Below are 229,514 nucleotides of genomic sequence, written 5' to 3' on the forward strand. Positions count from 1 at the left end.
TTAATATGTCTTTGTCTTTGGTCCTACTGGACAGCAGTGCTCTCTGAAGAGTTTCAGCTAGAGGAAATGTAAGTGGTGAGGATAGAAAGTTTTACTACTAATTACCTTCTTCTGTAGTCTGAAGAGGACCGGAAGAATGTTCTCAGACTCCAGGACCTGGTAGACAAGCTGCAGATGAAGGTGAAATCCTACAAGAGGCAGGCTGAGGAGGCTGTAAGTATTAGTCTGAGCAGTCAGTCTCACTCATGGCAGAACTGGCATTTTGTGTTGGTGTTTTTCTCTGCCTAGCTGTGTTCAAGCCCTTAACATTTATGTCATTTTTTTGTCTGTGCACTACACAATAGCTCAGCGGTTCTGAGTTCTGTTGCATCAGTAGGTGATGTTGAAGTCTAAGGTCAACTCATCTGAGAGCATGTCCTAGCTTCTTTCTTTCACTTTCTTTATCTCACATTTGATAATTTCCTCTTGAAGAAATAGAAATTGCCTTCCAACGACTTCAATACATAGTTTTATAGCAGGAAATAAATGGAAAGTGATTAAATAGATACAAATCTCCCTTGAAGCTCCTTTATGCCCTTGGAATAGTTTTAAGAGGCTCTGGAACAGGTGATCTTCTGTTTGATCCTGTTGGTTAGTGGAATAGGCTTTGAATGGACCAGACAAATCTGGCAGAGAAATGCCTGGTTACAATGGTAGTCTTAAAGAAAAGGATTTGGCTTCTTTTAACATGGGACTCTCTGAGAAAAATGGTGTGATGGGGACTGAGGCGATCCATCTATCAGGAGAGGAGAAGCATCTTTGATTTACAGGCTTGCCAGGCTGATGTAGACAGCTTCAAACTAAAAATGCCAGAGGAGTTGCCTCCATGTACCTGACTTTTAAAGAGGTCAGTAAGGAGTATCCTGGGAATTACGAGCTGTTGTCTGACCTCATTCCCAGGGAAAGTTATGGAGTAGATTACCTTGAGTGCCATCACATGGCTCATACAAGGCAATCAAGTGATCAGAAGTAGCTAGCATGTGTTTATGAAAGATAGGTCCTGCCTAACTAACCTTATCTCCTTTGACAAGATGACCTGCTTTGTAGGAGAAGTCTATGGATATTGTTTATCAGGAAAGCATTATATGCTATTAGATACTGTAAAGCATTTGATAATGTTTCCTGCAGTATTTCCTGGATAAATTGGTTCATGATGTACACGTGTACTTGGTGAAGAACTGGTTGGATGGCCAGGCTCAGAGTCCTAATTAAATATAGTTAGGCAGGAGAGTTGATCTGCTGGAAGGTTCTACAGAGGGATCTGGACAGGTTGGATCAGTAGGTTGAATTGAATCACACTGCATTCAACAAGACTAAATGCCAGATTTTGCAGTTGAGTCATAACAAATCCATGCAGTGACAGAGGCTTGGGGAAGAGTGGCAGAAAGCCGCCCAGCAGGAAAGGACCTGAGGCTGCTGATCTGCCAGCTGAATGTGAGCCAGCAGTATGCAGCTGGCTTACAAGCCAATAGCATCTTGGCTTGTATCAGAAAGAGTGTGGCCAACTGGCCCTAGGGAAGAGATTGTCCCTGGCACTGGTCACTGGACCACAGCTCAAATATTGTGTCACTGTGAGGCTCCTACCGTAAGAAGAATACTGAGTTGCTCATGCTCATGTAGATAGGAGAAATGAAGCTGGTGAAGCAACTAGGAAATAGGACATATGAGGAACAACTAAGGCAATTGGGGTTATTTAGTCTGGAGAAGAGGAAGCTGAGGGGAGAACATTTCACTCCCTATAATTACTTGAAAGGAGGTTGCAGCGAGAAGGGTGTTGGTCTCTTTTCTCAAGTGACAAGTGATAAGATGAAAGGAAACTGCTTCAAGTAGCAGGGAAGGCTTAGATTAGAATTAGAAGGAATTTATTTACAGAGGATGGATCAAGCACTTAAACAGGCTTGGAAATTCAGGGAAATGAGACTTCCCATCCCTGAATGTATTTAGTCAGTATGTGAATATGGCACTAAGGGCTGTGGTTTAATGATGGGGCTCAGGAGGTCAGATTGACAATTGGACTTGATGATCATGAAAGTCTTTTCCAACCTAAATTATTCTATAATTATATGTGTATTATTCGGAAATTTCTAACTCCATTAGGACGTACAGAGAGTCTTATATTTCTGTCATGTATTATTAACCATCTAACCATTTAGCATTTAATAGAGTAACTCTTCCTTTGGATTATCTGTAAAAGCATTGGAGATATTATCCCAGTCTTTGACTCTTTTCTTGTAAAGACAAAACATCACAGAATGTCCACTGTAGTTTTTCAATGTGAAAAAATTACTGTTAAACATTTAAAAACCTATTTTTAATAAGTTTTAGTAATTTTTCTAAAGAAATAATTATGAATTTGATAATGTCATTTTAGAAAATCTCACATCAACACAGTGAAGGAAAAATGGAAATTACATTATTTAAAATTTTCTTATCTGGTTTCCTTTCCCCAGGAGGAGCTGTCCAACGTCAACCTGTCCAAGTTCCGCAAGATCCAGCACGAGCTGGAGGAAGCTGAGGAGCGGGCTGACATTGCAGAGTCACAGGTCAACAAGCTCCGAGCAAAGAGCCGTGAAATAGGCAAGAAGGCAGAAAGTGAAGAGTAGATGCCTCCAGTGGTGCAAAGTGAAAGAGAATTGCACAAAATGTGAAATTCTATCACTTTGATTTGTAATTACTGCTTAGTTCTTTATCAATGTCTAGATAATTAATATTTAGTTAATAAAAACTGTAGAGATTTTCCCATGGAAAATAATTAGATCACTGTTGTATTTTAATCATTATCCTAGATTGTTCTAAGATTTACATTTTCCCTTATCTACATTTTAACGACCACTGTTAAAGCGGTCTGTTCAGCTATCCGGCTTCATTCTCACCATGGAATTTCACATAAGGATTCCTCAAGGGAGAAACCATTATTTCTTTACAACTGAATGTAACTCTTCCTTATACATTTTGCTTTAGGAAGATATTGCATTTTAACTAAAAGGCTTTGTTCAGGGAACAAAACTTAATTGAATCTTCTGGTAATCTAGTCTAATAATTGATTACTGAATAAGCCATATAGCTTAATTGCAAGAAAAGTATTTTTTTCAGGTTCAATCTTTTCGATTCTTCAAGACTTTTTGAGGACATTTCTACCTAAAGTGAAAACTACTTTTAATTTTTGTTCATAAAATTGATACGTAAACATAAATTGCAAGGACAGCAATACAAGCTATCTCATGTAATTGTTCATCCTCTGTTCTCTAAAGCTGGCTATATATTCTAAACTGAGAAGGGAGATACTGTATAAAAGTAAACCACAATTAATCTTTTAAAGCCACTTCTACTTCTATAAATTCCAAGTATATTTCTCTTCAGGACAAAAAAATTCCTGTTTGGCATACTACTATTTTGTCACCTCACTTGTTTGCTTTTACACACTGTTTTTGAGCATGTTGAAAAGTACAGACTGATAACAAATATCTGCAGGATTCTACTACTGAGATACTTTTATTACAAGAGTTTTTACCCATATGAGGATCTTTTCTTTCTCTATAGGTGTTCACAGCAGGATATAGTCCTATCTTCAGGCTAGGCAGGGACAGCCTGGACAGACAGAGATATGAACAAACAGAATCAGTGCAACCAGATAATGCACCCAGGAAGAAAAGATCTATACAGAATTAAGTGACATTATCCATATTACTTAGCAATTGGACCAGGTCCCACCTTCATAGCTATTCTATAGGCCTGTGTGCCTATTCCTCCCACACAGAGCATATGACCACCCTAAAACACCAAGACAGAGTCTATATACTGCATGCAGAGAAACTGTCCCTGAAGTATTCATTCTAATAGCAGACCTTCTACTGCACCTCAGATTGCAGTTCTCACTGATCCAAATGATGCTACTGTTGTATCTATGCCATACTGCTGTGTTTATACCTTCCCTATATTTTATTCAGAGTAGGACTAGGTAAGGTTTCATCAGCAGCATGAATCTGAATGTAGGATAGACCTCCCCCTCAGACTCTGGGATCTCTACCATTTAATTACAGAAACTCAGGCTGATAGGTCAGGTCCATTGTATCAGCCCAACATGGCAACTCATCCAGGAGTGGGACACTCCTCTGGGACAAAACCCACCTCATCACTATGGTGTGGTCCAAGCACTGTGCAGCGCAGTTACAACAAACTTCCTCTGACTCGTCACAGGTCTTATGTACACTTCAGCTGTGCCTGACAGGCTGAATATGAGTAGGCAAATCCTAAGAGAATAGGCTGGGTAACAGGTTTCCCCCTCCTTCCACACCGTGAGAATACCGAAAGCAGTGCTACCAAGGATCACTAAGTCTCTATACCCACATCATCCCAGTTCTGCCTTCTCTGTAACAGAGCTAGTCATAGGGAGATACTGTCTTAATATTACCTGAAGTGATTCCAGTATTGTGCTATGCCCGTTGCAAAGCCATGACATACTGCAACAAAGTATTAAAACACAGTGGCAATAAGGAAATACACCTCTGGTCTGATCAAACATTTCTGGCAACAAACATGGATCAGGTTGGAAGGGATCTCAAAGGTCATCCAGTTCCAATCTCCTGCCATGGGTAGTTGCCACTCATCAGCTTAGGTTGCCCAGGGCCCCATCCAGCCCCATCCAGCCTTGTCCTTGGGCACTTCCAAGGGACACTACAGTACTCTGAGAGGGCTTAGAGGTACAAATGTAATCCTTACTTTTCTTAAAAATATTTTGTGCTTTTTTGCCCTTTCCCTACCTCCTTTATTTCTACACATTCTATTATAGTTCTTTATTTGGCATGAAAATTGTAGCTGTAAGTACTGTAAATGCTGGTATAATATACATGCAAATACTGCCAATAATGTACACAGTATAGCTATGTAATTCCCATACACTGTGAAAGTATGTTTTGTGTGTGTCTGCCTGCTGGGATACATCTGCAGCCTTTTTACTTTTTGTACCAAAGGGTGTGGAGCTCTATCAGCCTTAGCTGTGTTGGGCTACTGGATCCAGCATGTTAGTGGTCTTGCTGAATTGCTGTCAGAAAAGCATGCAGGAGCTCCTTCAAATGAATTCTGCTGAGACTAAGAAAGGAGCTAGAAAAAGCGCAAGATCTTTACTGTAAAAAACATAGGAAAAGGCCAATAGAATAGAGAGCACAGTCCTTTTCAATAAAACAGATTCACAGGGGATGGAAGGGATCTCTGGAGATCATCCTGTCCAGCCCTCTGGCTAAAGATGCTCCCCCTTGTGACCCCAGTCCCACTCCCACCCCAATTCCCATTGCCTCCCAATCCAATTTGCCCCAGCACTGCCCTGTCCCAGACCGGGTGTTCAGGTGCCACCTGGACGCCCTATGCCAGCAGAAGAGCACAGTGCCCTGCTTTGTCTGGCTCTGCATAGAGGTTGTTGAGCAGAGGAGGTAGGAGCTCATGGTGGCCCTGAAGCCCACTCCAGCTATCACAGATCCACTCACCATGATTCACCCACTCATTGTTCCCAGGCATGGAAGATGATGGGATCTATTAAATCAGTGGTTTGTAGATGACCAGGATGAGGGGACAAGGCGACACAAGATGGAGATGTGACATCAGGGCTGTGTTGGAGCACAGGCCCAGGGATGGGAGGAAGGTGGCTGTGATACCTGCTCCATCCCCACACAGCGAGCCACAACCTCAGATGGTTACCACATCTTCCACCAGCAGCTGTGCCAAGGTCATCTGGAACAGTGGAGCAGGCTGGCCCTGTACTGTGATGTACTGACTGAGCCCCTTGTTCACCCCAGACAAGAAGCTCAGCCTGTCAGACCTGAGTGGAGCAACATCCACAGGTTGATCAGTGCCTTCAAGCTCCTCCTCTGGGAAGAGCCCCTCTGATCCCTTCATTGAAGCCATCAGTAAGTACCTCTCTGCAGCACCCCTAGGCTATTGAATCTGTGGTCTGTGTGATCACTGCAGCTTCTCCAGAGCTGCCAGGCTCTCAGGAACAGGTGCAGCAGGTGGCTGAGCTGCTGCAGAGCCTGCCCCTCAATTACAGTCAGCACTAAAGAGATGGGGCTCAGGTTTGCCCTGCAGAGGATCAGGGTATGAGATATCTGAGGGGTTATGTGATATGGATCATTCTTGACAGGGGCTGTCCTACCTGTCCTGGGGGCAGCCCTGAGGAAATGTGCAGCAGTCCTGGTACATGGGGTGGTTGGGGGCATTAGAACACAGCACCCCTTGCCTGACAGGAAGATGGAGCCTTGATACATGATCCCCATAGACAGTGGGGTGGGGAGAGCCTGATGGGTTGTATGAGTAATCATCCATCCCTGTGCATCCCCAAGGTGATGGAGAAGCTGGACATCAATGGTACACAGTATTTCTCAAGCAGAGTATTCTTGAGAAATAACTAATGCCACTGTTTTAAATATCGATCTTCCAAAGCATGGGCAATAATAAGGCAAAAAAGAAAAGCAATCTTGCCTGTGTGGGCTGTCAGAAGGCCACTTCTCCACTACATCATTACTGCTTACTTTGAATAAGAAAGAGCTCAAGTGATACACAGTGTTGATGTCCCAAATGTAGAAGATATTTTATCAAAACTGGTGGAGTTCTTGGCACTATGCAAGATACTTTTGACACTCTGCTGTCATTCCTGACTCACTTGCACATTTACATAGAACACCCTGAGTTGGAAGGGACCTACAAAAACCATTGAGTCCTGGTTCCACACAGTACCACCCAAACCCTACAGCTGAGAGTGGTGCCCCAGCTCTCCCTGAGCTCTAGCATCAGGGCTGTGCCCACTGCCCTGGGCACACTGCTCCATGCCTACCACCCTCTGGGGCAGAACTTTTCCTGACCCCCCCGACCATACCTTGACGCAGCTCCATCTCGTTCCTCAGCTCCTGTCACTGTCACCAGAGAGCAAAGGTCAGCATCTGCTCCTCTACAGTACATTAATATCTTAAAATAATGATTGCTGTTTCATAATCTAGCAGGCTCTAACAGGGAATGATAGCAAGGGTATAAGGGCGTTACTTAGGAATGGTGTGAAGTCAATTACATAGGGAATGTGAGGCCACAAGGCCTGCTGAGATACCTTGGAAGGGCTGTGCTGGGCTCTAATGCAGCCCCATCTGTACAGCCTATAAATAGAGCTGCTGGAGTGATCTTTCCTTCAAGCTGCTCCTGGGATTTACTTCAGATCAAGCCACTTTGGACACTCAGAGATCATGCTCAGGGACGCTCATATTTCTGCAGTGATGGTTATCTGTCTATCCTCTTCCAGATCACTTCTCAGAACTATCATATAACAACACGGACTCACACTTAGCTCTGGTAAGAAAGGTGACGTACATTCTCACATGACCTTTAGATATTCATTAGGAAAGTACCAGCTGTTTCTCTCCAGTCCACATATTTTTAATTCTCCCATATGCTGGTGGGATATGACTCTCATTCGCAACACCTTTTTTCTCAGTATACAGAATTTACCATTACCAGCTCCCATTGTTTTCCCAGTGCAACCACTACATGTACAGGACCACCTTTCCTTGAAACACTTCTTAAAAACTGGCATTCTGCTAGACAACATCCATACCTCCAATAGCACGGTAGTTTTAGTAATAGCTCAAACAGTTCATAGTGAACAGAGGACGGACTCTTTAACAAGGGGTGTTGTGCTAGGACAAGGGGAAATGGTTTCAAACTAAAAGAGGGGAGATTTAGGTTGGATATAAGGAAGAAGTTTTTTGCACTAAGGGTGGTGAGGCACTGGCACACGTTGCCCAGAGAGGTGGGGGTGCCCCATCCCCACAGACACCCAAGGTCAGCCCGTATGGGGCTCTGAGCAGTGATGGAGCTGTGGGTGTCTATTCATTGCAGGGGAGTTGCACTAAATGACATTTAGGGGTCCTTTCCAACTGAAACAATTCTCTGAGTCTCTGAAGTGTTTTCTAATTAGGCTGACTCAGGGAAGGCAGAAGGTGAAATAAGGCATTCAAGGAGAAATAGCCCCACGGTCCACAGGGTAATATTTAATTCCTGTCAGTAACTTACACAGAATATGGATAGCTGCCAACCTCACAACTGTAGAAACAACCTGAAGACATGATCATATCACTGCTTTAGGCTGGAAAAAGAATGATAAATTTAGGATAGAGCTCACCTTTCAGCCCAAGTACACAATGTATATCACTGACCATTTTGCAGTGCTCAGCAGTTAGCTGAAAGACATCTTCAGTGCCCATCCTCCATGAGTACAACAGAAGCTCCTTTCAGCTCCTTGACAGCTGTGAAAAAAGAAGCTAGCAAATATTTTTAAGATAGGAATCTCTCGGTGACTATAATTAATTCTATTGGCCTTGATGCAGTGTCAGACACTTAGTGGCACAGAAAATCTGCGTTTCAGTTTCACACACTTTTGAGAAGTTTACATTACCTTTAGCATTTACCTCTTAGCATAAATGATAATTTTTTAAAAGTGTCATTGAAAGTCAGGCTGATGAAACATACCTTGAGTACATATTTTCAAGGTTCAGCAGATGGGTTTCTCTTAAGTGCAGGAACACTTGATGAGTTCAGAAATGTATCAGATGCACCTTTCCATAAATATACATTTACTCTGCCATCAATGGTCCTTTGAACTGAAAAATAGATGTCCAATATGTAAAAAATCTGTGAAGGGCTATGGAGGAATTTTCACTTATTTGCCCATGGACTGGGGGATTTTTTGCCAAAAAGCTTCAATAAACAGAATGTTATGAAATGAAACTATAGAGTTACCACAGCATTAAGTTACAGTGAGAATCACATGCAAGCTCAGTATCCTGTGGAGGGAAATTGTTTTCCTCCTTTTCTCCAGAACCGGTCCCACTCAACTTCGCAATGTGCTTTACAATGCACAGAACAGGGTTTATTCCATAACCAACACTAATAATGTATATAATAGAGTCTTCTCTGTGGCTTTTAGAGTCTTTCATGAACAATTGCAGATACAATCCAAGTTTACTGAACTTGTTTGGAATTTAAAAATAAGATATTTATGCTGGAGATTAACTACTGTAAAGACCAGGCAACTTTTCATCACTGAAGATGTAGCAGAAGAATGTGAAAGGTAATACAACAGAATATTGTATTTTTGGAAGCTGTATATATAAGGATGGGAGACAACAAGGAGTTAGTTGCCTCTCTTCCCCATTCATTCCTCCAGGTGTAGTGCAATAACATCAATGTGGTGACCTGTTAATATGCAGTGAGAAAAGGACAGGACAGTGGACAGTATGAAGAACAAGTATCTACACGCAGCTCTAGAAAAAGAGATTTTATGAAAGCTTAGAATATCTACCCTAGATAAGACAAAATGTCTATCTAACCCATTGATGCCAGCTGCAGGTATATAAAGCTAATAAGTGTTCTGGGGACTTAGTATGGACAGCACAGGACTGCTTGCTCTAGGAAAAGTATATTTTCATGAGCCCAGTGGAACAGAAACTGTATAACTGCAATATGATCAAATATATTTAGTTCTATGAACAGATGTGTCATGTGTCAACCTGCACTAACTGCAGAAAACAAACGCACATCAAGAAAGAGTAAAACATTTCTAGGATAACAAAATGCACAAATTGTACAGGTTTTGGCTCACATAGCTAACCTGCCAGCAATGATGAGTAGCTTACATTTAAATCTTGCATACTGCTTGACAAAGCAAGAATGAGGAAAACTCATACAGATGCTGCTTGCTTGATGATGACTTGATTGATGAGCCCATGTAAGTAGCAAAATTTACAGAATTCTCAAAATAGTAGAATTTACAGTAACTGATGAATGAGCTGATACAGCACATACTGAAGAACTGTTGCAATAAATGTGTGCCATTTTTCTTGACAATTATATTGCATGAAACACTCCAGCCCTACTTACCCTTTCAGCTTCTCATACAATGGGAAGTAAAGTAGACATTTATACCTCTGAATTATTTAGCTCTTCAGTGCCTTACAGGGGTGTTCCAAAAGGTCAGAATGCTCAAAATGCACACAGATAGCATTTCCATGTCATATATATATTCTCATTCCTTTGACACAATATCCCACAATCACCTGTTTGACAGTTATAAGTGGGGAATGTTCTCCTTTGTGGGTAGCACTGGTGTCGGTGTATAATTAGGAGGTGGGGAGCTCTCTTAAAGGACAATGATGTCTCATAAAACAAAAAGAAGCACCCTTCATGGGGCACACCCCATGCTATTCCTTTGCTGAACCTTGCAGTGCTACTCTCCAACTACTGCAGCCCACAGTGCCTCCAGACTACAGCTTACATTTTGTGGCCATTTTGTACAAATGGATTTGTCTAGCCTCTGCATTCTGGCTTCTTTATTTTTGCAGGATTCTTCTGGTTGACTGATTCTGGTTTCCTCACACAGATTTTCAGAGAAGACAATACCTGAGGCAAAGACAGAAGAGATGCAATGTGCCTTGAAGAGAATACAAACCCTTCCAGCCATTCCAATTTGTTGTTACCAATTCTTTATTTTCAGTGCTCCAGAAGCATAATAAACAGTGTGCAGGGGTACAGAGCTGCTTTTCGTATATTCACCACCTATAGAAAAATTGGAAATTAATGGTTTTTAAACCCAAGAGGCTCTGATTACAAGTTCCTTTTATCTGCTGTCAATAAGCAGATCTGGGATTGTCATCACCCACAAGTCTTGTTTCTTTTGGCTGTGGGAGATAAGCACAGTATGGGAGATGGTTAGGTAGTATTCCTGAAGTTCTTGCACACCTTTGTTTTTCATACATCCAAGTCCTCCTCTAGTAACTGACGAATTCCCAGCTGTGCTAGAGGATGATCCTTATTATTTCTCCTTCATTCTGTAGGTCTGCCTTTGAGATAATCATTGCAATTGGCCCGTGTTGTCAGACAGCCTGCACAGCTGAAACCCATCATGGCCTGTGCCAAAGAATCACACCTTTTCTGTTTTGTACCACCATCCTTTTTTCTTTTGCTATTCTTGCATTAAAGGGACATTGAAGACCTTCCCTCTGTCTCCTCCTCTCTGGGCCGAACAAATAAAGGGATTCCAGCTGCTTCCCATAATTATTCCTTTCTAGATCCTTCACCACCTTTGTTGCCCTCCTTTGGACACTCTCTGATAGTTTTATGTTCTTTTTGTACTGTGGTGACAACAGTACTCAAGGTGAGGCCATAGGAATACAGTGCAGAGAAGGACAATCCCTTTCCTTGACCTGCTAGCAATGCTGTGCTTGATGCACCCCAGGGTTAAAAATGGTTCCATACATGCACAGTCACCAGTAGCTGACTGTGCATTCAGAAAGAATTGGTTCTTAGCCATACAATATTTTAACTAAAACATTACCCAGGAGAAAAGGCAAAATCATTTTCATTGCATAATAAATTGATAAGTAAGATATGAAAGAAAAGATGACGTCAGAGAGATAGTAATTTTTATTCCATTATTTCTATAGTTAAACCAAAGATACACACAATTAAAGTGCAAATGTATGTGCACATAGCAAATCATAAAGAATGTTAGCTGGGAATACAGGTCAGAGAGGATCAAAACCAGACTTCAGACTGCTAAATGCAAAAAGTGTGTGTAATTTTGATGCTTCAAGAAGCACAGCTAATTTGAATCTAGCCCAAATTTGATATATAGCAATCAGTCATAGAAAAACACAGTAGTATTATTTCCACATCAGAGTATTATCACCATCATTTCATGCAGTGTTCATGCTTGTGCTTCAGGACAGATTTTGACAGACTGGAGAGAATTTTCATTATAAAAAAAAAAAATACCAATGTAGTAAAAGTATTTAAAAGAATACTAACAACTCAAGAAATAAGAAAAAAATGTTAAAGAGAATACTTCCCAACTCTGCATGTTGCAATCCCAGACTTGAAGGAATTCTCTGTATTTTTTCTGTAGCAGTATCCAATTGGCCTTTCCTTCCTATTCAGTGACCCTAAATAGTAGGTATCTTGAACATGATCCAAAGCAAACAGCTAATGAGAACAGTGTAAATGCACCGAGGACATTTTCTAGATATTCCCTAGATGAAATGATGGCAGTAATGCATCTGAAAATCCATTTCTTTCTGGATAGAGACATGAGCAACTTCTACAAAGACGTGATAAATGTCATGGTTAAAGTAAAATCCTTCTCTGACAAATGCTTTTTTTCCTTGTTTTTAAATTACAGACAAGATGAGATAATGTTGATAAATCTAGTTTGTCACTTCATCTCCTGTACAAAATAGTCTAATGGTAAGAGCATTTACCCAAGCTATGAGAGACCTGAAGTCAACAAATCAACTCCCACTAACACTTCAAGAACTGAGATCCCCAGCCCTCATGCCCATAGTACATGGCTTTCAGCAAACTCACAGTGTGCACATGCCTATGTGGGAATGGTTATGCATTCTCAACTTTCCTTCTGAAGTTCTGCTGTCTGCCTGTGGGGAAAACGGACTACAAGATCGGTTGGAACACAAGGAGGAAAGAAGGGATTTCTTCCTAACCTAAGAGTTAAGAAATTCACCTGCAGAGGGAAGCTGTATATGCTAATCATTATCCTAGGCCTCTTGGTATGTGCCACCATCTAGAACATCTCCTCACTGCTGATCCTGCAGAACTCTATATCTCTCTTATTTGTTCTAATTCAGAATAATTTGCTCTTTTTTTCTTTGTAAAAGATGAGTTTCAAGGGAAATGCTGGTGAGTTTCATTCTTTAATTTCATCATTTGACTATATTGTAACTTAGTGATTAAGATGCAGATGAAATTAATGTAGATAAATTTTATGCCCCCTAAAACAATGAAACCAGTGTTTACAAACAAAAGACAAATTCTAAGATGACCATCACCACTCAGTAGAGATCACTAAGATACAGTCACTATCTCTCAGAAAACATCTGCTTTAGTGCTTGGAAAGGGGTTGTTTCTTTATTTATGTTTTGTACATGCTATCAGGATAAGAATAGAGCACCAAGAGAAAGTATTACATAACATGATTCCTAGACTAATCTAGGGTAATAAAAACATTAGATTAATTTGGACTGCAGACTGGAAACTACATAATGTTCGGAACATGAGGAACAACCGGGGTGGTATATGGACTTGAATGCTTTGTCTAAAGGATAGGTTAGGGTGAAGTACCAGGGAAAACTAGAGACAGACTTCTACTAGGGAGCATGCAGGGACTAGAGGTGGACAAAGGCAGGGAGGTGAACAAAGAATGAGGCTGGAGATAGGTATGTGCAGCAGAATCCCCACCACGTCAGGGGAAATGTTCATTCACGACTGGAGAAGATAAAAAGCAGAGTGGAGAAGGACTCCATTCTTCCATAATATTCCACCTCTACATCTTTAAATAAATCAGTGTTGTTTTTATGATAAGTACTGCTGTGTGATACTTCTTTGTCTCCCCAGTTCACAGTATGTTATCACTGTCACCATTTCCTTCGTGATATGAGTTGGCTCTGCTGTTGTTACTCTGGTAACCATTTGCTTCAGTCTCATTTGTCTCAGTGACATCCAATGATAGCACAATGGGTGCAAGCTGAAACAGGAGGTTCCACATAAATATGAGAAAAAAACTTGGTGAGGGTGACAGAGCACTGGAACAGGCTGCCCAGAGCACTTGTGGGTTCTCCTTCTCTGGAGACACTCAAAACCAACCTGCACATGTTCCTGTATGACGTAATCTGGGTGTTCCTGCTCCAGAAGGCAGATTGGACTAGATGATCTTTCAAGGTCCCCTCCCGTCCCTGACATTCTTTGACTCTGTGATTCTGTGATTGTTTATTATATGCCTTATTAATCAGAATCATAGAGTCATAGAACTATAGAATGGCTAGGCTTGGAAAGTATCTTAAAGATCCTTCAGTTCCAAGCCCTTGCCTTGGACAGGATTACCACCCCTTAGATCAAGATGACTGTGGCCCCATCCAGCCTGGACTTGAACATCTCCAGAGATGGGGCATCCACAGCTTCTCTAGACAGCCTCTGCCAGAGCCTCACCAACTTCTGAGAAAAAAAATTCCTTCTCATATTTAAGCTAAATCTCCTCTCTTTTAGTTTAAAACCATTCTCCCTTGTCCTCCCACTATCAGACCATGTAAAAAGTCAGTCTCTCTCCAGTTTTTTAAGCTATTTTTTTTTTAAGTTTTACGTACTAGAAGTCCAAAATAAGGCATCCCTGAAGTCTTCTCCAGGCTGAACACACACAGCTCCCTCAACCTTTCTTCATAGTAGAGGTGCTCAAGCCTTCTGTGCATCTTTGCGGCCCTCCTCGGGACCCAATCAACAGCTTCACATATTCCTTGTGCTGCAGGCCCCAAGCCTCAACAGTGCTCCAGATGGGGTGTCACAAGGGCAGAGCAGAGGGGGGAAATCATCTCCCTTCCCCCATCACCCTTCTGTTGATGCAGCCCAGGATACAGCTGGCTTTCTGGGCTGCACTTCTGGCTCATGTCCAGCTTTTCTTCCACTAGAAAACCCAGGTACTTTTGTGGGACTGCCTCAACTCAAGTGCAACACTTTGCACTTGGCCTTGTTGAATCTCATTATGTTCCCGTAGGACCATTTTTCAAGTTTCTCCAGATCTTTCTGGATGACATCCCTTTCTTCTGTTGTATCAACATTCAATTTAGAGTCATCAGCAAAGTTGCTGAGGGTGCACTGAGTTCAACTGTCCAGGTCACTGATATAGTTGTTTAAGAGCACCTGTTCAAAGAAAGACCTCAGGGGAATGCCACTTGTCACTGGCCTTCACCTGCAAAAGCAATCCAGACTGTCCAGGTATCTTTGCAGGGCCTTTCTTCCCACCCCAAGGCATACCAACACTCCCCTCCAACCTGGCATCAACTGCAAACTTAACTGAGGGTGCATTCAAGTCCCAAAGATATTAAACATGGGCCCCAATACCAACCCTTGGGGAATACCACTTCTGACTGACTGCAGCTGGATTTAACTCCATTCACTACTATTCTCTGGGCCCAGTGACCCAGATGGTTTTCTACCCAATGAAGAGTACATCTGTCCCAGCTGTGGGCTGCCAGCTTCTCCAGTAGAATGCTGAGGCACTCAGAATCAAAGGCTTTACTAAAGTCTAGGTAGACTGCATTCACAGTCTTTTCCTCATCAACCAGGGGGTCACTTGGTCGTAGAAGGAGATAAGGTTGGACAACCACAATCTGCCTTTCATGAACAGACCATGGCTTGGTCTGATCCCCCAGTTGTCCCACACATGCCATATGATCACACTCAAGACAATCTACCCAATGACATTCCCTAGTACAGAGGTCAGGCTGACAAGCTTATAGTTTCCTGGATCCTCCTTCTGATTCTTCTTGTAGATGGGTTTTGCATTAGCAAATCTCCAGTTCTCTGGGACCTTCCTGTTTGATCAGAACAGCTGATAAATGGTATGAAGCAGCTTAGGAATCACTTCCACCAGTTCCCTCATACCCTCAAGAGGACCCCATCTGACCCCGTGGATTTGTGGCAGTCCAGATGGAGCAGCAGGTCGCTGTTTCCTCCTAAATTGTGGGAGGTTTATTTCTGTTGCCTATCCCTGTCTTCCAGCTCAGGGAACTGAGTAACCCATGGATAACTGTCCTGATTGTTAAAGACAGAAGTAAAGAAGGCACTTAGAATCTCAGTCTTGTCCTTGGTGATAATGCTCCTCACCACATCCAATAAAGGTGAGAGATTCTCCTTGGCCCTCCTCTTGGTGTTAATACATTTGTAAAAACATTTTAGATGATCTTTAACAATGGTGTCCAAATTAAATTCTTGCTGGGCTTTTGTCTTTCTCATTTCGCCTCTGCATACCCTACTGATATCCTTGCACTTTTCCTGAGTTGCCTGACTCTTCTTCCAAAGACTGTAAACTCTCTTCTTTTTCTGGAGTCTCAGCAAAACCTCCCTGTTTGGCCAGGCCACTCTTCTTCCATGCTGGCTCATCTTATAGCACCAGGGGACAGCCTGTTCCTCTACTTTTAATATTTCCTTCTTGTATCCAATGGAGTTGCAGTAATGCCTTTGATTCCCCACACCTTCTCCCAAAACTACTGGACCTCTGCAATGAAGCAAGTCAAAAATATTCTGTTTCTGTGTTCAGCCTGCTCCATAACATCCTCTACATGGTAAGCCAATAGCACAGAAGCTTTCTTCCTACAGGTTGAGCTCTGAAGCACACCTGCAAGCCTCAGATATTGTAGACCTACAGGTCAGGACTGCAAATCTTTCTTGTAGTTCATAAAATGTCTGTACACTGTCCCAAGTTTACACTGGCCTCAGACTTGCCAGCACTCTACACAATGCTTTAAACAAAAATAATGAGAGAAAAAAGCAATCTTAGCAAATCTTCCCCCTTCTCTACCAGCATGTGCAGATAGATACAGAGGTGGATGGGATGGGATCTATTAAAATTTAATGTTGTTAAGAAATAATTATGCACAGTTAAAAAAGAAGAAAAAGAATTCTTGTTGTTTGTTTAAGTGTTAAAACTCCTGAAGTCAGAAACCAAGGGTTGCCTTATTTGGCATTATTAGTGCTATTTTTGAGTTCCCTAATCCTCCACATTGGCATGGATCAACACGAAAAAAAGAAGGTCAGTGCAGCTGACTCCATACAACCTTCAGTCAATCCTGCCTCTAAGTAATTAGGAGACAGATCACAGCTTCAACACATTTGCAACTAGAGAGTAAATTATAATTGACCAAAAATAGAGCACTCATTTGCTGCGTGGGCAGGAAGTTGCATATAAAGAGCCACAGCTGAAGTTGGCTTTATTCCTTGTTACCTCCACATCTCACGGTAAGTCCCATCTCCTTGCTTCATGCTCTGACCATGACATCTCCACAACTACGGAAAGAACTGGAATATGTAGGTGCATGGTTTTTTTAGTCATCACTTCTACCATTCTCATTCATGTTTTACAAGCAGTGACAAGGTTAAATAATCCAACCCAGTCCAGTGTGGTGGCACAAGGAAGAGCAGAGAGCAGTTGTATGCTATTTCTTGAAGAGCCTTCTATTAACTTCGGTATCTCCAAGCCCTGTGAGAGGCACAAGAAAACCAACAACTCTGAATGCAACTGAAACTGATTGAGATAATATGCAAAAATTGCTTAGTTTTTCCTGGACATGATATATGTTTCCAGCAGATCACAGCAATGTGGAGAGAAACACATCTTTCTCTGGGATTTGGCCCTACTTTAACAATTATAAGACTACACAAGAAATGTGAACATGTTTCATAGAGCATACGCTCTAGGCATATTGACTAAAAGCTAACAAATAACTCTTTTATTTAACTCTCTGTCCTTTCTTTAACCATTCTATACAGATACTGAAAGCAGATTTCCTCCTTGGCTCTCTGAAGGTAAGGGTTTAACAAACAATCTTCATTGATCAGTTGAGTGGAGCTCATCTAAACAATGGCAAAGGATTGTTTTTTAGAACCGTTTTCACTGCAAAAGTTATATTTTGATCATTATGACCATATTCATAAGTCTTAGTAAGAAATACTCCAGTTATGGAGAAAGAAAAGTGACAAATACTAATGCTTAGCCAAGGAGACATGAAAGAAAGAAACAGTAATGTTTTTTTGTGGTATAAATTGGTACTTTGGAATTCATAGATTATCAAAATTCACCCTCTGCAATCTGCCCAGTTGCTGAAATTGAGGATGTGCTCAGAGAGGAGGCTCACAGTACAATTCAAGAATGGTCTAAGTTTGTCCTCCCTCACGTTAATTTCCTTGGGGGTAAGGTCTAGAACATTGCATGCTGACTGTGGCTTACCTACAAGGTCCAGTATCCAGAACAAACTCAGTATGTTCTTCTGTCCTGTCTGATAGGTATGACTGTTTACACAAAAAGAGGAACCTTCACAGAGAACTTTAGTATGAAACATTCCTGTCTAAGTGTTTTAGGGAAAGTTAGTGGTTGAGTGACTGGGAGAAATATTTCTAGTACAAATATTTCTACTAGAATAATCCCTAACATAAAATTATTGTTACAATCAAGTAATCTTTTAATGACTCATAACTGATATCACCCTGCAAAATATGGTCCTTTGAAAATATTTGAAATCTAATACCAAGTACTTATCTAGCTAAATACCATTATGCTTTGAATGATATCCTTTACTACATTATATGCCTTCATTTATTAATTTTGTCACTAAGATGTAAAGATGTTTTATGTTTAGTTGATAAAATAAACGGGTTTGGCTCTAGATGGATGATGACTGCCATTCACAGTTTGTTCCAGTACTTGATACATAAACAAACTAGTTGAACCTTTCCTGCTTAATATTAAAACAGAAAACAGAATGGCACAAAAAACACCTCCACTTTGAAATCAGGTGTGAAAGCAAGCCTTCCTAACTTACAAATCTTGCTTTTGTATACAAGGAACTCTATTGAGATTTGTTCAGTGTTCAGTGTATACTTAAAATTATGGCAGAGGTTAGGCTCCTGAGGTTGATTAGCTCTCCTTTTCCTTTTAGTCACTGAACAAAATTACTTTCTGGATAAGTTTCAATTATTAAATTATATATAATAAGTTATTAAATGTATAATATTAAATATATATATTTAATTATGAAAAACTAAATGCACAGGATATCTAAAATTTTTCTGAATTGCTTCAGAAGAGCTCCAGCCATGTCTTCAGATGCAGAGATGGCAATCTTTGGAGAAGCTGCTCCATATTTAAGGAAGTCTGAGAAAGAACGAATTGAAGCCCAGAATCGCCCATTTGATGCTAAGGCAGCATGTTTTGTAGTGGATCAAAAGCAAATGTACTTGAAAGGTACCATACAAAGTAGAGAAGGTGGTAAAGTCACAGTTAAAACATACGATGATACAGTAAGTGTTGTTAACCATCATATTGTCACTCATCATACGTCACCTCTCCAGTCCAGAAAGTTCCCTAGCCAAAATTTATTCTCCTTTTGTTTCTTTTCATTTTCTACAGACTGTGACAGTAAAGGATGATGAAGTATTTCCAATGAACCCTCCCAAGTACGATAAAATTGAGGACATGGCCATGATGACCCACCTCCACGAACCCGCTGTGCTGTACAACCTCAAAGAGCGTTATGCAGCCTGGATGATCTACGTAAGTACCAGCAGCTCTCTTCCTTGGCTGGTAGCTGGGGAGGACTGCTGTGCCAGGCTGAGTGGAAGCCAACGTGCCGTGTCCCTTCCTCGCAGACCTACTCGGGCCTCTTCTGTGTCACCGTCAACCCCTACAAGTGGCTGCCGGTGTACAACCCGGAGGTGGTGTCTGGCTACAGAGGCAAAAAGCGCCAGGAGGCCCCTCCACACATCTTCTCCATCTCTGACAACGCCTATCAGTTCATGCTGACTGGTGAGTCATTTAACAAGAATGTAGGACTGACTGATTGTTCACAGAACACTTAGCAGTTCAGGCATCTTTTGTGCTCTTCTATTCAGTGCCTGAGGGAAACAACTCCCATAGTCCTGTGGCTGAACTCCATTAAGATGCCATGGGTTGTCCAAACTCAACCATGCCCTGTTAGATAATGAAGAAAAGGCTGTAGCTAGCCATTTGGCCTTGTGCACACTGAATCAGTAAGGAATTTGAAGAAACAAGGTGGAACCGTCACAGAAGATAATCTAATTTCAATTAAACAATACTCAGGACATGCACGTGAAAGGAAATAGTAAGTGGGAAAGCATTATAAGCAACCACTGCTTAATTTTGGACAGCTTCATTTGGCTGTACCTATAAAATTGCACAAGCAGATTAATGCAGAATTTACTGATTACAAAGTGATAAATACAGTTTTGACATTGATAACTTTTGAAGTCAGTTAGCTATTTCTGAGGAATAAAAGTCCTCCACTATTCATTTGAAGAGCTCTTTCTGTGGCTTTGTTTTCAGATCGTGACAATCAGTCTATCCTTATCACGTGAGTATATTTTGATATGCATGACAAAGCCGACCACATAATCATAGAATCACAAAATGGCTTGGATTGGAAGGGAACCTCAAAGACCATCAAGTTCTAACCCTCTGGTCTGGGCTAGCTGTCCCCCTACCAGATCAGGCTACCCAGTGTCCCATCCAAACTGGCCCTGAGCATCTCCAGGGATGGGGCACGCACAGTTCTCTGGGTAGTTTGTGTCAGAGCCTCACCACCCTTTGAGTAAAAAAATTTTCTTCTAATATCTATTCTCATAAAGAAGTAAAAAAAGTTCCTGTTTCCTGTAACAGTTTTTTCATTCCAACAGTGGAGAATCTGGTGCAGGGAAGACTGTGAACACAAAGCGCGTCATCCAGTATTTTGCAACAATTGCAGTTACTGGTGAGAAGAAGAAAGACCAACAGCCTAGTAAAATGCAGGTATGTGATTGGTGCCCTCTTCTAATGTTTGGCTCAGAATGTGCTTGTAGAGCAGAAGCTATCAGTGCAGATTTCTACACTGCCAGACTATCAATATAAAGTGTAGTATGACTGGGCAGGATACGCCGTCCAAGCACATCTATGCTTGGTTACCCCTGCTACCCAGCTTCCATCCCCCTTCATCCAACATGAGTGAAACTCTACCTCAAGAAACAGAATCATAGAGTGGATTGGGTTAGAGGTGACCGTAAAGATCACTTAGTTCCAACCATCCTGTCATGAGCAAGAACACCTTGCACTAGACCCGGGTAGTCAAAGCCCCATCCAATCTGGCCTTGAACACTTCCACAGATGGAACATTCAAATCTTCTCTAGGCAGCCTGTGCCAGTGCCTCACAATTCTCATAATGAGGAATTTTTTCCTATTATCTACCATAAATCTACCCCTTTATTGTTTAAAAACATTATCCCTTCTCCCATCACAACAGTCCCTGATGAAGATTCCCATTCCATTTTTCCTGTACCTCTTCCTTCAATTGCTAGAGGGCCCCTAAAAGTTCTCCCTAGAGCCTTCTCTTCTCCAGGCTAAATAAACCCAACTCTTTCAGACTGACTTTTTAAAAGAGGTGCTCCAGCCTTTCTGATCCTTTACCAGGCCTGCTGTGATATGCCTATATCCTTCTAATGCTTGTGGCCTCAGAAATGAATGTAGTACAGTAGGTGGGGCCTCATGAGAGCAGAGAAGATCAGCTCCCTCAAGCTGCTGGCTACACTTCTTTTGATGCTGCCCAGGATATGGTTGGCTTTCTGAGCTACAAGTGCACATTGCTGATCCATATTCTCTTAAAAAAAAAGAAAAAAAAAAAAAAAGTACTCCTAGGTCATCCTCTGCAGGGTTGTTATCAATGCATTCATCACCCAGCCTGCAGCCGTGTTTGGGATTGTCCCAAGTGGAGGCACACAACTTTGTACTTGGCCTCATTGAACTCTGAGGTTCACACAAGCCCACTTCACAAGATTGCCAAGGTCCTTCTAGTAGCATTCCTTCCCTCCAGCGTCTTGATCACAACATTTAGCTTGGTGTCATCCATAAGCCTGTTGAGGATGTACTCAATCCAATTACTCATGTCACCAAAGATGTCAAATAATTCTGGTCACAATAGCAGCTCCTGAGGAACACTACTTGTTCTTGGTCTCCACCTGGACGTCAAGCCATTGACTGCAACACTTTGAGTGAGACTATATAGCCAATTCCCTGTCCACCAAGTGATCTGTCAAATTCATGTATCTCAAATTTAGAGACAAGGATGTCATGCGGGACAGTGTCAAATGCTTTGCACAAGTCCAGGCATATGACAACAGTTACTCTTCCCTTATCTATCATTGCTGTAACCTCATCATTGTAGGCCAACAAATTTGTCAGGCATGATTTGTTCTTAGTGAGGATGGCTCTCCTCCCCAGTCACCTCTTTGTTTTCATGTGCCTCAGCAGATTACAGGTGGATCTGCTTCCTGATCTTGCCAGGCACAGGGGTGACACTGATTGGCCTGAAGTTCCCCAGAACTCCTTTCTTTTTCTTTTTAAAATGGGGCTTACCCTTTTTCAGTCAGCAGGAACTTCACTGGACTGCCACAACTTCTAACATATGATCGATAGCAGCTTAATGATTTCTTCTGCCAGTTTCCTCCAGACCCTCTACTGCACCTCACCAGGTCTCATGGACTTGTGCACATTTCAGGTTTCTTAAATGGTCTCTCTCTTGATCTTCTCCTACAGTGGGCAGTTCTTCATTCCCTTGTCTCTCCTTTTGGATTTTGTGAGTAGCATGGTGTGGTTAGAGGACTTGCTGGTGAAGACTGAGGCAAAAATGTCACTGAGTACCTCAGCATTTTCCACACAGTCATTCATGCACCCCACCCCTCCGAGTGGGACGTGGGAGAGAATCAAGAAAAAAAAAAAAAAAATTTGAAATCATGGGTTGACATTAAAAAATATTTACTAAGTCAGAAAAGAGAAGAGAAAAAGAGGATAATAGTTACAAACAAAACAATAGTTACATACAAAACAAGTGATGCACAAGCAATTGCTCACCACCCACTGACCAATGCCCAAGATGTCCCCAAGCAGCAGCAGGTTGCCTGACATCATTTTCAAGCTTTTTCTACATGCAGTCATATGGTCTGGGATAGCCCTTTGCCCAGTTTAGCTGAGGTGTCCTGGTTCTGCCCTCTCCTACTTCCTTGTGCTCTGCAGCCACCCACTGGCAAGACAGTGCAAGCAGCTGAGAAACTGAAGTATCTTTGGCTCTGTGCAGCACTGCTCAGCAAAAGCTAAAACATCAGTGTGTTATCAACAATGTTTTTCTGCTAAAGCCAAAGCAGAGCATCTTACCAGACATGATGAAGTTAAAAACGGTTCTATTTCAGCTGAAACCAGGACAACATCCCAAGTAACCAGATCTCCCATTTGCTTGTGGAGAGGGCCCATATTTTCTGTAGTCTTGCTTTTATCACATATATAATTTTAGAAGCCATTCTTGTTGTCCCTGACATCCTTTGCTAGATTCAATTCTATCAGAGCTTTTTAGCTTTACTGACCTGATCCCTGCCTGCTCAGACAACATCTCTGTATTCCTCCTAGGCTACCTGTCCTTGCTTCCATTCACTGGAAGCTTTCTTTCTGTGTCTAACTTTGTCCAGGAACTCCTTGTTCATCCCTACAGGCCTCTCAGCATTTTTTCTGGCTTCCTCTTCTTAGAATGCATCAACTCTTGGGCTTAGTGTAAGTGATTATCGAATATTATCCAGCTTTCCTTGCCTCCTCTTCCCTCCAGAGTTGTATCATACAACCTACCTCACAGATCCCTGAAGAGAACACTTCCATAATGTAGGAAATAACTAAATATAATTTCCTAGCCAATCCTTATTTACACAGGGAAAGCTTCAACCGTAGGCAGGAAGATAATATAAATCTGCACAAGTCTTCTCTGTCATGACAGTCTGCCTGTGTACTGAACCATTAGTATGCTCTGAGGGCTTTCCTGAGGGCTTTCAAGAGCCCTCAAATAAAAGTAGGGTACGTTAGGATTTCTTGCTCAGTGGTTGCTGTCTCCCCTTATGTGATGGAATTAATAGTCAGCTCTACATATAAGGTATCATTCCCATGCACATTTGCTGCATTATCTGCAACAAAATATATTGCATTTGATTTTTCTCATCTACATTAAGTTTAAAACAGATTAATTAATTAAAGTGTCCTCATTTCTTTCCCAACATGTTTACACTGAAATAGTTGGCTCCCACTGGCATGAAACTGTGTTTCATTCCCAACAGGGAAAGTACAGTAACTATGGGCTCCAGAGAGGTCACACTGAAGTTAGAGTAATTTCAGGTGCACCACACAGTAATTTCTTCTGGCTCGTTCTTCTGTCTGTGATCTGTGTAACAGCCCTGAGAGGCAGCATAAGAAAAGGGTCCGATTTGGGACAGCTGGGACCACTTGCCTGACATTAACCCCAGAGAGGAACCTTCCAGGGAAGAAAACACACACCCCGATGCCCCTTTCTGCTGAGCAGCCCAGCTGCTGCAATCTGAGCCCAGCAGTGCACTTACATGGAGCAGGCTTCATTCCCTAGCACACAGCAAGCAACAAACATCCTTGTGGCACAAGTGTTCCCAAAATCTGTGAGGAGTCAAATTCAAAAATTCAAATCAAAGAGGGTGATGCCTGTCAGTGTGCTGTTTGAGTTACCCGAGGGCACAGTGGATCCTAAGGAAATCCCAAGGCTGAATACTTTTTCTTACTGAGGGGCAGGTGTCTGTGATTGATGGGTTGTTATGGCAAAGACAATTTCAGTACAAGCACTCTTTCCATCAGCACCATTTCAGTATCTCTTGGGCTCAGTTTTCACCAGCTGCTCACTATGCTAGGAGCAATCTCAGCAAAACTTGGAGACAGCTGAAAGATGTACTGACTTGATACAAAAAAAAAAAAAAATCACCAGGTTCGCAGATGGACAACAACCTGTTCTGCCCTCTTCTGAGATTTTTCATATTTATTTGATATTCGCAATCTGTATAACAGTAGTATGTTTCTTTTCATAAGGCCACTAAATTAGCAATCTCTTCTTAAGACCACTAAATAAAACACTCAGTTATGGCTCCGTCTAGCCCAGCATCCAGTCTCAGACATAAGTGAAATCAGGTCTCAGGCAACACCATAAGAATAAAGGAAGTGACTTATGATATTTCCCAGGAATGCTTTCTCAGCCTTGAGAAATTTGTAACGCAGCCTGCAGACAGAACTCCAGATTGAACTTGTGTAAAGGATTTCAGATCTTCCATACTGTTCCCATTCACTGTGCTACCTATGCTCCCTGGTTGCAGCTATGCATTAAAATGAAGCTTTTTGGCGGTGGAATCAACTGCAGTGACACACACACACCTCTTAAAATGAGGAAGTTCATTTAGAAAGAGATACGTGAGAAGGCACTACCATAGATATTCGAGATTTCTTATGAGAGACAGAGAGAGGGACACACAGAGAGCGAGCGCTTCGGATACCGCTCAGTTTTGAAGGGCTCTTTACTTCCAAACTAACTTAAATCCTTTGCGCCGCCTGCAGACACTGTTGGGAAAGGCGCTGCCCCCCCGCCGCAAGATGCTGCGGGCTGCTGCACCATACCCGAATGATGTGCAGCACTTTCAGCTCTGCTGATGATCTTTCACCTAGATAAAACTGACGGTTTTTTTTTAATCTCATTCTTTGCTTTGCTTGGAAACCATCCGTGCCAACACTTTCATTTTCTGACTGCTCAGGGATCAACCAGGTCTTTGCTAAGAGCCCTGAGAAAACCTTTCTCTATCATCCCAAAGCAGCACACTGTGACTCTGCCTTGTGTAACCTTCCTGCACCTGTACAGAAGAGACATAATGTCACAGAAAATTCTTTTCTCGCCCATTTTTTTTTTCGTTTAAAAAGAGAGATACAATAGAGTACTGAAATTTTGCATGTTGATCTTTTCTTCTGTGTTCCATCCAGTTTTCATGCAGGAAAAAAAAAAAAAAAAAAAAAAAAGATAAACAAACAAATAAATAAAGAGGAAAGAAAAGATAAGAAAAAGGAAAGAACTCCAACCTCCAAGTGTCACTGCTCCCTTTTTTCATTAGGTTTGGTATTTGAGTCTTAGGCTTCACCCATGTCCTACCCCTCTTATCAAAGTGTGTCTGGAGATACACTGCTGAAAGGCTGCTGCTTGTTTGAACGTAACTGAAAAATTTTATATTCTTCCTTGTTAGGTGGGTCCTACTTAAAGCTTTAAGACTGTACCATTTTCACTGTTTTGTGTTTGAGTAACCTCCAGAAAAAAAGAAAAAAAAGAAAAAAAAAAACAACACATTTTTCATATTTTCTTTATCTGTTAGTGTCCTTTGTGAGCAGTAAATGGAAATGCGGAAATGCCTTTCTCAAGCAAATGCCAACCTCTCTGAGCTCTGCCATAATGATTCTGTATATAACACACAGCATATGGTAGAAAAAGGAAACAAAATACAGATTGATCTTCCCCTGAAACCAATGGCAACATTCTTGAGTGACAGATAATGAGTGTTTAAAAACTCTGTGAATTGGAGGTTAAAGTAATATGTGAGATGTAAAAATGACCAGTTTGTACATATTTGTGAGCAACTAGTAGTGATTACTAAGATTCCCTTTCTCCCTGAACTAGGGAACGCTTGAGGATCAAATCATCAGCGCCAACCCACTGCTGGAGGCCTTTGGCAATGCCAAGACTGTCAGGAATGACAACTCCTCGCGCTTCGTGAGTTCATTTCATTTCTGTTGGAATGCAGACATCTAACGTATGTCTCATCCACTGATCACTCTGGCCAGTAGGTTGATCTCTACAACTTAACAGGGGAAGTTCATCCGGATCCACTTTGGAACAACAGGAAAGCTGGCCTCTGCAGATATTGAAACCTGTGAGTTGGAGCTAGTCAACACACACAGAATTCGTGCATTCCTGGTCTAAGGTGTCCCAGGAGCCTCACAGCATCTCTCTTTTGGTTAGATCTGCTGGAGAAATCCAGAGTGACTTTCCAGCTAGCCAGTGAAAGGAGCTATCATATTTTTTACCAGATCATGTCCAACAAGAAGCCGGAGCTCATTGGTGAGTGCCAGCACAGCTAGGCTCTGCTCAGTGAGCTCCGTTTGCACTCTGACCTGCCCTGTACCACCAACGGCACACTCTACACTTGCAGATCTCCTTCTCATCACGACCAACCCCTATGACTTTGCCTATGTGAGCCAAGGGGAAATCACCGTCGCCAGCATCGATGACAGCGAAGAGCTGCTGGCAACAGACGTGAGTACGGAACCCTGGCCGGGCAGATCCGAGCTGCATGGCCTGGATGGATCCCAGCTTGTGCCACCCCACAGCAGCCGCTTCCGGCGCTCACCTGGCCAAGGTCACGGCTCCATTGCAGCGTGGTGCTGCAGGCCACGCTCCTCTGGCCCTGTCCAACCGGTCTGTTGTGTCCGCAGAATGCTGTGGACATCCTGGGCTTCAGCCCTGACGAGAAGGTGGGGATGTACAAGCTGACGGGAGCCGTCATGCACTATGGGAACATGAAGTTCAAGCAGAAGCAGCGGGAAGAGCAGGCGGAGCCGGACGGCACAGAAGGTGGGGAGGGTTGCTTGTAATTCTGGGACTGCTTTTACCTTTCCAGAAACTAAGCTTTAGCAGGCGGAGCAGGTGACACGAGGTTGCTGGTTCAGTTTATGGACACTGCTGTGCTGACGGGATGCACTCTCCATAGCGTTGAAGGGAGCTCCCATCACACCAGGCACATCTGAGCAGTGCCCAGCTAGGCTGCTTCTAACAAATGCTTCCTAGAGGATCGAGGCATGCTTGCCCACGCTGTACTCCCTTGCTGTATTCTTCCTAGTGGCTGACAAAGCTGCCTACCTGATGGGTCTGAATTCTGCAGAGTTGCTCAAGGCTTTATGCTATCCTAGGGTGAAAGTTGGGAATGAATACGTGACTAAAGGACAAAATGTCCAACAGGTACCTAGAGAGCCGATTGGCTTTTCATTTGGTTGAGTTCTTTCAGTTTCAAAGTTAGCTCAATCTTCCTTACTGCCTTGGCTATGTTTCTCACAGGTATACAATTCAGTGGGAGCGTTGGCTAAATCAGTCTACGAGAAGATGTTCCTATGGATGGTTACTCGAATCAACCAGCAGCTCGATACAAAGCAACCCAGGCAGCATTTCATTGGTGTCCTGGACATCGCTGGCTTTGAGATATTTGATGTGAGTTACAGTAGGTATGTTTGCCCCTTGATAATTTTTCCAAACTAAATGGTATTTTTGTTTGTTTGTTTGTTTTGTTTTTTATTTTGAATTTGCAGTTCAACAGCCTGGAGCAGCTGTGCATCAACTTCACCAATGAGAAACTGCAACAGTTTTTCAACCATCACATGTTCGTCCTGGAACAGGAAGAGTACAAGAAGGAAGGCATTGATTGGGAGTTCATTGACTTTGGGATGGACCTGGCTGCCTGCATTGAGCTCATTGAAAAGGTAGAGGAAGCATTCTTCTTTTTAGGAAAGCACATTTATTTCCTGGTCATTTATCTTAGTGAATTTAATCTTAATAAATTCAAGTATTTATGTTGATTGATTCTCCTATAAAAACAGGCAATTTATAAAATCTAAAAGTGTATCTAAAATCTATTTTAAAATTACAAATTTATACAAAGTTCTGGAGCAGCAAACTGCCTCTGCACAAAGGGTGATTTTCTGATTGGGATGGAAAGCAGGGAGGCACATTAATTTTGCCTTTAGTAGTAGACAGTAAGGTGAAATTTCTAGTTTTGCTTCTTGCAGTAATTGACAGAATTCAGTTCCATGTTCTCTCAACATAATTCTTTCCAAGACCTCTATCAGTGCCCTCTGACACTACAGTGGTAGTGATCTTAATGGGAATTAACTTCCCACTGCAGCAGAGACAGTGATCAGTGGCTGTGCACAGCACTTACATAGTGTCTGCAAATCGATGCACGCACATCCAAACATCTTCCCTTTCTGAAGCACATCAGTACCTATTCCCCGCCCGCTGCCCAGTGACTCCTTCAACCACCCCACAAGGACATTCACCACTTAATACTCATGGATGATGCCTTTGCACATATAAGCCTCACATTTCTTCCTAACCTTCCACTGTTTCCACCACACAGCAGCACCAGCACAACCATTCACAGACGGTGCATATTGCTATACTTATGCTTACTGCTCAGTGACCACAGTTTGTGTCCTGCATCTATGCAGTACAGAATAGTTAAAGCCACAGGAATTACATCACATGCCTTAATATAGTGCTGTAGTCACTTTTGTAATGACAGGGAAGAGGTGGACACATCTAGGATGTAAACCACCGGATAAAATTTCCCATTAGTGATTCTGTGAAATGTCTGTATGCATGCACTGATGCTAGAACAATCAGGACAGCTAACTCAGATCTACATTTTACTTTAGAGACACCTACAGCTAAGTAAGATATGTCCTAACCCCAGAGCTCTCACAGAACAGCCCAAACCTACTGGGCAAAAGGTTCATTCAAAACACGGTGTTCCTGTCCAACACACACTTCCTGGGATAGCTGATGCTCCGGAGCAATACTGATTATAGTTATGGCAGCTGTCTACCTGCTGTCAGCTGTAAGCATCTGATGGAATCTAATTAAATTATATGTTAGAAAAAGGCATATATTATAAAAAGAAGGAACTCCTAATCTCTAGTCCAATGAAATAGAAGTCAAATGAGTATCTCCAGCAAAATTAGAAAAAATATAACTGATCTGCACTATCAGAAGATTCCTAATTTGGCTCAGATGTAAGCTCTGATGTGTCTAAATGTATGCCTGCATTTCTGTATTGAAATATTTCCAATTTTAAATGCATTCTATGATAAATCAGAAGGCTATGCGTATTCTACTGTGCCAGATAGATGCCAATTACATTCCATGTAAGGTGAGAAAAATCTTATCGCTCATGTGCATCCATTATTTATGCACATTTTTGAGGAGCCATGAGACTAAGTTTACATTGGCAGTTGCAACCGGATCACTTGTAACAGACATACACAACAGCATCAGCAGTCCCATGAGCAGGGCACTGAAAGCTGTCTTCTGAATTCCTATTTTTATTTCACTGGTTTACATCCCGAAGAGTTTAGGGAAAAGATTATTGAAGCAATTGAATATAACATGAATTTTACAAGCCTCTCACTCAGAAGATCGCTGAGATGTATCTAAGCAATAACTATATCATGTTTGATTATTACAGTAACTAATGATGTCTTCAGAACCTGTGCCTCACAAATTACAGTCACGGACACAAGCTACAAGTCATATGCAAGATGAAATTTTATTCGCTTTCTTCTCCTCACTGCTTTCTTTCTTCATGTATTCATATTTCTCCCAGCCCATGGGCATCTTTTCCATCCTGGAAGAGGAGTGCATGTTCCCCAAGGCAACTGACACCTCTTTCAAGAACAAGCTCTATGACCAGCATCTGGGCAAGTCCAGCAACTTCCAGAAGCCCAAGCCTGCCAAAGGCAAGGCTGAGGCCCACTTCTCCTTGGTGCACTATGCTGGCACAGTGGACTACAACATCTCTGGCTGGCTTGAGAAAAACAAGGATCCCTTGAATGAAACTGTTGTGGGGCTCTATCAGAAATCATCCCTGAAGCTGCTGTCCTTCCTTTTCTCTAACTATGCTGGGGCAGAAACAAGTAAGTGCTCATCGATGAGGCAGGAAAAAACTAAAGTCTATTTCTGTTTTTCCTCTTTGTGGTATTGTCTAGGTTCTTTATCATCCTTTAACCCAATCCTAATCTTGTGTGCACAACACTAAGATACAAACATATATAACTGCAGAAAGCTCCCTATTCTCCCTGTTCATGGTGCAGAGAAACAACACTCAGCAAGTCCAAAACAAAGTGACAGGAGTTGAATGTTTCCTGACTTACTGAGTTGTGATTCATGTGCATGCTAGCCATTATCTAGATGGGTGTCAAATATATTTGGAAAATGCATGCACTTTATATTCTTTGAAGACTATATTTTGTTTCTTACCTTTGGGCTGCCATAACACAGAACAGATCCCTATTCTTCAACTGAAGCATTAGAATAACATTTTTTTTCTAGAGAAGACTTCACTGCACTCATAAGCAAATGTCCATTGCTGAGCCATTCCTGTGGCCTATCACCAAATTACAAACAAATACAAAAATAAGTTGAGGGTGTATCTTTGAGTCAAAGTAATGTTAAATGGCACAGAATAAAATGTAAAATGTCAGGCCACAGGGTTCCATACCTCCAAAGCTGCATGCATTATGATGTAAACTAAGTCATATATCTGAGACCTAAATATACCACATTGATTAATAACCAGCTACCTATAGTTCACATAAAACTACCATGCAGCAGTGATTTGCTATTTCACTTTAATGTCTCCGTTGACATACTGCTTACTCCAGCCTTTCAGCTCTTATGCACTTCTCCCAAGGTGACAGTGGCAAGAAAGGTGCTAAGAAGAAGGGGGGATCTTTCCAGACAGTATCTGCTGTATTCAGGGTAAGTGAAGTTCTCCTTAAAATTAACCAATAAAAATGCAAAAGCTTTGTAACTCATAGCTCGGTCTTTGTGTTGTTCTGTCTACAGGAAAATCTAAACAAGCTGATGACTAACCTGAGAAGTACCCACCCTCATTTTGTGCGTTGCTTGATTCCAAATGAGACCAAGACACCAGGTAAGTCTGTCATTATACACTGAACTGACTAGAATTGAACTGTTCAGCTTCCACACAAACTTCTTCTGATGCTCAAATGAGCTTTCTAGTCTTGTCTGTAAAATTTTGAGCACTACGTGATCCTTCACACTTAGCTGTCTTTGCTTAACGAGTGTGCAGAGCTGAAGATAATAAAGATGAGATTTATTAGAGTTGATGAATTTTAGAATGAATATCAAATGATGAATATTAGAGTGAATGCTGAGTTGATGAATATTAGCACTGACACTTACAGGTGTCTGTCGAGAGTAACAGCACTACCAAGTTCCTAATAAATGCCTGTTTTTAAGGCAGTGAGTCTTTCAAAACTGCTGGGTTCAGACCAAGGCAATTTAACAACTTCTAAATATTTAGTGTTAGAATCCAATTCTAGCTGGAAGACTGTCAAAGAAATCATGCATCACTTGTAGAACTCATTGTATAAGCTGCTGGGTGCTGCTTGCACCTGGAAAGCATTTTGATGTAAAGTTAGTTTTGTTCCTTTCTTGAATTAAGTATTAAACTCTTGCAAGGAGTTCAGTCTCCAAGAACAGTTCAGTTTGAGGCCATTAAGTACCCTGTGTAAGTCTCAGGAGTATAATCATTACAAAGCCTGATATTGGTGGAATGATAAGGTGTAGTAGATGCAAAAGGAATACAAGGGATAAGAAGTTTATTATATGGAGTTTGCTCTGCTCCAGAATTTCCAAGCATTTCTTACCCTTCTTTTTGTCTCTCTTGGTAACCTTGAAGAACACAAATATGCTATGAGAAACATGCATATGTATGACATTCAGATCTCAGCTATTCATAGAATCATAGAATCATAAAGGTTGGAAAAGACCTCTGAGATCATGCAGTCCAATCATCCTATTCATCTAAACTACTTTTATATTTAATTGAGAGAAGCTGGTATTTTAAGGTATGACTCATCTGGCCCTTTTTAAATGTCTTAGGATGAAATGAATCACACCATAGAAAACTGTTTCTCTCCAATGACTATAAATGAAGCCAGTATGGAAAGTCCACATTCCTGAAGTAATGAGAGAGTACCCTGCTAGGGTCTTGACAGTAGAGTAGGCATAAGGGAATTGAGGAAATCTACTGAAATATACATGAATGAATGACTCTGCCAGATATAGCTATCATTTTAATATTCGGAGGGAGGTGACTCAGAGGAAATATCATACCTGCCTTTTAAGAAAAAGAGTGGTGATGAGTGAACAGAATTAAGAATTGTGAAGGAAGAGAAACTGGACATTTTCTGATTTTTAGCTGTTCTTAGGCTAATTATGCTTAACTTTCCAAACTATGCCTTTGGGTACACATTATTTACAGATTACGATGAAAAGGTAAGGGTGAATGATATGGGCCATTCTGCATTAATTAATCTCTGTAGCAGCTGACAGAAATTTCTTCATCACAAAGTGATTCCAAAAGTATTTTAGTCTACCAATTGTACTTTGTTTGCAATACATGGGAATAAGATTAAGAAATTTAATTGATTATTATATCTGATAGAGATCATTCTTCCAATTTCAGTCATCCACCTTCTACAGGCAGTTAAAATGACTGAGAGCTTTAAGGATCCTTGTTATCCCTTCAATTGCTGGAATCTATCTTTCAAATCTAAGCAAGGTTGAGTGTAGTGAATATTTCCACAGCAGATTCGAGGTAGAATCATCTCTGAAATGAAGAGCTGTGGCACACATTGTGCCACCTCTACCTGCATCCTGTTGCTGTTGCAGATTTTTTCATTCCATCTTCTGGAGTACTTCTCCACCATTTTTGAGAAATGCAGCCCTATGCCTTTTACCACTGGTGATTTATAAGCACTGCCAGTCCTAATATTCTGAGTTGCAAAGCTCAGTTGGTCAAAGCAACTTTCTGCAACTTCTATGAATTGAAGGCATGTTCTGTCTTTATTTCCTTCATCTTTAATCAAGGCTGGTTGAATTTTAGCAAAAATTGAAGTTACTCTGTCATTCTAGTAAATATCGAGATCCTTTGGAAAAAAATTGAGTTATTATATACATGTATTTTTTAAGGTGAAATGGATCATTACTTGGTGATGCATCAGCTGCGATGCAATGGGGTTCTAGAAGGCATCCGAATTTGCAGGAAAGGTTTTCCAAGCAGAATCCTTTATGCAGACTTTAAACAACGGTACGTCTTCAGTTATTACTGTCTGTTAACATAAAAATTTGGTAAACCCACAACTCAGGTGACAAATATGGTAACACCATGGAGAAACACCCTCTGAAACAGACTAGCTTGGTGACATTTGAGGGAACTTTACCATAAATATTATCATTAGTCACTCCAGTCTTTTCCCTCTTTGATCAGACCAGAGGTGTGTTGATTTGTCAGAACCTGCATCATTTCTGAACTGTGGTCACTGCCTATTGCTTCAAAGAGACACAAAATGCTTGTTGGATGAGTTAAGTGGCATTATAGATTACTCTTTATGAGTCTATGGGAGTCTTAGAAAACAATACTAAAATAATACATTGATACAGTCTCCTTAGATTGCATTTACTAAGCATTTAAAACTCCAAGGCTTTGTTGGTGCTTTGTCACTGGCCTGCATCCTGTAACTACCACTGGCCTGTATCCTGTTAAAATGGAGACAATGAAACTGGCTTAAGAGTGCTCAGTTGCTAAATCAGAACTGGGTACTATTGCTATTAAACGTACCAGTAGCATCTTCCATGCTGACTTGGTGTAAAAAGCTCTTTCCCAGAAAAAGACATAGACTGTTTGCTTCTTCCTTCCCTTCCTGGCCTCTTTGGCAAGAAATTGATAATACTCGTTTTGCAGCAAGAATATTAAGACTTTGAAGAAGTGAAGACTGGAATGCAGGACCCCTTTGAATATGCCCTGCAACCTGATGTTTAATTCAGTAAGATATTAGCTGATCTCAATTGTCAAACCATAACTTGACGTGACAGGTAAAGGGGACACTCCAAAATAGCAATGGTCCAGAAACAAAAATTGCTGTACAGTGCAAAGGAGATGTGCTGAGGTTCAGAGGGAACTACAGCAGAAGCCTAAAATACAAAATAAATGGATTGTTCCACTTTCACTATCTTGATTTTATATTTTCTCTTACTTGACTGCTAGAAGTGCCCCAGTGTACAGTCACCCTTCATCATTTCTTAATTGGAGGAAACCCCTTTAGAAGAGCTAGGCAATCCTGTCCACGACATGGCATTACCTTAATCATTAAGCTATCTTGCAACATGCTAAGACTGTTGCTAGCAGTTAAAAAATAATACCATGTCATTTTTAGTCCAAACTGAAGGATTCAGTGGTGGGACTTGTAGAGACAGTGAGTTCTGTATTCCTTTTCAAGGTTTGTATTCCTTTTGGAATACAGTTGATTTTTGTTAGCAGCTTTAATTCATCTTCCCCTTTAATTTAAATAGCCTTATTCTGGTAAATGAAACAAGTTGAGATGACAAAGTTGACATGTTCTCACTGTGTTCTTCATAATTCCTGGACCTACAAATACTGTTAAGTATGCACATTAATTTTGTATGTCACAACATACTATATTGTTACACAGCCAACAGATTCCACTGCAGAGTAATCATATCCCCTTGTCATCATATTCTGTTCAGCCAAGTCTATCTAGGTTTCACATGGTGTACTCAGCTGCTTTCAGACACCTCAGCTTCCAATCACATTATCTTATTATGCACAGTAGCCCCAGTTCTCCTCATGCTGTTTGCAACCAGCGCTTTGCAACCGGTCTTACAGGTACAAGATTCTTAATGCCTCAGCCATTCCAGAAGGCCAGTTCATTGACAGCAAAAAGGCTTCAGAAAAGCTTCTTTCTTCCATCGATGTGGACCACAACCAATACAGATTTGGCCACACCAAGGTAAAGTTCTTGTGGAAGAGTGGGTATATTAATGGCAAAAAATAACACTTCTTTAAAGTATTTCTTGCATATAAAATCAGCCTTCATGGTGATTAGGAAACAACTGTGTACACTATTAAATTAAGTTATCATTATCATCACTATTATATTAAGTTCATCATGTATGGTTCTCAGGCCACCTGAAAGTTACTTAACAGAGCCTTGACCACTGAGATACAAAAGGGTACAGTGAAAAGACAGAATTGAATGGCATGCTAGGTTAACTCTTTGTTTTACTAATTAGGTCTTCCCCAGCTTACTCTGGAGCTAGCCTTGGATGACTTCACAACAGCATGATTAGATCATGCAAAGGGTGATTTGTCACGAAACATAGGAGCAATGCAAATATCTACAGTGACCCAAAATTTCTCTAGCCATTTAACAGTTACTCCATACTTTCTTCCAAATCTGCCTTGCTTACCCTACATCACATGCCAATCATTGGGTCTCTGCCTAATCCTCAAACTGCTTAGCCCTCTCTTATGTTCTAGGTGTTCTTCAAGGCAGGTCTCCTGGGACTCCTAGAAGAAATGAGAGACGAGAAGCTTGCGAGCCTCATCACTCATATGCAAGCTATGTGTAGAGGGTATCTCATGAGAATTGAATTTAAAAAGATGAATGCAAGAAGGTAATAAATGAACACAGCACAAGTCATATTGTGCAACATCCAATTCAGGGACAAACCTGTTCTCGGTGAAGACATTTAGAAAGATTAGGGGAAACAGAAAAAGCAGAAACTAACACTTCCCTTGTTGTAACATTCCAAATTCTGTCAATGGCAGTTTAGTAGCTGGACTGAGCATCTGGACCATGATAGTTAACAGTGAGCCCTTCCTCCAGGAATGTAATAACCTTTAGAATCATTTTCAACCTCTGAAGAACACTGTGATAGAGATAGACAAACCTTAGTACATGTTCATTTGGCTGTTTGGAATATGCTGTCTGACAATTTCATTAAATCACATCAGTTTGTAATGAATGGATTCACATTCTACTCTACTTGTTTTATTTCGTTGCTTCATTTCTGTCTAAGATGAGGAATTCTGACTTGTACAGAAAATATATGTTATGTGGAACAGTCGAGAAAATACCCTTTTCATTTCTGTCCTTTTGAGTGGAACAATTCATGTGAAATTTGGAGTGTAGGGGTGGCAGCACTGCACACACCAAGCAAATAGTGTCAAGTATTTTTGACAAGTGAAAGCTGTTCATGGGGAGCAAAGATAACATAAACCCATAGGACGCTATCTGCCAACTAGTAGCCTTTATCTGTAATACCTTATCATATATGTTTAGCTCAGCAGCTTCCCAAAACAGGGGTAGTTTCTAAGAATTCGATAACCTGTACTGGATTTCTCTGCAATGAACTGTCAAAGCTGCCTTGAACAAAATCCTGTGGCATTCAATAGAAACAATGAGCATCTGGAGTTCTTGTGGGGACCTACAAGAACCACTGAGTCCAACATCTGGCTCCACACTCTGGTCCTCCTGCTGCAACCCTCTCCCAGTGACCTCTGCACCATGGGAGGCACTGCTGGCTCTGCAGGTGGAGCACAGCACGCTGGGCACGCATGGTGGTTCCATGTGCCCTGTCCTTAGGATCATGGTTGGAGAGCCAGAGACAGTGTTGTTGTGCAGATGGGGGCTGGAGCTGCCATACTAAGGTTTCATTGTTGTTTTCATTTTGTGTGTCAGTAATTTCTAATATTATAGTTGTTTTTTTTTCAGACCCAAAAGCATCAAGCTGCCATTTCCACAATTTACAGTAACACCCGTTTATAATCTCAACATGAATGTCAGTTTTCACTCTGGTCTTCACCTGAGCGCTTGTGCTTTGAGATTCAGGAAAGTTTCAGAGGTTATCAGACAGCATAACAGAGAATTCTAGTCCTCCCTCTTATGCCCAGACATAGCTATTGTTCATTTTACAGAGCCAGGTATTCAGCAGTCCGGTGTCCAGAAATGACTTTAATAAGCACAAGCAAAGTGAGATAAAACTTCCCTGAACAAAATGCTGATGCTGTGTTACCAATAAGAGTCTGCTTCTAGCCCAAGTCTCTCCAGTCTCATAACCTGTATTATTTTCATGCATTTTCAGAGAATCCATTTATATAATCCAATACAATGTTAGAGCATTCATGAATGTCAAGCACTGGCCCTGGATGAAGTTGTACTTCAAGATGAAGCCCATGTTGAAGAGTGTAGAATCTGAGAAGGAGATGGCCAACATGAAGGAAGAGTTTGAGAAAACCAAGGAAGAGCTTGCAAAGTCTGAGGCAAAGAGGAAGGAGCTGGAGGAGAAAATGGTGACCCTACTGCAGGAGAAAAACGACTTGCAGCTGCATGTTCAGTCTGTGAGTTACCTCCATTTTCAAATTCACCTCCACTTTCTCTTTTTCTACAGCTATTTCCATTCTCTTTTCCAGTGTCATACATAAACAGACAGGTAACAGGGCCACATTCTCCTCTACCTTTTATCTGGTCTTGTCATCTATGCCTAAGCAAAGTGGGTACAAAGCAGATATATAGTATTACCACTATTATGAAAAAGGGAAATTCTGACAGGGATCAAGTGTAAAGCCACTTTGCCATGGATCTGCAATGTGTCCCTGGCTGCATTCTCAGGATCTGTATGAAATACAGCTTGTTTCCTGAGTTGCTGACCATTCTAATATGGAGCCAGGGATGAGGCTACTTTTCCATCAGAGACACGAGTGATAGCATGGAACAAAGACTGATGTTTTTCAGCTGCAACAATACTAAGCAGAGACTGAATCTGCATAAGACAGGAATACTATCAGCTGTTACAAGGTAGTAAGATACTTTATGGCCAAGGGCTGTCTGGTGCGAGTGGAACTGTCACTTGATTCCATCTGCTCTTGAAGTAGCTGGTCTTTGGACAGTTCTGTATTATTTCAAGCCCTAAGATGGTCATTGTGCATGTCAAAGGATAGATTCCTTCCCTAAATCCTTCTTTAGCACTTCAACTTAACATCATTCAGTTTTCTGAGTTCATTTGCAGCCTTTTTGGTACTTAGTGTCCTGTTCTCCAGTGCCAACCTATTCTATAAATATTTTAGGCTTCACCATAACCCCTTCACATAGAATGTAAGTGAAAAAAAGCAAGAAGCTCAGGTTTAGCTTCCAAGTTATGATTCCATCAATGTACTCCATGGTTTCAGATTTCAGAGCATAAAAAAAGTCGTAAGATATGATTATTTCCCTTAGAGTGTTGTCTGCCTCTTTCCTGACTCAGTTTCTCAGTGTTTCATCACTGGAAGAGCTGTTTGTGTCTGCCTTTTAAGTCCTATTGCTGTGTGAATTTCAATCAACTCTAATTGAAACGATCCTCATAAGCCCTTTTCTCCATGTTTGTCCTCAGAAAACACTCAGTAGCACACACAGTAGCAGTAATTTTGAGTGCCCCATGAGTTTCAGTATGAATTTGAGAGATAACATCCTTTGTTACTGCAGTGATGTCTTTCCTCCATGACTTTTCTGGGAAACAGCATATACCTTTTATGGTATTCTGCCTAGAATACATCACAGTAGCATTAATTTGAGTAACATCTGTCAATCGTGTTGCTCAAAATGTTATAGTAGAAATTGCAGGCTAAACTGTAGCAATGCTTTTTTGCCATAAGCCCAACCCCATTTTGGCTGAAAGAGGTTAAACAATGTGAGAGCCAGGTAATCTCAAGTGAATTATGGGACAGAAGGAGTTAGGGGAGAGACAGTCAGACCTGTGTCATTAGAGCTGGAGGAGCTTATTAAAGATAGAATAATCCAACATTATGAAAGATGACTTTCAAATGCCTTATGTTTTACAAATACTCATGTAGGTTCATGCTTCCATGACATCCAGTTTGCTGATCCAGATTGTTGCAGATCCAGTGTGTATTACTGACATCAAACCACCTGGCCAGCTTAAAGAAAGGGCTCTATTGTGGGATTATGGTTCACTTTCCTAAACCACGACCAAGCAGGGTTATCTCCAAATGACTGGATAATGTGCATTACTTCCTAACTGCATAGGAAATTTTACCATGACTTGTGCAGTTCATTTCCTGGAGGTGGCGCTTGAGCAGCGTGAGTTGCGTTTCATCATGTGCATGGTAAATGTAACACACCTTCAATGTGTTCTGACAGGAGAGTGAAAATCTAGCTGACGCTGAGGAGAGATGTGAAGGTCTCATCAAAAGTAAAATTCAGCTGGAAGCTAGAATTAAAGAACTTAATGAAAGAATGGAGGATGAAGAGGAGATGAATGCTGAATTGACAGCAAAGAAGAGGAAACTTGAGGATGAGTGCTCTGAGCTGAAGAAAGATATTGATGATCTTGAACTGACTCTAGCCAAAGTGGAAAAGGAGAAGCATGCGACAGAGAATAAGGTGATAGACAAATCTGGAAATTATTCTTCCCCAGACAGTTTTCCCAGACAGGTTTCAGTTTTGTGGGATGTTGCAGAGTTTCCTAAGTGCTCTCAATGGAAGTGATACGTGCCCTAGGCACAAAGAGATATTGCCACTTAATTGCCTGTAACAGAAGAAATTTTGCTAAAATTATAACTTCCCGTTAGGAAAAATATTTTTTTCATGGCATTTCAAAAAAAGTTAACAGCTTGTTGAGGTGTTTGTTGGAGAATTTCCATACGCTGCTATTTTCAGGCATAAGGAACCAGTGTCTCTCCTGTGGATGGAGAACTAGTATGCTTGTGGGTGGCTCAATAGAGGATGGCTGTGTAGATCCTTTCTCCTCGATGAATGAGGAGAACTGATCTTCCAAATGCAGAATGTTTTCTTATAATCCTCTTGTGTTGAAGAAGCCCAGATCTCAGCCAGGATGGCTATCCTTTCCTTTCTTGACTTGACTACACGACGAGAATTCCTGAATTCGAAGGATCGGGTTGTCATTAGCTCATTTATCTCCCAGTAAAAGCACTGATCTCTTTATATACGTCTCAACGATTAATGTGACAAATCAGAACTGAAATCTTAGAATTCAAAAGCCCACACCTGTGGTGACAGCATTCAGTCCTGCCATAGAAACAATACTAACAGAGATGTATTTACAGGTTAAGGTTTCCTTTACTGACGACACTGAAAACACTTCTGGATCCTAAGTTTGCAATTTTAGACATGCTGGACATTTCTATGCTAATGTTTAGAGGAAATCTAGATGGTGCTGGGTAGTAAGATAAGGACCACATAGCTAAAGCACCCAGCAGAGTGGACTTTCCTTATGGATACTGTCAGTCTTTCCCATCTGAATGAGACAAGTGGGAAGCAAACATCAGGCAGACACATGCAGAGAGGCTGATATGTTCGAGATAAGGTTGTTGGTAGTACAGTGGTTCATGAAGAGCAGGGAATAATTTTCCAAAATAAAGCCACCAGAGCTGGTATGTCAACAGATGTGTCAAGGGCTCTAGACCTCAATTCATGATAATCTCTTAAAAGGCAGAAGATTCTTTGTGTATTGCTAAGTTACTGTGATTTGCATTTGGTAGTATCTTCTAAACAGCCTCAGTTGCTGAGAAATTACAGCTGTGTGCCTAGCAAATATATCACACGCAGAAAATGCATTTTTTGAACAAGAGCAACTCAGAGGCCTTCAGTAAATCCAAGCAGAGTACAGCTTGCAGGTACAAGTGAATGTCTAGCACATGTTACACTATAAAAACTGGCTGGGAGTCAAGACCAACTAAAGCAAGCATTTTTTACCACTTCAGGACCACAGTGATATGACAGGCACGATACTGGTTACTACTCTCATCATAAAAAATGTAGACCTTCTGTGGAAATCACTTGACTCAGTCCATGCAAGATTTTGCAGAAGTGCTTTCATTGTGTTCTCAATCTGTCTGCTCTTATTACACCCCCTCATAGTATGGATGCTTGATGCCTAATAGGTTAAGAATCTGACTGAAGAGATGGCAGCTCTGGATGAAAATATTTCTAAACTCACCAAAGAGAAAAAGGCCCTCCAGGAGGCACACCAGCAGACACTGGATGACCTACAGGCTGAGGAGGACAAAGTCAGTACACTCACCAAAATCAAGACCAAACTGGAGCAGCAAGTAGATGATGTAAGACAAAAAAAAAAAAATGAAGTTGTACGGGTGGATGCTCTGACAGATCAGGAAAGAAATCTGATGTTGGGAGAGTAAACAACATTTAGAACAGCCAAGCCAGCTCTAACAATTTTACCTAATAACTTACAGGCAGTTGATAGGGTGTTGTGGAATCCAGTATATTTTCCATCTTTTCTTGGCTGTTTAATCTGTGCTCATCACTAGATGTTTCAGCATTGTAGACTTTTGTACTACACATTTTAACCAATTAGCTTTAGCAGCTATCTGAGGCAGTTTGAGGGATTGTTGCAGATCTGTGTACTTTATGGGTCTAATCCAGAAAGCTATGGACTCTGGGAAATTGTCAGTGTTTTGCAGTCTGTAAGGTAGGAACTACAGTCACTGGAAATCTTTAATTTCTTTATTTTTGAATAGCTTGCATTTCATGTGTGCACACCCAAGTTGTGATCAGCTTAACATCAAAAACCAAACCCTGATCATGTAGTAAGAGTGGGAGGAGATGAGAATATGTATAGGATCTGGTTGCTTCCCCTAGTTTTGATTTGCAACTCTATTTAAGATTTTTACATCAAGAATATTTACTATTGAAGTATATTTTATGTGTTTCAAAGTATGTTTTATGTGTTCTAGCTTGAAGGATCTCTGGAACAAGAGAGGAAACAGCGAATGGACCTTGAGAGAGCAAAGAGAAAACTGGATGGGGATCTGAAAATGTCTCAAGATTCCATCATGGATTTGGAAAATGATAAGCAACAGATGGATGAAAGGCTAAAAAAGTATTGCACTGGCTTATTCTCTAAATTTCAAAATTAATATTGTGTCTTAACTATCTTGAATTCACATTCTTGTTCTTTAACAGAAAAGATTTTGAAATTAGCCACCTACAAAGTAAAATTGAGGATGAGCAGGCTCAAAGTTCTCAGCTGCAGAAGAAAATCAAGGAGCTTCAGGTAAAGTCTAAAGATATCTAAAGATAGTTTCAGAAGCTGAGTCCTGGTTTCTTGGGATTATCTGATATTTTCTTAGAATGTCATAGAGAAATATTATTCTGCACATAAAAAAACAATGAACATAGACTCGCAGTGCTGTTCCTGTCTGACAGCACTTTACAGAGGCTCTGATGTATAATCAGAGGTGAGTATGTAAGAATTTCTTAAGCAGAGCTTATGGCAGGCTTCATAAATGGCTAACATATTGAGTTAAAATAGTAGTGAAGCCATGAAGAATTACCTTTGTAAGAAAATTAAAGAAATCAGCACAGAGATCACCATCTCAATGCAGAGCCACGAAAAACAGTTCCTTTCAGTGATATCACCCCATGGTTACTTGTCCCAACCTTCATTACGTTGTGTTCGCTGATGGAGACGACCTACCTTCTGCAAATTCCTAAACAGCTCACATCATTTTACATTTTTTAGAGGCTCATCCATTATGCCTTTAGAAAAGTGCAGTTCTATGCCTGTCATTACATTAAAAAAATCCATTCTGAGCTATAATATTTAGTGAAATTTCAGATTTTCACAGAATCACAGAATCAAACAGATTGGAAGGGACCTCTGCAGATCATCTAGTCCAGCCACCCCTAAAGCAAGTTCCCTACAGCAGGTTGCACAGGAAAGCGTCCAGGCAAGCTTGAATATTTTCAGAGCTAATTCTAGTTTAATAAGCTAATTTTCAGCTTATTCTAGTGCTCTGTAATCTCCACTGCAAAGAAGTTTTTCCTCATGTTCAAATGGAAATTCCTGTTTTCTAGTTTGTACCCACTGCCCTTTATTCTGTCACTGGACACCACTGAAAAGAGCCTGGCACATCTGTTTGGCTCCTGCTCTTTAGATAGTTATAAGCACAGATAAGATCCTCTCCTCTAGGTTGAAGACCCCCAGCCTTTCCTCATAAGGGATATGATCCAGTCCCTGACCATCTTTGTAGATCTCCACTGGACTCTCTCCAGCAGTTCCCTGTCTTGGACTGAGGAACCCAGAACTGGACACAGTACTCCAGATGTGGCCTTACAGGGGCAGAGCAGAGGTGATAACCTCCTTCATGCTGCTGGCCACAGTCTTTGTAATGCACCCCAGGGTCCCATGGGCCTTCTTTGCCACGATGGCCAACCTCTTGTCCACCAGAACACCCAGATCCTTCTTTACAGACCTCCTTTCCAGCAGGCCAGCCCCTGACCTGTACTGATGCATGTGGTTATTCCTCCCCAGGTGCAAGACTCCACACTTGCTCTTGTTGATCAGGTTCCTCTGCACACAAATCTCAGTCTGTCCAGGCCTCGCTGAATGGCACACGGTCTTCTGCTGTGTCAGATCCACCTCCCAGCTTTGTCTCATCACCAAATTTGCTAAGGGTGCACTCCATCCCTTAACCCAGGTCACTGATGGAGATCAACAAGAGCAGATCCAGTACTGACTCTTGGGGAACACTGCTAGTTAAAGACCTCCAATTAGACCATGAGCCACTAATCACAACTCTCTGAGCACTGCAAGTCGGCTGTTTCTCAGTCCAACTCACAGTCCACTCATCTATCCCACAGTTCCTAAGTTTACGTTCACTGTATTGAATGTCCTAGGACACAATTCAGTGAAATTTCTTGCAGTGCTTTACTCTCCTTGTTGATATAACAAAAGTGAGTATTTGTTCTTTATTCCTTAAAGCTTACTTTAGGTCTATTCAGGCATTCTCATTTAAGCAATTAACTTTGCTAGGCTCGTACAGAAGAATTGGAGGAGGAAATTGAGGCTGAACGTGCAATCCGTGCAAAGACTGAAAAGCAGCGAGCTGACCTCTCCAGGGAGCTGGAGGAGATCAGTGAGCGCCTGGAGGAAGCAGGAGGGGCTACGGCAGCTCAGATTGAGATGAACAAGAAGCGTGAGGCAGAATTTCAGAAGATGCGCCGTGACCTGGAAGAGGCCACACTGCAGCACGAAGCCACGGCTGCCGCCCTGCGGAAGAAGCATGCGGACAGCACAGCGGAGCTTGTGGAGCAGATCGACAACCTGCAACGAGTCAAGCAGAAGCTGGAGAAGGAGAAGAGTGAGCTGAAGATGGAGATTGATGACTTGGCCAGCAACATGGAGTCTGTCTCCAAAGCTAAGGTTGGATTAAATATTTCTCGCCACTGCAGTTGTTTTTCTGAACAATTAAATGAGCTGATAGATATGCTCTCTATGTCTTAACAGAGCAATCTGGAAAAGATGTGCAGAGCTTTCGAAGACCAGTACAGTGAAGTCAGAACTAAAGATGAGGAGCATATGCGGCTAATTAATGATATGAACACCCAGAAAACACGTCTACAGACTGAGAATGGTGTGTCCTTAGATTAAATATAATTGTGCACTGCCAAGTATTTAAGTATGCTGCCTATATATTTTCTAACACATTCATTACTGGGTGATCTGAACAAAATTCAGACTGTAGAATTTCTTCCTGTGGGTAGTCAAGAAAACTCTGCCCAAAGGAACAAAGCAAGCCAAAAGAAGTGCTCTCAATCAAAATGAATGTGTGGGCCTGTGGTCAGTTCATTCCATTTCTTTCGATGCTAGCATATGCTATCTCTGACAGCTTTTTCCTATCTGGTGAGAATGAAATTATAGAATCACAGAATCCACAGAGTTGGATGGAACCTTTAAAGGTCATCTAGTCCAACTCCCCGGCAGTGAACAGAGACATCCACAGTTCAATCAGGTTGTTCAGAGCCCGTCCCTGAGTTTTACTTTAAATCTTGTAATCTTTTTGTGTATGGCTAGCCTTTCTCATTTGTATGAATTTTCTATGTCTCATGTTTCTGTCTAAAAAAAACCATTTTCTTGTTAGGTGAACTAACTAGGCAACTGGAGGAGAAGGAGTCCTTGATTTCCCAGCTGACTAGAGGCAAACAGGCTATCACACAGCAGACAGAAGAGCTGAAGAGGCAACTAGAGGAAGAAAATAAGGTGATTTGTTTTAATTTTGGTCCTTAAAATTGTAATCAATGTGAAATTTTATCAATGTGATAAAAGAATAAATGAGAGCTCCTCTGAGAAAAAGACATTAACAGTGAAACTTCAGAACTTTGCCTTGGAGTATAATGCAAGAGACATTAGAAATTAAGTAAGACAATTTAAGCTCTTCTTACCATGCTTTCTGAAGTTCAAATACAGGAGAGAAGTGAATGTCTGTGTACGTGCCTTACTGCTGTGGGAAACCCCTGATTCAAAGAATACAGCTGCAGCCAAAAAAAAAGGAAAAGATCAGGAGTGAACTATCCAGGATTAGAAATGACAACATAGTGTCAAGTCTTCTCCATCTTCAGACAAACACTAAATTCTACCTGAAAGGCTTACAGGGAGACTTTTGGAGAGATTATTCCCACCTTTCCCACTGCAGCATTTACTGTATCTTGTCCTGAAGCACGTGGTGCTGCTGTGTTTGAGAGGCAGCGTCCCAAACAAACTGAACAAAATGGCCTGATCTTGATTAACATTATCAAGTCTGTAACACAGAGTCCCAAATACTGTTGACTTTTCTCCTTCAGCTACCCTAGCAAAATGGTCAGTGAGATGTGAAATTTTTCTCAAAATGCAATAAAAAGGTTCAGTCACAAATTGTCAATTTTTTGTCTGTTTTGACAGTTTGTATAATTCTGATTGTGCAGGCCAAGAACGCCCTGGCCCATGCCTTGCAGTCTGCCCGCCATGACTGTGACTTGCTCCGGGAACAATACGAGGAGGAGCAGGAAGCCAAGGGTGAGCTGCAGCGTGCCCTGTCCAAGGCCAACAGCGAAGTGGCCCAGTGGAGAACCAAATATGAGACGGACGCTATTCAGTGTATGGAGGAGCTGGAGGATGCCAAGTATGTGGAGGAATGGTCTTGAGCAAAAGATAATTATGTAAAAATATGAGAAGGAATTGGAGGACACCAGAATATGCTTATGGTGGCAATATGCACAGCATTGCGCTTTGTAATGTGTTGAGAGTGAAAAGGTGAGGGAGAAAAAAAGAGTTAAAGGAGGAGGAGTAGATGTTTGGAAGAATCTCTGTAGAATGCAGAATTCCAGTGTATTAGTTATGGAGTTTAACATAATTGTTGAAAAATCATATTCTTCACACTGCCAATGCAGAAATTGTTTCTGCTTCCTCCCCATCTTGGTGTAGTTTACCCCTTAGATGCTCTTTTTTTCTGCACTGATTCCATCACACATATCACCTTTCTCCTAGATTTCTGGGGAATCCTCTTCCCATGTTACTTGCGGGTTCATATCTCTTTCTTTGTGTTCTCCCAGCCTATGCACCACTCCAGCATTCTTTGTGATCCGAGGCTCTTACTCAATGCTTTGTCCATAATATCACAGCTTTCTATGCTGGCTCTCTACTGTGCCAAACTCCCTTCCTGTCCATTTCCTCAGAATGACAGAATTTTCCTTTTCTTAGCACTGCTTGTCTCATCCTGCAGAAAGAAGCTTGCTCAGCGCCTGCAGGATTCAGAAGAGCAGACTGAGGCTGTCAATTCAAAGTGTGCTTCCCTGGAGAAGGCAAAGCAGAGGCTGCAGGGAGAAGTGGATGATCTCATGATTGCTGTGGAGAGGTCGAATGCAGCCTGTGCAGCATTTGATAAAAAGCAGAAGAATTTTGACAAGGTTCATTCAGAAAGGCTACTAGATATGAACATCATAAAAATTTGATAGGCCAGACCGAATTCTGAAAGTATGAGAGTTCTGCACTCAACCTAAGATAAATTACATTTTATCTAAAGCAAAACTGTGGTAAGAAGCACGTAACACAACAAATAGTAATGAAAATGTCACAGTGTGAGTAACCCCAGGTAACCACATCAAAAAATAAAATAGCTTCTGATAGTTTTAAAAAGCACAGTTTTCACGAGGGGGATTGGGAAGCTCTGTATCGAGTGGAAGACCAAGCAGAATGAGAAAGTTTTCAAATGCATACCAACAAGCCCTGACTTCCAGAAACTAAAGGGGGCTATAAGAAGGAAGAATATAGACTCTTTAGCAGGGTTTGTTGTGACAGGACAAGGGGAAGTGGTTTCAAACTGAAATGCGGAATTTAGGTTGCTTATAAGAAAAAATATATACAATAAGGGTAGTGAAGCATTAGAACTGATTGCCCAAAGAGATGATGGATGCCCCTCCCTGGAGACATTCAAGATCAGGCTGGACCAGGCTCTCACCACTTGATCAAGCTGTAGATGTCCATGTTTTCTGTCCATTGAACTAAATAACCTTTAGAGATCTCTTCCAAGGCAAATGATTCTGTGATAATAATTTTATGACTTTTAGCTGATGCTTGTCTGTCAGCTTTGAGGGAAATTTAAGTAGTTATCACTGAAACAGCCACAGTACGTGTATCAGTGAATAGACTGCCACAGGCAAAGATTACTGCAAAGCAAAAGATTGCAAGACAAACCATGTCTCTTAGGTTCTTATATTATAAATGTGCAGGGACAGGCGTACTGCAAAATGGACCACTCCTGTGCACTGATAGTTCCTGTCACTCTAGGTCATGGCTGAATGGAAGCAGAAGTACCAGGAGTGTCAAGCTGAGCTGGAAGCTGCCCAGAAGGAGTCTCGCACCCTTAGCACTGAGATCTTCCGTATGAAGAATGCCTATGAAGAAGTGCTTGACCAGGTTGAGACTGTCAGACGGGAGAACAAGAACCTTCAGCGTAAGTTCAGATCTCTGTCAGCTGGGATCCACAATTAAATGTTTCTGTCAGTAAACAGGGGAACCTCAATTTCAGGCTGTTAGGTTGCTGTATTCCTTTGTCCCACCACTGTGATAATGTGGTCAAAAAAGGAAGGATGAGTTGCTGCATTCTCCAGTAACACCACTTTGTGCTGTACCAGACGAGGAAAGACCTTGCTGTAATGCTAAATCAAAACATCCCTTTGAAAAGAGAAGTCAAGAAAGGGAGTGAAGTAAGTATTAGAACCATTAGAGAAATTCATAGATTCAGAAAGCAATAAGGGAGCAAATGCGTTCCCTTGGGAGAAATTTGACATAGTCTTACAAAACACAAAGGAGCAAACTAGGAATTGGGCTTGATGACCCTTATGGGTCCCTTCGGTTGGAAATATCTAAGTAATTTTGTCAGGACGGTATCTCTGATAAAAGCAGATTTTATTTGCAATTGCAATGGCAGGCGTCCTGCAAGCAGAAGCGCCTGTGGACACAACATGACAGCCTTGTTATCTGGTGTCAGTCAGCAGCCATCCTGTTGTTTCCAAGAAGTCTCGGTGCTCTCCTTGCCGTATTGATATGGTGATTTTCTTTAAAGTCATCATCGTTAAACAAAGAGCACTGGGGGATGATGCCAGGCCTTCCAATGTCTCTTCCGGTGCTTCCTCGGGCAGGCTGTGGCTTGTTCTCTGGTTTGCTCTCGTGCAGGATATTCTTGCAGTGTGTATAACAAAATAGACATCTATACACCTATATACAAAGTGTGCGTTCCTGGGAAGGTTCGTCTAGAGGATCAGTGATGTAAACTTTATCAGAGATCTTCCCCAAGTTAAGTAGAAGGACTCCCCAAAAGAACTATGATAGCGGAGACCATGAAATAAAAATAATATTATCCAATTCTAATGCAGAAACAACATTTGATTCCCACACTTCCAACTCAGGATATTATATTATTTTCTGATTCTACGAAAATGAGAACACGTGATGTACATCTCAGGTAGCCCACTCAAATAGTTGAGGGTTCAGCAGCTTGAATGTCTGGAAGTTATGGAGGCTACTGTTCTGGGTTCCTAGTTGCAGGGAATTTCTGCTACTTCTAGCATCCTTGCTCTTTTTCAGATATATCAAAGACAAGGGAATTAGTGTTTTCAGGAACCTGTTCTGTCAGAAAATTCAGTCTGGTTTCAGGGCAAATGCTCTGAAGGCTAGAACATTCCCACTGAATGTCAACAGTAATTTCTGATGAAATTCACTTGGAATTATCTGTTGTTTAGCCATTAGCAAGAGAAACAAAAGAAGGAGCATGTACCTGTGACAATGATTCAGAAAACTATAGTAAAGCATCTTAATTCATTCAGCTTTTAAAAAAATATATATCTTGAGTTCACATTGTACCTTCACAATGTCTAGCCAATTTTGACCTAGTCCAGATCATTAAATTCCTTGCTTTTAAGCCAGTCACTTACTCTAGAGCACTGTATGCAGATTCCTAGAATATCTATTTTCACCAAAGCTGTTTTAATCAATTTATATGCAAACCAGAAACACTGGGTTTCTCATTACAAGTTCATAGAACTGAAACTCTGCTGAGAAGGGCAATGCAATACAGTGGATTCAAATTGGTCTGTCAGACAAGGTGTGGAGCCCTCAGTCCAAAAAAGACAGGGAGCTGTTGGAGAGGGTCCAGAGGAGGGCCACTAGGATGATCAGGGGACTGGAGCATCCCCCCTATAAAGACAGGCTGAGGGAGCTGGGCTTGTTCAGCCTAGAGAAGAGAAGGCTGTGGGATGACCTCATTGCAGCCTTTCAGTACCTAAAGGGAGCCTACAGAGGGGAAGGAAATCAACTCTTTGAAAGGGGAGATAACAGCAGGACAAGGGGAATGGTTTTAAGTTGAGGGAGGGGAGATTGAGGCTGGATGTCAGGGGAAAGTTCTTTACAGAGAGAGTGGTGAGGAGCTGGAACAGCTGCCCAGAGAGGCTGTGGATGCCCCGTCCATCCCTGGAGGTGTTCAAGGCCAGCTTGGATGGGGGGGGCCCTAGGCAGCCTGGTCTGGTATTGAATGTGGAGGTTGGTGGCCCTGCATGTGGCAGGGGGGTTGGAGATACATGATCCTTGAGGTCTCTTGCAACCCTGGCCATTCTGTGATTCTGTGATTAACCCAGAGGTGCTTCTATATTTCTGGTACACTGAAGCTTTGCCTCTTCCCAAGCTTTTATTTCTTATGGTTTTCCCACAAAACTCAGGCTGTGTAACTTTCTTTTCTGTTCAGATGATCACAAGGTCACCTATGAGCACATGCCTACAGCTCATGACAATATTCTACTTCTTGATGGTTTCTAGTGCCATCACTGTACTTCCCCTGCTCCACACCATTATAATCCCATTCGTGGATAGGCACCAAATTAACTGAATCTGCAGAAACAATGATGAAAGCAGATACTCGTTTTTTTCAGACCACTTCAATCACTGCCATTAGAAAAAAACTTGGAGGATTGTTTTCTATTTCCTGATTGGAGCATTGAGCAGCTGTGGCACAACAGATTGGCATTTAATAAGTGAATTAACTGTGCAAAGCAAACGGAATTTAGTTCTTTTATGTGGAGCTGAATGTTCCCTGGGGAGTATTTTAGAATAAAATCAAACTGGACTGTCTCTGGAGACTTAATTTCCGAATCCAGAAGTAACTGATTGCTCTCTGAGCTCTCTCCACTTGGTTCTCCTCATTTTTAAAATTGCACACTGAATTGGAAATAGCAGCTAATCAGAAATAAAGACTGCACATGATACAAGACCTGTTATTTCTTCTCACTGTCACTTCCTAGAATATTATTATCTCTTCCATCAATCCCACTGCCAAAAAGCAATTGCAGGTGCCAATGACAACATTATTTAAGATGAACTCAGTGTGCATTTTCTGTGTTTCAGAGGAAATTTCTGATCTTACTGAACAGCTTGCTGAAACTGGAAAAGCTAATCATGGACTGGAGAAAGCAAAGAAGCAAACTGAGCAAGAAAAATACGACCTTCAAGCAGCGTTAGAAGAAGCGGAGGCAAGTGTCTCAGTAAGAGGGCTTGTTTTCAGAGAGATCATGGATGGAGAAAATATGGAGATTATACACCCCTGTTTATCTTGATAATGCCACGAAGGTGCAGTATGAGATCACAAACAGAACAACTAACAGGGCCCGTCCCTCTCCTGCACCAATGTGGCACAGCTTGTTGTGCTGCCATGAGCAAAAAACTCAGTCTAAAACTGAGCTCATTTTGCACTACTAGTTTGTTCTGCTCTACTGAAAAGCTACAGAAAGGTCGTTTGTGTTTCGAGAATCTGACTATTTTTGTTCCTTAGTCAAATTGCTCTAGGTTATTCAGAGCCTTGTTTAACTGTTCCCTGCAATTTCCAAGGAAGGAGATTTCATAGTAGGACAACCTTTGCCCTTGCTGCGTAGAATCATAAGATCATTAGGGTTGGAGAAGACCTCTAAGATCATGTAGTCCATCTGCTCCCCTACCACCAGCATTGCCCACTTAACCATGCCCCTAGGTACTATACCGACCTTTTCCTAAAACACCTGTAGGGCTGTGACTTAACCACTACCGTAGGTATCCTGTGACAATGCCGGACCACTCTTTCTGACATAAAATTCTTCCTGGTATTTGATGCAAGAGGGCATCAAGCTCCTTTGCGGGTGTGGCGAAAGAGGTGCGGAATCCTTCGCTGGTGAAGAACAAAGGACTTTTATTGTAGGTGCTTAGAGTCCTCAATACCCTCGCAACTCAACAGGGTACATGTAAGGCCTGGGCGCCTCGTGGGTGTTTACGTCCGGCTCAAGTTATTGTTGAGCTTTATCACTCATTAGCAATACAACGGTCATCTTTATCCCACATCTCCTCCTTTTCTGATAATAAAATAAGAAGAAAAAATATCAGAAACAATTCTAGAGTTAGCAAACTCAAATTAACACACTGGACAAACGATGGGCTCTTTAGAATACCAACAGTAGTTCATGTTGACCAATTCCCAATGATTCCAGTCCTTATGATTTCTTGGTGAGACCGCTTGACAAACAAGGTGTGACTTGATGATGAGCGTTCAAACCGCTGCTGGCAGTGCAGTGAGCACGTTACAGCCGGCGCTGAGACGGCTGGCTCACCCTGCATGCAGGCACCCATCTCGGACCTGTTAAGACACAAGCACAGCCTTGGCCCCACGTTATCAACCCCCTGTTCGCTGATTAGAATTCAGACTTTTTTACCATAACCTATGTAAGCTCTTTCCTTGACATGAGTTAAAGCATTTTGACCAAAATGCCTGTAAATTGGGGGGCCCTCAGTTGTCCACCCATTTAGAAAATTAAGAACATAACATGCTTCAGCTATTCTTTCCCAAGGGGTCATAACCACACTCCCCCTTTTTTGTTTATTAGCAAACTATTACCACACTATAAAATAATAGCACCAATTATATTAATAACATAGTCATCATAACTCAATCAAAGCCTCAATTGATTACACACTAAACATAAGAGTTTCATAGAAGGTCACGATTTGTTGAGTCGATATATGCACACTCACTCAGGTGTTTATTTTAGACAATTCCGTAAGTGGGAAATGGAAACTTTCTAAGATAATGTATTGCTACTTATTGACCCCCGCGAGATGGCAAACCACGGAAAGGAGAGGGAAGAAACACTGACAGTGGATGTGATAGGCAGTGCCAGCAGGGTGTCCCCTACTTCAAAGTGTGCTTTTCTCACCCATTGCAGACTCTCTCCTGCTTTTGTTCTTCTCAGGGTCTGCAGGGTTTTTTCCACTTGTGCTCCACATCTGCAGGCCAGTGCATGATATGGAGCCCAGGTGGAACACCTGCTTGCAAAACAGAACAAACCACTAAATTAGATTTCTCTACAAAACAAAATACAGAAAGTTTTTTACAGCTATAATCTTATCCTGGGTCCTTCCAGGTCCTGAATAATTCTTGATGTAGCACAGAGTAAGAGGCACCCTTATCAGAAAACAAAACTCTTTACCCTGCTTCCCCAACTGCTTTCAGTCCAGTGGAAGTGAAACTCCCTGAACCCAGGCTCTCCCTTACCTCAAGTGCAGTGTCCATAAACAGAATTCAGCATGAAGATGCAAGTGAAGGCAAACTTCTACTGAGCATAACGCTTGGCTTTCCTGTCAATTTAGTGTTTTCACATTTTGTTATCTCCGCAGTGTGAACATAACTCTCAGCGTCCAGACTTTGTGGTATTGGAGGCATTTTTCTAAGCTGTCTTGCTACCAAATTACTGATTACTATGCAGATAAGGTATAACTCCTGTATATAAAAAGAGCAGTCTGCTTTTTAAGAGCTAGGCCTTTTCTAAAGTTGTACAATAAGACAAGCACATCTGTGTTACTAACTGTGAAGTGACAAAATTCTGCATGGGCATTTCTCAGCAATGAACATTTCAGAGACAAATAATATTATTTCAACACTACCAGGGCTCTTTAGAACACGAAGAAGGAAAAATCTTGCGTGTTCAGCTGGAGCTGAACCAAGTGAAGTCAGATGTTGACAGAAGGAGTGCAGAGAAAGATGAGGAAATTCAACAGCTGAAGAAGAATCATCAGCGGGTATTAGAGTCTATGCAAACTACGTTGGATGCTGAGATTAGAAGCAGAAATGATGCTTTGAGGCTGAAAAAGAAGATGGAGGGAGATCTGAATGACATGGAGATACAGCTGAGCCGTGCCAACTGTCAAGTAGCAGAGACACAAAAGCATCTCAAAGGCGTGCAAGGGCAACTCAAGGTAGGGACCGCAAGGGCATCTGTTCAACAAGGTCTTTGACACTATTTCTGCTTTCCTCTGAGTCTTATCATGCCTTCAACTTCAAAGGATTCCCAGCTCCATCTAGATGATGCTTTGAGAGAGAATGATGACCTGAAGGAGCAGCTTGCTGTGGTAGAGCGCAGGAATAATCTGATGATGACAGAACTTGAGCAGATGCGAGCTGCCCTCGAGCAGACAGAGCGAGCCCGCAAAGTTTCCGAGCAGGAGCTGACAGATGCCAGTGAGCGAGTGCAGATTCTCCATTCTCAGGTATTTGTTTTATAATATGCATGTTGGACTGCTATGAAATGGGATGGGAACGACCTGTCCTTGGACTGTCCCAACAGAACACAAGCCTCCTAAACACCAAGAAGAAACTAGAAGTGGACATTACTCATCTACAGAATGAAGTTGAAGATAGCATTCAGGAAGCCAGAAATGCAGAGGAAAAGGCAAAGAAAGCAATCACAGATGTAAGTACTTTTGCTTGTCTCACTCTATTTTACACTATTGCAGTGACATTTACACCTTAGAGAGGCAGCAGTGAGGTGAGAGAGAATTGATTCTTCAACTTAGGAACAGAAAATATCAGTGACACACAAGCCCTTCCACCTGCACCTTTTGCACAGCCTCTGCTCTACTGCTTGCTGTGGAAGAACCTTTCAGTCAAGTTAATCTACTCATGTTCTGCAGCAGTCTATACTGAAAAAGCATCCTGTCTCCTCTTTCTGATACTCACATTCACTTTTGCAATGGATGTAATAGACAGCAAAAGCCAGATGGTGGCAAAATTGAAACAGGAAGAGAGTATTTTGGACTAAGTCCTATCTAAATATTGCAGAAAAACAGGATTTGAGACTAAAATCATACATGCTTCTATATGTAAGAAATATTAAAAAAATAAAAAGGCATAATAGAAATGTTTAATTTAAACAAGGAAATTGTTCATGGCATCAAAAGAACCAAGTCTTAGAACTATCTAGAAAAGGTATATGAAAATAAAACAGAAAATGCTTATTCTTTTGCATCACATTGTGGCACACCTGAAGCAATGTGTGTAGCTGTGGTTCCTTCACAGTAAGAGTGCTCTAGGTTCTCCTTTGGCCTCCGTATCCTTTTCATGAAACAGTGGTGACAGCTATCCACCCCATAGTCTGAAAAGCCCAACAGACACAAACTCTTCATTGATGTTCAGGAGAACCTCAGAGTCATTCCACTGGTAAAAGCTGCTTAGGAGTCTGGATGTCAGGCAGACTTAGGTACCAAACAGTGATGTATTCACAGTCAGCAGAGCGCTTGCTGGTGATACTTCAAGATGCCACTAACTTCCACTTTCATTTAAAAACTTTGACTCCTTTGTCATTTGGCTGCCTTATTTTTATTCTTGTTATCAAACCCTGCCCAATTCCCAAGTCAGAGTAGCTTTTGAAATACAGATATCAAGAAATTGTGATTCTTTATATGACATACCCTTAACACAATCATAGGCAGCTGACTGAGAATGTGGAGAGTCATTTGTCACTGTGAGCATTTCTCCCAAAGAAGGCACAGAACCGCCAGTGATATGGAGATGTATTCATAACATAACTCTGCATTACAACCAGGCAGCCATGATGGCAGAAGAGCTGAAGAAGGAGCAGGACACCAGTGCTCACTTGGAGAGAATGAAGAGGAATCTGGAACAAATGGTGAAGGATCTGCAGCACCGTCTGGATGAAGCTGAGCAGCTGGCATTGAAGGGTGGAAAGAAGCAACTCCAGAAACTAGAGGCTAGGGTATGGTGGAGATGGGGGTAGACTAAGGTCAATGTCTTTAGCTGGACCTTGGCTGCTAGAATATCTTGGAAAGGCAGGGATCTCCATCAGATTTGATGAGGGTTACACTTAGTGAAGTGTCGCACTGCAAGTAAGGACCTTGAGAATGACCTCATAAAACCTGAATGAAATGGTAAAAATGGTGGCAGACAAACACCAGTATAGGCATACATCTAGAGAAAAACAATTTAAAACATGTTCATGTGGGGATGAACTTGGAACTGGCACTACAGCTCAGCAAGGAGAGGTCTCAGTACATGATGGGCCTTAGAAACTGTGTTCTCAGTGTACAGAGAAAACAGAATGCTAAATAAAAAAAAAAAAAAAAAAAGAGATGGGCTTTATTAGGAAATGCACTGAGACCACAGGTGGAGAGTATCACTTGCCATTGTGTGTACATTGTGCAGTTCTGGTGTCTGCATCTCAAGAAGGACCTACAGCTTAGAGAAGGACCCATACTTAGAGAAGTATCCAGGGGTGAGAAATTTTGATGAGAAACACACAAGGCTAAGACTCTTCAGTTTGGAGAGGAGATGGCTGAGAAGAACGTGATCAAAGTTTACAGAATCATGAAAACAGTAAAGAAGATGAATTTGGGATGGTTAGGAATCAAAATACAGTCTATGATTAGACAAATATTATAAGTAAGGAAATGTGATGTAGACCATGTGATCCTTACTCAGAAGTCAGTTTAAAACAAATAAAATACTTTACAGACTGGGCAGTGAAATTCTGGAACCTGTTGCCATAGGATGCTGCAGAGGCAGCTGATGGAAGGTTCAAAGAGGAATTAGAAATCAGCAGGTTTATAAACTCAGGGGAACAGGTACAGATGTGCCACCTGAAACCTGTAATCTAATGTCTGGAAGCTGGGCAGGTGTGAGGGGGTAGACAGCAGCCAGTTTTCCCTGCTGTCCCCAAATAGCAGCTACTCTAGACACTCAGAGACAGAGCACTGGGCTAGATAGAACATTTGCCTGACCCACTGAATCAGTCTAAAACTATTTATCTTCCAAAATACAGCACAGCTGATGGGGAGTTGGGTGTTCTTGGTTGTGAAATGAAATACACACAGAAAAGGAAAATAATTGGCATCTAGATTTGACTTACATACACTGCAGAACAGGAATAGAGCTGTGGGAGCCCTCATCAAATGGGTAGTTGCAGGCAATTTACAAGGTAATTTTGAAAATTACAAATGAAACATTTCTATTTCCCTAAACTATGCGAACGAAACCCTCCCTCCCCTGTTTCAGTTTCTTCTTCCCTGACAGATTTAAGCCTAATTTTGGTTAAGGCAGCCCCAGGTATACAAAGCTAAGTTCCCTGTAAAAATAACTGTGTACTCACACACTATATCACTGCTCATGTAGTGTGGTAAGCAGATGTTAGCTAGTCTAAGCCCAGTAAGCAGCTGCAGGAAGCTGCTCTGCACTGCCACTTTCTCTGCAGGCTTTAGTCCACAGAACCCTGGGTCCTGCAGCAAGATCAGCAACCATTCCTGGCAGCTTCCTGTCTTTATTGTGGTATTGTGTTTCAGATTCATGAGTTAGAAAATGAACTTGACATTGAGCAGAAGCGAGGAACAGAGTCACTGAAAGGTGCTCGCAAATATGAACGAAGGCTGAAGGAGCTCACTTACCAGGTATTACAAATCCTCCGTGTTCTTCTTTATCTTTCTTGTATTCTACGTGCATCACCTTGGTATTAATTTTCACTTCCCACAGTCTGAAGAGGATAAGAAAAATATTCTCCGGCTCCAGAGCCTGGTGGACAAGCTGCAGTTAAAAGTGAAAGCATACAAGAAACAGGCTGAGGAAGCTGTGAGTACAGGACTCTTTAAGTCCTTTTGGCCCTGGGTGAAGGTTTCCAAAAAGTCTAGGCTACCACATTTGTTAAAATAATTGAATACTCAGTTTGATAGAGCAGTGGTGGTCATTGCCTTTGAACAGTGCTTATTTTTAAAGAGTTCTGACACACAACAGAGTGGACACAGTTGTAGTTATCCTGGCATTTTCACACTTTTGGAGCCACACCAGGCAGTTTTCCCAGTGCTCAAGTTGTTTGTGCTACTAGATGAAATGTACTGAGTGCTGGTAATGCATGGATGGAGCTGTGAGGTTAATTGCAGTAGGTGCCATTGGAATGGAATGGAATGGGTGCGTAGTGTTAATGGGAACAGGGCAGTGCTAGGTTGTGTGCATGCCACTGATGGAACCGTGACTTCCAGGAGGAACAGGCAAGCACTAATCTCTCCCGATGCCGCAAGACCCAGCACGAGCTGGAAGAGGCTGAAGAACGAGCCGATATGGCTGAATGTCAGGTTAACAAACTGCGAGCCAAGAGTCGTGACATTGGAAGACAGGTGAGTTGGAGTGCTGCAGAGAAGGACCCTTCCTGTGCATCGGGGGCTGCAAAGATCTCTGCTCAAGCACCTGGCAGCCACAGCTGTATTCCAACTCTTGTATTGGAGTGTCATCATGAAGGAAGGCCAGAGTTGGCATTTATTCAGAACCAGTGCTTTTGGAAAATCCTGTTAGTGCCTCACAAGATACATACCAGCTATAATCTACTGTAAGAATCCAGGGCTCTCATCAGAACTGGGAGATAATACTTTTTTGCCAGTAATATGGCATAACATGTGCAACATCCACAGACCTGAAACAATCCCACAAGTAATTCTTTTACACCAGTAACTTGTACATTATCTTCCTTCTTTTTTTTTCACATGTAGAAATCAGAAGAATGAGGTCCCTGAGAAGCACTGCAGCAAGCTCTGTGACACTGTACACTTCTATTCATGTAACAGATATTCATTACTTGCTTCAAATCTCTTGTTGTGCATGTAACTTGGCTCTGATTGCTTCATTCTCAGCCAACCCTAAGTAGAAGCTGTCAGAAATAAAAATAAACCTGCATGATGGTAAGGACTATCACTTTGTAAGGAGGTTGACAGTGTTTGTGAATGGATGGAGTAGACAGGCAACAGTTATGAAGTATGGGTCACATCCCATGCAGGGAAAGGATACCTGAGGTAATGGGACACATCCACTGTTTCAACTTTGATACTTTAAAGAAATTAATAGTTGAACAGGAAAAAAATAAAGCAAAAATCTCTCTGTAAGGTTGTAGCAATGCAACTAGCACTCTCTTGTTTGCCTTAGCAAGTCCCCCAAACAGTCCTGTGGGAAAGCATCTGCTTCATGCAGTGCCTGTACATGGCTATCTGCTGCACATATGTGGAGTACAGACTCCTGTGGGGTACAGGCTTGTGCACTGTGGAAGAGGAAAAGGAGAGTGGCTGCACACAGAATGGGGATGCAGAAGGGTGGAACTGCCATGTGCATGAAGCATGCTCACGGCTGTGAGCAGCCCAGGGCAGAGGCAGGGGCAGGCGGGCATGCAGTAGGACTTTCCTTCTCCTTCCTTTGCAGGACTACTTAGTTGTCACTGCTCCTCCATCCTCATTTCACTCCCAGAGATGATGGGCTGCATCCTTCACATTTTTCTGTATAAAATGCCTCCATGTTCAGTGAGAGCTTTGATTTTGTGGTATTCAGCAGGGTGGTTCATCTGAGTGCCACTCAGTGTCCTTGATCAGTGTTGTCTTTCATTTTTGTTGTCACAAGTGCCACCACCACATCCAACGAGGTTCCTATCTCTCCTCATTTGAATTCAGTAATTACTAGCCTGCAGTTCTCCTTTGTGTTCCTTCCTTCTACGCCATTCCTTTTTCCTTTAGCTAGTTCATCCATGGCAATTGTTCTTGTACCATTGTGTTTAGTTTGGGCCTCTGCCATCCTCCTGTGTTTTGTACCCTGTCATCACTGTTGGCTGTCACCCATCTGCCTCCTGACTACTCATGGGCCCGCTTGCACACTGGCCTGTTGTGCCAGTTTCAGCTCTATGGTGTTTTGTCTCTTAATGCCCCATCAGATGATGATCTGTGATTACTGTCTGTCAAGCTGATCAAAACTATCTCACTGTTCCTCTGCTCCGTGGCTACCTGCAGTCAATGGCTCTGGCTTGGATGTTCTTCAGCACAGTGTTCTCTGTTGTTAGGGATGTATGTGGACAGTCTCATCACAAATACAGCAGTCTATGACTTGAATCATTATCGAGTCCAGCCCCCTCTACAACAGCAGTCCTGCCCATGCTCGCACACGACATGATGCGGTTCCATTGTACAGCTAGATGTGGACATCAGGGCCACATCCACCCCAGCCAACAAATTGCTGTGGCAAGCACAGTGCTGGCAGACAAATCAGAAGATTAGCAGAGTTTGCTCTTTTCTTAAGAACAAACCTGTTCTCATACTCTCATTTGTATATAAAGGAAGAAAAACGCAAAGAGGAGAAATAGCATCTGCACTGGAATTTTGTTCTGCAGAAGTGCTTTTAAATGCTATTTTCTCTTTATCATGATGAGAGCTACAGGCATGTTTGTAAAGCTGAAAATGTCTTTCCAATCCCAGAAGCTTCTAAACGTGCAGTGTTGCCATGAGATCTGTAAAGCCCCCTGTGTTCTTTTCTTGTACCAGTATAGCAGGGAGGGAGAGGTGACAGGATGAGCAGACGTGCATTACCATGAGACAGCACCAGCTTTTTCTTGGTGTGCTGGCCAGCAGTAAGAAGGATCATTTTATGTGACCAGCTGTGTCTCTGTGTGGCTGTACTTCAGTAATCAGCCTCTTTGGCGTTTTGATCATACATTAGCATCAGTAATCAAAGAGTTTCATTCCCTGACTTTCTTTCGTGAGCAAATTTTATTTATTTATTTCAAAGCAAGAAGCCTACTATTATTCTTTGGACAAGAGTAGTGTTGTTTTGCCCTGTGGAGAGGGACTTGGGGGTCTTGATAGATGAAAAACTTAACATGAGCCAGCAGTATGCCCTTGTGGCTTGGAAGGCAAATGGTATCCTGGGCTCCATTTGAAGAGGGGTGGCCAGCAGGGACAGGGAGGTGTTCCCCTCTACTCTGCTCTTGTGAGACTCCATCTGGAATACTGTGTCCGGGTCTGGAGCCCCCAGTCCAAAAAAGACAGGGAGCTGTTGGAGAGGGTCCAGAGGAGAGCCATGAAGATGATCAGGGGACTGGAGCATCCCCCTTATAAAGACAGGCTGAGGGAGCTGGGCTTGTTCAGCCTGGAGGAGAGAAGGCTGTGGGGTGGGCTAACTGCAGCCTTTCAATACCTAAAGGGAGCCTACAGAGGGGAGGGGAATCAACTCTTTGAAACGGTTGATATGTGTAGGACGAGGGGAAATGGTTTTAAGTTGAGGGAGGGGAGATTGAGGCTGGATGTCAGGGGAAAATTCTTTACTGAGAGAGTAGTGAGGTGCTGGAACAGCTGCCCAGAGAGGCTGTGGATGCCCCTGGAGTTGTTCAAGACCAGGTTGGATGGGGCCCTGGGCAGCCTGGTCTGGTATTGAATGTGGAGGTTGGTGGCCCTGCATGTGGCAGGGGGGTTGGAGATTCATGATCCTTGAGGTCCCTTCCAACCTTAGCCATTCTGTGATTCTGTGATTCTTTCAGTTAAACCACAGGTAGTGATGGTTCACAGGTAGTGTGAGACATACTTAGCAAGTAAGGAGAGACTCTTTATTTTAGAATAGTAACAGAAAAATTTAGTAAGGGAGCTGGAGTTTTGTCATATCCCAAGGTATGCTAGACGTAAACTACTACTACTATTACTACTTCGCCTATATGTGAAGTCAGAAGGAGGATTAAAAACATAACGTGAGCACACAAAACTTACTCCTCCTAGGCATGGTGCCTGCTCCTCCACTGAGGTCCTGGGGGAACTGATGGCAGTGGTGTTCATTCCAATGGCCTCCAGGATTCTTTCAAGCCTGCAAGGACTTCTGTGATAAAAAAGAGTAAATTGTGAGAGTTACAGCCTATTTGCTTACATCTGTGACAGACATCAGACCTTATGCAGCTCTAAAAAAAGGGGATTTTCCGGGCGTGAAACAGTACTACCATGTGCCACCATTGCTCCTTACATGTATTATCAGACAAAGCAGAAGGAGGCCTTTTCACCTCATAAGTTTGGTCTAACTGACTTCATATGATTGCTCTAGTTCTATGAAATAATCCTGTTATATATTTTCTACCTGGGATAGAACAGCTCCTGTATCAGTGCAGGCTGACTATTGACTGACTAGAGTGCAGCTCTGCAGAAAAGACTTTGGGATCCTCATGGAAAACCAGCTGGCTATGTGTTAGCAGTGCACTCCTGCAGTGATAAAGCTAACCAGTCACTGGATTGCACTGAAGTAATAAGTACTCAATAAGCATGCAGGTGGCGGAGGGATATGATTATTCCCCCAAACTTGACACTGATGAGGCTGCATCTGCAGCACTGTGTTCAGTTTTGTGTCCTCCCATTATGAGAGATGTCGACATACTGGAAGGAATCCAGCGAAAGCACTCAGTATTATCAGTCAGCTGGAACAGATGCCTCATCAGGAGATGAAAAGGGAATTAAATTTCTTTGGCCTGGACAAGAGGAGGCTTAGAGACTATCTGACTCAAAACTAATAGTGCTGCAAAAGAGAATGCAAATTAGATACATCCAAGCTTTTCCTGCAAATGCACAATGAAAGGCCAAGTGGTAATGGTCTCATGTTGTAAATCAAAGTTGTTTTTTGACAAAAGGAACACATTATTTACCATAAGAGTGATGCTCTCTTGATCTCATGATCAAGAATCTCTGAATCTCTGAGTGATGCTCAGAGATTATGGAATCTCTGTCCCGAGGAATTTCAAGGATTTGCATGGGCAAGGCACTGAGTTTTGAAATTAGCTCTGCTTGGAGAAGGAAACTGGGTTGAAGACCTCCCATATCTCTTCTAAAATATGTTTTTCACTGATTCACTGAACTTGCTAACCCAGCAGTAGCTTTCTGCTGTTTGAAGACTGATCGATTCAGTGAAAAGACAGGGAAATACAGGACAGTCAAAACAATGCAGATAGCAGGAAGGGTCATCATTGAGAAAGAATAGCAGAGATGGGCTCTCAGACACCATCTGAGTGAGCCATGAAATCACCTCCTGCAGCCTGTAAGTGTCCAAGGCGATGACTCTGGGTAAAAGAGTTGCCCTTTTTTCCTTCTGGTATTCTTACAGTATAGATTTGTAACGTCAATCTTTGAAGATATTCCAAAGCCATCTGGACATCATCCTGGACATCTGGTCAAACAGATCTAGGCAGCCCTGCTTTTGGAGTAGATGACCTTCAGAAGTCCCTTCCAGTCTGAACCATTCTGCAATTCAGTGAAGATGATGTTATGTCTTGATTTTAACATCTGGCCAACTCTGGCCACCAAGGTTCACTCACATGCACAGGAGAATTTTTCCTTTTCCATGTTAGCATCTCTGACCCTTACTTATCACCTACAATCTTGAAGAATTTTTAAAATCTAAGATTAAAACTTGTAATTAAAAATATAATCTAACTACACATTTTAATGTTGCATGCAGGTATCCTGGATGTGGTCTATGTATCTAGTTTGACAGTGTGCCACAAAGCAGAAATTTACCCACTAGCCAGAAAAGCTCATTTGATTTTCAGAAACTCTGCTTTCTTCTCTTCCACACACAAGACACTTTCTGAGAAAATTTCCTAGTATTTCTTTCTTTCACCTATTTCCAAAGTCCCCAGACTTGCTAGGTATGGGAAATGAAGGCCACGGTTATTAGAATCATAGAATGTTATGAGTTGGAAGGGATGGTAAAGACCACTTTCCTCTGGATCAGGTTGCCCAAAGCCCCATCTAGCCTGGCCTTGAACATCTGCAGGAATGGGGCATCCACAGAATCTCTGGGCAGTCTGTGCCAGTGCCTCATTACACTCTTGGTGAACTATTTCTTCATTATATGTATTCCATATCTCCCCTCTTTTAGTTTAAGGTTGTTTCTTGTCCTGTCATTATAATCCCTGAGTGCTTTTAGTTTGAAGCCATTTCTCTTCTCCCATCACAATACTCCCTTATATAGAGCCCTTCTCCATCTTTCTTGTAGGCTGCCTTTAAATGCTGGAAGGCCACTATAAGATTTCCCCCAAGCCTTCTCTTCTCCAGGCTGAACAACCCCAGCTCGCTCAGACTATCTCTATAGGAGAGGTGCTCTATCCCTTTGAGCATTCTTGTGGCCTCCACTGGACCCACACCAACAGGTCCCTGTCCTTTCTACACTGAGAAACCCCACAGCTGACAGCATGATTGCAGGTGGGATCTCACAAGAGTGGAGTGGATGAGGAGAATCTCCTCCCTTGACCTGCTGGCCACTCTTCTTTTGATGCTGCACAGGATATGATTGGCTTTCTGGGCTTCAAGCGCACATTGCTGGCTCGTGTTGACTTTTTCATCCACCAATACCACCAAATTCTTCCCTGCAGGGCTGCTTTCTATCTAATTGTTGATGAGTCCTTATCCATGTTTGGGATTACCCTGACTTGGGTGCAAGGCCATGCACTTGGCCTTATTCTTTGATACCAGTATGAATCACTCCTTCAGATAGTCCCAATGGCCATCTTCACAATCTTTTGGGCAGCCCCAGATCTAAGTATAGCTTGTTGATCGCAAAGAACAGTCACCCTAGCTTTTTCCTGCTCACCCACTGCAGTTCGCAGACATGTAGAGTAGTCTGGAAATATAAGAGAAAGGGCTGGAGAGAGCAATGTGTGAGGGTTAAGAAAGATTTGTGAGATGAAAGAGTTGCTAGGTGGATCCGCACTGGAAAACAGAGCAAAGAAAATGTTGGTTACAATAAGCAGTGCAGTACTGGATCTTTGTTAGAAGGTTTATTAAGAAGGGCAAGGAGTGGACTTGCAGTGCTGATGTGCACTGTTTACTGCCAATCTGTTGTTTGTAAATGTGTGTCAGCAACAGCATATTTTAAAGATTAAAGCCGTCAAGGGAAAACTAATGCTGAGTTTTCAGGAGTTTATGGGATTGAATTTTCATGTTCTACTCAGGATGAACAGTTTTTTGCCTAATTCTTAGAGACTTTCCTGTATGAGTCATTGTTCATGAGAGAATAGCAGCTTTATATACAGATGGTTGCAGAACAGAGTCACCATTGAGAGGAAAACTCTAAGACATCTATGTCCTGCACATACAGGCACACATATATTTAGAGATCAACAACTTTATCCACAGAAAGCAGTCAGTCAGTCCTGCTCAGCATGTTCAGGCAAAACCTCTGCTCTTTCAAGACATGGGAAATCCCTGATGGGATTCAAGTCATGAGCAATACATGGTGAAAAGGGAAGTTTAGTGTCAGTGAAATATCAATGTTCAGGCTTGCACATCCAGAAGGATTTGGGCTGGAGGACTGCCTGGCTGGATTGCTCTTTTTAGCTGGCTAGAAGCCTGGCTCTCCATGGGATCAAAAGAAAAGCTCAGATGCTCAGAGACCCACCAGGCTGTTGTAGATTATCTGGCAAGTCCAGATCACATTGCTAAGAATTATACTAAACCAGAGAGAAGGATATTTGATATCTGCTTTCATCAGAGATCTCTTGGGATGTTTTCCTGCTTTTTCCAATGCTCCTTCATGTGATCTTGGAGAGGTTCCTTAAGATGCTTAAAGTAGGTGAATCATGGATGTGCATCTACACATCTCCACATGTGGGTAACTTTCAGTTCAGTGCTTCAGGTTTGGACATCAGTGCAGCTGTACAAGTATGAAGGTCAATGTGGGTGGGTTGTGCCTGTGACAGTGGGCCAATGCTGCTATAAATGAAACAGGCTAGGGACAGGTTCCAAAACTGGAAAACCTGTCTACAGAATCATATGGATACCAAAAGTTCTCATGGTCTCTGACAATTACTACCTAGAATAATGAAAATGAACTATTATAAATAGAAGATACCATTTTTCAACGGGGAAGACATGAACTATAATTTTCAGGAAACTGAGAGGATGTTCAACAGAAATAGCTTTCTGCACGGGTCCCTTTTCCTATTCTGTTATTAGACATTACTAGAAACAGGATAATACATCAGTCAGACCCATGGTCTAACCCATAACTATCTGCCTTATGGTCTTATATAAATGCTATAAACTGACATCCAAATGGCCATAGCTCGACTGTTGTTACTGATCCTTAAATGACATGATTCATAGGTAATGTCTTTCTTCTTTTCAAGGGCTTTTCTCTTTTACATGAAATAGTTAAACTTTCAATGAAGATTTGCTTAAAATTCTGGTTGTGAGTTCATCTGGAAGAAGAGAGGAGAAGGTTATAGTATCTGCTCTAAAGAAAATAAGCGCTCAGCAGTCGTTGAAGTGGTCAACAGTCAGATCCCTGTAAGTGTTCTCACCGCTGTGAAATGCCCTAGCCCTTACCCAAAGCATATGCTTCTTGTCAGACTGGTCGAAGCTCTCTCCTGGAAGTCTAACCAGCTGATGAGAGCACATTTTTGTGACTTAGGTATTCCAGAGCCTGAGTTAGAGAGCAGAATGCTGAACTGCTGGAGAAAAGGTATGGCATCAACATTTCAAGCAAGAGGTTTTGTGACAACAGGGTGTTGTTGACACCTAAGTCGGAGAGTCAGTTGTGAGTCACATTCATATGACCACATATGTCCCTGCCATGTAACAGGGTGGGTCCTGTCCCGCCCCTCCACAGGGAATACGATGACTGTAAGGAAGCTGATCAGAACAGTTTGTTGTTCTCAACTTGTTTTCAAGACAGGAGGTGAATGGAAGCAGTCAGCTCTCCAGGTGAATTATTGTGGCAGGCAAATCCAGTTTAGTCTTAGGTGAATCACCACAAACTTCGTTTGTTGCGTATCACTGTCCCTTTACAGACAGAAGCTGTTTTATGTCTGACTCTAAAATAGTAGGTACAGCTCTGGGCACTGTTAAGACACAGATGACTAAACCTGCCCTGGAACATCACTACGTTCTGCAGCAGCCATGGTAAGGCGATGCTGTGAACTCCAATCCTATTTGTGGAATTAACTATGTACAGGAGGAGTTCCAAGATCAACAAAGCCATCTGAAATAGGGCTAAATGCAGAATCAAAGATAAAGCTGATCTGTATTTTTATTTATTTATTTATTTATTTTAAACTGTGTTCGAAACATGTATTTGGTCATATGAATATGAGTCATGAGTCTGACTCCTGTCCCTGGAATGCTTGAATGCCTGGACAGCCGAGTTTTCAAGTGTGGTGCTACAGAATATCTGGCTTAGGAGGTTCCTACGCTGCAGTTTGGTGGATGATGGGAGAGTTTCCAGGGGAAGCACTGCTGTACATTATACTGCTGTTTCACTCCACCCCATATATTCTCTAAGTTGCTTTCGGAAACATTGCTGGCTAGACTACATTTTGTTCTGAGCGCATGTATCTGTTCTTATGTCTTGGCTGTTCAAAGCACTGAAAATGGTCCTTTCTCATAAAAAGCTATAGCATTTACACATGTTAAGAAATGTATCGTTTCCATACAGGCTCAGAACATTTCCTCTCCAACAACAGAAGTAATTTCTGCTAAATAATTAGGTTACAAAAGTCATTTAAATATCCAGTGCTGTGTGCGGCTTCTTTTTAGACTCTGTGCTGATTCTTGGCCTCAGGAGATCTGTTTCTGCTGAGTCTTGCAAACAGGTAAAGCCAATCAGCTATTCACGTGATCCCCGCCTGTCATGACTGAAAAGCTCTTCCATTACAGCTCTGTTATTTTGAGCTCTGCAGGATCTTTTCAGCAAAGACAGCAGGAGCAATTAAGCTCTTTTCCATAGGCTGGAGAGATTGTCAGATGCTGTTTTAAAGAAACAAAATATTGACCATTTCTACTGCTGTCAGGTGCAAGTATTCTTTCAGTTAGTGCCATGATGTTGTAAGGTCCTTCTTGAGGGAATATGCCTATCTTGTTTTTGTGGCATCATTTTAAGCTCCAGATGCAATCTGCAAAATCAAGCCAAATAGGAATTAATTTATCTCTGGATGACTATAATTGAGGCTTTTTGCAGTATCATATGAAGTTGGCTTTTTTCCCATTCACCAGGAGCATTTCAATTTGATAGAAAGTTAGAAATCTAAACTTGAGATCTTCACACTTCAGCTTTTGGTGGCAGACAGAGAAAAAGGCCCTCTTGAGGATAGATTCATCCTATCCTAATGCAGAATGTGTTCACGTGACACTCATTCTAAAACTGTCTTTTCACCACTAATTGGGAAACTGCCCCAGATCAGATGACAGAGTATAACAGTTGTGATGGCTCAGGAAATAAAATCTGTAGGGATGTCACAGCCAGAAGTATTGATCGCTCCTGCGGAGCACCGGCTGGAGAGCACCTGCATCCTGATAAGGTGCTTTAACAGAGCTGGAACAGATGGTAGAAAACAAGACTGAATCTAAAAGCTGATCACTGCTTTTGCTGCTGCATACCTTTGGAAATGGCTCCTTTATCTTCCATCACTAACTCTGGATCTGATGTGATATATGAAAATACTTTCTACGCCCATAACTTCTTTTCCCTACAAGGATGACAAGAATATCCCCAGTAAAGACAACACACAATGCAAAAGCAAACATCTAAGCCTTCAATAAGAGCTGCTCTCTCTGCAAGAAGTAAAGGCATTCTTCACGTTCAGATGAAGGACCAGACATATCTAAAGAGAAAATAGCTGTGTAATTATCTGCAAGTTGAAATGATTGCTTGTGGAACCTGTTCAGAGAGGTACACTTCCACTGACTGATAGGCATCCTCTGTAGTGAACAGAGCCCTTCTGTTTACAGTGAAGTTGTATTGATAGATTCAGGAAAAAAAAAGTAAGTATGATCTTAATGTTTACATTGGGTCTTGTCTGCTACTACATGTGAAGTCCTGAAAAACCAAACTGTTTCAGGAAATGGACAAACCCAGGACTAAAAACCTACTGAAGCCTTTTCGCTGATAAAGTTTAGTGATGGAACACATGCCCCTAGAAAAAGAGAAAGAAGTACAAGCTGGAAAAGCACAAAAATAGCAGAGGAAAAAGTATCAGAAACTAAGAAAAGAGAAAGAATGGCATTGTTAGAGAATTCTGCTGATAGATGTACATGGATATATGCCATGATACCAAGTCAATTGCTTTTTGCCAGACAAGGCACAGCTGGTGTGCTAAGAACAAATAATGGATCATAGTTCAATCGTTATGAGAGAAAATGCTTTTCAAAGATGATTTTAAGCAATTTACCACAAACTCAGACAATCCAAAATAGAATTGTGGATTGTAGTCCCAAAGTAGCTGAAAGAATAAGAGCTCTGCTCTGATGGCTGCTTATCCCCGCTAATTGAAGGATGCCTCTGTTGAAAGTCACCTTCTGAAATGCTTCCTGATTGCTCACTTCACAGATAAGGTACCACCATTTCTTAAAACTCCAAAGAAAAGAGAGAAGGAAAAATTGTCACATGAATTAAAGCCTGTGTAGCCCCAGACAAGGAGACATGCATGTGATGGTCCGTGATTGGCACAGGAGGCAGTCTGTTCTGAATGTGCTCCTCATTCCTACGCATTGCAAAGCGTGAACCAACTGAAAGAATAAATACAAGGCTACTCCTTGAAAAAGGATGGAAGAGAAAAGAATCTGAATCATAGGAACAGGGAAGACCATACAGGATACAACAGCCAGATAGGATTGATAAAAAGGACAGAGCCCATAGAAAATATGCCATAAATTTTGCACACCCCCAGGTGAAGCACACCTGTGTCCTCTCCACTGGAACAGAACCTGACCCGCAAGCCTGCAGGTGCAGAGCCCCACCAGCACCGGCACCTTGAGCTGCCGGTGGGACACGGCTGTATGGGAATGCAGCACACAGCTGTGTGTGCAGAATGGGCGCTCACAGCCAAAGTCAGACTCACAGTGGTGTCACAGGAGTGTGACACAAGTGAAGGTGTCACACACTGAGGTGTCTCACGTGTGACTCGCACACACTGAGTGCATGAGGAATAAGCGGGGTGCTCACTGAGTGCCACAGACACACACGTGGGATGTGTTACCCACACCTGTGTGTCACTGTTGAAAGATGAACGGGCTTGTGGTTTGTTATATTGATCCCAATCCCTGTGAATTAAGACTCTGAACAGAGTTACGATGTTGACTGAGCAGGGGTGTGCCTGTATTCAAAGATGGGCGAGAGATACCCGTAACGCTGACCTGTGTGACACACACTCGTGTCGCTCACACAGATATGTCGCACTCACCCGTACTTCACGCTGACCCGTACATCACTCACTGCTGTACGCCACGCACACACCTGTACATCACACAGCCTCGGATGCGTCCTGCGGTCGGGCAGAACGCCGTCCCACAGAGACGCACCTCACAAGCGCACGGATGGCGTCACGTGTGTCACACACACCTCCCAGACAAGCGGTGCCTCACGGGCATGTCACGGCTTCTCTCAAAAGCGCGTACTCGGCGTCACCGCGGACACGCGCGCTGCTCCTGACGGCCGCACACCCGCGGTCCTGCGTCCCCTCTCCCCCCCTCTCCGCCGCTGTGGGGCTCCGTGCCCGCCCCGCCCCTTTTCCTCCGCGCTCAGCGTGTGCCGCGCCCCCGCAGCGGGCGGAGCGGGGCGGGGCGGGGCGGGGCGGGCAGGTCCGGCCCTCCCGTAGCCCTCGCTCCGCGGGCGGGCGGCGGCGCCCCGGGCGGGCGCTGAGCGGGGGCAGCGCTGCTGTCGGCAGCATGTCGGGATCGCGCTGCCAGACGCTGTACCCCTTCTCCGGGGAGCGGCACCGCCAAGGGCTCCGCTTCGCCGCGGGGGAGCTGATCACGGTGCTGCAGGTGCCGGACGGCGGCTGGTGGGAAGGGCAGAAGGAGGACGGGCTGCGCGGCTGGTTCCCGGCCAGCTACGTGCAGCTCCTGGAGGTAGGAGCGGGGCCGAGTGGCGGCGGGGCCGCGCGGGTGGCTGCGGCGGCCGGGCCGGGCCGGGGCACGGAGAGCTCCGCAGCATTCCGTCCCGCGGGGCTCCGGAGTCGCTCCCACTCTCACGGGACGCCCCGTGCCCAGAGCGGGCAGCGCCCCGGGGCGATCGGTGCTGCTGAGCTCTGCTTCGGAACGCGGGCTGCTCCGGACGCTTGTTTTTTCGCTGTTGCTCAAAGGCAGCAGTCGGCGGAGGAGGCGATGCAGCTCCTGGCGGCCATGCGTGTCGGCTGGGCGAATGCCTCCGCTCCTCTCCTCCTCCTTTCACTAAGCATCTCCTGGGTTGATGCTCTAGAAGAGGTAACCCAGATATGTCCCTTCTGCTGCAGCAGCTTCCAGCTGGCAGGGCACCCTACCAGCGCATGTGGTCTTGCCCAGAGTACCTTAGGGACCCAAAAGCTGTGACCTCACCGCCAGGATGCCAGGAGGTGCTGTACCTCCAGTTGTCCTCACAGCCCTGCAGCTGCGAGCTCGGGCAGCAGTTCCATTCCTGCAGTACTGCTTGCTCCCCAACTGGCTTGTTACGTTCTTTTCCGTGCAAGGAAGACACCATCCAAGTGTAAAATTCATGTCTGCCTTCGCAGTCTTCGCATTTGTGAAAGTGAAATCTGCAACATCCCTTAGCACTGCCAGAATCTGCCACGAGCCCATCAGCCCTCCTATCATTGTCAGTCAGGCCATGGACATGGTGCTGCAGCAAAGCAGTCAACAGCGCAGTGCTTCTCAGTCACCTCTGCCTGCCAGGTTTCTGCTGGGATGCATTCCCTGCTGGGCTGCATGTGCCCAGGCTTTCCCGTCTGGGACATGGGGAGGGCAGGGTGCACAGCACTGAGCAGAGCCGGACCGCCAGGTGCCTGCAGAGCAGAACAGAGCAGAGCTCTGGCTCATTTGCCTGTAGATCTGCAATCACCCTTCCGTTTTGCCAGTCCAAATGAATAAAAAAATCTGTGATGTTTCCATGGAGTTGCTGTTGCTCATTCTTAGCTGTTGTACAGGAAAGCGGAGGCAGAATTTCCCCACTCAGCATTACAGGAGTGAGGCCGGGGACTTCTCTCTGCCTCTGAAGCACTTGAGAATTTTGTGCTATAGTTTAGGAGTGTGGGAGTCCGTTTGTTTGTCAGGTTTGCCACCTACAAGATCATTGACTGAGATATGTGAATGTTTGTGGTCTCACACATTGCCAAACATTTACACATCTAATCAGGAATTTAGAAATTATTGGAGACAGAGTGGATCATGCAGTGAGACAAACCTTGCTCAGTGGAAAGTCAACACGATGACTTTGTTTTATATCACCTCCCTCTTGGAAACTCCTTCCTTCCTGCAGGGGTCTGAGTGTGTCACACTGTGCTCGGTGTAGCTGACCTGACTGAGGGCACCCCAGCAACCCCATGTCTTCCATTCTTTATTCTGCGCACAGACACTGGGGCTGGTACTAGGGAGGTAAGAACACGTAGAGGATGGGGTCATGAGCACGATCCTCTGATCAGCACTCATGCTGGCTTTGGGTGCCCCATTGCCACAGCTTCTGGTTCAGTACTATGTTGGGAGCAAAATTTACTCTCATGGAGGATACGATCTCCTATGGCTGCCTTAATAAGGGCAGTGCTCATGCCAGCAGGTACTGCGGCCCACAGCTCTTTGCTCTGAAGGACAGCTGGCTACGCGCTCTGCTGCAGCAGGAAGGAGCAGGTCGTGATCCTCATGATTGTATCCTTGCTCACACTGGCTGATAGCACTTGTCTCTTGCAAAGAAAAGTGGGTGTTTGTGCCTTTTGGCTCACTAGGGCTGGTTTGAATGGCAGAGGGAGGTAAGGAGGTTTGGCAACCTCTGGTTCCTGCTCCTTGCTGTGGTTGGTTGAAAGGAAGGATGATGGCTGGGAGGTCCCTGTCATGGCAACGATGTAAGTAGTGAGAGCTGGAGAAGCAGTGTGGTGTCTGGGGAGGAGAGCTTGGAAATAAAGAAGTCTTTGTGAGCTCAGGAGAGGACGCAGGTGTCACAGAGCAAAAGCAAGCACTTGGAAGGCATGTCCTACAAGGAGAGGTTGAGAACACTTGAGTTGTCTGGTTTGGAGGGATGGAGGCTCAGAGGTGACTTCACTGCTCCTGGCAGCTCCCTGAGGAGGAGCAGCAGAGGGAGGTGCTGGTACTTTGCTCCCTGGTCACTGATGACAGGATGTGTGGGAACAGCACAAAGCTGCACCGGGGCAGGGTCAGACTGGACATGAGCAAAAAGCTCACTATGAGGGTGGTCAAAGACTGGAACAGGTTCTGAGTGAGGTGGCTGACTCCCCGTGCCTGTTAGGGTTCTGGGGCATATGGACAATGCCCTCAGTAATATGCTTTAACTTCTGGTACTCCAGAAATGATCAGGCATTCGGATCTGATAATCTTCATAGGTCCAATCTGACTGAACTCAGGAGGTTCTAGCTGTGTGATGGGGTTGCCTGGACCACAGTCAGTCAAGAGAAATTTATACTTAATGTATGTAAGTAACAAAACTTATTTTTTAACTTTTTTTTTTTTTTAATTAAAACATAAAAAAAGAGAGTGAAAAAAACATAAAGCGATGGGAAATTTGAGCTTATTTTCATGAAATGAATGCATCAGTCTGGTTTGATGGAAGTGGCTGCAATTCTCAGTGAGCTCTTGAGATGTTCAGTAAAGATTTTGGATGAAATTTCACAATTCCTATGCTTCATCCTTGAAAACAGCTGTTCACAAAAAGCGATGACATGAAGCAGTTGTGACTGTGAAGTGAGGGATATCCTTCTCTGGTAAGGGAGGGCTTGATCAAATTTTTCTTCAAATTGAACATCTGACTGCAACTCTATACATTCCATTCAAAAATTCGCAGGTAGTGTATTTATTTTCCCTGAAAATAGAATTGCAAATGTACACAAAAAATTGATTTTTTTGGCAATATGAAAGCCTGTTCTCAAATTTCTTTATCAAAATGGAAAACAAGGCTGTGCTTTTTTTGCTGTTCACAGGACTGTGTTTAGCCTATGTATCAAAATGCATGAAAGTTTTTTACAGCAAGGGGGTGAGGCACTGGCACAGGTTGCCCAGAGATGTGGTGGATGCCCAGTCCTTGGAGACATTCAAGGTCAGGCTGGACCAGGCTCTGAGCACCTGATCTAGCTGTAGGTGTCTCTGTTCATTGCAGGAGAGTTGGACAAGATGACACCTAAAGTCCCTTCCAGCTCTAAGGATTCTGTGGTTTTCTACAGTTCTACAGAAGTGATGATATGAATAAGGTGTGATTGTGAAGTAAGAGATATCTTTCTCTGGGAAGACAGATAAAGTCCAATAAGAGTCATGACCAAATCCGATATGAAAGCTAGGCTTCATATTTTTTGCTGTTCATAGGACTGTGGAGTCATTAGCCAATGTATGAAAATGTACGAAATGATTTTTCATAACTTCAGCTTGCCATAATTTTTCATTTTGAACACTGTCATGGTAGCACAGATAAGTTGATTTCCGCCACAAAGACACATGTTTGACTCATTTAAATGAGTAGTCAGATCCACCAGAAAGCTGAACCTGTGAGCTGTTCTTCATCTTCAAGTTCTGGCACAAGTTTTCCTTTGGATTCCATGGATGATTTGGTTTCATTTCACAAATGATAAAATCCTGTTGGCATTTTACCTCTTTCCTTCAGAGAGGAAATGATGATCCCACAATGAACATCCGCACTTCTAAGGAACTCCTGGGATTAGTAATTATTCAGTCCCCTGAACTTCGTGAAATTCACAGCTCTCATGATAATGTAAAGTGTACGACACGTGGGTCTCAGTCACACCATGTTTGTGTGGCAGGCCCCAGAGGTGGGTCAGCCCTGCACCGTGCCCTCACCTGCACAGAGTTCCACTGTCACCTACAGTCTGTGCTTGAGCTACGTGCAACCAACTCATGACAAATATTGCTAAAAATCACACGATAATGATAAAAGTTTATGGCCTTCCAAGGCTGCCAGCTTTACCAGCTGCCCAGAGCTGCATGCAGGCTGCGGTGGCTCATGCTTGGTTTAGGGATGGTCACATACTTCTGGCTTCCTCCTTAACATGCACTTCTTTTTTGGTCTGAGACTTTTTTGGCCACTTGAGCAGAACCAAAGACTCTAATCAGACTGCTGCAGTCTAAGGCTTGTCCTTCCCAGTCTGGTGCAAAGAGGAATCTGTGGGTGATAAGCAATGCTTCGTTACAGTGAACATACATGCAGAGCAGGTGGAATGAGGTGTGTGATACAATGAGTGAGGATTTCTTAACAGCTGTAGGCAACAACTCATTACTTACCCAGAGGCTCTGCATCTCACCTGCAGCAGAGATGCTTGGGATGATAATGTGCACAGACAGGTTTCTGTGCAGCGCCAGACCCAGGAGCATCCCTGGAGAAGTTTTGGGTGTATTCCAGTTTGCCACAACGATACCCATTGCAGAACAGTGGCAAGATGGGGTAGGGGGTGGGTGGGAGGTATGGAACATACTCCAGGACGTGTTTTGCGTGGAGTCCTTTGGGGAGATACTGGCTGCTGCATCTGCCTTTTCTGAGATGTGCCTTGCACAAGGATAGAGAGATGTGTCATTCAGTCACATTTGCAAGTGGTTTGTTTTAAAATCTATTTTGGGTGCTGCTTTTTGTATTTGTGGTTAGCTGGAAATCACTTATATAAGCAGCAGCAGTAGCAACATATGCAAATTTGCTGATAATTGTCAGTAGTTTTTATAGCTGCAGCCATCCCCCAGATGTGATTCTTTGTGTGAAGCACAGTGTGTGCTTCCAGCCTGTCTGGAGGTGGCTGTGGAATCTGGGCAAGCAGGATGGAGTAGAGCTGATCTTATCTGCACAGCATGGCATGCTGGAACCATGAGATGTTCTGGAGGGAAGGAGTCGTGCACTGTCCCGATGCCTGGTGCACGTGCGGGCAGCGTCATGTGTTACTTCCACTGCCATGTAAGATCCAAGGCAGGGGGAGATTCATTTCATGAATCTGTGACACATGGACATGGGAAGTGCCAGAGCCATAGCAAGGAGGTGGGAGCATGCTGGGCTCTGGAGCCGCTTCCTTCTTCATGCCGAGGTAGTGACGGGAACAGGAGTGAAAGAGATTAATGGAAACAGTAATACCTCTGATTTACTTGATAATGGCAGAAGAACTGTAGAGGATTTCTGTACCAAACTGTATCTTGTTGTAAGCTGGTGTGATCTGGGGTGGCACTGTGCTTAAGGAGGAACTGGAATCTGCGAGCTGATTAATAAGGAGTATTCCGCTGCGTGATATAACTCAACTTTCAAAAATTTCTGCAAAACAGAATTTTGCTGAAATCTCCAGCTATACAGAAAAAAAAAAAAAAAAAAAAAAAAAGTTTATTTTTATTTCTGTACCTCCTGCTTGATTTTGGAGTGTGTTTTGATCAAAGACCCCAAAACATTTTGTCAGAAGATGTGCAGTCAGTGCTGCGCGGGTGGCCGTGGGCTGCCAGCTGTGCTGGGCACTACGTGAGGTGCATGGTGCGGTGGGAGATGCTGGCAGCTGTTGGAGTGGGGAGATGATGCTGGCAACCATATACATGAGAGTGAGGTTGCATGTGCAAAGTACCCAGCTGGCTTGAGGTACCTGAGCCCTGTGTTTTTTGTTGTAGAGTCTATACCTCAGTGCACAGCGTCGCTGCTTTGCTTTCTCAGCAGGTCCTTCTTGATCCTGGATGTGGTTACCTGATGCCTTCATTCCTGGATCTCCTCTCAGAAATGAGCTCGATGTCAAAAGCCACAGAGAGCTACAAGGGAGATGTGTGATGGGCTAAGTACCAGCAGAGCTGCTGCTGCTGCTGCTTTCTGAGCTGTCCCTAGTGTGGGGACGTGTGTTGGAGGGAATGTGCTGTAGCTGGAGGCTGCAGTGTGTCGGGGGCAAGGGAAGAGTTTTCAGAACTCAGTGCTCCTAGCTGTTTCGGCTGCTTTACTTGGTGTGGTTTAAGAGCCGACCTTTGTCTGAAAGGGGATCTTAGAGGTATTTGTGAGACAGCAGTGACGATTAAAATGGTCTGATATCACTTCAAAATTTGAGAGGGTGACTGAGACTGCTATGGACAGATGTAGAGCATCCAGCTCCCCCTGAAGGCACTGCAGTTCAGCGGTGTCTTTCTGCATTCAGGATACAAGCAACTGTGGCTTGCACAGGCACTTCAATTTCAAAGGGTTGTTTCTGATGTCTGTGACATCTGTAACGTTTCACATTTGAAACTTCTGGTCATTGGAGCACCTATGTTTCTGAAGAGTGAGAACAGAACTAAGTAACCTATTTTCTCCTGCTAAAAGAGTGGAGAAATGATGTTTTGCTGCAAGAAGGCCACTTTTTGATCAAGATTTTGAGATTTTAAAGCCCTGCGAGAATGTGCAGGCTGCAGTCCCTTGCTTGTAAGAGTGTCAATCATGTGTATGGTGAAAATTATCTTCAACTGTAGAAGTTGTAGGAAGAATTTCAAAACTGAATAATACTGTAACTACCCCAAAATGTGTGTAAAGGGGGTTTCTATTGGCAGATGGGGCATTTTGGTGAGCTCTTTTTCCTTCTGGACAAGGTGAGATGTTGCAGGAGCTGTGCTCACGGATGCTGTGGCTGTGGCACGTGAGAACAATCAGACCTCTTGCCTTGCAGAAATTGCATGAAACAGAATTTTTAAAAATGTTTTTATTTACCTTCTGCAAAAAGATGAAAGTGGGTCATAGGAGACTTATCCTGTAAGAACCTCTTTCTACCCATGGGCTGCAAAGGGAGTCTGAAACCCATCTCACCGCAGGGATTTGTCTTGTAGATATTGAAGATCAAGCAAGTTACTGTTCACCTGCATTGTAGGGAGTGGATATATAGTGAAGATGAAAAATGCAGATCATTTAGAGACTGCTTAGTTCACTGACAAATTCCCTGTTAATTCTGTGCTTTCAATGGGACACACCTCCTGTGGAAAAACTGAGAGTGCTTTCTGTAGAGATGGTCTGTCTCTTTTTCTGGTGTGGATGCAAGATTAATGTTCAGCGTCATGAGTATTGCACTGAAAACCAGATCCCCTGAAATATTACATGGCATATTATACTGAATACTTTTAAAGGAATAGTGGGAAGATGCTGGACACTCAGTATTTTCTAAAACGACCTTTATTTTAATGTCCAAATTGGTAAATACTTGAAAGCAAGACCAGAAGATTCTTGCAGATTTTCTGTACTCATTTCACTTTTACCTGTGTGTTAATAAATGACCAGGTAAAATTAACTGGTCCTTTTAATAACAACATTAAATTCTTGTTTTGTTTTGTATTTTTTTTTAATCTCTGGTTGCTCGTGCTTCATTATTATCATTAAAGCACCTTCATTCTTTAATGTCCAGGTATGTATCCAGAACTTGTTTGGTTCTTTCACTGGCTGCTGATGCTAAGTACAACCTCAAAAATAGGGCATTCTCTCTTTTGGAGAAGTCCCATAATAATGGTAATAAATATATGGTTCTGCAGTATTGAAAGAGAGTGTCCTTCTTTGGAAATATTTGGGACTCTTGCAGTTGTTTTCACAGTGGCCACATTATAACTCAGGCCAGCAAGAGTGGTATTTCTCAAGTTCCTTGTATTAACCCTGTTGGGATGAGGAACCAGCCTGATGGGCCTGGCAAACAAGCAGCTCTACCAACTTGTGTTTTAGAATAACTGAAATAAGGCACTGATATCTCTGTCTTTGGTTTCAGATGCTTCCAGGGAGCGCTTGCTCTATGTGGCTTTGTCATAATCCAGCACTCACAGGATGCGTCTCGCTGTGCATGCAGGCTGATTTGCTGGAAACTTCCCAGCAGCTTTGCTTGTTGCAGTGGCTGCTCCCTACAGTGCACACTTCAGCAACGATGTGAGGCTCTGTGCTGGGCAGAATTTGCAAACAGGTTTGCAGAACTACTGGGGAAACCTGAAACGACCATAATAGGTTTGATGGCCCCCATTGTGTGCTCTGCTGTCAACTGTTACATCAGTTCGAAGTGTCCTTGGCCATATTTAATTACACACTGCACTCCCTTGTATTGGTATGAGCCACTCAGTGCAGAACAGTGTAAAATCAAGGCCAACCATTTCTTCAGCTGGTTTTTCAAGAGCAGGGTGCTTCAGCAAGTGTTTGCATTGAAACGTGGGTATGATATTGCATAGCTGGAATGTTTATGTCATGCCACTGCATAAAACATTACTTGTTAAGTGGACCTCTTGTAAACGACTGGTTTGTGGCAGGAATCAGGCCATCAGCCATGCAGATCTGCACTGTGCAGTGCAGCACAGAAGCCAGGCCTCTGCAGTGGTGAGGCATGGGAGAGCAACAACCAGTAAGAGCCCCTGGCACACCTGCCACCACAGCCACAGTGCACTTCTGGCTGATGATACCGGCTTGGGTTGAGGGGCAGAGCAGGCTGCATGTGGGCTGCAGAGCTGTTGCTGTGTGCTGTTGGCCAGAGGACCTTCTCTGTGCGTGCTGTGGTCACCCTCTGGGGGAGGCACTTCTTGCTTCTGCTACTAACCCAGTTTTCCACATGATGCTGTTAAAATAGCTTTTACATCAGTCTAGTACATTTGTGGTTAGCCTTTTTGCTGGCAACTTCTTAAAGGGGGATGCTATGGATTACTCAGGAACTACCACTCCACACCTTCAGCAGTGACACAGGCCAGCACCTTTTAAAATATGTCTTTTTCATTGCTTGTGAGCAGTCCCTCCAGTTTTCAGCTGCAGGTTATGGGCTGCTTTGGAGTGAATTTAGGCAGGCTGACAGGGGACTTTCGGAGGCTTTTGGTCACTGATTTTTGGGCTCCTACGCAGGCATAGAACCAAACGTCAAAACTACTTCCTTGCGTTGTTAGGGAGTGGTCTGGCACTTTATCCTGTGCATGCAGTTGGTAACAGTAGACTCCATGCAGATTCTTCTTGAGCCACAGAGATCCCCACTGTGATGCTGGCAGCAAAAGCACCATGGTCTTCCAGGTTTGTTTACTGTACGGATTTACTAGGGCTGTCTCAGCTCTATGGCACCTTGAGATAGTCCTCCTCACCTTGCTATTGTGGTCTCCAAGCTGTAGCAGAAAAAAAGTGACTTCAACATTAGCTGTTTTGTCTTGTATCACTGTTTGCACCCATATTGATCAGTTCTGTGTCTGTCATTTCTTTTTCCACAGGGGAAGAGAGAGCTCAATGAAAGGTAACTAAAAGTTTGAGAAGACCTGGGATGGGTCAGGCCAAGATCTGGAAGAAAGATGTGTGAGAGAGCTTTCCATGACTGTCTCATGGAGTGCTCAGAAGCAAGGAAAACACACAACTGATGTGGAAGCTGTAGGGTGGCTTCCTGTCACAGTTGTATTGTCCTTTGCTATTCTAACATCAAATCCAGAGCTGAACAGCATTGCTGACAGCGCTGCCAGAAGATGGGTGATGCTGCAAGGCATGTTACGTAGAAAAAAAAGCAAAAGCTGTCTCTGGGCTGTTTATATAACCTGTAATTGTCAAGTTATCCCATTAGCACTGTGCCTTAGTCTTTGAAGTATCCTTACGCACTCAGCTAGTCCAGGAATGGAGAACAGCTTGAGAGGGCCACAAAAACACTGAGGGCTGGAGCACCTCTCCTGCGAGGACAGGCTGAAGGAGCTGGGCTTGTTCAGCCTGGAAAAGAGAATACTACTGGAAAACCTCATTGTGGCCTCCAGTATTTCAATGGAGTTTGTAAACAGGAGGGAAATCAACTTTTTACTTGGGTAAACAGTGATAGGAGAAGGGGGGATGGTTTTAAACTGAAGATTTTGGTTAGATGTCAGGGGGAAGTTTTTCTCTGAGAGAGTGGTGAGGTGCTGGAACAGGCTGCCCAGAGAGGCTATGGATGCTCCATCCCTGGAGGAGTTAAAGACCATGTTGGATGAGGTTCTGGGCAGCCTGGTCTAGTACCAGATCTGGAGATTGGTGGCCCTGCCTGTGTCAGGGGGTTGGAAGTTGATGATCCTTGGACCCCTTCGACCCAAGCCATTCTATGATTCTGTGAGGATGAGGGGGGAGCAGAGGCACATCACAGTTTAATGAAGAATCCCGAAGTGCTCGTATTATCTTCCCATATCTTATCTGAGACTCTCGTAAATAGTTCTTGCCTCTCAGAGTGATATCTCTTAGCTCAGAGTTAACTCAGGTCTCTAACTGAGCCTGCAGTTTGCTTTCTGGCATTTCAGCATCACTCACTGCCTGTTACCTACTGGAGCTGATAGAGAGAGCTGGTCAAGCAGGACCAAAACTGTTAAGGAAGAAGCAGTAATTGTATGAACAGCAAGAAAGAGGTTAAAATGAGTTTCCACCCTCACCCGAGAGCTCAGTGGGCTGCCAGTGGACCAGCCTTTGTTGTAGAGAAATGGGAGAAGCAAGGATCTTTGAGCTGGTGGACTGTCTGGGACATGGAAAATATGTGTGGGATTACAGTTATTACTCCCATCTTTAATACTTTGCTCTTCTCATTAGTGTAATTTGTATGCTAAAATGTTACATGTTTATTGTGTCTTGTATACGTAAGTGCTTCAGGCTTTTGACTAGACTTGCTTCATCTAACACTTGCAAATATTTTCAACACACCTCTCACTCTATCATTGAATTCCTTGAGAAACTATCTGCATCTCCAGGCCTTTGTGGTTGTATTGCTGGCCTTTTGATTTGATGGAGACTTTCTCTTTTGTTTCTGCTTCTTGATCTCTGACTCATTATTTTTTGACTTTGCACAGAAGTTTTAATGCTCCTTGACTGCTTCTTTTCTTCTTAAAGTCTTCACAGAACAAAAGGGGTTTGTTTTGACAAACCAAATTGTGTTACTTGGTCTGACAGAAGGTACCATCTCTCTGAACTGTACCTAGCACAGATGCTTATGCCATCATGGCTGCTACATTGCTATCCAGTGTTCTTTCATTCTGCTTTTTTCCCCTGATACTCTCAGAAAGTTCCTTTAAATTGGCTGGTTGCATCTGCTTCCTCTTCATGACCCTTTCTAATTCACCTATTTAGCACTCATTCAGGTTTCCAAAATAAAACTGCAGTTGCTGTGTGCCCACATGCTCCTCCTTGAACCACATACCACAAAGCCACAAAGCCAGATCTGCAGTGACAAGCTGCTGCTCAGCAAAACCAGTTGTGAAGTGAGCTTTCTGCAGCTGCTGCAGAGGTGAGGCTGGGCTGTAGAAAGGCAGCATCATGAGCTGGCAAGTTTCTGGGAACAGAAACGGAAATTTGGGGGGACAAAGATTGCAGGGGGTGGCAGAGAATAAAAGATTAAAGAGTGAATTTGATTATTGATATGGCAAAGTGCCATTTTAAAATTGCACAGAAGAGGAATTATACTTCCAAGGGGTGGGCAAATGCTTAATTCAGAAAGCAACAGCCAGAAACTGGATTGATGAATGCAGTGTATTTTGCAGTCCTGGAGAAATCTTTGTACTGTTTGCAGAATTCTGTTTTAAAATCCTGCTGAGGGGTGCATGTGTAGTACATGGCTGAGTAGTTCCAGCACTGCCCTTGTAACAAGCTGCCTTAGCAGCAGATTTGCTTCTCTTGTGTCAGCTGCTGTATAATGGGACTAATTCATTACCCAAGGCCAAGTAATCACTCTCAATAGCAAGATTTAGAGGAGAGCCTATGACTTATATCATTGTGCTACGAACTACTGATTATCACAGTGATAGCTGGCACCAAAGGAAGACTGGAATTGAACCTTGGTGTGTTATGGGATGAAGAATGGAACTTCAGGTATTTCCATGACAAAAGCATGCTTAAATGATCTATGAGTCTGTTTTGGAAAATGGTTTTGATTGCCATCTCAGCTGCATTGCCCCAGGCATTGCTGTAGTTCTTCACTCCTGCACCCTCTACACTTGACCAGTTTGATTTACCAAAGCTGAAAAAAGATGATAGAATTATAAAATTAGGTAGGGTGGAAAAGGCCATTAAGATCACCAAGTCTAACCATCATCCCATCACCACCGCACCCACTAACCTTTGTCACTCACTGTCACATCTGCACGTTTCTTAAGACCTCCAGGGATGGTGACTCCACCACCTCCCTGGGCAGGCTGTGTCAGTATTGGTGAGAGACAAAGCCCTCCCTCAGCGCTCGCCAGAGACATGGTTACAGTACCCTGCTCAGGGAATGGCAAACCCGATTTTTCCTTGGAGGAGGTAGGAGACAACACAGCATCTTCCACCATTTCTCATTTATGACCTCCTGCTCTGGCATCTTGTCAGCTTTGAGGCGGGATCTGCCACGGAATCTCTGCTGGAGCAGAGCAGGAGATCTTCTGATCATGTTGGAGCTTTACAGACACAGAACCGACATCTGAAGACCATCCTCTGGCTGCAGGCAGCCTGTGAAAGGGGAAAGGCCCTGAAGGCTCAGCTGCTACCCTCACTGTGAATCAGGAGCACGTCTGTGGAGTGTGTACTAATTGAAAACTTCAACTCTTGTGGTACTTTGTTTTCTGGTAGGTTGGAGAACTTATCGTGGTGCTCCACTCAGTGATGCCCAGCAGTGTTCTTTGTGTCACAGTCTTACGTGCTTGCTCCCTCCTTCTGGATGTCCAAATGAGTACCACTCCAGTATGATCTGGGAAGCATGGGGACTGCCAGCTCCAGTGTGACCATGACTCAACAGCATAGTGTTCACCACACTTCCTTCTGCAGGCCAAGAGCTGCTCCACACAAATCTTCTGGGCTGAGAGAGTTTGCAGCCATGTGTAGATCATTTTAGATAAGATTATCTCCTCTTGGGAAGGCTGCTTCTGCCTCCTCATTTTCCTTTCTGTCTGCTGACCTCAGTGGACTTTGCATTAGGCTCAGTATCTCAGAAACCAAGGGGTCTCATTCTTTTTGCAGTTAACGATGAAGAGGAGTGTTGGTGCTGCTTTTTGGTGCTTTGGTAGAACTGGAGGTGTTGCTGGTGCTGGCATGCGTGGATGGTCAGGGAGGGCCATCCGAGCGCTGTGTGCTAGGTCTTGTGCAAAATATGGGCTCCTGGGCTTTGCACTTAGAAAGATGGTGATTCCTGGAACACAGAGGATGAAGTTGGCTGCACCAAATGGGGTGGCTTTGTGCTGGATGAGATGTGGATCTCCGGAAATAGCTCTTTTGTGAGTCTAGGATGAGAAATATGAAAGCAGGAATCACTGTGCTCTCTGTTAACACTGATTGATGTTCTGTGAGTGCGTGCGTGAGTGTCCCTGATTTATGCAATGTTGTTAAAGTCACATGCCTGAGCCTCCTCCTCCCTTCCCCCTCATGCTGCCTTTTGCAACATGGCTGCTCCTGAGCTCTGACAGCACCACTGGGTTCAGCAGATGTGCCCTGGCAGCTGGTGAACAGACATTCAGGAGATCCAGTCTGTTTCCAGCTCCACTGTCAGCCTCCGGAGCAAATGAATCTCAACTTTTTTCCCCCAGAACAGAAGTTGATTTGCCTTCTAGTGCTGGAGGATCCAGTGGAGGGGAGAGAGCTTGAAAGGCCCTTTCCCCCTCTCCATGGGAGGGAAGCATGCTGGGGATGTTACTTGGAACTGCTGTGCTCAGGCTCTTCCCTCACTGCTGGAATGGAAGGTTTCCTGCTCACCAATTTTCTGCAATCTTTTGCTGTTTTTTTTTTTTTTTTATTCCCCTTACAGACTTCATGCTTTACCCTCCCTGCATCAGGGGAGAGCTGTTGCACCCTCAGCATTCCCCAGAAGCAGTTATATGCTCAGGGTGCTGGGATGCCAGCTCCTCCAGCTGCTTGCCACTGGGACGTTCTCTTTACGCCTTCTCTAATGCCTAGTTGAACCAGTTAGAGAGCAAGGTCTGGGTGGGAGGTGATACTGCAGACAGTGTTATCTTACAACATCTAGAAGCCGGTGCATTGCAAAGGATTCGTGTCTGATGTCACAGCATCTTGGAAGGGCAGATTTTTGCACAGGGATTTTAATCTGCTGAACCTGCCCCTTCACACACGGAGCTGTGTGCTGTGTCTACTGGTTTGGATGTTTGAGAGTAAACAAATAGCGAGTTCTGTTTGGTACAGCTATCCCCTGGTCCTTTCGGACCTCCGATAATCCAGACTATTGTCTCTCTTGTGTGTTATCTGAATAGGAGAGCGATCACCCTTTGTCTTCAGCAGCCTGTTGACTACGGGGCTGGTCACAACCCATGCCACTCTTTAGAGAGCTACTGGTTGAAAATTTGACTGAGGAGAGATTTTCAGTCCAGTTTCTTCAGTTTCATTGTGTAGAGGCAAATGTATTTTATTTCTGTGATAGGGTGCAATTGTCCTAAATTGTAACATTGTGCCTGAATAGCCTCACCCCCCCCACTCCATGTAACTCTGCATTTAATTCCCACATCAACAGTAGTAAATCACTGTACAAGAGTGGCTGCAGTGGGAAGACTGTCCCTGAAGGATTTCAAGCTGCCATGTGTGCAAGCAGCAGGCACTGCCTGGGTCTTGGCAAAAATTGGTGCAAGGTTTCTCCAAATGCATTTGCCTGGGGCAGTGTATGCACAGGCCTTTCTGCGTCACCCCGCAGGAGCTAGCATCTGTAGTCCATTCTATTCTCTGGATAACTGGAGGAGAGACTTCATGCAGTTACATTTGCCACAGCTGCAAGAAGTGAGGCCAGTAATACAAACTGTAGGGATTGGTGGTAAATCACCAACGCTGCAGCCTTGTAGGTCTGTAAGGGTGCCCTGAACTTACTTATCAATAAAAAAAAAGCCAGTGTGACCTTTATTGATGGATACTCTGTTGAAGTTATCTATTACCCAATCCAAGGTGTTTTTTTTTTAAATGACTGCTATGTGGTGAGGTAATGGCCTGAAGGGGAGGTTCAGGTTGACTGTTAGGAAGCCTTTCCTCTCTGAAAGAGTGGTGAGGTATTGCAGTGGGCTGCCCATGGGTGTGTGGGAGTCCCCCTCCCTGCGGGTGTTCAAGAAACATGCATGTGGCTCTGAGGGATGTGGCTTAGTGGGCATGGAGGGTTGCAGTAGATGATCTTAGAGGTCTTTTCCAACCTCAATGATTCTGCGATGATCTGTTTGTGTTACCTTGCTATCCAGTGCTCATGTAGGGTTCTGTTGTGTTCCAAGCAGCTGCTTTCAGTCACTTGGAGAAGTATGCCAAAATCAGTCTTTAGTCCTTTTTTTAAAAATAAAGGTGATGTGGGCTGAAAGTTTTACCTTGCTCTGTGTGATGGGAGGGCCGCTGGGTGGTTCCATTGCTTATTTAACAGTGTAGCTCCCAGCACCTCTTGGTGTACACCTCTGCTGAGAAATGCAGCATGAGAATTGTTAAGACTGTTCGGCTTCAGTGCAACAGACAGCTGTCATGAGCAGTTCTACCTGCCATGTCAGGTGCCAAGCAAACATGTTTAGGTCGTAATTTGTAATCATTTCTTCTCCTTTGTTCAAATAGTATGCAGCTGGAAGGACAACTTGTTACAGCTTGAAAAGCAGTACATCTAAAATCCTTATAAATGCCCCCTTTTATTTTAACAAACAAGTTTACAGCTAAAACTCTGATAGAGCCTGTACATTCAAGCTGTGTTATTATGCTCTTTTTGTCATGTAAGTTACAACTGCCTGAATCGTCTTATCAGAATATTGCCAAGGAATTGATCATTGCAATACAGGACACAATTTTTTCATTTGTTGTAAGCTTTTTCCTTGACAATTTCTACATACTACTCTCAAAGTGAGACATTTATTTCTAAGTTTGTAAGCCCTCCTTGGTGTTGAATCATTTTTTTTCCTGTCTGCTTGGCATTGACTCCAGCAGTAGGAAGGCAACTTCTTCAGTTGAAGGAGTTAAATATATCACCCCAGAAAAGAGCAAGCCAGATCTGAAAGCTGTTCCTGTGAAACTAAATTTGATCTCGGCCATGCTTCCTGTCTAAAGAATTTCTCTTTTAGAGCAGACCATGCTCAAAGCATCTTGAGAAAAAAGAGAAAAAGCTTTTCAGCTCCAGAGATTCCCTCTTTGAGGAGCACAAGATGAAGGATGAGACCCACAAGTTACAGCAAAGTTATTAATTCTCTGTATTTTTAAACAATATTATGCTGGAGAACAGTAATAGTAACATTAACTGAATATTAATGAGATGACCTCCCATATTTCCCAGATAATTCAGGCTTTGTTTTTCTTCACATAGTGAGGTCCTGCAGCTGTGCAGGATTCACCAGGGGAATGAATACCTTCTGCGATCACACCAACTATTCTCTTAATCTAGGCAATTACAGAAACATGGGATGGACAACAGAAAGCTTCTGTGGTAGGAGCACCTCTGCACCAGAGAAAGTGGGGAGAGATAGAACCTTAGCATGAGGGCTGTGGGAAGGGTCACAGATGTGACACAGATCCTGCTGATCCTCAGTCGTCCATCAGCTCTCACTATTCTGGCTCAGCAACTGGCCCTGTGATACTGAGTCCAATGCGAGGGAAATTGAGGCTCAGAATTTGGTTGTTCCCTTGGTGCCATTGCCTGAGTGGCTTTGGCAGAATGGAAGGTTGGTTTGGTGTGGTTTGGTATGGCCTGCCCTTCGATCCTCTTTTGTTCTTTAATCCTAGCCCTCATTTGGCAGCAGGCCTGTTCAGCCCCTGTAGGCTCCCTCTGTGAATCAAGTGTCTTAGCAGGAGGTGACTGACTGTTTTCCTGGGGTGGCTTTCTGCAGGGTGAGCTTGCAGGATCACCAGAGCCTGTTCAAAGGGAAAGCTGGGAGTGGGGATGCTGCAAGGCAGCTCAGTACCCGCTGGGTCTGCCCCTAAGGCCTCACAGCCTGGACTCAGGGTTGCCCAGCTCCTCCCTTGCCTCTCTACAGCTTCAGGATGAGTCCAGCTGAGCACACAATCTGGAATGAATCGGGTCTAGCCACAACCACGTTCCTCTGAGGAAGAGTTTGGAAAGCAAGGTGTCCATTCTAAACCTTGCTCTGTGTAGGATGCATTTGACAGTTCTTGCTGAGGGAGCCTCATGCCTTATTAAAAGCTGCAGAGGGGGGAGACTGTTAACCACCACCTCTTGCAGCAAGCAAGCAGCTCGAGGGCAAGAAGTTGGTGATATGGCTTCTCTTGTTCTGAGAGGACTCAAACTTAGAGCTCTCAGTTCCTGGGGAGCATGTTCGGTGTCAGGCTGTACACTGAAAATCTTCCTGCTTCCCAGGGAAGGCCGTCTGTGCTGTCAGCAGGCAGGAGCCCAGGGGAAGCAAAAGGAAAGCAAGCAAAGGGAATCCAAGTTGAGTGCAGGTTGCTTATAAGCTTTGAGGGCTGTTTCTGCTGTTACAGTCCAGTGTAGGCAGACAGGCGAGCTCTGGAGGAAAAACTTCTCTGTCTAACATGCAGACAGTGAAATATAATTTCACCTTACTTTACTTTAGAGATACAAATAGATGAGAAGGAGTTACATCTGAGTTGAGCTCTCCCAATGTTTTTTCAGATGTCCTGGCTGGTAGGAGCTGTCTTCCATTTCTCACCAGCAGTTATGGGGCACAGCTGTAGGCACCTGCATTCACTCATGAACTCTGCAGTGCTGTACCCAACTGGAAGCTTTCACCAGCTGAGTGTTGATTTCCCTGCACACAGAACTCAATGACTCTCTTCATGAGAAGGCACACTGAAATGCAGTTTTCATATTTCGCCAAACTGTTCTTCCTATTGCTAACTCAAAGTTCTGGAGCTTGAGAGAGTTGCTATCAATCTGTAGTTTGAATTCAGCATCTGTTCTGCGTTGTCATGCTTCTCTCCTAGGCATGAGGCCAAGGCTGGCATTTGGTGTCCTGAAGGAGGTGGGACCTGCCTGTACATGCAGTGCCTTGGCCTTTCCTCACAGCACATGCCTTCAAGCCCTTCTGCTAGCTTTGTTGCCCTCCTCTGGATGCTCTCAGTGCCCTAATGTCCATTTCATATTATGGAACCCAGAACTTCACAAAATACTTCAGGTGAAGCTGTGAGAGTGGACCTTCATGCAGAGCTACCATAGAGAAGTGGTTCAGAAGGTGAGGTACTCTGAGAAGGGCAAGCTGCTGATAGTGGTGACTGACTTCTCAGGAGCTCTCTTTTTTGTGTATTCCTTGGAGAGCACTTACCTTGCTCCTGGATTAGCTGCATCAAAAGCTGTGCTACAGTGCTCCTCTGCTTGCACAGCACAGCAGCTTGCTGCCAGGAAACTTCTAACCCTCTATTTCAGATTCATTATAGATTCAAAATAGGATACTTTTTACAGAAACACCAGTCCAGGCCTTAAGAATCCCATCTAAAGCAATGAGATGTGATCGCCAAATTCGTTAGAACTTGCTTGTTTTGTATAGTTACAGTTTTTTGCAAACCCCAGCTTCAGACTACCTCAACTGCAAGTAAGGTTGTGGTTCCTGTGCAAGTTGTTCACTTGTTCGTGTGGAATGGGTTTATAGACTAGGAATTATTTCTCTTTACCTCTTCAAGGTAATACTGCCATGTAAGAGCAGAGGTTGGCCTGTGGGTAAAATGCCATTTACTCAGTGTTAGGTGTACTGATGTGCTATATTTCTGCTTGCTGATAGCTTGATGTGTTTGGGTTCCCTCTAAATATATGTCCTTAGTTTTCTGCAGTTAAGATGACCAGTGATTTTGTTACTGTGAAGATGTTCAGTTTTCAATTGGAAACAAGCATTCCCAGTTTCTTTGCACCTGCACATGGGTGTCATTCACCCCATTTATCTTAAAGGATTTAAAAGTTAGAATATATATTTCTGCTAATCACTTCTTTATAATAAAAGGAGAAAAATACCTGGGGCTATTGATGTGAACTGTGTTAGAAATTCCATTTTGGAATGAACTGTATTAGATTTGGATATTAAGTTTTGGATATCTGCTTGAACTTGGATATACAGTTATTAGACTTTTTTTTTTTTTTTTTTTTTTTTTTTTTTTTTAACTTCCTTTTATGTTTGGTTATTCCTTCTAAAGAAACAGCCACTGAGGATGAAATCCATTTTCTTTAGGACAGGATTATCGATCCAGGAAATATTAATAGACATTATTAAAAGACAGAATAATAGACAGAAATATTTGCCTGATTTCTATGGACAAAAATTAATTTGTGAATAACCTTCTTAAAATTTTACTTCTCAAGTTCTGAAATCTGAAGCTAGGATTTACAAGTTTTTAATTTTTTCTTTCTATCATTTCTTATTAGAAAAGAGATAATATTAATTATCTAATAAGCACACCTCATAAGAGGTATTGTATCTCGTTACCTAAAATTACCATGTGTCTTAATGGAAACTTTTATAAATTTCAGCAGTGTAGATTTTATGTCAAACTCCATCTGGGATTGTGGGCTAATCTGATTAAGTAGTATAAATTTACACTCACCATGTAAACAATCCTGTACATACCGACTTATTTAGCCAGTGATTAAAGTTATATATAAAATGCAGTCCGAATATCTGTTATATTACAGAAAAGCATCACGGGATGTATTCCAGTATTCCATATACATGATAACAAACTTGATTCTGGGGTTATTTACAACTGGACTGAACAATTGATTGGAACCAGGGGATGGACGCAGTGATCCTTTTGGGTTTCTTCTAGCTCAGGATATTCCAGATGCATTGTGATTTTGTGATTCTGTGCTGAGAGCTGGGTGAGGTTGTGAGGGAGGATGGCTGTGGGGCGGTGCTGCTGCTTCGGCTCTTTGCTGGAAGCAAGCAGCTCTGTGTTTCAGCCCTGACAGAAACCCTCAGCTACTGCAAGCCTGTGTGTGCTGCGGTGCCCAAAGGCTTCGGCAGGGACCACTCTGCTGCATGGGCTTAGAACAAATCCAAGGTTGCTGATCTGCAGAATCCTTTGAATAATACAGCACAGGCTTGGATCTAGGATCATAGCTACCTAAAGCCAAGCTTCTACTAGGTTTCCTTAAAAAAGAAGACTTTGTATCCCTGTTGTTCAAGTGCCTTCATTTCCATAGGCTTTTCTGAGGCCTTTATTTATGTGGGCTGGGGAAGTTCTACTGGATCACTCCAGAAGCTTGTCTCCTTCAGAGTGGGCTGAAGAGCTCCTCTTGCATTTGGCTTATGAAAGCAAGTGAAACATGACTGATCTCAGAAGTGACTGGAGAGCAAAACTGACCTGAGGCCCTCTGCATTCTTTGAATCTGTTGTGGTTTGTGTCTCTATGGGGAAATATTACTGGTTTGGCTGATGGTAATTCAATGACTTGTATTTTTTCTTAAGTATCAGGATTAATATTCAATATTCAGTATCAGGAGAGGTAAAACCCGTGCCACGGTGATCTCTGGGGCCTTGTTTTCTGTTGCTGTAAATGTAAATGGTTGCTCTCTCAACCGAATCCATTACCCTCCTAATAAATTATCCCCTGTAGGACAGAAATGAGGTACAGTTAAACAGTTTCTCAATAATTGCATAATTTACGCATCACAGGCCTATGGAAGAAAATGGTTTGTGATAATGTTATTAAAAATTGCAGTATGCACGCATTCAATAAGATTACATACCCTCCTCCACTCTGTAACTTTCAGCTCCAAGTGTTGGCCTTTCCTCAGTAGCATTTCCTTACATTAGGTATTGTTTTCTTTTCAATACACGGTCCCCTACTTTACATAATATTTCCATTTGCAATACAAGTGCATACATTCCAAGTCACCTCAGGGAACATCCACATAGTGTGATTTCTGAACACACCTGCACACGGAATGCATATGTATCGTACTATAGTCACAGGCTCTCTCCTTTGCTCCATGCAAGGCTTGATAGCATGTATACGATTTCTGAAAAGCAGTTATCTGGTCTTTTTTAAAGGAAGTTCAAGCTGAATCTTTATGCCTCCAACTGAAATCCATTTTTATCCTACCTGTTATGAGCAGGAAAATAAACCATGCTTTCTCTTTTTTTTTTTTTTCCCAGCAGCTTTATGGTATATCTGAGATACTCCCCTTTTTGCTTGTTTCTCCTCTATATTAAACAGCCTTTCCTCTTTCATTTCAGGTCATTTCTTCCAGCTCTCTGGCTTTTACTCTGTTTTGGATGACCCAGTTTTTCTTATCTTGAAGAATGAAGTTCAGACCTTGTCACATAATCCAGCCTACCAGGTCCATATCCCTCAGGTGGCAGTCTTGTTTTTCATCTTACACTAGCGTTCAGGCAGGTGATCAGACTCATTTAACAGATCTGTCTGTGACAAAGTGGTGTAGGCATTTAATTATATTTTTTTTCTCTTATCAGAGTCCATTAGTAAACAATGTATTCAGCTTTTGTTCTAGAAATGGGAATATAGACTGGCTGCTTCATGACTCCATCTCCTTCTTCTTCCAGTTCTACAAGTGATTGTAGATGTGTGTTTTGCCCTTTTGTGATGTTCCCCATCCTGAGCACAACCTCTGTGCTGCTGTTACCCAGGGCCTCTGGGAAGCACTACTTCCCAGCAAAACTTAATGATTTCATACACACATCACTGACGCACTGGTTGTGCATTAGCATACCCCTGCTTTAAGACCGGTCTTTTTTCCAAGAAGTGCTTCTGTCCCGTGTAAGCCAATTTGGGATGAAGCATCCTCATATACAGTCAACTGGAGGCTTGAAGTCTGGACAAATCCAGTTGGGAATGGTGTGTCAAAAGGGAAATATGGCAGTTTTAAAATGGGGAGTTTATTAATTTCCTATAAATCAGTATTAGTGGGAGAGAGCAGTGACTCGACAAAGTGGTGATCCAGTGATGTGTTCTTCTGAGGTTGTGCTCAGGGTGGGGCACATCTTAAATCATCGACGACTGTTTCCCAGGAATTCCCTCCCACAGGCGGGCTTTTGGGCTTGTTGTACTTACATTTTTCCGAGCTGAATCTTGTTATTTCCTGTCCGTGTTTCTCCCTGCTCCACTTCATTGCATGTGTCTGTCCTGGCTGCAGCCGATCATCTCTGACTGATGGCTCCTGCTGTCCCAGACCTGCTTGGCTGCAGCAGCTGGTGCTTTCTTTCCAGTGCTTTTATCATTGCTGGTGTCCACAGCCCTTCCTGCTGCCTGCAGTGTGCTGGATTCAGTGTTATTCTCTCATATGGACTGTTCTAGGACTAAATGAATTTGTACAGGTGTGGTGACCTGGATACTTTTCTCAGATAGAACTCTTGCACCATGAAGTTTCATTTCAAAGAGATAAGCTGTGTGAATGAGATCTGCACTGCCTTTGGAGCAGTAGCTCTGAGGACAAGAAACTGAGGTTTATCAGACGCTCGAGGTTATGCTGCTGGTTAGGAAGTATATGTGAACAGACCCTTTCATGTCAGTGGAGATATGTCAGAGATAAGAGGCATCCATGTTGTCACATAGTGCCTGGTCTGTTGAAATGTCAGCTCGCTTAGCAGTCCTGTGAATGTGGCATATGGGAAAGACCTGGGCGTCCTCTGTATCAGAAGGGCCAGAAGGAGGAGCAGAGCCCCTGGGCAGGAAAGCCTGAGGGAGGCAGTGGCCACAGAGAGCGCTGTGAGGGTCCTGGTGGGCTGCGGAGGCACGGCCAGGCTTCACCTCATGGCCAGGCCTCACCTCATGGCCAGCCCTCACCTCATGGCCAGCCCTCACCTCATGGCCAGGCCCTGCTGCTCAGCACGCAGAGGGTCGGCTCCAGAAAGCTGATGGTGCTACCTTTCCTGCGCTTCTTTCCACACCTGTATTGGGAAGAAGCTTTTAAGTGAATAATAACATCCTCTCATGCCAGCAGGTGTCTCTGCCCATGCTGGTGTGCCCCAAAGCCTCAGCCCTGCTCTTGCTGCCCACGTCCAGTCCTGCAGGTCCCTCCTGCCAGCCCCACTCTGCCAGTCTGGCAGAGCCATGACTGGGATCTTTCCTCAGGGCAGCCAGTGTCTGTCAGCCTGTCTGGCCACTGGCTGTTCATCTGTCTGGCTGCTGCCCCTTCTGCCTGTGGCCCTTGGTGTGGTGGTGGGGCAGGGTGAGACATAGTCCTGCCTGGAGGCTCCAGTCATGGCAAGTGCTGGGCACTGCCTCCTTGTCTCACCTTTTGTTTGCATATTTATGAAGACTTGTACTGTTTGATAGCAGCAAAAACAACAGCTCAATGCCGAGTGTCTGTCCAAGAATGCTTTACTGCAGAGTTACAGGCAAAAACGGTTACATTCCCCACGCCTGAGAGGGATTATGAGGGAGTGTGCAGGAATGTGCATCTGGCAGCACTTTGTCTCTTGGCCATTTCATTGTTTTCTCTGCATCTGAGGTTCCCGAAGTTTTGGTCGTGGAGGGCCATTTAATCTAGGGAATATCAGGTCAGGGCTGCACAACAGATTTCCTCTGCAAGGAAGCACCACTACAGAAAAGCAAAGGACAATTGAAAATAAAAAGTCCCATCCAGGCTGCATGCAAGAGTAGGTGGGAGCTTTATTTGACAAGGAGAAGCAATTTTCATTTTAAAGCACAGGAAAATGTAGCAGCAGCATGCCAGAGCCTTAGTAGTTCTGCTAAGTCCTGGGGCCAGGAACAGAATCTGAATCAACTATTCCGATTTTAGTTTAATTGCACAGATTTTAAGATAATATTTGTAATAAAAATATCTTTGTAAACATGCAGATCATCAACGTGGGTTTCTCTGGGACTCAGTCTCAATATTCTTCCTAAAAAGAGGATATTTGCAGTCGTTAAATAAGTAATTAAAGAAAAATACCAACCACTGTCCTATACTGTTATCCTTTGGACAATCTCAGAATATCCTTTAACCTCTCTCAAAGGGAGAATACAACTGTGGAAGTCTCAGCACAGACTCTTCCATGTTGCTTTCACTTCTTTTATTAGCCTGTTGTTATTTACGTGCTACAAAATGTTTCTGTAAATATCTCTTGCCATCCAGAGAGACCCAGTGTGCACGCACCTGTATAATTTTAGGGAGAATCCCTTCCTTCCGAAGAGAACAGATACGAGCTGTGGGCTGTGACAGGACTATTTCCTTGTGCCTGGGAAACTGCAGAGCACAGCAGCAGAATTGTGCTTATTAAAAGCATGTAGAGATGTTTGAGGGGTAAAGCACTCAAAGCCCTGACACGACTGTGTGTGAGCAGTGTGTGTCTACCAAGGAGTGCTGTGGATGCACTGTGCCCTTGAGAGTACAAACATCTTGTGAGAAAAAACTACAGTTTTGTCATTATTGTTTTATTTTTACTTTACTAGATCTTTTTGCATCTTGTGCGTTGCTGGACTGGAAGAATGTTCATGCAAACCATGAAAGCAAATGCCTCTACTGCTAGGAGCTGCCGTGGTGGTACCACACTCACGCTGTCCTGCTGCCATCCGGTGCCAAGCAGGAGTGCTCTCATGGTGCTGCCATGGTGGATGCTGGGTTCTGTGGCCTGGCTCTCTGCTTGTGGGTCAGGCGGAGTGCTGCAGCAGGTGCTGGTAGTCCTGGGAGCTGTGGAGCACCCCCCAGGCCCACTAACTGATAGGGGCTCAGCAGTGCGGGGGGCAGGAGCAGCCTTCTTGTCTGGGCCTCAAGTGGGGCTCTGGGATGCAGAGGGGAAGTGTGGAGCAGTGCCATGCAGCAGGTCAGGACCTGAGGCCAGGGATGGAAATGGAAAAGCCATGGAAGTTTCTCTGCCACATCTTCTTGTTTCTGTTTTTGTTCAGCTTTTTCCTATTTAAACAGCTATTAAGCAGGCCTCTGTTTGCAGAACTCATAGAATCGTTTGAGTTGGAAGGAACGCTTAATCATCATTTAGTGCAACTCCCCTGCAGTGAGCAGAGATACCCATAGCTCTGTCGGGTGCTCAGAGCCCCGTCCAGCCTAACCTGCAGTATCTCCAGCAATGGGGCATCCACTCTGGGCAACCCGTGCCAGTGCCTCACCACCATTATTGTAAAACAAATTTTCCAGTCTAAATCTCCCCTCTTTTACTTTGAAACAATTTTCTCTTGCCCTGTCACCACAGGGTCCTGCTAAAGAGTTTGTCCTCTTTCTTATAGCTCCTCTTTAGGTACTGACAGGCCACTCTCAGGTCTCCCCAGACCTTCTCTTCTCCAGCTGAACAGCCCCAGCTCTCTCAGCCTGTCCTGTTCCATCCCTGGGATAATTTCTGTGATGTTCCAACAGCTCTGTGTCTCTCCTGTACTAAGGACTCCCCATCTGGATGCAGTGCTCCAGGTGAAGTCTCACAATGCAGAGTAGAGGGGCAGGATCCCCTCCCTTGCCCTGCTGTCCTGCTTTGGATGCAGCCCAGGATATGGTTGGCTTTCTGGGTGATTGCTGGCTGATGTTCAGCTTGCCATCTACCAGTACCCCCAAGTCCATTTCAGCAGGGCTGCACATAATCCTTTCATCCCCCACCTTGTTCTAGTAGTGGGTATTGCTGCAGTCCAGGTGCAACACATTGCCCTCAGATTTGTTGAACCTCTTGAGGTTCCCCTGGGCCCACTGCTCAGCCTGTCTGGGTCTCTCTGGATGGCATCCCATCCCTTAAGGGTGCTGACTGCACCTCACAGCTTAGTGTCATCAAGTCCTGTGGCACTATGCTAGGGGTGACCGCAGCTAACTGTGAAACTGCATCTGATCCCATGTCATTATGAATTTTGGCCCTGACTGGAAACACCAAGCACATCTCTGTATGAGTCACTTGGGGCTTCGTCCTGGGCTGAGAAGAGTGTGTTCTGTCAGGACATATGGATGAGCAAGCTTAGCCAGGCTGAAGTTTCCCACAACGTAAGGAGTGGAGGTTCTGTATGAGAACATTTGGCATTGTTCCCAGGTGTTTCAGTTCTTTAGAACCAGCTGCACTCCCAGGGCCCCAGCAGCACAGAACTTGCGGTGCTGCCCAGCTCTCTGCCTGCTTTTTGCCTGCTGTTGTTGACTTCTCTGGTGCCCTTTTCCATGCTGTAGCCACAGTGCACTGCAAGGCTGTGAGAGTAATAAGTGCACTGAGTTAAGCAGCAGGGACAGGCTGCAAATTTAGGCAGCCATGGAAGATGTCCTTTTTTTAACTGCTTCCAGTCTCCTTCCCAGTGTAGAGCACTCGGAGCACACAGCATGCCCCAGCTCCGCGGCTGCCTCTTGAGCATCCAGTTGACTTCAGCGTGTGCCATGCTCTGCAGTCCCTCAGAGGTAGGTCTGTCACTTCCAGCTGGAGACAAGCAGTAATGCTGCAGCTGGCCTGGCCTGCCCTTGTGACTCTCCAGGCATATGTGGGATGACTTCTGCAGTACAAGATTTTCCCAACAAAGGCCTGTTGTCCTGATCTGCATAGGACAACAGAGCCCTTCAGAGTGCTTGGCCCTGGTGCTCTGCCTCGTACCAAATGCTGATGTCACAGATGGAGCTGGAATGTCCTCTGGAGCACAGCAAGTGGAGGAGCGTGCCGCAGGCTGTGCTGCAGGCTGGGCTCCTGGGCTGCCCAAATGTTCACGAGGTGCTGGCAATGCCCAGGCTTGTAGCTTCTCCTGCACATTCCCACATTGCTGCAATAACCCCTTCCTGGGGAAGACTTAGGATTCAGGTGAACCAGCTCATGGCAGTCTGTGCAGAGCTCTGGGTTTCAGTTCCTATTGAGAAAATGGGGGTATCATAGTTAGCGCATGTCAAAGTTTGTCAGCTAAGTATACGTAACAGCATGCAGAGCTTGGGCATGGTAACTGTGAGACTGGCCCAACTGGCCACACTCGAAGATTGTGCTATGTTCTTTTGAGACAGCATGGTGGGAAGACATCACAGCTTCACTTCCTAATAACAGAAACTTGGGTGTGCTGCTTGTTGGTGACCCAAGCTGCTTGTGTACAAACAAATAAACTGTTCCCAGATCCCCATAGCCCATATTGGCTTTGCTAACTGGAAAATCAGATGCAAGATATTAATTCTGAACATCAATGGTGAGAAGAAAACAAGAAGAGTGGGAGAGTGTTATCTTTATTATTTCTATTTGAGAAGAAGAAAAATCTACAGGTATTTTGGAGAAATTCTGTGACTGCTATGGGGCAGCAGACTGCTGTGAGAGACTATTCCATATTTGAGGGATGTAGTTTGACACACCTGTGTTTGGGAATGGATGCGAGGTACCCCCTCAGTCCTTCTGGGCATTTTTGTGCTTGCCTCTTAAGTTCTGTGTGGTATGCATATGTGCCAGCTTCTCATGGGTGTCTCCAAAGCTTCACAGAGATGCAGATATCTGCCTGTTTTCATGACCTGGTGCCTTTGAATGGATGTAGAGCTGAGCTTCTGCAAGATGGAATGAATGTGAGGTGGTCTGCTCGATCCCCCATTTTCCAGGGACTGTAGCAGGGCACAGACACGTCTCAGCTTTGTTTTGGACTGGGATTATTCCACCTCACCTAAATGTCCTCCTTGTCAGCAGCTGCAACCCCACCCCTGCAGGCTGGGAAGTGTGTGTGCACTGTGCCTGGAGCTGCTGAGTCTGATAGACCAGCTGAGTTGAGGTTCTGAAAGCTCCATGTCCCCAGGTGCAGGCAGCAGCAAGGCTAGGCGTGTACTTACAGTAGGCATGCGACAGCACTGCACATATACAGTACTTACATGCATACGGCCAGCTGCACAGATTCAGACTGACAGAAACACTCAGCTCTCTCGCAAACAGCACCAATAGTCTCATCCTTTCCCTTTGTAGATACCTGTGTATACTTCTACCTCTCACATAGACACACAAAAAGCAAATGGATCTCAGACAATTCCCGGAACCTACAGCCCCTGCAAGGATCAGGACTGGACCTTTGGACCCTCAAATAGCTTCTGCAGTGTCTGGCCCTCACTCACAGCTGTTCTGATACCTGGGTATCATACCATCTTGATATGCAGCCACAGTGTACACCCGTACTCTCATGGTTTCAGTTGCTGGCAGATGCACAGTGACTGGAGGTCCCCACTCCTAATGCTGGCAGTAATTAACCTTCATATATGCTCACGCATGCTGCATAGAAAGCTTCTTTTCCAGGAACACAGCTAGAAATTGAGTTTTATAAAACGATGACAGGATGGACTGCAGTGATCAGATGCAGGTATTTTTCTGCACTGGATCTGCCACAAACCACCTGAATTCCTCCTTTCACCCATCTTTGTTTTTTCCCCTAAGCATCCCAAGACTTGCTCAGTCCCAAAGTGTGCTTTCCTTTCTTCTCATGAGCCCAAACCCCTAAAGACAGTACCAGTCTGTAAAATGGTCTACGGAGTCTTTCCCTCGACTCGTGTTGATGATTGTCACTCCAGATGATAGAGCTGATTGTTCTGCACGGGGCAGGAGCCAAGCAGAGTGCTCTGTTTCATTTGGTTTTGGGGTTCTACAGTTATCACTGTCCTGCTGTGTTGCTCTTATTGTTCCTCTCTGATCCCTTGCGCATTTGAGCCCTTCATCACAGCTGTGTGCCTAGTAGGCTCCTCTTTGGCCATTCATGCCTTTGGCCTCCCCAGACCATTTCAGAGAGGCTCCCCATAGGAGTGCTAGCTCCTTCTGCCTGCTGGGGCCTCCTGCATCTTCTTTCCCATTCTGTTTCACAATGGCCTGTTACTTTTCATACATAGTTCAGCTGGATGACACTAGCCAGGGGGAGCTGCTCAAAGACAGCAGGGCAGATTTGTCCGGTAACTGGGTTAGCATTAGCACAGAAAGGAAAAGCAACAGGCCATCTATTGTATTAGGGGTATTCCTGAGCTTTCTGTGGGTACATTCATTATAGTATATCCATTACTGGAATACATGAGTGCCTGTAGCTGTGATCATCATGTTCTAGACAGCCTTTCTTAATCAGAGCAGGCTATTCCGAGACTGCAGTGCCTGCTATGAAGGTGGTTGGTATTTTGTTTCCCCTTTCTTGGTTGCTTATTCAGTGCCAGGACTCTACACTCTTGTCACATAGCACTAAATACCATGACAGGGAAGCACTCTGGCTATGAACACACTGGAAAGAAAGCATGGGAATGTGATTAACTTGCTTGGGGGCATGTTGAGAGCTCAGGCAGATCAAGAAACACTAAAGCCAGCTGCCACACTGTTGTTCTGCGCTCATCCTCCCGCCATGCCTGCTGCTCCCCACGTCAGAAGCGCCTTTTTTTGTATTCCATGAATACTGTGCTCCCCAAGACCAGACCCCACTCCTACACTCTTTCCCCACACTGAATCTCTCCCACATCCCATCTTCCTTCTCCTTCCTACTTCTTATATCTACCCAGCTCTGTTCTCCTCATCCAAAAGACCTAAAACCACTGCCAAGAGCCTCCCTGTACTTCTGCTTTGCAGAGAAGTGGACATTGTGTGCAGGAGGACCTGGGCCAGACTTGGTGCCATGTGTCCCATGAGACAGGATCCACTGCCACGCACTGCTGCGACTTTGCCCAGCTTGTCCCCGTACGTGCCTTGGTGCACCAGACCAACAAACAGCTGCTGTACAAAGTTGCAAATGTTATTTAGGAAGAAGTGACATGGAAGAGAGTTTGGGATGGCAGGAAGGAGAGTTATCAAGGCAGGGGATTTTTGGGGCTAGGACAAATGAGAGCTGTCCCATTCAGCTGGCAGTGGGGTGTGTGCTGTGCATTCCTCAGCCTCTGCTCAAGCTGCCGCAGGCAACACTGGGATTCCCAACAGGTGGCATAGGTGAAAGGCGCTTTTCTCACTGAGGAAGTGGGTTGGTGTGCCAGAAGGTTGCCAGGCTGAGATGCAGTGCTCAGAAGAAGCATGCCAACCGCTGGGCTGCGGCAGACAGTAGCCACGTCTGCACTTGCGGCGTCTGCTGAGTTTCTGCTGCAGAAGCGGTGTCTGCAGGGCCACCCATGGAGAGGCGCTTCCTGCAGCACCCCGCGCCATCAGATGCAGCTGAACAGGAGTTGTGTTGGTTGCCGTAACAACTGGGTGAGCTCATATGACCCGTTCCACTTTCTAAATATAAATCTGTTTCACACAGTGTATATGACACCATGGAAACCAAATGTTGAGCAAGAAAGATTGCATAAAAATGAAGAAAACACAAAATGACTCAATGTGCTAGAGAGACTGGGCAGTGCTGGAGGGGCTCCGAGGGGCACTGGCGTTTCCGTTTGCCATGGTGTGAGTTGCAGTGGCTGTGCTCATGCCCAGCCTGCCCATGTGGGGCATTTCTGGGGTGGGAGCTTCATAGTTTCATTCTCAGGGGGGGTGGTGTAGGTCTCAGTGTCTCAGTACAGGCATCGCTACTGCTGAGGGTTTTCATGGACTTCTCTCACTAACAATCCTGTTTGAAGCATCAGCTGTACTCAGATGCAGACTCAAACTCCAGTTCTTCGGCTGCACTGTATTGGTCTTAATTCTGCTTCACGCCATTGGACACATAGCTTTGTCAAGATCAGTGTTTATGGAACTTTTAGCTAGACAGAAACACCAGCTCACTGAGGTCGTTACAGAGCAAGCTTTTCCTCCCAGGACAGGGGCTGTTCTGGTGCAGAGTTGTGGCAGCTTTTCCCTGTTGTGTCCCTGCATTCCCTCTTGCAGGGAGCTTGCTCTGCATTTTGTTAATTGTTCTCTGCTCCAGTGATCCTCTGACACTGGGCAGGACACTGCAAGGACTTTGCAGGCCTTCTCTGTACTATCAGATCTGCAGCAGAAGTGCAGTATGACCCCAAGTAAGTGGCAGTAGCAGGTAGCACTGCATTTAGTTAATAGAAACATAGAGAATGGTTTGAGTTGGAAGAGACCTTTAAGATCACCTAGTTCCAACCCCTGCTACAGGCAGGGATACATCCCACCGGTTCAGGTTGCTCAGATTCTCACAGCTCTGGGGCTGGGTGCTGTGCTTTAATAGGGCCATACAGTCATAGAAGAGCTGAATTTGGAAAGGACTTCTGGTGGACCTTGCTCAGGGTGTTCAGAGGTTGTTTTGCCTTACCTTGGGCTGTGTGTATGGGAGAGCCTCAGGGCTATACTCCTTTGGAGTGCAGTGTGAGGTAACGCATCTCCATGAGGCTTTTGAGCACACAGATGTTTCCTCCTGAGGATCCCTCTATGAAGGGAAAAGGGGATTTCCTGCAGTTTGAAAATGGGAAGTGATTTTGTTCTATTGAGCAAGGCTGGACTCATCTCAGTGGATCAGTCAGCATGGGATGGACTGATGTGTGTAGACCTTTCGTTCTCTGTTCCCTTACTTGGCTGCATAAAATGAAATGCTGTTCAGTGGCCAAGACTGTGGCTCTTGAGTAGGTCATGACACACTGGGGTGGGTGCTCTGCCCCCCCGTTGTTGTCCTCTCCCTAACATCCCCTAGCTGATGCCCAGGAGTCAGAATCTAATGCTGGGGGAATAGGTCACAGGTAGTGGTCAGGTTCACGTGCTCTGCCATAAGAAGCACATATTTCTGTCTCCATTGGAGCTCGGGCCCTGGATTAGGTGGGTGATCCTACAGAACTACTTTCTTAGGTTTGCTTTTGTTATGCTCTCACTGGATACTTTCCATAGAATCACAGAATCATAATAATTAAAATTGGAAAAGACCTCTAGGATCATCAGGTCCACCCTCAATCCATCTCCCACCCAGTCCTATCTTCTCCATTGTGGGGGCAGTCTCCTAGCCCCAACCACAGCCGCCCAAATTCCCCTCCTCTCCCACCCCGCTCCCAGGCTGCGGTGCAGACATGTGCCCAGAGTTCTGCTTTATGGCAACACTCCCCTGAAGACTGTGTTTGCAAGGAATTTGACTTTGGGGGCTGGTATACTTGTCTCTGCCAGCATCCTACACTTGGGAAATGAAAACTGTTTCTGAGACACAGGCTGAGAGATGCATTGTGACTTGGTGGGAGAGACCAGAGCGAGTGCTTTGGTACTGAAGAGCTCCAGTTTTTTGAGATTCATTTGATTTTTGATGCATATTCCCAGTTCCTTTCTGTCCTGCAAGTATCAGAAGACTCCTGTCTCTGTGCTTCTGCAGACAGTGCAGGAAAACCGTTGTTTGTCATGGAGAAGGAGGCATGCTGGGCAGGTGGCTCCTCACTAAGGTGGCTCCTGCTGAATGGGTTTATGATCCTAGTGAATCTCATAGGACAGAAGTGCTTGTGTTCTTGGTTTTGAATGTTTGGAGAGACATATTGGTCCCCTTTCCAGTCAGTAAACACAGATGCAGAAGGATTTTGCTGGGGTCACACATTCACATTGTTCACGTTTCCTGTTTCCTCCATGCTGTACTGCAAACATCCTTTCCAGGTCCAAATCTACCCCCCAGCACCATGTAGAGGCTGGTGACATTCCCGGCAGTGACAGCGAGGGGAGTGGCATTAATTGTTTCTCCCAGCTCAAAGGCGCTGTGGGAGTTGTGAGATTTGAGAGACAGGAAGGCTTGCCAGCCCCAGCTTCTGCATGGCCGTATCGGGGGATTTCAGAGTCCCATCTTTTCCCCTGATTGGAATAGAGCACTTCTTCCAGAAAAGGGAACTTGATCTTGATGGAGGAACTACACGAAGTGAACAGTCCCCTGGTAAGTCATTCTAGTTGATAATTATCCTTGTGACTGACAGATTCTTTTTGATCTGAGCCTATCTAGTCTCAAGTTCCACTCATTGTCTGCTCTCCTGTCTTTGCCTGTTGGTTCATAGTGCACTCTGCTAATAACAAAACCTCCTGTCCATACAGACTGTCCTCTATTGTGATTTACAGTTCTCATAAGCTATCCTTTTTGTTTTTATTCTCCTAAAAATAGTAACAAGAAATCAAAGTGATGGCACAGTCTTGCCGAGCTGTACAAGACAGAGGTGTGCAAGCAGAAGTGCCTCTTCTCCTGGTGATCCAAGCCAGGGGCAGAGGGTGTGCTCTGCTAAGAGCAAAGCTTGGGGAGGAGGGATGGAAGCATGTCTGTGTGTGCAGTGCCAGCTTCAGAGCTGGGCTCTTGAACACCATCTGCTGGTTGCTTCCTGTCCCTGTGTTGCATTCTGGCTTTGCTTTGTCTCCTGCACTGAGTAGGATTGCCTACATTACATGCCAGGTTAGTCTGAACTCCTCTTGTGTGGGTGTGCAAGTATGGTTCAAATGTAACTGTGCTGATGCTGGAAAAAGGGAATGGCTTGGATGGGGCTGTGTCTTCCAGGCAAAATAGAGTCACTCTACTGTGATTCTGATCGCCTGGCCGAGCTGGGACGGTGCGCTGTCCCCATGGCCTCCACAGCCCTCATTTCTCAAAGGATGCACTGCTGAGCCAGGCGAAACTACTGGCTGTGATGCATTTTAGAGCCCAGCCCTAAACCCTGCTGCCCCACACCATACGATGTATCCCAGAGCTTCCTGCTGTCTGTACTTCAATGAATGCAGGGTGCTGAGGAGTAGAGGGTGAAACCAAATTTCATTTCTGCTTTGATTCCTTCCCTGTTCCTTTTTCAGTTCCTTTCTCCCCCTCGGTGGGATGGGAGTGGAGCTGCTATAGGAAGTGCAAGTGTGTGCAGGAGGGGACTCCAGTGGGACCAATTAGAGATTCTAATACAGAGTGGTCCTCACAGCCAGAAGCTTTCTTTTGCAGCCCTGAGGTGGGGTAAAATACTGTACAATAGTGAGCTCCTGTTCAGAATCATGTTCCTCACAAACAAAAGGAAGAGATCCACATATCCATGGTTCGTGTACATCCAAGCAAACCAATGTGCTATTGTTTATTAGAACAGCATTTGGCAGCACTGGGGTTTTTCCCTGTGTTCAGTCATCTCTCCCGTCATTCACATGGACATCTCTACCGTCATTCACTGTTGTGCTCTCAGCACTTCTGCGTTTGCAGAATCAGAAGCAGTGGTAGAAATATCAGGAACTCCAAAATAGAATTATAACTGCAAAACATAATGTTTGCATGCTTTTTTGAAGTGATACATTTTGACAGAGGTTTGAGCTGAAACATTTGCTTAATTTTGTTCTTTATTTTTCCACCCTAGTTTAAATGGTGGTCACAGTGGTGTCCACTCTCTCTTGTCTGCCTCCATCTCTTGGCTTTTATTTAAGAACACATCTGTGGCACCTGACCTCTGCCTTTGTTGCAGCCTGCCAGGGAGACCAGAAGCAACTGAAAAGGTCACTCAGAGGATGTTGGAGTAATAGCAGAGCTTTCATTAAGCAAACCACTGGGTATCTGTCCCTGCAGGGTACTGGTGCTTGTCGATGGTGTGAAGAGAAGTGATATCTGAAGTGTGCCAAACTTTGTCTTGACCTTCTTGCTACATGGATACACTACTGGGCCTCATTAAACAAAAGGAGGAGCAGGGATGGATGTGATTTCATCTCCAGGAGGCAAAGAAGGTGTAAGGACAGAAGTGGGAAGTGTGCAGTAAGTTTATACAATCCTGTAACTTTAATATTCTGGAACAGAACCCAGGAGGGGATTATCCTGAATTCCTCTTCTTGGGGTCATCTTGCACAGTTGAGACAGTCTGTTGTAACTTTGTTATCTTCAAGGCTGAGCAGTGGATCCCAGTCTGCTGCCAAATTCTTCAGGAGCTGGTAGACTCCTGCGCTGTGGAATTTCAATTTTCTTCAGTATGCTTTTTCAAACAATAATGAAGGTCACTAATCCTGTGGTAGAGAGCATTCAGGAGCTCACCCTGGAGTTGTTCCATTACTCTGTGCTGTCCCTTGGAAAATGTTTGGAGAAGGACTGGTTTGTAGTTAAAAAAATAGCCTGGAACTGACTTGCTTTCCGTTCTGATCTGAACTTCCCTGCATGTGTTACTTGACCTCAAGCCTCCGAGCATCCTTCAGTCTTGGCTTTCTTTACAAACCTACCTGTGTTTTGGATAAGGACTGTATGTGGGCAAATGCAAGGAAAGCCCTTCGGGAGGTACTAGCCAGCATTCCTCCATCAGCAGAGTGACTGGGGTAACTGCACCGATGGGGCATACTTGCTGAAGGTTCTTTTTAGTTCCCCATGCTTCATTCCATTAGGTGGGGCTGTAGAAAGGGGGGGGGGGAAGGGGCTTCGGGAGACAGAAATGGAGAAGCTCCTCGGTGTGGCAGGGGAGAGCACACAAATGAGGAGCAGCCAAGGCCAGCTGGCACAAAAACATTTTTTGTCTAAGGTTCTCATGGTTGGTGCTGCAGGTGCTGGTCTGCATCACCTGTGTGAGCCGCGGGTGCTCCCAGTGACATCGCACCTTTGGAAGCCTGCAGGGAACTATTTTCAGTCCTGACTGAGAATAAAATCAAACAGAAGGTGATGGTGGATGCTGTGTTTGTATGGCAGGGGCTGTGCGAGCAGGTCCTTTTTGTGGTGCCAAGGCATGGCTGTAAGGAATTGGAAAGAAGAACATGATTTCTGGAGCTGTGCAGGGAGTGGTATTGCTGAGTGAAACAAGGCACCGCTGTCAGCAACCGTCTGGTGGAGGAGAACTCGGATAACTCAGAGGTGAAGCTGGGATACCTGTTCGTCAGATTCATCAACTTCAGTGTTTTCGTTAGTAGGATTTGGTGCTCTTATGGAGGGCTGTATGAAACATGGAGGTATTTCAGTGGCACGTGGGGAGGGATCCCACAGAAAAGTAGGCATGGTTGTGTTAGTTTGACTAAGATAGGAATTTCATTTTGTACATTTCTAGGCAGAAACAACAGTGTTTCTAGACACAAACAATAATGAGAACGTTTGCCTTGGGGCAGGCTGATGTGTAAGAGAGGGTTCCCTGGTATACTAAGTTGAGATCAGCAAAAAGTAAATATTGAATAGCAACATAAACCGTGAAAGGTTCTGCTTTCTCACATGTACGTGATTTCATTAAGCCTCAGAGACCAGAACAGGGAACAGGAACAGATAACAAAGATCCTACTGATCAGTTGTGTGAAGCACCATGCTAGCCTCAGGCATGCAAAATATTCATTTGAGTCATGCACTCTATAGAGACACAGAATCGGACTCACAGAATAGCTGAGGTTGGAAGATCACTGGGGATCACAAAGGTAACCCCACAGCATCACTCAGGGTCACGCAGAGCAGACTGCCCAGCAGCACTTCCAGGCAGGTCTGAAAATCTGCAGGGGAGATGCACTTCTGGACAGCCTGTGCCAGGGCTCTGCCACCCTCACAATGAAGAATTTGTTTCTCACGTGCAGATGGAGCCTCTCGGGTTCCAGTTTGAGCCTCTTGTCCTGTTGCTGTGCACCACAGAAAACAGCCTAGCTCCATCCTGTTGCTAATTCCGCTGAGATACTTGTGCACATTAATAAGATCCCCTCTCTGTCTTCTCCTGGTCACACTGGGTCGGCTGTGTCCCCCAGGCTCTCTCTCTGCCCAAGAGAGGAGCTAAAATCTGAATCAGCACAAGCACGATCTGTGCTGCAGTGTCAAGATAATACTTATCTCACATTGGTCTTGGGTCCACATGGCTGCCTTGGAGCTGTGATCTGCCTTTATCATATACCTGATGAGACACAAATGCAAGGTCACTCTTAAGTTCAGTGCCTCCAGAGGGCCACTGAATCAGAGTTTTCTCAAACTGAAAAGAAATGCAAAATATACTTTTGGCTCCAAAATCACTAAATGTCCCATTTGTTCTGTGTTGGAACAGAATTGGAACTTCAAGCAGAAATCAGATCTGTAGGAGAAGGGCGCACCACATTGTTTGTTTTTTTTTTTCTTTCTAACAACTCTATTCATTTTGCCAGTGTTTGAATATTATATGCAGCAGATGCTGAAACTCTGCCTTCCCTCAGTGTGGCTGCCTTTGCAGTCATTTCTTACCTCTCCACCATATCAGAAGGCATTTTCTGGATGGATATTTGCTTCTGTTGAATAAATAGTTCAATTTCACATGTTCTTCCTTGTTCTCCTTTTGTTCTAAGGCAAGGCGAGGCAAGCAAACAAAAAACCCTAAAAATTAGTATATTACATGCCTGGTTTGCCTTAGGGAGTGAAAAGAAATACAAGGCGATGTTCTCTGGATGTGAGCCAGCAGGAGGCTGTTGGGCTCACAGCTGCAGCCCTGTGAGTCTGTGACTGGCAGTCTCTGGCCATGCATCCCAGGTGTTGTCATTCAGCATCCCTGCTTGAAGGGACCAGACAGGGATGAAGCCCTCTTTGCTGTTTTCACATTAAGCAGCTACTGTAATTCCCTCGCTATCAAGGAAACACCAGAGCTGCTTGGAAGAGGTGGTATCACCAGGGGTTACAATGTCATGCCCTTCAGCTTCACCTTTTTCTTCCAACCTGAACCCCAGCACACCGATACTTGCAACTGAGATGTGAACTATTGAGGTGGCACTTGAACACTCATAGCAGTTCTGAGCGGCAGCATGGTGCTTTTCCCCTTCTCTTCCTAAAGATGTGGATCTCTCCTAGTGAGCTGGATCCTAACCATCAGAATAATAGCCATATAAAGACATCATCCTGCATCTGCATGATATGGATGCAGATTACATCTGGATCAGTAATTTATGCACTGATAATTACATGCATTATCAGTATTTAATCAGCATACTGATGAGTGTAATTCAGCATGCTGCTCCTTTTAGGCAACAGGGCTCTGCAGAGTTTCTTGACAATGTTTAAAGCTGATGGTACCCCTGTAAATTACATTTGGACAGAACCTTTATGACCAATGCTTTTACTTGCCAGCGCATTCATGTCAGTGTAAATGAGAGTGCCACATGCATATCCTTCTTTCTCAGACAGATGATTGCTTTCTGCTTTGCACTTTATCATTTAACCTTTACTGGACAGGTCCAGTGCTTGTGGAGCATCAAATACAGAGGGGTTCCATTTCTCTCCCAAAGAATATTCTGTATCCCAGTGCTCCAAAGGAAGATTTCTAGGAGATAAATTCTATTCTGGGAATAGGACAGATAAGAAGAGCAATGAATGGAACTCTTTAGGTGTCTTGCAGTCTGGAATGCTAAACCATATGATCCTTTTCCAGGCGTGTGTCTCGTTAGGCTTTACATTATCTAGATATCAAGTTAAAGGATTGTGTTTTTTCTTTCTTTATTTTCTTCTTTTTTTTTTCCTCAGCAGAAGCCCAGAAAGGCAACTCCTCAGCCAGGAGAAGACACCTTGAACGGCCATCTTCCCCCAGGCTGGCAGAGCTATATGTCTCCCCAGGGCCGCAGGTACTATGTGAACACCTTCACGAACGGTAAGTGGAAGCTCCAGTAGATGTGTCACCCCAGTAGCAGACATCTGCTGCAGGGAGTTGTCTCTCAAGTTAGTTTTGATAAGAGCTATGCCCAGAGAGTTATAGAAATGAATGAATGACCTTGCTGCCATGTAAACTACTCTCTAGCCCTCTTTCATCTTAATTCTGACCATTCAAAGATATCTGTAAAGTAGAAAAAGCCCTGCCATGAATGAATTAGAACATAAGACATTGTAATGATGTAATTTCTACTACGTTCTTTTATTTCTTTTTCCTTCAGCTGGAGATATGTGTATCTACATATGTACATACATTTAGAGTTGTTTGATAGAATGTCTGGCACCACTAAAGCATCTTCAGGGGAAAACAGAAATAGTTAATTGGAAAGTTGCTCAACTCAAAGTCAGTTTCCCTGTGGAGTCAGAAGAAGAAAAGTGTGTGTAACGGGATAACAGAGATAGACTTTTCAGTCCATTTTTCTGTCTTTAAACACTGTCTTGCTAATAGAGAAACAGACTTAACTCACATTCTTACCAGCAACTCAAGACCTGTCAAACTCGTACCACTTTGGCTTACACCATCTTACCTGCTTTTCTGGTCATGAGCTTACAACATCATTGCAAAACTTGTGACCTGCAAAACCAGATTTCTGAAATAGAAATAATGACAGGATGATAGGGGAGGACAGCAAGAGTTCACTGTGTTTACTACATAGCCAAACCCATCAGCTTCTTTCTGACTCACTGTAGGGGCAATAAAGAGCCATGGGCTGTCAGTGAGCCTTATGGTCCATTCAGGAACTGATGTGTCTTTGTCCTAGAAGTTTGCCAAGTCCTTATTTACCTTAGCTTTATGCACGGACATCTCACTGGACTTTTTAGAAAGCACACTGCCATTAAACACTTGCCTTCATTATGAAGTACAGTGGGCTCTTGACAACATCCTTCGCAGGTTGGGGAGATCATTAGGAGTTAAGTGCTCTGTCCCCATTTGCAAAGCTCAGGGCTGAGCCAGCTTCGTGATGGACCTTTACTCACATGCATTAGCCTGAGAAAAAAAAAACAGGCACAAGAGGTAGATGCCCCTTTTTTATGTGATAAAGGCAGTTGTCATTGAACCCTATCCCAGAAAAGCAGATGGCTTGGAGTCAGTTTCTTCATAATCTCAAGCAGCTTTTTACAGAAGATACAGCAAGGAACAGTAGCCCGTCCTGCTTCAGAAGACCAGGTCAGAAATGAGGTTCTCACCAGACAGGCAGGGTAGCTCTGGTACAGGCTGCCTGGGGAGGTGGTAAAATCTCCATCCTCGGAGGTTTTCAGGGCCTAACTAACAAATGCCTGTTGTTGGCAGTGATACTGCTTGGTGAGCAGCTGGGATTGAGACTAATCACTTCCAACCTGTCCTCTCACCATTATTTGCAGTCTCACTTGTTGCAATGGGGTTGCTGTAGACCAAGGAATATGGTTTTACAGAGCAGCAGAGAATAGAAGAGTGGATAGAAGAGGGATCTGGTCCTTGCTTTAGGGAGCACTTAAGTTCTGTTCAGATGAGTGGGTAAAACATATAAACGACTTTAGAAAGACCGATCAGAGTCTAAAGCTCCTCACTGGAGTAGTCCTAAACTCAAGTGATATTGAAACAGGGCATGCTTGCTCTTGTTTGTCATACTGCACACAAGATCCATGCATTTCTGAGCCTCCCACACCTTCCATGAAGTCTGTAGCCTTTGTGAGACAATAATATTCTCCTGCAGCATGTACAGACACTGTACAGGGACAACTCCAGCTTACCTGGTGTTCTTGGCTGGCTCAGTTTCTCTCAGTCTGCTCAGGCAGAATATGCTACTGCATGAAAATCTTCTGTGTGGATATTACATTTTCTTAATTTTGATTTTTTTGTTGTTTGTTTTTGTTTTTGCTAAAGTTGGGATATACTGTGGTGTCATGTTAACGCTGCAGATGTCTGCACTTCCTCAAGGTGTGGACAAGGAAGTGTGACACCTGTAGTGTCATTCAGGCCTCAGGCAAAGCAGAAGTTCGATGCAACCTCCAGACTTTTCAGTTGAAGCAGGTGATGAAGCCCCATACAGCCCTGGCAGGACAATGTTTTGATTACATCTGACTGATTGGCTTTGACCTTTGTTCCTGAAACATTGGTAGTTCAGGACGTAGGCAGCTTGTTCAGTCTCATTTTGTATATTTGCTTTTTTTCTTGACTTTAATGCAGGGTTGATGCTGCGCCATACAGTCACCTCAAAGTCACATTTGGCATTTGAGGCCTGCTGTTTAACACTGGGTTAGCACCTTGACACTCAGAGTCTATTCCTTGTGTTGGAAATATCCAAATAATTTTTGTTAGGACGGTATCTCTGATAAAAGCAGAATTTATTCGCGATTGCAATGGCGGCGTCCCGCAAGCAGCAGCGTGCCTATGGACACAACATGACAGCCTTTATACCCTGTTTTCTGCCCCTTGCCTTCCCCCTCCCCTGTTTCCCCAGTGGCTGGGTACTCCAGGCCAATCTTATCAGAAGGTTTACATTTGCTATTTACTTGTTAATTTATTTGTTATCTGGTGCCAGTCAGTAGTCATCCTGTTGTTTCCAAGATGCCTCGGTGCTCTCCTTGTCCTATTGATATGGTGATTTTCTTTAAAGTCATCATCTTTAAACAAAGAGCACTGGGGGATGATGCGAGGCCTTCCAATGTCTCTTCAGGTGCTTCCTCGGGCAGGCCATGGCTTGTTCTCTGGTTTGCTCTCGTGCAGGATATTCTTCCAGTGTGTATGACAAAATATACGTCTATACACCTATATACAGAGTGTGCCTTCCTGGGAAGGTTCGTCTAGAGGATCAGTGATGTAAACTTTATCAGAGATCTTCCCCAAGTTAAGTAGAAGGACTCCCAAAAAGAACTATGATAGCGGAGATCATAAAATAAAAATTATATTATCCAATTCTAATGCAGAAACAACATTTGATTCCCATACTTGGCTTTGAGCCGATGGGTATGTCAAAGGTAATATGCTATAAAACCACTGTCCCTACCTTACCTGTGGCAGTTTCATAGACTGGACATCTCACTGATGGCACCTGCTGGTTTGTCTTAACTGCTTGTTTGTCTTGTCACTGCTTAAGCTACTACTGGCAGTGTTCATTATGGGCACATGATGCCAGCATACATCTCTGTCACAGTGTTTCATATCCCTCCATCCCAATTTGCCACCTTGGCACAATTTTTTTCAGCAGCAGGACCTAGATCTCTTTTCTGTTGAGGTCTTTTCTTTTGTGTGGATGCAGTGTAAAATTAGTCTCTGTTGTAGCCAAATGAGGAATATGTGCTGGAGTACCCGAGGGATATATCTGTTAAGTTGCACAAGCATGGTGATGTGCAGGCTAGTAGCTGTGTTCCTAGAAACTGGCTGTGCTCCTGGTTGGTTTCTAGCTTCTTCCAAAAAGCTAAAGGTATTTTACCTACCATTACCCACCAGTAATAGCTGATGCAAAATTCTTGGCTTTTGAGGTTGTAACCATTTTACGTGCCTCCCAGGAACCAGTTGTCTCCTTATTACAATGAATTATAATAAACTATTTCAAGATCTTGTCAAGTCTTCACGTATTCTTTCAGTTATTTTCTTTGAACCACATGTGCAGCAGCTTCCAGATAGTGACTCACAAAGGGGCTGCCTGACTGCATGTTGACTTACTTACTATGAAACCGCTATAGAAATGACAGCCATTGTTCCCAAGTGAATCTGGACTCAGCTATAAGAGAAGGGACACTGCTAGCCCCATCAGGAAATACTGTAGACCTTGTGCATATGCTTTCCCCTGTGATTCTCCAGCTCAGATGGTCTGAAATGATGCTTTATCTCATCTCCCAGGCATGGAGCAAGAGACTGGGTGGGATCAGGAAATGCTGCTTTGGGTGCTGATGGCAGTAATGTCTCCCACGTAGTGATGAGCATTCTTTCTGCTAGAATGTGCATCTATCAAAAGATGTACATCTTATCAAACAGTACTGGTAATTTCTTCTTGTTGGACAGAGATCCATCGTCAGCAAGAATGATGAAGTGTAAGCTGTTTTTTGATAGATATATCAAGAAAAGCAACAGCCCTGGGATCCATCCATGCAGACTAGCAGAATGTGGTTCTTGACTGTGCCTATGAGAGAAGAATATTAGAGATTACCCACCTAAGTGCCACTGTGTTTGGTCTCAGCCAGATGCCAACCATAGTCAGCCTATGTTAATCTCATCTGGATGGATGCGATGGGGGGTTCTTGTTAATGCACAGATTATTACAGACTGCAAGATTCTGTATTAGGATACATGCCATAGCTAAAGATGCCAGTAAGTCACTAGATGGAATAGCAGAGAACTTTCTGAGGCAACAAAGTGTTAAACAGTTGGTGAAACAGAGTAGTTCCCACCCATCTGAGGAAGGAATATTTGCATGCCCATGGGAGTGAGGAAGTCCTTATTTTAATGAAGACAGATGACCAAACTGTCTCCTGGACGAGGAAGGAGTATTGTGAGATTCAAAGTGAAAGATCAAATCTGTCTGAACCCCTTTAATATAGCCTGAGAAAGAGACTTTTGGAGCCAAAAAGTTTCTCAAAGCGCTCTGATGAGTGTATGTTTAAATGCAGACTTTCTTGTGGAGGGCTCTCCTTACTAGATACAGCAAGGTATAAGCTATGCTTGGAGAAAGAAGCTGTGTACCACCGTGCCAGAAGAGGACAGTGTTTCAGAGCAGTAAGGGAACGAAACAGAACCTTCTAGGCTATTTCTAGTCTGAGCAATTTAATTGTAATTTTCCTTTTTTTTTTTCTTTTCACTTCTGTCTTTTGCAAACATCTGTAACTGATGTTTCATCTGTTGTAACTGTTGATGTTTCAACTGATGTAACTGTTCCATCTTTGCTGAAACAAGATGTTGTGAATAAAGTATTTTAGTAGGATCTCACATTAACACGGCTGCACTGGAAGGTGAGTTTGGGGCAACTGTATAATAGCAAGGCATTGTTCACTGGAAAGTGCAGTAGATGTTTCATCTGGGGGACCTCAACTGGATGCTTTCTGCTTAGTCCTCTCAGGGCCTTCTGCTGCATGGAGTAGGTGGAAAGCTGGCACCGAAGGTGCAGATGCTCTGACATGCAGCAGAATGCTGGGACATCTGTTTGAATGGTAAGGGCTTCTAGGTGCCTTGTTACACTGGTCTGTACTGAAAAATTAGTTTTATGTCTGCTCCATTTCAGTCCTTCTGTCAGAGAGAACTTCAGTTTTCAGTCCCAAAGTGAAGGATCTGACTTTAGTTTATGTGTGTCCTCACAGATGTCTCATGTCTCCTGTTACCAGGCTCCACAGAGCTTCCTGTTCAACAATAAAACACATGGAATTGTCCTGGGAAGGTGTCTGTGATCACCATCTGTGATCGACCAAAGGCAGTTTCACTCCCTAAGTGCTTCTGAAATGCCCTTTGGGGGTTTCCTTCCGTTTTCAAGCGTAGATTCTGGGCCTGGATTGGAACCACCTTTTCAAATCAGTGGTGTCTTCTCCAGGCACTGAGGCACCAAAATTGTCTAGAGATTGGAGTTATGTATTTTTCTCCTTATTTTAAGTAAGTTAGAATATTCTTCCTACCAAAGCATTTCTCTGTTATTTGCTCTGTACCTCCTACCCACTGAGGCTGAGCTAGGCAGCGAAACTGAAACAAAGGGAAGAAGTTATTTAATTCTGCTAATTTATGCAGAAACTTCAGACAGTAAACTAATAATAACTAGAAAAAGCAAACAACTGCCCAGTGGGAGGAGTGGGAGATGCTGGTGTGCTTTCACAGGTAGTGATATGGGGGAAAGTGGCCAGGAAGAAAGTGGAAGGAAGGGTGAACTGTCTCCATGTTAGAGCATCCAGGAGCATACTCAGCTCTCCTTGCGTGGAGCCCTGCTTGCAGTTTGTTTGAGGTCTGCCTTACCATGTTCCATACATGCCCTGGGGAGCCTGTCCAGCTGCTTCCATCCACAAATGCAGCTGCTCAGCCTCTGCCTACAGGATGCTGCTACAGAAGCTGTCTCTAATCCCACCTCTGCCAGAGCCTAGGGTTACCCCAACTTGGCCTGCCACAAGACACCTAAACACTACTGTTAGGAAGTGGTGTTTTTTCTTTTTAACTTCAGTACTGAGGTTAGGAAGTAAATGTAACATTGCATTTTTGGTTGAAAGGTGCTCTACGAGGTCTTCTGTAATCTGAAGCCCACGAAGATCCCGAAGCTTCTGCTTCATTTTTATATGTGTTTATTGCTATTATGCACATGCCCTGTGGTCATCCTCGTATGTCTCTCATGCATGAGGTAGAGGACAGCCACTTAACTCAGCCATATGCTAACCATATGTGGAAGGTCCAGGCATTGGGTTCACTGTCTATTAATTTAACCACTGCATTTGGATATCTCCTGAGTGACAGACATGTCCTTCTCTTGCAGCACTCCAGCTGTCATGTGTGCCCAACCAGTTGCCCTGTCAGATATATCTCAGAATGGCGTAGGCTGGGGCTGTTCACCTAATTCAGAGTTGTGGCTGAGCCCTGGCATGGGTGAGAGCACAACATAGCTTCCACCACACGCTCACCATGGTGTGAAGCTGCAGGGCGAAGCATCACCTCACAGAAAGTGAACACTGGCAGAAGCAGGCTTTCTTGGCAGGGTAACAGAGATTTTAGCACTTCTATCACTAAGAAGTAATGGGATGAGGCAGGCACCCTCTCAAATGGCAGGATTGTGGCTGAACATCTGTGCAGCCTCCAGGCAGGGCAAACACCCCACATGCAGCAGGGCAGCTCTGTTACAGGAAGTCAAGTCTTAAAAACAGCAAAGGCAATTTGAAAGCTGGCTGGTGGAAAAGCAAACTAAATAGAAGAAAGACTCTGTGAAGTTAGTATAAAATGCTGCAGAACTGCTGGGAGAATCATATTCAGAAGAGTGGTTCTCAATGGCCCCTTGTCAAGGGAAGTTACCAATGAAGGAAATCCTCCAGGGACTTCCCTAGGCTTCGTTCTAGTCAGTATTTCCAGTAATGAATGGCATGCTGACATTGAAAGTACTTATTCAAATGTTCACTTTAAATGAAGCTGGGAGAGAACATTGTGTACTGCACAGAACAAGCTCAGAATTCAGAATCATGATGCTGAAAGGATAAAAAACTGCTCAGTAAAGATGTGCTTAAGATGGGAGATTTCATCAGAACTGATTAAGTGACAAAGGCAGGCAATTGAGCAGTTCACAGACAAAGATGTAGAAGCTTCGGAGGATCTGAATCTGAGTGCTGGCTAGCAGGTTTGTGCTGTTACAAAAACAACCAGTGTTTTCCATTGTATAAATAGGAATGTTGTCTGTGAGAGTAATCCTTTAACTTTACATGGAAAGTATGAAGCCTCTGTTGGAATGTTTTATCTTTTTGTTTGGGCTCTACACTCTTAAGAAAAATGTAAGCTGGCTGGATAAAGCCCAGAAGAAAGCAGCAAAGAAGATGAGAAACCGTGGCCTGTGTGTGCATGTTAAGAGGTTAGGGTCTGACTGCCCAGTCAGTCCCTAAGCAGCAGCAGCCCCCCAGCCAACTCAGTTTTATAACTTTTCCGCCCCATGTCAATGTCGTATGTTGCCCAGTTTGGGTCAGTTGTCCTGGTTCTGTTCCCTCCCAGCTCTTTGTGCCCCCCCAACACTTCCCCACTTACAGGACAGTTCAAGAAGCTGAAACATCATTGGCTCTGTGCAGTGCAGCAACAACTAAAACTTCAGAATGTTAGCAACACTGTTTTTCTCCTAAAGCCAAAGCACGGCACAGAAGAAAATCAATTCTGTCTCAGCTGAAACCAGAACATTAGGACAAGGAGCAAAAGCTATACAAGTTTTGGTGCAGTGGACTTCTGGACTGCTCCCTGTGTGAACACTGTCTAGTTCTGCTCCTTCATCCTGAAAAAAGGTGTTGGATGAGTCCAGTCTGACAAATGGCCTTTCCAAACACTCCTGGCACTGCTACACCAACCAGCAGCCACCACTTGTCTCCTTCCCCGCACTAAGCAGAGGGTAGTTTTTTAGATTAACCAGGTTTTATTTCTGTTTATAGCTCAAGCTATTCAGATATGGGAACTCAAGATACACATTCCCATACCTGGGAGGAAATGAGATTTTAGAGGCAAGTAACAAGATTCTTACAAGCCTTCAAAATACAGCAGAAGCTGCCACTATTATTCTCCCACAGCTTCATGACCTTCCACATGGTGCTACATGGTATGGAATGTCCCAGTGCCAGTTCAGGCCACTTGGCCTGGCTCTGCCCATCCCCTGCCCTGTGCCATCATGGCCACAGCTCTTCCCCACTGAGTGGCCTGACCTGCCCTCTCTGGGCTGAAACCAGGACAATATCCACCCCTTTTCCCATATCATTTATGTCATACTCAGGCCCTACCCTTTCCCGTACATCTCCGTTAATTACAGATATGGTCTTTCAGCCATCCCTCTAAATAGTCTGTTGAGTTCATTTAGTTCATGACTTTGGGCTCCATCTGTCATAGCAGTCTTTCAGTGCAGAAGGGATGATGCATGGTGCTGAATTGTTGCGTGCTGAAGCCATTTCTGGTTTGGAGTAAAAGGTCAGAATTCATTAATTTGGATGATTGTTACTGTAATATCGCTGATAATGCAGCAACCATAGCAACCATAGTAGTGATGACTTGCAGTATTATATAATTCAAATTATTGGCTGTTCTCACCCCACATCAGATCCCCTTGAGGTTCACACCAGGTTTCCCTGTTCTTCTGTGTCACTCACCACATGCACCCAGGTCCTTGAGCAAAAGCCCACGGATGGGCTTGCCTTTGCCCGTGGCAGGAATAACCCAGTCAGTCTTTGCCCAGCATGTTTTTTATGTCTACTACAGGGACTTTATCTGCTTATAGAAGTTTGACTGAGCAGGGCCAATTCTACTGGCAGATCCTCAGATGCTGCCTAACTAAATGGCTTTTGCAAAATGTGTGTCCTGGTGTTTGAATGTTGCAGTACCCATCAATCTCAGTTTTTAGTAGTTTTCAGTAGTTTTTAACAGTCCATTGTATTGTTCAGTTTTCCCAGAGGTGAGTGCATGATAGGTGATGAGATGCACCCTCTCAATGCCACGCTCTTAGGCCCAGATATCTATGAGGTTGTTTGGGAAATGAGTTCTACCGTCTCACTCAGTTCTTTCTGGAGTGCCGTGTTACCACAAGACTTGCTTTTCAGTGCTCAGGATAGTGCTTTGGGCAGCATGGGCTATGTTTCCAGCAATCTGGCGGTTGGTTCATTGTTGTAAGCAGATGGTGCTTGCCATAATGGGTTTGTGGGAGTGTAATATAATCCATCTGCCAGGCTTTCTTGTATTTATATTTCTATTGTTCTCCATACCAAAGAGGTTTTATGCACTTGGCATAATTATAGCACATGTATCATGTTCATCCATAACCTGTGCAGTGGTGTCCATGGTCAAGCCCATCCTCAATTCTGAGCCCACCTACATGCTGCATCTCTTCCTTGATGACACTTACATGATGTACCTTTACAACAGTGTTCTCTACCCAACCAGCAGTGTCTTTCCATAGTGCAGCAGCTCAGATGGGTTTGCCTCTTCACTGGCAGTTGTTCTACTTCCCCTTCTGTAACCACTCCCCTAGTGCATTGGTGGCCGTCTGTAAGTCAGTGTAGAGGTAGAACACTGGTCAAATTCTCTCGTTCAGCAATATCTAAAGCCAGCTGGATGACCTTTTGCAAATTGGCTCAATTTACCTTCTCCTTCAACAGTTTCCGCAGCTCATCATGTAAGACTGTTCAGCAGCCTTCCACCTCTGACACTTCCCCATGATGTTACAAGACCCATCAGTGAACAGGGCATATTGCTTTTCATTCTCAGTGCGTGTCACCTCCTCTGGTGATATTCCAAAATCCTTGCCTTCAGGCTAGCCCATAATCACTTCCAAGACTCCTGGGTGTCTGGGGTTTTCCTGTTCAAGCCTGATGTACAGTGCAACCCACTTACTGCACACAGCATCAGTTCAGTGATGGGTGGAGGGGACCCTGCATTTGAACGTCCAGCCCAGCACAGACAGGGTGACAATAGGAGCTCAGGCCCCTTCATATGATGCCAGTATCTCTTTTTCAGTCAGAGTATAGCAGGCCTTGGTTCCTCTGTATCCTCAACTCCAAAACCCTAGGGCTCTACCATGAGTCTCCCCTGAGGATTTCTGCCAGAGGCTCCAGGTGGGGCCATTCTGCCTGGCTGTGGTATAGAGCATATTTTTTACATTTTCTCCTGCCCAGACTGGCTGAAGGTCTACTGCATGAACTATCTCCTGTTTAATTTGTTCAAAAGCTGCTGTTGCTCAGTTAGGGCCCCGTGTGAAATTTTGGAGGGTGACTTGATAGGGAGGATTTACAATCAGATGGTAATCTGGAATGTGCATTCTCCAAAAACCCACAAGACCTAAGAAAGCTTGTGTTTCCTTTTTGCTCGTTGGTGGGAACATAACAGTTATTTTATTGATCACATCCATGGGGATCTTATGACATCCATCTTGCCATTTTATTCTTAAGTACTGGATCTCCTGTGTAGGTCCCTCAGCCTTACTTTGTTTTATGGCAGAATTGGTTTTCAGGATTTGGATTATTTTCTTTCCCTTTTGAAAAACTTCTGCTGCCCTACATGATTATGTTGACAGTGTATTACAACTGTTCATAAGTTATTTAAGTTATATATAACAATATAAGTTGCTCCCCTGTGCCAGGAAAGTCTGTGTCTGGATCAGTCCATGGGAAATAGTTGGGCTGTGCTTCCACCCTGGGACAGTCAATTCCAGCTGTACTGGATGCCCCATCAAGTGAAAGCAAACTGTAGTCTGCACTCTACTGCCAGAGGAACTGATATCACACTGGTGATACCAGTTGTGGCTGCCTTTGACTGTAGTTTGTATTGGAGTTCTAGCATGTTTGGTACAGCAGCACCAAAGTGGTGTGACTTCATTCAGGCCACAGTAGTCTGCAGTCAGCCTCCACTCTCCTGACTTTTTCACTGGCCACATAGGACTAGTGCAGTGAGTCTTACTGATTACTCTTTGGTTTTCCAGTTGACGATTCAGCATATGGATGGGAGTCAGGGAGCCCAATTAGTGCAGTACTGCTGCTGGCACACTGTTGTGGTAGTGATCGGTACCTGTTCCTTCAGTCTTAGCAATCCCACAACAGAAGAGTCCTCTGAGAGACCAGGCAAGATGGACAGTTGCTCAGTGTCCTCCATCTCCAACATAGCTATACCAAAAGCCCACCAGTACCTTTTTAGGTCCTTAAAGTACCCTCTCCTGAGGTAATCTATACCTAGGATGCACAGAGCTTCTGATCCAGCCACAATGGGCTTTTGCTACTTATTTCCAGTCAAGCTCACTTCGGCCTCCAGTATAGTTAGCTGATCCACTTCTCACTTCAGAAATACAGATAGGTTCTGCCCCTTCATTGCTTAGTGGCATTACAGTACACTGGTCACCAGTGTCCACTACAGCCTTATATTCCTGTGGTTATGATGTAGTATGTCATCAAATCCACACGGTTCAATAAACCCACTTGTCCCTTTCCTCCATCTGGCTGGTTATTGTATTCAACACTCACTTCTCATGAAGGCAAACCCAAAGGCTTCTTATCTACTTCAGAAATAGGATCAGACCATCTTCTTTAGCTGGGAGACTGTCTGCTGGAAACTGGAGCAGCCATTATCCTGGAAGAGCCCCCTTTTTTAGTTTTAATCCTTGCAGTTCACATGGCCGTGCCTCTAGGGTTGGTGATTTTCCATCCCACTCCCTCATATCATCTTCATGGTTACCCAGGTAAAACTACAGGATGGCATGTGGTTTGTAACCACTATATTCTCTCTCTCAAGCACAGGAGTGTATACTTCTTAAAGCTGAGATACTGCTCCATACAGGTCAGGAGCAAGGCATGTTGTCTTTGAATTGGTTGATATCTCCAGACAGTTTCTCCACAGCTGAGGCACAAACATGTAGGGAGAAAAAGAGATTTTCTTCATATTGTTGAAGTAGCCTAGGTAGTTCGTCCACCACTGGCTTTTCTTCAACTTCATATGTTGTGGGCACATGATGTCATCTGGAACTTGGGATTAATGATTGTTCAGTATTATACGTCACCTCCAGCACAGCTAATTCCCTTTTTCCACAGTGCTCCACTTGCCTAGGTAACATAGCAGATCTTTATTGAAAGGACATCTTTCCTTCTTGGCTGACAGGAGTCAGCTTCATACGGTACAGGCTTGTGTCCCTTTTCCAACTGCTTTGTCAGTGCCCTGTTCCCTAGAAAGGGATCCGAGCTGCCCAATATGTCCAGACTAAGCCCTGTTATGCCAGCACTAGAGCAGCGAGGTGGCAATGTTCATGCTTGGGTGACAACTGAAGCCTTTTCACATATCTTGCAGCTCACCCATAGTTAGTGGTCAGACAATTATCTCTTCCTTTGTGAGTTCTGACTTCCTCCTCCTGTCCCTGTGGTAAAAAGACAGGAGTATGGAAAACAGTGGCAATCACCCTTGTGCTTAATTCCTAAACTTCTGAGCCAAAGAAGGAATGTTCCCTCCCTCACCTCCCCCACTATCTCTCCAATTAATTTTTTTTTTTTATTTAGAAGAAAACTGGAACACAGGAGCTTTTGTTATTTCTTCCTCATCAAATTTGTGCTGACCTTTGTGTCGGCATCACCTCACCAAAGTGGTGGTTTCCATCTGCACTTCCCCTGGGCTCAGATCCAATGTTGACCTCAACTCAGGTCCCAGCCTGGTGAATACCCCAGTGCTCTATGCAGACTCCTCTGCCTCTGTCTGTGACTCAGGTGAAGAGTTGTGCTGTGTGGTCTTAATGAAGAGAAGCTATTAAGTGTTTAAGTGAATTGCTGCATAGCTGCTGCATACATGATGGGGAAGATAAGTGAAGGGACCAAGAAGCTAAACTTAAACAGTCAGGATGGAAGAACAGAGGTGCTATCTGGTTTCTGATAGGTGTAAGGAACTGTGTACTTCACACAGCCTCTGAAAACTGTCTTCTAAAAACTAATGCATAGACAATATTCATCCATCTTTAAGAAAACTGAAGAGAGAAATCTCCTCTTCTTTGACTTTCAGTTAATCCTCTTTTTGACAGGAAATTGTTGTAAGGCATTGACTGAATTGTGCTGGCATAGCAGAGGAGAATGCACATAATCTGGACTGTAAAGGCATGTGGAAAAATTTCCAGGCTTCATAGGTTGGTGACATTGGTGTGTTTTTTGAGTGGAGAACCCTAGAATTACTTTGCAAAGTTTGAAAGCAGAATGTGTTCAAAGTGCACAACTACTATGTGGTTAAGCATATAGTTGCTCAGTGTCTTTGGGAGTGGTTTACTACTGTGTGTGGGTGGTAGATTCAGCTGGAAAATATTTGATGACGCTGAAGAAATCCTCTGATGTTCTGCAGCTGTAATACCTCTTATATTAGTCAAACAATGCACTCCAGCTACCTTACCCATTACATTGAAGATGACATATACATATGACACAAGTGTTTGGCTTGCTGCCATCTTGCATTCTCAGCTAAGGTCAGCTTTTCATGGTGCATCCTTATTTCCAGGCTTTTATTGTCTGTGGTGTCACATTCCCATTTACTGAACAGCTTTTTGTCTCTTGGAAAGCACAAATTTTACTTTCACATTATCTTCATCATAATTAAGACCCATTTATTCTCATCATCACAAAAACAGTGCTTGAGAGGAATCTTGAGAAGTCCAGGACTTCAGAAGCTCAGGAGAATGTTCTCTATTTGCCTGAAAGAGTACGTATTCCTTAGTATCCTCCTGGTTCTACCAGCCAGCTTTTCTGCTTCTGTTTTACTAGAAACCCATTCCTGCTTATTTTGTTTTGGTGTTAACCTTTATTTCATTGAAGCCCCTAATTCCTGGCTGGTCTCTGATCCAGCTGTGCAACCATTGCAACCTGTAGCCTGCCTACCAACCTTAAGAGGATCAGAAACAGCAAGTTGCACTTTTCCAGACAGTGCTTGAACGCTAGCTGAAAACTCATTGCCATAAAGGTTCCCTTTCAAAAGTAGTATTCGATGACCTTAAGCATCCTACAGCTGGTGAACAGCTAGATTCCCTCCATCAAGGATCCTGTTACCTTTGTCTTGTAAGGAAGTTCCCCAGTGCACCAAACCACTACCTGCTAAAGCATCTCAGTCTGAGTGGTGAAGAACTGACACTTCTAAGCCCCCTTGGAATCCACAGTAGTAAGCTGCAATGCTCTTGGTCCTAGTGCACTTTATCCATAGGCCACTGTCGTGTGAATGGTGCCTAGCACAACATGTACAAATAAGAGATAGTCATAGTGGTTATAGTCATGTTCTATGCAATACCATTGCCATTAGGACTCTTCTTTGGTCAGAGAATACACATGGAAACTCAAAGGGACTTATGCATGTTTTGAGGTTCTCCATCCTAAAATTTATCATTTGCTAAATTTACGTCTCGTAGCTTCTATACCATGCCAGAGCTGAGAGCTCTGTAACCTTAGGATGCCACAAGCTCAACTATTTTTTCCTAAGGTACATAATTTTTAAGTATTGTAAGTGGATAAAAAGGATTAAATTAAGAGGCACCAGGTGTAAAGGAAGCCTCCTTGCTGCACTTTAATAAGCCACAGCTTAATTAGAATATGATAGCAATTTTAATACTGCTGCATTTCACTGGGTAATTGCAAGATGACAGGACACTAAGCAAGAGGATATTGTGACCTGTAATCTCATATTTGCTTTTTCACTGGTGCTGTTGTGAGAAGGGGAAAGAACTTGTTGAATGCAGGGATTGGCCACTGTCTAGAGGAAATGCATACAGAATCCATCTGAAATATTGGTTGCTATGCCTCAAGTAAGAGATGGAAGGAACATAACGATGACCTACTCTTGTACTTGTTCTACCTAATAATTTTCCATCTCTTTGAGGGAGTTTGGAGGGATTCAGTCTGTAGGTTGAGATTTTTCTTTTGTATGTCACCAGCCATAAGGAACACCTGCTCAAACCAGTTAAATTTATGGACTGCGTTCGAGACACTCTGGAAGCAAGTAAGAGATGACAGGCATTGGTTGTTGTGTCTTTTCTATAGTGTGTCTTTTCTCATACTGACAAAACCTACCGGTGACAGTATCCCTCTGATACAGTAACCTGCCCTGGTAAAGTGGCCTAAATCCTAGAAAATCTAAGAAAGACACAGGAAATGCTGGAAACAGCACTGCTGTCACTACCAAGCTTACAATATTGCAGTATCAGGCTTGCTTTTGTGTGTCATGGTCTTTGCAAAAGGAGGGCATGTTACAGGTCCCCGTGCTCATTTTAAGAGATACTTTGAAAGATGAAATAAGGACTTTGTCAGTAGCTTTTCTCATGCAGCTGAGGTAGTAGCAGCATTCCTATCAACACAGAAAATTTCAAGAAATTGTGTTTCCATTGCAATGTTTAAAACCAGAGAATAAAAGCTATATTGCAGCCTCAGTCTCTGCATTGAAATGCCTGTAGCAATTGAGTTGGATTTGAGATCTGATAATGCAGCTCCTGCTGAACTAGTTCATGTACTACATCAAGCTCTACTTTCAGCACTTAAGAGATTGAATCTCATATTTCATGCAGGTGCAGCGAGATTTGCATCTGTCATTCTGAGTTCTTTTCCTGTCCCTTTAAATTAAATATGAAGATGGAAGTGAAGATCAGGGCCTGTTTTGTCTTGGCTTGCAATGGGAACACAGTGTGTAGAGGACAGTGCTGCGGTGCAGGATCTTGTGCACAGGGTGGTAGGTTGTGCCCTTTAAGCTGTTGTTACCACAGCCATGTACTGCAGGCTCAGTGGGTCAAGATGTTAGAGCACAAAGAAGAAACAGCGGCTGTGATGAACTGGGAGATCAGAAAGGGAGAGCCAGAATCCAACTGTGCACTGTCTCTGTGAACTGGTCAGACCTCCTAATTCAAACTAAATGAAATCTCCTTGTGCTACACGTCCCCTATGGAACAGAAGAAAAATATTTTCATTATACTATTATTCACCTATTCCTTCTGCTTCTAAAGTGTTGAATGTTTTACCCTAGTCTTAGGGCATTGCAAATCATTTCCCCTCGTTTCACGCACAAACGTACACGTTTCCTCTGCCTTTCCTTAGGGCTGTTTTCCCCACTCACAATATCAAGGAGTGAAGCATCCTTAAGCCTTTTCTGACTGATCACAAATGAGAGGAATATCTTAGCAAGAAAGGCGAAGATGCAGGAGCACTGACAGCACTGTATCCTTCTGCTTGGTGAGGTGGCCTCCAATCAAAGCCAGGTGAAGCGTGGCAGTGTCAGGCAGCCTGGAGGTTTGGAGTGTCGAATGCGGTGCTGTGCAGTTAAAGGAAACCTGTTTTCAGAGCAGGCGTGTTTACACTCCCTCTGACTCACAGGTCCAACCAAGTTTTGGACTATAAGGAGCCACAAACAGGCAGCAAGCCTTGACAGAAAGGCAACATAGCAGGGCATAAGCAATTCAGGACATTCTTCGAATGCGTTGATGGTAACTTGCTTCTCAAAGAGACAGACAAACCAGCAAGGAGGTGCTCTGCTGGACCTCATTCTCATCAAATGGAGAAGTTGATGCAGAATGTGAAGCTCAAGGCCAGCCTTGGTTGCAGTGATCATGAAACAGTTTAACATCCTTAGGGCAGCAAAGAGAGCACACAGCAAGCTTACTACCCTGGGCTTCAGGAGAGCAGATTTGGTCCAGTTCAGGGATCAGCTGTCCAGTGAAGTTCCCACTGACTAGATAAGAGGAAGCATAACAGCCATTTTTAAAAGGGGAAAAAATAAGAGAGGGTTCTAGGAAGACCTTATGATGGCCTTTCATTACTTAGAATTGGCCTACAAGAAAGCGAGAGAGGGACTCCAGGGAGTGTAGTGATAGGACATGGGGTAATGGCTTTGACCTAGAAGTTAAAGGGGAGATTGAGTTCGATGTGAAGAGGAAATTCCTCACCCAGAAACAGTGAGGCCCTGGCACTGCTGCCCAGAGAAGTGTGAGTATCACATCCCTGGAAGTGTTCAAGGCCAGGCTGAATGGAGCCCTGGGCAGCCTGAGCTAGTGAGTGGCTGCCAGCCCATGGCAGGAGCTGGCACTGGAAGGCCATAAGGTCCCTTCCGACTTCTGTAATTCTCTGATTTCACTTTGAGTAAGTGGCTTTCTACTGCCTTGCTTTTAGTAATTAATTTACAAATATCTCCCATGCCTCCATCTCAGGCCTGTAAGACTTCTTTCTGTTCACAGAACTCCTTCACAGTCCAGAGAGTGACAAAGAAACTAGCAGTTATTTTTTCCACTCTGACTAAACAGAATAATTATCAGGTGACTGATAAAGGAGAATAGAACTTGTCAGTTTTCATCTGCCAGTGCTACATTACAGTCTCATAGAGTAAGAGGTTTTAGCTTGTTGCTGTCATCTTGTTGGAAGTTTGGATGGGATATAAAATACTGACTGATACTGAATATATTCCTAAAAGGAAAGCCCATTGTTTTACCACAGGATCACAGCTAGTCTTCAGATTTTCCAGGATCAAATCTGTATTTCATACTCTGGTTCAAGCAGATGTCTTGGCTGTATTAGACAGGATGTTATCTCTCACCAAGTCTTCTCTTTGTGGTTGTGGAAAAACATCATTTTTCCCTACACATGTTCACTTCTAATAATGACTAAACTGCCAAGAAATTCATAATGTTGCAGTTTCATCTTGGCAAATGTGATAGCTGTGCTTGCAGTAGGTGGCGGCACAGCAATACAGGCCTGGGTTAGGATCATTCTACTTGCTCTTGTGCATCTGCAATATCACTATTAATGTGTGCACAGAAAGGGATTTTCTTTCATCTCAGCATTGAAAACAAGAGAGGTTTAAAACATTCTTCTTGTTCTTTTCATTTCCTGTCCAATAAAACGATTCTATTTTATAGCTTTTTTTTTTTTTCTTTTTCAAGATGCATAGCTCTACAGTCAACTTAAGTTCAGTATTTTGAAAATCGCTGGGTGCTTTGGATCACATTCACAACTATGCTGAGCAATGGGCTTGTATGTACAAAATCTCTGCCTTCAGGTTATATGTCTGGAGTTTTTGTATGGCAGAAGACCAGCTCCACAACAACCAGCAGGCAAATCAGAGAAACAGCTGGGAAATTTTGAACAACTAGTTATGTTTCAAATTTATTTGTTAGGTTTAAGTCCATTTCTCTGTACAGTCTCAAAAATGCTAAAGCTACGCTTGCATAAAATATATATGAAAGTAACTGAAGTAACTTCTTACTGCTAATGTCCAAGTCAGTTATGATAAAAACATATTACCTTCTGGATCGCATGTTGGCATTGAGTGGACATCACAATCCCTCTGTACAGAGTTGCTTCTAAACCTCCAAGAACTTTTCTTCAAGTCAACTCATTTACAATATTCAATAAAGAACTACTTATATTAGAAAAAAATTACTAAAAATGTGAGTAGCATATTCTACTGTTTGCTTTTAGAATACAGTAAACATAAATCAGATTTTACCTATTTAACCACACACAGGCGTGTTTTAAGACAAGCTGACTCAGAAAAGACAACTTATATCACTTGATTTTCCTTCTGTTTAGTTAATACATTCCAATCCTGCCTCATTGGCCAAGAGTGAAATTCATTAATTTGCTACCAAATTCACAAAAATCTAAGCATAATTTAAATTCAGTGATTCATCAAAGCTACAGTCCACCAGGCTTTCCATGTGCAAAAGAAAAAAATAGTCAAAATATTTTGATTTGCAGGCAAAATCAGAAGAGGGGCAAAGCAAGCAGAAGAATGTGTATCTTCAGGGATGTGAGCAGCATAGGTTTGGGAGTGCAGCACCTTCCCTCTTCTGGGGTCTGCAGTTCCTGAAATGAAGAATTTGGGATCCCTTTTTCCGAAATGATGAGCCTAAAGCAACGCTTAAGTAAATGCTTATAGCAAAGGAGTTGGAACTAGATGATCTTAAAGGTCCCTTCCAACCCAAACCATTCTGTGATTCTATGACTGTGTTAAAGGCCTGGCACAAATCCAGCTAGATGACATCAGTTGCCCTTTCTTTGTCCACCAATGCTATTTCTCCATCCCAGTGATGTTTCCTCGTCACAACCTCATATAACTTAGCTTGTGAGACCAAGAGTGGATAGCAGTTCTCTGGCTTTATCATATCATAGAATCATAGAATCACCAAGGTTGGAAAAGACCTAAAAGATCATCCAGTCCAACCGTTCACCTATCACCAATAGCTCCCACTAAACCATGTCCCTCAGCACAACATCCAGCCTTTCCTTGAACACCCCCAGGGTCGGTGACTCCACCACCTCCCTGGGCAGTCCATTCCAGTGCCTGACCACCCTTTCTGAAAAATAATACTTCCTGATGTTCAGCCTGAATCTCCCCTGCCTTAGCTTGAAGCCATTCCCTCTGGTCCTATCACTAATGGCATGAGAGAAGAGGCTGACCCCCAGCTCACTAAAACCTCCCTTCAGGCAGTCATAGAGAGCAGTGAGGTCCCCCCTGAGCCTCCTCTTCTCCAGGCTGAACATTCCCAGCTCCTTCAGCCTCTCCTCATATGGCCTGTGTTCCAGACCCCTCACCAGCTTTGTTGCCCTCCTTTGAACACGTTCCAGGGCCTCAGTATCTTTCTTGCAGTGAGGGGCCCAAAACTGGACACAGTACTCGAATATCTACAGATATCTAGTATCCTCTTCCTGATGTCCCAAATGCAAGCATGTTGTCACTTTTCATTCCCATTTGGAATACTGACAGATGCACGATTACAGACTTCGGTAAGATTAGATTGCTCCTGGATGGGTTTTGTGCATCACAGGTTGAAATGAAGTGGTCGATGCTTTGACTTACTTTCTTAGTTGATGTTGCCTGGCAGCCAACAGTATTTATTTTTGTTTGATACCAACATATTTCTTCTATAGATAGGAATGCTGGCTTGGGCTTTATAGCTACACTTTTAGAGAAGCTGCTGTTGTAATTCCACTATCTGCCATTTGCAACTTTAATGACATTTTGCAGTAAAATCCTCTTTGTTTAGCATGTAGCCAAGGACAATTTTCTGTTGGCTAAGAAAATGAGCAAAATGGCTAACTAGAGGAGAAAAGAGGGAAAAAGCAGCAGCAGTCTTTTGAGTATTAAAAGTGGTGTGACATGCATTTGTTAAGGGATCCAAGTGGAATTTGCTGGGGCAGTAGCCTTTTTTGAGGGGGAAAAAGTGTTGTAGTCTGTGTTCCTATCGCTGAACTGTCATCTTTGAGTCCCAGCTGTGTTCCACATGGAGAGCAGGGACAAAGGCAGTTCCTGTCCCCAGATTGTGCTCTGTCAGACTAGCTGCTGTGCCCACACAGGCCACAGGTAGGGCCCAGTCTGGGCTTGCTGTAATCTACTTAGAAGTGCTGCCTGCATGGGTTGTGGCAGCAGCTCACAGGGAGTGAGCGTCTTCCACGTGCAGCTGTGGCCCTGTTTTCCTCTGAGTGGCCCTGATGTATAGCTGCACTGGAGAAATCAGTGATGCTGTTGCCACTGATCTCAGCTAGCTGCTGAGGAGTAGGGCTGAGAAGGGAAGGCAAAGGCATGAGGGAGGAGATGAGGAGCACCAGGGGACATAGACACCCTCCTCATGGGGTGCAGCCCTGGAGTGGAGAACACTGAGGGTCAGAGCTATTTGTGTGTCACAGACACATGATGCTGTTGGCCTCTGTCACCCTTATGCTGCTGTTTTCCTCCAACAGAGACAACCTGGGAGCGGCCAAGCAGTGTGCCTGGGACCCCGAAGAGCCCTGTGACACAGCAGAGCCCAGCAGGTACTGTGTACTGCCATTCCCGAGCACTGCATTGGATGAATCACCTTCTCTACCAGCCAGCAAAGCAAACAAAAATGCTGTGATAGGTGGGATTTGTATTTCACGTAGATAGCCCTGCAGCAGAACAAGTGTAGTCGGGGGTCTTCATTCCAACCCATACCACCACCCTTTGTTTCCAAATGATGGGTTTCTTGGCCTGCCCCATGTACCTGCTCAGGGCTAAGGTGGTCTTTCCTGGGGCGCAGAGCGAACAGGGGCTGCCAGCTCCGGGAAGCACATCTGCCTCTCCCTCCTGCTTCCTGCAGCTGTGGGAGCAGCAGGTGCAGGGAATGTGGGCTGCCTGTAGCTGCACCCTGCACATCATGTGTGCACGAGGACTCTGTTAACACATGGTAGTTGCAAGGCTGTCCAGTTTGCTGCTGGGGGAATCACATAACAGAATCAGCTAAAAAGCTGCAGGGGCTGCACGAAGAGTAAAACTGCACTAGAATAACTGCACTAGCAGCTGACTGTAAACAATGCAGTCTAGAGAATGTCTTCAGCCAATTTTTGGTCAAACTGATGCAGGTCTTCATTGAGCTGAGTGGGAAGTATGCTTGAATACTGTGTTTTGTTGTGACCAAAGGCTATGTAACATAGCTGCATTTATCCCTAATTTGAGCTCATTATTTTCCAAACATACAGCTGTGTACATAAACCATAAACATCTTACAAGGCATGCTTTCTTGACATCAACAGCCCATCTCCATGAAACCCCTCCTTTTTACATACCCTGCTTCTTCAATCACATCATTTTACCAAACTGCAGGTGCAGGAACTGTGGCATTTTGGAGCCTCTTTTTTTGACTCTTGCAACTCATTCAATCATAACTGCTGATAAAAGCCTGCTGCAGGATGCTGAGGGCAGAATGGCCCCATGGGCTGAGTTTCAGTACAGTATGCACACTGACAATCAATTACATGACTTGTTTTTAAAATGTGTAATTATACATCTGCAACTGCGGCAAGCCTGCTCACTTCTTACGTGTTCTTACAGTGAATGGCTATCACATTTCTGGGACCCCGGTACACCAGCTGGACTCCACTCACATGAATCTCCGAAAAGCCAGTGGGGATCCCCAGGTAAGTTTTGGGGAAAAAAAGTCCATGCAGTGGTATCCAGACACAAGTGTGGATGTCTGCTTAAGCAGACTGGGAGTCTGCTAGAGTTGGATGTCAAGAGGCATTTTCTTTAAGAAACTGTCAAATCAGTCAGATTCATTGCATCTAGAAAAGTCACTCTTTGTATTCTAATGGTAAAACAGTACAAAATACCAAAATACTTTGAATTTTTGTGTCCCATTGCTCCTTTCTGAAAATTCCCTGAGGCCACTTCAGTCACCATTAACAACCCTGCAGAATGTCCTGCCATTTCAGCCTGAACTCCGCTCTTGTCTCCAGCACAGTCCTCTCTAGTCATGAACATCCGTCCATGCCCCTATCTTATTGTATTTTCTTGCAGCCTTCCCTCCCAAAGACATTATTCACAAAGAATTTGAGCGAAGCTATTTTCTGAATTACTTCATCCATGTCAGTGTGTTCTTTCACAGGCCCTCCTCTGTGCCTTTCACAGCCTGTGCCGCACCCATCATCACCTCAGGCTAGCATTCAAGATGCTGACTTGTTGACAGTCTCCCTCATCTGTTTGGCTACATTTTCACTCAGTATTTCTGCACTGCTGATTGCACCACTTCTCATCTCCAGGAGAGTCTTCTCTGCAGATCTGCAAATGCAGTACAGGGCCCTCTTCTAGCTCCTCCTGTGAGATGCTTTGTTCCCTGCCAAAATAGCAACAGCTGAGCAGTGTTGCTGGGTTGCACTCCTGGTGAGTTATGCTTCCCAGACTGCTGGCTGGGAAAAAGGGCACAGGACCTCAGTTTTGTTTCATGTCTTTACTAGCTGCTAGGTTATTCTGCAAAGCAGCTACTAGAACACTCCCTACAAAATGTGTGTTTTGTGTGTAGTTACCATGCTGAACTGCACTGCCTCAGTGTTCCTCTGAAGTCCTATTTCTTGGTCTAAATTTTATGTTGTCTGCCAACTGCCCACTTCGCTTTTACCATCTCTCTTACCCCTTCTAGGCACTGGCCCTCAGTGCTGTGCATTGCACCAGCAGTGCTCTTTCACCTCAGCCTGTATTTCTGGGTCCCTTTCCCCATGGATTCATGGCATTTCCCATGACAGTCTGTCATTTCAGGCTCCATGTCCCTGGTCAATATCTCTCACTTAACTGACCTGCACTGTTTCCTCTCTGAGTACCTTACACAGGCTGGAGGTGGAGCATATGGGCACCAGCAGAAACTCAAAACATTTTAATAACCTCCACAGCCATTGGTGGACACCTCTGTTCACCCACCTGCTGCATTTCCTTCAGAGAACCCAGATCAACCTGCAGGCTCTGACTTCCTTTACAATAAGCAGTTTAAATCCTTGTGCAACATATGCCATTTTCTGAAGGATCTGCTTCCATCTACCAACAAGTCAGAATAACTGACTCCCCCAGAGCTTTAATTCTAATATTCACTGTTTTTATGGTGCTGTGTCTGACTCAGGTAAATCTTTTAGACTCAAGTCACCTATGTACTCAAATTCACTTTACAGATACACAGTTTCCATGCACTTCTCAGCTCTATTGAGCTGACTCAGCCACAGGGCCTACAGGAGTTCATGACTTCCTTCATTCACTTCAATGGCCTCCGTCACACTTTCTTTCCATTACTCTTTAATTACCAGTTTTCCCAAACTCAGGTCTTCATTCATGCCTCAAATCTGTACTGGATCTGCAACAAGGTACTGCTGCCATTATCCCTGAGAGCAGCTTGTGTCCATGCCCACACGGGATACAGCTTTTCCTGGGAGCTGTGCATGCTGTTGCAGAAGTATCCTTAGTGAGGAAAATGTCTGCCATGTGCCGCCGTTGCAGGAAGGGGATTTTTCTACAGCCGTTCTCCGGACCCCAGACTTTGGCTCAGTTGGGCCAACTCCAGTCCTCATTCCTGGGCCATATATGTCAGTGCTGTGACTGTGCAGCTGCTCCCAGCAGCATGGCGTTCTCCCGCGAGAGCCGCTTCCAGGCGTGCTGCAGGACCCGCGCAGCAGCCACCACGCAGGCAAATGCTCGGGAAAGCTCAGCCACAGCTCTCGGAAACAGGTCAAGGGGGAAAGAGCTACAGCCGAGCACAAAGCGGCGCCGTGCCGTGCCGGGCGCGGGGCCAGGCCTTGTTTACCACTTCCTAGACAGCAGCGCTGCGCCGCCCGCTTCGATGAACAGACGCAAACGGAGCGGCAGAACAGCGGCAGGCAGCCTTTGGACACCGCTCTCGGGCTGCAGCTCAGGGGCTGCAACAGAGCCCCGCATGACTCACGAGCGCTCCCTCCACGCCGGCCCGCGTCGCCCCCAGCAGCCGGGCACGGCACGGGGCCGCGATGGCGGTCCTGAAAAGGGGTGGGCGGCTCCGCCCCGCGCACGGCGCTGCGGGTCGCGATCCCGCCTCGGCCCCGCTGGGCGCCGGCCGACCTCGCAGCTCAGAGGAGCGCGGGGTGTAGCCGCGCCGAGGGCCCGGCCCGGGACACGGCGGACAGCCCGGCCCGGCCGGCAGGGGCGAGGGGGCGCGGTCCTGGCCTCCGGCGACGCCGCCTCCCGCTCCGCCCCGCGCCGCTGGGCCATGGGGTCCGCCTAGCCCCGGCACGGCCCGTGCCCGCCATGCTGGGCTCCGAGCGCGCTCTCGATGATGCCATCCGCTTCTCTCCACAGACCCCGGGGTCCCCGGCGGCGCCGCGCAGGCAGAGCAAGGAGAGCAGCCTGACGGTGAGTCCGGCCGTGCGGCGCTCCGGGGCGGCGCGGGGCGGGCTGACCGCCCAGGACGGGGCGCTGCGGGAGCTGCTGCGGCGGGAGTAGTTCTGCTCTGTTTAAACACCGCGTCGGGGGGCGCAGAAAGGCTGCGGGATCTCCGCTGCGAAGGATGGAGCTCCATCCCCGGGACGGGTTCGGTGATCCTGCAGGGGCTCTTCCAGCTCAGGATGTTCTGTTCTCGGAGTGCGATTCCTGTCTGATTTCTCCCTTTGATTCTGGGGTTCTGGGATGAGCAGCAGGTGAGGAGGTACCCAAAAAAGGAGCTGGCTGCGGGTCCTGACCGAACGCGCTCCTTTGTGGGTCGCTGTCCGGCCCTGGTCCGTCCCGACGCTCAGAGAAGCAGTGAAGGGTGAGAAACTGTTTAAGGATGGGGTCACAGCCCTGCGGGAGAACTTAAAGTACTTTTCTGATGCTCAGAGGCATCAGATATTTTTCCTTGCTAGAATGTCCAGTTGAAGATTTCTGATAAAGGCAGAGATTGTAGGTACAGGAATGAAGCGATCATTAAATTTGCTTTAATTAATTATATATAGTTGATAAGATGTTTGCAGTGTGAGGTTTAGAAACACTGACAAATTCTGCAGGACTTGTGACTCCATCTGGAACATGGCTTACAATTCTGGACTCAGCAGTATAGGACAGATGTTTGAAATTGGGAAGGAAATCAAAACAAATTAATGGAAGTGCCTGGGCGTGCTGTGATCTATTGAATAGGAAATAATGAAGATAAATGAGAAGACAGACAAACTGCAGTGGTAAAAAAGAGGGAGTAAAGGTGTCTGCTCTACCTGTGCTACTCACAGCCTGCTTCGGGTGTGGGGCAGGATGGTAGCAGGCTACGTGGATAGCCCTGAGGGTGCAGACAGTGAGGGTGCAGACACGGTCTGTGTGTGCTGCACAGAGCAGTACATAAATGAGAGCACCTGTGTCTGTGAAAAAGTCGCTTTGTACCTGCCTGGACACGGGCTGCTCATTGGGGGTGCTTTTCCATATCATATTTGCTGGCCTGTGCGCTGTCTGGTAGTATCTGCAAAGCGGTCGAAGTGTTGTGTGATATGTTATGTAAGGGTCACTGTGTGCCTTTCCCCAACAGAAGTCCAGAGCTTTCAAGCACAATGCACCAGACAGGCAGAACCAAGCTAATTTTAGCAGCCACTTGCTTCAAGCCACTGCCTGCGTCAAGGAAGCATTATGAAAAATAACATTCTCAGGTGGAGTGTAAACTGTAAAGCAATGTAAATTCCCTCTCTGCTTCCCCCTCCCCAGAGGTTTTATTTGTTCAGCGCTGCTCCAGCTGGCATTGGGATGCTCTGGTTAACAGGGCTGCAGGGCATGTCCTTAGCTTGCAGTTGAATGGCTTTCCTTGGGTTGCAGCAGCACTCAAGCAGAACCTTTTGCAAAGAGGATTTTTGTCATCAATTTGGGTCTCTGAGTCTGTCAGACCTCCATTCAAAGAGAAACCCATTGATAGGGAAGCTGCAAACATTGGGTTGTGACACCTGATCAGCAGCTGCAGCCCAGTGCTCTGTTTCACTGCTTTTCTCAGGGGAACAGGACCTTGTTACGGTCTTCCAAGGAATGCAAGTGCCTTCTCTACGTTCAAAGAGCACGGACTTCCTCTTTCTTCTGGCAGTCCTGAAGGCAGGTGTGAGCTGGAGTGTGTGTCCCACAGGAAGAACGGTATGGTGTCTCAGTAAATGAGTGTTACTAGCACTAAGAATCTGTTTTCCCTGGAAAGGAGACCCTGATGGGTTATAAGATAGGCTGTTACAAATCTGCCACTTGCACAAATTATTGTTGCTCATAAGAAAGCAGAAGTGCAGTGCTGTGGTCCACATTGATTTTGCAGTGAGTTTCAAGGTGCATTTACCAGCTTTAGCATGGATTTTTGCTGTCTGATTTCTGAAGAGATGTCCCTCTGGACAGGAGTTTTATCTGTGGAAGCTTAAGCTGTAGATGAGGGAAGGTATAGTGCAATACTGTGTACAAGGGAGAATTGAATTGTATTTCACCTGAAGAGCAAGAAACCTTCTGAGCATGTCTGATGATATGGTAGTTTCTGAGCATAGATTTCTTTCTAAAGAATGTTTTAGTACTTAATGAAGGTAAGATATGACATGGAAAATGATGGTGTTTATATTGCTTACATTGGACACCAAAATGAACATGTGCTGTGTATGGGAAGAGGGGCAGCCTGCATGCAGTAGCTTAGCATTTTGTGCATCTGACATAAAGAAATTAATACAGTGTGAGGCTGCCCATTCAGCAGTGTTCTCTGCTCTGCCCTAGGGTTGACAGCATGGCAGAAGCTATCAGAAATCCACTGCTTTGGTGTGTGCTGAGCAAATTGTCTCTAGACATTTCTACAGAAACATGAATGGAGAAGCTTTCTAAACACTTCTGGCAGAACCTAACATTCTAAATACCAAGTGGATGAGTTTTCTTTGCTAATGTTCAGAGCTTCAGTTGGCTTTACTCCCCTCCTGTTGTGCTACAGCTGTGACATCACTGCCAATGCACCACGTACAAATCTGTGATGTTGAAGTTACCTATACACAGCCTAGGCATTCCTGGGCTTCCACGCCTGGGTAGAGTTAAAACTGCCCAAGCCTTCATTTGTGCCTAAGCTATACAAAGGTGTCAGCTGTCCTCCCAGTTTGTCTGTTTATCCAAACAGCCCTGTTTGACAAGTGATCTTTGCCGAGTTGGCCGTTGTAGATTCTGTGTTCAGGTACTGAGATTGTAAAGCAAATGCAGGTTACGCAAGTTGGCAAAGTTGTGTTGTCTTAAGATGTTGTGAGTGTGCGTAAGTTGAAGAAAAGAGCAAGTATGTTGCCCCTCTGTAGTTGCTTCACTTCAGCACAACAGAGTGCAGTTCACCCACTGTCTGCTCACTTATTTATGTAGCGTCTTATGTAATAAATATGTAGTTGATTATCTAAACCTTCCTCAAATTATTCTTGTTTTATTCATGTTTCTTGGCATTGTCTCATTTACCAGAGGCTGCTGGTAGCCACTTCAAAGCATGAAAAGGACTTTGAAGTCTGTGGAATGGATGTGCATGTCTTGGCCAACAAAGTGTCTTGTGCATGCTGCTCTTGTGCAAATCCTGCAAACTCACCTATGTCCCTGTGACTTTTTGTCTGTAAACCTTTTGCATCTCAGACATAAAAATGATAACGACAATAAACAGCTTATTTTATTTCATGCTCATGGAGTATGAGCTGGTGTGTTTGGCTGTGAAGATTGCAGCTGCTTTTGCTCATGATCAGTACACAGGCAAAAGTATTTTTGATCTGTTTCCTAATTTGATACAAAACAGACTTGTCCGAGAAAGGCACTGAATGGGGTTGCTTGTTCTCTGTCCCCCCCTGGCTTTGTTGTCACCATGTTTGTCACAGCACAGCTTCTGTGTGCTTGGCTCTGACCTTGGCAATCCACCAGGTGCCCAGACCTCTCAGACAGGTTTTGTGATGCCACCAGTGTTCTGTGGCAGCTGCAAGGACAGGCTGTCTTCCGCCTGTCTCGTTGCTTAGCTTATGTTTGGAGCACGCCTTGCTGGTGTCTTTTCACTAAAGTTGCTTTGTTGGCTGACAGCAGCCATTATTTTCATTAGTGAAGAGTCCGCTTGAGGACTTCCTGCCATGATGAGGCTGATGATCACCTGGGCTGCCCCAGTGACATCTGTGCAAACATAATGCGAGTCATTATGCCTTGTTTTCTCTTAAAGTTCTGTGAGTCTGTCATTAGTTAAGATATGTACTTTAATATATATTTAATATACATACAGCAGTAAAAACTGTAATAGTCCCTTCTGCATGTTTTTGTATGCCCTATTGGTTCAAAAGTCTATTTTTTTAAAAAAGAAATCAGCGCAGTTGTTGTCTTTCATGTTGTTTGGATTTAGACTTTATACCTTTACTGTCAGATACTTGATTAATGAGATCAGCAGTCCCATGAGGAGGGAGCAGACACCACTCTTTATGGGGTTGATAAGGCTATTTAATGCCATGGGCTGGGCTTTTGAACATCAGGATACCAGTGCAAGTGACTTTGACTCAATCTTGCATCAAGCAAACAGCTTGCAGGCCTTCAGACTTAGTGGTTCCTGAATGGAAGAGTGAAGGTAACCCAACCTACCTAACACTAAAATAGGGTGCAATAGGCTTGCAGTGCTGTTCTGAAATGATTGAGCTGACAAGGGAGAGGAAAATACTAGCTGAGGCAGAAGGTTTCCTCAGTAAAACTCCCTCACAGACAGAGTTAGTGCAGAGACTGCAGGGACAGAGGTCAGCCTGGCATCACACAGGTGTCCTTCGCTGCATCATCCAGCTCAGAATTGAGCTGCCTTTGTGATTTCCTGATGCATGATGCTACTGATGGGGAGGTGTGAGGGAGCAGTGTTTTCTACAGCTCTTGTGGTCCAGAGAGAATGGCTGCTGACAACGTGAGGCCTGTCAGGGGCTGTGGCTGCAGTTCCCATGGGATCTGAAAGAACTGACAGGAGAAACATGGCTCAGAAAGGATCTAGCTGATGTTATAGCTGGATACCACAGGGAAAAAGTCCTGAGCTTGCTTTGAAATAGATCTGGCAAGCTCTGGAAAGAAAGAGTAATCCTTCTGGAGGAGGAGCAAACCTTTTGGATTACATACAGGACAGCCACTGAAACTTTAGTGCAGACAAACAGTGGCAGAGTTGCTGTGGGCTTGCAGGAACAGTGTTGTATCAGCTAGAGGCTTTGTCTGCATTGACCTGGCGTTGTGGATTTATCCTGTGTCAGCACTTTGCAGCAGTGTGCTATGTCCCTTCTGATACTCTGAAAAGCCCAAGGGCAGATGTACAGCGTATCACTGCTAGATGTGGGGCTGTATATGCAGCTGTGATAGCCCTGCCCACAATTCCTTGGCTTTCCTTTGAATGTTAAGTAATCCTCCCTCAGAAAAAGTTACAGTTGTGATGCTTGTCCATCCCTAATTTCTGTTGATTCTTTGGTTAATATACAGGTACCATTACTGTCCAGTGAACCTGCTAGCGTGCTGGGAGGGATTGCTTTTAGTGCGCCTGCCTGGCAGGAGTTTTATGAGAGCAGTATGTAGTCACAGCAATCTGACTCATGCTGGTGCTTCCCCGACAGGCTTAGCTGCACCCAGAATTATTCTGCAGTGTGTTCTGCAGTAGCTGTCACATCCTTCACTTACACTGTGCTGCATTTTCTTCTGTGATAACATAATGAGCACTTGGACATTTTTGTGTGAGTGTGTGATGAGTTCCATCTTAAAAATTTGTGGGGCTTTTATGCACTGAAGTTTAGCTGATTTTAGAGACTTCATTCCCATTTCTGCAGGATCATCAGCTTTATGTGAAAAGGTCTCTGACTGACTGGAGTGCTGTATACTGAACAAAATGAGACCTTTTAAGTAATCCTGCAAACCAGAATTTGCTAATGAGATAAGCCAATAGCAGTGCTTTCAATGCTCTAGATCTTCGTGGTATTTCTTGTGTTCAGGGCTTGTTCACATCAGGTATTTCACCACAGCTTTGTTAGGGATATAGAAGTTGGTGTGTGGTGGTACTTTTTAATCAGACAAGCATACCTTGTGTGAAACAAACAGTTCATTTTCTTCTGAGCTGATGCTACTGCTTGCTCAGAGGAGCTTTCTGGGAATACTGAGCTGCTGTTTCCATGCAACAACCAATGTTTCTTCACCAGCACGCACTCGTTGTGTTGTTGGTTTCTTTTTGATTGGAGTGTGTATATGTAATCTTTCATTTGCATTTTTCTCAACTAAGTTTCATTACCTTCTAACTATCTTCTGCCTTTTTTTTTTCTTTTCTTTTTTTTTCTTTTACAGATAAACTGTGTAACTTTCCCCCACCCTGACGTAATGCCAGAGCAGCAGTTGTTGAAACCTTCAGAGTGGAGCTACTGTGATTATTTCTGGGTAAGTAGGCAGACAGCCACATGTCATATTGCAGCTCTTGAGCTTCTGAAAAAGAGGAATGAAAAGCTTGCTTTGTGGTACAAGGTAAAGGATTTGGACTGAGCTGCAGTTGTGTTAGGGCAATGCAGGAGAGACTGAAGAAACCAGTGAAGATCATTCTAATCCATCTCAGATGAGGACAGCTATTAGAAAAGTGTCCTGAAAGGCAGTGCGAGCTGTTGGAGCATAGTTTTGTTAGGAAATGGATGGGATGTAGGAAAAACTACGCATCTCAAAATACGTCAGCCAAACAGCTGTGCAGCAGAAGAGGAATACAGAAGTAGTAACGTATTAGTGAACATTATTTTAGTCTTTCTTAGAGCACAACAGCTAGGAGTGCACAAGTGAGCTAGAGATTTAACATCTACAGTCTTTCTTCAAAATTGTAAAGGTCATTCTCGTCGTTTCTTTCTGGAGGCCAAATGATAAGTTCATCTTTTAAAGGGTTAGATGTATTGTGTTACCTGGCAAAGTTTTGGTGGGGTGGGCTGCAGGGATGGCTTCTGTGAGAAGAGACTGGAAACAGCCTCATGTTAGAGAATGTTATGAGCTTTTGTCAGTGTGTTTTCTTCCCCTGCTCTTCTGCAAGGGGAGAGCAAGAGACAATCATGATGGTATTAAGCTTCCTACTGGTCTTAAACCACCATAGGCATTCAGCATGGCAGTGCTCTTTTCTACTTTGCTCCACTTTTAAGGTCAGATCAGATCAAATTAAACTGAGGTTTGTTATGATAGCTGGAGTTGGTACTTCAAGTGTGGAGCTGATAGAAAGGGTCCTCCTCTGGAAAACTATTTTTTGGGAGGGAGGAGGGGTTACTACCTGAACAGTGGAAATGTTATGAATTTCATGTGTTTCTGGTGACCAATTATTGAAAATGGCAAGCTGGACATGAGCCAACAGAGTACCCTCACAGCCCAGAAAGCCAGCCGTATTCTGTACTGCATCAAAGTCACTGTGGCCTGTGTACAATCAATGAATATACAGATGATACAGTATATCCAGGAGTTTGGCTAATGTAATTATTATACTAGAGTAAGAAAGAAGGACACTCACCCTACCCTGGGCTCACGTGGTAAACTCCAATGGAGTGGATCTCCAGAAGAGATCCTTCCCTACTGGCAGTCAGCTCTGAAATGGGTCTGGGAAAGGTGCAGCCAGGCTCCAACCCTTCCTGCAGCACAGCTGGATTGCCTTCACCGTGCTCCTGATACTGACTCAGATGCTGACTCAGTGCTCGCTTCAGGTGATCGATCAGAGGTTCAGGCCTGTATGACTCAGCAGTTCCCAGACAGGCCTGCGAGTCAAGGGAGGTGATCCTGCCCCTCTGCATTGCACTGTGAGATCTCACCTGGAGTACCACATCCAGATGTGGAGTCCTCACTACAAGAGAGATATATGGACCTGTTGGATCATGTCTGGAGAAGGGCCACAGAAATGATCTCAGAGATGGAATGGAACACCTCCCCTATAAACACAGGCTGAGAGAGCTGGGGCTGTTCAGCCTGGAGAAGAGAAGGTCTGAGGAGACCTGAGAGCAGCCTGTCAGTATCTAAAGAGGGGCTAAAAGACAGGAGACAGACTTTTGAGCAGTGTATGTTGTGATAGGAAAAGGGGAAATTGTCTCAAACTAAAAGAGGGGAGATTTAGAGCTGTAAGGAAAGAAAGTTTTTACAAGGGTGGTGAGGTATTGGCACAGGTAGTCCAGAGAGCGGTGGGGTGTCCTTGTTCCATATTAGGCTGGACCAGGTTCTGAGCAACCTCATCTAGCACAAGGTGTCCCTGTTTATTGCAGGGAAGTTGCACTAGATGACTTTTAAGGGTCCTTTCCAACTCAAATCATTCTGTGATTCTGTGAGGTGTTTAAAAAAAAAAAGAGTTTCACTATAAAGAAGAGTTCAGTTGTAGCTGCAGCAGCACTTCCCCTTGAGAGTGCTCAGTGTTGTGTGAAGCACATGCAGCAGATTATACTGCATCATGTTTACCAATGGTCACATTACCAAAACAATAGCATTTCTTCCATCTCTTCTAGGCTTCTGATCCCAAAAAACAATAAAATACGAAATGGCTCATAGGTATATTTTTATGTGCCTTTCAGAAGACACCACCTCAGTTTTTTCTTTTCATTTACATTGGTTTAGTTCACATCTTTCCCTTTATGGAACTTGACTGAAAGCTGCCCTTCTTCTGCAGATATTTATTCTCCCATTTCTTGTCATTCAGCCTTATAATCCAGGATCTGGCTTCTTCGGTGCGCTATACTCCTCCAGTCTCAGGCTTGTAACATGCTGCTGCCTGGTGTTATGGCCATACATTCATTCTAAAGTCTCATGCTTTGATTACTGTGACATTTGTGACAGCAAAAACAGTAATCATTCTGGAGTGTTCTCTGGGCCTGTTAGAAGACAGTGGGAAATGTAATTCTGAAATATAGAAAAGCAGAGATGGAATAGAAAACAGGAGACAGCGTTGGTCCTTGCAGCAAAGTTGAAGTCAGTGAAGCAAGGGATTAAAAAGATCATGGAGGAAAAATAAGTGAAAGGTGGGATGGATTGCATTAAGCTACTGAAAAAGTTGCTGCTTTGCCCTGCTTTATGGACTGGCTGTGTATTTCTTGTGCACAGATCAGCACAGAATTTTACAGTCTATTATAGGTCATTTAAGACTGCAGCAGGATCTTCTCCTTTCCTGCAGCAATTCCATTGTGCTGGCCCCAGGGTCCATTTTTTTTCTTTGTAGGGTATCGTCAGGGCTCATGATTGCCAGAGCCAGCCCTGGGGGTTTAGCAGATTTGAAGGGCTGAGAGCAAATGGGAAGATAGCCCCAGCAGCCTTTTGCTAGCTGAAGATAACTGCACAACTTCTTTTTTAAGGGAGAAATGAGAAGGAATGAGAGAGTGTTTAAATATTTCTTTGAGAATGGTTGAGGTGGGGTGTGATGAGCAGCTTTGTCACAGGTGATGCTTTCTGCAAAAGGCTCTTCAAAAACTGCTTCAGTGTGGTCAGACTCCTTGGAGTTGCTGCTGGGAACTGTGTATCTGCCTTTGATTCCCATAGATCATTTGGTTGAAATTCCTTTTTCCTTTCAGGCTGATAAGAAGGATTCACAAGGGAACAATACGGTATCGGGATTTGAGATTCTTCTTCAAAAGCAACTTAAAGGGAAACAAATGCAGAAAGAAATGGCAGAGTTTGTTCGAGAAAGGTAATTGGCACTCCGCTATCAAATTAACTGTTTTGGTCTGGGTTTGTTGTTTTTTTTTTCTTCATGATATGAGCATTCCCTGTGTACGTTAATCACAGAACTTAAACTGTGTAAAAGCTACCAATTCTTGGAGTGCATTAAATACTTCCCTAATATCTATCCACATTCTTCAGTCTTCTACAGCTATCACTCATATCTCAGCTATCTCATTCATACTGCCCAGTATGCCCATTTAGATGGAGGGAACCAAGAAGTTTTAAACTGCAGATCTAAGGGAAAAATGTGGGTATGGGAAAAACCGAGTACAGATGTTTAGAATGGAATTCTTTTTTTTTCCCTGAAAAATATGTGACAAAAGTGACAAAACAAAAAAAGTGCTAGTGACAAATTGTGTTTCTTCAGGGGTTGGTATCAAGACTGCTATTTAACGTTTTTGTCAGTGACAGCATCCTCAGCGAGTTTGCCAGTGACATGAAGCTGAGTGATATGGTCAACATGCTGGAAGGAAGGAATGCTACTAGAGAGACCTTGACAGGTTTGAGGGTCCATGTGAAGCTCCTGAAGCTCCACAAGGCCAAGTGCAACGTCATGCACCTGTCATGGGGTAGTCCCAAGCACGAATTTAGACTGGATGATGAGTGGATAAAGAATAGCCCCAAGAAGGGCTTGAGGTTGCTGGTTGGTGGAAAAACTCAACAGAAGCTGGTAAGGTGTGCTTTCAGCCCAGAAAGCCAACTGTATTCTGGGGTGCGTCCAAAGAAGTGTGGCTAGCAGGTTGAGGAAAGATACTCATCTTCTCTAATCTGCTCTCATGAGACCCTACTTTCAGTGCTGTATTAGCTCTGGGGCAGCCAGCATAAGGACAACTTGGACCTGTTGGAGTGAGTCCGGAGGAGGCCATGGAGATGATCAGAGGTCTGGAGCACCTCTCTTATAAAGACAGTCTGAGAGAGTTGAGGATATTTAGCTTATAAAGAGGGTTCAGGTAGACCTTGTAGCAGCCTTCCAGTATTTAAATGAGGCAGGCCTTCTTGCATGTGAAAGCTGCAGAGGGACTCTTTGTCAAAGAGTGTTGTGGTAGGACAAGAAGTAGTGGTTTTAAACTACACAAGGATAGATTTAGATTAGCTATTAGGAAGAAATTATTTACTGTAAGTGTGATAAGGCAGTGGAACAGAATGCCCCATTCCTCAAAGTGTTCAGAACTAGGTTGGATGGGGCTTTGCACAACCTGGTCTAGTGGGAGTTGTCCCTATGGAAAGAGTGACAGAACCAGATGATCATTAGGGTCCCTTCCAGCCCAGATAATTCTACCAATTTTTTGGCATAGAACAATGTAGGCACAACTTATTAAAAAATGTATAAAAACATTACTTGGAATTCAGACTGTTAATGGAGCTAAATTAAACACACGTATTTGGAGTGAATATGAAATTATAAAGAGAGATATTAATAGCAAAAAAAAATGCTAGAATGGTATTAATGGTCCATTGCTCTGCTAACATGGTAGGTGCGCTGAGCACCAGCCACACGGTAGATACACAGTTCAATCAGATACTAGAGATGGTGTGACATTACTTATGAATAATGTTGCTATCATATGAAATTGCTTGTCATGTGTCCAAGACCGTATAAGTCATCTTGAGGATGGCTGTCAGAACCGTTCATAGGGAACAAATTATTAATCTCAAGAGAAGGTCAGATTGTGTTTATGCATGTTTTGTCTTTGAGGCAGTTGTACCAGCGAAGAAGCTGCTGTCCTTAGCTATTGCCTCTCTGTTTGGGCTTCCTGCTGAGCTGATGTTGTCTTCCTGCTCCACTTCTACGTCACAGCATTGTTGTACTGATGGTTCATTGCTGTGGAAGCAGTGAACAAGGCGAGAAGCAGACATGGACATTGAAGGTTGTGGTGTAGTTTGAGTGAGCAAAACTTGTAGGTAATTCCTCCCTCTTTTTTTAATTATAGAGAGGTATGGCAGCAGCAATAATAGGGGTATGGCAGCTATACAAAGTACAGCATAGTCAATGAAGACAGCCCGATGTAGGAGGTGCAGAGTGCCTGGCATCCATATTTGGTTCCTGATGTTTTTGGTGTAAGACAGTCTAAGAGACAGTTGCCTGTATGATCCGTGAATAAATGTGAGCAGTGGGCAGAGAAAAATACCAGCTGGCAGAGGAAAAAATTGAGAAATGGATGCGCTAAGCTAGAAGATGGAAAGAAAGCAAGCAGAATAATGATGGAAATAGCCAGGGAAAAGAAATCTGAAGAAAACAGTCTAAGATGGAAATCTAGCAGAAAGAAAACAAGGGAGAATTCAGGAGAGAGGCAGATTGGGCATGAAATGCAGGTAGGCTGGGCTGGAGTAATGAGAGACCAGTTCTGACTCTGGGAAAAGGCATGGCTGTGTCATTATTGGAGAAAGAAATAGGCATGTTGTGGAAGAAAGGACAGAAAAGATTCACTGTGTCCTGGCAACAAAGAGGCTTTGGTATTGAGTTTGGAGAGAGTCTAGAAAGGAGCTACAAAAAGTTGAGTATATTTTTCTCCAATTTGGAACAAATGATTGAAGATTGCTGTGTGCGGAAACAGAGGAGCATGTCAGGCTGAAGAGGAAGTGAGAGCTCAGGCCTTCAGGGAAGCCTTAACTTCCCTGGCTAAAATGAAAGAGATTATGGTAAGATTCTTGTGATGATCTACTAGGCTACTGCTACTAAAACCGTTTTGGAATGGTTAACTGCAAGCTTCAAGTGCAGAAAACTCTGCATTTGTTAAAAACTGCCTTCTGGAGTTAAGGTTCAGACAGCTAATAAAGATAGCTCTAAATAGGAAGCTGGGATGAGGTCTCCATGATTTTGCATTGTGACATACACTTTGAGGAGGGACAGAAACTAGGTAAATAATGGAATAACTGGAAATCCTGGTAGCAGGCTGTGTAACACAGTGGCAGGCACATGGTAAAAAAGCATTTCTTTTGGAACTAGAGTGACTGAAGGGATGGGAAGAGGTAAAGAGAGGTGAACTGAGAGATCAAGTGTTTGAGTGTGAAAGAAGGAAATAATTACTTTAATTTGGAACTGAAGATATGGTCCAGCATTTGCATTCAAGTAATTTGCACTCCAGAAAAGCCAGGAAAACTTGCAAACAGCACTGAAAGGCATTAGTCTCTCAGAGTGACTAGGAGAGAGGTTTTTTTATTAACTAAGGAACAGCACTCTTCAGTGTTTGGCCACTCACACTTTTTAGATGAGCTGAGTTGTGATTGGAAAAACGTAAAATAAATATCAGATTATTTAACTACAAGAAATGAAACAGAGTGTACAGCCATTACCCTGCTTGTGTGAAAGGTCTTTGTAGCCCAGAAACTTTACTCTGAGCATGCCAGTATTCAGGGCTTAGGAAAAGACCATCAGAGCCTTTATCCTCCCAGCCTCTGTGTAGGGATTGCCGAAACTAGAGTTGGCATTCGGTCTGCCTTGTTCAGCAGGTTGTTTGTAAAACTGATTTCCACTGTTTGTCTAATCCTTACGAACATGTCTGGTTTTTTGGCAGTGGTAATGTTTTACAGCAAAGACTTTCTTCAGTGCACTTACGTGCCACAAAAAGTAATTCTGTTGTCTGATAATTTTTAATCTCAACTGATGGTGTAAAAAGACTCTTAGCCACTGTCTTCACGCAAGTGACAGTTGTTTAGACGTCTGTCAGGTATCCTCTATCACCTCTTCTCTGCGTTCTCTAAGTTGTCATAATCTATTTAGTTTTTTCCTACATGGCAGTCGCATCAGATCATCTTTTCCTCCCATTGTAGCTCTCTGGATTTTCTTTATCTACTGTAGGATGCCAGGACTGAAACTCTTAACTATTTGAATGTGAGCACACAATGTACTTTAAAAAATAAAAATAATAAAAAAAAAAGATTAGGAAATAAACATCCAAAGAGCAACGAGAACAAATAAAAATTAAGACAATACACATGAAAATATGCTCAAAAACTGATGCTTCTGGAGTGAAATATTTAATGTTTTCAAACAAGTTAGTGGAAACAAGAAAATTAATTTTGTCTGTGTTGAAGCTGAAATAATTGCAAAAATTGGATTTTTTTGAGGTACTCAAACAGATCTAAGGACTCTTGTAATGTCTGGTGTGTTGGTGTTTCAGAATGATCACAGTTGAGTATTTTCAAGGTAGGTAAACTGGCCAAGGCCAGCAAACAGTTTTCTCCATTTTTGAGGTATAACTTTGTCTTGCTATTTTCTTCCACTGAAGATAAAGTCTTTAAGGTCTTTTTGCCAAAGGTTGGAGTGGGGGCCATTTTTGTCTTGAGGCTGTTGCACAGTAACCAGTTCACCTTTTTATAATTCTTTGAGGAACTACTGACTCCAGTAGTGTTCCTTCTTCCTTGCCTTCTTAGTAGTGTCTAATTCTTAATTATATATTTATTTGTATCCTGAGACTTCAGTCCTGCATTTATTTTGACTGCACAATTACACTTTTGTGTTTCTTACAAATGAATAGTTTGTTGTGCTTGGGAGCACTGAATAAAATACATTTTGGTTGTTGTAGATATTACTCACTTGTCTTTCAGTACAGAGTTTGGAGATTCAGAAGGTACTTCTCTCTCTGCCCTAAAGTGAGATTGATGGGACTTCTGCAGGCTTTGCTTTTCTTTTTATGAGCTTTTGTCCTTTCCAGACTCCACAGAAAGTGTTTCGTAGATAGTCTTCACATTTGCCAGGAGCTAGATGCCATTCATCTTGCTTGCAGATTTTCTCTGGCACACTGTAACAGGATTTATTATTCCCGGTGCCATGGGTGTAGGAAGTTGTGTTGGTGGGTGGAGTGAAGGTGAGCTGCTGTTAGAACAGGGCTGCTGGAAGCCAGACTCAGGGATCCGCTGACATGGAAACTAGGTCATTCCTGTGAATCCTTCCAGCACTTAAGGTGGGCCTGCACAAAAGCTGGAGAGGGACTCTTTGTCAGGGAGCGTAGCAATAGTACGAGGAATAATGGCTTAGAACTATAAGAGGGTGGATTTAGATTAGATATTAGGAAGAATTTTTTTACAGGGGATAGTGAAGCAGTGGCACAGGTGAAACTGGATGCCTCGTCCACAGAGGCCAGGCTGTATTGGACAGTACAAGTTCCAACCCCATATTACAGGCAGGAAAGGCTTTTCCAATTCAAACCATTCTGTGATTTGATGCAGAATTAGCCATATAAGTTTCTTTTGTCATATGTTTTAAATTGGTGTGAGAAAAGTGCTGGTAGATAAGAGTTGTGAGTGAGGGAAGACAAGCTATGGTGCTGCTGGTGGCCCTGACTCATTCTGCTGGTTCTGCAGTCTGACCAGTGACCTACAAATGGGGACCAAGATGTGGACAGTCCACAACTTGATTGTTGACAAAACTGTGAACTGACACCTCTTTGTGGCAGAGCTGATTAGTAGTGTTCTTGTAAAATTGGTCTTGAGCTGGCTGGTTTTGTGCTGAGAGGGTGGAGAGAAAAAGAACTCACTATGCTGTATGAGGTTGGTAGTTGCGCTCTGCTGTACTGCTGCAAAGAGCTGGGTATCACCTTGGTCTCAGCCAGCTGCATCTCAGAGTAACATCCACACCATATTTTCATCAGCCCAGAATATTAGGTATATTTTAGCTAGTCAGAAGGATCCCTTTGTCTTGAATGCACCTCACACTGGAATGTGTGTTCAGCTAGCTACTGCAGGCTGGTATGCCACAAATATCCCACCTTCTGTCTCACTTTTCTTCTGTGTGTAGTTCAGCACAGAATCAGGAGCTGCTCCACTTGGGTGCCACACTGCTCTTCATCAGAGGTGCTAAACTGAGCAAACTTGTTTGAAAATTGGCAAAGCAGTTCGTAGTCAGGAGAACTTTGCAAATGTTTGACTAGGTGAAAATCATCAGGGGAGCTGGAGTTCAGCTTCAAGTGTGATTCATGTCACCTCTGAACCACTAGCTGTTCCTCCCCTCCCCGATGTGCAGTAAGAACTTACCCCATCACCTTGCTTAATGGTTCTCCCTGCAGCCATTCCTACAGTGTCAACAGCTTCACTCTTCCTTCCCACCAATGCTTGCAAGTTCAGCTGTTACTGGAATGGTGCTGCTGAGTGAATGCAGGCAAGGATCAGGACCCTGCTTCAGCACTGGGTGGGTAGGTGAAAGGCATGGGCTGCCCTCCTGCACACTGGTTGTAGAAGCATCTGACACATATTCACCAGCTTTGTCATCTGTAACAGCAATTAGGAAGCATTTTGTGTCACTAGTGAAGTCCAGCACCCCAGATTCAGGGACCATGGCAAACATGGAGAAGCTATTTATGTACTGGATACTTGATACCATTTCTCCACTTGATTTTGTCTTTAATTAGATTGAGTTGATCTCTCTCACTTGCTGTTGGTGATTTTTTAAGGTCTTCCTTACACTCCTCAGGTCACATCTTTCTTCTTGTGAGAAACCATTCTCCAGTGGTTGACTATAGCCTGATAGCTGATAATGTCACATTGCTCACTCTCACTCAGAATTTTTCGTTGTAGCTGCATCCCCTTATCTTGGCTTCAAGGATGTATGACTTCATCTTTAGCAGTACACTGAGAAATACACTTTTCGAGTGAGCCCAAATTTTGCAGACAGTTCATGCTGTTCCTTGGAAACACTTTGTCCTTGTTATTTGTGCTCCAGAACTGTAGTTTTTTCTTCTAACTTTATCACATCTGCTCTCCTGCGTGTATGCATGTTCTTGACACCGCATTTTTAGCATATGGAAAGGAGAGAGAGATCTTGTGCCAACCACTGAAGATTAAAAGGAAAATTCCTGTGGCAAGATCCCTTCAAATATAGAGATTTTCCTTAAACTATGTGTGTGGGTTTCTAGGTTAATAATGATTTACTGTTGTCTTTCTATTTTCTCTATGTGTGTGTGTGTGTAGGATAAAGATTGAGGAGGAATATGCTAAGAACCTGTCCAAACTGTCTCAGAATTCCTTGGCTGCTCAGGAAGAAGGGTAAGTTTTTCTCTGTGACTTTAGCAGAAGACAAGAATTTTTAACATTAAAGTCATTTCTCCCACACAGATACAGGCATTATTCCTGAGCTTTTCCATTCAGTAGAAGTTTATTTAGCTTAGCATTTTGAGTGTATTGGGAAAGACAGAATTGGTGTGGAATATTTTTATTTTGAAGATATTCATGGTAAATTTTTAGCAATACCTATATAAAACCTTGCATTTCTGATGATGTGTTTAATGCTATCCTTGTTGGGACCAGCAGTATTTCACATAGGGATTAGCATGATTACATACTAAGTTACTTTGAATATGGAGGAATGTATAGAATAAATATACAGCTGAAAACATATTCATTGCTGGAAAGGGAAGAATCAGAGAGGCCTTGCTGACGAAGAGTGGAACGCTCTTCATTTTCCTGGCATTGGGATGTCTCTGGCACCAGTACTTTTTTGCCTTAACAAAGACTGCAGAGCAAACCACAGCAGCAACACTTCAGAAATTATCAAGAAGATAATAAGCAGTGTGCTTTGACTAGACTACACTTCTTTAGTAATAGTGAAAAGATACCACTCCTGAAGATACCACCACTGAAATCTGAGGCTGGAAATCATAGAATGGCTTAGGTTGCAAGGGACCTTGCAGCCCACTAAGCTCCAGCACTTGATTTGGGCTGGCTGTCACCCACTAGCTCAGGCTGCCCAGAGCCTTGAATACATCCCACAATGGGGCACCCACACCTCTCTGGGCAGCCTGTGCCATTGCATTACCACTTTCATAGTAAATAATTTCTTCCTAATATCTAATTTCAGTCTGCACTCTTCTAGTTTAAAGCTGCCCTCCCTTGCCCTATCACTACTCGAATGACTGTCCTCACCCTAATTCTATTGGGAGTGAAGCTTCACAAGATGTTTTCTCTGCTTCCAATAGACAAGAGGTCAGCCTTGTATTATTTCTCTAAGCATCTAAACTTATGTCCAGGTTTCAGCTAGAACAGAATTGATTTTCTTCATAGAGTCTGATATTATGCTGTGCTTTTGCTTGAGGAGAAAAACAATGTTGATAACAGCAGTGTTTTAGTTGTTAGCAGCTTCTCTCAGTGTTCTGCCAGTGGGAGGCCTAGGGGGCACAAGGAACTGAGAGAGGACAGAAACAGAACAGCTGGCCTAAACTGACCAAAGGGATAATTCCATACCAAATGACATGATGTGAACACTATAAAGCCATGGGGAGTTGGTTAGGGGACTGGCTGAACATTGGTCTGCAAGTGGTGAGCAATTATGTTTTGTAAATATATATACATATGTATATATAATATTGCTGCATTATAGTTTTATATACATATATATATATAGTATATTATATACAGTAATATATATTATTATTATTTTCCCACCATGCTTGAGAGGACTCAACTCACTGGAGCAACGTTAAGAGTTTACAGATCTTTATTTTAAAATTACAGATGATGGGGAATTTTTAATGCTACTAGTGATGTGTAAATATGAAAAGGAGTTGAGGGAGAGAGAGAGAAGGAGCTGTGAAATTGTGGATCAGTCAGCTTTATATAACCTTGAGAAAGTGATGGAACAAGCAGTCAAGCTTTCTAAAAGCACTTAGTGGAAAACAAAGTGATGAGCAATTATTGTGGATAAATGCAGAACCAATGATGTCAAACAACCCAAATACCTCCAGTATGAGAATAACAGGCCCTGTGGAAGAAGGAATCAGCATCATAGCTGTTAATTTGGTGTAGCTTTTGACAGTGGGAGGTTCTTGTAGGCAGGCAAGAAAAATGGGCGAAAGGCTGATGTTCAAAACTGGGGAAGAAATCATACTTAGCACTTAGCTGTGTGAGTAGCTATAGATTGAGAGTCCACAAATTTTGTCTCAAGTCTAGATTTTTTTTCAATATATTCGTTAATGATTTGTGATAGAAAAAAGAATGGGTTTATTAAAATCAGGGATGAGGCAAATTTAGGAGGGCTGACGTAAAATTTGTAGAAAAGATTGCATTTCAGAATGATTTTGGTAAACTAGAGAAATGAGCTGAAGAAACAAATTGAAATTCATTTCAGTAAGGAAAAAGTAACAGGTTTTATGCTTCCACAAGGATGTGAAAGATACAGTTACATAACAGTTTGTGGGAGAAGGATCTGTTTATACTGAATCACAAGCTTATTCATCAACAACTTCATGCTGTTGTCTAAAAAAGCAATTGCATTGAGATCTGCAGAAGAGTGTCTGATACAAGATAGTGTGTGACCAGTTTAACTACTGGAAGATGATGTAACTTTTGTTATGACACATTAAGAGGAATCTGGGCTGTTGGAGAGGGTCTAATGAAGGCATGTCCAGCCTGTGGGCCACACACAACCCTGGGCAGCCTCGTAAGATCATGAACCTTTAGCATTATCATGTGATTTTTAGCAATATTTGTCATGAGTTGGTTGCACGTAGCTCAAGTACAGACTGTAGGTGACAGTGGAACTCTGTGCAGGTGAGGGCACGGTGCAGGGCTGACCCACCTCTGGGGCCTGCCACACAAACATGGTGTGACTGAGACCCACGTGTCGTACACTTTACATTATCATGAGAGCTGTGAATTTCACGAAGTTCAGGGGACTGAATAATTACTAATCCCAGGAGTTCCTTAGAAGTGCGGATGCTCATTGTGGGATCATCATTTCCTCTCTGAAGGAAAGAGGTAAAATGCCAACAGGATTTTATCATTTGTGAAATGAAACCAAATCATCCATGGAATCCAAAGGAAAACTTGTGCCAGAACTTGAAGATGAAGAACAGCTCACAGGTTCAGCTTTCTGGTGGATCTGACTACTCATTTAAATGAGTCAAACATGTGTCTTTGTGGCGGAAATCAACTTATCTGTGCTACCATGACAGTGTTCAAAATGAAAAATTATGGCAAGCTGAAGTTATGAAAAATCATTTCGTACATTTTCATACATTGGCTAATGACTCCACAGTCCTATGAACAGCAAAAAATATGAAGCCTAGCTTTCATATCGGATTTGGTCATGACTCTTATTGGACTTTATCTGTCTTCCCAGAGAAAGATATCTCTTACTTCACAATCACACCTTATTCATATCATCACTTCTGTAGAATTGTAGAAAACCACAGAATCCTTAGAGCTGGAAGGGACTTTAGGTGTCATCTTGTCCAACTCTCCTGCAATGAACAGAGACACCTACAGCTAGATCAGGTGCTCAGAGCCTGGTCCAGCCTGACCTTGAATGTCTCCAAGGACTGGGCATCCACCACATCTCTGGGCAACCTGTGCCAGTGCCTCACCCCCTTGTTGTAAAAAACTTTTTCTTTATATCCAATCTAAATCTCCCCAATAAGTGTTTTTGACAGTGTAGGTACGTTTGTGAACAGATGTTTTCAGGAAGAGTAAAATTAGATTAAAAAAATCTCATTAAGATTTCAACCACTTCCATCAAACCAGACTGATGCATTAGGTTCACAAAAGCAAGGTCAAATATCCTACTGGTCTTACAGTTCTGTTGCCCCCTCCCCCCCTCCTTTTTTTTTTTTTTTTTTTTTTTGTCTTTGTTTTAATGAAAAATATTAAAAGAAATTTTTACTTATATACAGTAGCTGTACTATATATTTTGTATGCAGCAAAGACAATCTTCACTTACTGTGGCCCAGGCAAACCAGAAGGTTGGACATCTATGGTATAGAGGATTGTACCTAAAATTGCACTGTCTAGAAAATAACTTGTTTAAAAGAAAAAGAAGGTGGGAGAAAGGACCTAATATTTTTCAAATACTTAACAGCTTCTGCACAGAAAATTAGAATTACTTGCTCACCGACTCGGTGTCAACGGTTTACGGGCTGGTTCAGCCCGGTTCCATGACGAGCGGGGCGGAGGGATCCACAGATCCGCGCCTCCGGAACAAAAAGAAAACAGGGGACCCCAAAATAATTAAAACAGCAGCACTGATCTGAGGAGAAACAAACTAATTTACTAAGTATATTATCGGAATGCAAGATAACACACTATAATACAATATAATCAGAATTGAAGCTAATAAATCAAATATAATGAGAGAGAGAGAATGTCCAAAAGGTGGATAGGCCTCACCACAACGCTGAGGTGAGATGCGCAGTCCAGTTGAGCAGCAGGGAGACGGAGCAGCGCCCACGACAAAGGGCAGGCGAGAAAGAGAAATCAGGCGACTTTGCCAGGAGTTAAACCTCCTCTCCCTGACCGCAAGGTCCCCTGGGGAATGTAGTTCTTCTTCTCTTCAGGGCAGGCACCCAGGATTTGAGCATCGACAGTTAAAGTCCCAGTGCCCCACATGATGTTATGATGTGGAATACCAAAAGCCAAAAATCACACTACCATGACAGTGTTTGAGGTAGAAGAGAAAGGAAAAAATGCACTTTTGAAAATCTGTTTTAATTATAAAAAAAGAAAAAAAGTTAATAAATGTTGGATAAATATGTGTTTAAAATTTTAAGGATCAGATAGCAGAGTATCTTTCTTAAGGCCACTGTGGAATCTCTGCAACTGGAGGTGATTATGATCACTTTTCAGAGGTCTTCCACATACACTGCAAATGTGATTAGTTGGTCAAAGAGACCAGTTATCTTCAGAGATTTCTACTGTCGCTGTTCCATGATTTTGCAGAGCATGGTATGCTACAAATCTTTGTTGTGTCATATGAAGCTGTCTGATCAATCTTGATGTAAGGATGTTCAGAAAACTGCACTGATCGTTGCTATGCTGTGTTTTTCCAGCACACTCGGAGAGGCTTGGGCTCAGCTGAAGAAGAGTCTCGCTGATGAAGCAGAGGTTCATCTCAAATTTTCTTCTAAGGTAAATGGCTTGTTTTCCTTGTTGCAAAAATCTTTGCCCTCTAGTTGATGACTTGCCTTGAGTTTGTACAGATTACTTCTCTAGAGGAAGAAACAAAAATAGTACTGTTCGGTTTCTCACCAAGAACCTGCTTTACCTGTCTGCAAGGAAGAGAACCAGGACTATGACTTGTTCATATTGTTAGCCTTTTTGAAAAGGGCAGTGGGAACTTTGTGTTATTCTCAGGTCTTCTATCCAGTAGTGCCCAAGAAGACTTCTTATGCAAATTGTTGCTTGTACAATATGATCTGTTTTTTTCCCACCACATGTGACATACACTTGCATCCTTTTAAATTGTTCACCTCTGTGGGTGATCAAGTTTAATATAGATGCACATATCTAAGTACAACAGCCGTGTTCTGAAAGAACATTATAGCTCTGCAGTAAGTGATTATGCAGAAGTTACTCAGGCAACCAACTGCTGCCCTGGTAACCCACTGCTCTGCTTCAAACTTCTACTTCAAGGTTGTAATTAGTGAAATACTTTTTGCTCCCTATTGGTCTCCCAAATTGATCTCCAATGGGAGGAGGTGCACCCTGAATGACATGTAAATGTAGTCAAGCAGTGAATAGGATTCTTTTATTGTTTTGCTGCTCCTAAATCCTCCACAGAAGCTCCTGCAGCATCCTCTGAACTCAACACTGATCCTTTAACTGCTTTTTCCTAACTCCAGCTTTCTTTCATTAACATGATGTTTCTAAAAATACTGATTATTGTTGTTATGTTCAGAAAAAAAATCTTAAAAGTAGTAATTGCATTTCTTATTGATAAACAAAATCCGTTAGTGCTGGCACAATGCAGGGCACACCAAGAGTAATCAAAACTAAACCTGACAGTGAAGATGCTGTCACATGAGGAGGGATTGCAAATACATTGGAGATGGTGACTGCTCTTGAAGCATTCAGTAAGTGTGGTGTTATGGCATTAGTGATACATGTAGAGACTGGAATGGCAATTGTAGGTACACGCACACAGGTGCATATATCTATTCTTCATGAAGGCTGTCATGGGTTTGAAGCACTTCTCCAGTTGATTATCTTTCATAGAGCTCCAGGAGGTGAGTTCCGCTCCAGAAGAGAAGATGTACATGTACCATAGTTTAAGTGATGATGGACTGGTCTGGTTATGGTGGTATTTTACCAGCCATTCTGGCAATAGTGCTGACGGAGCAGATAACTGCTGTCACTGAAAAGTCTTCTCTAATGTCCAGCACACAAAAATGGCGAGAGTTTACTTGCTTGCATTTTGAGCCTCTTGATGCATTTCCCATTGTTTTGGGGATCTCAGAATTTTCCTATCTCATTATTAAATGCATGTAATAAAAACCTTAACTTTCTGTTGGTCAAGGATGTTTACTGAAATTTCTTCTGTTCGCTTTCTCTGGCTCTGGGGATTTTCTTGAGGGTTTTCACAGCAGTGCTTGATTGGATCAGATGAGTCAGGTTTCTGTCTTTCTTACCAAGGCTGATTGACTCATCTTGGATTGTTTGCTCAGGTTAACTCATTTATTGATGGAGGGATCTGAAGGGCTCTCTGACTATTCAGCTAATTCAAACTCGTTTGCACACAGACATCTCTATCAATTATAATACGTTGCCTCTCCAGTTGCCACTGAAGCCATGCAGAAATTCTCTCTGTGACAGTTCTTATTTTCATTCAGCAGTGGAAATGCTACTGGCACAGATATGCATTCGTACCTCAGGTATTGAGCTTGTACAGGTGAGCTGGACCACAAAGCTGCAAACAGCTCTTTATTAGCTTGTCTGGGGTCATCATATCTAGAGGGTCATAAAAATATTGTCTGGAATTTTCCAGTCCAAATTCCCATTGAGAGAAACGTTATCACCCACAGCGGATCAAGTCAGCTACATCTTTGTCTGGCAAAATCTTGAGTACCTTTTAAGGATAGAAATTTCACAACCTCTCTGTTCACTCTGTACCAGTTTTCCACTACCATTCTTATGATATGTTTTAAAATCAATATTCTGTCTGAACCTTCCAAAGATACAATGGCCACAAATTCTCTGTTGTGATATTGCCTGGCCCTACAAAGAAGAATTTGGCTCTTTGACTTCTAAGTAATTGTAGGCAATATTAAATCACCTTGGTGCTACTCTCCAGCTGCCTTATCAACGTCAGCTTTATTAACTTCTCTAGTAAGTGCTGTGTGGCCTAGGCTATCTCTGTAGCATCTCTCTGTCAAAAGGCTGTACTGAACTCGAATGAAATGTCTTTCTCCATTAAAATAGTTCTACAGGAAAGCAAAAAATACTTGGTTTTAAGAACTACTTAATTATGCTCCACTGGTCCATGAGAAGTGACTGAGGACCAAACTCAGCTGCATAAGCAGAGCCCGGCACCTGCACTGGAAGGATGATAGAAAAAAAGTATTGGGTTGCTTCTGGGAGGGTGAAATGTCCTTATCCCTTCTGAGTGCATTTCCAAAAAAAATCAAGGCCATGTATATGTATGAGAAAGTTACAGAGCAATGGGATGCAGACTCTATCAGAATTGAGAATTACTGACTGTAAAGTCTGGATTGTAAGAGCTAAGTGCCTGTACTTGTAGTCACAGGTGTGGTCTCAGTGGGTCTTTCCTGAGTCCATTTCACAGTGGTTTTCTTACCATTATTTGAAGGGACTCAGCTAACTGCTGAGATTTGCTTCTCTTTAGGCTCCCTTGCACCTAGCAGAAATAAATAGATAAAATGGGCCATTAATGGATCCCTTTTCCCTGTACATACAGACATGTAACCTCAGTGTGTTGAGTCACTTCACTGCAGTCAGGGTTAGCGGCTTTTGTTTGTGTTCTTTGGGTGTGTAAATTGCATCAGTTACATCAGAATTGGAGCACTGCATGCTACTGCATGAAGTTTGATCTTACATGCAAGAGAAGAGAGGATTTAACAGAGAAAGAGGAAAGCAAAATGTATGTCTTTCTGCTTCCCTCAGTAAATATTCTCTTAGCAGAGCTGTCCTTTGAGGAGGTGATGTTTGTAGTAGCATCACTCAGAGCTGACTTGGGCAAGAGAAATGTTTTAGTACAATACTGCCTGTGTCTGCAGTGCTTGTAGTGTTTACTCTGTCTTGATCTCTGATCAGCAGAAAAGCCAGGAATTACTGCTGAACTCTTCATTAATACCATTTTCCTTTTTTTTTTTATCAGCTTCAGAGCGAGGTAGAGAAACCCCTGCTCAACTTCAGAGAGAACTTTAAGAAAGACATGAAGAAGTGTGACCACCATATTGCAGACTTAAGGAAGCAGCTGGCCAGCCGCTATGCAGCTGTTGAAAAGGTGGGAGTGGAGAACAAACTGGAGAGTTTGAGATGCTGCTGTCTGGAACACAAAAACAACTGCCCTGTGAAAAGATTCTGTTCTATCACAAGGAGCCACAAAGATTTCTGCTGAGTGCTTTCTGCTACTGGTTATGCTTTACTGAGTTCCAGATGTGGTTTGCTACTTAGCTGAATTTTGGGAAGCTAAGATCTGCAGTCAGTGCTCCTGTGTTACTGCTGAGCTAGCTTTTTGTTGCATCTGCTCTTTTTCAGTTTGCGATAACTTATTTCTGACATATTTGATAGAAATATTCTTAGCTCATATGTGTCCAGAATTCAAATGTATTGCCCTCAAAATCTAAGAGACACTGCATTAGAACAGCAAAGGCCAAAAGCTCATCCACTTCAGTATCCTCTTGGACAATAGAAGCAGATGGTCAAAAAAGTTAGCTCAAACTTGGCACAGCAGTTTGCAGACACTCTCCCAGTACCGGTTTTCTGTGTCACAGCAAACAGCAGCACCCTAGTTTCAGGTACTGTTTTAACAAGCATCCAGTAGGTAGCTGAGATCATGATTATAGAGCTGTGCCTATGAAAAGAGGTTTCTAGTGAGTAGCTGTTGGGAAGTAAGCTCAGCTGCCAAGATATTTGGGCTACATTGTGTGGTTCTTTGTCACGGAATCTTCACCCAGCATGCTCTCGGGTATGACGTGGAAAGAAAAACATATCACTCAGTTAACCCAGGAGGTTGTGTGGACTTCCATTTATGATCAGAGCGCATATGAGAAAGTTTGCTCAAGGGCAAAATTGTGGCAGGACGGACAAGATTATTAGACTGCATATATTCAGAGAAAGCACTTTTCTTTAGTCTTCAGTAGGGGTATTGAAAAAGGTGAATCAGAAGACAGTAGAGAGATTGAAAAGAGTGAATCAGAATAAACAGACTTGAGAATAAAGAATGGTAAAGAAAAAAAAAAAAAAGCTGTGTCTGCAGTTTGCCAGATGAAGCACATTGCTTCTCACCAGATTGCTTTCCTGCAGCTCCCTCTTGTGACCTGCCAAACTAAGCCTACTATCTTTAACACTGAAATGAAAAATTTAGGCAGTGCTTTGAGAGCATCTTAAGTTACTCTCAGGTGTGATGTGGGAAAACTGCAAGGTGATAACAGATCATCCAAATTTAGTTTTTGGCACTCTAACTTGAGAAAGAACAACATGACCTATTTTGTAACAAGCAGAACAGTTGAGGCAGAACAAGTTTTCCTTATGTATTTAGGCAACTTCAGCAAATGAGAAGACAACTTGCATAGGTATTGGATTACTTGTTCAGACAATTTGCTGATTTACCTGTATAATTTAAGTAATTACACTGATAAATCAGGTCTTAAAACCTTGAAGAAATTTAAGGTGATTTAAGTAATCAGTTGTAAACAGGTCTCAGGTTATTGATTTCTATGTTATGAACTGTTGTTGTCTCTGACCTGAATTAGTTTTTCTAAAGCAAGTCTAAAATTTCCTGTTGTTAAAGTTGCTGATAAATGTATATTGAAACTAGAAGGTAGTTGAAAATAAATTCTATAATGTAATTGAAATTCTTCAATTTGTTCTGAAAAAAGCATATGTAAGAGGTATTTGCTTAAGAGATTTGGAAGAAGTTTCAGCTCCTCTTTGTTCCAGAAAGAGTGAAAAAGTTATAGGGAACATTACAGTCTGATGATGCCTTTTGGTACAGTGAGGCAGATAGACAGTGACCTGAAAGTCCAGATGATTTTGCAGTTTCATCAGTGAAAAATTCTGTATGGTGGTAGGACCCTTCCCTGAACACCATATGATGTCCTAGGAACTTGAATGCCAGTTAGAGCCCAGTTTTACGTAAAATCCCTGACTTCTTACTGACACATGCATGAAAAAGTCATTGAAGGCTGAAAGCAGGTGGAAGCTCTTTTCATGTAAACAATATGACCTTTAATTACTCCAAGGCCCGGAAAGCCTTGACAGAGAGACAGAAGGATCTGGAAATGAAAACACAGCAGCTGGAGGTGAAGCTCAGCAACAAGACAGAAGAGGAAATTAAAAAGGCAAGGCGGAAGTCTACTCAGGCAGGTGAGTACCTACAGTTGTAAGCCAGTGGGAGGTAAGCGCAGCGCTGGGGAACCAGCTAGGAGATCGTGGTGTGGATAACTGGGATCTAACTGCCCATCCGTCCATCCACGTGTTTCATGTTTTTAAGACTGCAGCAGTGTAATCTAGAAATGAATCATAAAATCATTTGAATCAGAAGGGACCATTAAAGGTCATCTAGTCCATCTCTCCCACAATGAACCTTAGAAGCAGGGAATTCTTTTCAAAGGAAAAAGCAGTCAGGTTTTTCTAATATGACATCAGGAAATGATTGATGATTTTGATAACTGAACTAAAAGGAGAGTGTTTTGTAGAACTGTACTTGTGTTTTGTAAAGTTGTGCTGAGGTAACAGTGTTTGTTAAACTTTATAAGTGGGAGTTAAAGAAATTTGTCATAGCCTGAAGTGTCTTTGAAATGGAATTAGTGTCCAGTTTCAGTGTAGTTAGCCTGCTTATGTGCTTTAGTTTCAGACAGAAACGCTTGAGTTGTGCCTTCATGTTGATGGTGCTGAGATAATGAGATGCCTGTCTCCCATCTGACCCCTCTGTTTTTAAGTTCCTTAGGGTTTTCAAAATAGGTTTGTGACTTATTCAGGTTGTACTTAGTTCAGCTGAAAAATCTGCCAGCACAAGACCACTCATGTACACTCAGCACAATGCCACTCATGTAGCAGGCTGGTGCTTGCCTAGAAGGCAGCAGATCTATGGTTTAGGCTCTCTCAAATCAGAGATCTAAACACACAGCTCTCCAACCACAAAGAAATGTAAGCAAATTATGGGGTGCTCTGGGGTAAGATTACTCTGCATCGCTCCTGTTGAAGCTGGGTTACTGTGCAACCAGGAAGGCAAGTTTTATGGGTCCAGAGGAAGAACAAGAAAGAAGGAGCCTGATTCCACCTATCAGCTAGGGCATCCAGATGGCAGCAAGGAGTCCGGGGCTTTCCTTGGTGTGATTATGGATCTGCAAATTCACACTTTTTCAGGTATGCTCAAATATTATACCAAAGATCCTGGAGATCTCAGAGGGGCTCACTGCAGGCTTCTTCTCTACACATCACTTATAAGTGATGAAGGTAGCATGACCCACCCCACAGTACGACTTTTTTCTCAATTTCTGGCTGAAACAGTGCTGTTTACAGCTCAAACTAAGTGCAGTCTTAGCTTTTATTCTTTTTCTAAGGGTCATGAGTACTTGCAAGATTAAGGCCCATGGAACTGATTCTATTTACAGAGTTGCTTGGGGTACAGTGTTTGAATTTTCAGCTTTTCTGAAGTTCCTGTCAAAGGTAGTTACAGATCTTTGCTCAGCTGGCGAAGTTTCTTCCTTAAATTGTAGTTCCTTCCTTGGTTACTCACTGAATCAGTTACCCACAATGGTGTGGGTGCTTGCTATGCTGCCTACCTCTTTCTTTGAAAGTAAACTTTTTTTTTTCTTCTGTTAATTAAGCAATTAAAATGATTTCTGTTCAACACATACTGAGGATATAGTAGTGCGTGTTACATTGTAGTGAAGACAAAACTTACTTGATTATATTTGTGCATACTTTTTACAGAGACTCAAATCACTTTCATGGGATCCATTAGAAACTGTCTTGAGACCTGTAAAGCTGACCTATGCAGTACTGTTAGTAACATTACTACAAATGCATTTTAACTGTGGTTTCCATAGTTCATCACTTCACAGTGTGTCCTGTGGTAGAGTGGTGCTTTACAGTACTAAAACTCTGAGCTTTCTCAGCCTGTGTGGGTCTTGATGACACTAGTAATAGTCATTTGCAGTTCATGTATACAGAGAACCATTTGAGGAGGAACAAATGCTTCATTGGTGATAGGAGACTGTTCGGTCAATGTTGTTAGTTTGTCCACCTGAAAATTCATAACCTCTGTTTGCTTTGATCATCAGAAATTGTTTGTATAGTTATTTACTAATTGTTTACTGAACAAACAAGGGATAGCTGAAGGTCAAATAGGAGTAATCAGTAGTTTGGCTTGAGTCCCCCCATCACTGTACCAGACTTTATGCCACTGTTGCAGTGCATGGAAGTGGGAGGACTTGCCTTGTCCTACACATATGGCTACGCAGCAGCCCAGCTGAGGTGCGTGTGATGCATGCAGTGTTACTGATCTAGCTTTGAACTTAGGCAAGCTGCAAGTGGATGTATGACTTGAGATTTTCAGATGCTCCTTAAAACTACACCCTTTCTACAGTGCCATGTTACTAACAAGTAATGTTGCTTTTTCGCTTTCACGTCATGTGCTTTGTGACTTTCATGTTCCTGGCTGTGTAGTCTCTCAGCTTTACTGAGGTAGGTGAAGAATATCCAGTCTGATACCTAGGGAGTCTCCTGGAGCACACACAGTGTTCCTGAAAGCTTAGCCTTTAAGTCCTGAAATCTCAGTGCATTTTTTGTTTTTTTGTTTTTAAATAGACTTTGGTTGTCTCCCTAAATATTGAGTCTGTGCAAGATTTTTAGATGGATTTACTTATTTGACACTTGCTTGATCTATATTATCCCATTCACAGTTCTTTATTCTGCCCTGGTTTGTGTATAAAAATATTTTTGCACCTAAAAGAACAGTAAGAATTTGAACTCCAGACTAAGTCATTAAACCATTTGTGAAGACATAACTAAGAAAGAGAATTTACTAGCCAGAGAGCAGTAGTATCTGAAAGTGACAGATTTCCTACCCGCATTACCCTCTATATCAGAGCAGAGTGCTGCAATGGAGGAAAAATTGCACTAATTGCACCTTATTGTGGTACTGCCCTGGACAAGGAAGAAAGCATGGACTGGAATTATGCATCTTCAGGAAAACAAGTTATAGACTGCGCAAGGTTCAATTTGCTGCAAAAAAAGCTTCACTGGATCTCAGGCACCTAGAGCTTGATGCTATCCTTTTTTAAGCTCATGTTAGAATGCAGTCTTAGCTACTATTCTACTATAGGATAACTAGGGTTACTGTCCTATAGTTCCATGACTCATTAGTATTAATTTCCAATTTTAATTATTTTGTTTTTTCTGGTACAATTTTCTGTCTATGACCAGCTTTAATTTAACTGTAGTAACTTTCATAGTTCAGTTTATTTTGTAAAATATTACTTAGTGTTCATATTTTCCTTTTAAAATTTTCTTAATTCCACTTCACTTTAGTTCCTCACCTCCAACACCTGATCTTATACTAAACATAATTGCATGCACTGCATTGAAATTGTTTTTATTGTGCCAAAAGAGTACCGTGCAGCAACTGTATTCAGCTCTGCCAGGACTGAACTTCAAAACTTTGGGATGCATATTTGAAACAACTTCATTCTAAGTTTCATAATATTGGCCAGAAAGAATTAATGTGCTGCTGTCCTGAACTTTTCAGGAGATGACCTGATGCGTTGTGTGGATCTTTACAATCAAGCCCAGTCCAAGTGGTTTGAGGAAATGGTGACCACCACTCTGGTATGTAGTAACTCTGTGTAGCGTCTTAAGTTTATAACATTACCAGGTTGTAGTAGCTTGAACTAGTTGCAGGAAAAAGCACTGGAAGAATTAGATAATTAATCTCCACTGGTATATTGCATTCTTAGTTCTGAGAAAAACTGACATCGTTTGGAGAATGCAGAAATAATTTCTTTGCAGAGTTCCTTTGCAGAAGGCTCAAAACCAGTTCAGAACTTCTTAGAGGCCAGAATGCTGGAATTTTCCCCAAGAAGGATGAAGTAATAACCAAGGAGCAAAGAAATGAAAATGAAAAGACACACAACACATACACTAAATACACTAAGCATTAATGAATTTTTGTTTCCCATGAGTATTGCCAGCTTAGAAGAGACAGAATTTAATTTCTTATTGCTCTACTTCTCTGAAGATCAGCACAGCTCACAATGTTCACCCAAAGGGCATTTACCTTCAGGGTTAGTCATCAAAATGGTAAAATGCTCTTCTGGCTTTTACTTTCAGTGTTCCTTGAAATACATATACTTCAGCACAAGGGCTCCTCTCTCTCATGTCATTCCTTAGAATTCCTTAGACAATAGCCAGTTATTTTCAAAATTGGGAAATAAAAGCATCTTTTGTTAATATTTTTCTCACTGGACAAAAACAAAGCATCAAACTCCTCATAATAAAGAAGCAACCCTCCTATTCAACCCTCCTGCCTGGGCGGGGTTGCTAGCCAGCAGATCAGACTGCCCAGGATCCTGTCCAACCCAGTCTGAATTCCTCCAGAAATGGAGCACCCACAACCCCTCTGGGCAGCCTGTGCTTGTGCCTTGCCACCCTCTGATAAAAAAAGTCCTCCTAACATCTAACCTAAATCTCCCCTCTTTCAGTTTAAAACCATTGCCCCTTATTCTGTCACTATCAGATAGTCTAAAAAGTTGGTCACCTTCTGCTTGTAAGCTCCCTTCGAGTTCTGGAAGGCCACAATGAGGTCTCCCTAGAGCCTTCTCTTCTCCAAGCTGAACAAGCCCAGTTCCCTCAACCTTTCCTCACAGCAGAGCTGCTCCAGCCCTCTGCTCATCTCAGTGCCTCCTCTGGACCCGCTGCCAGAGCTCCACATCCTTGCTGTGCTGGGGGCCCCAGGCCTGGATGCAGCGCTGCAGATGGGGCCTCACAAGGACAAAGTAGAGGTGGAGAATCATCTCCCTCTACCTACTGGCCACTTCTCTTTTTATGGTTCCTGGAGAATCTAAAGGTTTGTTCCTTAGCTTTAGAGGGAAGTCATGGCCTGGAGGCTGCTCAGCAGGTTGGTTGGTGGGGACATGCAAGCTAAGGATCATGTAAAAATATGTCTTGATATGCATCATTATAAAACCCAGTAGCAGAATCATAATCCAGGAGACATGCTGCCCTTCCACAGACTTAATTGAGCCTCCTAGAGGGGAGGGAGGCAGAAAAATTCAGAAGGAAATTTAGAAACTACTTTCCTTTAGAAACTACCTTCCTTTATAACTGAAATGTTGCTGGGCTCCTCTCACTGCCAGCTGAGCTAGGTGGAGACTTGTCCCAGCCTATCATCTGTAACAAATAAAACTGTTCTTTTAGGGGTCTGGTTAGACTAAAAATAGTCAGGCCCTCTGAGTCATACATCCCAACACAGTCACCTGCTTCTCCATCTATTCACTGTAAGTTCTGGTGCTAGCAACATAGCATGCAAAGCTTTTTGCCGGAAACAGATTTCCTCTTGCTTACAGTATCCCTAAAGATAATGTCTCCTATCTCTCCCTGAGTGGTCTCAGTTTTGGAAAGAATTCAGCCTTTTTTTCTGTCCTTTGGATCGGGATGAAGTGAATTCTTTTGCTTGCTCTCTCTGCTTCTTTGCAATTTGGAGCAATGTGCAAGCACAGAGTTCAACTCCAAAGCATGACCATGGGGTTGTATTGCACCGACAGGCAAACTTTTGTATATTGTCCTTTCTTTGGGCCTTTAAGCTCGGCTTCCAAAACAAGTGTACTTAATTTCTTCCTCTTTAGGAGCTTGAGAGACTAGAAGTTGAAAGGGTGGAGATGATTCGACAGCATCTCTGCCAGTATACACAGCTGCGGCATGAGACAGACATGTTCAACCAAAGTGTAAGTCTGCTCCTTGTTTGTCTTTGGTCTTTGCTGCCGCTGAGTTGAATGGTCCCCATTGTGGTCTGACTAACTTCCTATCAAAAGGAGATGTGAAAACTGCGTGTTGTCAGCTGTTAGCTTTCAGCCTGCAGCCTCATCCTCCAAGACTCTCTGATCCACTTAAATTTCATACCACTGGATCCCAGCTTTTTGTTGGGGTTTTGAATTCGTTTGACCAGCATGAGCTGTTAACAGCTCTCCTACCGCCTCAAAGTCATTTATTCTTGCAAAGAAAGATAGAAAATACACAATTTCACTGTTGGAGAAGGGAGCATATATATTTATATTTTTTCATTTAAAAAGTTCAAAAAACTGTCTAGTTTTCAAATATTAAAAGGCAGGTGGATTATGCTGACCTGTAATGCACGGTTTTGTTTGATGCAAGATATAGTTTGCAGAGTAGGAGTCTGAAGATGGACTGGCCAGTGCCTGCTGTAGGAAGCTTGTCTTTGCCTGGCAAGGCAAGCCTGGTTCCCACCCTGGCTGTTGTTTACCGGCTCAAGTACATGTAGTTCTTGGTTATCTGCAGATGTCACATAGGCATGCTCATAGCTGTTCTACAGTTGAGAGCAATGACCGTCTCTGCTTGAAATGCGCCCTTGACTTTTTAATTCTTGTTTTGTTCATTTCAGACAGTAGAGCTTGTGGATCAGCTGCTTCGGAAAGTGGATCCTGCCAAAGACAGGGAACTGTGGGTAAAAGAACACAAAACTGGAGATATTCGACCTGTGGACATGGAAATATAGACTGTTCTTACAGTTGTGACGAGTCCACTGAATTAACCAGGCTAATGTTTTTTTTCTTGGGGTCAGAAGAGTATAGGGCAAAGGTTGTTCCACTATCAGACACCTTGTAATTTATGCCTGTACAGGCTGTTAAATTTAGTCATGAAATTTGTCCTTGTTGTGCTAAGCCTTAAGCACCAAACATTCCAGGGTGAAGAAAATAGATTTGTGCTTCCCACCAGAAGTTCCCAGTTGCACTCATCTTCCAGAAGAAATCTACTTTCTGGCACAGAGAGAGCTCTGTTCTTCTGTGACTTTTGTGCTACATCCCTTGCATGACTATCGTATATATTATGTTAGAACACCCACTCAGTGCGCTTCTGGCCGGCCAGCAAGTAGGTAACCAAACAGTGCAGGAGGCAAGGAAGTGCTGATCGAGAATCCCAGGCCTGTCACCGACTGCTTTCATAACCACAGACAAGTCAATAAACATTTCTGGCTCCCCCATCAGTTAAACGTACATATCTTGCATCGCTGTTGTATGAGTACATTGATTTCATACAACATAGTTTCCCACAATGGCCCTTTGGAAACACCTACGGAGAAGACCCCTGTTCTCCCTGTTTTATACTCCCTCTCAGGGATATATAAACCCAGTATCATCATTTTTGTTCTAGGCCAATCTATAAAGTGTTACCATCCCTGTTGTTCAACAGGAAAGATTTGGTTGTGCTGTACCTACCTCATTAGCTGTTGGAGTGCCCTCAGTGACAGAAGAAGGTTGCATAGTAAGAAATAAATGAGATGTTCTAAAACTTTCTGCTTATGCAGGATGTTTTCTCGTAAAGACAGCCCTCTAACATTTTGTTTGGGATCTAGATTTAAATTGCTCTTTGTTGGTTTCTGCAGGTGAATATCAGAGCCCTTAGCTATATTTATTCACCAAATTTGCGTAGATGAATTGTGACTTTTAGCTTTTAGAGCCTGATTTTCAAAGGTGCCATGTACTTGTGATTCTAGACTGCATCAGGTGTAGATGTAGGTGCTCAGCATTTCTGAATCAGATTCTTAATGGTTTCTCCTATAGTGTGAACTACCAGAAATTCAGAGCAGCTCCTGGTACAGAGTGTTGTGTAGTTTGGAGACTGGTTTTCAAAATTTTCTTCTCCCAGTGTTATTTCAGATTTTTGCTCTTAATCTGTTTTCCAGCTTCTCTTACTCAAGATTCTTACTTCAAGTCCAGAAGAAAGAGAGAGGTTCTACATTTTCCCTCTTGGAGATCTTCAGAGGCAGCCTGGGTATGGTCTTAGACCATCACCCTTGGTGACCCTGCTTCAACAGCGGGTTTTGACCAAATGATCTTTAGAGGTCCTTCCCAAACACATCCATTCTGTGAGTCTGTGAAACCTTCATTCTCACCACTGTGGCCTTTCCTCATTGTCTACTGTGGTGTTAGCTGCTGTTTTCCAGTGTTATTCCTTTAGATCCACTTTTATCTTGTTAGCATTTCTTTTTCCCCGGTATGGAGCTTCTGTCTTTCATCTGTATGCCCTTCTAGGCTTCTCTTCACCAATCTCAAGTTACTGTGCTGTGAGAAGATCTCTGAGAATTAATCTTTACAAATACAAGCTGAGACATAGAGAAGTCTTATCTGAAATATGTTTTTAATATTGATTATTTTTCTGGCTCGTCATTTCAAACTTGCATTTTCCTGTTGTTCCTTTTTTTTCTTTCCCCACCATTTCTTTACTAGTATAGATAAAAAGATATATATATCTTATCATAGAAAAAAGGTAGAAAAATATCATATCATAGAAAAAAGGTTGGTCACCTTTTATTCACCTGAGTTATTCCCATCTTGCAAATGCCTCTTCAGCTCCTTTCTCCGCTATGTCACTAGCTTTATAAACCTTTGCACATCAGCAGGTGAAGTGTTGTGACTGTTGCATGCTAGGAGCATTGTTCCTGGTGTTACTGATTGTTAGAGCTGACACACTGCACTTTTGTTACACGCTTCAGAATTTGCAGCTGTAATTTTATTCTTGGTGTTGGAAGCACCCAGCATGTTGATACTTGAAACATGGTTTAAGTGTCGCTCAGTCCCAGAGCTACGTAAGACTACACACTTTTCCCTCGCCTCCTGTTCCACTTGAATGAGGAGGTTTTCTGCTAAATTGTCTTTTTCAGTCTTCGTATTCCTTTGTGGTCTGTCTTCAGTATGATTCTTACTGGCATACTGATGTGTACTGCTGTCTCTTCCATGCACTTCAGGGGGCAGGTATTTTTGGTTTGTTTTTTGTTTTCTTTAAACCACAAATGCAAGGTGAGCTTTCCAAACTTCAATACCAAAATTATATACTTAAGAGCTGTATCTAAGGTTGACCCCTGTATTCTAACCCATATTGCAAATTTGAGCAATCTTGATGACCCATCACCACATTCGTGGTTTGATTACAAAAACAAGCTAGTCGTGCACTTTATATGGTATTCTCCTTATTAAATATATGAAATACTCTGTTAGCAATTTATTTTTTCCTCACTTTTTTTTTCACAGATATTTATTATTTTATTTGTTTGTGGCTGGAAATGCTGTCCATTAGCACAAGTTTCTCTCAGGACTGCAATTTATTTTGGTTCCTCTTCTGAGGCGTTCTTAAGCTGCTCTCAGTTCTCACTTGAATTTTCTGATGACTTGGGGTTTATTGGTTTTCTTTGGTTTTAATTATATTATTTCTAGACAGTGATCCTACTTCTACTTTTTGATCCTCTTGAAATGTTGCAGGGAAGCATAAGCTGCACAGAATGATAATTCTTTTGGTGGAGGCTGTATTTTTTTTTCTTCCAAAACACAAGGGGAGCACCTTCACCTAGCTGCTGCTTGCCTTTATTTTGCCCAACTTCTCACTTGGATCTAGTCTGTAATGGGTGAAATGCTTCCTTTACAATAAGACTTAATAATAATTTTCTAGCTGGTAAAATCATTAGGAGTGTTTTGCTATTGCTTGTAAATAGTTTCCATCTTATTTCCTGGGAATGATACACCTTCGTGGTATCACACTGCAGAAAGTGGGATCTGTGATTCTTTGCCCATTGCATTCTCTGACTGATGGATCTTGGACAACGTGAGGCATAACAAATAAGGGAGTGCTGGAGACCTGGTGTTTCTGAATGGACTTCATCTTTTAAACTGCTAGTGGTGGTTTTGTTCCTAACAGGTGAAAATTCAGCATTTCTTTATTTATCTTCCAATAAATTGAAAAAAAAGCAGTTGTTCCCAGTCTTTACTTCTCCGGACCAAGATCAAGCTTGATGTTAGGCTGCAGCATACATGTGAAAGCATGAGGATGTTTCAGTGTGACTGATTAATAGGAACACCAGAATAAGTCTCTTGCCTCCATAGGTCCTGAGCCCAGGTGTGATCTCGTTCTTTTTCTCGCTGGCTAGTACACACATCATACAAGTTTTTACTGTTCAAGACACTGCAAATAATACACTTTTTTGTGGTTTGGTGTGGCTGTCTTGCATCTTCACATGGCTCCCTGGTCACAGAGCAGAAAATGGGCTGTTGATCAGCATTGATTGTTTTCACCTAAAGAAGTGCAGTACAGTTTGTGGGAATTTGCCTCTGACTCCCATCTTGTAGGCCTCCTTGCCCTGGTGTTTTTTGAAGCTGCCTGAGCTTCAGAGCCCTGCCCCTTCTGTGCAGCTCCTTCTCTACCCAAGTGGTGTAGTGATATTATTCTGGTCTCATGCTGCCAAGCCTCTGGTTTCCCACTGATTGATCTCTGCTTCAGCCAGAGCTTTTGAGCTCTTGTCTGAGGTAGAGGGCTCCGTGAACTCCTGTGGCTTTGAATCCTTTGAATGTTCTCAGTCAAAACAAAGTTTTATGCAACTGTAACCTCAGCTTCCTAACAGAATGTTGTTATTTTATTCATTGTTCCAGCCTGCCTGTAAATTCTCTTTTCTGGCTCAAGGCACTGTTAATAGGAAGTCCTTTTTGCAAGTCTTTCCTGGAGATATTCTTTTAGGTCTTTTTTTCCTAACAGTATTAGTTCCGGATCCAATGCTGCTGGCTAATTTCTGTTTGAATTAATGAACTGAAAGTGATGAATTATTTGCCATGTGAGCCAAGTTCACTCTTCTGTGTCACTGCCAGGATTCCAGTCGCTTTCATAAATCAAGATCCAAAAAAGCCTAATTCTCAGATTTCCAACCTACTGTAGATTCTCAATTTTCCATAACCCACGTATACTAGTTGCTTTTGTATGTTGAGCCTGGTGGCTCTCATCCAACTTAGGATGTTCCATGATTCTGTGGACTTCTGTTGAAAGAATGCAGTTGTTCTCTGTTAGGAAATCTATTATTTGATACTGAGATCTTTAGAGATGGTTTTAATTTATTTTTTTAGATGTTGGAAGATGGTAACAACATTGAAAGACATGGGAATCCTGCTTATGTTCTCAGAATACTTTTTCTCCTCTGCAGCCCTGCCTGAGCTGCTGTGCAGTAGCTGTGTTCCCTCCATGTTGAACAGCTACAGTACATATTGAAGTTATTTTTCCTTTCATGTGTAACAGGTAGCATGCAAACTTGTTCCCTGCTTTTGTTTGCACTTCACGCATCCTGAGTTTTGTGTTGCAGAGTTAACTGTTGTTAATTGCAACCCCGTGCTGTAGTGACAGCAAGTATAGCTATCTTGGAGTGGTGAGTTGCATGCAGATTACCTTCTTTTTTTCTTTTTTTTTTTTTTCTTACAGAAGGTTTCTATAAAGCATTCACGGGAAGCATTTACATGCTGGTAAAAGTCCTAACTGTCCACACCTTTTCAGAATGTCTTCATGCTTGTATCTTTTTTACATCATCCTTCAAATACTTGCTGGAAATGATCTTCCATAGTCTTCATGTAGAAATGTGCACTCTTCCTTTGGCCTTCTGTTTGGAAGTGCTCAGCACTTAGAAATTTCTAAGAGGTGAAGAGAGTGTGCATGGGTGATAACTGAGACCTTGAAAATCAGGCTACTGATTAGGAATGCACAAACTTTTTTTTTTTCTTAGTCTTTCAGTACATATATAAGGAAATACTGAGAAATGAGATTCTCCAGTACTTAATGAATACAGCTGTTGTATGCTGTTCTCAGCAGAGTGACACAACAGCTCTGGAGCACAGGCTGACAGCTCTCCTTTTGCAGTCCCAATGATCCAAATCCCAAATTAAGTGAAAAAGAGGCTCTGACCTTCTGTTTCTTTAGTCACACAGACAGAAAAAGAGCATTGCTTACCCAGGTGGATCCTTCACAATGACGCACCTTAGAAATCCCAACCAGCACCTTTAAGGCACCCCTGGAGTGAGTAGATGTGACTTGGTGTGATCAGTTGTTTGCTTTATTCTGAAAAGAAAAAAAACACACAGCTATTTGCTATTTTGTAATAGCCAGCATACTATTTTGCACTGTTTAGTACAGCCTGCTGGGTATGTTTTTAGAGATGAGGTTCAGACTTCGTTGTCCTGGAAGAGCAGTGTGTTGTTCGCATATCACTGAGCTTTCTGGAACATCTGTAGGCTTCTTGCTCACTAGCATGTATTGATATAGGAGAATGAAGTCCTAGAGCTGGTGGTTACCAAAGTGTTGCTGTGAATAATTCGTGCTATCTGGGCATTCCTCCTGAACTCATACAGTGATCAGGAGGAGCTGTCTGGTGTCCTTCAGTGCGTGGTGGAGGCATCTGACAGTTCACAGAGGAGCCTGCTGGTCTTTGCTTAACAGGATGGGCAACAGTCACAGACACATTGCATTGTACATGGAAGCTAGTAAAATATTTAGCCACCTCAGTGAAATTTGAGCTTCTCAACAGTAGGCACTCATCTCCCTCAGAGATCTGAGATCTCCCTCCTGGTTGCAGTAACAGACTCCTCTCTGAATTTTGTTTAGTATCCTGAAGTCAATAATGTTCCCTCATGTTTGTTCCTTGTTAAAGGGCTCTCTGGCCAGCACCTGGTTGTGCCTGCAGGAATCTGGTAGGTGGCAACACCACACTGATGACTGAAGAATGTTTTTTGGATTTGGCAGTAGCGTTTTGTTGTGTGCCACTGCACTGAACTGGCTGTAAACCGGACTGCATCAAGCCTGGTGTGTCTGTGTTCTCCAGGAGTTTGGAATGTGCAGTCTTTCTGTTGCACAATGGCAGTGTCGTCTTTCACATCAGCAAGTCCTTGTCTTTTCCTGAGAAGAACTGCTGTTTTTAAATAATATCCATTACTTTATCTAATGGTAGATGTTACTCACATAAGAGTGCATCACTCAGTTCGTACTTCTTCATTGTTACTGTACCCACCAGCTCTATTACTGACATACAGCACTTTCCAAGGTGCTCACAGAACATCTCTTTTGCTTTAATGTGCTGCCTGAACTTCACGCTTTTGGATATTTTCTGAGTTTAGGGTGTGCTTGTTTTTTGTTGGCTTTTATTTTGTTTTTTGTTTTTTTTATTTTGGCTTCTGTTTGGATTGTTCCTCCAAGCCTCTGGGCTTGGAAGTGTAGTGACTCTTTTTTGTTGGCCACAGCTTCTTTTCTGGAGATCTTTTCTGAAGGGACCAACCCATAGCACAATTTGACTTAAATTTCTAATCCCATATTCCTGAGAGTAGAAACCTTTTGTGCCTAGTGAAACATCTGATTCTAACAATTGTACATGGATAAAATCTTACAGAGACCAATATGAATTATGTCTTATAATAACAGCATAATAATTACAGAAAAAAAAATATAAATTTGAAACATTCAAATGTAATTCCCTCAACTTACATTAAGTTGAATTGTCCCCGGTGTATCGTATGAGACAAACTCAGCGGACGTTCAGAACAAAAGCTTTTCAGCTGCTGTACTCAGGCTCAGGAGTGCACAACACCTTCATTTTGAATATATGCAGTCTTTCAAGGCTACTGATTTCACAAATAACTGAGCAACGGCTTCTATCACAACCCTACCAAAATTCATCCAGTAGTTCCCCTTGAAGTGCCTATTTAAACTGTACCTGCTACAACCATATAACATACACAGATTCACCCTATGAATTTCCAGAACTCAGGAGCAGCCAGTGCGCACTGAGCCGTGCAGGATTTCCAGCCCTCCTTCTTTGTTCTGCACTGTGCACTCTTCTTAGGGCATCAGCATACCCACAGACCTGCCTTTATCTCACTAATCATTTGCAGTCCAACATAGGTGTCGTAAATACTCAGTGCTGAAAATGGAGTAGGAAATGTTAAGCCATATTAAACTTAGAATAACTGCTTTGGAGGACAGTTACTAACTTTATTTACTGATACATCCTTCAGCATGGGGTCTCAGTAGAATAAGAATACTGCATAAAAATAGTTGAGTAAGGTGACATTTCGGATTTAACTAGTGCTGTTTTGTAAAAACAAACCATAACTCTTCTTTAAAGCAGTTACTTAAAACAATTTTGTCTGGTACTGGAAGTCCATAAAGCTGAATGATTTCAGGGATCTCCTATCTGCCTGACATGAAAATTTTAGTCATTTGAATTTGGGAATGCTCGATGTGAAATCCCATGTTCCTTTGGATATTTTTTCATGTGCTGATAGAGATTTTCAAAATAGCATAAGGAATTTTGATATCCATTTGCCACTCTGTTACTGCTCTATGGCAGGAACACGCTTTACAGACAGCAACTTTATCCATTGTGGAAAAAAGCAGGTAGTAATACTGGGCAAATCTTTTCTTCTAAATTTCCTTCTGGCAGCACAAGATAAGGAAAATTCTACCCAACAGTTTTGCAGACATTCCAGCAGCAGGGATTCAGAGGTAGGCCACATCACTGCTCGTACAGTTAAACAATTTTCTACTAAAATAGGGTTGCCTATTTGGTCCTTTTTGTGTAATTTACTAAATACTTTCTAAACTTTTTGAAAAGTTGTCTTTTGACAGTACTAATGACTTCTTTTTAAAGATGCTTAACCAATATTTTATAATTTTCCATAAATTCTGGCTGATAAGGCCCCTTAAATTAGATTATGTATCATGCAGCCTCTGTCTAAGTAATCAGTAAATCTTGGGTCGTTGTGCAAATTATAGGATCGGTTTCGTTCCATAAAGGTGCATGAAGAAATCGCCAAACTGAAGGGGTTCAATGTAGGAAAGATTTAAGGGGCAGATCTTCAGCTTGGGTAAACTGGCAGAGTTTGGTGGAAGATACTTGATGTCAGTTGTGGATCTTGTCCTTCGATGTTGAAGGCATTTCCTCTACATATTTTCTGTCTTACTGTAAAACTATTTCATATGGTTAAACTGTATTTTGCTATGTTGTTCTGCAGGTTTATATGCACCACAGTGCTCATCTCATCTCCTGTAAAATAAACTGTACAGAGACGTATTGAGCATGGAATTGTCTTTACTAGAGTGTTTCTTCTTCTATCAAAGTCACACACCTTTTGAATGCAGTGATATCAAAGTACACTCGGGGTGCCATACGCACATTTACTGCTTTGGTAATGCTAGTATGGTGAAGCTTGAATTCATACATCAGTAGGGCGTAGTCTGTTTGTATCCTTTTCAGACCTTTGCGTGATATTCAGATGAGTACAGTTGCTGACGTTTCATTTTTATTATGAAACCAGTTTTAAAATCACTGGCAGTTAAGTAGGTTTGATTCTTAAATAGGCAAACTAACTCTGATCACTATGAAAAAATACGCATGGCTTATGTGCTCTGTAAGTCTTGTACACCCAGTCCTTTATCTGCAGGTTCCACGTGTGCCTTGAAGCTTAGTTGAAGAGAAGACAGTTGTCAAATGCTAATAAATTCTTATGTCTCTGATGTGTAATACTGATGGAGACCACAGCACAGAACAAGGTGTCAGCAGCCCTGCAGAGCATGAGCATACTTTCCCAGCAACACAGCAGCCTTGGAAGTAAAGGCATTACCTACACATCTCTTAATCCTCAGTGGAATTTTCTCCTAAGAACTCTTCCAGTGTTGAACTCATCTAAAAACTTACTTTCCTCACCCTCCTGCAAAGTGCTGCCCTGCAGCTATATGATGTGTTTGTAAAAGGAACGCAGGAAGTGCTAGTGAAGGAAATTTCTTAAAAATGGATGTGGTAAGTAGTTGTAGTTGCAGAATTCTCTGCACTCAGAAAAGGAAGAGACAGGTATGACTCTGAGGAAGTTCCACATGAAGCTTGGTTTTCACAGCAGTACGTACTTAGCAATTCTCTTCATGGTGTGATGGATTTCATTTCACCTTATCAACAAAGAGTATTTTCTAGTGTGGAGGAATATGATAGAGCTTTGAACCCAGAGGTGAGGAAATAATGTATTTGCTGTGCTGGTGTGGCACCCTTAGAGGTGCTGCAGGACCAGGATCAGCCATCAGGCATAGGTGGTGACACTTAGATGTGAAGCACAGAATTTTTTACACGTTTTGCACAAGAACACCAGTGCTGGTATTTTGCAATCAAGGCAGTAATTTTAAAACACCAGTCTGGATTTCACACTCAGCCTCTGACCCTCCCATTCCTCAGAGGCAGAAAGAAAGCTGGAGGGACATTGATGAAGGGATTTATTTCAGAACGCTTTTGGAACTAATGTATACTTTATACCTCAAACTGTTATCTAATGCTTCAGTAGTTCCTGTTAATTGTAAAGTTCGGTCTACATTTTTGCTGTTATGAGCAATATGATCTTGAACTCGCCAGGTGAGTACTTAAAATTTGTAAATATTTATATCAGAGCTGCACACACTCCAGATTTTTTGAGCCAGGTCTTGCTCTGGGTGCTGCTCTTCACCTTCGTTCTGCTTGTGCGTGGTTCCTGTGCCCTTTGGTCTCGGTCTTACTGAAGGCAGAATTTCAGAGCAGTTTAATTGTGAGTAAACTTGAGAACAGCGCGCTTTCTGTGCTGCTATGTCTGGGCATGTGCCCAGGTGGGATGTGCCCAGCCCCTTCAGGGGCATCTTTGAACTACTGGCCCCATTGAAGAAAAGAGGCCCAACACAGTTCTGAGAATTGTTGTGAACACAGAGGAAACTGTTGCTGGGTGTTCATTTTTAAATTATTGGAGGTGGTGTGCCCAGCATAGATTTCCTACAGATAGTTCCCTGCAAGCAGCTTGCTACCCAAAGGGAGCCCTGGGATTACCTGGGGGGCCCTTCGGCTCTCCCTCACAATTCAGGACCATTTCTGCCTCTGAAATTGCACGTTTTGTTTTTTGAAATGTCTTTCTGTCCCTTACACTGAATGTCAGTGTGTCTCTTTGCCTTACTGTGTTTCAGACTGAGGAAGCTGCAGCTATGCTGAGATCACCAGCCCTGTTGTCAGGACTGGTGATGGGGCATGTGCAAACACAGGGCTGGAAGCACAACAAGCCACATGTGTCAGCTGCCTGCTCGTTAATATTTGGCGTTGTTCTCTTATTGACTCACCTCGCTCTCCGCCAGAATTTATAGTCTTGCTGTGTATCCTGACTTGGAATGGAAAAAGGAAAGAGGAGATGTTTCTAACAGCATCCTTTTCTGTACGACCTTGATGTGTGGTATGGTCAGCAGAGGGCAGCACCACACTGTCAGCACTGCATATTGTATTTCCAGTACCGCGGCTCAGCCATAATTTCCAAATCCTTTTTTTTTTTTCATGCAGAGATACATCAGTTAAAGTCTCCCAGGGTAGAGCAATGGTGGATCAACACGAGTATTCTCTGAAAGGGTAGGCCATAGCTTGCAGCTCGGGAGAAGGGATAATCAATTTTTGTACCACAGAGAGCTACAGTCTTGGAAATGCCAGCACACCCAACACCTTTGCCTGCTGGGTGGAGGACAAAAGCCATTCAACATGGTTGGGTTAGAAGGGGTCTCAAAGCCCCCAGACTGCCCCTGCCACGGACTGGTTGCCCCTCCAGCTCAAGCTGCCCAGGGCCCATCCATGGCCTTGGGCACCTCCAGGGATGGGGTACCCACAGCTCTCTGGGCAGCAGTGCCAGGGCCTCACTGCCCTCTGAGTAAAAATTTTCCTCTACACATCCAACCTGAATCTCCCTTCTTCTAGTTTAAAACTAGAAAAAAAATCACTGTCAGACTGTATAAAAAATCAGTCTCCCAGGATTCACCTGTTTTCATCCACCTGTTGGTCACTGGATAAGCACAAGACAACTCTGTTCTGCAGGGCTTACGATGGACAGAAACAAATCAGGTTGCAGACAGGCAGAGATGCCCACTGTGATTTGCAATGCTCATGGAGGAATTCATAGAAGATCACAGAGCAGGAGCAGTCATAACTAATGCCAAATGAAGGTCAAATGAGTCAAATGAAGTACAGAAAACTTCCTCTGTAGGCAAAATAGGCTGAAGGTGTTCGTGAGGCTTTACTGACACATGACCTTCATAAGGCCCTTAAAAGCAAAACGTGCAAAATTAATGTAAATGTTTTAACACAGTTCTAGTATTCTTTACAGTTTTGCTATACAGGTGCCAACTACCATTGCTCTCGCATGGTTTCCTTAAATACTATTGCAAGTTCTGAAGTAAAGGTCAAGACTCAATGGCCCCGAGAGGGCTGTTTGTAGACCTTACACTGAATCTGACCACACACGAATGAAATTTTGGGAGTCAGGTTCTTCTATCTGGAGTCAAACCATAAACATAGTAATGTCACATTTCTTACTCAAAGAATCTTTCTTGTCTAAATTACTGTCTCAGCCCTTATACAAATAAAAGAAAAATTACAAGCATGCACTTGTGAAGTATTTATTATAGAGACAAACAGTTCAGATTCGCTGGTTACACTGCATGCTCTGTTTATGTTCTTTTTTTCCCTTCGGGTCCCTGAAAGTAGATGAGAACTTCTAGCTCCAATTTAATTTGACTTCCTGTTTTATAAAGCTGACAAGCAGACACTCAGTCTCTCGCAGCTGCAGCATAAATTATAGTCATCATATTTACAGACCTATGATTTTTTGTAGACTTAGCAAATGCTTTAAGACTGCGTCATTTGCTTCTGCTCGCTGGAAGAGAGAAGAATGCTCTTTCTGAATCAGCTGCTTAAATATATTTAAGCTAACCTCTGCAGTGTGGCTGCAGTCATCCTCTGCTCACAAGTTCAGGCTTCAGGAACTCTTTTTACTTCCCCTTCACTTCCTGGCAAGCAAACATACATAAAGGGGGAAATATTGCTGGATTGTAAAGTATTTAAGGTGAAAGTAAATAAAATAAAAATTTGTACCAGGCCAAAACTATACAGCCCAGTATCTTGGCTTGGACAGTGACCAGAAAGTACTGGTTTCTCAGGGAAGGATGAAACCTTTATACTGAAATGCATTTTGATTCTTCCAAATGTTTTCTCCCGTGAGTTCATTTCTGAATTCATATATATTTCCCATGGCATTTTGAAGAAAACAGCTGCAAAGCACAGTGATGTTGCCTGCAACTCTCCAAGTTAGTTTGTTGTCATAATGCTGGTATGGAGAAGACTGCTATTTGCCTTTTGTGGTCCCACAATCTGGCAGCTCACTGCCGTATTTCTCCCTGCCTGCCCCAGTCATTTGCTTTTCAAAGCATTTTTCACCCAGTGGCATCTTCCCATCCAGCCTTCTCTTCCTTGAATTCCAATTATTCCCCAAATTACTTCAGCTGCCACCTCTCCCTCTCCAGTCCTTCACCCTTACCCTCTGAACACTGCTTTGTTATCACACATCTGCTGTTCTTGAAGAATTAAATCACATTAATTGCCTCCACAAATTCACTCTCTTCATTTCCAGCACTTCAATCTTATCTGCTGCTTTTCTTGCTCTCACTGTAGCCCTGCCAGGTCTGTATCCCCATCCGTGCCTCATGCAAAGCTGCAGGAGCAGCCTCAGTATGCACTCCTGTATGCCCTGACTGCAGGGATTTCCACATTTAATATATCCCAAAGTCCCCCTTAGCGCATTCCAGAAGAGTAACAAGGGATTAAAAAACCAAGAGCAATTCAGGGCTGCAGGGAGAACCTCTCAGCTGCTTCGGGCAGATGAGTGGTGCTGCAAGGCAGCAACAAAAGCTGCTGGGGGTGGGAGCCCTCTAAACCTTCCCCCTGGCAAGATCCATGCAGGTTTTGCTGGAGTGGTGTGCGATGCAGAGCAGCTGCCTGCCGATGTGACAATTCAGGATAGGTCAGTTGTTGGGAACCCTCCAGGGTAGTTCTGTAGGTGCTGAGCCCTAGGAAGCACAGCAGCTCTGTGACCCTGCTGGTGCAGGTGATGGGAGGTTGGGTAGGAGTGGAAGATAGCGTTCTATAAACTTCATACATGGAGGCTGATATCTGGCACGTGACTTCTTGGGTTGTAGAAGAGTGGGAGGTAGAAAGCAACATCTTCTGCTGTGCAAATCTCAAAGCAATTACAGTGCAATTTATTGTGTTGATCAAGAAGAAAATCTAGGCAGTTACTCTTTGTGACCTCATCTATAGTGAAGCTTTGAAGGACACTCAAATGTGTGAAAATGAGGGAAAACTTTTTAGGCTGCAAGTGAGAATGCAATCCCAAAGCGCTATACAGGCAGGCCTAAGAACCAGCCCTGAAGCACAGAGGAGAGGGAGGAGCAACTGGATGTGAGAAGTGAAAGGGAAGAAAGAAGCCAAAATCACTCTTGCATCCTATTTCATCTCTGCCACTGATACGGTCCATGGTGCCTGTGGTTAGGGCCTGATGAAGTTGGACTGCAGAATCCCTGCAAGTCATCTCTCATCTTCAGCATTAATAAGGTTCTCCAGGCAGGGAAATAATCTTGCTGTGAGGAACAGAACATTGTAAAATCAAACATGAGTTTAAAAGTGTTGTGTAGACAGAAATCTCAGAGAGACTCAGCTATGCAAGAGGAAGAGGGCACTCCTGGAGGGATGGTGAGAAGCCCAAGACCGTTGCTGTTGTCTGCAGATTTTGCTGAGCATAAAATCAGTGCTGCCTCCAGAGAAGGTAAAGAAAACTGAATGGGGTAAAACAGAGAATTTTAGAATCACAGAATGCTTTGGGTTGAGGGGACCACAAGGATATCAAGTTCCATCCCCCCTGCCGCAGGGGAGGCCACCAACCTCCAGATGTGGTACCAGACCAGGGCCCCATCCAACCTGGCCTTGAACACTTTCAGGGACAGAGCATTCACAGTCTCTCTGGGCAGCCTGTTCCAGCACCTCAACACTCTACCTGTGAAGAACTTCCCATTGACATCCAACCTAAACCTTCCCTTCTTGAGCTTAATACCATTTCCCCTTGTCCTATCACTGCCTACCCTTGTAAAAAGTTTATTCCCCTCCTGTTATAATCCCCTTTAAATGCTGAAAGGAATTTATTTGTGATGGGAGAAAATAACCATTGAATGTGATGCACATGATACAAGAAGAAGTTGAGTTGACAGACATGGCCTGATGGTGTGGCAGCGCCCACTTAATTTCCTGAAGATAATTGCAATGACATGGCTTACAGCAGTTGCATCTCGCAGTTGTTCTGTGTGACTTCGGGACTGACTATGAATGTACTCCAAACCAACTTGCTCAGCACAGCATAGGATTTGTGAAGACTTGAAATGGAAACAAAAACACTATAGTAAAAAGGTATTTTACTGAGATACAATAAATTTCTTAAGCAGTTTACATTTTTTATCACCTCCATAAGATGCATTCTAAACTGCTGAAGGCTTTTTAATAGCATAAACAAAATCTCTGGAAGAAGTAAATCTTTAAATTTGAGAAGACATCAGCAGATATGTAGTGCTGGGTGCCTGTAAACCATTGCATTAAAATGATATAAGCAAAACAGACATTCTAGAAAAAAAGCCTTTAAAAAATGAGAATATATTTTCATATTGATCAAATATTTACTTTTTAATAATATGTTATCTACATATACTAAAGAAACTAAATTTTTAACTTTGATAAAACTATAAAAGAAATACTTTTTTGAAAACTACCAGAAATTTGATGGTTCAAATGTGTTCTTGATCTGGCACTCGTCAATGAACTTATCTGACCTCTGCACAAAAGCAGTATGTCACAGCAGGTGACATTGGTAAGTTTTATAACCTACACAAAATGAATCTGCTCAAACAACAGATCGAAGATACAGGCAACTTCTCTCCAAAAAGTGCCATCACCTTTAGGTGTCAGCAGAGGTCTGGGGACAGAGCAGCACTGTGGGGAGAAGCAAGGGCAGGGAAGGCCAGCTGCAGTGTTGGCACCCGGTAGGGAGAAGGAAAGATGGAAGAGCAGAGCCCAGGGGCAGATCTGAACTTTGCTTAGGGGACATCTGCTGTGTTTTATTACATCTGCAAACATTCAGAGTGTTTGCCAGCAAAGTACAGCAGATAATCATAACAAATGCTATGTAACTTGCTGCTGGCTCAGTGTATGTGCCTGGAGCATAGATTTATATTATAGATAAATATTATTTGCTAATCTTTATTTTGCCTTTTTCTTTCTCCTTTCAGTATGCCAGATGGCTTGTGTTGGCAAGTTTGCAGGCTGGCTCATCAGATAGATATTAACAAACTTGAATTCCTCAGGTCCGCAGGTGAGCTGTGTATGACTGTGAAAATTTCAACATGACTCTTTTTAAATGCTAGTGGATAAATTTCACAATTATCTTTCCATGCAGACACAATCACATATACACTATCCATGCTGGGTACCTCAGGGAAGGTGGAAGCAGCACTTCCCACTGATCTGTTTTGTTATTTAGGTCAGTCATAATGCATGTCTTCAGAACAGGTAGGGTAATGTAACGTGCAGATGTATCAGAGTGTTTGTGGTTTGTGCCAAAAAATAGTGAAAACTAAAATGAACACTTCTGTCAAAATTTTTCATTTGGTCATTTAAAAAAGAACAAGTACTTTTTGATCTGTCACTTCATATAGGCATTTCCAGCACTAAACCACAAGGGAAGAAGCTTAAGCATCCAAGCCAAAATTTGCTTCATCCCAAGCCTTTTTGTATATTGTGTTGCTTAAATAAAATGCATTTAGGTTAACCTGAAGCTAGATGTTTTTTTGTTTTGTTTTGGTTTGTTTTTTTTTTTTGCTTGTTTTTTGAATTGAAGGATTATTTCAATCTGCAGAGAAAAATTTCCAAATCATGCAGCTATAAAAGAGAAAACCAAACAACAAACAACTTTGTTGTGTGAATAGGACATGTATGGATGAAGCTGATGGGGGAGAAATTGACCAGTCTGTTAATTTCCAGCATACATCCTGCTCCCCTGTGTACATCCCTTTCAGCATGCTATTATCTCTGTTGGCCAACCCAAAGGATTTTTTGATACACCTGTTCCTCCCCAGCCACATGGGTTAGGAACAGTCAAATTTTTCACAGGTAGTTGAGGTGGGACAGCTGAGCCTGGTAGGAAGTAGGACTGCTTTCTCTCTGTATTGCACATCACAGAGATCTGTGCAGCCTGGAGATGAAAGAAGAATCTTTTTTTCAAATCTTTTGAAGTACTGTGGCTGTTGGAAGGTGCTGTCCTGGTGGACTTCTTTCTAGATCTCACTTTCTTCAAAGACCACCTCCTCAGTTGTCTCTCCAGTGGTCACTTCTCCTTCGCTGCTGTCTGACACACTTGCCTGCAGACGAGGTGGAAGTGCACAGCCTTGCTCTGTGCATGGAACTGCCCTCTGCTTCGCCAGCAACTGCTGGAGCTTCATGCCCCAGGGCTCACTCACCTCCAGGCACAAGTGGTTGCTGCTGAGGTGCTCTTTTTTCTCTTTCTGTGAACATCTCCTGAGGTATTTGATGTTTTGCCCAAGAAAGCAGAGTTTACGACCAAAGGGTTCTGCCAGCAGGAAGCGGGACCACTGCTTGTGGAGTTCTGCTTTTACCTGAGGGGAGGAGAAAACAGGTGATGCCTTACGCCAGCCCAGCAGTGCACTCATCCAAACACTGGCAATTAAAGAAGAGGGACTGCAGAAGTGCTGAGTGTCTTGTGCCTTTGGAGTCACCTTGCAGCTGTGATGGTCCTTGTAGTGCAGAAATGGGCTTGTTTGCTAAGGGAGCCTTCGGGCTCCCACCCTCTTCACTCAAACTCAGGAAAGTTTTTCCAGTGCCTGAATCCCTCTCTGTAATTTGATGTATTATGACCCTGATCTGTGTGAGGGGAGAGCTCAAGCCCGTTCCATGTTTACAGCCTGATGAAGTGAAGGAAAACCCCAAGGGCTGTGGAAATGAGGACTGTGTGGCTTTTCCACAGTGTTGTGCTCAGAGATCAGGTTTGTTTTGCTGATTTTTTTTTAATTTGGCAGCCTGCCTTAAGTCCCCAACACTCAATGTCCTGTTTTTCCCTGCCCCGACCCCAGCTCTGCTCTGCAGATGGAAATCAGGCCTCAGAGCCCATGCAGAAGAGCAGCCCCCACTTCAACTGTCAAAATGTTTGGCCTGAGAGCTCAGCTCAGCTGGGATCTAAAAGCCCCCCAAAGCAACTTTTAACTGCTGATGAGTGTTGCTAGTAGTTCTGTGCCCCTCATAAATGTTGGACAAGTTCTCCTGTGCTGCAGATGAGCACCAGGTCTTTGACAGTAATTTGGAAGTTGTTCTAGGTTTCTTGGTTAAAAATTAGGATTGCATGCCCTACATTTTCTCTACAGCTCATATCTTTTTTTTTTTTTTTTTTTTTTTTTTTGCCTTTAAAAAGGTGTTCAGAATCGTGTACAAGTGTCAGTATACCACAGTATACACAATATAAGTGCAGTGTATACCACATCAGCTGCTCCCAGGCTGACTATAAGGGAGGTATAAACAGAAAGCTTCAATTTAGAAAATATTTAAAATTGTGACATGAATTCCTAAGCCTACACAAGCCTCATTTACAGAGGCAGCCTGTAATGATCTGGTGTGGCCATGCCAAGACTGTGTGCAGCTGTGGCAGCGATGAAGGCCTCCAGTACCGGGCTGCAGAGCAGAACGCGGAGATTAAGTGGTTATACTCCTTTACTCAGTGTCAACACTGTATCTGATATTGGGGCCCTCGATGTAACAAATATGGTGATAAGCTTGGACTTTTCAGTAGGGAACAGTGTTGGAGCATTTGCACTTTGAGGAGAGGCTACATGAGTAGCGCTTGTTCATTCTGCTTAGGAGAAAGGCTTCAGTGGAGTTCTGAATGTAGCCTATGAGGAGACTGTGGGGGATTTGGAGGTAGGTACTCTACTGAGGTGTTTTTTGACATGGGAGATAGTTGTCCTAAACTGAAAAAGGAGAAGTTCTTCCTGGAGCTCTGGAAAAGATGGTTCCTTCTGATAGCCGGGAAGCACTAGAGCAGAGGACAGGAGAGGTGGCAGAACCACCGCACTTGATGGTTTTCAATGCCCTGCTGGACAAAACCTGCCTTCTCTGAATTCCATCTCCACAATGCACTGAACAAGAGATTGGACTGGGGTTCTCCCGAGGTCCCTTGTGAGTTTTCTGTGATTTCTCTGCTGGCACCTCCTTGCACAACCATTAATGATCTGTCTCAGTTCTGGCATGGAGCAAATAAAACCCTCAAACTGACCCTTGAGGCTTAGTGGAAAACAACCTCCAGTCAAGAATTGCCTTCACCTCAAATTTAGAGATGTTCTTTGCAGTGCACACATGAAACTGATTTTTCAGCTTGTTGCTTTTTACCATGTAAGCATGCCAGATTTTGCAGCTTTACCTAGACTGTAGGGGAAAGTAAAGCAAGAGTTCAGCCTGGCCAAGGATATAAACTGGGATTTCATCTGTGTAAAGGAGTGGAGTTCAGAGGGCTGACCATAAGCATTCAGTGATGTTTCATGTCATAGAGTATCTATACGTCCACAGTGCCATATATTAACACAAGCTTAACTGAAAGTACTTTGCATTTGAATCCATTTGAATATGAGAAGTCTTGCTTTCTTTATACAAAACAATTACATAAACTTTAAAAGATGTAAGTATGCTCTCCAATAACCAGAGCTAGTCAGTGTTTTCATCCTTCTTGGTGTCAATATGTTTAATTAATTAACCAAAAACTTATATCGCCATCTCTTACCTCTCCATTTGCAAAGCAATATAAAACTGCTACAAAAAAACCCTGTAGGAGACAAACAGTAAGAAGGAAAAGTTAATTATCTGAAGGTTTAATGTAGAGTTGGCACTAGTATTAAAGCCATACAAACACGCAGTGCTATCTAATTTTCAGAATGCAAACTAGTTATGCGTCGTAATTTATCACTGCTATCAAGTACTCATCAATTTATTTTTGTGTGATGCCTTAGCAAATGTAGAGCACATTTGTAGATGTTTTGATGCAGATGCTGAAGAATGGAGGCTCTGCAACCCTATCTGATCTTATGTTTAATCTGTATTTTACTACCATAGAGTTCTTTTTTTCAGACTATTACTGTTATAGTCTAATTCCTGTTCCTAGACATGGTAAAACAAACTGAAATGCATGTCAGAACTCAATATTTAATATTTAATATTGAATCAATATTTAATCAATAATTTAATCAATAATTAATAATCAATATTTAATATGTATATCATTCTTTTTCACATTGAAACTTTTTTTCCCCCCAGAAATATTTCTGTTTTTCTCAGATTTGCAATGAAATTCACAGCAGCTTTAATATTTTTATTATGCCCTCCCATTGACTAATAGCAGTTTGAACCTACAGGGTTCTAACAATCCTCTAACCCTCTCTGTCATGCCAGTGGGTGCAAGGACAGGAGAAAAACCAATTGCAATTGCTTTCTGTGAATATTTTAATTCTACCATCTTTCATGCTCCTTCTGGATAGTGGTTGCAAGATCTGTGTGCTTCTGACATATCCTTTGTCAGTGTAACTTTCAAATGATTCTCTGCATCTGAATTATCTCACAGCATTATGAAAAAATAAATCTGAATATTGAGAGACTTTATGTTGATTAAATACAAGTTGGCTTAAAAAAGCAGTTTTTATGCAGAACTACACATGGAAAAAGAGCTTTTTTTTGCAGAACTTCTTCATCTGAAGATTGTTCTCTCATTGGATAGAAATGCCACGTGTCTCTAATCTCTTACACCATGGAAACTGACAAGCAGAAATAGGGGCCGTACCGCTTGGTGCTGCTAAGAGATGGCCAGAAGTCACCAGAACAGGAGAAGGCTTTGTGAGTGCTGGTGGCATCTCTGTGTTGAATGGAGATTTATTAACCCCCATGTGAATTAAAGCACCGAATGATGCACAGAAACACTGTAAAATGACATCAGAAGGTGGCATGGTTATTTGTATTTGCTGTTTGTTTTATATCCTGATTTCTGTAATGCTTTTGTTGTGCTTTTTGAAAATGTTTGAGTGAAAGACTCCAGGGAAGATCCCAGAGGTGGCTCTTTTCCTTTAATGAAACAGTTTAACTGAGTTTTAAAAGCACTGAGGAGATTTACAGACTAAACAAATGTAATTGGGTACAGTTTATGTGCTTTTTTCACTAATCCCTTAACAAATAATGTTGTGGCTAAAAAAGAGAATCTACAATAAACATCACCCAAGATTTCTGGGTATTCTGAAAAGAAGTTTTGCTTCTAAAGCTTGTCATACAGCAGAGCCTGTAAATAGAACAAAGTTTGTGCTTTTTGGCAGGGTTGAGTAAGCTGTCCTCTGTATCATGCTTCCTTGTCCAAGCCACTAAATAAAAAATTCATTTAAAATGATTATGTTGCTTAAAATAACATCTAGACCCTGCAGCCTCTCCAAGTAAGGATATGTCTAACATACACTTCAACACCATATCAAACAGTCCTCTTAGGGTGATGGTTCCACATGAATTGCCTTCTGCCCGCCTGGACATTTTTCTGCTCAATTGGAAATTTTTCATTAGAGGCTCAAATTGCAGTCAAAGCACTGATGCATACACCAAGGCACTGGAGCATACATACAGATTGAAAACTGAGATTACAATAAATTCTAGTGCTTTGATGCCTTCGTATTTCAGGCTACCAAAGATGGCAAAAGGGCTGAGTTAGTGAGCAAGAAGGACTTCTGGCCCAAAGAATTCCCGGGCACCTCATTAAAGACAGAAGACCTGGATGCTGATGTGTTGTATCACTGAGATTATTAAGGCTGAAAGGCAAGGCAGGGCAAGAGTGTTGAATGAATCATGGAATGGTTGTAAAGGTTCTCTTAGCCCCCCAGGCTCTCCTGCCATGGGCTGGCTGCCCCCCCAGCTCAGTCTAGCAGCAGTGCTGTGGCCTCTCTGCCTCTAGGTAAAGAATTTCGTCCTCATATCTAACCTACATTTCCCTTCTTTTAGTTTAAAACCATTCCTCCTTGTCCCATCACTATCAGACCATGTAAAAAGTCTTTCTCCTTCCTATCAGCTCGCCTGAAGTTCTGGAATGCCACAGTGAAGTCTCCGTGGAGCCTTCTCCATGCTGAATACCCCCAGTTCCTCAAACTACCTGGAAAGGTAGTTAAATGGGAGTGCTACATGTAAAAAATCAATACTCAGCAACTTTGTATAATATGGATTGATGCATACAGCAGTGCAGTGACTGGTATGTCCATTCCTAAGCCTTTCTAAACTGCAGGATAAAGTTACCATGAAACACGAGTGTAGTTATGCATAAGTGATGGTGAGAGTGGTGAGATTCACTGTTCATTTTCAGTAATGGCTAGCTGTGGAATTTGGACTATTTAGCATTAACCGCTATAATGGAGCATGCTTCCTTTACACATACAATTTCCCCTACACATATACAATTACCCAAAATGGAGTGAAACTGTTCCTTGTATCTGCAGGTATTGTGCCCATTTTCTCTTATCTTTCTTTTTTTTTTTTTTTTCTTTTCTTGTTGTGTGATATGACATAATCATTGTGGTGTATTTGACATATGCTGAATATAGAAAATTTGCTGAAGAACATGAACCCAGGCCCAACCTGCTTCTCCTGACTACAAAATCAAGAGGTCACTTTAAAATTGTAATAAAATTCTGCCCAGTGTTTTTAAAGAATTAATTTACATGAAACACTACTTAAAATAGGCTGGTTTTATTCTGTTTTCAGGTCAGAGATCTGTCACTATCAGAGAACACAGGATATGCTCTGTCTGATAACATCAGACTCCTTTTTTTGGACTTTTGGGTCACCATGTTTTGAACACTCCATGTATTTTTTATCATCTCTATTGTATATTTACAGACATTACAGGCCACAGTAAACTATTTTAAAAGGATTCTATACGCCTGTGGAATCTACACATAAACAACATACGTAGGTAGTGGGTATGTAACGCCTAAAAAATACTTGCAGAACAGTACTTACATGAAATGAACTCATTGTCAGCTGAATGAAAAGTCTTACGTGTCTTGGAAATCCTTCCACCTGTTCATCAGTGATGAAGGAAAATATAAACTCATGGATCCCCAGCAATGGAATCAGCACAAGTGTAGATCTTGCCAGTCTTAAAAAGAAAATATTTAATTATGGTATTTCTCAACATCCTTAGTGCAAAAAGTGGATCTACATAGAAATGATTCCAGAAATGATTGCCCAGCTAACTAGGGGGCTCTCAGTTAGCTAGATATTGACAAATGTGATGTTGATCTGTAAGAAGGGAGGAAGGAGATCTGGGGGATTAACACACCTGTCAGTCTGACATCCGTGCAGGGAAAGTCATGCAGCAGAGCATCTTGGGTGAAATCATAAAGCATGTGCAGGACAACAAGTGATCAGACACAGTCAGCATGTGTTTATGAAAGGCAGGTCCTTCTTGACTAGCCTGATTTTCTATAAAATGATGACCTGTGTAGTGCATGAGGGAAAAGCTGTAGATATTGTTTACTTGGACTTTTGCGAGGCATTTGATACTGTATCCCACACCTTTCTCCTGGAAGAACTGACTGCTCATAGTTTGAATGGATGGCTAGCCCAGCTAGAAGGCTGGGCACAAAGGGTCACTGTGAATAGAGTTAAATGTGGTTGGCAATCAGTCACAAGTGGTGTTCCTCAGGGCTCAGTACTGTGGCCAATTTTACTGAACATTTTAATCAATGATCTTGATGGAGGGGGTGCAAGCTCAGTCATTTTGCACGGTGCCTGTGTCAGTGAAAAACGGGTAGGTGCTGGTGACCAAGGAAACTAGGAACATTTCACAGATCTTCTGAACATTTCTTCTTTTGAGGGCCCTTTTTCACAATCACAGAAAACAGAAGTTACAGCAGTCAAGGCTGTTTTATATGCATTCTGGACACCCGAGAGAAGAATCCATACTGCATTTTAAACTCTTTGAGGAGGTTAACACACTGATAATGACCTATCTTTATCACTCAGGTAAGAAATTATTTGTGGAGTCTGTTTTCCCAGCTGGCTTCTGTATATCTTATTCTGAATATATTTTACATTGGCAGTAGTGGGTAGGTAAGTGTGTAATCTGCAAGGGAACTGATGTTCTGATGGGAACATTCCGATGCTGTGAAAATAAAAAGGACTAGGATTTCTTGTTATGTATTACATACCTGTATTTGTAGTCATGAAAGCTCATTTGCTGGGCTTTTAGTTTGGAAATCAACATCCTCAAAATTTTTAAGAAGATGCCAAAATTAACCTTGAAAGAAAATACATATTGATTATTTATTAGTTCAGATTCCCTCTGGATTTGAAGTTCGGGACTTTGTCAATTGTGATCCCTCCCTTAGTTTTGGGGCAGTTCTGCTCTCTTTCAGCTTTTTCCTTACACCTTTCAAGTCTCTTCTCTTTATTTATACAGACTGGGGGAAGATGTGCTTGAGAGCAGCCCTGCGCAGAAGGACTTGGGGTTCTGGTGGGCGAGAAGCTGGCCATGAGGCAGCAGTGAGCGCCTGCAGCCTGGAAGGCCAGCTGTGTTGTGGGCTGCATGAAAAAGGGGTGGCCAGCAGGAGATGGAGGTGATTGTCCCCCTCCATCGGCTCCTGCAAGGCCCCATCTGCAGCGCTGCGTCCAGGCCTGGGGCCCCCAGCACAGCAAGGACGTGGAGCTCTGGCAGCGGGTCCAGAGGAGGCACTGAGATGAGCAGAGGGCTGGAGCAGCTCTGTGTGAGGAAAGGCTGAGGGAACTGGGCCTGTTGAGCTTGGGGAAGAGAAGGCTGTGGGGAGACCTCACTGTGGCCTTCCAGTGCTTGAAGGGAGCGTAGAAACAGGAGGGGAATGGTGATAGCATAAGGGGGAATGGTTTTAAAGTGAAACAGGGGAGGTTTAGGTTGGATATGAGGAGGAAGTTTTTGAGCCAGAGGGTGGTGAGGCACTGGCACAGGTTGCCCAAGGAGGCTGTGGATGCCCCATCCCTGCAGGCATTCAAGGCCAGGCTGGATGTGGCTCTGGGCAGCCTGGGCTGCTGGTTGGTGACCTGCACACAGCAGGGGGTTGGAACTGATGAGCATTGTGGTCCTTTTCAACCCAGGCCATTCTATGATTCTATGATTCTTTGATGATTCTATGATATGATTCTTTTCTGGCTCTTCTCTCCACTGCCTTTTGAGAGACAGAGAAAGCTCTGTTGCCCATCAAATGTTTTACTTCTTGATGACTCTGAAGTCATCTCTTCACAGTCTGCTTCACAGTCCCAGCTATGTCCCCTTTCTCTCTCATGCTTCTCTCCAGCTCAGTAGAAGCAAAACAGTCCACTGCTTCTTCTCTAAGGTCATAATTGCTACATCTCTACTACATGTCTACAGCATGACAGAAAATTATACCCTTCTTTCCACACACATCAGTTCCTCAGTATCACAGTCTGAGCAGTCCTAGCATAAGTAAAGTGGATTTCTTCTCTACAATATTTGCTGGACAAATTAGCAGGATGCTGATGAAATCATCTATTTCTCTAATCTTTTTTACACCTTGTCGACTCTGTGAAAATGTAAGTTGTTCTGGGGACTTACCTAACCCTCACCCATCAGAATTCTGTGTTTGTAACCATATCCTCAGGAACTGTTCTGATCATGCTATCTTCATTACCACCCGATTTCAGGTTTAAACTTCTTTTTGAAAACATATTTTAGTCTTGTTATGCCTTACTACATTTTTTTACATTATTCTGGTGCTTGTTTAGACTAATGCTTTCTTCCTATGACCATCAACATTTTTTGTTGCTATTTCTTTGTATCCTTGCTATTGCACAACATACTCTGTAGTTGCTCACCACGTGGTAGTACTGTCCTAAGTAATCTATTCACTGAATAAAGCATTGTAAAAATACAAGAAGCAGGTACTAGAAGGCATTGTGTTAGTTTGTGCAGAGCACTGCAGAAGTCACTGCACAGATACATAGTTGAGAGCTGACACTGAAAATTTTCTTGCTTACAGATTTATAATGTGAAGCTGTGTGCACTGACAGTGAGTAAGAAAGCTCATTTACAATCATTTCTGCCTCATCTTCTCTAATACAACAATTAGATTACGTTTATAGGAAGGATTATGATAGACATAGTTGTGTATGCTATGTAGGATTCTCTGAAAGTAATGCTTGCTATTTATTTCCATGGAAATTACAACAGATATAAAGAGCACTGTAATGCCATTTGATTGTGCAAATTTGCAGCTATGGAACACTTTTTCATGCATCATGGGCCAACATGATAAAATAAGAGATGTTACTTTTGATGCAGCCATCATGCGAGGAACAGATAAAATAGTTCTTACTGTAATGGAAAACAACATCGGTCCTCTAATGATCCACCAGATTCCCATGTGTTCATTTGTTCCCCAGCACCTGCAGCATAATTAAAAATATATATATATTATTTTCATGGAAATAAATAAGAAAGCTTAAATAACGTATGTACGTATTTCAAAGGAAACTTGACTAAATTTAAACATCTAAGTGGTATTCAAGAGAAATTGAATTAAACTGTGAATAGTATAACAAACAAGTGTATATTTTGTGAAGATCTTCCTGCTAGAATTTTGAGAGACATTTCCGTAGGCTGTAAACCTCAAAACAATCTGGTGAATTCTGCCTTTGGATCTACACTACAACTGCAAGTGGCACTGAAACTTCACAGCGGGACACATCTTACCCAAATTTAGTCACTAAAATCATGAACTGGAAAAGGATAAATCTGAATTGTAACTTCTGAACTAACTAAGAAGTATGCATACAGACTGTGAATGGAACAGAATAGTTCAGTTGGAAGGGGCTTTCAGAGATCAAATCCAACTGCTTGATCGCTTCTGGGCTAAGCAAAAGTTAAAGTATCTTACTGAGTGCATTATCCAAATGCATTGATAGGCATGGGGCACAAACCACACCTCTCAGGAACCTGTTCTACTGCTCGACCACCGTCACAGTTAAAGAAATTTTGCCAAATATCCAGTCTGAAATCCCCACTAACACAGTCACCAGGGAGCAGAGCCCAGCACCTCCCTCTGTTTCTCCTCCTCATGGAGTTGTGGAGAACAATGAGGTCACCTCTTGGCCTCCTTCTCTCCAAAACAGACAACCTAAGTGTCCTCAGCTACTTTTCACAGGACATGCCTTCCTTTTACCAGTGTTGTTGCCCTCCTCTTGATGCTTTCAAGAACCTTTATATCCTTTTATACTGTGAAGAACAGAACTGTACACAATATGCAAGGTGAGACTACACCGACACTTAATATAATAGGAAAATTATCTCTGGCTGGCTAAAATGCATTTAATGCACTCCAAAATGCAGTTTGTCCTTTTGGCTGCCAAGGCATACTGTTGGCACGATGCACATTGAGCCTGCTATCGACCAGCGCCTCTAGGTCTCTTTCTGCAGGGTGTTCTCCGGACATTCATCTCCCAGTCCATAATTGTGTCTGGCATTATTCTGTCTCAGACACAGAGCCTGGCACTTGCTTTTCTTGAACTTCATGACATTGATGATCAACTTACGTAAATCCCTCTGCAAGGCTACTTGTCCCTCCGGAGGGCCAAGAGATCCTCCCACTTTAGACTCATTAGCACACTCGCTGATGATGCATTGCACTCTTGCATTCAGATTATTGATAAAAATTGAGGTCTGGAGAGCCCTGCTAGTGACTATCCACCAAACAGATATAGCCCCATTCAGTACAACACTGTGAGCTCTAGCATTGTGCCAATTCATCACCTAGTGTGTTGTCAACCTGTTTATCTCACAGTTGGACAATTATTCTAGAAGGAAGCCATAAGGAACAGTATCAACAGCCTTACTAAAATCCAGAAAGATGGTGTTCACTGCCTTCCCTTCATCCACCAAGCAGAATACTTTATCACAGAAGGAGATGAAGCTACTAAGGTAATAGTTTCACTTATGAATCCATGTGGACTATGCCTGACAATAGCTTTGTCCTTAAGCTGCCCTTCACATCTCCCAGGCTGTTCTCCATAGCTTTTCCAGGAATCGAATAATGTGTCCATAGTTTCCTGGGTTTCACACGCACTTTTTGTAGATGAGTGTAACATTGGCTGTCTTCCTGTCAGCAGGAAAATGTCTCCTTTTCTCCTCTACACTTCTGATTTGTCCAGTGCACATATTCATTATCTGCTGCTTGATCTAGCGGCTGGCAAAACCCTGCCTAGAGCAGGGGGGTAGAAATGGATGGTCAATGACATCCCTCCCAACCCATAGCCATTTTATCATTCTATGATTCTTTTTTTTGCCAATTAGCTTGCTGTAAACCTGTGGGACGAGGGCTTGCCATTTAAGGCCTGTATAACCTCTAATTCTATGAGACTGTAATTGTGACTTGGTTCCTGATGTTATTGCCTAATAGCATATGGTTATTCCAAACAAAACTCTTTAGGAACCACAAATTAAAAAAGAGAATTAAAGAAAATAAATCTTATTTTATGAAATTTATGAAAGAACTATTTATGAAAAACCAAGTCTATGTGACACCAGTAGAAGATTGAAGACCAGAAAAGTGGAAAACTGATAGCTACCAATGCAAGTTACCCTCAGCAATTAATTCACACAGAATGCATTCATTTAAGTTCAACTTTTTGTGAATATCAGATTTTGTCATTATCTACTATAACTAATATTTTTTTCCTGAATGTTAATAAAACTCAAACCAATGATGGTCTCCAGGGAAAGCACCGGTCTCCTTTTCTTGATAAGACGCTCTCTTATGGGGAAGATGTTTGTGCAGGAAAATTGCCTCACATGAATTAAAAATAGATACAAGTTTTCATTTGAGAAACAGTGAATGTTCATTTTCCTTCTTGATTTATGTATAATTGAATCAATGAATTTCCAGTAGTTAAATGTGAAAAGAATAAAATGAACCTTTAAAATCTAGCAAGTCTTATTATGTGCTGTATAATCTTAATGTAATCCAATAGTCAATAGTTTTGCCAGTTACTGTCAAAAGCTTCTGGAAAAAAATAAGCAAACTGAAAACCAGTATTCTAAGATTGTTTAGCCTAGTAACCTACCCTGTGTTCTCCAGTTTCGATCTGCTTATTCCCCAGGGAGCAACAAATAGAATAGGAACAGCTGTAAGAAAAAAAGTTATTACAGCCAAGCTTGCAGAATGATTCATACAAAATAAAGACACACTACTATGGACCTGGTGCAATATGATTTTCAGCATTCTACTTAGATGTTGTACAAAAATCAACCTCTTCCTGTTTTTCTCCATTTGCACCTCAAAGAAAATAAGAACTTCATTGTATAATTGAATATCACATTTTCAGTGTGCAAATTGCATGCACATACATGAATACATAAACACTACTGATCAGCCTAAATTTTCTAAGTCTCTGATGTAGATAAACTAGAAAAAATATGAATACTCCAGCAGAGGCCTCCAAGATTACTGGGACCTGTAGTGCATCATGTAGAAGAGACTGAGAGAACTAAATGTCTTCAGCCTTAAGAAGAAAAGTTTAAGAGGAAGCCTAACTGCTGTCTTCAATACTAACAATAGCAGAAGCACATGGAGCAGGAGGTGCACAGCAAAAGAGTGGTAGAAAGAGCAGTAGCAGGCAATGTTCATATTAGATATAAAGAAAATATTCTTCACAATTAGAGCAACCAAGCATTGAAATGTGCACACAAACGAGAAGTGGCATTTCCATTCCTCCAAATAATCAGAACTCTACTGGTTTGGAGCAAACTCATGTAACTTTGAAGCAGGTGCCGTTTTGAGGAAGGGGCTTAGGACATGGGAAAATTCAATCTTTCCAATGAAACACCAAAAGTGAAAATATTTCAGTCTTATGGTGGTCATTTTCAGTGAAGTTTTGGTGTGGGTTTTTTTGTTTGTTTGTTTTATTGATTTTGGGTTTGTTTGTTTGCTTGTTTTTTAAGAAGCAGAGGTTCTTTCTGGAAAACCTTTAATAAAACCTTAGTTTTATTAAAACTAAACAGATTTCCACACAAAAATATATTTGTCTGGACAATGCTCACTATGTCTAGCAATGTGATGAAACCAGATGATCTCTACAGTTCTGTTCCTTCTTGTCTTCTTCCTATAGTTCTGGGAAGAATGTAGATATTACCCACAGAAATTTAACTTCGTCAGATAAAATGAGTCCCTCTCTCTACCAGATAGACTAACCATAAGATATAGTCTAGTTCAGCATTAGAGATCAATACATACTTTAAAGACCAGTATATTTGTTTAGCAAAAGGAACTGATGTGTGTTAGTTCAGTAAAATTTCCTAGTTTATGCAGAAACCCTGTTTTGAATCTTGATTAAGGAATTGATATTTTTCTACAGGAATGGTTCCCATTTCATAAATATTTGTACATTTATTTAACAAATATATTCATAAACACAGAAAACGTGGCCTTAACTGAAATTCACTTAATTCTAGGAATTATTCCAGAAGGATATTTCATTCTTAGATTCTACCCAATTCCTATTTAAAATATCAAGAGATAGCACAGGTACCAAAAAGAAGTAAAAGGAACTTGTCTCAATTCCCTGTGATTATTACAGTCTTGTACAATTTTGGACACCTGGAACTGAATGATGTGAATCACTGTCAAATTGACAAGGAATTTATAACAACAGTCTTTATAACAGTAAACAAAAATTTATTTTTAGCATTTTTAATTGTTTTTTTTTTTCCATTCCAACTGCAATTATTATAATTTCAATCTTAGTTGACATTTTATTTGTTTTTCTTTGTTTGAATCTAAACAGTTCTTTATGATTTACCTCTTTATCTTGGGTAAAGATTTTAGTACGCAATAAAGCAGAGAAAATATGGAATAATTTACTTATAATTACATAGTCATCCGCTACAGATTAATCCTTTAAAAATAATTTTCCTTAGTACATTTTTTTTCTTTTTCGTGTTTTAAATATATATATATATATAAGCATATATATATACATTCATATATGCACATACAGATATATATGTATCCTACAGTACTGGATATGCAATTTTACATTTGAGAAAGTAAATTGAATGGTGTGAGTGAGCTAGTAAATCTGTACACAGATAAAAGCTTTATGATCGGCAGATATTCTATTCCATCCACCCTATCATCCTCCTCAGTTCAGTCCATCAGCTATGAATCAGTCCTGCACTAAACCTGCCTAAACATTGTCTAAAATTACATTTTTAAATCTTCATAAAAAACTTTCTAAGACTTGCAAGTTGTATGGGTAGATTTTAGATCATTATTGGGAATTAGGAAACCTTGACTTTTCCTTTTGTTCAACCTGTATACAGAATTATGATAAGTGAGCAACAAACACGATTGTCCGATTATGTGCTACTCACATGAAAAAAGGAAAAGAGAAAATAATTTACACAACATTGTTAAAATGCTTGTAACTGCCTTTGTGTTGTCTTTCTTCCATGAAAAATGTCTGAAATGCAGGATCTGAATCATGTAGTGTTTTGAACTGTCCTCTAATTTAAAGCACACTTTAGAGCTTCAGCAAATTTTGCTGAGCTCAGAAGGTGAATACATAAAAGCAAAGCTCTTAATGTGTAGATATCTTGACCACATAAATGCTCTAATTCAAATGAAGAAATTGAAGGTGCTGATAATGCTTTAATATTCTACGCTGGTAGAGAATATTACCAAGTGTAGTAACTTTTCTTCTCATTCTATTAGGCTATTGTTTTCAGGTAAACCAAGATATTACCTCAAATCAAACAGAGCTGCAACTAACATGTCACTTCTAGTATACTTCTATTGAGAAATGCCGGTTTCAGAACAAAAATGAAACTTTTTTTTTTCCTCTTTTCATTACAAAATATTCACTAATGATTTGAAAAAATACCACAGAATCAAGAACTTTGAAATTGTTAGATACTCACCCCATCCTATCACTATATATGTCTGCAGCAGTCTTCTTTCTGAGAACACAGCAGTAATCAATAACGTATGCAGATAAATTCCTTCTACTAATAGCCAAAAATAATTTGCTCCAACAAAATAGTGCATGAAAAACTGAGCGGTTCTGCAAATGATTAAAATCTGTAGGAATGAAAGACCAGGAACCACTGTAATACATAGAAGTTCTGACAAATCCTAATTTTCCCTGGTTACTTCAGCTATCATTTTAAAACCAGTATGTGGCTGTGATACACATGCATTTCAGTCATATGTACTTCAAGATTCTGAGCTGCTGTTATTTTGGGAGATCTGGACTTTCTGGGAATAGAGGTAAACATGTGATGCAGTTAGGTTGGATTTGTCTCTGCCTTTGGAGAAAAAAAGGGCAGAACCAGAGTTCAAAAAGCATTTGGTGAAATGTTGGAATATGAATTGATATTAGGATAGTGTGGAATCAGGAGCTGGACTTGATGATCTGCCATTGCAGAGGAGCTGAAACTAGATGATCTTTAAGAGTTCCTCCAACCCAAGCCACTCTATAGTTCTATGATTCTATGATCCTTGTGGATCCCTGCCAATACAGGGTGCACTATGATTCTGAAAACAACTTAGAGTTCATGCCAAGAGTTTATACTTGGGAACAAGGGGAAGCACTGAGGAGTATTACTTTTATTGTTTACTAGAAGATAAGTGCTCCTGGTATACAAGCAGATCAGCAGAATTATTCTGTCTTTCTGAGGCCCCACCTGGAGCACATGCCCAGGTCTGGGGCCCCCAGCAGAAGGATGCAGATCTGTTGGAGTTGGTCCAGAGAATGGCCATGGAAATGGCCATGGAATGGCCATGGAGAGGGGCTGGAGCACCCCTCCTATGGAGAAAGGCTGAGGGAGTTCATCTTGTTCAGCCTGGAGAAGGGAAGGCTTCAAAGAGATCTCACTGAGGCTCTCCAGTGTTTAAAGGGAGACTATAAACAGGAGAGAGACCAATTTTTTTCATGATCTGATAGCTACAGAGCAAGGGCAATGGTCTTAAACTTTAAATGGGGAGATTTAGGTTAGCTGCTAGGAGGAAATTCTTCACCCAGAAGTGATGAGGTCCTGGCACTGCTGCCCTGAGAGCTGTGGGTTCCCCATCCTTGCAGATGCCCAAAGGCCATGGATGGGCCTGAGCTGGGCGGAGAGCCAATCCATGGCAGGGATGGGGCTGGGAAGGCTGTGAAGTCCCTTCCAATTCAACCATATGGGATTCTGTGAAAGTAACTCTGCAATGGCTGTTGTGGTCAGTAGTGACTCTGAAAATCTGCACATTTTCCTAGTGCTGAAAAACCTTTGAACTGTTTTCCCCTTCATGTACTTTCACAGTAAATGCGTTGTTTGGAAGCACAGTGTTACATGCAGTATTTGTGTACGTTGCATTTTGCTATGCATACCTAGAATGAATAAATGCAAGAGTTCTTAAGTAAGTGCTGAAAAAATGTATTGAATTCTTCCTAAGGCTACAAGCGTGAAAAAACTGTTTTGCTTAAGTAAAAATGTGTAAACATATCTATAGATTTTTTTTAGTATGTTTGTTGTTTTTTTAATGAGTGCATTATGATTTATAAACGTTTTTCCAGACTGCCTGAGATTTGAATCTCAACTAACAAACACCTTAAAACTTGGTGCTAACTTCTATATTTGTAATTGTTATGGCCACTGGGAGTACACATTTACTATTAGCAACTAAGAAGTTACCTCAGGACTGAGGTATAATATCCATCCAGTTTCATCATTGGGTCTTTTGGAGTAAATCCTGTGGAGTACAGTGTCTTTAATAAGAATGGCTGTGGCACGCAAGATGAAAGATGCAAATAAATTCATATGGATGTAGTTTCTTGTGCAGTGAAGTTTTCTGTGGGGAAGAAAATGTATAAATCCTCTGGAGTATATTTAATCCAAAGAAAGCAACAATAAAAAATACCATTATAGTCATATTGTTGCCATTGATTGATTTTATACAGGAATTTCCTCCATAACTTACATCAGAAATAAGAAATCCAACTATGCAAAAACAATATGCATATTGTGTTTTATATTTAAAAATGCATGCAATTTCATACTAACCTGAGTAAAGAAAGTATAAGAAGAGCTAAGACAAGTGAGATGAGAGAAAGATAATATCCTACGGTGTACAGCAACTGTAGTGTGGTAAGTAATTTATGTTCTTTTTCCTAGGAAAAGAAAAAAAGAAAGAGAAGCTTTGCATATGTATATGCAGGCAGGTAAGTAGGATATGAATATAAATCAAAAGCTTTCGAGTCCAATTTATTTGTGTTGCAGCATAGCCAGGGCAAATTTCTGATATCTGTTCCCTGCATTTTCTCATGAAAACCTTGTGGGAGACACCCTGGAGAACAGACCAAGTTTCTTCTCAGATTTGAAGGCAGTCAAGGACCCATTTCCAGATTTCTCTTGCACAAATCCAATTTTGAGTCTTAATGACTATTAATCATTAAAACAATCACATAAATGAAATGGATCCTAACGTTTAATAAGTGCAGAGTGAGCTCCACCCCTGCACTGAAATGCAATAGCTGTGTTATCTGGGGAGCCAAGACGCACACTGCTCTTCCGAGCACAATTTTCAGAGGCAACTGTATCTACAGAGTGATTGAAATAGACTGCCTGCTTCTTAATACAACACAGATGTTAAGGAGTTTTATTTGGGCTGGGGTTTGTCTGGCTACTTTTGCTGTTAACTGTGTAACCTTTGCTGTTAACTGTGTGATTTAATCATACAGCCACAGATTATCACACTCTCCTCCTGCCAGCTAATTGTCTCTAAATCAGCCTATGCTAATAAGCACTGTCTGAATAGCAGAGTGAGCTGTGCCTGCTGGTGGAAGCCTTGGAGAGGATGCCCAGAGGCACAGCAGGAGATTCCCAAGGGATGTTCATTAGTCACTCAGCTCCATGAAAACATTCCAACAGGATGAATTGTATTGGCTGTGACATTTTTTCAAATCTGAAGCAAATGAAATGAAGTTGATTCATCAGATGCGGGTGGATGCAAGTTCTGGGTTATTCCTAACAGCTTGTGGCTTTTGACTAAATATAATTACATGGTATAAACACACATTTAGGCTTGTTCGGAAAGCTGGCTAAAACTTTCAGAGAAACCTCTTGTTCTCTTGCTGTCACACCTGATGAATTAAAGTGGCAGTCCTCCACCCACACCTTTACAATCCAGGATAGTCAACGGGCTGCAGAAAAACAAAGTACTCCAAGTTTATCACACTTGAATAAACTGTGAGGTTGGAAAACCATATATTCACTGTATAAAGAATTTATTAAGGTCTTGGTAATCCTGAAATAATCTTGCTTAATAGATAATACACGATCAATAAATTACTAAAAAAAAAATAAAATCAATAAAGTAATAAACATTAGTATCATTTACCAAAGTAACAAAAGCTAAGTTAATAAAGTGTTCAGTAGTAATACTGCTCTCCAAACAGACTTCATTTTGAGATCAGCAAGACAAACAGTGCAGCAAAAGAAGTTACAAGAAGCTGAAACCCATTCAGTCACATGCTTTACTGTTATCTGAAACTGTTGCATTCATTGCCAGGCATTGGTAGCTGGGCAATGTGGCAAGGCATCAGGATCCCTGGTTTCCAGCTTGAACTGCTATGCTAAAAGGCTCAGGAGGTCACAGGGGTTGGGAGTCTGGCTTTGGCTGACTTCCAGTCCTCTGAGCTATTTGCTAGACAAGTTGCAGGCTTTTCATTTCAATTTTATTAGGAGGGATTCAGTACATGTGAATGCTGAACTCTAAACAGAAAACAATTTCTCTAATCTAAAGCTAGAATCTCCTTCCTTAATCTTTCTTCCTCTGCTTCTTCTTAGCAGTTTTCAATTTGGTAATCCAAATGAAATCTGAACATCTTTTGCAGGTATTCAACCGAAATATTTTATCAGTTATTCAAGAAGGGATTACGAAGATTAAAGGATTAAACCATGGTATAAAACATCATGCTTACATTTTTTTGGAGATTATTTTTCTCAGAACATTCTGAACTGTCACGCCAAATGTCTGTGGAGTTTTCCTTCGTTTGCCAAGTTCCTTCATCTAAGCAGACTCTGTATACATTTCCTGCACTTCCTGAAAGTAAATAGAGGTTAGTCTTACAGGTAAAAATAAAGATTTCATTTTTCATGAACATTCTAAGGATTTCCCTTTACACTATAGCAATAAACCTTTGCTCAAATGCAGACAAAACAAGCAAACAACAACAACAAAAAACAATAAACAAAAACAAAAAAAAACAATCAAAACAAAACAAAACAAAAAAAAAAACCACATCTTTTATTTTGTCTTTGACAATATATTTTTCACATTTGTGTAGAAGAAAGTAGGGAAGATAGTCAGCGTCACCTCAGTCTTCAAAAAGGGCAAGAAGAAGGATCTGGGAAATTACATGCCAGTTAGCTTCAATTCTGTCCCTGGAGAGGTGATGGAGGTGATGGATACTTGTTCTTGGTGCCATCTCCAAGAAATTAGAAGAGAAGAAAGTTATCATGAGTAGTTAATGTGGATTCACCAAGGGGTAATCATGCTTGACCAATGGGGAGGGAGCAGTGCATTTTGTGTATCTTGACTTGAGCGAGGTGTTTGACACCATCTCCCACAACATCCTTGTTGTGAAACAAGGTGTAGGATAGGTGAGTGGATGGTGAGGTGGACTGAGATCTGGCTGAATGGCAGAGCTCAGAGAGTAATGATCAGTGACTCAGAGTCTAGTTGGAGGCCTTTATCTAGTGTTCCCTAGGGGACAGTGCTGGGTCAAGTCTTCCCTCAATATCTTCATCAACGACCCAGGAGAAAGGACGGTGTCCACCGTCAGCATGTTCTGATGGGAGTAGCTGGGAGGATTGGCTGATACACTGGAAGGCTGTCCTGCCATTCAGTGGGACCTGGACAGACTAGAGTGTTGGGCAGAGAGGAACCTTATGAGGTTCAGAAAGTGAAGAGGGCACATGAAGTGTCCTACACCTGAGGAGGAATAACCACATGCATCAGTACAGGACAGGTGCTGACCTGCTGGAAAGGTGCTCTGCAGAGAAGGACCTAGAGATTCTGGTGACCATCAGAGTGACCATGAGCCAACAATGTGCTCTTGAGGCCAAGAAGGCCAGTGATGTATAGTGCATTACAAAGAGTGTGGCCAGTAGGGTGAGGGAGGTTCTCCCCTCTGCTTTGCTCTGGTGAGATCACATCTGGAGTATCTTGTCCAGTTCTGGGTTCCTCAGCTCAAGGTTAGCAGGGAAAGATGGCCAGGGCCTGGAGCATCTCCCTTATGAGGGAAGGCTGAGAGACCTGGGGCTGTTCAGTCTGGAGAAGAGACAGCTAAGAGGGGATATAACAGTTGCCATACAGCAGCAACCACCAGAATATCTAATTTTACTTTGAATGACTGGAACTGAGAGAACTGTTTTTGGAGCACAGTTTGCTGTGAAGGCGCAGGAGCTTTGTGTGATGATTGCCTGTTCATGTTCAGTGCACATTTTATTGTCCAACATGTAGTGGAATTCTAACAGATTCCCCAAGCAGGAAATGACCTCCATGTTTACAAGTACTCTGGCATACTGTACAGAGATGGAGACTCTTTAAGGACATGATTTATGTAGTATGACAAATATCTCTTTAAAAAGTAAAAGCATATCAGAGAAGAAAAAGTTCCTGTCTAGGACAAAAAGCTAAGGGATCCCAGAAGTTCATGTCAGATCAGGTCAGGAGGGATCTTAGGGTTTATGTTATTTAGAGAATCACCTTCCTAAGCTTTCATTCAGAAATTGCCATGTTGCAGTGTGGTCCCACTTCATTGCTAGGCTAGCTCTAGAGGCAGTAAACTGACAAAGTAGGAGAGACGAAATAATGCTTTGTGAGCTCTTCTGTATTAGCATTAGGGAGAATTTTGGCAACGCTTTGTATACTCTAATCTTCAGAAAGGCCATGCAGGAGCCTGACTGTGAGGATGGGCCTTGGGATTCTAGAGCCAGGAAAAGGGGCTAAAATTTATGTGGACCTTAACTGGAGCAGATATTTAATCACTGAATAAAAATAAGGAGTTCATATGAAATGTGGTCCAAAATCTTAGTTCTATAGTACTCTAGTTTTCTAGTGAAATGATACCAAATCATAAAAAAATCTATCTCAAGCCCACAAGCATTTTTGGTTCAAGTCCAAGTTGTGTTCCAGGATAACCACAGCTGTACCTTGAAAACGTGAAGAGGAGAAGAGAGGACCACAGGTAACCCCAGATCCACAGAACTACCAGGACAGACAGCAGGGCTGTCTCAGTGACACTCCTCCTAAGACACTGGGGCATTCCAACCTAATTCTAATCAGGATTAGTATTTCCCATTGCGATTACAGTGGAAAGCTTCATGATATGATGCAATGTCTTACAGGTTGTTTTTGTAGAAATTCAGACAGAAAAAGAAAAAAAAGGGGGAAAAAAAAAAAAAAAGGAGTCTCAATTACAGGGAGGGAAGTAAGATGCTGCCATGTTTATTTCGAACAGCTGAATTTGTTACAAGTGGTTGGAAGAAGCAGGTATTTGAGAGAATAGATAAAGGTTGGTTTCTCTGCTTTGGAGCTCAACAGCCCCAGAAAAGACAGATGATGACATTTTTGATTAAATCTTTTGTGGGGTGGACTGGAGAAAGCTAAGATAAGCAGCCCATGGTAGATTCCCAACCAAAAATCTCAAGCACAATTGGTTCTTCTAAGAGGTATTACAAATATGACTACAAAAACTATATGTAGCTAAGAAAAACTAAGCAGGATTCAGAATCACTAGACTGTGCTGGTAAGAATGCTTTTGGATTTCTTTTGTAGAAAAGGAAGGCTTTCAGATGGCTTTGCTCCTTCAGATGTTACTATTTTTCCCTTCCAGGAGGGCCTTCCTGCTCCACTCTGTCCAGCACAGCACAGCTTGGAAAACCCTTCTGTTCAATGCACCACTTGCTGTTGGTGCAGCACCTTGCACTGGAGGGCAGACTGCTCAGACCCATTAGACTGTCTCTTCCATTCCAGTGCTTAATCTCTTGGATCAGTAGGTATCCCAGAAGCTGAACCCCAAATCTGTTACTGCCAATCAAGGCCTGACTGTACAGTTATACATTCTTCTTGCTTTTGCTGGAAATTTTGCTTTGACAGCGCAGAGATGAAGCACAAAACTCCATCAGTGGTAAATACGGGTAAAAAAAATGTAAATAACTAAATATTGCTTGTAATTCTATGTGTCAAGTTAGAAAAGAGATGAAAAGAAGACACGGGTCACAAAATAGACCAGAAATATTTGTCATGTGTCTGGATTGCCAGTGTAAACTCTAAGAAAAATAACAACTTTTACATTACCATTTTCCAACCATGGCAAATACAAAGGACAAGGAACAGATACTTTTCCTGGGGTTGAGTATGGCCAGCAAACAAACTGATCAAAAGTCCCATTACAATGTATCCCTGGGGAGAGAAGCGAATAGATGTTTTACAAAAAATGTTTCAAACAATGGATGATCATGAAAAACATCGTGTACCATTTTAAGAAACCTGCAAGCATGTGGATTCATTCAGTGTGGAGTAAATATCAATCCTATCATATGGAAACAACATACGATCACTTGTGCACTGGCATGAGAAGAGTATTTAGAAAATGTAACAGACTTCATGTATTCATTGCACCATGTTTGTTGAACAGGGCAGAAAAAGCTACTGTTCTTTTTGCCTTGAGTACACATAAGCAACATGTTTCACGCGCTTTACCATGAGCTAGTAGTGTTGTAGAAAATCATCCCAAGGCCTCTGTTTTCTAAATGTAACAGCTTCCAGCCGTGCTCTCAGTTGCTGTACATCAAAGACTGCTGACAAATAGAAAATATTCCACTTTTCATGACCCCTGTGACACCAGTTCTCAGCTCAGATAATCATCATCTTCTCTGGTAGTGACTTCTATTGCTCTCTCAGTAATAATGGATTGGGAGCTGGCAGCCTATCAGATCAACTCCATCAGTTTTAATCTTCACAAGATACCACATCACTCACAGGACATAAGGAGCAGACAAAACACTTCAAACTGCACTTCAACACTGCTGGTTGTACTAGTTTCTGGGTTTTCTAGTTTTCAGTCTTTCTGTCATTTTTTAGGAGAAGTTAAAGTTCTCATCTCTGAGCTTCACATCTTTCTGTCCATTGGAGGCAGAAGAATATATCCTGCTTTGTTTTCCATAATGATCAGCAATTCTTTGATGATCTTGGTGGGAAGAAGAAACAAGGATACTTGTGTACTTTCTCACTGGAATCTTTTCGGGGTGCTTTTGCTAAAACACATGGACAATTGTTAATGATTTTGCTATACCTTTGAGCTCCATCTGCCTTATGACCCACACAGTTGTTAACATTTATAGACGCATTCTTATTATTCCTTTCCCTCATATCTCATCAGAGGTACAGAATTCAGGTAGCTATGACAAGTATGAATTATGTAGGCTGACAGGAGAAAAGTAGTTTTTACATTATTCCTTGAAAACTGGACTTCTGAGTATGTATAGTTCTTTTACAAACCACTGTCTTCTGACATCTTGCTATGTGTCACTGCTTTTTGGCTTCCTGGGTCATTTGGGTTGTTTGCAATTGCCACTTCCCACCACAACACACTCTGCTTTTGCATTTTGCTAAGAGCTGTATCTGACAAACAGCCACAATCAGGTCGAGAGCTTGTGGGTAAAAATCAAGGATTGGTCCGGTAAAGGGCATCTAGTGGTTGGGGTCTGCTACAGGCCACCTGATAAGGAGGAGCCTGCTGACAAGGCCTTCTTGCTTCAGCTGCAGGAGGTGTGACACTCGTGGGCTCTTGTCCTATTGGGGGATTTCAATCACCCCAGATATATGCTGAGAGAGCGGCATAGTGGGTGGCAGACAATCCAAGAGATTCCTGGAGTCTGTTAAGGATAACCTCCTGGTCCAGGTAATAGATGGGCCAACCTGAGGTGAAGCCTTACTGGACCTGGTGCTCACTAATGCAAAGGAGAGCATTAGAGAGGTTAAGACTGGAGGCAGCCTGGGCTGTAGTGACCATGCCTCTATGGAGTTTCTGATCTTGAAGAATGCGGGCCTGGCAAAAAGCAGAGTTAGTCTCCTGTGCTTCAGGAGAGCAAAATTCCGGCTGCTCAAGGAACTGCTGAGTGGGATCCCCTGGGAAACTGTCCTTAAGGGATGGGCACAGAGCAGAGATGGCAGCTCTTTAAGGGCACCCTTCTGAGAGCACAACGGCTCTCCATCCTCCAGCAGAAGTTGAGCGGGGAAGGCGGGTGACTGTCATGGCTGTGCAAGGACCTGCAGCTTAACCTGAGAGAAAAGAGGGAAATGTACAGAAGGTGGAAGCAAGGCTGTGTATCCTTGGAGGAATACAGGGCTGTTCTCCATGTGTGTAGAGATAGGATTAGGAAAGCCAAGGCGCAGATGGAGCTGAACTTGGCAAGAGATGTGAAAGATAACAAGCAGGGGTTCTACAGGTACACAGGCAGGAGGAGACAGGCCAAGGAGAGTGTTCCTTTGTCTTCCTCTTGTCTTCCTCTGGTGAAAGGTAACAGGGAGCTGACTTCCTCGGACGTAGAAAAAGCTGAGGTACTCAGTGAGTGCTTTGCCTCAGTCTTCATGGGTGATCAGGCTTCCCATGTCTGCCAGGACCGTGAGTCTCTAGGTGAGAGTGTGGGGAGTGGTTTCTGTCCCACTGTAATGGTGGAGCAAGTCCTCCTCATGAAACTGAACACATTCAAGTTTATGGGGCCAGATGATATCCATCCTAGGGTTCTGAAAGAGGTAGAAGCCTGATGTGGTTGCCGAGCCGCTCTCCATCATATTTGAAAAATCATGGCTGTCTGGTAAAGTCCCCGGTGACTGGAAAAAGGAAATATTACTCCAATTTCTAAAAGAGGTAGAAAGAAAGACCTGGGGAACTACAGGCCGGTGAGCCTCACCTCTGTGCCTGGGAAGATCATGGAGCAGATCCTCCTGGAAGCTGTGTTAAGGCACATGAGACAAATGATTCGAGACAGCCAGCATGGCTGTACCAAGGACAGATCGTGCCTGACCGATGTGGCGGCCTTCTATGATGCAGTGACGGCGTTGGTGGATGGGGGAAGGGCAGTGGATGTCATTACCTGGACTTCTGCAAGGCCTTGGACACGGTCCCTCGCCACATCCTGCTCTCTAACTTGGAGAGTTCTGGATTTGAAGGATGGGCTGTTGGATGGGTAAGGAATTGGCCGGCTGGTCACAGCCAAAGGGCTGTGATCAATGGCTCTGTGTCAGGGTGCAAGCCAGGCACAAGCAGTGTCCCTCAGGGGTCGGTGTTGGGACAGACAGTTGCTCTTCAACATCTTCATCAATGACAGACGATGGCATCCAGTGCACCTCAGCAAGTTTGTGATGACACCAAGCTGAGCGGTGCAGTCGAAACACTGGAGGGAAGGGAAGCCATCCAGAGGGACCTGGACAGGCTGGAGAAGTGGGCCCATGGGAACCCAATGGGGTTCAGTAAGGCCAGGTGCAGGGTGCTGCCATTGGGTGGGGGCAATGCCAGGTATTGATACAGACTGGGGGAAGATGTGCTTGAGAGCAGCCCTGCGCAGAAGGACTTGGGGTTCTGGTGGGCGAGAAGCTGGCCATGAGACAGCAGTGAGCGCCTGCAGCCCGGAAGGCCAGCTGTGTTGTGGGCTGCATTAAAAATACACAAGCAGTTCTGTGAAAAGAGATAAACCCCAGTTGCTTTGCCTCCTTTGTTTTGTGTTTTTGTCCACTATGGCTCAGTTTCTAAAGGAGGAATGGGAGTCATCTTCTTTTCCTTTAATGACACATTATCTTATGCTTAGTGAAATTTCCAGAAATAATTGCTTGTCTTCCTTCAGGCTGAAAAAGGGAGTGAACACAGGTCTCCTTCATCCAAAGGACCTCTCAGCTAGTAGTCTGTAGTCTGTGATGTATCACAGCAGTAGCTCAGGACCAGCTGTTCTATGGCTTGTTTCAATATAAAGTAGATGAGGACAAAGGCAGCCATTTACTTCATGACTGCGTATTTGTAGGTCTAGTTACAAAACTGGCTGTTTACATTTAAAACTTAAGAGTCACACACTTCTGTGAATCAAATAACATTATATGAATATTTGCATTTTTAGCTATGCTGCTTAACATATCTTTATTTGCTGTTTGTACACTTACCAGTACCTACAGTTGTTTCCTGTAGCATTTTTAGGCATTCCTGTTTGTATTTGTTCCATCCAGTAGTTGTTTTTTCCAGCAGAGATCCTTTGGCCTGTGAGTAAAAAAAGTCTTACATGGAGAAAACCAGCTAGTCTAGTGGTCTTTTAGAGGACAAGTTTCCATCAACTAACAAATTTAAGAGGTGAGGAGAGGAGTGAGGAAGCAAGGAGCAGAATGGAGGCAAGTTTGGTAAGCAGGGAGAAAAAGACCTCTCTTCCCTGGGAAGAAGCTTCTACAGTCATTTCATTCCAAGGTCAGCTAATTGTTCTCATGTATTTACATTTCTCCTTCTGCTGGATTAACTTAGGAATTTGATTGATAACAACTTTGTGGGCTGTTTATTTTTATAGTATTTTTGAAGATAATCAAGCTTACTTGATTGAATACTTCAGTAATAATTTGAATAAAAGTGAAATGAATAAACAGTAATATTTAGCTATTGTTGTCTCTTCCCCACTTCATTTGCACTCCATTTCAGCAACTGAAAGGCCACTTCTTCCTCTAATACAGCAAACATGCCATAAATGCATTTCTATTCCTCAGCTTTCTGGAGAACTTACAATCATTCATTCTACTTTTTCTTGCCTGTCTCCACTAACACTGTGTTGTTTTTGCCTGGGCAGGGGACAGTTTTACAAAATGAAATGGAGTATGAATGCTTATTTTTATCCATAAAAGAGTTTTCTCCATTTAAAACATCTCATACAAATGAATATTTCTTTTTTTCATATTAGATATTTTCAAACCTGGAAGCTTGGATCTTCCTGTTGCAGTTATCATTAGGGAGAGATCAAAAAGGCCTTTAAATTCTGAAAAACTAGATTTCTGAAGAATACAATCTAGAATAACTGCTTTGATCTTATCTGCTCAAAGAGAATACAACTAAAAGCACTACAAAAAACAATCTCTTATTAATGCAGTGCAGTACAGGCTTGACTTCAGATTTATGCAGTTTGATGACAGCAGATTCTTTGGAGTGCCTGAAAAATCAATTCTCCTCTCAGCTGCTCCCTGCAGAGTTGCATTTATAAGATATGCACAGTACTGCAACTGCAGAAACACATAGATCGGAAAAGATCTTCAAGATCAAGCTTTTCAAATGGCTATTCACCCTTCCTGTGAAGAAACTGGTTGGCAATCCTGCACATAGCTGATCATAGCTGAGAACACATAGCTGAAACTAGATGATCATTATGGTCCTTTTCAACCCAGGCCATTCTGTGATTCAATGATTCTATGACATTGGCTTTCTTGGCCATCTGGGCACACTGCTGGCCCACATTCAGGTGGCTGTTGATCAATAACCCTGGAACCTGAGATGCACCAGAAAACTGATACGGAGAAAAGAAAGAGACCTAGCTATTATCTTCAATGGGTGAAATTTGAGATGTAGATATATAGTTGCTAGTAAAGAGAAGAAGAAAAAAAAAAAAAGCTAAGATAAAATCTGCTATAAATTAAAAGCTACATTAAAAAAAAAGTAGTAATTCCCAGTGACGAACAGATGTTAATAATGATTTCACATGAAGTGACTGCTGCGCCGAGGATGAGGCGGGCATCTGTGGCAAAAATCTTGTTAATGTAAGAATTACTGTTATCCTGAGAGGACTTGTAATTTTAACTTTTTCTCTTTAAATATCTGTCTTTCTGATTCATCTTATTCATACAATGCTCTCCTACTGCAGAGGCCTTCAGAGAGCTACTTGATAAATGCTGTTTGGGAAAGGAATGGGTAAAACAGAAGAGCTAAATGCAAAATTGCTTTGCATCCTATCAGATTTGGGCTGTTTAAGTAATGCCCAACTAGTACAATAGCAGTAGAGAAAGAATATTGCTTGCAGCTCAGTATCAGCATGATACTTTGATCATTATTTATCCAGTGTAAGAAACGTTAGTCAAAGCAATCTCTATATAATATGCCATTTGGTCTTCTGAACACCGGGGCTTTCAGAAGCCAGAGGCAGGCAAGTAGTCCAAGAACAGTGTCAGTGTGTGTCACCAAAACAGAACAATTCATTACTGGATGAAAATGTTACATACTCTAATGACAAAATTGTGAAGACAATCCAAACAAAAGTTAAAAAAAAATAATAATAATTCTTGCACCAAATAATTTTCAGCTCCCCAGGGAAAACCCATTTTCTTTCACCTGGATTAGACCCTTTTCAGAAAGCACCTTTCACATGTGTACAGTGGTACTTGTCTGAGCCAGATAATGTGCTAAGAGCTGAAATAAACCAGGCTGCCCTATGGTGTGAACTTCACCTGTAAGCTATTTTTTGAACACAAGTTTACCAAAAAGCAAAGAAAAGTAGTATTTATGCATGTTCAAAACAGAACAACAGTGAATGTTATCTAGTTGTTTTTGAAACCACCCATTCTTGCATGGTTTGGCTGTGCAAGATGTTGTTTGCTCACTGCTCTGCTTTGAGACTCTCAACTAATTTCCAGACACCCTACTTTAAATTCCAGGCAGCAGAAAGTCTATAATTTTTCTTCATCTGATGGGCTTGCAAGATAAGGAGAGAATATTTACAGCAGCCATGAGAAAAGAATGCATGTTTCCAAAATACAAATCTTCTTGACATTTCCCTCATCTGGGCCTCAAAATGCTGAGAGCCAGGGGAGATTCTTCAGATACTCCTTGGTCAGTGAACCTCATTTAAAGAAGCAAAAGATATGATGACGCACTTGTAGAAAGGACTGCTTGATTTAAGGATAGCACTTCTGTTTCTAATAAACAAATGCATTAAACAGCTAAAGAAACACAGAGAAAGCCTCATGTTGACTACCTGGCAGCTTGTTTGGTTCATTTTCTGGAGAAATTGCTGAGAATCATCCATGAAGAATTTTAGTTAACAAGAATGAGGAGCACTCCAGGTACAAATGACAATTTCACTTCTTTCTGGAATTGTCAGTCTCTGCAGAGTAGAGCCTGTGAACACTTCAGTTCATTTCACTTCAGTTCATTGACACTGAAATGTTACCAAACCTTCCTGGAGAGGTCTTTCCATTCCAAACATTCATTTGGTTCGCTCAGGTGCACAAAGCTGCACAAAGATGACCCCACTGTTTAAAAATACATTGGATGCAGTAGATGGCACTGCTAAAAGTTCCCCTCTAAGAAGTAGGTTATTATAATAGACCTCCAAGTTTGCTAACAGAATAATTGTAATCTACCTATTATTTTCATAAATGACTACTGTGTAATAAGGTTTGCATCTCTTTAATTTCTTTAAACTGTAATGACACAGAAGTCACAGGGAGATTTTCAGTTAACACTGACTGGCGCTTTGTTTGAGGCATCCTTTGGATTCAAGGACTCTCAGAAAACTGAGATCTGCATCAGTGCATCAGTTCTCTATCCATTTACATGAGAGAAGCTCTAGATTCAGAATATGTGTCTCTTGGTAATTTTTTTTTTTTTTTTTTTTTTAAGAAAAACAGAAAAAAAAGAGCAAAATTTCAATATTTACAGCACATTCACACATAATTGTAGCACAAGCGGTTAGAAGTAACAATTTCAGTGTAAAGTAAACCTGTTCAGCTGTGCTCATTGCCTTGTATACTTCTTTCACAGATTATTTCCCTAAATTTGCATATGATTTTTATTTGGATGAATTGGAATTAACTTCAACACATTAATATATGTATCAGTTTAATTTACTGAAATAAAGGTATTTATTCCTAAATAAATAAATAAAATGGAAAAAAAAAAAAAGAAGAAAATTTCCCTGAGGAGATTTACACTGAGGTATTCTGTCCTTAAACTCTGAGAACTCTCACAAATTTCAAGACAGTACAGATGAGGAAGAAAGCTTTTAATTTTTCATAGATTTAGAATAAGAAAGAAATGACTATTTTGCTAGAGCACTCCAAGAATTAGAAGTAACAATACTAAATAGTTTTGCTAGCCTGATGTTAGAAGTTGAGTTGCAGAACAAAACCAGTAACATCAGCTTTCACAAATATGAGAAGCAATGCCTTCCCTTTGTATATTTCTAAAAGGCTAAATGATAGCACATTTAGGTAAAATGTAAATTAAATAAAAAATAAAAAAAATGTAAATTAAGCAACATTGGGATTAGAATATGACTGGAAACAACAGTAGAAAATAAAGAATTTTCACAACATTATTGATATATTGGTAGAAAACTCAAAAAATAAAACTAGTTTAATTATCAATGTCATTATGAAAATACACTGCAAAAATAAATGCAAACATGGTTTATTCACTGTATGAACCAGCTTTTATAGAGTAAAATTGTAATATATCACCTACTCTGAGTGAGTTATAACACGTAATTCTATTGTTTCTCAGACAATGTTTCTTCTTATAACTAATTTTAACAAACATTAATTGTCATGTCAAATGTTTTTGAAACAAACATGCAGGGAAGGTTAAAATGCTGTGTGATATATATTCACTTTTATATTGATAATTATTAATTATGGAATTGGCTTACCTGTTTCACTATAAATAATATCATGACTGAGCTGGCAGGTATGGGAGATATTCCGGACCAGATCCGCATGCTGGAGCAGAGACCAAAAAGTGTAATCATGCCCATTTTAATAAATTTGTTCCCCGTATGCTGCTGTATCACTGTACAATAGACCAGTTGTATCACTTGTTCCTGTAACAGATTTAAAGCGTTTTCTTTTATTCTTCTGTTTCAAGAATCTTCTTAGATATAAACCAGGAAGTCTACTAAAATGTCTAGACTTGATGGTCTCCAGCTATGTCTTGCTTTTTTATTTTTTTTTCTGATTAAAGTCACAGAGAATTTACTCTAAACTTCACATGAAGTCTGTTTACTGTAGCTTGTTCTTTAGCCAATAAGAAATCACAAAACTATTAAAACATTAAGAAGCTGATCCTATTCCCTTGAAACTTCATGGGAATTTTGCCAGTGACTTTGTGAGAATGTAATACAGTTCCTAAATATATACATACGTTTATGCACACCTCATGAAACTATAAAAGGGTGACCTAGAATGTAGAAAATCCGTAAAAGCTTGCTGAATAAAGTAGGTTGGCAGGAAGAAGCTCGGTCTCAGTAACAGGCATTTTGATCCACCCTAATCAATACTTTGTCAAACACGCACAGTCAGTGCAGGATCAAGGCCAGTCAAAATGTATAAAAACTGACGTAGTCAGCAGTTAAAGTTTTACAATAATTCTTTTCATATTCAGTGTATATGATACACAAATGTAGGAAATTAAAAATATTTACAATACAAAGATTTTAGGGCCTAGCTTCTACTTTCCACAGCATGGAGACTCAGGTGGATGTGTCCTTCTGCACTTCCAAGAGAAATTAGACGTGCAGCTATTTGTATAGAAGTTCTCCCTGAATTCATGGGTATCCCCTCCAGCTCAGCCAGATAAGTGACAGAGATGCACCACTGAGATTGTAGAACCAGTGGCAACTTGGTCTTCATTGCCATGCATAGGCTTAAAGCAAACTGCAGTGCACTGTTTCAATCTGTTCAGCAGCATGTCTGACTCTCTCCCTGCCCAAAATTTGGCCTAGATGAATGAAAAAATAGAAGGGCATGATGTATAACCGTATCTCATCTTTACTTGAGGCTTGGATGTGGTACAGAAATTTTCTGGGAACAAAATACAAAAGTGCTCTGGAGACAAGCATTTCAGGGTTGAAATGGACCCACCCCACTCTCAAGAGGTCTGTCAGAAAGGACATGAACTGCCTTCATTGTCTTGTCTGGGGCCAGGGATTGTTCTCCTGAGCACACATCCTCCCCAAGCCACACCTACAGGCAATTCTGAGGACGAAGGAGAGGCATCTATAAACCCCTGTCACAATTGCTCAGCTGCGTATTATTACAAGGGATAAATACAGATTTTCTCATTGCTGTGTAAGATCAGCTCTGCGGTAGGCTACAGACAGCAAACCCAAACAGTGCTCTGGCGTTGGAGCTCTTTTGAGACCACCATAAGAAATGTCTCAGTGCTAAAGATATCCTGGGCTTGCCTGGGCTGCACGGAGTGATGAGGAATTGTCTTGGGCAGTATCTGTGTAGGTCTCTGTGAAAGTAATTCTTCCTACTTATTTTCATGGAAACTGAAACAATGAGCACGGTAACTCTAAAAAAGCAAACTCTCAGCTACAAAACACTGTTTTTCAACAGTCACTACCGTTGGCTGTGCATTTTCACCAACAGTGAACAAGAGCCTGCACATGTCACTGTCAGCCCTGCTGAAAAACACCACCCACTGTGCTCACATCCACTGTTTGGTCTCCGTAAAAGTTAAGAAAGCACTGATGAATGTTAACGAGTGCAATTTTTTTTCCATGTGGAGGAATCCAGTTGCACAGCTTTGCTTTAAACACACTTTAATGTCAGGGTCCAATTTGTTGGAGTTCTCCTCTGCTGCCATCTGTCACAGGACAACAAGTAATGAAATACTGGTGGGAAGGTTCAACTTCTACTGGCATCTCACCAACATCTGCCTCTGATGTCATCGATCAATATCATAAAACAGGAGGCGTTACTTTCAGAGCCCTTGTAAAGTAAATAACATAGTTAATGTATATAAGTAGCAAAACATATTTAAACTTTTAATATTTTTACTAAAACGTTAAAGAAAAGAGAGCAACAACACTGTAAAGCTAGTGGAGTATTTGACCCCATCACTGTGAAACTAATTCATGTCTGATTCAATGGCAGTGGTTGCAATTCTATGAGAGACCTCAAGGTGTTTGCCAGAGGTTTTTGATGAAATTTTACTCTTCCTGTACTTCATCATTGACAATAATTGTTCACAAATGTGTGCACTTTCAAGAAGTGATGACATGAATAAGACATGATTGTGATGTGAGGGTTATCTTTCTCTGGTAAGACAGATCTTATAACAGTCTGCTAAAGAGACATAATCAATTTTTGAGTTGAAACTCTGATTGCAGTTCTATGCGCTTCATTTGAAAATTTGTCAATAATGCATTTATGTCAACTGAAAATGGAATCACAAATATAAACTGATGTTTTTTTTGTCAATTTTGAAACCTACTCTCAAATCCCCTTATCAAAACTGAAAACAAGGCTGCGTATTTTTTTGCCGATTGCAGGACTGTGTTTAGTCAATGTATCAGAATGCATAAAGTTGTTTGCCGTAACTTGAGTTAGCACTGCACTGCATCCTCCCTGTGTCCTGGTTCCAGCTGACATAATAACACCAGTGTGTGGCTGTTCCATGCAATAGGTGTGTGCCCAGGGCCACTCTGTGGGGCCAAGCTGCTGCCATGATGTGCAGGACTGGGGGCATCTGCAGGACAGGCTGTGCTGGGCTGTGTGAGGCTGCAGGCCACAAGTCGGACATGCCCAGCCTATAGATGAGGAGAGCCCAGCCCAGACCTTAGATGAGGAGATCTGCAGGATCTTCTGCAATGCAACCTTGTGTCTCACAGGAGCTGATTTATAGCTGGCCCCAGCAGCTGAGGCTCTGTTTTCAGTTTTCAGCTTCCAGAAGTTGTTTGCAACTGCTCATCTTCTAAAGTCATCTGAAACTTATGTTGATGCTCTGTGGTCTCTCTTCAGTCTCTTTTTTAGAATTAACACTCCCAAGGGCTCAGTCAGTGAAGGAGACCAATGTTAAGGTATCTTTATATCTGATTGCTGCTGCTACACCAAGGACCAGCTGTGTCTGCTTCTGTTTTCCTCACACCATCATTCATGGTCTTGCTGCTTTTGTACTTCTTGATGCCTGTATCAGTATCAGTTTCTTTGAGGTGCTCTATCAAAAGTATTATCCAAAATGTGTTAAACAAGTGTCTTCCTTTCTAGAAGTGTTTATAATATGATTTCTAGGTGATCTTCCTGTGCAAGCAAGGGATATATAGTAAACAGCATTTTCCATCTTGATTATACACTTCCCTTTTCCAGATCAGATAATGATATTTCAGAAGAGTTTCAGTACAAGGAGTAGTGCTGCAGAGATAAGAACCCCTGTGTTTGTACACAGAACACAATAATATTTGTGCTGTTCAAGTTGTCCAATACAATGATTGTCAAATAATCTGTAAACCAGTCTCATAAAAAAGAACAATTGTATGGAACCACTGTGTTTTAAGATAGGTCCTGCCTTTGCTTCAACTTTACAGCTGACCAAAAGACAAACTCTATTTGGAAATGCAGATAATTATTGAATGATAACTGCTAATATACAGGAGAGGAAGCTACCTGACAAGCAACCTTGTTCATATCTTTCAGCTTAGCCATTCAACAGAACAGTGAATATTAAAAAGTCTGCAAGGCCAAGGAATGGAAAACCTTAGGCCTTAGATTGTACTGTAAATGTGCTCAAGGAGCTTTGCTGAATGTGCATCAATCCCATAGCACTACTTAAAGTGGAAGTCCTCTGACAGTAGGATTAAACAAATGGTGTATGAGGATGCACTTCCACCTCTGCCTGCAAACCGAGTGAGGACTAGGCACTTGTGCAGCGTTCTTCAGGGACTGCTCCTCATTCCTTTCAGCAAAAATGGTGGGAAATGCTGTAGTGCTGTGAAATTCTCTCATCTTAAGTATTTCTGTAAGATTGACAGCTGTATTCAATTTAATTCAATGCTCTGTGTTACAGGAGCATTTGGAACTGCAAGATTAATTTTATTTATTTATTAGGTGATAAATGTAGAGGCTTCATCAGTTTGACTCCTCATGCTGTTTGAGATACCGAGTGTATTTTGTTTCTTTAAATATTTTGTTTTTCTGATTACATACCAGTATGTTTTACAGGCTGCCCAGTGAGGCTGTGGATTCTCCTTCTCTGAAGATATTGCAGACCCGCCTGGATGCTGAGCTGTGCAGCCTGCTGTAGGGAGCCTGCTTTGCAAGGGCGTTGGACTCAATAACTTTAGAGGCCCCTTCCAAACCCTACTTCTAATTCTGTGACTCTGATTCTGAGATGCTTCTTATACTTCTGTATTCTTTGTGCCTTTAGTCCTGTGACTGTTGGGCCAAATGATAATTCATTATCTCTTCTCCTCGTATTTCTTTCACAAGATGCTAGTACAAACCAGCACTGCTCTAAATCTTTAATCTCTCCTACCACATGATTTCTGATTACGCCTCTGTCTCTGCTTTCTGCCTTAACTGCTAAGCTGGTGCAGTTCACTGAGAGGAGTGAAGATCAAGATAGTAAATACAGGCAGGTGTTTCACAAGGCAGATATATATGTAGCTTTGTAAATGGTTGTTTCAGAACAGATACGACAGTCCCAGAGGATGCCAGTTTCAGCCCCAGGCACATACAGACGGCAGAGAGCCTCAGCAGCATTTTTTCTCGGTTTTCTCTCTTTAGTTTTCTCTGTTACAGCATTCAGTAGCAATTACTGGTGTGAAGGGACAAGAAAAGTTGCCAAACCTTTCTGCATAGGACAGGCCAAAGGGGATAACTGCATCCGCTTTAATAGCCCTGATGCCAACAACAGCAATGCTGTGCAATATATATGGGAGATGGGAGACGACAAGTTTGTTGACCGAAAGTTTCATGCTGGGATTTGGTATTCATGTGAAGAAATTATAAATGGGGAAGGTGAGTAAAAGCACATAAACTTACTTTAGAAAATACTCAGAGTTTTTTTCTACTTATTTGATGTCAATTTCCTCTTTGCTGCAATATCATGTATGTATTTTAAAAGAAAAAGTAGCCTTTAAAAGTTTATCTTCTCCAGGAAAGAGAATCTTAGAGGATACTCCCCAGTCAATTTCTAAAAAAATTCTAATAAATTCTGTGAAGAATTTTGAAGTGACAGAGATAGTGAAGATCAAGGTTTGTTTGTTTTTTTTTTTTTTCACTCATAACAGGGAAGTGTTTTATTTTCTGATGTTGTTACTCTCTTAGGCAAAAATAACCCCCATCACGGATGGGCCAGGATCTTTTCAATGTTGTACAATGACAGAACAAGTGGCAATGGGAACAAACTGCAACACAGAGAGTTCCAAACAAATACGAGGAAGAAGTTCTTCGCAGTGAGGGTGGGAGAGCCCTGGAACTGGCTTCCCAGAGAGCTGGTGGAGATCTCTACTCTGGAGATGCTCACCTGGGTGCCTACCTGAGCAAGCTGCTGCAGGGAACCTGTTTTAGGGGATATTGAACTAGACGGTCTGCAGAGGCCCAATACAAACCCTACAGTTCTGTAGGTTATATTTGCCTTGAATGATTGCCCCGTAGCAACATAAAAACCGTAGCATGCATTTTTAAAGATATTTAGATTTTCATTTTACCAGTTAAATCTGAGACTAAGGTTTTTTCATGGATTTCCTCTTAAGTACAGGCACTCTTACTTTCTTACTGTGATCTCACAATACATAAACCAAAGCAGAATAGTATTATTTTTCACCCTCCTAAAAAAGAATTTGGAATTCATGAATCCTGAGTGCTGGCATCTAACTGTGTTTTACTCTGACTACATAAGTATCAGTAGAATGGGAAGAAATTGCTGTGTAAGAGAACCTCTAATTAATTTTGGATTTTTGTATATGGGAACTGTTTAACTGATTCAAGAAATAGGGTTTATATTGTGAATTTAGGTTGAAGTTAAATTTTTCTTATTGTTTAGGAGTGCCAAATTGAACAAAACTAGGAATCAAGTCAGCTGTCATCTGCAACAAAATACAAGTATTTTAGAAGTTGTATGTTCTGAGGAGTGAGTTCTGCCAAAAGATCTTGTATATTACGCAATTTCAAAGGGGTTAATGGCAAAGATCAGAGCAAAAAGCATCTCTCACTCAAAAGAAAACAACAAAAAAAGACCATTTTAGGTAGAGATTGCTGTAGATACTGGGTTCGTAGGATTGATCTGTTGGCTGTGGCTGTTTTTGTTCATACTTGGTGCAGTTAGTAGCTAAAAAAGCCCATCCTCTGTTCTCAGACCAAAATTAATTCTAAGAGCTCTGTTCAAAGCATCTACATGGAAATCAGGAGGTCACATGGGTTTGAAAATCAGATCTTACAGATAAAAAAGCAGTCAAGCTTCGAAGAAATTAGTGTGAGCAACAGCCTTGTTGCTGCAGATGTCTTTACCAACTTTAGTGATTCTGTAATTCATAAGCTGGATGAAATAGTCTTTCAAATTAACTGTTAATTTTGAATTTCTGGCTTTCACAGCTGTAACTTTTTGGAAAACACTTCAAAGGCTTTCTCTAAGTCTCCCATAAAAGAGTAATACTATTTCTGCTCTGGAACAGGCTGGGACAATCTCCAGGAGTTGATCCACTTATCAGAGACTATGTACAAACTCCCATTAAATAAAGGTTTTCCTGATCATCTTAATTTGTGCTTCTATGGTATTTTTTTTTTTTTTTTTTTTTTCTGTTGAACTGTTCCCTTAGGCCATTACAGAATACCAAATAATGCAGATTTTTCTTTTAAAATTATTATTATTATTTTTAGGTGAGAAATGTAGAAGTTTTATCAGTTTGACTCCAGCTTCTGATCGAGGTAAATATGCAATTTTCTTTACATAAATCAAACATTCTTGATCAGATTTACCAATATAATAAATATAATGTATTTTGATTTGAAAAAAAAAAATCCCATATAGTTTTAATTGTTTATTTAGTGTTTCCACTTCAAAATGAAGCCCACATGACTTAAAGTATATGTCAGTGTCCTCTGAAATTACTCCTTTTGAATAGCAACTTAAAAAAAAAAAAAAACGTATTTTGAATAAGGATACTGGAAATTAGGATTTCTAAAGCTTTTCTATCTCTTTCCTCATATCTTCAAATTCAGTCAAGAACTCTATGGATGACACTGTGCTACCTTGAAAGGCCACAGGCCTTTCATATGTATAACATATGTATAACATATGTATAACATATATGTATAACATGATTGTTAGTATATATGTATGCACATATACCTGGTGTATATATATATATCTATGAAATCACTTTGTGGATACACAATCAGATGTCAAAGGACACAATAACTTGTTTTTAAGAAGGTTTGTATGGTTCAATGACCAGCTGTTGGCCAGTTCCTGCTACTGTCTGGATAGAAGAGGACTCTGCCTGCTCCTGCCTGTGTGACATTAGCATATGAACAGAAAAACAGTGATGTAACTAATAGATAACTAGAGAGAGATGAACTAGCAGGTGAATCTCAGTGAAAACTGGAGATTGTCTGTGCACATGAAGGCATCTCTGTCCAGATAGAAAGAGCTTGTCTGGTGAAAGACTGTAAACTAAAAGGGAATATGTTTGTTAATGATTGGGGTAACTATTCAGTGTAAAAACTGTACTTTCCCACCTTGAACTGTGAGATTCTGACACGTACAGAAGAAACATGCAAAAGCTCATTCACTACATGGCCAGTACAGGAATAATAAGTTAGGGCAGCTATTGAACTTGAAGTCTTCTTCTTGATGTTAAAATAGCATTCTCATAGCCTCTAACTTCAGGTGAAGTCAGGTAAGGTCCCAGATGACTGGAGGAAGGGTCACATCACTCCCATTTATAAGAAAGGGAGCAAGGAGGACCCAGGAGCTGCAAGCTGGTGAGTCTCACCTCTGTGCTTGGGAAGATCATGGAACAGATAGTCCTGGACAGCCAGTACAGCTTCACCAGGGGAAGGTCATGCTTAAGCAATCTGGTGACCTTCCATGATGGAGTGGTGGACAAGGGGAAAGTGGCTGATGTCATTTAGCTGGACATGAGCAAGGCCTTTGACATGGTCCCCCACCACATCCTTATCTCCAAATTGGAGGGATGTGGATTTGATGGGTGGACCACCTGATGGATAAGAAACTGGTTGAAAGGCTGCAGACAGAGGATGGTCATCAATGGCTCTGTGTCCAGGTAGAGGCCAGTAACGAGTGGCGTCCCCCAGGGGTCTGTCTTGAGACCGGTGCTCTTTAACATCTTCATCAATGACATTGATGATGGAATCGAGTGCAGCCTCAGCAAGTTTGCTGACAACACCAAGCTGAGTGGTGAGGTTGAGGAGTTGGTGCAGGGGAAGGAAGGGATGCCATTCAGAGGGACCTGAAACAGACTTGGAAGGTGGGCTCGGGTGAACCTGATGAGATTCAACACATCAAAGTGCAAGGTTTTGCATTTGGGCCAGAGGAATCCCAGGCATTCATACAGACTGGAAGGAGTGGTCCTTGAGAGCAGCACTGCAGAGAAGGATCTGGTGGTCCTGATGGATAAAAAACTGAACATGAGCCAGCAGTGCGCTCTTGCACCTGGGAAAGAAAATGGTATTGTGGGCTCCATCAGAAGAGGAGTGGCCAGCAGGGACAGGGAGGTGGTTGTCCCTCTCTACTCCGCTCTTCTGAGGCCCCATTTGCAGTGCTGCATCCAGGTCTGGAGCCCTCAGTACAAGAAAGACAGGGAGCTGTTGGAGAGGGTCCAGAGGAGCCACAAAGATGATCATGAGGCTGCAGCACCTCCCCTATAAAGACAGGCTGAGGGAGAGCTGGGCTTGTTCAGCCTGGAGAAAAGAAGGCTTCTGTGTGACCTAAAGGGAGCCTATAAACAGGAAGGGAGTCAACTCTTTGAAAGGGTAGATAACAGCATAACAAGGGGAAATGGTTTTAATTTTAGGGAGAGAAGATTTAGGTTGGATGTCAGGGGGAAATTCTTTACAGATATTGGTAAGGTGCTGGAACAGCTGCCCAGAGAGGTTGTGGATGCCTCGTCCCTGGAGGTGATCAGGGCCAGGTTGGATGGGGTGCTGGGCAGCCTGGTTTAGCATTAAACGTGGAGGTTGGTGGCTCTGCATGTGGCAGGGGGGGTTGGAGATTCATGATCCTTGAGGTCCCTTCCAACCCTGGCCATTCTGTGATTCTGTGATTCTGTGACTTTTTGTTTAAAGTTATGTAAACAATATGAATGAAGAGAAAACTGGTGAAAATATAAATGACTTTTTTATCATCTCTCACTATTTATTTGATTTTACAGGAGTTTTATGGCTGTCTATTGTAGCAGAGCTACTCTATAACATTTTGCTTCTGACTGGAGTCGTTCTCATGTCAGTAGAAATGTGCTACTACAGTACCGTCATTGATGGACTAAAGATCAACGCCTTTTCTGCAGTAGTCATCGTACTAGCAGGTACAGTTTAGGATCTCAATTTATTACATCCAGAAAATTTAACATTGATAGGGTTCAAGCTGAAGATTAATAACAGTGTGTAGGATTGTGAACTACTACTGTATTTACTGAGACATTAATAACACACTGCTGTTTTTTTTAATTATTATGGTCATTTCTTAATATGTTTTTTTTTAAGCTTAGTTTATATTTGTACTTGCTATTTTTAATGTCAGTGTTTTAACTTTATTATTTTGAATTTGGCTGTCTGATTGTCAAAGAAAAAAAAACCCTTCAAAATAACTTGATTTTCTATTTCCAATATGCTGAGGATAAAATGAGCAATAGTCAAATCAAAATGGCAGTTATGAGAGGGAATAAAATGGAATCACATAATTTTTAATAGAAAACAATCATAAAAATTGTGTTTAATTTTCTGCATTTTATTTCTTAATCCAATGCTATCTCATAATAGCATCCTAGACAAATTCAATTCAGAAGAAACTTCGAATGGTCCCCAGTCCAACCCCTGTTCACAGCAGGGTTACCTCCAAGATCTGAGCAGCTTGCACTGCAGGGTTACATCCTTCTGGTTCTAAAAGACCTGCAGCCTTCCTTGGAAGTTGATTCCACTGCTTGTCTGTCCTCATGGTGAAGAACTTAATATATCACTACCTGAGCAATGTGGTCGGAGTTTATCATTGACCATGCAATGAGAGCTGGAGATCAGACCAGAGCCTTCTGAAAGTGTCTTGCAGTCTGAGCTACTCTGCCATTCTATGTCAAACACTGAGGAAATTTGAGCTAAAATTACTGGTAACATGCACAGTGTTTCATAGTTACTCATTTTAAAGCTAGAAGCAATATAACTTCTTGTGGAACACATACCGCTATCTTTCACACTGTCATGAGTCCAAAGTGATTCATATTAGTTGAGGGATATCTTCTAAAAACACAGATTGCAAGTCAAATACATGGGCAGATAGCAAAGCCTATGTCTTTATGAATTTATCTCAAGATGCTTTTCTTTGAAAAAATTGGGTTTGATCCTAATTCTAGTATTTGTGGATTTAGTGTTCTTGTATTTGTGATTGCTGTGCTTTTCTTCATGAATTAAAGATTTTTCATTATACTTTTTCCTCTTAAATATAATCACATATTTAATGCATTTGCCATTATCATTTGTTGGATAAGTAAACTAAGATTTTTAAAAGCCCAGTCATTATAATGGGGAAAAAAATATTTTTCTTCCTTTCTGAAGATGCCTTTGCATACTTGAAGATATCTATTTTGTCTCAGATTCATCTTCTCTGAAAGAAATAATAGAAAAACATGCCACATGACTTCACGTATATTTCTACTGCTTTTGATCACTCTTGTTTCTCCAGGTATTCTCTTGCTCAACTTTTCTGCAGTTCTCCTAGAGGAAAGTGCTTAATGCAGACAATGGGGTGACCTTCCAAAAACTTTAGAAGACAGTGATTTACAATCCAGATAGTAACTTCTGGAACACTGTAGTTTTAGTTCAGCGTTCAAGTTAGGCCCAAATTTCCTAATCTTTTCCTGACAGATATTTTTCTAGCCTTGTGTTAGGAAAAATCTCCAACTTCCAGAATTACCACCACCAACAAAACAAAGCAAAACAAAGCAAAAACAAAAACAAAACAAAACTCCCACCTTTGTAATAAAGGTTCTGTGACTTTCTTAGGAAATGTAATCCAGACCTTAATGATGAAAATGCTTTCTTCATGCCCAATATAAAGCCACTGCTGCTACAATTTTTGTATCTTTAGGGATCTTCACCTGAAACACAGCAGGCCATTTCCTCTTCTTTTTAATTAACTCTTACACATTTCCAGATTTCTCTCAGCTCCATATAGGCCAGAGAGTGGTACCCAAGCTTTGCTGTCTATGACCTTTGAGAACATTGTAGAATATCTTCTTTCTTTCTTTCTTTCTTTTTTCTTTTTTCTTTTCTTTTTTTTTTTTTTCTTAAGAATGACTTCCCTGAAGGCTGGTAAAAATGTTCATAGTCACCAGTTCTACTAAATGCTCAAAAAAGACCCCTGTCTCCATAATCTTTCTTGAGCAGGGATTTACCAGTAGAGGTCCTGGAAACAATTTTAAAATATTTTAAATATTTTTCTCTTATCATTGATCAGAGATTTTCTGTATTTTGAACCTCATCTACAGACAGAGTAAAGTAGCATACTTTTTTTGACTGAATAAATAAGCTTACTTTTTTGCTTACTTTTTATTTCTACCTGTATCTTTCCATCCATTGTCAGGCCTATTTCTAAGGAAAGAGTAGTAAGCCTAAGTGATGTGAAGACCATGGCCACCTCCTCCAATCACTCTGGCACCAGACTACTCCTTTTTCTTGGCCAATGGAGCCCATCTCTGTGCCCGTGGACCTGATGTCTCTGCCCTTTTGAAAGCTTATCCAGTAGCAATGCTGAGTACATGTCGCGGTGACATGACACATACAGACATGCAAAGGACCATGACATACTCAGTCAGCTTGCCATAGTCAAAACACTGACTTGAACACAGAGGATTCATATAAGAGCGTGAACACAGAAAACTAACTCTCAACTTGGGCTGGCAGAGGCAGGAAATCAGTTGTGCAGGCACATACACAGCACTCCCTAGGTTCACAAGCACACAGACATTCACAGATGCTCTACATGCTGGCCCAAACCCTCTGTCTGTCCAGTATGCCTGCCCAGATCCTGGGTTCCCTTGTCTACTTCTCAGATCTCCAACTTATAAATTTGTTCAGCCTGATGAATACTGCGAAAATGCATTTATCACACGCAGACACTCATCCCATGTGCACCCCATGCTATAAATCCTCCTGAATATAACAGCATGAACTCCCACCCCTCCTGATGCCCCAGACTGGACTTGCAGCACCATCATTTGCTGTCTGGTTCAGCTTGGTGTTTGCTGGCTTATACACACATACATAAGCTTTGGGGAAGATATGGACAGCCCCTACATGGGCTGATGCCAAGCACATGGGCTGTGATGCATGGCCTGGCTTCAGCCACCAGTATGGAGCCCCACACTTGCTTCATTCAAGTCAGCATCCCACCAGTAGATGGTTTGGGATTGCACAACACGCTTGCCTCAGTGGCCAGGAGTAGAAGACCCTCCACACACCAGAAGCTGCACTAAGACCCTATTGGTTCCAGTAGTTGACATTATGGGTTGGGGCATCCACATTCCCAGCCCTACTCCAGTAAGTGGCATTAAATTCCACCCATACTGAGAGGACCTCAGTGGTTGGCACTTGATCATTTAAAGTCACATCCACACACATGTACATTTCCTCAGTCACACTGGTTTTTGCCAGCAGCTGGTCTGGGGAACACACAATTGTGTTTCAGTGGTAGGTAAAACCAGGATTTGGTATCACAATCAGGGGCCCATACCCCTAGTCTGACTCCAGTGGCTGGCACTTAGGGCTCAAAGTTTGCAGGACCTGACAGTCAGAACATCTCTCAGTTCAGCAGCTGACTGCACAGCTAGGGGTGCCTCATCCCCTGGCCTGACTCCCAAGAGCCAGCACCAGTTTTCACACATACACACATCAGACATCCCTAGCAGCTGGCACAGTCTCTGATGTCCACATACACATAAGGCAGAGAGCACAAGTACACAGATATTTAAGAAAAAGAAAAGTGAGAAAATGAAGATAGGACAGACTGCTATGATCAGGCAATGGGCTTTGCCAGCGAAAGCACTGACTGCCCCCATTTCATACAGGACCAGCACCTTCAGCCCATTTATACTTTTTCACTAGCCCCACCCCCACCCCTCTACTTCTCCACGTTCGTTACTCCTTCCTGCTTGTCCTCCCTTCCTTTCTCCTCCCTTCTACCTGCTTTCCAGTTTGGTTTGCATCACTACTTCCTGTATCATTTGTCTGTCGGGTTTGTGTCCCTATATGTTTTTGTCTATGGCTTCCTTCCTTTCTTGTCCTTCATTGCACAAGAAAAAGGTAGTAGTACAGATACACTTAAAGGAGCAGAAGTTCTCTTTCCATACACGCTTACAAGCTTAATTTAACTATTTAGACAGTTTCACCAATTACTAGCTCATTTTTCTTGTGTCAGTGGTCATAAGCATTCACTGTTATTCCCTATGTACCTTTGTACATTTTTACTGGATACTCTTTACTTCAGCTAGACCCTTATTTTAAACATTTCATGAGATATTAAAAAATTGAAGAACATCTGTCTTGGCTGTTAAATTTACATATAATCTATTGTAAATATGAACCAAATCTAGTTACTAGTCTAGATCCTTGACTAATTACTAATTACTAAGTTACTAATCTAGTTCCTTGACTAGACTAATCTAGTCAAGGAAAAGGTTTAAAGATTCCTACACTTTAATCTGTAATGAAAATGCAGTTTTTTATACCAACATCCTCTTAATTCTAGCACACAAAAACAAACTGAAAGTTTGTCAACTAATCTAGTCAACTAATGGGATGTGCAGCAAAAAATAGCTACATAACTAAAGCTATACTAAAGCTATACTGAAAACACATTTTAAGGAAACAGCTATAGTAATTGACCATTTTAAAAAGTCAGGGTTTAATTTCCTTCAGTCTTTAGCTCAGACCAAATAGTCTTATAATGACTGTTCTAACTGATGTAGAATATGTTGCACTAAAAAAATAATTATTGTGAAATTTTATCCTTATATGAGAACTTCAAGGAGGTAGTTCTGGTAAACAGTAGGTTCACATCCAGTATTTCAGGAAAGATGCTTTTGTAATGACTACTGAAGCCAGGTCACTGCCAACTTCTACTTGTTATGTCCTAGACTGAGAGCCTCTGTGGACAAGCAATTGCTTTTATCTTTTTTTTTTTTTTTCCCCAAGAATTCACGAAGCAGAGCTACTTTGGGAATATCCATCAATTGGGTCTTGTGGGGGGACTGTCTGGTGTGTTAGACAGTGAGTTGCTTGATACTTCCAGGATGTTTATATATATAGCTGGAAACAAAAAATACAGAAATTAATGGAGAAGTTCACTGATTGAAAATAAAATGCTGAGGGAAAAGTGATCTCATTATGCTTGGGTAGTAACTTTGTAGGAATTTTGAAAATTAAATTATTAAATAGAATCCACTTTGACAACTGAGTCTTTCACTGCTTTTTAATAGGCATTAGGCACTTGCTCATTTACTCAATTCATTTACTCAAATAATGCTGATAAATCTGTCTGCTTTCGAGGCACCAATACAACCAATACTTGTACTTTTGAAAATCTTTCCACTGAAAGATAGAGCTACGGGAAACATGACCTGCACAATGCAACTGAGTGAGACTTCACTGTCGTGGCTGATGCCTGCTCAGGGCTAAATTACTAAAAGTAGATTTTGAAATACTAAAAGTAGAGAGTGAGGACCAGTAACTTTTTTGCTTTTTAATGTTGCTTTTTCTGCTTTTATCACAACACATAAATACAGCCAGATAACAATGTCCAGTATGCTCATATGTATGTTCAGTGTCTTATAGAGTTCAGATATGTTGAAAAATGTTCTTCAGAAGCTCAAGAGACAACTGCTATAGAGAGTGAGGAACGGCTGCAGCTTGCATTTTCTAATATTCTCATGATATTGTATTTTTTAGGTCTTCTGGGCATGGTTGCTCACATGATGTACACAACTGTATTTCAAATGACTGTAAATCTTGGTCCTGAAGACTGGAGACCTCACACATGGGATTATGGCTGGTCCTATTGGTACCTATTTGCTTATGTTTGGTTCTTCCCTTACATTTCAGTCACTTCACCCTATATTCAAAGAATTTATACCTACTTTATAATGGATGGGTCTAACCTACTTCCCTCCTGATTTAGATGTTTTTTCTCCAAATTCAGTACTTAGATTATTGCAAAGGATGTATAAACTTGTCAGTTTTGCATTTACCATCCTTTAGACAGTTCTGCATGAAGAAGAGGTTCTTTTCCACATGCATCAGATTACCCAATTTTTTCAGAGTTAGATTTGTTACCTTTGTTTTCCAGGAAGACTGTCTTGCATAAATTACTTAAAACTCTCCTGGCCTCAAACACTTAGGTTACATATTTCCTTACTTCAATTCGTGGCGTGTGGAACATTTCAGACAAAATGTAAATTTTTGAGAAAAGGTTTGCATATATAAGCCTATAAGCAATTGCAACATTTCTTCTGAGGAAATACTGTTAATTTATTAAGAAAGAGGGGTATGCAAGGGATTTTTGCAATATGCATGCCTTTGTTGTGCTACTGAAAATCCATTCAAATTTGTTCAGTAGTCAGCATTTGAATTCAAGTGCACCTCAGCAAGTTTGTGATGACACCAAGCTGAGCAGTGCAGTCAAAACACTGGAGGGAAGGGAAGCCATCCAGAGGGACCTGGACAGGCTGGAGAAGTGGGCCCATGGGAACCCAATGGGGTTCAGTAAGGCCAGGTGCAGGGTGCTGCCATTGGGTGGGGGCAATGCCAGGTATTGATACAGACTGGGGGAAGATGTGCTTGAGAGCAGCCCTGCGCAGAAGGACTTGGGGTTCTGGTGGGCGAGAAGCTGGCCATGAGACAGCAGTGAGCGCCTGCAGCCCGGAAGGCCAGCTGTGTTGTGGGCTG

General features: G+C 42.7%; 5 protein-coding genes across 7 annotated transcripts in view; 4 read left to right on the forward strand and 1 right to left on the reverse strand.

Moving 5' to 3' along the window:
- The window catches only part of LOC122186850 (myosin heavy chain, skeletal muscle, adult-like), a 132,690-nt gene extending 129,899 nt beyond the window's left edge, over positions 1-2,791 (forward strand). The window contains 2 exon segments of the mRNA XM_042883819.1: positions 118-213; positions 2,490-2,791. Coding sequence (XP_042739753.1) covers positions 118-213; positions 2,490-2,642 — 249 coding nt within the window. The 3' untranslated portion in view covers positions 2,643-2,791.
- Positions 2,792-18,726: 15,935 nt separating this feature from the next.
- LOC122186820 (myosin-1B-like) lies at positions 18,727-58,344 on the forward strand. Its single transcript, XM_042883771.1, has 39 exons — positions 18,727-18,930; positions 19,040-19,183; positions 19,279-19,435; positions 19,973-20,000; positions 20,323-20,434; positions 26,161-26,253; positions 26,350-26,413; positions 26,503-26,601; positions 26,693-26,796; positions 26,976-27,114; positions 27,380-27,498; positions 27,595-27,744; positions 27,843-28,013; positions 29,915-30,224; positions 31,001-31,068; positions 31,156-31,243; positions 33,310-33,427; positions 35,024-35,147; positions 35,678-35,814; positions 37,285-37,540; positions 39,336-39,578; positions 41,099-41,275; positions 41,912-42,057; positions 42,141-42,231; positions 43,993-44,382; positions 44,467-44,593; positions 45,101-45,219; positions 45,921-46,117; positions 46,718-46,901; positions 47,782-47,947; positions 50,890-51,014; positions 53,452-53,760; positions 53,848-54,051; positions 54,129-54,254; positions 55,386-55,556; positions 57,136-57,240; positions 57,323-57,418; positions 57,826-57,960; positions 58,330-58,344. Exons 1-39 carry the CDS (start codon positions 18,727-18,729, stop codon positions 58,342-58,344), a joined length of 5,811 nt encoding a protein of 1,936 aa, XP_042739705.1.
- An 11,937-nt stretch (positions 58,345-70,281) lies between these two features.
- Positions 70,282-174,666, forward strand: GAS7 (growth arrest specific 7). Of its 3 annotated transcripts, none has more exons than XM_042883835.1 (14): positions 70,282-70,464; positions 108,473-108,596; positions 129,482-129,553; positions 130,590-130,675; positions 133,347-133,400; positions 139,299-139,388; positions 142,514-142,629; positions 149,571-149,645; positions 154,418-154,496; positions 157,702-157,830; positions 159,791-159,914; positions 163,303-163,382; positions 165,398-165,496; positions 166,171-174,666. In XM_042883835.1, exons 1-14 carry the CDS (start codon positions 70,282-70,284, stop codon positions 166,282-166,284), a joined length of 1,425 nt encoding a protein of 474 aa, XP_042739769.1. In that variant the 3' UTR covers positions 166,285-174,666. The 3 variants fall into 3 exon arrangements, with proteins under 3 accessions (XP_042739769.1, XP_042739770.1, XP_042739771.1); XM_042883836.1 differs by having other exon boundaries at positions 108,476-108,596; XM_042883837.1 differs by lacking the exons at positions 163,303-163,382; positions 165,398-165,496; positions 166,171-174,666 and adding an exon at positions 160,775-160,900.
- Positions 174,667-182,375: 7,709 nt separating this feature from the next.
- Positions 182,376-213,373, reverse strand: GLP2R (glucagon like peptide 2 receptor). The gene is made up of 14 exons (XM_042883884.1): positions 213,269-213,373; positions 208,761-208,854; positions 204,903-205,007; positions 201,520-201,641; positions 199,601-199,707; positions 199,232-199,388; positions 197,480-197,639; positions 194,626-194,686; positions 191,883-191,952; positions 189,726-189,814; positions 188,533-188,671; positions 185,279-185,320; positions 182,799-183,110; positions 182,376-182,689 (listed from the first exon to the last, which is right to left on the reverse strand). The coding sequence occupies exons 1-14, from the start codon at positions 213,371-213,373 to the stop codon at positions 182,510-182,512; spliced, it is 1,743 nt and encodes a 580-aa protein (XP_042739818.1). The 3' UTR covers positions 182,376-182,509.
- Positions 213,374-218,014: 4,641 nt separating this feature from the next.
- LOC122186822 (germ cell-specific gene 1-like protein) lies at positions 218,015-228,630 on the forward strand (the record flags this gene model as incomplete). Its single annotated transcript, XM_042883772.1, has 4 exons — positions 218,015-218,360; positions 220,221-220,268; positions 222,737-222,889; positions 228,519-228,630. Coding segments are annotated over exons 1-4 (659 nt in total), but the record flags the coding sequence as incomplete, so codon positions are not given.
- Between the last annotated feature and the right edge of the window lie 884 nt (positions 228,631-229,514).

Source organism: Lagopus leucura, unplaced genomic scaffold (assembly GCF_019238085.1).
Source record: "Lagopus leucura isolate 7727_CA_CO unplaced genomic scaffold, USGS_WTPT01 Super-Scaffold_100040, whole genome shotgun sequence".
NCBI lineage: Eukaryota > Metazoa > Chordata > Aves > Galliformes > Phasianidae > Lagopus > Lagopus leucura.

What these genes read in the sequence shown, in the direction of transcription:
- GAS7 (XM_042883835.1), top strand. Translation starts at nt 70,282, where the DNA reads ATGTCGGGATCGCGCTGCCAGACGCTGTACCCCTTCTCCGGGGAGCGG. An exon ending in TTGGCTGCTCAGGAAGAAGG is followed by an intron (nt 149,646 to 154,417) that starts GTAAGTTTTTCT and finishes GTGTTTTTCCAG; the next exon opens with CACACTCGGAGAGGCTTGGG. An exon ending in GCGGAAGTCTACTCAGGCAG is followed by an intron (nt 159,915 to 163,302) that starts GTGAGTACCTAC and finishes TGAACTTTTCAG; the next exon opens with GAGATGACCTGATGCGTTGT.
- LOC122186820 (XM_042883771.1), top strand. Translation starts at nt 18,727, where the DNA reads ATGTCTTCAGATGCAGAGATGGCAATCTTTGGAGAAGCTGCTCCATAT. An exon ending in AATCAGTCTATCCTTATCAC is followed by an intron (nt 20,001 to 20,322) that starts GTGAGTATATTT and finishes TCATTCCAACAG; the next exon opens with TGGAGAATCTGGTGCAGGGA. An exon ending in AGAAACAGGCTGAGGAAGCT is followed by an intron (nt 57,419 to 57,825) that starts GTGAGTACAGGA and finishes CGTGACTTCCAG; the next exon opens with GAGGAACAGGCAAGCACTAA.
- GLP2R (XM_042883884.1), bottom strand. Translation starts at nt 213,373, where the DNA reads ATGGGCATGATTACACTTTTTGGTCTCTGCTCCAGCATGCGGATCTGG. An exon ending in TCGAAACTGGAGAACACAGG is followed by an intron (nt 191,953 to 194,625) that starts GTAGGTTACTAG and finishes ATTATGCTGCAG; the next exon opens with GTGCTGGGGAACAAATGAAC. An exon ending in CGATGTTGTTTTCCATTACA is followed by an intron (nt 189,815 to 191,882) that starts GTAAGAACTATT and finishes TTTTCTTTCAAG; the next exon opens with GTTAATTTTGGCATCTTCTT.